Source organism: Antechinus flavipes, chromosome 2 (assembly GCF_016432865.1).
Source record: "Antechinus flavipes isolate AdamAnt ecotype Samford, QLD, Australia chromosome 2, AdamAnt_v2, whole genome shotgun sequence".
Classification (NCBI taxonomy): domain Eukaryota; kingdom Metazoa; phylum Chordata; class Mammalia; order Dasyuromorphia; family Dasyuridae; genus Antechinus; species Antechinus flavipes.
The window spans coordinates 495,937,139-496,225,496 of record NC_067399.1 but is presented as its reverse complement, the minus strand read 5'-3'; the positions used below and the strand labels follow the sequence as shown (position 1 = coordinate 496,225,496).

General features: G+C 38.5%; 3 protein-coding genes and 2 long non-coding RNA genes across 6 annotated transcripts; 2 read left to right on the top strand and 3 right to left on the bottom strand.

The window, feature by feature from the left end:
- Positions 1-47,206: 47,206 nt before the first annotated feature.
- PDYN (prodynorphin) lies at positions 47,207-61,135 on the bottom strand. The gene is made up of 3 exons (XM_051979968.1): positions 60,497-61,135; positions 50,688-50,835; positions 47,207-50,161 (listed from the first exon to the last, which is right to left on the bottom strand). Exons 2-3 carry the CDS (start codon positions 50,814-50,816, stop codon positions 49,514-49,516), a joined length of 777 nt encoding a protein of 258 aa, XP_051835928.1. The 5' UTR covers positions 50,817-50,835; positions 60,497-61,135; the 3' UTR covers positions 47,207-49,513.
- Positions 61,136-97,523: 36,388 nt separating this feature from the next.
- Positions 97,524-99,011, top strand: LOC127547069 (peptidyl-prolyl cis-trans isomerase-like 4). The gene has a single exon (XM_051973912.1). The coding sequence runs from the start codon at positions 97,534-97,536 to the stop codon at positions 98,986-98,988; it is 1,455 nt and encodes a 484-aa protein (XP_051829872.1). The 5' UTR covers positions 97,524-97,533; the 3' UTR covers positions 98,989-99,011.
- A 31,876-nt stretch (positions 99,012-130,887) lies between these two features.
- On the bottom strand, positions 130,888-152,860 carry LOC127550786 (uncharacterized). 2 transcript variants are annotated; one of them, XR_007950947.1, is made up of 3 exons: positions 152,763-152,859; positions 132,058-132,230; positions 130,888-131,202 (listed from the first exon to the last, which is right to left on the bottom strand). It is a non-coding gene; the product is annotated as an uncharacterized LOC127550786 (long non-coding RNA). The 2 variants fall into 2 exon arrangements; XR_007950948.1 differs by lacking the exon at positions 132,058-132,230 and having other exon boundaries at positions 152,763-152,860.
- Positions 150,856-203,059, top strand: STK35 (serine/threonine kinase 35). The gene is made up of 4 exons (XM_051979967.1): positions 150,856-151,710; positions 152,469-153,096; positions 171,931-172,680; positions 197,070-203,059. The coding sequence occupies exons 1-3, from the start codon at positions 151,390-151,392 to the stop codon at positions 172,641-172,643; spliced, it is 1,662 nt and encodes a 553-aa protein (XP_051835927.1). The 5' UTR covers positions 150,856-151,389; the 3' UTR covers positions 172,644-172,680; positions 197,070-203,059.
- A 94-nt stretch (positions 203,060-203,153) lies between these two features.
- On the bottom strand, positions 203,154-256,889 carry LOC127550787 (uncharacterized). The gene is made up of 4 exons (XR_007950949.1): positions 254,731-256,889; positions 254,299-254,398; positions 214,784-214,862; positions 203,154-208,651 (listed from the first exon to the last, which is right to left on the bottom strand). It is a non-coding gene; the product is annotated as an uncharacterized LOC127550787 (long non-coding RNA).
- Between the last annotated feature and the right edge of the window lie 31,469 nt (positions 256,890-288,358).

Genomic DNA, 288,358 nt, shown 5'->3' with positions numbered 1-288,358 from the left:
AAAGAAAGAAAGAAAGAAAGAAAGAAAGAAAGAAAGAAAGAAAGAAAGAAAATAGAAAATACCTTTGATCTACATCCAGGCCCTATAAGTTCTTTCTCTGGAGATGGACAGCACCTTTCATCCTAAGTCCTGCAGAATTGTCTTAGATCCTTATATTTGCTTCCTGGTTCTTTAAAAATTTTACTTCATTATCATATTCCCTCTCTGCTACCCTGAGACTCTTACTCCTCCACTCTTGTAATAAATGCACCAGCTTGAACTTCAAATCATCCTTAGTAAAGTACCCTCTGATAAGGAAAAAATTGAAACCTTGTCATAGAATCAGAACCTTAGACTGGGAAGTGATTCTCATAATGTTTAAATCTAATTCTCTCTGCTGGATCCATGAATCTCCTCTACATCATTATGAAAAACAACAATCCTATTTGAATTGCAGCAATGTGCAACTCATTAATCTCAAGCATCAGAAATCATGGGTTCAAACCCTTTCTTTCACTAGCATTTGCCAGTGATAAGTAATGAGAGGTGATAAAACTGCATTGGAGTCAGCAATATACTCCCAGTAGGTTAGGAACCAGAATAAAATAGAATTGGGGATATTTAGAGGCAGTCAGGTGGTGCAGTGGATAAAGTGATGGACCTAAAGTCAGGATGATGTGAGTTCAAAATTCATTATAACTTGAATCTGAGTTCAGATTCAACCTCAAACATTTCCTAGTTATGTGAACCTGGGCAAATCACATAAACTTTGTTTTATTGTAAAATGAAAATCATATAGCATCTATTTCCCTGGTTTATTGTGAGGATGAAATGTGATAATAATTGTAGTTCTTAGCTCAATGCCTGACACATACAAAGTGTTATATGTAAATGCTAGCTAGTGTTGTTATTTAACAAAATAAATAAAAATGTTATAGACCACAGAAAATATTAACATGTGGTTTTCTCAATTAATTTTCAGTCCATGATCCTTATGTAATGTTTAGTTGGAGGATGACACTACTGATGTATAGAGTCTTTGATTTGGAGTTGAGATTGTTGGCTTCCCATCCCTATTTATTTATTTGGTACGAACTTGGTCAAACCATTTTCCCTCTTTGAAATTACGTTACCTCTGCTATAAAATGGAGATAATAATAATATTTACCCTGCCTATCTCATAAGGTCATTGTGAAGAAAGGAGGGAGAGAGATGAGGGAAGAAGGAAGAGGGAGAAAGGGAATTCAAGAAAACACATGTTCTCCAAGCTATTAATCAACTCCCTAAAAAAAAATCCCTGGGACCAGATGGATTTACATGTGAATTCTACCAAACATTCAAAGAACATTAGCCCCAATGCTTTATAAACTATTTGAAAAAATAGGGAATGAAGGAGTCCTACGAAATTCCTTTTATGACACAGACATAGTACTGATACCTAAACCAGGTAGGTTGAAAACAGAGAAAGAAAATTATAGACCAATCTCCCTAATGAATATTGATGCTAAAATCTTAAATAAGATATTAGCAAAAAGACTACAGAAAATCATCCCCAGGATAATACACCACGATCAAGTAGGATTGATACCAGGAATGCAGGGCTGGTTCAATATTAGAAAAACTATCAGTATAATTGGCCATATTAATAATCAAATTAACAAAAACCATGATCATCTCAATAGATCAGAAAAAGCATTTGATAAAATCCAACATCCATTCCTATTAAAAACTCTTGAGAATATAGGAATAAATGGACTTTTCCTTAAAATAATCAGTAGCATCTATTTAAAACCAACAGTAAGCATCATATGTAATGGGGACAAACTACAACTATTCCCAATAAGATCAGGAGTGAAACAAGGTTGCCCAATATCACTGTTACTATTTAATATTGTATTAGAAATGCTAGCTTTGGCAATAAGAGTTGAGAAAGAGATTAAAGGAATAAGAATAGGCAATGAGGAAACCAAATTATCACTCTTTGCTGATGATATGATGGTATACTTAGAGCACCCCAGAGACTCTACTAAAAAGTTATTAGAAACAATCCACACCTTCAGCAAAGTTGCAAGGTATAAAATAAACCCACATAAGTCATCAGCATTCTTATATATCACTAACAAAACCCAACAGTTAGAGTTACAAAAAGAAATTTCATTTAAAGTAACTACTGATTGTATAAAATATTTAGGAATCTATCTGCCAAGGGAAAATCAGAAACTTTATGAGCAAAACTACAAAACACTTTCCACACAAATTAAGTCTGATCTAACCAACTGGAAAAATATTAAATGCTCTTGGATTGGGCGAGCAAATATAATAAAGATGACAATACTACCTAAATTAATCTATTTATTTAGTGCTATACCAATCAGACTCCCAAAAAACTACTTTGATGAACTAGAAAAAATAACAACAAAGTTCATATGGAAAAACAAAAGGTCAAGAATTTCAAGAGAATTAATGAAAAAAAAAATCAAATGAAGGTGGCCTAGCTGTACCAGATCTAAAATTATATTATAAAGCAGCAGTTACTAAAACCATCTGGTATTGGCTAAGAAATAGACTAGTTGATCAATGGAATAGGTTAGGTTCAAAGGACAAAACAGTCAATAACTTTAATAATCTAGTGTTTGACAAACCCAAAGACCCCAGTTTCTGGGATAAGAATGCACTATTTGACAAAAATTGCTGGGAAAATTGGAAATTAGTATGGCAGAAACTAGGCATTGACCCACACTTAACACTGTACACCAAGATAAGGTCAAAATGGGTTCATGACCTAGGCATAAAGAATGAGATTATAAATAAATTGGAAGAGCATGGGATAGTTCCTCTGAGACCTGTGGAAGAGGGAGGAATTTATGACCAAAGAAGAACTAGAGATCACTATTGACCACAAAATAGAAAATTTTGATTATATCAAATTGAAAAGTTTTTGTACAAACAAAATAAATGCAGACAAGATTAGAAGGGAAACAATAAACTGGGAAAACATTTTTTTACAATCAGAGGTTCTGATAAAGGCCTCATTTCCAAAATATATAGAGAATCGACTCTAATTTATAAGAAATCAAACCATTCTTCAATTGATAAATGGTCAAAGGATATGAACAGACAATTCTCAGACGAAGAAATTGAAACTATTTATAGACATATGAAAATATGCTCCAAATCATTATTAATCAGAGAAATGCAAATTAAGACAACTCTGAGATCCACTACACACCTGTCAGATTGGCTAGAGTGACAGGGAAAGATAATGTGGAATGTTGGAGGGGATGTGGGAAAACAGGGACACTGATACATTTTTGGTGGAAATGTGAACACATCCAGCCATTCTGGAGAGCAATTTGGAACTGTGCTCAAAAAGTTATCAAAATGTACATACCCTTTAATCCAGCAGTGTTTCTACTGGGCTTATACCCCAAAGAGATACTAAAGAAGGGAAAGGGACCTGTATGTGCCAGAATGTTTGTGGCAGCCCTGTTTGTAGTGGCTAGAAGCTGGAAAATGAATGGATGCCCATCAATTGGAGAATGGTTGAGTAAATTGTGGTATATGAACGTTATGGAATATTATTGTTCTGTAAGGAATAACCAGCAGGATGAATACAGAGAGGACTGGCGAGACTTACATGAACTGATGCTAAGTGAAATAAGCAGAACCAGGAGATCATTATATACCTCAACAACGATACTGTTTGAGGATGTATTCTGATGGAAGTGGATCTCTTCGATAAAGAGAGCTAATTCAGTTTCAATTGATCAAAGATGGACAGAAGCAGCTACACCCAAAGAAAGAACACTGGGAGATGAATATAAACTGCTTGCATTTTTGTTTTTCTTCCCGGATTATTTATACCTTCTGAATTCAATTCTCCCTGTGCAACAAGAAAACTGTTCGGTTCTGCACATGTAAATTGTATCCAGGATATACTGTAACCTATTCAACATGTAAAGGATTGCTTGCCATCTGGGGGAGGGGGTGGAGGGAGGGAGGGGAAAAATCGGAACAGAAGTGAATGCAAGGGATAATGTTGTAAAAAATTACCCTGGCATGAGTTCTATTAATAAAAAGTTATTTAAAAAAAAATAAAAAAAGAAAACACATGTTCTCCATCTTGAGAGAGAAACAAGTTGGGGATGGGGAGGGACTTATGACCCTTAGCACTTAAAATGCTATAGAAAGGTGAGCTGCTATTATTCTCTTGTTCAAGTTCTTCCTCATTCTGAAACTTGTCTCCTTGGAATTTTCACCCGTGGTCCTAGTTTTCTCTTCTAGATCTTTGTAGAACAAATCTAATCCTTCTTATTTACTATGATTTAAAAAAAATTTTTCAGCCAATGCTGAGATTACTATAGCTTACAATTGTGACTTTTCCATTCTGTGCAACCTCCCTCCTCCTCAGTTCTCACATTTCAACAGATTTCAACAGATTGGAACTTTTTCCGTGTTACTGTGAATAAAAGGATATTGAAATACCAGTATAAACCTACTCTAAAATTACAAATACTGAGTTTGAAAAAATTTGAAAAAAGTCTTTCTCTCTCCTTCTTTACTGAAATCCAAGAATTATATGAGCTTTGTTCTTATTTTGAGGCAGATCTGAAACCAGAGGGAAGCTCACCTAGAGAAGTGCATTGGAAACATAGGGTCAAGAATCATGGGTTTAGAACTGGAAGCATCTGTAAACATCATCCAATACAGTCACTTCTAAGTATAAAAAGGGTGTCTCAATGCAAAGAATTGGAAAAGTCATTGGTCCAATATTATTTAGCTAGAAAGTAGGGGTGCTAGGATGTCAATATGAGTCTATATGTTCTAAGGGAGATCAGCAGTCTTTAGCCCACTGCATGTATACAAGTAAAAGGAAAGGGGTATACAGAAATAGCCTTTACTTTGGCATCAGGAGACTGAGATTTAAATGCTGGCTCTGTTATTAGTTATCTTAATACTTATTATTAATTATCTTAAACCCTAGGCAAATCACTACCTCTCTGAACCGCAGTCTCCTCCTCTAAAATTAAGGGCTTGAACTTGAAAATGTTTGCTGAAAGTGAGCTCTCTATCTGTTGTATATTTTTGATTGCCATGTAGAGAGCACTTCGTAGCTTATAAAGTACTTCCCTCAAAACAACACCATGAATGAAATAGGCAGGGCCTATTGTCATGCACATTTTGAATGAAATCCCTGGGTTGTAAGGCACAACAATCCCAAAATATACAGCATCAGATGTTAGAAGAAAAACTCTGGAAAGCTGTGTGTGCAGTTAACAAATTAAATGAAATGGAGAAAGATGAGAGAAAAAGGAGAGAAAAGAGGAAAGGAGAGGACAGGAGAAGAGAGGAAAGGAAAAGAAAGGAGGGAAGGGGAAGAGAGAGAAGATGAGAGACAGAGAGAGAGAGAGAGAGAAAAAGACAGAGAGAGAGAGAGAGAGAGAGAGAGACAGAAAGAGAGAGAAAGAGAGAGAGAGAGAGAGAGAGAGAGAGAAAGAGAGAGAGAGAGAGAGAGAGAAACAAGAATGAAGGGAGAGAGGAAAATGGAGAGAGAAAATTCAAGAGGAGAATACACCTTCTCCATCTTGGGAGAGAAACATGATGGGGAAGTGACTTACCTTCCTAGCACTTATAGATAAATGAATGAACAATTTAATTTAAGTATTTTGGACTGACCCCAGTTGAGACGAGACAGTCTTTAAGAGATTCTTTAGCTCCCTTTACACATAAGATGCCACTTATGTGGCCCCTCAAGGTTTTCATAGTGATCTAGGTGCTAAAAAGGAAATAAGTCTTCCCATGTTTCTCTCCCTCAAGATGGAGTATAAATTTGTTCCTACTGAACACAACAACTCTCTCTCTTCTTCCCAGAATATTCAGTGAACTGATCCCAGTCCTCCACACACAAAGGGTAGGTAAAATGTCTTCCATGTGCCTTCTGGAATTCCTTTGTCTATCAACACAGAAGATGGAAGAAATTAGCCTCTCAGAGATGAGATGAACTGGTTCGAGTCACATAGCCAAGAAGTGATGATAATAATAATAATAATATTAATATTAATAATAGTGATGGTGATGAAATATACAATACAGTGATACAGGAAATAGAAAGTTGACTTTAGAATCAGGAAAGCCTGGGTTCAAGCTTTATCTGCGACATCTCCTGGCTATGTGACCCTGGGCACATTACTTAATTCCCTCAGTGTTCTAGGTAACTCTATTGTAACTGTAAATTACAAATAAGTTATTGATATGCATTGGTAGGCATTTTACCACCAATGAAGCCATTGATCTATATGCATGCATATATGAGTACCAATATACACAGAAATATGTGTATGTCTTTACAGTTACTATTTAACATGCAATACTTAATATATATATATATCACAATCATAATGTAAATAGTTGACATGTATATTGCTCTTTAATTTATAAGGCCCATTTATATTCATTTTATCCTTACTACCCAGTAAGCTAGGGAGTAGATGGTATAGTGTCTAGGGTGTCAGGCCTGGAACCAGAAAGAATTTATCTTCCAGAATTCAAATCTGGTCTCAAGCACTTACTAGCTGTGTGACTCTGGGCAAGTCACCTAACCCTGTGTGTCTCAGCTTCCTCATCTGTAAAATGAGCTAGAGAAGGAAATGACAAATCATTGTAGCATCTTTGCCAAGAAAATCCTAAATGAGGACATAAAGAGTCAGTACTGAAACAGCTGAACAACAACAGCAACAAATAAGTATTATCTCCACATCATCATTATTATCTCTGTCATCATCTAATTCTTGTCATTGTTTTTCATGGGGTATAGATAGAAATAGTCCTGGGACAAGGAACTAACCTGCTACTATTCTATTTAATATTCTGCAGACTTTAGCACTGATGAATAAAGCAACAGCTTTTGTAGTTGAATAAAATCATTGAGATGTAAGCTCATCTTTTGTAGACTCACTAAAAGCATCTTTAGTACACTAATAGGAAAGAGGATGAATGTTACACACTTCATTCTCTTTCCAAATGATTTTGAATTCTGCTAGATTTTTATATTTTCCATATAGCATAGAGATTATGAATATCTGGTGTAGAGAAATCTTTTTAAAAAACATCATTTTTATGCTTCTGGTTAAGATGACCATGTGAAAGATCATGTAGGATTCTAGCTCTTCTACATTTACTGCAGAAAACAAAAGTTTTGGGGTTTTTTTAGGTGCCTGATCTAATAATGCTTTAGAAATTCAAAGAGAAATAATTATGAGCTTCTTCAATCAGCTCAGAACTGCCCAAAAAGTCAGTTTCCTAGACTTCTCCTGCAGGAAGCTCTCATAATCACAGGTGAACAAGCCAGAAACCTACCAATGATCTGACAAGAGGTCCTCCAAGGCCACCTGAAACCTATTCACTCTGCTCCTAGGAGGCAGAAAGCTTGGAGTGCTAAGGCAGTGAAAATCTAGGATGGCTGGAAATCCAAGGCACTCTGGCTACTCTGACTTTGGATGCAGGGCTTAGAGCTGGCAAAGCTCTAGCCAGGATGCTCCAGGGGGATTGGAAACCTACCACATTCTAAAATGAGGTGATATAAAGAGCAAAGACTGTTACATTTAAATCTAAACAATCCAGGAGATAATACACCTTTCCAGCACTCTGAGGATAGGCATACCAGGGGAGGGGGAAGCCAGCATCAGGAGCTGAGAAAATTGAGTACAAGACCAAGGACAAGCCTTATTACCACATCCAAAAGTGAAGGAGGAAGTGGGAGGAAAAGTCTGGCCTTGACACAAAATCCCAAGCCAAAAACTGAGTTTAGGAATAGGATTAAATAGAAGATATCAAAAACTATGGGAAAATATTGAGTCAATAGATGCCCAAGACGTATGTCCAGAAGAAGAGTAATAACTTCACAAATATTAGCAGAGCTTCAAAGAATAAACAAAACTTTTGGCCATAAACACAATGGGATTAGTGTTACTTTGATGCTCATCTGCTTCAAAACTTGGTAAATTCAGTATTCAACTCATTTCCGGGAGAAAAAAAATGCTTCATCACTTGATACTTTCTCAGCACTTGTTGAGTTTGCTTGTTGTCTTGGTTGAGCAGTAGAGATGGGAGGTTGGCCAGGTGTACTGTTGCTATTGCCCTCAGCCTTGGCAGCAGCTTGATACTGAGGTTGTGTCCAACTATGGACAAGTCACAGGTCAGTTCCTGCAGGATAATGTGGCTGCAGCATATAGTCTCCAGGCTCCCAAAATAGTATAGTGGAAGGAGCACAGAGGGGCGTGATCAACAGGAGAAATGGCAAGAGCAGGAGCTTCGAGCAGGTATGAGCAGCAGTGGGAGCCCAGAAGGAGGCAGAGACAGAGGCAAGGGCAGTGGAGAACCCAGGACTAATGGCAGTCCTGAGCCTGTGCAGTGGAGGGCATAGGGCCATAGCTTCTGCTTCCACACCCAGGCAGGCTCCTCCATCCTGAAAGCTTGGACAATTTGGAGTGGGGGCAGAGTATTAAGGTCATGGTTCCTCTCAGAAAATGAGTTGGGTCAAGAAGGTAGAAGCCCAGCTGGGCTGGCTTGTTTCTCCTCAGCTGAAAGTCCCACTTGCCCCTTGGGGAAAATTAGAATGGAACAAATAGAATTCAGCGACCTTCTGAGACAGAGAAATATTAAAAGCTAAGATTTAAAAAATAGAAGAAAATATAACTATTGACCTTGAAAACAGGTCAAGGAGAAATAAATTGAGCATTATCAGGCTTGCTGAAAGCCACAACCAAACAAAAAGTCATGGATTTTGTATTTCAAGAAATCATAAATAAAAAGCTTCTCAAAGCTAGAACCAAAAAGCAAAATTAAAAAAAAATCCACTGATCACATCATGAAAAAAACCCAAATTGAGAACTCCCAAAAATGTCATATGCAAAATCCAAAGCTTCCAAGTGGGAAAAAAATTATTGTAAGCATACAGAAAGAAAGTTTGGGAACAGGACTATCAAAAACCATGGGGAAATATTGGGTCATGCCCAAGAGGTAAGCCCAGAAGAAGAGAAGTAACTTCATAAACACCAGCAGAGCTTCAAAGAAAAAACAAAAAAATTTGGCCATAAGGACAAAGAAAGAGAAGAGGTACCAAAAATTTAGAGTCAGGAATATTAACTCAAAACTCACTATTTTTTTAAAAAGAGAAATCTTTGGATAAAATATTCAAAAAGGCAAAAGCACAAAAACCACATACACACACACACACACACACACACACACACACACACACACACACAAAATACTTTAATACCAAGAATGAGTTAACCTGCATGACTGAATATAATACTAGAGGAAAAAAGAAGAGAAAGATGATTAAGATCTATATGTATTTATACATTTAGATCTTAATAAGCAAATGAAATGAATGAGCACATACATATGAATATGTATATATGCATAGATCTTAATGTGCTTACATCTTTATCCAGAGGTTTCATCACAAGTGCTCTAGAATCATGGTTAATCCTTTTATTTATCAGAGTTCTCAATTCTTTCAAAGTTGTTGTCTTTGCAATACTGTTGCTATTATATAAAGTTTTCTCCTCGTTCTACTCCCTGTGAGTTCATAAATGCCTTCCTGGATTTCTCTGGAAAATTCCCCTTCATCAGTTCTTTTTTTGTTGTTGTTTTTAATTCAATTTCATTCTATACTCACTTCTGAGTTCTCTCTCTCCACCTCCCTGCTCCTGCACCCATTGAGAATGCAAGACCAACAAAACTCATCACAAAAATGTATAGTCATGCAAAATAAATTGCCATATTAGCTGTACCCATCCCCTCCCTCACTCACTCCCGAATAAAAAGAAAGGAGAAAAAAAAGAAAAGAAGCTTCAATCTGTTCTCTGACTCCATAAGCTGTTTATTTGGAGGTGGATAATATGTTTCATTATGAATCTTTGGTGACTTTCCAATTGTATTTGGTCACTGTGTTGATCAGTTACTAAGTCTTTGCAAGTTGATTATCTTTAAAATATTGTTATTGTATAAATTGTTCTCCTGGTTTCATTGACTTTACTTTGAATAAATTCATCCAAGTCTTCCCAGGTTTTCTGAAATCATTTTCTCAACAATTTCTTACAGCACTGTAGTATTTCATCACGTTAAAGATGATAAATAAATCCATAGGAGCCAATATAGTCACCAAGTAAAAGAGAGTGGGGAAAAGGGCCCCAGATAGAGTCTTGGGGGACATCCAAAATTAGGCTGTCATCATGAATTTCAGTATTTCCACAAACTAATTCTCACAATTCCATCACTCTCTTTGATGCTTCTTTGTTGATACATTGTTGACTGATTTAATGCAGATGTTGCCTATGTAGGATTTTTAAAATTATATTCTTGATTGTTTCATCATTTTCACCCAGAGATAAAGTACTTTGAGTTATATTTGATAAATCCAGTGGTATATGTCTGTTACCAACTTTTACTGTATTCCTTGGCAAAGTGATATCTGCTTGTACTAAAATCATTTCTTTTGATTTTTGATCAGTTTTTTCATGAGCCCTAGGAATTTTCATCAGTCTTCTATTTTTTTTTTTTGATGAGGAAGTATTCATCTTCTGTAAATACCTATGGATGATAGACCTTATATTTAGTAAATTTTAAATGAGTTTTTAAAAAATAGTTTCCAAATCTGTTATCATTCATTTTATAGTTCCAAAAGTGCATGATAAATGATTAATGGATAGTTATTCATTGTTACCCATCAGCTTTGATTTCAGGATGCCAACAAGTCTTAATATATTAATCTACAACTTTCTATTTTCAATATATCATGCCTGGAAGAAGCCTATTTATAGGTATCACCTTCACTCATGAATTCCTTGGGGCCTCCAGATTCTAACTTAAAGCCTTCCCTGGCATAGGTTAAGAATTTCATACGGATTATTCCAAATGACATTTTTGTATTATTGAAGAAAAATTCCACAATATGAAGGAATTATTTAAAGCATTTTTCAATGGAATCATGTGCCTTGGTGCCATCCAAGTATATTAAGTGATTAATAGGATGTTTTGGTTCAACTCTTTTGTAACTTAAACATCATACTTTAGTCTATTTAGGGGAGATGATAATAGAGTTAAAGGTTAGGCACACCATAATAGACTAAATCTATCTTCCTGAAAAATGCCACATTTCATACCAAATGCTCTTGATATTATAGTGTTGATTAGGATATTTTAAGTAGAGAATAGTTTTCCTCATGGGCATCAAAGACTATAGAATTCTCTCTATTTTTGAGTCTATTGCATATATTTTTATACAGGAATAAGTCATGAGTTCAAGATGGAGTCAAAGTCTTTGTGATACTAAAGGCAGTGTAAATGGGATAGTGTTTTTGAATATCTTATTCAACAATAACTTAATCAATAATAAGTTGTTCTTTATACCCTGAGATTTTCTGGCACATGCTTTTGCTCTTCAGCCAATATAATATTTCTTATAAGTGCAATGGGAGAATCTATGCAGACTTCATTAGCTTTCTCAGCTAATGCAGCCTCTCCATGTGGAGGATGCTAGATAGGTTCCTTTGAGAAAATCATGATGATGTATAAGGGTAATGCCTTGGAGAATCTGTGGAACATGTGGAACATGTAACTGATTTCAGTTGGCTAACCACATGGTCAGGAGAAAGAAGCCTTTTTGAATTTGCACTGGCTGCAAAAGCAATCCTGGATTCCAATTCCCAGATTCCTATGGCTTATTCCCCAGTCAGCACTCTGCTCTCTTCATCTAGAAAAGAAAAGAACAAATAAGGGACAGCAACAACAACAACAATCAAAAAAAGCCAAGGACCAATGCCTATTTCTCAAGGCCATATGACTTTAGACAGGGAGAAAGCCCTAAAACTTTTCCCCTAACAGCATATTCTCTCACTGGACTCCCTGACCAAAGCTGTAACTGAATGAAGCAAAAATAATTGAAGGTAATTCAGACACAAGACAGTTTCAGCTCTGCAGCCAACTGAAAAAGACTCCTCCCAACCATGTGCTCAGAACCAGACCCAGTGACAAACATATCTATGTGGGCTCAGCAGTCTATTCAAGGCACTTTCTTTGCTCATCATGGAAGCTGCTCCTAGAAGCAACTCTTTAAAGAAGTTGCATCAGTTGATCAAACCGACGGGGGTTCTGTGCATGTACCAGACCTCCATTTCACTAATACGCTCACTTCTGTAAAGCGAACAAATCAATGAATATGGATCTTATCCAGCCCTGAGCTTCCTGGTTTTGCAGAATCTAGGACTTTAGCCACCTCCCTCATTATAACTTCTTTTAATCATCTTGTTAGGTTTTGTTTTGTTTTGTTTTTTAGGGAGGGAAGGTTGGAGAGGGACTTGCAAGGTAATCAGAGTTAAGTGATTTGCCCAAGGTTGCACAGACAGTAATTGTCAAATGTCTGAGGCCACCTTTGAACTCAGGTCCTTCTGATTCTAAGATTGATGCTCTATCCACTTTGCCACTTTTTTGCCCCTAATGTACAAATTTTTTCAGGTCCTGACTGATCCAATTTATCTTTTTGTTGCATCCAACTTCTTGAAACTATTTAGATGGCCACCAATTTTCCACATTCTTCTTTGTCAGAGGTTCTCTCTCCTCTGGTTTCTTTTCTCCTCAAATAACTGTAGTCAAGTTAACAAATTAAATCAACACACATTTATTAAGGACCTAGTACGAGCTACACTGTGCCAAATGTTAGTTGATTGGTTGTTGTCCTTTGATCTCAAAGAGGACAAAATGTCATCATAATGTCAAAATCAGATTTTAATATACCTTTTATTTGATCTCTCACTTCATCTCATTTAGTCTTAGCAGTGAAGTTATTTCCTACAATTGCCTTCCACTGTTTTGGAGTATTTTGTCATGTGACAGACTTGAAAATATCAATTGGTATTGCCTGTCATCTGACTATGTCACTCCCCCTCCTATATTTCTCTGTTGATTTTCTATTATTTCTAGAACAAACTTTTAAAGTTTTATACAATTTAGATACAATCTATTGGGGGTTTTTTTTTTTTTTTTTGCTGAGGTAATTGGAGTTAAGTGACTTGCCCAGAGTCACCTAGCCAGGAAATGTTATATCTGAGGCCAGATTTGAGTTTAGATCCTCCTGATTTCAGGGGTGGGGCTCTATCCACAACACCAACTAGCTGCCCCTGTTTCATTCTTTTTGAATGTTATTCCCCCTTCTGCTCTCCTACAAACTGGCCAAATTGTTCTCTTCTTTATCACTCACTTATGAGAATCCATCTCTCATCTTCCATCTCCCATCTCTATGACCATCTCCCATTCCTGGAATTCATTCAATTTTTTAGCCACATTTATTTATTACAAGGATTCTACCATTATCCCCTCCTTATCTCATTTGTACTCATTGGGAAAAGTTAGCTATAATGATGCCAAAAAAAGGAGGGAAACATTTTTAAAGGCACAGAAGAGAACAGAAGGCAGTTTTAGAAGGAAACAATCAGAATAGTAACACATAGAATGTATTATATATATGTATGTATGTATGCATGTATATAGTCTTTTTTTCCTTCAAAAAGGCACGTAGGATGAAATAGAGACTCATGATTTCATAGAGAATTCTCTCTTTAGGTTCTTCTGTAGTATGGGAATGTTTTTTTTTTGTTGTTGTTGTCTAACTAAAAAAATCTTTTAAAAATTTTAAGCATTTTCTACATGAAGCCTTTTTTGATTCTAACTACTAGTGTTCTTCCTTCCAAACTGCTTAGAATATAACTACTTTGTACTTATTTGTATTTATTCACTTTATACTTGTGCTATATAAATTTATGTAGTTGCTTGTCTCCCTCCTTTGAAAGTAAGTTCTTTGTGAGCAGGGATTGTTAATTTTTTTGTAGTAGTATCCCCAGTGCCTGACTCACAGAAGGTGTTTAATAGATAAGAGTTGATTGATAAGATCTGTTTCCAATTTTTTTTAGGAGATTGTACTAGTATATTGCCAAAACATACATGTCCTCAGTTCATTTCATGGGCACTCCTGGTTTCCCTGCTTGAGTGGTTAGTGTCAGCTGCACTGAAGCATATCCAGCAGAAATTTTGATTTCTTGTGGTATATGCTGCCTTCTTGTTATATCTGAACCCAAAGAAGCACCATCCATTCCCTAGGCCTCCATGTCAAGCTGATTATCATGATAATTTCAAGTAGGTCCAACCTGTAACCTCTTATCAGCAATTATATCACCCTAACCAGGGTGCTAATCTACTGAGTGGGGTTGAGCAGAGCCAGCATTTTAATGTTTCTGTCAGTCCCTCACAAGTACCCTAATGGCATAGGGGTGCACAGATTTCTACTTTAAATCCTCCTAGCTGGAACTACCTTACTTTGCCATCACTGCCTTCCCTCATGGGTTATGGAATGATGGTTTAGAAATTGAAGCATTATTGTTATCATCACCACCATCACTATCACCATCATTGTCACTATTAGATCATATATATATAACAAGCTATTGTTTACAAAGAGCTTTCCTAACAAGCATTTTCTAGTCAAGTAGAGTAATGAATGCCATATCATCCCCTGTCATTGGAAAAGAGAAATGGCAAGAGTTTAAGGGACTTAGCCAAAGTCATACATAAAGAATGTACAGCAGAAATTGAACTGAAACCTTTGCGACTTCAAGTCCAGTGCTCTTTCCCCTCTCCCACAATGCATACATTTTATTTTGAGTCACAACAGAGCCTCATAACTGTCTAATTTATTATTATATAGTACGGTGCCAGATAATTATACACTATGGTACAATTTGTTATAACTTGGGCCTGGGCCTGTAGCTGCATAATTTATTATTATACAGTGCTGCCGTGCAAAATACTGGGAGCATGTAATTTATTATAGAGCTTACTACCTAACCTGTAATCCAGAATGCAGCACACACGCAATGTGGGTGAGTTAATGTTACCATGGGAATCTTAACTTAGAAATTTCTTCGTTTTTAAACTTCTTTGCTGAAGAAAAGAAGCTTATCTGTTACCTTTTACCTGTCTCTGTGGCCCTAGTCATGTACACACCTGTTGACTTGAACAACACAAGGTTGATTTTAATGACACCAGACTGAGAGAGAGAGAGAGAGAAGAGAAAATGAAGGTAACCCAAAGCCAGAAAGGACAGTGTGGTGAAGGTGAAAAGATGTTGGACTTGACATTGTAGTACCTGGCTTCAAATCTTTTTTTTTTCCTCCTCTATAAAATCAAGCAGAGAGTAGATTAGATGGCTTTCAAGACCCCTTGTCACCTAAACATGGGAAACACTTCTCCACAGATTCATAGAAGGTTAAAGTTGAGAGGGACCTAAAGAGGATCCCTTTGACAGATGGGCTAGAGTTTGGGAGCGAAACCCACTCAGCCTGTTCTTTCAGGACCTAAACAAATCAAGAATTTTAGCAGTGGAAGGCCCCTTCAGAATTATCTAATGAATCTCATGAGGAATATCAAATCCCCAAAGTCACTTGGGCAAAGTCTTCTGACCTGACAGGGTTCTTTCCAAAACAACCATTGATCCATTTTGAGATGGTGAAAAGCAGCACAATATAGAGAGCTAAGAGCTGTCCTCAGAGCCAGAAAGAGTTCTGGTCTTTCCTCTGACATATGCTGGTTTTGTGGCTCTCTAAGATAAGAGGGAAGATGCTGATCCAGATCAATAGAGGGAGTTTCCTCACTGGATTGTTTCCTAAAATATCACAAGTCCGGTCTCTAGTGCCTGATTTTGTGGGAAACATTCTTTTCTAGAAAATAAATCTCTTGACCTTAGGGAACAAATTGCTAAAATTCACAGAACTAAGGACTATGGACACCTCAGAGATTATTTGACTAGAAGCAACTAGAGATAGAGTGCTAGATCCTGAGTCAGGAAAATGTGTGTTCAAATCCTTACATAGATATGAGTAATGTGACATTGGTTAAATCATCTAAACTTTCTCATCTATCAAATAGGGTTTATAACTCTAAGTTGTTTTGAGGCTATGATGAGAAAATGTAAAGTGTTTTGTAAACTTTAAGGTATTATAAAGATGCTGGCTATTTTGATTGTTACTATCATTATCACAGTTTAAATTCCCTATAAAATGACTTACTGAAGGTCCCATTTGGTAAGTAGCAAGGAATCTTTCCATAAGAATACATTTCTTTTCCTGTCAGTACCTAAAACATACATTTTTCACATCCAGCCTACCCAAGGGAAATCCATTAAAAATTTAAGCCTCATCTGACTTGTGCATCTCTAGGACATTCACAGAACATCAAGGCTGGAAGAGACTTCCTTAACACAACCTCTTTGTTTTACAAATAGGGAAGTTAAGGCCCAAAAAAGAGACGTGGTTGTCAATGTCAGCAAAGACAGAACTATAACCCTGATCACTTGCTTCCCATTCAGCTGTTCTTTCTAACCTATCATGACACTCTTTTTTCCATTCCCCTCATTTGGGGCTTCCTGCAATCCTTAACCTCAGTTATGGGACTTACAGGTATAAAGTGAGGGAGAAAAGAAGGTTTACATGCAATATAAAACATAATGGGTCATACTTGAGGTCAGTCACCAGTCCAATGGGTCTGAGTTTGCATTTGGCAGCCCTCGGGAAGCTCCCTCTTCTCATACAAAGAGTCACTAGAATAGCTAGGTACCTCAGATTCAAAGTGTTCTACTGGTTCACAGACACTCAGACCACAGCTAGAAGCTCCCACTGATATGCTTATTTTTTTTCTTAGTTAGCTACAGCACACAAGTCAAAAGTATTTACTATAACAACACAGTAAGAAAAATCACAAAAAACAAAAAAAATTTTTAAATCACAAAATAGCAATATACCATTCCTCCATTGTCCCTAGGCAATCTTTTACAATCTTTTACAAGTATACTACCATAAGTGAATACATAGAAATCATGTATGAGCTCATATATGGACACATGTGGCCAAAGCATATTCATGAAAGGGTAGTTCATGTCTCTGATGCCCCAGGGCCATACTACTTGTACTAGGACCTCTCTCCACTGGGTATGGTGTTTCTACTGGACTCTTTGTTCAGCTTACTAGTGACTGCTTCTGGGTTGGTGTTCGATCTCTGCCAGACATTGCCCCCACTCCAAGTCTGCAGACATCTCTTTCAGAGCTAGTAGCTGGTCATTTCAGCCCTAGTATTCTAGGCTATAATAGTTATAATTTTTCCTTGGTTAGGACAGGCAGACAAGCAACAAAGGGCAGGCAGACAAGCAACAAAGACTAAGCAGAGTAGCCCCAAGCTAAGATTAAATCTTTCTTTTTGATCCCTCTGTGTGAGTGCAGTTCAAAGCTCTCTGTTACAGATAACTAACTGAGGGTTAGATATTCCCAAAATGCTCTCTGGTTAAGCATGGATGAATTTGAACAAGAACAAAAGGGAAGCAAAGAGAGTAGAGGAATTATACTCTACTCATCTAGCCCACATTTCTGTCTTTATCATGCATATCTGTCAACAGTCAAGCTTGGCAGCTTTGGTACAAATTTCGGCCAGGGGGAAAACCTTATTCTCTTCCTCCATTGTCTCCACCCCTTCTCCCACCAGAAAAGAATCTGCAGTTCTACTAAGTTATTTATACTATATATTGGAATATCTGTGAAAATCATAAACAATAAAAAGACTAATGATAATCAACTACACAGTAGTATTCATCCTTAAGACATGGCTTTCACACTAGAACTACATGCAGCAATCATTATTATATGGGACGAAATACCTTTATATTATATATATATGTATATAGTGTGTGTGTAACAATAGCATAATTCACAACACATCATCTTTCAAAATAAAAATATAAATCTCAGTGCCATACAAAACACAAAACAGAATTATATTCAACGACCAAAAGCAGAAACATCCAATATGCAATATAGCAAAAGTACACGCAGAATACTTGTATACTAGTATAGGTATGCTTAATATAGCAACAAACACAGAAGTCATATTCTGTCATAATCCTGTATGCACTTAATTTATATCTCAGTTTCCTTGTCTGTAAAATGGGGCCTGCCATCTCTTAGTATTGTGTCAATAAAATGAAATATTACTTGTAAAATACTTGCAAACTTTAAAGCAATATATGAACATTGTTTTTAGTGTGCAGCTATTGCACATGAAGTACATACCTACATTATATCAAACAATATGGTTTGATTACATAGGCTCTTGTTGTTTCTTGGCAGAGATATTGGAGCGGTTTTCCATTTCCTTCTCGAGCTCATTTTACAGATGAAGAAACTGAGGCAAACAGAGTTAAATGATTTTCCCAGAATCACTCAGCTTGTAAGTGTCTGAAGCCAGATTTGAACACAGAAAGATGAGACTTCCTCACTCCAGACCCAGCTCTATCTCCTGTGCAATCTAGCTGCTTGACAGCATAGATCATCACTCCTATTTATCTTCAACATCATGTGTGAACTTGGGACCTGATCTAATAAGCCGTAAGCTACTGAGCTCATGGATGGCCTAGGCTCCCTGTCAGCATCCTCAGGCTTCCCAGCCTGCAGGTCCAACCCCAGACTTGTCAATGGCTCAACCTAACTAATTTAGCCTCTGGGTGATATGGTGCCCACCCTCCATTTTCCAGCTGCTTCCATACCTGGAGTAATGATTTAAAAAAGAGAGAGAGAGAGACCGCCTTCACTAGTCAACATAATCAGATCACTGGGCACATGGGTCAAGAATCATCCTTTGAGAATGAAGGATGAAAAACAGCAATAATTAGACCCTGGGCCTCTAGTCTCTATCCTGAATTTAGGGGTGAGACAGGCTAGTGATCCCTGTTCCCACGCCCTCTGGTGAACTGTGCTGATTTCTCTGATCTACTAGCAGATACCACTGCCCACTGTCTTTCTCATCTGAATCATTATCTCCTGTGCTATTTTCTAGTTCTTAAAGTCTTTTTTTTTTTTTTTGGTGAGAGGACATTTCTTCTCAGTCTTCTTGACTGATTCTTCATGATTTCTCCTGCTTTCCTCCCTGAGGGAGCCCAACTCCACGATAAGTAATAGATGATTGCAATGCATTGTGTTTTCAGGGCTTCTACCATTTTCCAGCACCAGCCTGGCAAGTATGTCAGTCTTCCCACTATTTGGTATGGGAAGGTCTGCCATCTTGTATATTCCCTAAGGTTTCTTGCTGAAGGTTTTGACAATGAACTTGTGCATCAATTATTTGTCTCCATTGCAGCAAACTATAGCAAAGTGGTAGGCCCCCATCAGCTACTCTTTTAGCCAACAGATATATTGGTTATGAATTTCTAAGTCTTCATCTTCTGTGATGTAAAAGCACAAACTGAAAAGCAAACTCTCTCTTTCATTCAGACATCAGCAGGTATTATTCCTGAGAGCTTTCAAGTTCTCATGACATTAACCTAGAGGACACCACAAAGGCCATGGGGAGACAAGGAACCATCTTGCTTAGCCATTTGGACAAGTAATATAGTGGCCACATCTTTTTCAGTCGAGGGGTCATACAGAGCCATAGAAGGATGAAAATGAATATATTTAAATATGGCACAGGATGACTAGGAGGAGTAGCTGATCTGAGGAAGTGTTCAGACCACAAGCTAAGAAGAGGAATGGCCAAGCAAGTCTAGAGGTACAGAAATAGGAATAATGTTTTCTTTTTTTCTTCCTCGCTCTCAAAAAGAAGCTGTTTTCCAATCAATCCTTTAACTTCCTGTCTTTTCTTGTGTCTTCCAGGAAGCTTTACTGGGATTGAGAGTTTTGATTTCCCTGTTTAATTTTGTATTTTGGTGTTTAGCTAGTTACTTATTAAAATTAAAAAAAAAAAAAAACTTGTTGGCCAACAAACCTGAGCTGTTTGTTCACTTACTGAATTGTGGGAAGTGGAAGCAAGACAGAGAGAGAGACAGAGACAGAGACAGAGACAGAGACAGAGAGAGACAGAGAGAGAGAGATAAAGAGAGACAGAGAGACAGAGACAGAGAGAGACAGAGAGATAGAGAGAGAGACAGAGAGACAGAAAGAGAGAGAGAGACAGAGAGAGAGAGAGAGAGAGAGAGAGAGAGAGAGAGAGAGAGAGAGAGAGAGAATTAGAGAAAGCCTTAAAGGGCAGGAAACTGCTTTCCTCTTAGTATAAATTGTGGGGTGGGGGCAAGAGAGGGACAGAGTGAATCATATATTTTTATATCCTTTCCGATTGTGCACATCTCAATTTGAACTATCAGCTTATTTTCTTCGCACTTAAAAAAAAAAAAAAAAAAAGTGAACCAAAAAGCTCCTCTGTGGAAATGATCTAGCCTCCTGCAGGGCTGCTTAAAAAAAACCTACTCCAAGATGGGTGTAGAGGGTGGGGAGGAGAGAAAGACCTCACACAGGCACCATTGATCTGGGCTAAAGAATTTAACTGTGCAGGAACCAGCTCTAGCTGTCAAGGCGAGGGGATGGATGACCTCTGTCTCCACTCACAAGCTCCGCCTGGTGGTTAGACTAGAAAATGGTACCTGCTGATTCTACCGTACCTTTTGCTGAGGCTTGTTTCCCCAGGGTGTCCCCTAGTAGACATTGCCACACTCACAATGATAAGGTAGGGTTCTAGACTTCTTTATTCCTGACAAAACCTTCATTTTATCAGTCAGAATAGAGCCTAGAAGGAAATCAAATACAGAGAAATAATACCCACAAAACCTTGGCTACCGTAGAGACTTTTTGACTACTCATGTTTGTGTGACCAAGATGAAATGGTCCATCATGTGTGGGTACTGCTTATATTTTTACTCCTTTCTTCCAAAAAAGATTTTTTTAAAGTCCATGCAAACAAGTTCCAACAGCTTACTGGTGCTTATATTCTACAAGGATTCAGCACAATTTGGCAGGACTTCCCTACGGACATATGGGGCATAAGTCTGACACTTCTTATAGACATCTGTTGCCATTTGAGGCCAGGAAAATCTGTTTCTTAGTAGCTCCACTGCCCTCTCTTGACTCTTGTCCAAAGACACCACGTCGTGTTGCCATAACCAGAGAACAAAATGCCCTGAGTATCATCAACAGCTTTCTGGTACCACCTGTGGGACCAATTACAGGTTGATACAACATTCCATTGCATAGATGCAATTTCTGCCATAGTTTTACTAGCACAATGGCCTCTGGGGAAGGAAATTAATCCCCCAAAGGGTACTCCCTCCCTTCACAGCTTGTATCGCTTCTCCTAATCCTTCATCCTGAAGTCGTTCCCGCTGACAATCATCCAAGGACAACTGAAGCAAAGAGGATTGCTTCAATGAAAAAAAAATTACTAATGGCATATCCTCTAGTGGGAGATCCAAACTCTTAGTTACACTTTCATAAAACTGCAGTCCGGCTTCTTGGGAATCACAGAGAGCTTCCATCTCTTCTGGGATTATCACCATCACTTTGCATAGTGATATTCTATTGGACAGAGAATTTTGATCCAAATTAATTCTCTTTGGTCAATAATGTATATTGAACTTCTAGTTGGCTAATGATGCTACTCATCTCTGGCAGCTAGAATTCAACTTGGATTCCAGTCAGAAATGTAGGTCAGTAGATTGTTGTCTATCCTTACTTTAAATTTAATTTTCTAGTTATAGTCTTTGAATTTCTCAATAATTTTTCATTTTAAAGCCAAGAACTGCAGTTTGCTAATGAGATATCAAATCCACACAGTCAATATGTCCTCTGCTGAGAAATGCAATAGGTTTCTAGTGACTATAACTCTCTTTTGGCTCAAGACTGTTCCCAGGCAAATCAAGATAGCATTAGTATGCAGGGAAGAAGAGCTCTTTCTCAAGTCTTCAAGGCTAATACTGTTGAACAAATCCTTAAAAACTTCTTAATATTTCTAATTACAGCAGTTTCTAAATGGCGTCAAAGCATCAAGTTAGGCTGATTTTTCTTGTCCTAGTTCTTTCTAACCATATACATAAATGAGAGCTCTCATAGATTTAGAACTACAGGGAACAACAGCAGCACCTAATCCAACCCCCTTATTTTACAGATGAGAAAACTGAGGCACAGAGAAATTATGTAATTTGCCAGGGTCATACAGCTAATAAATATCAGAGGCAGGATTTGAACCTGGATTTTCCAAGTTCAGCAATCTATACATTATACCAAAAAACTGAGAGGCTTAGTAATATAAACTTAAGTCTTCCAAATATTTCTAGAAATCCTAGAAAAATCATGCAATCATAGATTTAGAATTAGGAAGAGCCTTAGAGATTATCAAGTCCATTTTACAGATAACGAAACTGAGTCCTAGAGAGGGGCCCAGTGGAGGCAGCTGATGGCACAGTAGATAAACTACTTGCTGAACCTGCAATCTTCTCAAGATCCATGCTCCTTCCCTAGTGAGACATTATGTGATTTGTATACTTGACAAAAGCTCTACAAAACCATCATTTGCCAATGGACAAGTTTTTTTTTTAATATTTTACTTTTTTCTAATTACATGTAAAAACAATTTTTAACATTTTTTAAAATTTGAGTTCCAAATTCTCCTCCCTTTTTCCCTCCCTGAGATGCAGGCAATTTAATATGGGCTATACATGTGCAGTCATGCAAAACATATTTCCATATTAGTCATGTTGTGAAAGAAAACAGGAAAAAAAAACACCAAAAACAAAAGTATACTTCAATCTTCATTCAGATTCCCTCAGTTCTTTTTTTTTTTTTTTTGAGGTGGAGAGCATTTTTCATCATAAGACCTTTGGAATTGTCTTGGATGTTTATATAGCTGAGAATAGGTAAGACATTCACAGTTGATTATCATACGATATTGCTGTTATTGTGTATAGTGTCTGACAGACAGCTTCATACCAGCTTGTAGCTAATCTAACACTTTGTTGGTTGTTTCCTTTGTGTTTTCAAGGTCTCTCCAAAGACAGTGAGAATATCCGAATATACTCTAAATATACCAAAAGTTCTAGATAGTTCATGTTTCCCATCACTTTCTCTGTAAATCATTGAAATATAAATATTCTCCATCCTTCCATCCATCACCCATTCTCTGGGTGCGCACGCGCACGCACACACACACACACACACACACACACACACACACACAAATTCCTTGGAGAATATGCTTAAATTCCTAGAATCTGGCTGAGATGAAAACTGTGGTCACTTGGTCATCCTCTGCTATGGATCTGGGAGTATCCTATGCATTCTTCCAGTGTTAAAAGCTACTGCCACCCAACAAGTAATCCAAAGTACTTTGACCTTCTGGCATGTAACACTTTCACTTTAGCTTCCTTCTTCAATTCCCAGTGGTCTACAAACATCTAGATTTTCGTTTTCTTCTTTCCTACTATCACCATAAGTGAAATTTATGGACCACTAGACTCTGTGATGATGCCTTGACTAATGGTTCTTTCAGATGATTTCTGAGGTCTTTCATAGCCTAAAGCGCAAATTTCTGAGACTGCTTTTGAGAGGGTCAGGAATCATTGGATTTAATATTTTTGCGGGCCCACCATACATCTTACTCATGCAATGAGGACATTTTTGCACTAAAATGTTTCTTCAAATTATTCTTCAATTAATTGACTCTAGACTTAGCAAAAGCAAACTTTTCTGGGCATACTATTGAGTTAAATTGGTGCTCCTAAGTGGTTCCTATCACCATTAGCTTCTCATTTCCTCTAGACTTCCATGAAGGAAATATTGATTATCAATCAAAAGTATCTAGGTATTGGATCCCAGCTCACTGCTCAAAATAGTTTGAAAAGCCTGGAGCTGGCCCCAGACAATGCTGAAACACCTGAGACCTTTGCCAGAACCAGCATTCACTTTCCTGCTGCCACCACTACTTCCTTAGAGATCTTCAAGAAATTCCATTAGTGGTTAGATCTTCTAAGCCTACAGAGTCCTCCTCCTGTCCACATTTAGGGAATCTCTAGCAAAAATGTCTATAAAATGACTAAAATTCAATCATCAATTGTGATCTGTTATCCACAGTGTAGAATTCTCTAACTCTTCAGTCAGTCAGTGCTGCACTGGAAAAATCTAGGAGTTACAGGAGGAGAAAAACTTAGCTTCTTTGAGATCTCGGCCACCCTTCTCCAACCCTACAGATGTCACTCAATTCCAAGTCATTCAAGTTCTCATATACTAGAACTTAATTGGTTCCCATTTGTAACAATAACAATAAGAAATGCTACACTCTAACTATATAGAAAACACAGGTAGAACGTGCAAGAACTGTTGCTGCTTATTCATGAGGCTCTTTGTCTTCTGATCCCAAACCTGTTTTTATTGAGGAAAGCTGCTCTGTTTTCTAGACTACTTCCCATCATATTTATCTTGATCTTTTTCAGTGGACTCTGGGTGATCCAGGGCATCCTTTCATTTGATCTCAGTGGCTTAAGATATCTTAGAATTCTGTGAAGTTATTTTCTATAGTATCAGGATGCTCTCCTACCTTATATTCTTCCATTTAGTAAGGCAAATTACAGCTGAGTATCCAGCAGGGGGATGATATTACTTTTTTTCACTCAGCCATATATGGGTCCATAACAAGACATCATGTAAATCATTTTACTGAGTTAGAAAAAAATAACAAAGTTCATTTAGAAGAACAAAAGGTCAAGATTTTCAAAGAAACCAAAGGAAATAATGTAAAGAAAGAAGATCCAGCAGTATCAGATCTTAAATTATATTATAAGGTAAGAGCATTGTTGAAGTATAAAATGAATAATTTCGATTGTTTTTAATTAAAATGTTCTTGTATTTTAAAAAATTGTGCCAAGAATAGAAGGAATGCAGAAAATTGGGGGGGAAACTTTCAAGGATAATCCTATTGGATGTGATTGTGTTGTAATACTGCTGTAGTGTAAGACATAATAAACTAGTAGCTTTTAAAAAATCTACTTTTTAAAAGTTTTTTAAAAAAAAAACATGGAAAGACTTGTGCATATGAATAAGGATATTATCCATCTTCAGAGAAACAGATGACAGATAGAAATAAGCATAATATGGTCTTACATAAATGTATACAAGTGTATATGTATGTTTATAGATATCTATGTATATGTATATATGTGTGTGTATGTATTTGTTTTTAATTCTTTAAAGTGGGGGAGGGGAGGGAAGGAAAAATAAGAAACAAAACAGACATAATGTGCTATTTGACCCAGTCTGTCAGGATCTATGCATCCTTGACCACAAGCTTTAGTGACCTTTCCTGTTCTTACCTGGAGGTGGTTAGAAACTTTACATAGAGACCATTGGGAACTCTTTGTATTGCTAGGTGACTACCTAGCATTTACAACTATTCAAATATCACAGTCAACTGCTGTATTGTCAATATATATGCATCATAATATATATGTATATATTATATGCAGAACATATACAACATTTGAGACTTGAATAACTGCCACATTTCTTCAGTCCTGTGTCATCCCTATGCCATCAATAAGAATACATTTTTTAAAAGAACACTATTGAATGCATATTCAATTGAATTTTGATTAATTAAAAAGCTGATTCAATAGAATCAACATTCATTGAATATTGATGCAATGATATTCTTTTTTTTAAAAAAAGGGATTATTATTAATAGGTTTAGCTTTGACATCATATAAGTTTTCCCTTGTATTTTTCCCCTCATCTACAGAGCCATCCCTAATAATAAGGAATTCTTCTAAAAAAAAAAAAAGAAAGAAAGAAAGAAAAAAAAAAGAAAGAAAGAAAGAGGGAGAAAAAAAACAATTCAGGAAAATTGATCAATACAGGAAAAGATTTAATGTTATAAAATTTTTCCCATATCTTCTAAGGAGCAAGAATTGGATTTTTATCTCTTTTCTTTAGGGCCAAAATTGTTTCTTATAGTTTTGTAAAATACAGTTTTGATTGTTTTGTAGTCATTGCTCTCTCCTTTTACATTGTTGCAGTCATTGGGCATATTGTTTTCCTGGTTCTGTGCATTTCACTTTATACCAGTTATAACCAGAGATAACCTTGAATTTGTCCTTCTTCTGATTGTTCAGTTTTCATTGTGAGCATGTCCATTTTGGAAATGGGCAAACACAGCTTGAATTAAGAAAGAGATAGAAAAAATGTCAATAACATTTAGCTCAAATTTAAGAAATATATCCTACAGTTTGGAGAATTAGTTGTGAGACATTCTCCAGCACATCCCTTAGAACCTTAGACCCCATTCTTACCTTAAGCATGGGGCGATTTCTTCAGGAACAGCCTGTGGAGTGAGATGGGACTTGATTGATCAAGGGGCCTTTAAGCCTGGAAGCTATAAATGGCAGAGAGACTTTGGAAGTGGAATTCAAGAAAGATGGAAAAGGGACAAGGCACAGGCTTTTGAATGATCAGTGGTATATTTCCCTGAAGCTGCAGAAAAGGGGGGGAGACAAATCTTCTCCCCTCCCAGCACTTCTCTTGATACCCAGAGCCTATGACCTCAGGGCTGCTAAGAATGGATTTTCCCAGTAAAATCATTCTCTTGTTTGAATTAAAGATTTTATCTTGCTCCCAAAGAGTTTATTTACTCTTATGTATTCTTTCTTCTCTTCTAATCTGTATAACTTCCCTGATTTCTGTTTACCATTCTCTTGGATAAATGGGTTTGTTCACTATATGAAATGATTATTTGTGTTTGTTTGCATTTGGTGGGAAGGATCTAAACTGAAGAGATTAACTGATGCCTTCCCTTTTAGACTTGCCAAGGAAAGTGGCTTTTATTCTGAAAAGAAAGCATTGGAACTCTAGACTACCAACATTTGATATGTGGCAGATGGATATTAATTTTCTAGCCCAATGTCCATGTTGGAGACAGAAGACTAAAGAGATAATCTTTGAGTGATATAACCTTCTCCTTACTCTCCACAAAGTTGGAAATCATAAACCCTGGAATAAAGGAGGGCCAGATCCCAGATTAGTTACCCAATGCCACGTGTAGATCAGCCATTATATATTTTGTAGAGTTTTTAAATTTTTTACAAGGATTTATTCCCTTTCCTTTTTATGCCACCATTGAACAATTATAAATGAATGAATGAAACCTTCATAAATATGCATAGTCCTGCAAAAAAAAAAAGTCCTATAAGGGCCATATCCAAAAATGTCTCATTCTGCATTTTAAGTCCATCACCTCTATCATCACTATCTAAAAAGTAGATAACATATTTCACCTTCAGTTCTCCGGACTCCTAATTTATCCTTGCATCGATCAAAATTCTAAAATCTTTCAAAGTTGTTTTTTTTTTTTCCTATCATATTGTCATTGTACAAATTGTTCTCCTGGTTCTGCTCCCTTCATTTTGCATTGGTTCATGAGGTTTTCCCAGTTTCCTCTGAAACTGTCCATTTCATCATCTCTTATGGCACAAAACTGTTCCACTATATTCATATACTACAATTTGTTTAACCACTCTCCAATAAGTGGGAGCTCTTTTAATTTCCAATTTTAGGCTGCTACAAAAAGAGCTGTTGTAATTTTTTAACATAATTTTTTTTAAATATATGGGTTTTTTACTCTTTCTTTGATCTATTTGGAGTATAGGCCTAATAGTGGCATGAAGTGGTATTGAAGCATAGGCATATTTTAGTAACTTTGGAGGTATAACTCCAGATTGCTATGCAGAATAGGCCAATCATATATTCATGTTTTATCCCACTTATATTACAAGTTCATGAAAAGTCTCTCCATACATCATTCTTATAGTACAGTAGGTTTCATTACTACTTATCAAAAAGTAGTTTTTTTTCTCAAACCAACAAGAATATGCAATTAATTAAAAGCAAAGACATTTAACATAATGAAAAAAGTTACAACAGAACACGTTCTCTATAAACTTGGGGTGCACTTTTCTATAGATATATACATTATAGATGGGAAGAATGGATACATACAGAGAATATTCATGGAAAAGCAATTCATTCATCTAGGCAACTTGTATGGTTAAGTCACACTTATTAAAAGTTATTTACATATTCCCCAATTGATGGGAACCTATTTGTTTACAATTCTTTGCTACCATACTCACCAAAAAAAGGTGGCACTGTGAATATTTGGGTGATTAGAGAGTGTTTTAACCAGAAATCAGAGAGTCCATTTGGTGGCTGAGGTGGCATCTCTGAAAAGAATAGTTTCCCATATCGAGTCCTCTGTGTCAGGGCTGGAAGGCTAATCACCAGTAGTCCATCTTTACTTAAATCTCCTGTGATTGGAACTCCTAGGATTGATTCTCTCCCTGCACCAGAATACACTTGAAGATAAAACGTGAGTTGCTCAAAATAATGCTCTCTGCCTTCTAGCATGTTCCTTATTTTGTCCGCAGTCACTCTTTCTTTTGTCATGCAGATTTCAAACTTTCTTACTAATTCCTAGTAATCCTTATTATCGTTATCATTATCATTTTCCAAGGATTTTACGAATTCCCACACCATTCTGTTACCAGGGTTGCCTTGGAAATATTTATCTCACTATTTTAGACAGGGGTTGTAACATCAGAACTGCTTTTCTGCCCCTCTATTTCTTGACCCATAATTTAATCACCTCAATCATGTTCTCAGCATGGTGTGAGGGCTACACAAAATCATCAGTACATGCAGGAGATATTCTTATAGCCAGCAGTCCTTGGTGTGGGTCAATTCCTGTGAAACAGTGCCAAACTTCTGATGCCTGCATTGCCACTGGAGCAACTAAACTTAGTGCTTGATCACAATGTCTCCCCACAATTCAATATCATGGATAAATGCATTTCATAGAATATAATAGTTATTTTTTCTACAGCTTGTATAGCCTGATAAAAACAAACACCTTAGAAAACTCTGTTGTACCATCATAACGTGATTTTTTTTCTCCTAATGCATCTTTGCACCATTGGAAAGTATTCAATTTAGTTTGATTCAATCAGAATTTATGAAGTATTTATGATGTGTCATTCACTATGCACAAAAATATTATGAACAGAAAGACAAAAACAAAACCACCATCCCCAACTTTACCCTCAGAAGCCTAAGAAGTGGAAAGGAAAATAACATGTGGGTCTATACGCAAATAAAAGTATGAAGTTAGTGGGGTGGAATGCATCACACTTCATCATCAAAAATGCAGCTGAAGCATGTATACATATCCCAGACAACATCCTTCCTGGAGACTCGTGATCCCAAGCTCAGAGATAGGAGTTAGAGTAAAATTTTTTAGGCAAGTCATTTTATAAAACCAGTGACCATTTGATCCTAAGGATATAATTTTCTGAGCGATTACATCAGTTATTTCTGCTTCTATAGCATCACAACATTGTTTGTAAAAGTTATTTTAGTACTTTATTTTGAAAGGAAAAAAAATATTTTGTTGTCAAACACTGCATCTGATGGATATATCCAGTTCTTAACTGTATCCAACATTAATATTCTATATGAGCCTCAACAACATCCGTTGTTACTTCCCTTTCACATGTGGAACTCTTGGATAAGTTATCCCAAGTTCAAAATAATTTTTTAGTCTATATTCACTTAAAATCATAGCTTACAAGCCTCCACTAATGTTTTTATGTTTTCTATGTTCAACCAAACAAATTAGTCCAAAGCCAAAGGCATTTATAGAAATAGTATAAAATGAAAAGTCTCAGAACATCCTTTTCATAAATCTAAGGTATATTTTCCCACAGATATATGAAGCATAGGGAAAAAGAAGATATACCCTAGTATTATGCATGAGGAGAGAGCCTATAGGGAATATATGTAACCAGGGTACATGCATATGTCTAAAATATACTCCCTCCTCATGCTAACTCTTGGAACTTCTACTGGCTTCCTTCAAAGCTCAGACGCTACTATTTACACATAAAACCTTTCTTTATTGCCACTCCCTTCCCAGTAGTTTAGTACTCTATTTTCCTTCAAACTATCTTGTATTTACTTTCATATGTACACGTTATATTCCCCCTTTCCCATTCCACCCCCAATAGAATATAAGCTCCTTGGGGCAAGGAACTATTTCATTTTTATCTTTTTATCCTCAGCATTTAACAGCACCTTACACACAGAAGGCATTTAATAAATGATTGCTGAATTAAATTGAATTATAAAACTTGTCACCCAAGGCAAGAACTCTATTCCTTCTGGAGAAATAGGCCCCCTCTAGCCAACACCTTGAAAGAAGCTGACAGTCCATTCCATAAGAGACAAGAAAGTTGAGGCTTCCCTTCCCACCAAAGAAGATTATTTTCCCCTACTTTGGAGACATGGTGTTTCAGGACCTCCATTTTTTCCCTAAGAATTATAGTAGGGAAAGTTCAGGGACTTTAAACTGAGTTTTCCCATCTTCCTAGGAGGGACAGAAAGCATCCCAGTTAAATATTTTACATCAAGACAGAAGATGAAAGATTTCAACCATGTGTCTGTCCTCAATCAGCAGCAATCCTAGGATTGGTGACACTGGAGCAGAGACTAAGTACCACATGAAACCGATAGGTCAGGCAGGAACAAGGAGATGATAGCACCAGCAGACACTGACTATGTCTTCCAAACATGTGGCCCAGTCCAATATGTCCCCATGTGAGGGCCCTTCATGTGTGTGTCCTGGACAAATGTGCTTAAATACGACCTTACCATACAAGTTGCCTAGATATTTGCCTTTCCACGGATATTCTCTGTGTGTATCTACTCTTCCCATTGATAATGTGTACATCTGTAGGAAAGTGCACTCCAAGTTTGTGGGAATCATGTTCTATTGTAACTTTTTTCTTTATACTAAATGTTTTTGTTCTAACTTAATTGTGCACTCTTGTTGGTTTGAGGAGGGAGGGGGAACATTTGGCAGGAGCCACAAATGCTAAGATTCTGAATATAATTCAAGGAGAGCCTTCAACCTGGGTAACTTTGTCCAGGCGACTCCCTCGGTGAGTTAGGCACTTCAGACTAACACTGAGTATCCAGGAGCAGGAATGAGCTTGGAAGAGCTGTCAATGAGGGAAGGGTCCAACTAGGCAAGGTGCTGAAATCTTGAATACAGTGGTCTTCAAGCTGGGTAACACAAAGAGAAAAGGAGGTCAACCACAATGTTGAAAAGACTCTCCTCATTGCTTCCTCCATTTTAGGATGAAGGCAAGTAGTATAAGCATGATTATTCCTATTTTTAGTGCTCCTACTATTATTGTTAGTCATAATATCTCACATTTCCAATTCACAAAGAGCTTTCCTCCTAAGAACCCCGTAGGTATTTAGGTCAAGGTTCATTATCCTCATCATGCCGTCAATATTAGAAAAACAACATTGATGTCAGCCTCAGTCTTTTGGGAACTGAATTAAAAAATCCCACATTGCAGATTGTTTTCACACCCGTTGGGGATGTTATTTGGGCACATCTCCTGAATGCTTACAAATCAACTCACATTTAGCAGTATAAATAACCAGGCCCAACTCGTGACTCTAGCGACCCAAGTGTGAGTTATTGGCTTATTATAGATCCAAGCATCTGGAGACAGATTTCTTCAGCAAATCAGATACATGTCCCTGATCTTTAAAAAAGAGAGAGACAGAGACAGAGACAGAGACAGAGAAAAATTACTGAGTTTGTCTCTAAGACACAGCTATTAAACTAAAATGAGGAAAAAGAGGGAAGGAGAATCAAATTCCCTTTCACAGACCATCCTGGGATCTTTGGGGAATGAATGTTTGGCAGTATAGAAGTTTTCTGAGGTACATATAAAAGGAACTGACATTTATTTATCACTTTAGAGGAATTCAAAGCATTTAAACTATTTCATCTGAGCCTCACAACTTGGTGAGGCAGCTACTATGGGCATGATTATCCGCATTTTACAGATGAAGAAAGAAACAGATTAAGTGATTTGTTTTTGATCACATAGCTAGTAAAAATCAGGGACAGACATTGAACTCAGATCTCCCAAACTTTAAATCCAGTAAACTGCGTTGCTTTTTGAAAGTGATGATTATTAGAGTTAGGAGTCATAAAGAGAGCTTTACTACTCAAGAATCACCTGGGAAAGCTGGCAACTATCTGACCCCAATATGAAGATGTTGATGTACTCTATAGGTAGGAGAGGACTTACACTGGACTTGTAATCAAGAAGACCCAAGTTCAAATATGGCCTCAGGTCATAGGAAAGTCACTTAACCTTTGTTTGCCTCACCTTCCACAATTGTAAAATGGGCACAATAATAATATTTATCTTGCAATGTTGTGAGAATCGGATGAGATAAGGTTTGTAAAAACCACTTTAACAGGGTGCCTGACAAGTAGTAGATGCTATATAAATGCATATTCTCATCCCTTTCTCCTTCCCTTCTTAAACAATAGAGACAATTACAAAAGATAAAATAGGTGAGAGCAAGGAAAACAGCTAACATATGTGTAGGTGTGCACACACACACACACACTATATATATATATATATTATATATCATATATATTATATATAAATAAAAATTATAGCTAAGGAATCACAAGACACAAACAAACAATTCTCAAAGGAAGAATTGAAAACTATTAGTGGCCATATGGAAGAATGCTTCAAAATCACCAATAATAAGAGAAATAAAAATCAAAACAATCCTGTTTTTAACCTCACACTCAATGAATTGACAAAAATGACAAAAAATGAGAGTAATTAATGTTAGAGAGGTTATGAGAAGAGAAACACATTAGCGAATTATTGGTGGAACTGTGAATTCATAAATCATTTTGAAAAGAAATTTAGAATTATGCAAATAAAGTATCTAAAATATTAAAAAAAAAAAAAAACTTTTGACCTAGAGATTACATTGAATACAGCTCAAGAAAGTCATTGGAAAAAGTCATTGAAAAAAAGAAATAGTTATAGGAGCACTTTTTGTTTTAGTAAAAAACTGGAAACAAAGTAGATGTGTTTCAATCAAGGAATAGCTAAACAAATGCCTGATAAAATGGCACATGAATATAATAAAACATTACTGTGCTATAAGAAATGATGAATGCTGAAAAGCATCAAGAAAGTTACATGAACTGATGCAGACTGAAGTAAGCAGAGATAAGAAAACGATATACCCAATGACTGTTCAATTGCTTTTCAATCATGTCCAACTCTTCTTGATCCCATTTGCAGTTTTCTTGGCAAAAATACTGAAATGATGTGTCTTTGAGTCCAGTCTTGGCACTCTATCAATTGCCAAATACACAATAACTATAATAGTTTAAATAGAAACACAACCACCACAAACTAATCAAAATTGAATGTTGCAATAATTATAAAGAACAATCATGGCTCCAAAGAAGTACTGTAAGAAAGCACTTCTCCCTACTATATATTTATCAATATATACATGCAGACACATACACCCAGACATACATACACACACACACACACACACACATACATACATATATATATATACATATATATATATATATTATTCTATGGGATGGCTATCTAAGAAAGGGGAGATAAAGGGAGATAAAGGGAAAAAAATAAACAATATAAAAAGAAAAGATATGAACAAAAATTTATTTTTAAAAACATCCAATCCTGCTATGCAGAAAGACCACTGGATTTGATGTTAAAAGACCTGTCTGAATCTTGACTCTGCCAACTACGATGTCTGTAACTCTCTGCATGTAATTTCATTTGTAAGGACCTGAGTTTCCTCATCTGTCAATTATACTTAAATTACTTATCTCACCGAGTTGTTATTAGGAAAGCATTTGTAAACTATATAATATTATAGACAATGGATTCCTCGATCATCATTATTACTTTTATTACTGTAACACAATTAGATCTAGTTATTAAAATAATGTCATTGTTGTGGGTGTAGTTGTGGTTGTTGTTAGACTTGTGATTTCATTGATAGAAGGAATTTCCTGTACCAAAACAGACTGGCATCTTCTCCACAGCTTACAACTGCGGAGAGCTGTCTGGGGCACTGAGAGGCTTAATGATTTGCCCAGAGTCACACAGCCAGCAAGTGCCAGAGTCAGAACTGGTGCTCCAGCCTATAGAGGATCAGAGTAGCAAAAATTTAGAACTGGAAAGAACCTCAAAGATCTTTGAGTTCAACCCTCTTATTTTACAGAAAGGAAAGATGAGGCACGGAGAGATTAAGTGATGTGCCTAGGATCCCACCACTGTCTGAAGCTATCTGAACCTAGGTTTTCCTATCTTTAAGGGAAGATTTCCATTTACTAGGTCACAGCACTTAAGCATCATTACTGCCATCAAAATTATCAGAGAAACAGATATACAGAGCAGATGGAGCTACCCCTTTCTGGTCCTAAGATGAGGCTATGTAATAGCAGGATGGAGTCATGAGTAATGCTGGCAGTCTGGGCTTTCTGAGGTTTAATGAAAAATGTAACCATTTGTCACTATAGACACAGGCTGGAAAATTCACCCCATGTGTAGCATAACAGGACAGCATTTTCTTGTTACACAGTCAGGTCTGGTGCTCTCAGGGCTGGTCTTAGGGTAGAGCTGCCAACCAGCTTGTTTGGGGCTGACTTGGCTGGCATGTGACTCGCCTGCCCCACTGTTTATCACAGAAGCCAAGGTTGCTTTTATTGATGAATGTTGTGTTGTGTCTGTGTGGGGCTCTTTTAGTTTTGATTTTGGTAATCCTATGTAAGGGTGGGAGGGAAGCTTTCCTACAGCCTAAATTGTGCCCAAATACAGGTCCATTAGGCTGCCTCTCACCTGGCAATGTAATCAGCCACCTGCCAGTTTTCCTCTCCTTGACCAAAGGCCACAAGATCCCAGAACCTTCCAAACACTTCCCCCCTTTTCTGCTACCTCAGCATCAGACCTGGTAACTCCACCCCAGGCCAAATTGGAGAGCTAAGCTGGGTGCAGGTCAGTCTGGCTCTCACTTATTTCTAGCTATTTCTCGTCTGGATTTTTCTGAAGGAGAAAACTAGAAATGAAAAGAAAAATGTCTCTGCTGTGGTTGTTCTCCTTTTCAACAGTGAAAGGACTGCTGAAGGTCACAGTTGTACCCCATCCCATTGTGCTTCTAAGATTTTCTGGGAGATGTATGTCTGTGTGTGTGTGTGTGTGTGTGTGTGTGTGTGTGTGTGTGTTATTATTCACAATTACTCAAGGAATCCTGATTCAAGGGAAGACATAGTAAGGCTAAAAACATCTATTTTTAAAAATCAGAGCTAAATGGGATGTTAGAATTTAGTTCAAGCCCCTGATTTTACAGAAGGGAAATTGAGATCCAGAGAGGTCAAGTGGCTTGCCTCTGCTCATTTGGGTAGAACTAGGTCAAGAAACTAGTATTTCTAGCTCCAAATCACATATACCACATATGCAAGCTGTTTGTAGAAAGAAAGGAAGCTTCCCTAACCAATTTTTAAAGACAATTTCTCACCTTGTTTTCCCAAAGTCCAGGTGGGAGATGGCAGGAGTTGGAAGGGGGAGCCCCAAAAGTAATTTTCAGTGTCAATCACAGCATTTACTTAAAAAGGATCTTGGAGATCATCAGATATAATCCTCTCATTTTACAGATACCAGCAGAACAAATGTAGAGGGTGATTGCTAGTCTTTGACAGGTGGATTTCTGCCCCCTCTACTGACAAGGAAACTGAAGGCCCAGAGAGAGGAGGATCTAGGCCATCACAGGTCTCACAGGCAGAACATAACATTAGGATTAGAACCAGGTGCTTTTCTGTCATTATAGAAGCACTTCTAGGCAGAATCGAGCTGGAACACTTCACCCACTCCTCCTTTGGATCTTAAAACAAAGTCTAGAATAGGTTCAGTCCTAAAGGATCCTAACCTTCAATACAACCCCTCCCTTTTTCATATTCTTCAATTCATTAGATTTGTACTCTAGCACCATAGAAATAAAGTATTTAGAGATAGGTTTTAATATACCTAGGGTCCCCCCAAAGTGGAAAGTAAAAAAATATGGGCTAGGTATGGGATAAGTACTGCCTGTACTTAAAGAAATATTAATGGACTCAAATTACTGTGAGGCCTAACAGAGCAATTTAAAAGAGGATTCAGCAACATCACTTAAAATACTATCAAGAGGATGATGTTTAAGCCTTTTCAGAAAAGAAAGCACAGTGTGGAACTGTGGACTGAATATTTTACACTTCACCTCAGTTCTTCCCTAAAGTAATAAATCCGACTATGTCACCCCCTTTGATCAATAAACCCCAACAGCTTCTAATACCTTCAGTATCAAATATAAAATCCTCCTTTCAGTATTCAAAACCTTGCATTATCTGACCCTCTCCCACATTTTTAGCTTTTTGTCACCTTATTTATCCCCAGGAACTTTGATCTAGGACCTTGCTACTCTTTGAATAAGACAATCTATCTCCGGAGGACATTCATGTTCATTAGCTGTCTCACACAACTGGATTTCTCTCCCTCTTCATCTCTGCCTTGTGGCTTCCCTTGTTTCCTTCTAGGCTTAGCTAAAATCTCACTTTCTACAAAAAACCCTTCCTGATCCCCTTTAATGTCAAGGCCTCCATTCTATTGTTTATCTCTATTTTTCCTGTACATGTCTTATTTGTACATAGATCTTTGCATATTGTTTCCAGCATCAGACGATGAACTGCTTGAGACCGTTTTTCTTTGTCTCACTAGTTTTTAACAATGTGCTTGGCATATCAAATTGAAGTTGAGAGCTCATGCAAGACAAAAGCTCACATGGTGGTCAGAAAACGTGATACAAGGACACTTTCACGCTTTCTCTGAAAAACTTTGGAATCTGACTCATGGGAGACACTGGCACAGGATCACCCAGCATGACGTGCCCTCATCAGAGAAGGTGCTGTGCTCTCTGAACAAAGCAGGATTAAAGTAGCTTAAAAGAAATGTAAAATGCACACGTTTAAAGAATCCACCCCAAATGTTCAATGGATTGTTTGTGTGTGACCTATTGTAGAGCATTCCAAGCTAACACTAGTCTGGTCAGACACAGTTGGATATACTATAAACTTGACTCAGACATAATGATGCCATTTTGTTCCTCTTTGAGAATGAAAGACATCAACCAATCTGATAAATGCTTAATAAATGCTAATTGACTGACTAGGACTGACTGCACTAAACACAACTATCTTCTGGTAAAAGGGTCAGGATTCAGCCCATAACTTGGTAGTCATCCTCTTCAAGATCAATAGTAGTTATATTTCAGAAAGGTTTGGAAAGACTTACATGAACTGAGATTAAGAGAAATGAGTAGAACCAAGAAAACATTGTACACAGAAACAACAAAATCATGTGATGAACAACTGTGATGGACATGGCTCTTTTCAACAATGAGGTGAATTCAGGAAAATTCCACTAGACTTGTGATGGAAAGAGCCATCCATATCCAGAGAAAGAATTATAGAGACTGAATGTGGATGAAAGCACAATATTTTCACTTTTTGTGTGGTTGTTGTTTATTTGCTTGTTTTTTTCCCTTCTTGTGTTTTCTTTCCTTTTAATCTGATTTTTTTGGTGCCTTTTGACAATTTACGGAAATATATTTACAAGAATTGCACATGTTTAATCTATATCAGATTGCTTGCTGTCTTGGGAAAAGGGGAAAGGATAAAAATTTGGAACACAAAGTTTTACAAAGATGAAAATTGAAAACTATCTTTGTATGTATTTGGGAAAATAAAATACTATTTTTAAAAAAACAGTAGTAGCTAAGGGTTCCTCCCCTGGTCAGCTGGACTCACAAGGTTACATCCAAGCTTGGATACATCCACCCTGATATACTTGTTCATCTAGGACCAGGAAAGAATAAACACAGAAAAAGCAAGCCCAAACCCAAGTTCAGACTTGTCTAGGGAGCACTGTATTTTAGATGCCCTGAACACATGGCTATAGAGGCCCTGCGTCCTTTTAGGAAGTAGTTCAAAAGAGTCCTAATACAATTTCAACTGGAAGGAAAGAGAGAACACTAACTAGGGAAACTCCCTTTTCAATCTCCAAGGAAATCTCAATTCTCTTGGCTCCACAGTCAATAAGGGGATTCTGTCATGTGACAGACCTTCATACTGGGCCACATATGGACAGAAAAAGACCCCCAAACTCCCATGTGATTGACCAGGACCACATAGGATAGTTCTGCCTATGTTCCCAGAGATGGCCCCTATACGTCTCTTTTGTTGTTCTGTGGTTTTCATTTATGTCTAATTCACTGTAATCCCATTTGGGATTTTTTTAAGCAAGGGTACCAGAGTGATTTGCCATTTCTTTCTCCAACTCATTTAGCAGATGAGGAAATGGAGGCAAACAGGATTACATGGTGTCTGAGGACAGATCTTCCTGGAAGCAGACTCAGCACTCTACCCCCTGTACCACTTACCATCATCGGGTTATCCTGGTGCTCAACTCTGAGAGGTGAAAAGGAAGGGAAAGAGCCCGGCTACCCTCGCCTTAGCTCTAATCACTGCCCTCCATATCAAATGTTCCAGCTGGGCTCCCTCCTAAATCCCTGCTGTTGGACTGAACTGTGGCTACTGGACAGCTCCAGATTAATTACACTTAATCAGCTCTCCATCCCTCTATCTAGCCACAAGGGGGAGCCCCAGCATTAGACACCGATGACTGGCCACCTGGTCCCATCAGCATGAAACTGCCAAGGGTTCCTAGGGTTTTTCTACAAACCATTGAAAGCCCCTTTCAGTAAATTGTCCTTTAAAAGTGAAAAAACTCAAAAAAAAAAGTGAAAAAACTCAAAAGCACAGATGAGACAATATGGGATCCTAGAATTATAAGTGGAAAGTGCTTTATGTGCCATCTAGGTCAATCCTTTTCCTTTTACAGTTGGAGAAATTGGACCAGTGATTTCCCAAGATTATACAGACAGGAAAAAAGCAAATCCAGGTTTCAAACCCATATCTTTTAGCTCCAATATAGAGTTTTTTCTATTCCATCAGAGTCCCAAGGATGCTCCATCTCTTTGGTAGGAATCTGTAGTCTGCTGTAGTGTGGTCCTGTCACTTAATAGTTGTGGGTTTTTAAGCCAGTCTCTTCTTTTTCTCCAATCTTAGTTTCCCTATCTGTAAAATGAAGGTGCTCGTCTAGATTTGCTTCAATCTAAAAATTCAGTTCAGTTTAATACTGGCTTAGATGTCACTGGGGTCTCTTTCAACTCTGCGATGCTTTCATTTGAACCATCTTTGCATGAAATGATGGAGTGGAGTGCCCTAGGAAAGAGCCTAGATTTAGAACAAGATGTCCTTTGTCCTGGCTCTATCACTCACTCCCCTACCTGTGTGATCAATAGCAAAACACTTTACCTCTCTAGGATTTGGTTTTCCTCACTGATAAAGTGAGGAGGTTGGACTACATATTTCAAAGACCCCTTCTAACTCTACAGTCCTGTCATCCCTCCAAGGGGCTCTTTCAATGCTGAGGTCCTATGATTCTTCTGTAGAAAGTGAGGGACACCTACCATGACTATCTTCCTAAGAGCTTAAAAACAGTGGAGAACCTGTAGTTTTCCTACTTAATTCCCCAAAAAAGGATGATATGATGGGTCTAGGATTATAGATCCTAGACCTATAGAAACAGGATATTTTCAAACTCCTGCTTAGAGAGTATATCATTAAAGTGCAAACTTTTTACCACTCCTGAAAAAAAAACAGAGCTTGTTCCCACCAGAAAGGGGGTCAGGACTAGCATTTTCATCTCTTAAGACAGTACATTCTTATTGAAGCCATGAGCTCAAAAAACTACTGCTTTCCTCCTCATCCCCATACTTAGATTTTGAATCTCTCAGATAGATATTTTTGAGGTTGGTAGTTAAAAGAAAAAAACTGGCAAATACATCTTTACAAAAGAGCATAGTGAGCAGTCGTCCCCTAATAATTAACAAGAATAATCATTAATTTTATATAATTTACATAACATAATTATATACATATAATTAATAATTTATTATTAAAGATAATAGATTAAATAATAAATTATTCATGTGCTTTATTAATAGAATATCCCTTAACATTCTTCAGCACAGTACAGTGGAAAGTCTGCTAAATATGGAGTCAATAAACCTAGTTGTGAATGTCTGCTACCTGTTATTTTCTCTGTACCTTAATTTCCTCATCTATAAAAAGAGGGAAGAGAACTTGTTGACATTTCATGTCCTCAGCTCTAAAGTTATAATCTCACAATAACCCTGAAAGGTAGATTAATTATAGCATTATTACTTCTATTTTCCAGAAAAAGAAACTGAGATTTAGAGAGATAGGAATAAGAACTTGATTTGTGATTTCATTACAGAGAAATCCCTGGGGTTGGGGGGAGACTTTCTTTACTCATAGCAGTGGGCATTTGGCTTGAAATCATATAGATCTGTTTTTTTGGGGGGGGTTTTGCTGAGGCAATTGGGGTTAAGAGACTTGCCCAGGATCACATAGTTAGAAAGTGTTATGTGTCTGAGATCACATTTGAACTCAGGTCCTCCTGGCTGGTGCTCTATCCACTGTGCCACCCAGCTGCCATCTAACTGCCCCCCTCCTCATATAGCATTAGAGAGCCTCCTAGAATGCTGAGTGTCCAGGGGCACACTGGCATTGGGCACACAGAGGTGGGATTTACACCCAGACCTTCCTGGCAAGCTCTATCCGCTACTCCATACTTTTTCTCAGTAAAACTATCTGTAACTAAGGAAAATAACTGCAATCTTCTCCCTCTTTTTCAGAACAGTGCTAGAATTTCTTTTGGCTTAATATAATGATGTTTAAAAATAAGGCAAGATAGACTCTCATTTGGTGGAATGCAAAAGGTGGTTGGCATTTCTAAGTCCTTTAAAGTTTACAAAGCCCTTTCTCTACAATAATTTTGAGAAGGAGGTAATGCACGTGTCACTTTCCCCATTTTAGCAAGAAGAAGGTGAGATTCGGAGAAAAGTGATCTGTCCAAGGAGACCCAGTTTCTGAGTCCCAGGGCCTTTTCCACTGTGCCATATCAATGGGGATGAGGGACGTGAAAGAGTTACAGGAAAAAGGAACTGGAGCTTAGTCTGGTTCAGAGGAGGAATAGAATAAATAGGATGAAAGTTTATATTGTCTTCAAATGCATATGTCAGAGTTGTAATTATGAATCTTTGATGAAGACTAATTGGCAGCAGCACAGATGCCCATGAATCACAAGACTGTAGCTCTCCTGGAGAACCAAATAATTGCTGGAGACTCTTGTTTTGGATGCTCTTCGCTTTTGTGACACACGCTCTTTTAAACTCACAGAAACCCCTGTGAAGGCAAATGAGCTCATTTGCGTGGAGTGCTTGGAGCGCCTCTGAAGGAAGGCCTGTATAGCTCAAAGGTAGGACCATTAGCAGCATCATTATTATGACAAGAATTTCCTCACTGATGATGGTGTGGGAACGTTGCCATGGAAACAAAATGTTATTAGTAACTCATCCTTTTAAGGTTACTGGGGGGTTGGCATCTCCTAACCAGCTTCTGCTCTGAGCTTCTTAATAATGGGCTCCTGTTTAATACAAGCACAAGAACTAGGTACAGTGACACTCTGGCATATGCTCACTCCTGCCTTCCTTCTCTCCTTCCTTGCATTCTCCTTCCTTCTTTCTTTCCCTCTGGTCTTCCTTTCCTTTCCTTCCATTCTTCCTTTTTCTTTCCTTTCCTCTTTTTTCCTTTCTTCATCTTTTTATAAATATGCATTAACTTCCTACCATAAGCAAGAAAATAAACAGACATAAAGAAGTCCAAGTCCCTGCCCTCAGGCAGCTTCTAATAACAGGGAGCCTGGTACAGAGCAAAGAGCACAGGATTCAAAGGCGTAAGACATGAATTTAAAGCCCAATTCTACTCTTTACTACCATGAGAACAGTTTAAGAGCAGTGATCAGGAAGGCAGCTGAAGCAGGCTTTTTGGAGCACTTAGAGCTTGGTCACATGTTAAAGACACCAAAGTCATCTGTGTATCCCAGGCCATTGCAGTTGCCCTTCCTTTGGTCTTGTCACTGGACTTTGATGACTCAGCATGAGAGAGGGAGGCTGATAACTTTCTGCAATTCTGCCTCACTTAAATCCAATTCATGGACAAGTCAAGAAAGCACCTTCTTCAAAAACAAAGGATGAACCACAACTATATGACCTTGTGCTTGTCCCTCTCCGTACTTTGGTTTCCTCATCTGTTAAACGAGAGGGTTGGAGTAGATGTCCCTAAAGACTCTCTTCTAAATGCTATGAACTCTATCATAATAACTAGCTCAAGCTTCTGAAGTACACTGTGGTTTATTTTCCTTAGAAATCTGCTATTAGGTGGGCAGTACAAATATCATCTTCTTTCTATAGATGGGAAAACTGAGATTCAGAGAGATCTCTAAGTGACTTGTCCAAAGCCACACTGTTAATATGTATTAAAACTAATATTTTCCACTACTATGATATGTTCCAGTTTAAAGGGTGAAAATGATAAAGAAATGATACAAATAATGACAAATGTCTAAAGAGAATTGAAAAGTCATGAGAGAACAGATAAGGAAAATTATTTCAACCAAGTTGGTCTACTCACCATTTCCCAAATAAGTCCAATATTTTCTATTTTCATGTCTTATTTATCTCTGTGTCCATTGCTCTTTAGTAGGAATTTAATAGATGTTCATTAAAATTAATTTGGTATGTAGGGACTTTTACTTCTTTCTATTTTTGTTTAAATATGTTCCTAACTGCATTAAATTTATTCATTTATTCAGTAAATATTTACTGAGTATCTCCTATGGGGCTGTTCACATGTTAGATGCTATAAAGGCTACAGAGATGATTTAGATACAGCCTCTGCCCTCAAAAAGCTCAGAGTCCAAAAGGGGATGCAAGACAAATGTGAGGAAGTATTATACAAGACAGAACAATATGACAAATGATGTAGGAGTAAAGGTCTAGGGAAGTTGGGAAGAAAATCACTTCTTATTGAAGATATCAGAGAAGTTTCATGAAGAAGGTAATATTTGAATTGGACCTTGGAACCATAAGTAGGAATTGAGTCTGTGGCCCATTCAAGAAGAAAAGCACCCAACGGGAAGGTAAAGCATAGGGTGTTTTCAGTATAACACTGGCTAATGGCCACTTGTATCAGATTCTTGAGGCAGTTGATTACTCAATGTATTGAGCTTGTGTGAGAGGCAGGCCACAGTTGGCAAGAAAGGAAAAAAAGAGAAAAAGTTCTCTTTGGTCTCTTTGATGTCTTATGACTTCCAGCTTCAAGACAGATCTAACTTCCCTTCAGGTAGATGGAAGGAGGTTTCTGGGAAGAAATTGACGTCTAGAACTTGGATTGCTTCCTTCTTCTCAGCTTGTTACACTAGAGACTTCAGGGAATTTCTCTTAGGATGGGATGTGGAACTTTCTTGTGTTGAGTTGGATTATCTCATTTCCAAAGGGAGAACTCATTTACTCTGTGTATTGTCTGGTATATATTCTCAAATGTATACTTTCAACCACTTCTGTTTTGCTATTGACTTGAATAAAAGATTTTCTTTACTGTTTGCTATGTGTGTTCATTGTGGAGCTGGCATTTGTAGAATCAAGGAGAGTCAAGTCTTGGATTTATTGAGTACTTTCCTTTTCCATTAATGAATAGCAACCAGGAGTTTAGCTAAAATCTTAAAAATCTCATCCCTTAAATTGATAATATTTAAAGGAGCACACAGAATTCTAAGCCAGTGCCCCCTCTCTCTGAGGAGAGCAGAGTGGCCAGTCTCTAAATGGCCCCAATTTCCTTGGAGAAAAGTGGCAGGAGACTCCAGAGATACCTACTTTTGCCTCTCTGTCATCCACATTAAAACAACTACATAACAAGAGAAAGATGGAAAGACTAATTTTCCTAGAGTCTAGGATACACCAAGGAAAGAGAGAGAGAGAGGCTAGTTTGTAAAGATAGACTGGGATCAAACTGTGGTAAGTCTTAAATACCAAGTTGGCTGATTTGTGCTTAATTAGGGAGGCAAATGGGAGCCATTACAGATTTCTTAGTAGGAAGTGATACAATCAGCTCTGTGTTTTAGAAATATAAATGTGTCAATGACATATAAAATGGACTTTCAAAAGGAAAAATACTAGAAGTATAAATATTATGGGATAATAGATTTAGACTATTAAAAACACTGGGGTCATGTTGTCTAATCCCCACATTATGCAGATAAGGAAACTGGGGTCCAGAGTGGTTAAATAATTTGCACAGGGCCATGAAGATAGGAAGGGACAGAGGTAACTCAAAGATGCTTTCTAGGTCCTTTCACTCCAAATTCAACATTATTTCTACTGTACAAAATGACTTCAAGTGATTTCAATATTCTAGACAAGAAGTAACTCCTGAACTCTCCCCTGTAGGAGAAGAAAAGAATGAGAATGGGGAGAGGAGGCAAAGTAGATTAGGGGAGAATTTCACATAAGCTAAACAGTTTCCTTATTGAAGAGAATTTATTCTTGCTAGGTGGCATAATGAGTAGGGCACCAGGCTTGAAGTCAAGAACACTCATCTTTCTGCCTTCAAATCTGGCCTCAGACACTTGCTAGCTGTGTGACCTCATCTGTAAAATGATCTAGAGAAAGACTCAACCCTTTTTACCTCAGTTTCCTCATCTATAAAATGAACTAGACAAAGAAATGGCAAACTACACCAGTATTTTTGCCAAGAAAACCTCAAATGGGGTCATGAAAAGTCAGGCACAATGGAAATTACTGAACAACAAAAATTCTTGCTAAGATACTGCAGAGTAAGTGCCATCACTGTCTGCATCTCTAGATTCAGTGCCTCGGGATGTAGCCTTGATTGTCTCTCCCATCACTATGGCTCCAAAGTAGTAAGAAGTGTAGATTTGGAGTCAGAGGATCTAGTCTTGAAACCTGTCTCTCATTCTTACTTGGGAAAAATCACTTTTCTTTATCCCTCAGGTCCCTTCACTATAAAATGGAAGAGTTGGATTAGATGGCCTCTTAGCTTCTGTCCAGCTATAAAATGTTATGATTTCATATAAAATGAGAGTTGAGGGGGAACATTTAGAGAAGAGGCCCAGGGATTTCCAAGGTCTGCAGATTTCAGGGAGTCCATCAACTTGGATGAGGAAAAATGACATTTTGATTTCAATATAATTGGTTACATTAATAATCTCGTGCAGTTTATTTTATCCATTTAAAAACAAGATTCTGAGAAAAGGCTCCTTGTCTGGCTCAAAGGGCTTCTTGACACAAAGTGATAAGGAACTTCTCATTTAGAGTAGAAGGAGGAAAAATAGCCAGAAAAAAAGAAAAGAAACAAAAAATCTAGCCATCCCCTGAGATGAAGCTCTTGGAGATGGGAAGAGCATAAAGATGGTGGATAATATCAAATGCTGCAGAGATCAAGGAGGATGAGGACTGAGACACTGAGATATAAGAATTGTTCCTCTCTTCACCTACAATTCATGGATCCCAGGGTGTCTAAAGTGGGGTCCCCAATAGAAGCAGAACATAAAAACCTTAATATGCTATATCCCTATATCCAGGACCTTGCTTTTGTGCTCCTTGAAAGCATAGCCCCCACCTTTTCCTTTTTTTCGTATTCTCATCATTTAACACTGTGCCTGGCACATAGTAGGTCCTTAAAAAATTCTTGTTGACTAGCTGGCTTCAAATATATTGATTATAGGGTAGTTTCATAGGATTTGGAATTGAGAGAGAACATAGGGATTCTCTAGGCTGGGCCCCTCGTTTTACAGATGAGGAAACAAACACTCAGAGAAATAAAGACTCATGAATGGATTGAAATTCATTGAATTCAGTATTCTTGCCACTGTGCCACATATCAAATATTTTGTTTAAAGTCAGAAAATTAGAATCCAAAGTTGTTGCAGGGTCAACTAGGTAGTATAGTGGATAGAGCAGTAGTTCTGGGGTCAGGAAAATTCATTTTCATGGTTGCAAATATGGCCTCAGACTTTAACCACATGGCCCTAAGCAACTAACATAACTTTGCTTCCCTCAGTTTCCTTATCTGTAAAATGAGCTGGAGAAGGAAATGACAAATTACTTCAGTATCTTTGTCAAGAAAGCTCTAAATGGAGTCATGAAGAGTGTAAAATGACTGAACAACAACACTGAAAACCTTAAAATGCTATATAAATTATACTGTTATTGTTATTAATTTGCCATTCACGGTTTCCCTTGGTTTTATTCCCCACTGCCATTTGAACTATTTATGGATAGAATTTTAACTGAGTCAACATACATGTTTTTCAACTACTAGATATAATGGGAAATGTTGTTATCCATGTTCTTATACCTTTGATTAAGCTGCGTGAATTGGTATACTCAGCCTAAAATCATGCAAAACTGGTGCATCTGATACTTTCTGGCAGTGTAATCATGGGCAAGCTACTTAATCTAACTGCGCCTATTTCTTCCTTTGCAAAACAGGGATAAAATACCTATCATACCATCTCACCAGATTGTGTGGCTTAAGAGAGATAATATATATCACGGCTTCTTAAATTTTTCCTCTTGTGGCCTCTTTTCACCTGAGAAATTTTTACATGACCTTGAACATATGTGTATATAAAATAGTATGCAAATCAAACATTTCCTGATAATAAATCATAATTTCATAATCCCCACATTCAGTTATGAAACTGTTTATGGGGTCACAACCCACAGTATAAGAAGCTTTGGTGTATATGGAGTGCTTTGCAGAATCTGGGGCTCTATTTATGAACGAAACTAAAAGGGTGGCAGCGAGATGGAAAGAATACTCATCTAGAACTGAGGAGACCTGGCTTCAGATCCCCACTCTGCCACTACCTCAATGTTTGATCTTGAACAAATCTCTTCCCACTCCACCCCACAAATGTCAGTTTCTTCCTCTGTAAAATAAAAGTTTTTGAATTAGAGAATTTCTTCAGTCCCTTCCAGTTCTCACATTCCTTGTTTCTAGGTCCTTTCTAGCTTTAATGTTTGATATTCTGTGTTCTAAGGTGTCTCTTCCAATGAACAGGTAACATGAAATCATGAATAGAATGCCTTGGAGTTGAGAATTTCAAATCTTTCCTCTTCTACTTACTAGCAGTGTAACCATGGACAAGACACTTAAGCCCAAGTTTCAGTTACCTTATCTGTAAGAATGAGTCTATTAGACCACATGTTCTCTAAGATCCCTCATAGTTCTAAAAACTATAATTCTATTATTTACTGTAACAGTAAAATCCAAAATATCTTTATATTGCTACCAATAAGGAAAATTTTGTGAACAGAGCCTATGGGACACAGAAGAGTTATTAGCATCTTCATTTTATTTATAATACAGAAGAAAAGAAAGGAGGGTATGATACTGTCCCATTTCAGACAGATCAGACTCCAGTTTAGTCATGTAAACTGAATTTTTTAAAAGGAAAGAAAACAATCTGTACAATTGGAACATCACTATAGACTTAATAACTGTGGATAAATATTTGTGCTAGGCTGCAATTGGTATAATACATCAAAATCCAAAAACACTGGCCCTCAGATAACAAAAAGACTATCATGAAAAAGAAGCATTTGATTTGTTCTCCTTGGACCCAGGAGGAAATTTTAGGGAGAAATGGGGAAAAGTTATTGGAGGGCAAATTTGGATTTAAAATAAGACTTTCTAGCATTCAGAATTGACTAATGGTGAAATGGGTTACTTTGGATGATGGTGAGTTTTCTTTCAGCAGAAGTGTTCAAATGGAAGGGGGATGACCACTTACAGAAGAGGATAAGAGAAAGTTTATGCTTCGGGTAAAGAACTAGATTAAATCATTTCTTTGGTTCCTTCCTTCCTTGAGATTCTAGGATTCAGTCTGCCTTCTATGGTTCTCAAGGCTATAGCTCTGTAAGGTCAACTGCCAATATCTTGAGGAGCCTAGGGAGCCAATTTGACTTTTGAATTGTTTCATCATCAGATTTGTTTGTTTTTGAGATGCTGGTTGGAAAGGGTGGTCATTAAGGCATTCTTTCATTTTCTATCTGTTGCTTCTAGACGGCCTCAGTCCAAGTCAATCCCATATGGTGGACCATATGGTGTGGGCTCTCAGCAGCTGATATGGTGACTCAAGTGGCTGATCATTCCTCACCTCATCAGTCTGAATCCACCACAGTTCATCTCGGGTAGGAAAAGGATGCTGATCATTTTAATTAAACTAACGAGGGCCAAGGGAACAGGTTTGCATTTTAAGTTTGTTGAATCTTTCCCTTAAAGTTTTGGAACTCAGAATGGGTCTTGATCCAAGCATAAATTTCCTATGCATATTCAACTCTACATAAATATTTAAGGAAGCATATTTCACATGTTCTTGATTCATTCATGTCCCTCAATCAACATTATTATTGGTAACAAAAATTGTAGTTTCTTCAAGATCCTTTTTCTTTACTAATTGGCCAGGGAAGGGGGAGAGAAGGAACTCATTATTCTAGTATGTATTCTCAAACAGAACTATACAAGATTCAAAGAATATCAAGATTCTTTTCCTATTAGAGAATAAATTAAGAAAGGTCTTTGGAAGAGCACTAACAAAGAGCTGAGCAGGAATTCATATGTTGAAGACAGGGACATTAATTTACTGAACTCTGCCTTTGTTCCAGCAGCTATACCAGACTGCACACATTAGGCCTTAAATATTTGTTATATGATGGATAATACCACAGGTCCTCACATTCTCTAGAGTATTTCAAGTATATTTCTTAGAGGAGGACCTCTTCAACTTTTTCCACTTGCAACTCCTTTTCAACCAAGAAGTTTTACATGACTCCAGGTACATAGGTATATAAAATATGTATACAAATCAAACATTTACTGATAATAAATCTTAATTTCACAACCCCCACCTTCAGTTATGGAACCCATATGGAGTTTCAACCCACAATTTAAGAAGCTGGACTTTAGAGGACTTTGGTTACCTGGAATTCAGGAATTATATATCTAAGAGTAAGTACCTGGTGAGGCAATTACCCTTCTATTGGACTACATTTCCCAGAAGGATTTCGGGGCAGCAAAGGCTGAGGCCTGAAAACTTTCTCAGAGGGCCATGAAATGTAGTACACAGACACTCTTTGGCCCAATAGATGCAGCATTTAGAGACAGAGTGCTGTCAGATGGGTCTGCTTAATGGGTTTTGTACAGGAGGAAGACATACTAGGGATTACTCATAAGATCTTCCTGGGGGGGAGGGGGAGGATATTAAAATCCACTGATTTGGGAAGGATCTGGGTGTTTTTTGGGTTGTTGTTTTTTGTTTTGTTTTGTTTTGTTTTGGGGGGGGGGTGTATGTGTGTGTGCATCTGTTGATCTGTGTCAGTTTATATTGGGACCACAAGGAGAAGAAATCTCAGTTCTATTGCAGTGAGAATTATAAATGAATGGAAAATGGGATCGAAACCAACTTGGTCTCCCTGGTGCTACCAGACACTGCGGGACTTGGACGTGCTAGTACCCCTGACACAGGCTTGGATCTTCCTTCTGTATAAAATATGCAGCCAAGCACAAAGTATGGGTGTGTAATTAGTCCAGAGGAGAAGGAGGTTAGCTCCAGGGCTTTTTTCTGCTGGGCCGAGGGGAAGCTCTACAGGCCCGAGACCTCCCCCGAGTAGGCGTTGGGGTCTTCCTCGGACCGTGTCACCACTTTGAACTGCCGCCGAAGAAAGCCTCCGTACCTCTTCTGATTGTCCCACTTGAGCTTGGGGCGAATCCTTCTCATGAAGCCTCCGTAGCGCTTGTGCAAGTCTTCCTGCTCCTGGCCATCGCCGGCTCCTGCCACCTCGGAGCTCCTCTTGGGGTACTTGCGCAGGAAGCCTCCGTAGCGTTTCATCTCTTCCTTTGGGGTGCCGGTCCAAGCGGCTGCTGCGTCCTCGCTAGGGTAGCCCAGCTCTCCAGCCTCCAAGGCTCTGTGGTACTGCTGCGAATCCTCCATCAGCTCGGATATAGCATGTTCATCCACCTTGGGGAGGAGGTCCCCATATGGGTGGCTCGGGACTCGGCCGTGGATGTTCTCCTGCATCAGGATATTGGCCAACTTCTCCATGGTCTTGGTGAGCTCCGCGGAGGGCTTCCCCTGCTCACCATACAGCTCTTCAGAGGTTACCGACATATCTCCAAGCTCTTCTTTCCCACGAAGACCCAGCATAAAAGGAGTGAAGAGTGACAGAAAGCTCTTACACTTCTCCCATTCCGTGTTAGACGTCAGGATGGTCTGACACTCCAGGAAACACGTCTGCGCCACATTGAGCAAAAAGACAACAGTCAGTCAGTCAACAGGCATTTATTAAGCACCTACTAAGTGCCAGACACTGTACTTACCCTGGGGTATAAAGAAAAAGGGAAAGTTCTTGTCTTTAGCTCAGTCCAAGGCAAAAACAACAGGCAAAAGACGATATACAAATAAGCTATATGCGTCTGTATACATACATATATATAAATAAATGTGTGTTTATAAACATAAATATATACATGACAAATTGGAGATAATTTCAGAGGGAAGATTCCTATGTTATCCCTCAATTCTGCAATACAGAAGGGGAAGGACCTTTGTGATCATCTTAACATATACTATACTATTGAGGAGCAAGTTTCTTATAACTTGTCTTCCCCTTCGCCCTCCCCCACGCAAAGGAAAGCAGTCTGATTATTTGATAGGTCAGGCCTTTTTATGCTGACCTTCCCCCATTCCTCTTCAGTGCAGTTCAATTATCTGTGTCCCAGGCAATACCTAGAATAACAATGACATACTCAAGACCTACCAGTGGGTTGATGGGCTTGTCCAAGTTTTGAGTTTGCACAGCACACATAGAGCATTGGGCTGGGCAGTCAGCAGAGACTGAGGGAAATGTGCTGAGGCAAAGAATCAGAATCAAGACCTGCCATTCCATTTTGTTCTGGAAACACCTCCTGCATCGAGAGAAAGAGAAGCACAGACACTAGAGACAAGGTCATCAAATGGACCAAAATCTATCCTCTGGTCTTTGGAAAATATGATAAATGCCAAAGAACACTTTGTTGTGTTCTTTTGACCCTTGTCTCCCTTCATCTATATTCAGTCTGCCATCAAAGCCGGCCTTTTTTTCTTTGCTAATATCTCTGGGATTCAATGTTTCCTCAATCCACTCTAGAATCACAGAAACATAGAACGTCAGCACTGGAAGGGAATTTTGAACACAGAATGTTAAGTCTGAGAGGGACTTTAGAATATATATGGCATGTCAAAGCAAAAAAAAAAAAATCTAATCTGATTCTTTCATTTTACAGATGGGGAAACTGAGGCTGAGAGAATGCATAATTTGCCCAAGATCAAACCACATATAGCAAATGGAAAGATTCATGGTCTAGAACTCAGTATCCTGGGCTCTAGACTGCTTTGTCACTAGTGCTCTGTAAGATGTTGAGCAAGTCACTTCCTTTCTGTGCCTCAGTTTTTTTCTCTATAAAATCAAGATGTTGAATTAAATGATTTCTGTGGTCCCTTCAAGTTTTAATGGCTAATGATTCTAGGACTGCTCTGAAAAGATTGTAACCTCATTTTAAACCTTGAACTGAAGTCCATTTCTGAGCCTGGATCCATTTGTTAGCAGATGGGCATGGGGTTTGTCCCACTGACATCTCAAAGTTCTCAGCAATACTTACTATTTCAAATTCATTTCAAGATAAATCAAGGAGAGAAGAAGGGAAAAGGGAAGAGAGAAGTAAAAAAAACTGAAAGTATGGGAGAAATAAGGGGAGGGAAGATAAAGAGGAAATGAGAGAGGGAAAGGAAAGAGGAGAAGAGAGGAGGAGAAGATAGGAAAAGAGGGATAGACAGAAGAAAGGAGGAAAAGAGGAGTGAAAAGAACGAGAGGTAAAAAGGAAATGAATAAAGGGAGAAAGAGGTGAACTGGAACTCAGCCAGAGAGTGAGGAGGAAGGCAGGAAAGAAAGCATGGAAGAAAGAGAGAGAAGACAGAGTTGAAGGCTAAAGGTATTCTTCTGACATGTTTACATTATTTTCATTTGATGAAATACTCAATGACTGTTACTATGGTCCCATTCAAGGCTTCAAGTAACAGAATCACTGAGTTCTTCTCCATTCTGGCCTTGAATTAATGGAATCCAAAACCAACACAGTTATTTCAGGAAAGACAGTGAATGGGGATGAAAAGGGAAAATGGAGATCTTGTTTTGGGAGAAGACTGTAGATCACATAAGGTCTAGCTACTAGCCACCCTCAATCCAGAGACTTTTTCTGTGAATTGGACTAAACATCTATTATAAAACAAAACAGCCCCTCAATGGATCACCTCCATGCTGTAGGAGATGCTTTTTATAAGTTACTGTGGCAAAAAAGTAATCATTTCGCTTCCCAGGAGCTGAGCTCCTAATCACCCTCCCCCTCTACATTTATCAGAGCAATAAATACACAGGCCATCTCTCAGTTTGTACTTAATTAGCTTGGTAAGACGGGCCAGTGATTATATTTTACTGGCAGAAGCCTCAAGAGTCCAGAGTCACCGTGAACACTATACTGTGAGTCATGAGAAGTCTTAGGGAGAGGATGACGACTATATTGGTCCAAATAAAGGCCACTCCAAATATGATTTGTATCATTCTGTATATGACCTCCAGTTGGATTTCTTTTTCATAATATACATATATTTACATCTATCTATAGCTATCTATGCCATACATTCCACATTCATGCATGTATATGTATATTGTATAGATATTCACAAAATCTAATATATATTATTATACATTGAGTGTTATCTATAAATTAATAATAGTATATCTAATATTTTAAATACACACACAGAGGATATCCCCAAACTCTTAATGTAGTTTTAAGTTTTGAGGACAACCTGTATGTGCACACATGTGCCTATCTATATATAAAAGATATATACATATATGGATATGTATATAAAAAGTACATGCATGTGCATGGACACATATGTATCACATTATGAGCTCACCATACATATACACATACCCTGTGTGCATGTGTGTGTACACACATACATTTGATATATAGACATATATTTCTCATTGTTATAAGGCAGTTTCTTTTTAAAACAATTTAATATTAGTCAGCAGTTCTGGATTCAAAACTTGTCTCTGCCACTTAGCACCTGTGTTACTTTAGAAAGATAGCTCCAATTCCTTTGTCTATAAAATAAAGGGTTTGGACTAAGTCATGGGTTCTTAATCTGGGGTCTCTGAACTTAAAAAAAAATCTGATGACTATTTCAATATAATAGATTTCTTTTACAATCCAATATATGCTATTTTATCTCTTTAAAATAATTATTCTGAGAAGGGGGTTCATGGTCTTCACCAGAAAAACTCCTAGTGGGATATAGGACATCAAAATGTTAAGATCTGGAGCAGCTATATGCTACAGTGAATGGAGTACCAGCCCTGGAGTTAGGAGGATCTGAGTTCAAATTCAACCTCAGACACTTAACACTTACTAGGTGTGTGATCCAAAAAAAGTTAAGATCTTGAGCTAGGGAATGTAGACCCAAGTCATTTGACTCTAAGCCTGATGGTTTTTATAATTGCATTAAGACTTCAAGAATATATTATTGATTTGATAATAAATTACATTTTTCTAACTATAACTTGCAAAATGTTTTCTATATGCTATCTCATTTAAGTTTTATAGCACTCCTTTGAGATAGGCATTATTATATCCATCATGGATGGGTTACGTTTCTGTTGTGAGCCCACAGAATTACAGTTTTAGAGTTAGAGGGAAACACATAGCCATATAATCCAACCCATCCTCCACAATACACACCTACACACACTCCCCATTATAATCTACTTGAGAAGTAGTCATCCATCCTCTTTTTGAGAACAAAAATTGCAGTAGGGAGGAAACCATTATCTCCCAAGGAAGCCCAGTTCACTATTAGAAAGTTAGTAAAAAGTTTTCTGCAACATCAGGGTGAAATTCCTGTACTACTATATACCAAGGTATGGTGCTAAGGATGGGAATATAAAGAAAGGCAAATGACAGTCTTTGTCTTAAATAAAAAAAAGTTCATTATCTGTTGGGGAAGATGATTTGCAAACAACAATATACAGGTAATCTACAGACAAGATATAACTTTCCTCCATTGCTTTTGATTCCTGTCCTCTTGGAAGCATTAGCTATCTTCAAGGCTCAGATTGTGTGCTACTCCCCATGTAAGTCTTTCTGTGGCCCTTCCAGTTGTAAATTCTCTCCCTTACTCTGAAATTATGGTCTATTTCACATATATCTATATTTTCTCTGTCTTTGTCTCTGTCAGCCTCTGTATCTCTCTTTTCTGTCTGTCTCTCTTCTTTGTCTCTGCTTCTCCTTTCTCTCTATCTCTATCTCTTTATTTCTATCCCTCTGTTTCTTTCTCTCTTTAACTCTGTCTCTCCCCATCCCTTTTTCCCCCATCCATTGGCTCTGTCCATCTCTTTCTTCTCTCCTTTCCCATCTTCTCTCTCCCCTTTCTTCCCCCTCTGTCCCTCAACCCTCCCCCTCTTTCTTTCTCTCTCTCTCTCTCTTCCCCTCTCTCATATATCACATATTGATATAGTATGTGTGTACATATATATATATATATATATACATATATATATAGAGAGAGAGAGAAGGATAATATATAATAAGATATATATATAGAGAGAGAGAGAATGACATAGATATGTGCTTATGCATGCATATACATATACATATACAAATATACTATGCATTTGTTTGTTTACATATTGATTTCTCTCTGTTTCCTCCCAATCTTCCCCTCACCCATGTAAATTCCTTGAAGACAAGGTCTCTTTAGTTCTTGTCTCTATATTTCCCTTACCCAGCACAGGGCCTGGCACATGTGGGCTATTAGTGGATGTAAATGAATTGAATCCCAGTCCAGTACTCTCTTCACTAAATGATGCTGTTCCAATAATGCTACCATATGAAATGATGCTAAATGATAAACTAATTACTCCCAGACTCATCTCTACCTAGACAAAACAAATTCAGCATCCTTCCTACCACTCACAGGACCAGGCATGGTAACATTTTATGTTCATAGTGGATCAAGGAGGTCAATGAGAAACAATGGACCTATTCGTATTCTCAGTATTCATGAAAACCTGATGGATTATGATTTGCCATCTGTATTGAGAGGCAAACGTACAGATCACTTAGCTTCATAATGGGTGAGACACAGCAAACAAAGGGCTGAAGTCCCTGCCTGGGAGAGGTCAGCAACAAATTCATTTCAGGCTAATATCCAGAGAAAAGAACAACAGAACAATAGAGCAGAGGTCAATATCACTACACACAAATTGAAAATAGTTTTAAAATAACCCTTTTCCAAGGAGGGCATCTAAATCAGGCGTGTTCTGGTTTAGTTTAGTGAAGAGAGAGTGAGGGGAAAAAATGGTGAGCAAAGAGTTGTCCAGTTGAGTCATGGGAGTTAGTGGCAAAATCAAAGAATTTGGAATCTGAGGACCTAGGTTTGAATCCTAACTCTAAAATTTGCTAGCTCTGTGAATTTGGGCAAGTCATTTTATCTCTCTGAGCTTCAGTTTCTTGAGCTGCAAGATGAGAGTAACAAATCAGATTATTGCTAAAGTCTTTTTTGGTGCTAAATGATTATTTCTGGGAATAGGAAATTTCAAGCAAGAAAACTCCCCTACCAATAGGTATTGACACCTCCAACTTACAATTTTGAAGAGTTGCCTAAGGCACAGAGAAATTGTGACACAACCAATATGTACCAGAGGTGAAACTTAAACACACATTTTTCTGAAATTAAGGCCAGTTCTCTATCTGCTATGCCAAAGCTGCCTTTTATGTTCTATGCACTATTTTTATTTTTCAGTCATGTCTAATTCTTCATGACCCCCTCTAATGTTGGTTTTTTTTTTTTTTTTGACAAAGAGGTTTGTCATTCCCTCTCAAGTTCTCTTATACAGATGAAGAAATTTAGGTAAACAAGATTAAATGATCTGCCAACGTCACATAGCTAGTGTCTTAATTTGAACTCAAATCTTCGAGGTCTGAGACTTCAAGTCTGGTGCTTTATCCATGGTACCACCTAACTGCCCATTCTGAACACTGTAATAAATATTTAATAAATATTTGTTCAATTGAAGTGACTAATAGAGAAACAATCTGAGCAAAAACTAAACTGAGAAAAAAAGTTAATGCAAGAGAAGAATCATGTAGAATGAAAGTGATGGGAAGAAGTAGGTAACCAGAATGGAACAAAAAATGTACAAGTAATCAAGAGAGACAATAGGTGAGGAAAGAAGAGTTGGGAAAATGACAAAAGCAATGGAGAAGTGGGGGAGAAAGGAGGAAGGATAAGATAGAAAATATTTTTTCTATCCTATTGCCTTGGGAGCTTACATTTCCATAATGTACATTTAAAAATAAGCATTTTCTCCAGTTACTTTCCTAGATTCCTAGCTTTTAGCCTCAGTTAGTTAAAGGACCATAACCCAAAGCTGATAGAAAAAGCTCAGTAAACACATGTTGAATTCAATTGCTTTGTATTTCTACTGGCTGAAATGCAAAAGGCTATTGAAATGCTAGATTAAAATATTCAGCATCTCTTTGTATAGAGTGACCTGTGTTTCAGGCAAAGCAGAGATATTAGAGACCCAGAGACCCTGGTGCACATTCAGAAGCTTTCAGAAACACGAGTCCTAAATAGATCCTGCCCATTTAACTCTACTCCCCAGTAAATCAATTTGTGTGAAGTTGGGAGTCTTTGATCAGCATTAGGCTTAAAAGGACGCGGCCCTCATGCTTCCCTAAAGTCACTGAGTCAATGTTTAGTGGCTAATGTGTCCTACCTTGCTGGCAGAGATTTCTATTTCATTAAATATTTTTAGCTCTTTGTCAGTCCCGATGAAGAACGTGTCATTTATGTTCCAAAGTGACAGGAATTGATGAAAATGGGTGAGAGAAACAGGTTACTTCTCTATATTTTCTCTGACATTTCTTGAAATTGTCTCCCAAATATTGATTTCTATCAAAATGATTTAAGACGTCTAATAAAATACAATGGCCATGGTGGAAAGTCCCAGAGTCCTGGGGGCTGGGACAATCAATAACCGACATTTAAAAAGGATTCCAAAATCTTGAAGGCAAAAGATAAAATAAATTTATTTCAGGGTAGAGATAAAAGAGAAGAAACAGTAGGGGCCACAGCACATGCAGATTTGCTAGATGATAGAGAATGTTTATCATCCAGCTGTCAGGTAGTAGAAAGAGGTCTGCATTTGGAGTCAGAGGACCTGAGTTCAAGGCTACCCTGCTATTAGCTACCTGGATAATCCTGAGCAAATTCCTGGTTCTCAGTCTGGGTATCTCTGAGATGAAGGAGCGTGGAACTAATGATCTTTAAGGTCTCTAAAGCTCCAACGAGGCTAGTCTTTAACATCTACTACCTTCATCACCTTGAACATGGTAATAATATACTTGAGATCATCATTGTTCTAGATGTTAAATGGTGGGATTGGACTAAATTAAAGAGTCCTAACAAAGCACTCCACAAACAGGAGTCAGGAAGATCTGATTTCAAATCTAGCCTTAGATACTTAACTAACTGTGTAAAGGTTGGATCCATCATTTATCTTCTATTTGCTTCCGTTAGCTTATCTGTAAAATGGGGATAATAATAGCAACTACCTCCTCCCAGGGTTGTTGTAGGACTTAAATGAGATATTTGTAAAGCACTTAGTCCTAAATATTTAGCAATATATTAAACTATTTAAATTCTAGTTATTGTTGTCGTTATATTTCAGAGTGTCTGTGAACTTTAATGGAGAAAAAATCTTTATTTTTCACTAATCTCTAACTGAAATTTAGCTTTGTCGGTAATGAATATGATTCCAAGGAGAATACAAAGAGTTCGCCAGACTGACAAAAGGATCCATGACAGAAAAAAGGGTTAAAGTCCCCCAAATTATATGGTCTCTAAAGTGATAACATTTTACATTCTATGGTCCCCATCACTAGGGGCCTTCAAGCAGAGGTTGGGTAACCTTGTCAAGGATGCTTTAGTTGGGGTTCCTATTTAGGGAAAATTTAGACCAAGTGGTCTGTAGGGCCTCTTTTAATCTCAGAGATGTAAAACTGTCACTTAAAGCTCTTAAATTCTAATATTCTAAGATTCAGTCTTCCCCTGTTCTTAAATCCTATATTCTATGTTCTAAGCTCCCTCCCAGATGTTACATTCCATGTTGCATATTCTAAGACTCCTTCTTAGCATTAAGTTTTATCTCATCTGATATACTCTACATTCTCTTCCAAGTCACAATACTTTGCGTTCTGAGGTCTCCCATAGCTATGACATCCTGTGATCGCAGATGGTCAAATAGCGTACAAAACTGTTCCATTTCCCTGATCAGTTAAAAAAATTGTCAATTACATGGAACATTCAGAGGAATTAGTGTAAGCCTTCACACCCACACCCTTTCTGGAAGACACAGGATTTGTGTTCCATCTAGTGCATCCCTAACTCACAGGGGGCAAAACAGTGGGCTCCTGATCACCTGTCACCGAGCAGGCAAAAACCTCCTCCACAAACGGAATTCACCCGCTCCTGTACCTACCCCACGCAGGCTTTATCTGAGCTGAGTACTTCAAAATAAATGACCTACAGAAATAGAACCAAAAGGCAAGAGAAGGATAAGCAAAAAGAAAATTGAGAAAAAGGAATGAGAGAAAGAAGAAATAGAAGAATAAAAGAAACAAATTGATATTCTGATACACATAACAATGACACTTGCAGGAGTCCCTGTCAGCCTGGAAATACAAAGAAGCATATGTTTTATCAATCTATGAAAGGCATAATGGAGAATGAAGTCTTTCTGTCTGTGGGAGGGGTGTTGAAATCAGATCTGTTACCCTGCTGTGCATATTTCAGGAGGGGAATGTGATTAAGGAATATTTGTAAAGCACTAGAAAACTGTTGGTAAAAGACACTATAGAAAGCAAAAGGGGGCTGGGTTTACCATTAGAAAAAGGGACCAGAGAGCTAATCTAGTTCAATCCACATCATTTTACAGATGAGGAAACAAAGTCTCAGAGAAGAACAAGTCATGGTCATAGAATTTTAGCTGGAACAAAGCCCATAAAATGTCAGAGCTAGAAGAAATATGAGAGATCATCCATCCAAATCCCACCTTTGATAACTGGAGAAAATGAAGACCATGGAAGGGAAGAGAAGGGATTTATCCAAGGTGGTGATGAGTAAGTCTATAGCAAGACCATCCCCTATTGATTCCTAGTACAAGCTCTTACCACCACCAGTAGAATTTGAATGTTAAGCATATTTTGCTTTTAATTCTTAGTGATTCTACCCTAGATTACATGGTTAGTTTATAGCAAAGCTAGGACTAGAACCTTGCCCTCTAATCTTCTGTTCTTTCCAATACCCAATGCTGCCCAGTATTATCTAATTATAATCTTCCCTTCAGAGTCTTTGCAACTTTTCTTTTAGGAAAAGTTTGGAATCCTATATACTTAAAAAATATGTCTGAGTTTTTCATTCAGGCAGGAGGTTTCCCACTCTCTTCCTCCCCTCTCCTCAACTTGTCTCTGTCACTCTCTCTGTACTCTACAGCTTTCATCAAGCAAGTACCATGGAAGAGAAGACAAGGGAATAATTTCCAAATATGCTTGTTTTTAGAATCAGTCCCCCTGAGCCCACTGAGAAAAAGACAAAGCTTCATACTTTGCAAAATTACTCAGAATCAAGGCACTGAAGTAAATACTACTGTGAGTAATTAAAAATTACTGTGGGGCAAGTAAAAAGGTTGGCCACTGGTGGTACATTTTGAAATATGGCAATTAGAGATTTTCTGAACCTCACTAATGCCCCAGTTTCCTGTTATCTAAACAACAGGAAAGCTCACAAAGCATTTTTTAAAGCATTCTGATTCTCTGAAGCTCTAAGATTTGAAGTCAAGAGAACTTTGAGCTTTCATTCTGCCACTGACCAGCTGTATGATGTTAGGGAAGTCAGTCCCTTCCCTGGTTTCAGTTTCCTCATCTAGAAATGGGGACAATAATACTTGCTCTCCCTACTAGCAAAGTATCATGAGCAAAGCACTATCTAAATGACAAAATACTACAGACATTAGAGCAATGCTTATCAGCTCCAGGTGCTCCATTCGATTTGGCCAAGGGAGAGAACATGAACTTGTTGAGTGTAGCACAAGGTAAACAGAAATTAAGCTGGCTGAATGTATCCCAGAACTAAGGGTACACCGGTCTTATCCCGGTGCTGAGAGAGCGCCGGGACTGCCATCCACAAAGTGTAGTTGGCAGCAAAGCTGAGTTACCAACTACACGTACAGAAGAATACACTTATTTCAAACAGAAATGGTAACTATAGGGAAATTTCAGGGAACAGACACTCAGTAAATCATCCTTGGAACTACTAATGAGCCCTCAGTGTGAAATTTTCAGAAGGTCACTCCCACTGGCTTCCAACCTCCCTGAGTTCCCCAGGCACAAATCAATAAAAACAAATAAAATCCCATGCTTCCCCACCCTCTGCTCCTTGTCCATGCTGAAATTTTACCTGTTTGTGTGTCTCTTTGTTCCCGAGAAGCTTCTCACCTTCTCGCAGAAGGTGTGCTTTTTGATGATACAGGAGGTCCAACTCCTGCAGGTTTCTTGCCAGCCTCAATATGGTCTTGTCCGGGGGGTCAGAGGAAGGAGCTGTCCTTCCTGAGCAGCCTTCCTCACTGCAGCAGCAACAGAGGCTGTAAATGGACAGCGAGGTCCTCCTCAAAACTGGAGTCCCGATGCCTGTTTCCCCCTCTTTTTATTGACACGGAGCCTCCCCCTGTCATGCAGACCCAGCTCAGCACAAGCTTTTCAGAGCCAATAGGGGAAGACAGCTCACAATAGTCAGATGCACACAGACCTCTCAACACCTCCCTGCACAGAACTCCAGCATTCCCTGGGTCCTTCAACTGGAACCCCCTGGAACACTTCACAATAGACATCTGCTCAGGGCAGGGATGTGGGGGAGTGAGGAGGGAGTCGGGGGGAGGGAAGGGGAACAGAGGCAGTCATGTCAGAGAAGAAATGTGTCATTTTAGAGCCAGACACTCATAAGCACCCAAGTATGTGCTGCTTCATACATGTGTGTCCACATGGAGAGGTGGAATGGGCCGGGTGCCCATGTACAATTGTGAGTGTAGGTGTTCACATGTGGGCACATTCATGTGTGTGCCGGGGGTTTGTCAGCCTCTGCTAGCAGGCTCTGAAAGAACGAGTGTGAGACCGTGCCAGGCACACCAACCCTCATGGAAACATGATGATTCCAAGCTGTCTGGAACTGACTGTTTAGTCTTCCCTGGCTGCAAAACAAAATGGATAAAGCTGAAAATACAGCATTGAATGTTTGAATCCCCCTCAAAATATGGACTGAGAATAACGTGCCTCTGCACCTACTCCGTGGCTAAAAGTACATACCTGTTATATTTATTCACATTGCCTGTGCACCCACTTAAAATGCTCATGTTACTCTTATATTTCATAGTTTGTGAAGCACTTTCCTCACAACAATGCTGGGAAGGAAGCAGAGTAAGTGGGAAAATCTCTATTTTACAGAAGGGGGAACTGAGGCTAAGAGGCATGAAATTATTTGGTCATAAGGTTAGTTCCTACTGAAGCTGGGCCTTGAATCCATGTCTTTTTTGGACTTCCAGCTTAATGCTCTATCCATTGTACTATCTCAGATACTGTTCCTTCAGGGCCTAAGCTGTCTTTTGGCTGCTGTTAGGTGATCTTCAGTCTTGGAAAGGGATGTACTTCTCTGCTACAAAAAAAAAAGAAAACAACAAAAGCTGAGAACAAAAAACATCCCTTAGGAGATCAATCAAAGCATCCAAATAGAAGATTCAGTATGGTATTATTAAAATAGAACAAAAAGAAACAAATAAAAAAAACTCTGACTTAAGTTCAAGTAGCTGTGTGATTTCATTTCTTTTGACCCTCAGTTTCCACATCTGTAAAATAAGAATAATAAATCTTCTACCTCACAGAGATAGAGAGGAAATTTCTGTATTATAATAATAGAATTACTTTCCATTAAACTGCAATTGACTCTCTTCAGAATTACAGAAACTAAGAATAGAAAGGAGACTTGAGACTACTTAGTCTGACCTGTACCTGAAACGAAATACTCTATATAAGTCACTCCTGACTTAAAGACTCCAAATGAAGATCTCTAAATAAGGGAACCCTCCTGAGATATCCCATACCACTTTTGAATAAGTTAATTTTAGGCACCTAGGTGACACTGTGAATAGAGAGCAAGTCCTGGAGTTGATAAGATTCTTCTTCCTGAGTTCAAATCTGGCCTCAGACACTTCTTAACTGTGTGACTCCAGGCAAGTCATTTAACACTGTTTGCCTCAGTTTTCTCCATTGTCAAATGAGCTAGAGAAGGAAATGGTAAACCAAGAAATCCCAAATGGAGTCACAAAGAATCTGAAATAACTGAATGATAATTTTAGGAAGTTTTTCTTTATAAGGAAACTTATACTCATTTTTTTGAAACTTAAACTCATTGATCCTTTTGGGGACAAACAAAAATCTGACCTCTCTTTCACATGACAATCCTTCATATAGTTGAAAGCAGCCCTTGTGTTCCTGCCAAATTTTCTCTTCTTAAGGCAAAACATCTTCTGATTTTCTCAGAATGGGCTTTTTTTCTGTGTATCTTTCCAATAAGAGTCTTTTTTGGGCCTGGGGACCAAATGTGGCTACAAGACAACAAAGAGAAAGAATCTATAGCACTAACCACTGATTCACAAGCTTTCCTAGATGTTGCAACCTCTAGGAAGGCAGGGGAATTAAATGAAAAGATCACTAGACCTGCGAGTCTAGAAACCTGGGTTAAAATCTTAGCTCCATTGTTTTTTATGGAGCTGTATGACTGGGAAAATCACTTTGTCTTCCTCTATTGTGCTAGATATAAGTTCAATGTTCTAATAATTCTTCCATTCTAACATTCTATCCTATACTGCTCATTTTGGCCTTCAATATTTTAAAGTCTCTTCTAGCTTTAACATTCAATGTCCTGAGGTCCCTCCCAACCCTCACTTTCTATTTCTGGGGTTCCTTCCAGTTCTCATATTCTGTGTGCTAGGATTTTTTCAAGCTTTCATGTTCTTTGTACCATTCTATGATCTTTCCTCATTTACCTGGCATTCGTTCTTCTAGATGCCTTCCTCTCCCCACCAATGGCCTTCTGTTGCCTCTTTGAAATGACTTTTTCACAGATTGTAAAGCCTCTATCTTCACTATCTATTCAACTCCACTCTTTGCTCCTGGTTCCCCCTTTGCCTCATTGCTTTCTGCACAAAATCCCCCTCCTCCGCCTCCTCCTCTTCCCCTATGCAGTAAGCTCTTATAATTACCTTGGAGTAGACAAAGACTCAGAGACAAGAATATAATGGCTTCTGTGCTTGGGAGTCAGCAGGAGCAGGAAGCTTTAGAAATAAGGACATACAGTCAACTCTTTGACAATTATCCAAAGAACTGAGGAAGGGAACATGATGGTTAAAATAAATCTATGGAGAATCTTCATCTGAGTTTTTTTTTTTTATGTGAACCTCTTCATCCTCCAGACTTTTAATCGTAGCGACTAACAAATGGTTCATGAGGTTGATAGGAATTTCTTCTGTTTTCTTTCCTTAAGCTGTATGAAAGATGGAGTAATTTTTATCATTAATGATAGCTTATTTCTAAAGTGCTTCTCTGCCAGCCCTCTGGGAGGCAGGTTGTGTAAATATTATGCTTCTCATTTTACAGACGGGGAAGCTGAGGCTCAGAAAGATGACATAATTTGCCCCTGTTTATATATCCAATAAGTATGAAAGGAGAACAGCTCAGTAGCACAATGAATAGAGCATGAGGCCTAGATTCAGGAATACTCATCTTCATGAATTCAAATCTAGACTCAGACACTTATTAGCTGTTATGTGGCCCTGGGCAAGTTACTTAACCCTGTTTGCTTCCTCTTCTGTAAAATGAGCTGGAGAAGGAAATGGCAAACCACTCCAGAATTACTGCAAAAAAAGCCTAATTGGGGTCACAAAAAGTCAGACATAACTGAAATAACAATAACAAAGTGTAAAAGCCAGGTCAGAATCATAACACTGAAAAGGACCTTAGAGAAAAACTACTTTCTTAAAGTTCAGGTAACTGAAATCCAGAGAATTTAAAAATAAGCAGCCAAGAGCAGAGTCTAGAGTCAAAATACTGACCTCTGATCCCAAATTCAGTATTTCTTCCACTATGATCTTCTCATCATGAAGGCTCCATTCAATATTACCACACTGGCCCAGTCATGTTTTCTTAGAATTGCTAAAGATTCTCATTGTTTTTCTCTTGCTAAAGTATGGAACATACCAATAGCATCTCCCTTTTCTTACAGATTCAGGTTTTTCCCATTCATTCTCTCTCTATAATCCTCCATTAAATGGTAACTATAAAGCATTCTCAATCACGGATACCCTCCTGGTCTGAGCTAGTCCTCTAAAGCAATCACAGGCCAGCAAGAAAGAGAATCCAAAAGGAACTTCCCATCTCACCTTCCCTAATCCAAACAGTAGAAATGCTGCCAGGATAATCTTGAGCACTGCTCTCATCACTTCACTACTTTGCTCAAAACTTCTGGTGATTTCCCATTGCTTATGAAACATTATTTATTCTCTAGTATGACATCCAAGGCTCTTCACATCTCACCCCAATCTCCCTAATGAGTCTTTTCTCACATTACTCCCTTTTGTCTCTGTTCAGCCAAACTTGGTTATGTACTATTTATACACCCCCAATTTTCCTTTTCTTCTGACTTTGCTATTCTCTAAACCTAGAATGACCTTCACTCCTATATCTAAATACTGAAATTCTACCCCTTCTTCACAGTCTAACTCAAATAGCAAGTCCTCCATAAAGTCTGATCTTTCCACTTGTAAATAATCTTTATTTCCTCAGACTTTAATTTATATTTATAGCTGAGAGGGTAAGACTGGATAATCTCTAGGGTTCCTTCCAGTTCTAAATTTACAATCTTAAAAGCCTTGCATTTAATTTGCAATCTTTTTTGCACATTTTATATTGTAGCTACTTGCATACTTGCCATCTTTTTCTCTTGACTGTAAACTCCATGAGGGTAAGAACCATGGTTAATCAATCTTTGTATCTCCCCTAGTATCTAAAGTTGGAGCAATTTTATAGAAGCATATAATATTCAAAACACATTGCACAGAGCATCAAAGCTAAAGGGACCTTGGGATACAGAACACAAAATGTCAGAGCTAGAGAGAGGACCTAATAATATGTAATAGTGTATCCCAAAAGACTTTAGCAAAGGTAAAGTTTAGAAATAATGAAAAAGTACAGTCATTTAAGAATAAATTGGAAGTCTTTTTAAGATAAGAAAGAAGCATTCCATAATTTAGGAGTTTAATGCTTAAATAGTTCAATTGCAAATGAAAAGGCCATCAAAATCGTGAAATTGTCTCTAGAGTCCAGATCTTTGTCCCTAGTCACTTAATTGCATCAGTCCTATAAAGAGCATTGGAAGTATAACTGGTTGAATCAGGACACAGCATCATAAGCCAGGGAAGAGTCCTTGCCTGTAGGAAATGATCAGAACTGAGAAAAAAATGTGAAATTTTTTGCCTACCTGGAAGTAACAAACCTTAGGTTTGGCCCTGAGGGCATCAAAGAGAAGAGGCTTCTGTTAATTCTAGCTTAACTATTATTACCTCAATGAAAGAGTATGGTGGCACTCCAGCTAGAAAAAGCATTGCAATATTCTAGGCCTATCAGAGTAGCATGCAGCCCTGAGAAAAGTCCAGCAGTGAGTGACCTACCTGGCTCCATCCAACAGTCCAATGACTCTCCTTGGTTCAGCCAAGCAGCAGTCATTCCCAACAGTGAAACAATATGCCTGGTTCATCGGTATCTATGCCTGATGAAGAACTAGCAAAACAGCCAAGGGATGTACTTGAACCAGTCCAGCAATAAACTAATCAATCCAGTGAAGACATTATATCCTTTGAGGAGTAAGCCCAGTCAAGCTGTCCATACAACTGAGATTCTAAACTTATCCATCACTAACACCATGACATTTTGTTACATATTACGTAGAGTATTCACTCTTCCCCTCACAGGCTCTGAATTTGTGAGAAAATGTGGTTAGGGAAAAACACTTTGTAATTACTGTTTCTGCTATGTTATTTGAGTAAATATCTTTATTACTAAAGAATAGACTCTACTGGCTGATTGTTAAGGGAAAACACATTGGTAAGGGTTTGTGAATTAAGGTTAAAAAGGATAGTCACCAATAAGATTACCATCATCACCACCATCCCAAGAACAGTGGAAGCAATCACAATTGCAAAATTGTAGCTCTGAGAATCCAACCTGTCAATGCCAGTGTTAAGTCAAAAGTAATCTCAGTTGGGAGTTCAAAACCTAACAGGATATAGATCTGGAAGGGACTTTAGAGATTATCTAGTTCAGTTCTTTCATTTTACAATTTTTACTTCAGTTCTTATACTTTACAACTGATGAAAATGGAATCAAAATAGTGGAAATTATCTGCTTAAAATCACATAACTAAAAAATAGCAAAATCGAAATTTAAACCCAAGCCTACTACCTTTAAACTCAGTGTTCCACACTATAATAGCTTCTTTAAGCACACCATTATTATGCAGATTTTACTGATATAACATGAAATTTTTTAGGAAGTAGAATTGCATCTCTTATTGATAGAAAGACTATGGACTCAAGATTTGTAATAACACATTTTCAGACACAAACAAAGGGGAATTTGTTTTAGTAGCCCATGTATGTTTGTTATCAGGATATTGTTTCCTTTTTTTCATTTTTTCCAGAAATGGGAAAATGGCAAGAAAAAGAGAGAGAGAGAGAGAGAGAGAGAGAGAGAGAGAGAGAGAGAGAGAGAGAAAGAAAGAAAGAAAGAGAGAGAGAGAGAGAGGGAGAAAGAAAGAAAGAGAGAAAGGGAGAAAGAAAGAAAAAGAGAGAAAGGGAGAAAAGAGGGAGGAGAGAGGGAGCAAGGAGGGAGGGAAGGAAAAAGGAAGGAAAGAAGGAAGGAAGGAAGGAAGGAAGGAAGGAAGGAAGGAAGGAAGGAAGGAAGGAAGGAAGGAAGGAAGGAAGACAGGAAGGAAGGAAGGCAGGAAGGAAGGAAAGGAAATAAAAAAGGAAGAAAAAGAGAAGGAAGGAAGGAAGAGACAGAAAGAGAAAGAAAAAATAAAGAGGAAAGAATAGAAAAGAAAAAGTGTATCCTTGAATTAATATGCAAACAGAATAAATTCTCCAATTGATGAAGAAAGCCTCTTAACTTCTGGTTCTTTGTTGCTATTGTTAAGTCATTTTTCAGTTGTGTCCAACTCTTCATGATCTTATTTGGGAATCTTGGCAAAGATATGGAATGGTTGGCCATTTCCTTCTCTAGTTCATTTTACTGATGGGGAAACTGAGGCAAACAAGCTTAAGTAACTAACCTAGGATCACACTGTAAGATTCTGAGGCTAGATTTAAACTCAGAAAGTAGAGTTTTCCTAACTCCATGTCTGATACTCTATGCACTGTGCCATGTAGCTGCTCTCTGGCTTTTTATTATAACAAAAAAGTTGCTATAAATATTTTCTTAAATTATGGATCCTTTTTCTCTCTCTTTGATCTTATGTCTAATAATGATGTAACTGGGAGTCAAAATTTAGCGACACAGTTTAGTGAATTTCTTTTAACTTTTCATTCTAAAGAAGAGAGAACTAAAGATCAGAAAAGGTAAGAGCCTGGTCCCCAGCTAGTTCGTGGCAGAAGAAATGGGGACTAGAAATCAAATATTCTTCATTATACTAGGTCAAATTTATTGAATGGAACAGCCAATGAGTGATATTCTCCTGAATAGTCATCACAATGAGCAGCTATTCTGAAACCATTAACAAAAACGACACCTCTCACGTATTACTTGTATTCTTGTATTTGAAGAAGGTGCTATTTTTACTTTCTCTCTTCCTCATCCATCTCTGGGGGGGTTAGGAGGGGAGAAATGTCTCCCAGCAACTTCCCTTCCCTTCTGTGTAAAATAACTACTTGCCAAAATTCAAGGGGCTTCCTGCATGGGCAACAAGAGCTCATTATAACTACATAGCCACGTTTTCATCTGCAGTAGCAAAATATGCTGTGAAGAGTCTGCCTCTTTTGTAAAATGGAGCTTGGACTGGAAAGTCACCAAGCTCCTTTCCTAATCCTGATAGTCTTTATTCTATAGTGTAATGTTTTCTGTTCTAAGTTCTCTCCCAGCTCTATCAATTTTGTGTTCTATATTCTAACATTCTATGCTCAAGGGTTCCCTCCCAGCCCTAATATTCTGTAAATCACATATATTCCCTACATCTGCACAGAGAGAATCACTTGTGATTCATTTTATTACAGGAAGAGACAGAAAGAGTTGTGTTTTGCATTAAGAAAGACTCTACCTTAGCATGGGTGACCTTTTCATACAAGGTGAAGAGATCCTATCTTGGAAGCAACAAAGCAATAGCAGCTCTCACTACTGGGAATACTAGAAACCACACATGCTAATACCCCAAAGGCAGACTTTTGCAACATATAATTTATTCAAAAAGTCCAGATGCTTCTCTTGGGCTCATTCTAAAGCAACAAATACTTGTTTATTTCCAAGAGGGAATGAATGATAATGATATTTCATTTCCTGATGAGAAAGATACCCATCTCCCTGAGAGGAAGATTTCTGCAGAAGAGATGAGTCTGGGGAAAAAAGGGGAATCTGTTAGCTTGTTCACACTGCCAGATAGAATGGAATACAGCCTGATGCTGTGTGACTATCTCCAAATTCTGAGCATTAACAAGTTGAGGATAAACAATATTTCCTAGTGGATAGAATTGGGATGCTCAGTCATCTGTTTATGTCAGCTTTCAACAGACAGAAGCAAGTGAGTTCCCAGTGATAATGGGTTGCCATACTATCATTCTGAGAGGTTTTAGTTGATGATTTTGCAGAATAACATCTCATTTTGGGGCAACTAGGTGGTGCAGTGGATAGAGCATCGATCCTGGAGTCAAAAGGTCTTGAATTCAAATGCGGCCTCAGACACTTCATATTTATTAGCTGTGTGACCCTCAACAAGTCACTTAACCACTATTGCCTCACCACTACTTCTTCCCCCTCCCCCCCAAAAAGAATACCATCTCATTCTAATTGTGCTGTCTGACATGTAGCCAACACATGTGGAGATTAATCTCGAAATCACACAACCCCATGAAGAAATAAGAACTGAACCAAATGAATGACTCACTGTGTGGATTTGGTCAAATCTGGGACTCAAGTTCTTCTATAAAGTGATGGAATAGGACTTGATGGGCTCCAAGTTTTCTTCCAGCCAAGGAAGAGGAGGGAAATGTCTAGCCTGTAGGCTGTATAAAGGCCATGAAAGTTGCTAAGGCAACTACAGGTGATTATAAGGTGAAAGCTAGGTACAACCACCTCCCACTGTTTTGAATTCTATAAGTTGATAATTTTGTATGAGCCACAAATGATGTCATAAATATCCAAATGGCCATTGATAAAAAAAAAAAAGGTTCCCCACCTCTGTTCTAAGGGGTCTTCCCAGTCTAACATTCCATAATTCTATTTTCTTTTTTATAAAGATGTATTTTTATTAACATCTTTTGTTTTTACATCAGTCATTTCACCTTCTTCACTCCAATGATAATCATTAGCACTTTAAGGTTTGCAAAGCACTTTATATGTTATCATGTTTAAACTTATTTCACCCCTAGGAGGTAGGCACTATTATTGCTCCCATTCTACAAATAAGGGAATTAAAATTAAGAAAGGTTAAGTGTGTGTCCAGGATCACACAGCTAGCAAGTGTATGAGGCAAGATTCGAACTTGGGAGTCTTCTTGACTTTAGGTTCAACACTCTCCATTTGACATCTAGCTGCCAAGTGAACTCTTTCTTATGACAAAGAGAAACAATTAAGCAAAAATAGTAGCTATGGTAACATTATCTGACAATGTATACATTATTTTATTCTGATAATCCCCCACTTCTCTACTGTGAAGAAGGAAATATGTTTAATTGTCTTTTCTCTGGATCTTCATTGATTGATTTTTCATCGATTACTTACCAACACATATCTTGTTGTGGTCTAGGTCCAACTTATTTTTTTCTTATCTGTTCATTCAGATTTCCTCATGTTTCTCTGGATTCTTCATGTTCATCATAATTTTCATGCATCTTTACTTTTTCATTCATTCCTCTATTGATGGACATCCTTTTGTTTCCATCTCTTCACTACTACCAAGAGAGCTGCTACAAATATTTTAATATCTGAAACTTTTGCTTCTGTCTTTGACTTTCTTGGGGGCATACCCATTAATGAGATGAGTGGATCTAAACATATATGTGGTATGATTACTTTCCTTTCATAATCCCAAATTAAAACCCAGAATGGTTGGGCCCTTCTACTTCACCAGAAAGGTGCCTCACAAACTCTCCAACATTCACCATTCTAATATTTTATTATCTCTGCCATTCTGTATGATGTGAGATAAACTCTGAGAGATGATTTCATTTTCATTTCTCTGAAATCTGGAGTATATTTATATGCTGTCATTTACAATTTACAATTTTTCTTTTGAGAACTATTTATTTGCAGAAATAGAAGAATGTACTTTCCTTCCTTCTGTGGAGAGGTGACAAACTATGGGAAAAGAACACAGTAGATATTATTGAACTTGATTACTGTTTTGGTTAGTTTTGTTTAAATACTTTTTTCTCTTTCTTATCAACTGATTCTACAGATAGTTCTCTCTGGGACAGGAGAAGAATACATTGTGAAATTAAGGTGATTAAAAAAACAAATGATGTAAAAAATTTTAAACATAACTATTTGTTCCTATACTTTTGACATTTATAGTAACAAAAATTATAGTTAATATTTATGCAGCACTTTTAATGTTTACAAATCACTTTACATACATTATCTTATTTGATTCTTACAACAATCCTGAAGGAGTATGCTGTTATTTTTTTTGTTTTTCAGATGAGGAAACTGAGATGAGATAACTTAAATGACTTACCTATGGTTGTAATATTTGTTGGAAGTAAGACTTAAACTCAGGTCTTTCTATTTCCAAGCCCAGATCGCTTATCCACCATGTTGAGCTATCACCAGCCATTAGAGAATAGTTTTTAGTATTGCATGTTTGTGTCAGTTCCCTAAATATTGTGACTATTCAGCCATATTCTACATTCTATAGTTCCCCCTATCTCTGATATTCTGTGTTTTATGTTTTATGGCTTCTTCTTGATATGATATTTTATGTTTTAAGATCCTTCCTTCTTTGGCATCTAATGTACTCTGTTGTAAAATCTCTTCCAACCCTGCCAATTGTGTTCTAACCCCTAATCCTTCTAGTCCTGACATTCAATGTTCTTTGTGCTATGAGAACAAATGATATCTGGTTAATTTGTTTAGGAGTTACTGCCCACTTCTAATTCTATAGTGCTTTAATATTTAAAGTATTTGCCTCACTACTACATCATGAACTAGGCATTATAGATTTTCTTCTTCTTCTTTGCATTTAAACAAACTGAGGCTCAAGGAATTGTAGAGCCTTCCCCAAGATTATATGACTAGATAAAGTATAACAGTTTTGGAATTTGAACCCCAGTCTCTTATGACTTCAAGTAGCCTATTTTTTCCACTATGCCATGCTGTCCCTGAATGTCTCAGTAGTCATCATGACCATTAGAATGAATACAATTTGCTGAGCAATCTCAGATAATTATTCTCCCAGATGTTGAGCCATAAACATACCACTGAACCCATATTTACATGACAGGAAGTAGCCTTGGATAAGTTCTACAGGCCAAGCAATTTAAGTAACTTTTAATAACATTTCTGAATAAGAAGGATTTTTTTCTTTTTGGCTGAAGGGCAAGATTAAATTGCTTTTGTTTTCAGAGCCTATGAATCTTATTGTTTCTTCTAAATTCTACAGTATTTTCCCTTTAATATCTTTTAGTCAACTAAAATACTCAGAGCACCCTCTCCTGGCATTGCAAAGGGCCCTTTTCTGAGGAACAGTTGGAGTTAGTACTGATGAGTATGCCTGGAAGGGTGTGGCAGGAATATTTGTAAACTTATAGGTGCCTTCTGGTTCTTACCCTTATTCTGTAAAGACTTCATTTGGAGTTTTTCCTGCACAAATGTCCTTTCCTGACCTTTACTTCTATTCTTTTTTGGTTGGCCTTGGTAGGGCTGTGGCACCTAATTTAAGGTCTCTCAAATCTATTGGGGGAATTTTTCCCCGGGTTTCATGTGCAGACAAATTCTACTCTCTTATCTCTTCTCTTCTCCTTAATTACCACAGTTAAACCTATTTTTTAAAGGCCTATTTTAGAACTCTTCACCAGTACTGATCACACATACACAACAATTTCCATCAATTGATCTAGGATTTCCTCCTTCTCTATCTTCCCACACAAAAACACAGAGAGACCCTCACAGAAATACATGCACTACCCCCAAGTTTTGTGACAAACTGAAAAATGGTCAAAAATTGGGGGGCAGAATGAAGTTTGGGAAGCAGTGACCCTGTCTTGCCTTTAATTATTTGCCTGTATCATTACAAGTGGCCTAAAAGTCTTGGTCAAAGAGTACCTTCCAGAATAAAGCAAAATCTTCACTAGTTCTATTCCTGATAAAATTAATATTCAGTTGCTTCTTCTAATCCATCTCCTGATTCATCTTCACACGTCCCTGAGATAATAGCAATTAAACATCTGGGTAAGGGAGAGAGTTTGCTATACTCCCCAAACACTAATAGAAAAGCAAAGTTTCCCAAAGTGAAATCACTTTGCTTGGGGGAAGGAGAACGAATTAACATGAATTCCAGATTTGAGGAAAGTAAGTAGGAGTTAATTTTAGATAATGTGGCACTATGCAGCTCCTTGTAAAAATTAATCTCCACTAGGGCAAATTGGCAGTCTTGAAAACTCACTGAACTCTTGCAGAGTTGCCAGGAACCTGCCTAAGGAAAAAAAAATTCTTCATTGCTCATCTTTAGCATTGAATATCAAGAGAGCTGTCCTTGCAAAAAAGAGACCAGTGACTTTGAACAAAGAACTTCCCTCTATTAGAACTCAAGTTCATCCTCCATAAAATGAAAGAATAAATGGGCTAGGTGCCCTCTTCAGACTTGTATTTCAAAGCCCTTCCAAAGATAACATTCTATATTGTCAACATGGGTTCTGTGAATGGTTGTGAATGAGTTTAAAAAGTTGTAAATGGTCCAGTCCTACTCATTCCATCCAGAAGCCTGGGTAACTTAATAAAATCAAAGGTGAAATCTTTGAGACTTTAAATATCCTTGATAGGAATATTCCTGTTGACAGCAAGTTTGTAACACAGGTCAATCATATTTTAAGCAACAATGTTGAGCTTGGATCTAGAAAGTCTTGAATTGTCTTATCTCAGATACTTATTAGGTGTGTGACACTGATTACATTACTTATCTTCTAAGTCTCAACTTCCTCATCTATAAAATGTGGGTAATCCTAACATATATCTCAGAGAATTGTGACTTTTTAAACTTTAAAGGAGTTGTTACTATTGTTACTATTATTCCTCCCACCCAAAACACACTCTTCTTCCAAATTTATTCATTTCCACTGATAGTACCATTATCCTTCTGGTCACCTAGAAATGATTTTGGACTCATTCATGGCTCCCAGTTTTACAAGTCTAAGTTCTCCTTAACTTTTTCCTCTTCTTGAATCCACATAAAATCAGTTGTTGATCAATTTTATACAACATCTTTTCTCAACCATTCTTTATCAAAGTTCAGACCTTTATAATCTCTTCATTACCTCTTGCCTAGACTATTGCAGTAGGTTCCTAAATTGGTCTTAGAGAGAGCATCTTTTTTAGTTAAATGATAAAGTCAAATGCAGATTGTAAGAGGCTGAAAAATGAATGAGAAGAAAGGAAGTGAAGACAAAAAGAACAAACAGCTTTTTCTAGGAATTTGTCTATGAAATAATTGAGAGATATAGGATGATAAGAGTCAAGTGAGGTGTGTTTTTTAAGGATGGGATAGGCTTTGGAATGTTTGTAAGCAGTAAAAAAGGAAGCAGTTGATAGGAAATGAGTAAAGATGATTGAAAAGGATAGCATGATTACAGTGAATGAGATCAAAAGTACTAATAGAGAAATTGGCCTTTACCAGAATAAGAGTCATCTTTTTTATCACAGGAGATTGAGGAGAGAGTGGGAGAAAATGTCAAGTGTATTCAGCATTTATTAAGCATATGAAAAGAAGAAATGGAGGACATTATAAACATAGACATAAGCAAAAACATGGATACACAAGACCTTGAGACATGTTTTGAGGAAAGTGAATAATGTAGCTTGTTTCAAAAAATAAAATGCAGGGAGGGAAAAATAGAAGGTACATCTGAAAAGGTATCTAAATTGTGGGAGATCTCAAATACAAAACTAATGAATTTGGACTTTGTGTTTTAGTCTGGAGATAAGCACTGAAGTATTGGAGCAGAAAAGTGATTGTGCTCAGAGCATTTTATTCCAAAGAGTATTAAGGGTAATTATATAAAGAATGACTTGGATAGATGATAAACAAGGGACAGAAATACAATTAGAAAATTGTACCTATAGAGAAGAAAGGTAACAAGAGTCCAAACTAGTGTAGTATATTTTCTACTCAACCAATGATGCTTCTTTCTAAATGGGTGTCTTATATAAATAAATTTGCATATAATAATACTTGCAAAGATCATGGGAAAAGCTTTAACATTTAGCAAGGTCAATACATTTCTAGATAAGTGAGGAAATTGAGTCCCAGAAAAGTAAAATAACTTTTAGCTAATAAGTGGAAGATCTAGATTGAACCCAGGCTCTTTCACTTCAAACTCAGCCTTCTTAACACTGTATCATGCTGTCTGGCAATATCATGCAGTTAGACTGGTAAAGAATATATAAATGTAAGAGGTATTTTAGAGACAGGAACAATGGAACTTGACAAATGACTGAATATTGATGGAGTAAAGAAGGAGAAATGAGGAGGAGGATACAGTCCAAGATGACTCAGAGGTTAGGCACAGAGGTGGCTGAGAAGATGATGGTATGCCTAACAGAGATTGGGAAATGAGGGGGAGGCAAACATGTGGAGAGAATGACAACATTTCTGATGTGCTTTAAGACTTAAAAACTACTTTTCCCCCCAACAACTCTATGAGAGAAGAAATATAAAGATTACTATTCCCATTTTACTGATAAAGAAATTGAGAATGAAAAAGGTTAAATTACTTGTCCAGCTAGTGTTGAGGCTAGGATTCAGACCCAGGTCTATCCTGACTCTAATGTTATCATTTTTCCCCCAAACCCACCCATTACTTAGTGATATGATAATAGCCCTCGGCTTACATCACAGATATTTCTATTGCTTCTCTCAATGATGATTCCTTACAGTAACTAAGTAAAACTCCTTTTCTGAGCACTTTCCTCCAAGATTATTGTGCTTAAATGTGATTTTTGTAGGAGTTCTGTTCCTAGCAACTTCTTCAAGACAATCCGATACCATTTCAAGCAGCAATACTCCATTGAAACAACAAGCATCAGCTGGCTTCTATTATTGAACATAATGTTTGCCAATAAGCCCAGGAAGTTAATGAAATTCATTCCTTCTGTATGTACTTTCCAGAGGGGGAAAAAAAACTTTCACATAGAATATTTGACCATAGTTTTTTTTTAAAAACCCAAAAGAAAGCATTGGGAGAAAGAAATAACAACTTTAGATGATGTCACTGTGAAAATTAAATGTCTCATTTTTTTTTCTCTTTTCTAGGCCCTCACTTTCTGCTTTAATATATACTGTGGCTCAATATTACTCATTCCTTTCATTTCAGCACCAGGGACAGAGGAAATCTTATTCTGGGAGAATATTTAGATCAGGGCTTCTTAAACTTTTACCACCTTTTTGCCTGAGAAATTTTTACATGATTCCAGACATATAAGTATATAAAATAAGTATACAAATATAACATTTACTGATAATAAATCAAAGAAATATATTTTAAAACAATTCTTTGGTATACATATAATTTTACCTTTCATTAAAGATGAAAGTAAATTTACAAACTAATGAGATGGATGTGCTTGTTTACTTTTACATAAAGAATTAATTCTAAATATCTTTTACTGTTGCCAAATTTTTTGAGACTTCCCCCTATATGTGGTCTTGACCCAGTTTAAGAATCTTTGGATTAAAAAACAATTTAAGGAGGTAACAGGAGCCATACAGAAGGAGCAGAATTTATATCAGTCCAGCAAGAGGGAAATAGAGTCTGGCCACACCACTAGACCCCAAAAGAAAGAGAAAGCTTAATTGACAAGTATAAGCTTTAAGGCACTTTAATTGTTTCTAATTACTTGCTCATTGCCAAACACATATTCATCAACAAGCATTTATCAAGTCCCTACTATGTGCCAGATACTGTTCTAAGCTCAGTACTTTTAAGGCAAAAAATAAAACTATCCCTGCCCTCAAGGAGCTTACATTCTATTGGGGGAGGTAACATGATCTAAAGATGCTGTAAGCACTGATAGATTCAAGGTGACTCTCACCAATCAGAAATCCTTGGAGCCAAGAGGGATGAGGTCAATTCCTGCCTTTGCTACATGGTGGCTGTGCAAATAGTGGAAAGAGTGTTACAAGTCAATTAACTTCTCAGAGAACCCAGTAACTCCTTAAGACTCAAGTAGAGGTAGCATGGTCCATAGTATGGAGAGATTACTGTTGTTATAGTGCTGAATTTAGTATCACCAGACTTAAGTTCAAATCCCAGCATTGCTACCTGTATGCAGGGTCATAGAGGTAGTATGGTCAAGTCACTTCCCTTCTATAGACTTCAATTTCTCCATCTATAAAATGAATGGGTTGAACTAGATAGCCTTTGAAATCCCTTCAAGCTCTAGAAGTATTATCTAATGATCTTATAAGTTACAGATAATTAGCTGGTAAGCATTGATAAAGGGAGTTTTGATGCTAGGAAGTCATCACATGGATGAATTACAGATCTGGACCAAAAAAATAAAATAAAATTAGTCATTTACTGCATACTATCTATGTTAAAAGAGCATGGGGGAGAAAGTAGAGTATAAAGGAGATATTATATATTTGACAATTTCTATTTCTTTTCTATAAACACTCATTTGTTAGTTCAGGGAACATTTGCTAAGTATCTACTATTTAAAACTGTACTGTTCTAACATTGGAAAAGATTTTTAAAAGAAAAATACACCATCTCTGACTCTGAGGATAAGAGTGGGAATAAGACACAGATACATTTCATAGGATAGGCAGAGGGAGTGGGCCTATGAATTCAGTGAAATTTCTTATACTAAAGAAAAAAATTCCTTTTACTAATAATGACAATTGGTACTTTTTCTGCAATTTATAGTCTCAGACAACTGCCAAGAAGAGTGCTTCTCAAAGTATGGTTCAAAGACTCTGAGATTTTTTCAAGGAATCTCTGAGGTCAAAATTTTTTTTCATAATACTATTACAATATTTTAATTTCTTTTATGGTTAATATTGGTAGATATAGCTCATATAAACTAAAGTTCTCAATAATTTTTAAAGGTGCAAAGGGATGCTAAGACCTTGAAAATTGCTAGTCTAGAGCATTAAGAAGTTAAATTACTTTCCTGGAGTCACACAGTCAGTATGTGTCAAGAAGCAAGATCTTGATTCTGAGGCCAGCTCTCTTTCCATTATGCCATTTACCTTAAAAATGAATACATATATAATGTTCATAAGAAAAATATAAAAGGCAAGGAGATCTAATAAGGAAAAATTGCTTCTATTTCCTTCAAAGACTTTAATCTTTACAATGTAGGAGACAGAGTACTGCTGGAGTTAGGAAGACTTGGGTTGGAATCCCACCTCAAAGACTGTATCTGAGTTTCTGTTTCCCTCTCATTTATAGAATAATAGCATGTACCGCATAGGTTCATCATGAACCTATTTCAATAATGAAATATCTGAAAAGTATGTTAAAAACCCAGAAATGCTAGCTTATTATTATGCAACAAACATGAATTTCTAAACCTTCCATTCCCCATCTCAGAGAAATGAGGATAATTCCTGGGATATAAATCATAATAAATTTACTATCTCAACATTTTTCAAAGGCAAGACAACTCAATCTTGAAAAGAGATGCAGAGAAATTGCCTATTGAGATGGAGGAAGGAAGAAAATATTAAAGTAGAAAACTTAACTGTATCACTAGTGACATATATATGTATATATATGACATATATGTATAAATAATAAACTATTAGAGCTGGAAGGAATCTTAAATGACCATATATTTTATAGCTAGGGGAAATGAAGTTTGCATGAGTAAAGTGACTTGCCTAAAGTTTTACAGGTAGGTAGGATTCTTTTTTCTCCTTGATTATCTCTAAGGTCCCTTTTAGATTTAACATTCTGTGTTACAAAGTACCTTCAGCTCTACCATCCTGTTCTAAAGTTGTGTTCTGAAGACTTTTTGTTCTAAAATTTTGTTCTGAGGTCCCTTCAGGCTCTGTGGTCCCTGATAATAATATAATTTCTTGTAGTAATGAGATGAAGCCGAGAAAGGGTAGGGGTGGGAGCAAGGATGAGCAGCAAAATAATGAGGTTTTCTTATTCTCTTTTGGGAGCAAAATAAGAAAGATATTAATGCTAAAGTGGTGTGGATGATATTTTTCCAATCCCTTGAAAGAATTGGAAGACTTCAGTGCAGAGTGAAAATTCTTCTCCAATTTAAATGGTAACAAATGAATCTCAATCCCTTGTGAAAAGTAAGTAAAGAGGCTGCCCCAGGACATGTGTAGATTGGGGCACAAAGTTCAGTGACTGATGATCTAAGAATGTCCAGAATGAATAACTTCAGACAAAGCCTTAAGCAAAGACACCACTTAAATGGCTGTTGTAGCAGAAAATCAGTCCATTGGGTTGATGTCCTGGATAAGCAGTTAGTAGGAAGCCTCCAGCAAGGACTTCTGAGAAGAGTAATCAGAATAAGGATGGATATAGTTTAGCTTCCCAAACTCTTTAGAAGGGATGTTGAAGCAGCTGCTCTGACAACCTGATATGCATTTATTTGAAAGAGGGGAGAGTTATCCCTTTATAAGGGGCAGACTCAGAGAAAGAGAAGCTGAACCCTCAGCAGTGAGATGTGTGGGTCAGAAAAAGTTCTATACCAAAAAACTTACAGATCTAGGTTTTATTCAAAAGAAACTACAAAGATATTAAGTACTCCCTTAGTATATTCCCATGGCTGCCACTCTGAATATGTTCTTGTTCTTAAAGTTCATTGGGAACAATTAACAGTATCTCAGGTTTAAGGATTATAAAGTTCTCTCTCACCATAGCAGGATAGAGAGGATATGACTAGAACATCACTAACCCCATTTTGCAGAGAAGAAAACTAAGGCTCAGAGAAAAGTGACTTGTCTACTTTTACAGGGCTAATGACAGTGTTAAGACTTGAACTTGTATGTTTTGACTTTGTGCTCTTTCTATTATACTACATCAGGAATTAGAAAGGCTAGCTAGTTGCATAAAATCCTAGAATTGGAAAAGAACTCAAAGGTTACCCACTCCAAACTGAGTAACTTCAGGCTATTTAAGGACTGATCAGTCATCAATTTAGGCATATACACAGATTTAGTATCCACCTTTTCCTTCTTTCTGGCTAGTTCATGACTCATTTGCCCTTTCATTGGATAATAGGTAAGAGTTATCATATAATAATGAATCTTAAATAAAAAGGAACATCTAGTCCAGTGTTCTACCCCACGCAGGAATCCCCTCTCTACTATCACCAAAAGTGGTCATTTAAGCTTTGAGCAACTCTAATATTGAAGGACTTATAAAATATAAGGCATTATTTTTCTGCAGAGATTCTGGAACAGGGGTCTTTAACCTGGAGTCCATGGACATCCTAACAGTTCATGAACTAGGATGGAAAATCTTTTTATAACTACGTTACATATAATTGTATATTATATTTTATGTATTTAAAAACATTATTTTGGAAAGAGATCCATACCTTGACAAAAAGGTCCATGGCATTTAAAAATGTCAAGAATCCTCCCCCCATTTTAAATATGAAGAAATTAAAGCAAAGAGATTTAACAAACTATGAAATGTTATACAATTAGCAAATGATAGAGCCAAAGTCTCTAACAAGTTTCATGCTGCCTCCCATTGTCAATCATCTTTCAACTCCCATTTCTTCCATTAATTCACTTTGTTATCTGGCCAGGTTACTTCATCTCATCTCTAAAATGTAAGAGTGGGACCAGATGACCTATTTTCTTAAGATCCTATCTTTTCTATGATTTTACATTTTATTGGAAGTTTCTTTCCAATTCAGAATTTCATGTTTTAGTCCTGGCTGCAAGTGAGAAGAAAAGTCATAATTTTCTTTTTATTATGACATTCATGGAAAAAAAATAAGTTAGGCTGTTGAGCTGTCCTTGGGGACTCAAGTAACAGGAACATAGCTTCTTCTTAATGTTCTGAGAGACTGAGTTAGCAAGACATTTTGAGAAAATGTGGAAGGGAGTTTTGGGCTGAATATAAAAGATGAATTTCTTAATATTTGAAGCTGGCCGATGAGTGAATGAGTTGCTTTTGGGAAATGAAGTTCCCATCATTGAAATTCTTCAAAGAAAGTCTGAATGACCTTGTGTTAGGGATGTGAAAAAGGAGACTAATTCTGCTTTGGTTTCTAATCAGTGTTCTTGCTTTCCAAGAGAACTTCAGAACATACACGAATATCTCCATGTCTTCACTCCTCCAGAAGAAAACCAACATTATTCAAATGCCATATACTCAAACTCACCAATTATGATGGTTCCTGGGAACTTTGACTACTCTCCTCCATACTTTGGCAAAAAGATTGAAGAGTGTTACCTAGAAACCATGCAGTTGAATATTAATGAGGAAAATATATGATTCTTCAAAGAAACCAGAATTAAAATGTGGAAATGTGGCCCTTTAAAATTGCAAAATATTAGCATTATTTAACTCACAAAATACACAATAATTCAAAGTGTCTTCATTCACCCATACCTAGAATATGTTCATTTCAGGAAGTAACTTAGCATGGAGAGGTCTCAGAATCTGAGAAGCGTGGAATGTTGGGACCAGGTACTTAGAAAATCAAATGGAGAATGTCAAAACTAGAAGGAAATACAGAATACCGAATAGCTTGGAACACAAAAAATTAGAATTAGCAGGACTTCTGGACATAAAAAGTCAGAATGGGAAGGAATCTTAAGAAAAAGAACACAAAATACTAAAGACTACAACCTCTTTGGTTTACAAATTAAGTAATTGAGCCACAGAGGAGAAAATGACGCTCAGGTCACATCCGCAGAAATGAGATTGGAACCCAGGGACTTCACTGAGTTTTACAAAGAGGTGTTTACAAAGTTGGCATAGAAGGAACAGTGATTATGTCAAAAGGTGTATGGTACTCCCCTAAAGAACAAAGTTTAAGAGAAAATGGGCTCAGACTTAGAAACTACATGTGGCAAAGGGATAACACCTACTGGAAATCCTTCTACTAGAGTCTTCACATGTCCTTTTTAGTTAGGTTTTATTTTGTTTTCTTGCTAAGATCTTTGTCAAGCCTTGAATCTTCATCCAGTCTATCTCTGACTACCAATGTAGATATGGCAATCAGCTGATTGTAGGATGCTCCTAGGATCTGCCAATGAAAAGATGGGAAATCCAAAATCTTCCAGCTCCTCTGAAGCTCACAAGATCTGATAGGAACTGCTGAAACAAAAGTAATCTCCTCCCCTACCAAAAAAATTCTTTATTAAAAGAGACTCTTTTTTCACTGCACCAGATATTCATGTCTCCAGTTCCAACTCTCTTGATGGTTTTAAACAGACTTCAGATGGTGTGAACAAGTCCATCTTCCAATCCAAAAAAACTGCCTATCACAACTAGGGAAGAATGCAGGCCAAGTTCACATTAGTGAACAATTGATACATGTTCTCAGTGTATGAATGTTAAATAAAGTACAAAATGAAATCCAAAATAAACACAAAGTGATTTTGAGAATGGAAAAATCTCCTGAAGGAACTGGTGCTTGTATTGAATTTAAAAGGGAATAGGAGTTTCAAGAGGTAGAGATGAAAAAGGAAAAAAGTCCTAATATATGAGACAGACAGGGCTAAGGCCCAGAGAGAAGTGGTAGAATATAATCATGTATGGGGAATAGCATATAAGCTAATTGTGCTGGATCATATACATGATGGGAAGTAATATAGAACCAATCTGCCAATTATAATACTAATCAATGAAGAGCTAAAATACCAAGTTGAAAAGTTAATATTTTCCCTAAAGGCAATAAGCAGGTATTGTTGCTTCTTGAGCAGGAAACGTCAGATGAGCTTCTGAAAAATGACAGTGGTAGCCATATTGAAAGACGATATTAGAGAGAGGGGGGACTTGAAGCAGGGAGAGAAATTTAAAAGTTATTACAATAGTCTATCAAAGAGATAATGAGGGCTTAGATTTGGTTGTGTCCTGCATGAGTAGAGAGAAGGGGACAGTTAAGGTAGCATCAAGATTTGGGAAAGGATGAGGTGGGAGTGAGAGAGAGACATTAAGAATGACTTCAAGATCTAATTCAGTTCCAATTGATCAATGATGGTCAGAAGCAGCTACACCCAAAGAAAGAACACTGGGAAATGAGTGTAAACTGTTTGCATTTTTGTTTTTCTTCCTGGGTTATTTTTACCTTCTGAATCCAATTCTCCCTGTGCAAGAAGAGAACTGTTCAGTTCTGCAAACATATATTGTATCTAGGATATACTGCAACATATCTAACATATATAGACTGCTTGCCATCTAGGGGAGGGGGTGGAGAGAGGGAAGGGAAAAACTGGAACAGAAGTGAGTGCAAGGGATAATGTTGTAAAAAATTATCCATGCATATGTTCTGTCAATAAAAAGTTATAATTATTAAAAAAAAAAAAAGACTTCAAGATTCTGAATCCAAGTGACTAGAGTAATAATGGTGATGACTTCAACAGAAATAATAAAGTTTAGAAAGAAAGATAAAAAGTCCAGTTTGAGATATGTTGAGTTTGAGATGCTTGTGAGATGGATATCTGAGTGGATTTTATTCAGCAAGCTCAATTTTCAGACTGCAGGACTTGAACTAAAGAGAGATGAGAGCTGACTAGGAAGATTTAGGACTCATCTGCATGCAGATGATAATTGAATCCAAGGGAGCTGATCCCACTGTGTTAGTTGTTTTATAGAGAAAGGAGGGTGTCTAGAGTCCTGTGGTATATCCATGCATGATTGGGGCAGAAGGGGCAGAGAGAGAACATGGATAATAATTTCACAGAATAGGTTGGTCAGCTAGCAAAAGAATTATGACAAAGGAAAAGAGTGTCAAGACCTTAAAATTTGATTCAATCTCCCTGTATATTGCAGCCCATCTCCTTTACTGTCTGTTCTAAAATTTCTGAGAATCAGGAGACCTCAGTTTTAGAATCTGTTCAACTATGAACACTACTTCATGATCTTCAATAAGTTTCTCAATCTTTAAACTGATGGAATTGAATAAAATCCCTTTCAGCTGTAAAATCCTATGTTATAAAGTCCTTTTCAGCTCTGACAGCTTATGCTTCTATTCTACATGTGAAATGATTCCCCTGTTACAAACCCAAGAGTATAGGTAGAGATTGTGCTATACATTGAGCATTGTCTCTGACACTTCTGGGAAAAAGCAAAAAAAATAACAACTAGCACAGTGGAGATGCTTAATAATTTCTACAATAGAGAACGGCAGGGCTAGAGGAGACTTAGAAAATTGTCAGTTTTAGAAAGGACATTAGAACACAGGATCAAAGCTAGAAGGGGCTTTAAAATAAAGAATGTTTGAATGGTGAGGGATTCTAGGATAGAGTATGTTAGAGCTGGAAGGGACTTTAGGAAATAGAAAGTTAAACCTGAAAAGGGATGATAATTAAAATAGATTGCTGGTGCCAGAGAGAACCCCGAAGATTGCCTAGTTTAAACCATTTCATTTTGCAAATTAATAAAGAGGGTAAAATAAAGCCAGGGAAGGGAATTGCCAATCCATCTCTCCTAATCTCCACTTGGGATTTTTGACTTTCCCTTATCCTCATGGGAGGAAGAAATAATTTTATTTAATTGTCTCTGAGAGTTACGCTAGGACTTTGAAGACAAAATAGCCTATAATTGTGGACATAAAACTATTTGGGTACCAATTAACATAGAAAATATAACAGAATGGTTAAGCTGGCTGGAAGCTAGAGGCAATATGGAGTGGAAGAAAGATGGGATTGGAACAAGAACACCTGAATTTGAACACTAATTCCACCCCTTGATTGTGGAAATTTGGGAAAATCAGATAATCTTTTGAGGTTTCATTTTTCTTCATTTCTAAAATGAGAAAATTGAAAAAGATGATAGTTTTAATATTCTACACAACTTATAATGTTAGTACTAGAAGTGTACCTTAGAACAGAGGATGAAAAGGGCCTTGGGAAATGAAAGGGGCCTTAGAAATCATCTCGATTAAATCCCGTATTTTACAGATGAGTAAATTTAAGCCTAGAAAGGGGAAATAATTTGTCCAAGATCCCTTAGTTTGGTGGACATTGCCAGGACCAGAACCCAGGACTCCCAGAGGAATGTTCTTTCCCCCATACTTAAATGGAAATAAAGTAGGAAGACTCAAGCCAACATTTGAGAAGAACCAAGAATTCAGGTGATTACCTAAAGTCTCATCAACCTACTTGGGGAAAATGAATCTCAAAGAGAGAAGGAAACTGTGAGCTGCGAGTGGGCTTCATTAAAGAGCTCAACCCTAACCCTTAACCTAACCTATAATAGAGTAATTTCAAGTTGTGGTTTCCAGAATCATTTATGTAATGGTCCAAGAACACTGGGAGGATGACAAAACAGCCCCAGGACAATCACAGAAGATTTTTTTCACTTTGCAGGGTCAGGTCCAACCTGCTGGCTGTGTTCCAAGTCCTTTCATACAGGGAAAATTTTCCCTTAAAAAGAGATGTTATAGAACGAAGGTATCAGGTACCACCGGCAATCCATAAATCTATCAAGTGTGACCTAAACCAGATTAAAATATCATTGGAAAATATTTAACAAAATAAATAAAAATACAATAAAACATAGATAATATTACATTTTTTTCAATTAAATCAATATGTGACCTATAGAGAACCTTTTATGTATGATTTAGTGACCCCTGTTTCTATTTAAATTTTACACCACTGGTTTGGAACAGTCCCTTCATTCCAAGTGGTCCAATTTTCTGAACTCAGGCAGATGAGGGAGGGGAGAGGAAAATGAAAGGAGGGAGGGGGAAGGAATGAAATGAGTTCAAAGGTGGAGACTTCTGTGAGATTACTTAATATTAAAAGATTTAGAACAGAGCAAGAATGGATTTTGTAATATCACAACTCCATTTTACAGGTGAGGGAATAATCTCAAAGAAGGGAATAGTTTGCCCAAGGTCACATAACAGGTTTTTGTCAGAGACAGAATTAAGATCCATAGCTTCTGATTTTTAATCTCTTCCCTCTATTACTTGCTCCATGACATGACTATTGCTGCAACCTGATGTCGCCCTTCACTTATTCCATTTTTAGGACCCTCTGGCTATGTTTTGTAGGGCTGGATCTCCTGGGAAGGCAGCCCAGAGTCACTTGGCCTGGGTGGAGCTGAAGAAGCTCTTAGAAAGATGCTGAAATAACTTCTCCCTGGGGAGAAAGTAGCCTCCCACGGGAATGGTATCTCACAAATGGCTCCTGGAGTGAATGTCTTTCAAAAAGGGTTACAGTTAAAATTGACCTTAATCATGAATCATACTGTCAGTTCCCAGGAAGTCTTTGCAAATGCTGCTTTATATGTGTGTATTTATATAATATGCACATTTAGAGTGATGCTACATATAAGTGGTGAAAAGCGCCTGGAGTGGGAGGTCCAGAGACCCAAGACTTTTTACTGGAGTTGCCACTATCTTTTCACCCCTTCCCCCATATCCAATCTCTTGCCATGGACTGTCAACTCTACCTTTCTAACATCTCTCCTGTCCATCCCCTTTCTCTTGTCATCACTACCCATTTGTTGCAAATTCTTGTCACCTAATTTCTGATGGAGGGAACAAAATACAACATTACATGCTAATTCAATGGCATGCTGATGGGTCTTCCTACCCCAGGTCTCTCTTCATTCCAGTCCATCTTCCAGTCAGTTGCCAACTGATCTTTCTAAAGCTTTTTAGAAGCACAGATCTTACCATGTTATCCTTCAATTCAATAAACTTCAGTGGCTTTCTATTGCTTCTAAGAATAAAAATAAAATTTTCTGTTTGGTTCTCAAAACTCTTTGTAAATTGGACACTCTCCCCACCTTTCTAGTCATCTTATACCTTACCCTCCTACACACACATTCTCTCTTCCTCCCTCCCTCCTTTCTCTCTCTCCTTTTTCTTCCTCTCCCCCCTCCCCTCCCTCTCTCTCTTCCCTCTCTTTCTCTCTGTCTCTCTCTGCTTTGTGTCTGTCTGTCTGTCTCTCTCTCTCTCTTTCTCTCTCTCTGTCTCTCTCTCTTTTCCTCTCTCTTTCTTTCTCTCTCTCTCCCCCTCCCTCCCTCCCTCTCTCTCTTCCCTCTCTGTCTCTGTGTATCTTTCTGTCTCTCTCTGCTTTGTCTCTGTCTCTGTCTCTGTCTCTGTCTCTCTTCTCTCTCTCTCCTCCTCCCTCCCTCTCTCTCTCTCTTCCCTCTCTGTCTCTCTCTGTGTGTCTTTCTGTCTCTCTCTGCTTTGTCTCTCTCTCTCTCTCTCTCTCTCTCTGTCTCTCTCTTTCTCTCTCTGTCTCTCTTTCTTCTCTCTCTCTCTCTCTCTCTCTCTCTCTCTCTCTCTCTCTCTCTCCTCTCTCTCTTCTCTCTCTCTCTGTCTCTCTCTCTTTCCCTCCCTCCTTCCTCTCTTCCCCCCCAATCTGGTGATACCAGTCTCCTTGCTTTTTTTCTGAATAAGATATTTCATCTCTAGACTCCAGACATTTTCACTTGCTGTCTCCCGTGCCTTTTCATTTCTTCTGGCTTCCGTGGCTTCTTTCAAATGCCATACAAAATACCACCTTCTACTGGAAAATATTCTGATTCCTTATAATTTTAGTGCTTGTCCTCTGCTGATTATCTCCAACTTGCTCTTTATATGGTTTGTTTGTATATATTTGTTTTCATGTTGTGTTCCCCATTAGTTTGTGAACTCTTTGAAATCAGGAATTGTCTTTTGCCTTTCTATGTATCAGCTGTGCTTTAACACAGTACCTGGCACATAGTAGGAGCTTAATAAATACTCAGCAACTGACTGACTAACCCTGAACAAAGTACTTTCTTCACTATGGTCCTCAGTGCCTCTATCTATAAAATGTAAGTAATTTCAGTTACATTGATCACTGAGATCCCTTTCAACTTTAGAAAGATACTAGGTTCCCCAAATAATGATGCTGATAGCTAACATTTATATGGCACTATATGCCTGACACTGTGCTAAGCATTTTACAAATATTATTTCACTTTACTCTCACAACAACCTTGAGAGACAGGTGTTATAATTACCATAATTTCACAAATGAGGAAACTGAGACAAACAGACGTTAAGTGACTTGTTGAAGATCATATAGCTAATATCTGAGAATGGTCAAAGGGAAGAGATTTGTCAGCAATTCTTGTTACAGCAAAAAATTAGAAATAAAGATAGCAATTTGGGAGTGGCTGAACAAATCATGATATATGAATGCAATATAATATCATTGCACCATAAGAAAGGATGAAAAGGTCAGTGTAAGAAAAAACTGGAAAGACATGTATCAATTAATGCAAAATGACGTGACCAGAACCAGAAGAACAATTTATACAGTGACTATAACAATTTATGCAGTGATTACATTAAAGGAAAACTGTGAAAGACTTTAAGAACTCTGATCAATGTAGTGACCAGTCACGACCCCAAAACACTGGCGAGTCATGCTTCTTCCTACGTCTTCCCAGAGAAACGCCGCACTAGAGGTGCAGAATGAGACATACACTTTCAAAAAGGGCCAAATGTGTGGGGCTGACTATGGCTTAAATAGAGTTTTTTCACAAATCAAAGCTTTTATTTTGGGGGGTTTTTTAGTAGAGGGAATTATAAAGAAAAGTGGAGGAGGGGAGAGTTACTGGTAAGGAAAGGACATTAATGAAAGATTTTTAAAATACACAGAAAAAAAGTTTAGAAGGAGGCACAGACAAAAGAAAAATATTGGAACTACTGTGTTGAATATATGTACCTAAATATATGTGTGTATAAGAAACCTGAACACAACAGTATTCCATAGTTCTATATACAATCTTCTTTTTCCATTCTTCTTTGTATTAAGAAATGCTCATTATTTATTTATAAGAAATGCTTATTATACGTCAAGTTCATAAAAATAAAAAAAATTTTAATTGAAAAAAAAATTTTGCAAATATAACAATTCCAGGAGTTCAGGAGTAGAAAGGTTCTATAAATGAATAAGAATTTCCTCTCTGATGGTCCAGAGCCGTATCTAGGGTCAGGTGACCAGGACTTTGAACCATGGTACTCAAATGTAGAGGGGAATCCACGCAATCATCACATATTTCCTCCAGGGCCCGCTTCATCCTCTTGGATGCTAGCACCAGCCTCTGGCTCCCGGCCGCCTTCATCGCCACTCTCCCAGGACCCTGGAGAGCGGGAGGCTCAGCACTGCGGGAGCCTCGCGGGGCCCCAGGTTCACTTCTTCCACTGCTGTATCACTCCGGCTGAGCCCCTCCCGCAGAATTTCCTGGTCATTGCTCCACGGGGCTGCAAGGTGGCGCCACAGTGCACAGAATGAACTCATTCCTGGCTTCAGCTCTGGCCTGGACAGCCTGCTTGCCTCGGTTTCCTCCGCTGCCCAGCGGGCTGAGAAGGAGGTGGCGAGCCATCCCGCCAGACACGCTACGGGGCTGAACACCACCGCTCTAGCTGTGTGGCCCTCGCCCTCCGCTTCTAGTTTGGGATAGCCCCATCGCTAGCGACTTTTCCTTTACACCGAGCTAAAAATCTACTTCCTCACGAAGCCCATCCATTGCTCCCAGTTCTACCTTTTGGGTCCAAATAGACTAAATCTAATGCCTTCCAGTCACAGCCTTTGAAGTACCCAAAGACATCAATTATGTCCCCCTTAAACCCTTATTACCCGAGGATAAAAACCTCAGTTTCTTCAACCAGGCCCCTTAAGACATGAGCCAAGGCTTCTCTCTCCCTCTTGGTTGTCCCCTCTCTAAACCCTTTACAATCATAAGGATAAGATTGCTTCAGCGTGTGGAGCTCCTCCCCGGTGAGGGAACTACTTAACAAAGTAGGTTGGCGCCGTTTCTGGGACTTAGAGAGCCCCCTAGAGTAAGGCGCAAGTGACTTGTCCGAAGTCGCACAGTCAGTATGTGGCTGGGGCAGCCCTTGAACCCAGGCGGTCCTGTTTCCAGGATGACTCACTTCCCAGTTCTCCGCGCTGCCTCTTCGTGTTTCTAGCACTCAGAACAGAACACTATGGTCTAGATGTATTCTTACCAAAGTACAGGATGGCATTCCACTGGACAATTAAATTCACTGCGCCATCTCCTCTGGATAGTCTCTGATTTATCAATGTCCTTCCTGAATTGTGGTTCCTAGATCTGAACACAAAATTCTGCTTAGTCAATAAATATTTATTAAGCACATATTATGTACAAGCTGGGAGAAAAAGCTATTAATAACTAATGCTTTGGGGAAATTTAGAGTCTCTCTGTCTCTGTGTGTGTCTCTGTCTCTGTCTCTGTGTGTGTGTCTCTGTCTCTGTGTCTGTGTCTCTGTCTCTGTCTCTCTGTCTCTCTCTGTTTTTTTGTTTTTGTTTTTGTTTCCAAGACTTTACTCTCTGAAGGCTGAACTAAACTTCTCTTCTGTCCAACCTTACAACTCTCTAGTTTCAGTTGAATTCCATTCAATCAAGCTTGGGTGGAGACAGTATTTCAGCTAATAGCTCAAGGCTGGGGTTGGTCTGGTATAGGAATGGTCTCTATCCCAGAGTGACATTATTATCATTCTTAGGACATCATTGAAGTAAATCCACTTCTCTCTGTAAAGTTCTCTGATTAAACTGTTAATCAGTTGGAGTAGATTGCTGTTTGATGAACCATCTCCAGTCCAAAAGCATATAAACCTAAACAAATATCCATGTAGTCTCTTTGACAGAACTGAAGCATAAGGAGTATTTGTCAGTCATCTTTGTTCATCATTTGCTGTCCATGATTGATAAAATTGATTACAATTTACCTCAAAACTCTTTCTCTCAAAATTATTTCATTCACTACAAGGCATTATGTCAAGAGTGAGATATGTTCTAAATAAAAAGAATAATACAGAAGAAACATCATGTCTTCATACCCAGAAGCAAAGATTAGTGTATTCTAAGTTCCTATTGGCTTTTTTGGCTGCCACATCATATTGCTGACTCTTATTCACCTTGAAGTTCACTAAACCATTAGATTTTTTTTTTTTTCAGAAAAACTGCTAACTATATTCTCCCTCAACTTGAATGGTGTAAGACCTTACCTTTATGCCTATTGTATTTCATCTTATTAGATTCATCCCAATGCTAACCTGTATGGTCTTCTGGATCCTGATCCTATTATCCCATGCCTCCTTGCTGACTTTGAATCATCTGCAAATTTAATAAGTGTGCCAACTCTATTTTTATCTAAGCCACTGAGGATTTTAAATATTGTATTTTAAATACTGAATTTTAAATATTGTAGGGTCTGGCAAACTTTCCAAGCTGGTAACAAGTTGTTAATGACTACTCATTGGGCTTGGCCACTCAACTACTTCCAAATCCACCCAACTACACATTTGTCTAGCTTACATAAACTTTCCAGCTTTACAAGAAGAGCAGGATATACTTTTTAACAAAGGTTTTGTTAAAATCTAAATGAATTACATCTACCTCATTCCTCTACTCTACCAACCTAGCAACTCTGTTGAAAAGAGAAACAAAGTAAGTCTGACATAACCTGTTAGTTAAAAAAAAAAAAAAGATATACATATTTTAAATGTTTTGCATTGCTTCATATATTATATATATTTATATATACATATATAAAATAAAATTTTATATATAAAAAATAAAAATTTATATATACATATATAAAAAGAAGTATGTGCCCTTCTTGACTTCTCAATAAGTGGAAGGGGATGAGAGAATGAGAGAATTTGGCACTGACAATTTTATATATATATATTCATAAATGTTTCAGAATTTTGCCAAGAATGGAAGTTAGATCCACTTATAATTAACAGATTCCACTTTCTTCCTTTTTTGAAAAATGAGATACTTATTTTGTCCCAATCCAGGAGCAACTTTACCATTTTAACATTCTTTCACTAATGGTATTACAACAATTGCACCTAATTCTTTACATACATTGTTTACTATCTCCCTACTTTTCATGAATATTAACTCCCTATTAGTCATTTTTGAATTGCCTTTTCCAGCCCCAAAACATAGTTTTCCTTGACTGAGAAAACAAGGAAAATATGAGTGGAGCAGTTCTATCATCAGATGACATCACTGCCCTTCATCCAAACAGCAGTCTTGCGAAAGCTATGCATCAGAGGGTAAAATGCTAGTCATCTTGTAATCACAAAGATCTGAGTTCAAATCTGGTCTTCCATTTATTGTATGACCCTGAGCAACTCTCTTGACCTCTGTCTGCCTCAGTTTCCCATCTGTAAAATAAGGATGATAATAGCATTTACCTTCTAAGATTGGGATAAAATGAGATATTTGTAATATGCTGTGAAAACCTTAAATATATGCTAATTATCATTATCATCATAATCATCAATATTAGTATAAGCTTCTCCCCCAAATTGGGGGGAAGTATATATCCCCCCAATATAGGTTTTTTTCTTAATTGCATTTTTGATTCTTAACTTTCCCTGCCAACCTCAGTTCGTTCCAAGCCTTAGTACTCTGGACATTATTATAATACCAAACCCCACTTTTCTATTTTTCCTCTCTTATCTGACCTTGCATCCAACTCCTGTCAATATCTTTTAAAAACTTAAGCTGTGTGGGGAGTTTCCTGCACATTCACATCAATTTCTTAAAATATAGCTCCTTTTCCTCATCTTTGGATAAAGATTTGAAATGATGATTTCTTTTATTCTTGAAAGTCTCCCATTCCTCCTTTGCTGACTTCCTCAAATATATCCAATCAATTGCCAAATTTGTTTTACCTCTACAATTTTTCTAACCTATATTTCTTTCTACCTACTCCCATGGATGCCATCCTAGTTCAGACCACTCTCCTCTCCTACAGGATTATTACAACAGCCTACTAATTGGTTTCCTTGCCTCCAGTCTTTCTCCTTTACAATTTATCCTTTATACAGCTACCAAATTGATATTCTTAAAGCACGAGTTGGATTCTACAATTCCACTACTCAAAAAGACCCAATGATTCCCTATTGTCCCCCAAATGAAATAAAAACTCCTCTGTTTGACATTTAATGTCCATCACAATTTGTCTCCAACCCCTTTCCAGACTGATTTTCTATTATTCCCCCATCATATACTATATGTTCCAATCAAACAGGCCTTCTTATTTTTCCCTGTACATGACACTGATTTCCTGTCCCCATTCCTTTGCAAAAGTGCTTCCCCAGGTTTTCAATGTTCTTCTTTATCTGATTTCAAGGCTCAGCTCATGTCACCTTCAAGAGAGCTTTCCTAATTCTCCCAATCAATCAGTTAATAACCAACAAGTACCATGTGTCACACCCCATGCTAAATACTGAGGATGCCAAAAAAGGGCAAAAAAATAGTCCTCAATTCCAAGATTATATTCTAGTGAGGGAGGCAATATGCAAATAACTAAGTATAAACATATAGAGAAATATGTATGTATGAATGTGTGTATATACCCATATATGGTTATATGGCAACATACACATAAGAAAAATATATATAATATACATACATATATATATATATATTCCTAGTATTTTTCTTTATATATATTTATACTTAGGCATATAACATACATTTAAACTTAAATATATTACATTTATTTATATTTAAACATACACATATACATATTTTATACATATATATTATTGCTTATATTTCAATATATATGTTTATATACATATATATGTGTGTACACACCCATATATGTAGTTATTTGTATGTTGCCTCCCCAATTAGAATGTGATCTTCTTAAGGTTAGTATGTATATAAAATATACATGTGTATGTGTGGTATATTCATGTGTTTGTGTGTATGTATATTTATCTCTATATATCTAGTCATATGAAGTTATAATTCTAGTTAGAAAAATGAATATAATCTGAAAACTTTCCTTGTACAAAAAGTAGAATTTAAACTGAGTCTTAAAGGAAAGCAAATAAACTATGAGGCCGGGATGACTGTACAAAATATTCCACATCAGAGGGAATAGCTAATGTAAATTCATGTGGATGGGAATTGGAGTCATGTTCAAGAAATAACAAATAGGCCGGTATATCTGGATCATAAAGTATGTGTATGGCAGGGGCAGGGGTAGGGGGTGCAGGGAGAGTCAAGTATAAGAATACCAGAAAGGTAGGAAGAGGACAATTGAGAGAAATTTTAACGCCAAACAGAAAACTTTATATTTGTTCCTAGAGGAAATAGGGAGTCACTGGGACTTATTTTAGGGAGAAAGGGAAAGGGAAGATCAGACATGGCCTTTAAAAACATCATCTTGGCATCTGAGTAAAAGATGGAGGGAAAATCTGTAGGTATATAAACTGGCAGAAGTCAAAGTGAGAGGCAACTAGATCCTAAACCAGTCCTGTGAATGTATTAGAAGAGCTATTATGTAGATAGAACTGACTAAGATTTAATAGTAGATTGAATGTATAGGGTAAGTTTGAGAAAGGAATTCAGGAAGAACTAAGATCTCAAACAAACCTGGATGATTTGGAGAATGGTGGTGCCCTTCATAGTAACAGGGAAAGTTAGAAGGATGGCACTGTCTGGGAGAAGATAATGAGTTCTATTTTTGAGACACCTACAGCACCTCTCATTTGAGATGTACGAGAGCCAGTTGGAAATGCATCATTGTAGCCCTTCAGAGGTTACGTCTTCAGAGTATCCTTCAGAGAGACTAGAGCCAAATATTTTGATCTGGTAATTATCTACAAAGAAATGATCATTTAACTCAAGGTAATTAATCCTCTAGAATAGCCCCAGAAATTACTTTTGTATTTCTTTTCTATATATTTTATATTTATTTACCTGTTTATGTTTTTTCATCAGCAAAGGTCTGGGAACTAATCATTTTTTATCTCTATCTAGCACATACAATATGTGCTTAGCACATGAAAGTCATAGAACCACAAAATCTAAGTTGGAAGGGAAGGTGGAAAGAAGAGGAAGGGAATAAGCTTTATTAAGCACCAACCAAGTGTCAGTCACTCTGCTAAGCACCTTGATCTTCACAACAACCTAAGAGGCAGATGCCGTTATTGTTTTACATATTACATATTTTACAGTTGGGAAACCGAGACAAAGTTAAATCACTTCTCCAGAGCCGCACATGTAGCAAATGTCTGAAGGTGGTGAAATTCCACCAAAGAAATTCTCTTTTCAATAAAGTAGAAACAGTAACACTTGCACTCTTTACATCACAACCTATGGTTAGGATCAGATGAGAGAATGTATTTGCAGTTCTGTGAGAGGTGTTGTGCTGGTCACACTCAGAATCAGCTAAGGTTGATAAGGAGAGCTAAAGACAACAAAGAAATTGTGTGTGTGTGTGTGTGTGTGTGTGTGTGTGTGTTGGAATCCTTACAAACTGCTAACTAATTAGAGTTGATCTGATCTTACAAGAAGATGTTTTGGGCCAGAACCTGAAACAAGGTACTAAGTAGAACTAATTAATACAAGGCTTGTGTTCACACTTTTACTCATTGGAGTTCACAAGTATGGGAGTTTCACAAAGTAAACTTTGTAACTTTATGAATTCACACCTCCCTTGAAGCTCTTAGGGCCAGAGAGCACTATGGGAGAAAACCCATAATCCCTCTCTCTCGTATCCCACAATTCCTCTCTCTGGTATAAAAGAAACAGACAGAGGCTCTCGGTCAGATTTCACCGGAATGACATGAAGAGTGGAGCTGGCTGGAGGCTGAAGAAAGCAGAGGCAGAAGCAAAGGACAAAGCGGCAAGAGCTCTTGGAACCAAGCAGAGAGATAGACCTCTAAGCTAACCAGGCTATTTTGGAGATAATAAAAGATCTGAAGTTTTATCACCTGGCTGCGTTTGGGAAGAAGATCACCACCTTTTGAGAAGGAATACTAAACCACTATGGCTAGCTAGAATCACTGCATTGTGGGAAGATAACAATGGACAGATGTTTCATGCTCACTGGTTCTGTTCTGGTAATGATACTATTCTTGGGGCAACATCAGACCCTTTAGAACTCTTCTTGGTAGATGAATGTGAAGACATGCAGCTTTCCTACATTCATAGCAAAGTGAATGTTGTTTATAAAGCTCCCTCAGAAAACTGGTCTATGGAGGGGGGCTCAGATGTAGAACTCAAAATGGTTGAAGATGATGGCTGAACCTATTTCTACCTATCATACCTATCTGGTATGATCCAGACTGTGCACGATTTGAGTCTCCTCCTACAATCCAGCCTACAGAGAATAACAAATATAAGTTCTGTGCAAGTTGTGCCCGTCTGTCTGAAATGTTAGGGGTGTGGGTGTGGGTGTGTGTGGGTGTGTGTGGGTGTGGTCAACAACACTGAGGGCAAGAGAAGCTTCAAAGAGGAATAGGTCCATTGCCAGGTTGGGCAGGATAGTGATAACAAAACACAGAGATAAGGCAGAGCTGTTCAATTTTTACTTTGCTCTGTTTTCTCTGCCCAAGAGCATGTCCTCTGAATTAGAAAGGACAGGACAAATGTGGCTAGTAAGAAGACTGTAAGAGAAAATAGCCTCCCTTGAATGAGTTCAAGTTGCCTGACCCAGATGAACTGCATCTTCCTGTACTGAAATGAATGGTGGGTCTGATTGCTAGTCAGTGATCTATGAAAGCCTGTAGAGAATGGGAGAGGTACCACAGGACTGGAGAAGGGCAATTTATTAAAAGGAAGAGAATGGAATCTGCAAACTATGGGCCAATAGGCTTAACTTTAGATTCGGAACAACTAACCTCATTATCTTTCAATCAAAACCCTTCACCATTCCTAATTTCCTGTTCCTCTCAAAGGTACCACCATCCTTGCATTCAAAAGCAAAGGGTTATCCTGAGTTCCTAATGCTCTCTCACCTTCTATCCAAACAGTTTTCCTGGTATTTCACAACACCTTTCATATATCTGTTCTTCTTTGACTTTGCAACCAGCCTATTTCAGATCATCATCATCTCATGTTGGAATCCTTACAAACTGCTAACTAATTAGAGTTGATCTAATCTTACAAGAAAATTTTGGCCAGAACCTGAAACAAGGTACTAAGTAGAACTAATTAGTACAATGCTTGTGTTTACACCTTTGTGTTCACACCTCCCTTAAAGCTCTTTGGGCCAGAGAGCACTATGGGAGAAAACCCATAATCCCATTCTCTCAGAAGATTCACATATAAGGCCAATGAAGAGAGAGCTATTCCAGAATATATTTTTCCACTTGGCTGGCTGGTCGCAGAGGAGAGTTCAGCTGGACTGGAGAGGAGCAACTCTGGTGCAGACAGAGAGCACTTTGACAGATTTCAGCGGAATTACGCCAGAAAGCCCTCTCTCCGAGGCAAGGCAGAATATTTTCCACTTGGCTGGCTGGTGGCAGAAGAAGAGTTTTCAGAGGAAGAAGCTACAAGTCGAGAGTTCAGTGGACAACCAGATTCATCTTTATCTCACATCACTGTGGTAGGTGGCTGGGCTCCTGCACGCCCCCCACTGAGACCAAGCTGGTCTGAAAGACTCACCAGAGAGCTAGCCGAGCTCCAAGTGAAGGAGACAAGAGATTCATTCCATCTCTGTGCTGGTTGGAGACTGAAGAAAGCAGAGGCAGAGGCTGAAGGACCAGACCTTTGGATTTGGTGACCATGGAGGGAGCTCTTGGAACCAGGCAGAGAGATGGACCTCTAAGCTAACCGGGCTATATTGGAGATAATAAAAGATCTGAACTTTTATCATCTGGCTGAGTTTTGAGAAGAAAAAGCTCACCACATTTTGGCGCCCCAACAGGGACTTTTATAATATTTTAAAGAAGAACAAGAACCCAACATTTGAACTCCCAACATTTTCAACAAATCAAGAACCCAACATTTGAACTCCCAACATTTTAGGCGTTGTGAACGTCATGGCAGTGTTGTTGGAGACCACTCTGGGCGACATTGTTATCGATCTGTACACTGAGGAGCGACCGCGGGCTTGCTTAAATTTTCTGAAGTTGTGCAAAATAAAGTACTACAATTATTGTCTCATTCATAATGTACAGAGAGATTTTATTATACAAACTGGTGATCCTATGGGAACTGGCCGAGGAGGAGAATCAGTCTTTGTACAATTGTATGGTGATCAAGCAAGGTTTTTTGAAGCAGAAAAAATGCCAAGAATTAAGCATAAGAAAAAAGGCACAGTATCTATGGTGAATAATGGCAGTGATCAGCATGGATCTCAGTTTCTTATTACCACAGGAGAAAATCTAGATTATCTTGATGGTGTTCATACAGTATTTGGTGAAGTAACAGAAGGAATGGATGTAATCAAGAAAATTAATGAAACCTTTGTTGACAAAGACTTTGTATCTTATCAAGATATCAAGATAAATCATACAGTGATTTTAGATGATCCATTTGATGATCCAGCTGGCTTATCAATTCCTAATCGATCACCAGAGCCAACCAAGGAACAACTAGATAGTGGCCGAATAGGAGCAGATGAAGAAATTGACGATTTCAAAGGAAGATCAGCTGAAGAAATTGAAGAAATAATGGCTGAAAAGGAGACAAAAACTCAGGCTATTCTTTTAGAAATGGTGGGAGATTTACCTGATGCAGATATCAAACCTCCAGAAAATGTCCTGTTTGTATGCAAATTGAATCCAGTGACCACAGATGAGGATCTAGAAATAATATTCTCAAGATTTGGACCCATAAAAAGTTGTGAAGTTATTCGTGACTGGAAGACAGGAGAATCCCTTTGTTATGCATTTATTGAATTTGAAAAGGAAGAAGATTGTGAAAAAGCCTTTTTCAAAATGGATAATGTGCTTATAGATGACCGAAGAATACATGTAGATTTTAGCCAGTCTGTTGCAAAAGTTAAATGGAGAGGGAAAGGTGGGAAATATACCAAAAGTGACTTCAAGGAATATGAAAAGGACCAGGAAAAATCTAAATTTACTCTCAAAGATAAAGCAAAACCCAAACAGGATGCAAAATATGATCTTGTGCTGGATGAAGAAACAGAAGACTCTAAATCAAGTCACTCATACTCAAGTAAAAAACATAAGAAGAAAAGTCGTCATTGTTCTGAAGAGGATTATTCCACAGTGAAAAATTCTAAGGCTTCCAGCTGGGAATGGCATCATAGGAGACATGAAGAAGAGTATTGTAAAGAGAAGCGGAAAAGTGAAAAAAAGGAACGACCTCAGAGCCGCAGCCGCAGCCACAGCCGGGATAAAGATGTCTACTCTGGCAACAGTAGATCTAAACACCGAACAGAACACTGTGAAAGAGAAAGGGATAGAAAGAGAGACAGAAGCAGAAGTCCAAAGAAAGTCAGAGACAAAGAAAGATCTAAGCACAGGTAAAGGAAGACCCAGCAGAAAATGGCTTTTAAATTTTCTCTAGTGTGACTTATCATGCTAATTAAGGACTTATTCAGTCACAAGAATCAGAGACTATTCTTATCTTTTATCTGCTGGGAGTTCAAATGTTGGGTCCTTGTTCTTCTTTAAAATATTATAAAAGTTCTCTCTGGGTGCCTTCCCTGGAATCAGGATTTTGTCGGTCCCTGTTCGGGCGCCAAAAGTGTTGGAGTTCAAAGGTTGGAGTTCTTGTTCTTCTCAAAACACAGCCGGTTTAGCTTAGAACCCTCCAAATATCTTCAAATCCAAAGGTTCTGATCCTTCAGCCTCTGTCTCTGCTTTCTTCAGCCTCCAACCAGCACAGAGATGGAATGAATCTCTTGTCTCCTTCACTTGGGGCTCGGCTAGCTTTCTGGTGAGTCTTTCAGACCAGCTTGGTCTCAGTGGGGGGTGTGCAGGAGCCCAGCCACTTACCACAGTGGTGTGAGATGAAGATGAATCTGGTTGTCCACTGAACTCTCGACTCATAGCTTCTTCCTCTGAAAACTCTTCTTCTGCCACCAGCTATGAGGCAGCAACTTCTTGAGTCTTCTCCTTTGTTTCAAGGGTCTGCTCCATCTCTCTGCGATGGACAAGGCAAATGCGGCTCGTAGGCACCCATCTGATTCCTTCTCCACATGTAGAGATGCAAGCAAATCCTCTCCCCCAAGCAGTTAGCCTATCTGGTCCCTTCCATTCACCACTTTCTGGATCTCTCCACATCACCTGGCGATTATCTAAAGATAGTGGAGCTGCTCGCACTGGACACTGCTCTTCTGGTGGGTTATAAAACCTGTCTGCCGGAGCCAGTGCATCTTTATCAAAGATTAAAAAATTAATGATATAGAGAACTAAATTTAGAAGTTCTCTAGGGTTACCTGTGGCTCCCCCTTTCTTTTGTTTTTGGAGGTGTGTCTTAATGTCCCTGTTTCTTCTTTCTATGATTGCCTGACCTTGAGGATTAAAGGGTATGCCAGTAGTGTGTAAAATCTTATACTGTGCACAAAAGTGTTCAAAATGTTTGGAGGTATATGCCGGTCCATTATCTGTTTTTATTTCTTGTGGCACACCCATAATTGCGAATGCTTGAATGAGGAATTCAGTGACCACTCGGGCTGTCTCTTTTGCTGCTGGTATGGCAAAAGTGAATCCTGAAAAGGTGTCGACCACAACGTGGATAAAAGACAGACGACCAAAAATCAGTATAAACCCTCGTGGTTTGAGACCCAATGAAATCTGGCAAATGGATGTGACCCATTATAAATCTTTTGGTCGTCTGTCTTTTCAGAAAGTGGTGAATGGAAGGGACGAGATAGGCTAACTGCTTGGGGGAGAGGATTTGCTTGCATCTCTACATGTGGAGAAGGAATCAGATGGGTGCCGACAAGCCGCATTCACCTTGTCCATCGCAGAGAGATGGAGCAGACCCTTGAAACAAAGGAGAAGACTCAAGAAATATTGGGTGGTTCTGTTGCTGATTGTGCTCACCATTGAAAGAGCATAGCTGACAATGAGACTGTTAAAAGAACTTTTAAAAATCTTCAGGAATCATTGGATTAAGACAAGATGAAACTGTTTCAGTTCTTGAAAAAACAGCAAGAATCATTGGATTCCTTAAGATGAAAAATTGTTGATGAGACTTTTGCAGTACTTCAGGGCTTACAGGAACTATTGGATTCCTGGCACATGAACTAATGGACAATGGATTCCTTATGAACTATTTCTAGGACTTATGGACATGTGTAAATTTTCAGGTTGATTCATGTTGTTACATTACTACTAGCCTGTGTTATATTGCTATGTGCTTATGTAAATTATGTATAATGCCTCCCATATTGATGGATTTATGTATACCATGTATATCTGTTACAGAGTTCTGGCCCATATTGATGGATTTATGTGTACCCCTTCAGAAACCCACTAATCTGATTTGATTTCCTATTTCCTTTGGTGTTTTCATCTCCCTTCCTGAGATGTCAGGGAAGGCGTGATCACCTTTTAGGTGGGGTTCTCACCTCCTTGAGAAATCAGGGAGGTCATGACCATCCTATGTTCCAAAACAAAAGAAAGGGGGAGATGTTGGAATCCTTACAAACTGCTAACTAATTAGAGTTGATCTAATCTTACAAGAAGATTTTGGCCAGAACCTGAAACAAGGTACTAAGTAGAACTAATTAGTACAATGCTTGTGTTTACACCTTTGTGTTCACACCTCCCTTAAAGCTCTTTGGGCCAGAGAGCACTATGGGAGAAAACCCATAATCCCATTCTCTCAGAAGATTCACATATAAGGCCAATGAAGAGAGAGCTATTCCAGAATATATTTTTCCACTTGGCTGGCTGGTCGCAGAGGAGAGTTCAGCTGGACTGGAGAGGAGCAACTCTGGTGCAGACAGAGAGCACTTTGACAGATTTCAGCGGAATTACGCCAGAAAGCCCTCTCTCCGAGGCAAGGCAGAATATTTTCCACTTGGCTGGCTGGTGGCAGAAGAAGAGTTTTCAGAGGAAGAAGCTACAAGTCGAGAGTTCAGTGGACAACCAGATTCATCTTCATCTCACACCACTGTGGTAGGTGGCTGGGCTCCTGCACGCCCCCCACTGAGACCAAGCTGGTCTGAAAGACTCACCAGAGAGCTAGCCGAGCCCCAAGTGAAGGAGACAAGAGATTCATTCCATCTCTGTGCTGGTTGGAGACTGAAGAAAGCAGAGGTAGAGGCTGAAGGACCAGACCTTTGGATTTGGCGACCACGGAGGGAGCTCTTGGAACCAAGCAGAGAGATGGACCTCTAAGCTAACCGGGCTATATTGGAGATAATAAAAGATCTGAACTTTTATCACCTGGCTGAGTTTTGAGAAGAAAAAGCTCACCACAATCTCACACATGAATTATGGTAATAACCTTCTGGTGGGTCTGCATACCTCTTATCTCTTTCCCTACTCTAATTTATCCACTTAGCTACTGGATTTGACTATACCCCTCACACACACACATTCTATAAACTCCAGTGGATCCCTGTTACCTCCAGAATCAAATATAAAATAAAAAATCCTCCAGTTGGCATTCAAAGGACCAAAATTAGGTCCCTTTCTGCCTTTTCTGTCTTTCACCTTACTTCCCTCTATATTCTCTTAGATCTTTGTACACTTGCCTCCTTACTGTTGCTCTAACACAATAATACCTCCTTTCCTGATTCCAAATGTTTGCATTGGCTATCCCTTCTTCCTGGAATTCTTTCATCATGTCTATCTCTTAGATTTCCAAATCTCAACTGAAGTCTTACTATTTGCAAGAAGCCTTCCCCAGTCATCTTTAATTTTAGGGCATTCCCACTGAAATCATATCAAATTTATCCTATATATAGTTTATGCATAATTGTCTACATGTGGTCTCCCCCATTAGACTGTAAACTCCTTTGAGAGAAGAGACTGTTTTTGTCTTTCTTTCTTTTCTAGTATTTTTTTCAACAGTTACATATCAAGAAGATTTTTAGCACTCATTTTTACAAGATTTTGAGTTCCAAATTTTTCTCCCTCCCTCCCCTCTTCTGAAGATAATAGGCAGTTTGATATAATTTATATATATGCTATCATGTAAAACATACTTCCATATTAGTGACAGTTGTGAAAGAAAAAAAGATCAAAAGGGGGAAAAAACACAAGAAAGACTAAAGTAAGTGAAAAAATATGCTTTAATCTGCATTTTGAGTCCACCAGTTCTTTATCTGGTTATGGACAACATTTTCCTTCTGCTTCTGTGGGATAATTGTATTGCTGAGAAGAGCTGAGTCAATCATAGTTGATCATAACACAATGTTGCTGATAACTTGTTTACAATGTTTTCCTGGTATATGAACAGACAATTCTCAGACGAAGAAATTGAAACTATATCTAGCCATATGAAAAGATGCTCCAAGTCATTATCAATCAGAGAAATGCAAATTAAGACAACTCTGAGATACCACTACACACTTGTCAGATTGGCTAGAATGACAGGGAAAGACAATGCGGAATGTTGGAGGGGATGTGGGAAAATAGGGACACTAATACATTGTTGGTGGAATTGTGAACACATCCAGCCATTCTGGAGAGTGATTTGGAACTATGCTCAAAAAGTTATCAAACTGTGCATACCCTTTGATCCAGCAATATTACTACTGGGCTTATATCCCAGAGATCATAAAGAAAGGAAAGGGATCTGTATGTGCACGAATGTTTGTGGCAGCCCTGTTTGTAATGGCCAGAAACTGGAAACTGAGTAGATGCCCATCAATTGGAGAATGGCTGAATAAATTGTGATATGTGAATATTATGGAATATTATTGTTCGGTAAGAAATGACCAACAGGAGGATTTCAGAAAGGCCTGGAGAGACTTACACGAACTGATGCTGAGTGAAACGAGCAGGGCCAGGAGATCATTATATACCTCAACAACAATATTATATGATGACCAATTCTGATGAACCTAGCCATCCTCAGCAATGAGATGAACCAAACCAGTTCCAATGGAGCAATAATGAACTGAACCAGCTACACCCAGAGAAAGAACTCTGGGAGATGACATTCCTATATTTTTGCCCGCCTACATTTTGGATTTCCTTCACAGACTAATTGTACAATATTTCAGAGTCCAATTCTTTTTGTATAGCCAAATAATAGTTTGATCATGTATATGTATTGTGTATCTAATTTATACTTTAATACATTTAACATGTATTGGTCAACCTGCCGTCTAGGGGATGGGGTGGGGGGAATGAGGGGAAAAATTGGAACAAAAGGTTTGGCAATTGTCAATGCCATAAGATTACCCATACATATAACTTGTAAATAAAAGGCTATTTTAAAAAAATGTTTTCCTGATTCTGTTCATTTCCTTTTGCATCAATTTGCACAATTCTTTCCAGGTTTCTCTGAAATTTGCTTGTTCATAATTTCTCATTGTACAAGAGTATTCCATTATATTCATATACCACAACTTGTTTAGTCATTCCTCAACTGATGGGCATCCCCTCAGTTTCCAATATTTTGGCATCCCAGCCCTCTTTGGGGGCTCACCCCGCCAAAATATTTTTGCACATATAGATCCTTTCCCCTTTTTTATGATTTCTTTGGGATAGAGACCTAGAAGTGATATAGCTGGGTCAAAAGGTTTGCACACTTTGGTTACCCTTTGGGCATAGTTCCAAATTGCTCTCCTTTGTCTTTCTATCCCAAGTACTTACTACAGTGGCTGATACATAGTAGATATTTAATAAATGCTACTTGGATAACTAACTTCTATCAAAGTTCTAATTTTTTTTGGATTGTTTTGGTTTTTGAGACTAGGTTCCCTATCTTGCCCAAGTTCATTCATTGGTCACTTTTCAGTCTGATCTCAATACTGACCTGCACATGAGCTTTAACCTAGAACAGTGGCTATAGAGTACTTGACTTGGAGAAAGAAAATTGAGTTCAAATCCAGTCTGTGACATTTACTTGCAATGTAACACAGGGCAAGCCACCTAATTTCCATCTGCCTCAGTTTTCTCAACTATAAAATGAGTATCACAATAGACCATACGTCCCAGAATGGTTGTTTCAAATGAGATAAAATTTACAAAGTGCTTAATTCTTTAATAAATGCCTGTTCCTTGGCTCTTTTTTCAACTTAGGCAGCCTGACAGTCCTTGGCACCCAAAATCCCACCATAATGGTGCCAAACTTAATGTGGATACCTGTGAACTACAGCCCTACTATAGTTCAAAATTGCCCTCCTCAAGGCATCTATCAGACTTAGCCTCCCTTAGTAGCTGTGATGACTGATATGTACCACCATGATAGGTCCAAAAATGCATTATTAAGGCAGTGTTTTTTGAAATTCAGACAAAGAAGAAAACATTTAGGATCAATAAAGTCAGAAAAGAAGCTCAGAAGGAAACAGTGCACTTTTGTTACTACCTCATAAAATATAAAACTATCTTGTTAAAAAAAAAAAAACTACATAATAGAAATTTATAATTTAAAGAGAAAGAAAATAAGAAGAGAAAAAATTGAGCAACAGTGGCTAAGATTATGAAGGTGATGATCCTGCTGGGATCTACCCTGATCAAAACACATCAACAATATTGGATGTCCATCAATTGAGGAATGATGTAATAAGTTATAGTATATGAATGTTATGGAATATTATTATTCTATTAGAAACAATCAGCAGGATGATTTTCAGAAAGGCCTGGAGAGAGTTATATGAACTGATGCTAAGTGAAGTAAGTAGAACCAAGAGATCATTGTACATAGCAACAACAAGATTATATGATGATCAATTCTGATGAATTTGGTTCTTTTCAACAGTGAGGTGATTCAGGCTGATTCTAATACACTTGTGATGGAGAGAGCCATCTGTATCCAGAGAGAGTATTGTGGGGATTGAATGTGGATCATAACATAGTATTTTCACCTTTTTTTGTTTGCTTGCTTTTTTTCCCTCATTTTTTTCCTTTTTAATCTGATTTTTCTTGTGCAGCATGATATATGTGGAAATACATATGGAAGAATTACACATGTTTAACATATATTAGATTACTTGCTATTTAGGGGAAGCAGCAGTGGGGAGAGAGGGAAAAAAATTTGGAACACAAGATTTTGTAAGGATGAATGTTGAAAACTCTCTTTACATATATTTTGAAAATAAAAAGCTATTATTAAAAAATTGGGTGGGGAAAAAGAATGTTAGAAATTTTAATGTAAATGTAACATATACTTCTACCCAGGTGAGATGGGGGTGGGAAAGCCTTGTGTTTTATATATATATATATATATATGAAAGAAGTGTGACTCCATACTGGGCAAAATGCTGACTATGCCATATGTAAGGGACCTTTCAGAAAAAACCTGATTACTTATCAAGTACATCAGAGAGGAAATTTTTATTGTTATGGCTTGAATTAGGAGGCCTCTTCCAAAGCTGAGATTCTATAGTACTGCAATTTTAAAAAATATATGAATATCTGCTATAATTATTAATGAAAATGTGACAAACTGCATTGACTGTCACTATTCAACCCAACCTGAACATTCAGACTAGGATTCATTCAGTTTTTCATTCTTTATCTTCTATATGTACTCAACTAAAATCAGGTCCCCTTCTGCATCCTAATTTTGAAGGAATTCAAGTCTTTTAGAAAAAGTTATAGAACACAAAATTTTAGAGCTTGCAAGAGTTCACATGGAATACAGAATGCCAGAACTAAACAACACTTTGAGAATACTGAGCATAGAGTTAGAGCTGTAAGGGATCTTAGAACATAGAACATTAAATCCTAGATGGGAAGAAACTGCATCTCTCATCTCGTCCATCTTTCTGAAACAAGAATTCCCCTTTATAGCTGGAGGAAATCTATATTTTCTTTTACAACATGACTTTTATGAGAATGTTTGCATAACTTTACATGTGAAAAAGTGAGAGAGAGAATAGCCATAGTGAAGTACAATTCAACTTTCAGTTGAAAAACACAAAATAATAATGTATTTTTCACTTTGGGACAGACTTCATTTTTGTTTTAAGCCCACACCTTTCTTCACCAAAATGAATTTTTTTTCCTGTATCACTCTTCTACAATCTTTGAGTACTTTAGGGGGTCTCTAGAACCAAGTTAGAAAAGAAAAAAGGTTAACTTCTCTTACATAGAAGAGTTCTTCAAACATATGAAGATATATAAAAATTCAAACTGTGGATTTTCATTTGGGGAATTATGAATGGTCTCAGCCTGGGGGCATTAGAAAGGAAAAACTTGAAAAAAATATTAATGTAATTTTCAATATTGAGATCCAATGGGAGGAGGGCATGTAATCAATTTGTTTATTCCTCCCCTGAAGGGAATTAAATGTCTACACCATTCTCACCATTTCTGAAAATAATTATTTTTATTTCTTGTAGCATTTTGCTACTAGTTAATTTTTTTCTTTAAAAGATTACTTTAAATCATATTTAGTATTGTTTTATTTCCTTTAAATCTTTCCTTGTTTATTCTCCAAATATGAAATAATATTTAACAGCTAAATTCCTATTTTAATTCATAGATTTGTGTTTCCTATTGTTTGATTTTTAGTGTTACTTTGCTTTCCTATTTTAAAAAATCTTACTGTCCAGATACATAGAATTTGATTAAAAAAATCTTAGATAAAAATATTAAAAAATTCCCTCCATAATCTCCTGAAGGAATGGCCACTCAATTTCTGTTTGGCCATCCCCAGTAATTTAAAAAAAAAAAAAAAAACCTCAACACAACCTTATGCAAATTTGTCAATTATTTTAAATATATATATATATATATATAATTATCCTTTTTTATATGATCTCTCCTACTAAGAGAAATTCCCTCTCCTACTAAGAGAAATTCTTCACAACAAGTAATGATAACAATAAAGCAAGGGGGGAAAGGAGTCATTTAACAAGATTAATAATATTCAAGTCTGACACATGCAGTGTTCACCATCCATTATTTACATTCTCATATTACTTGTTTGGGGTTAGACTGTTATTTTTGATTACATAGTAATTACATATTTAATGTTGTTGTTTACTTTAGACCTTAAGTTCTTTAGGAGCAGGGTCTACTTCTGGCATTTTTTGTATTGCCAGAGCTCAGCAGAGTACCTGGAACACAGTAAATGTTCCATTTGCATTGCTGTAGTTATTATCCATGTTATTTTTCTGGCTCTGCTTACTTGACTGTATATCTCCCCACATTTTTTTCCTATTCTTCATATTTGCTTTTTTTTTATGGCACAATACTATTCTTTCTGACTTGCAAGGTAGCTATCCAATGTACTGATTCTCTTTGTATTATATTTCTCTTCCTATCAATTTTTCCTGGTTTTTGTTAGTAATGTTTGAAAATATAGAAGGTGCAAGAAAGGCACTCACATGGAGGTCAGAAAAAGTGATATAAGGACACCCCCAAGGTCTCTCTTTGATATCATTTATGAGAAAGGGTAGACACTGGCACATGACTGGCACATGTGATGTGTATTGTGTTATATGAGCAAAGCAGAATTGCTGTAGCTCAAAAGAAAGGTGAGATGCACAAATTTAGAGACAAATGTTCACATGGACTACTTATGTTCAATCTATGGTAGAACATTTCCAGTTTGTATTGGTCTGATCAGTCAAGTCTGACACAGGCAATAGACTCCAATATAATGGTGTCATTTTGGTCCTATCACAAAGACAACAACCAATTAAAAATACAAAGAGATTTTGTAGTTTTATCTTAAATTCTTCAACTCTTGTTCAGCTCTAAGCACTAGGATATACTTAAAAATGAACTTAAAACTACTATATTAGAATCACTCTCATCCATCCTCAATCCCCACCCTTCTACCTCCTACAAATATCCCAATAGTCTTAGTATCATCCTCTATGGTCTCACCAAATAGGTTTAGCCCCTGTTCTTCATGAAAGTCTTTCAGGTCTCTGACACTATAATCACATCTCTCTCATAGTCTTCTCTACCAGCTACATGATATATTTCTTAATCATCTGTGGTACTTACCACTCAGAACAGGAAGAGCCTGATTCAATTGTCAAGAACAGCACAGAAACACCTAGAGGAAAAAAAGGGAGATAGGATAGAGAAGAGCAAATCCAACACAGATGCTGGTGGGTAAATTACCTCTAAAGATAGTTTTATCAGTTCCCTTCTGTGACTTCCCTTGATCATGAATTTTCTTAATTTGAACCTAACTCAGGTGGTGTTTTTGACTTACAATATTGATGTATTCTAGTATAGAAACCTCAGCCTGGAGAACAAAGACTCTAGGGGGGAATTTTTATTCATGGTTACTCTTTCACTTGTCTTCCCTCTGTGCACAGTGGAGTATCCTACCCTTACCTATAGGTGCTCTGCCCAAAAGAATATAAATCTTTGTCATTAAATCACACAAGGTGTGATGGTGTTTATGAACTAGATTTCTTTCTTGAGGACCGTGTCCTGGGACCTAGTGTTGGCCAGAGATCCAGAGTGATTTGTGTTTAAAACATTGTCCTTAAATGTACAGTGAGTCCCATGAGGGGTCATGGTACTGAGAGTATCACTGATCTGTTTCATTGTTTGCTAGCATAATTAATAAAATGATTTAATTATGCAGAAATTATGTCTTTCAAAGGTCTCTCTCCATTGTTCCTGATCTATATCTTGTTTGGGAAGAGAAAGTAAGGCTGGTGATTTTGCACAGTTCTTCACTTAAATCCAATTGACTTGCATGTCATGGCCTCACCTCCCTGAACCAAGGATAAGCAACAATCTCTGTGAATAGTAGTTGCTATCTCTGTGGGGACCTAACTGGAACTAGCCAATCGGATAACAGCTCTTCTTTCCTTCCTTCCTACTTCCCTCACTGTCTCCTTTCCCTCTTCCTCTTCCTCCTCCTCCTCCTCTTTCTCTTCCTCCTCCTCTTCCTCGTCTCTCTCTGTCTCTCTCTTCCCTTCTCCTCTCCTTCCCTCTCTTCTCCTTTTCTTCTTTTACTTACCTTTCCTCAGTTCTCAAGATATCATATGCTTATCTGCTAGTGCTCTACCCAAAGGAATGTAAATTTTGATCACTGAAATCTTATGCTTATGGGTTAGAGTTCTTTCTTAAGGAGCATGCTTAACAGAAATCATTCTGGCTCTCATTGATTGGCCAACAATAGGTCCCAGCCCAAGTCCTACTTAGTCATTGTTTGGGCTCTGATTGATTCAGAGTGAATGTAACTAGCAATTGTTTCTGTTTTGGGCAGAAACCCAAAGTTTTTTCCCCTCCCTGATTGATTTTTTTTTTTTTTGGACTAGGTAAAACAGCACATTCTCTGCCTCATTTCTTACCTAGCTTGATCACTGGTTGGGTATTTCCACAGTTAAACTTAGACTTGTGGAAGACCCTGCCTTGAAAGGGCCAAGATCTCTCACTGCCTCTAGGGTCACCTCCAGTGGTCCTGGTCTCTATCTTGCCATTAGCCCAGATAGTTCTGTAGGAGAAAGGAAGGGAAATGATCTTGCATAGCCCTCCTTCACTTAAATCCAATTCACTTGCATGGCATGGCCTCATCTCTCTGATGTCACAATCTTTTTCAAGAAGAAAGGACACAGAATAATACAGATAAAGAAACTGAGAATCAGGGGGCAGCTAGGTGACAGAGTGGATAGAGCACCAGTCCTGAAGTCAGGAGGACCTGAGTTCAAATATGAGCTCAGATACTTAACATTTTCTAGCTGTGTGACCCTGGTAAAGTCATTTGAAACCCAATTGCCTCAGCAAAAAACAAACTGAGAATCAGATATGGTAGTGTCAGAGGTAGTAGTATCATAAAAGTAGTCGTCAGAACCTAGACTCACTCAAACCTAGGTTTTGTGGTTCAAGGATCAATGTTTTAATCACTTCACCAGCTACCCATATAAGGGTAAAGAGTTTGAGGGTGAGAGAGGGACAGATGTGCTACTAGAAACGTTCTCTGCTTATTAGAAGCCTAGAATCTGGGGAATTTATGGAACTTGATAGGAAATAATTCTTGCTTCTCTTAGGTAGAGTCATGATTGTACCTTGGATTCAGCAGACTTTATTACTTTGTTAATGATTTTTCTCTTACCTCCCCAGAGTGCTCTCTGATGAGAACATCTTGCATCCTGAACCACTGATTAGAACATAGGGAGACTCCATTCTAAATGATGCATATCAATATCTTAAGCAATTCATTAGAAACCAAATATCTTAAGACATTTTTTAAAAATGTTTATAATGGAATGGAAAGAGTTTCAGGCCAGGAATCAGAAACTCTGGGTTTTATCTTCCACTTGTCACTGTTACATTGTGTGAAATATTAAAAGAACCAAAGTAAGGCTGTTAGTATGAAGGGTAGATTTTCTGTGGAAGACTTATGGAGAAAGGTAGACAGGAATCACAAAGAATGGGAGGGGGCTTTCAAAGCACTTTCTTTAGAAAAATTTGGTGGTGTAAGTAATGCAAGTATTATTGATTTCATTTCAGAGATAAGGAGATTGCAGTTCAGACAGGGAGAAATGATTTGCTTAAGGGCACTATCAGAGCCTGAATTAAAATAGAAGATCCCCAGGGGAAGCTGCATAGTACTATGGAAAGAGAACTAGCTCTAGAGTCAGAGATCCTGGATTCAAATTCTGCCTGTGACATTTACTAGCTGTGAGACCCTAGACAAGTATCTTAACTTCAGTCTGCCTCAGTTTTCTCAACAGTAAAATAGAGACAGTAATAGCACCTACTTCCCAGGTTCATTGTGTGGATCAAATGAGATAATATTTGTAAAGCATATGCCAGGCAACTCACACAGACAAGACTACAAACATAAAGGCCTGTTTTCTGATATCCACCTTGAGAAACCATCTCAATGCTCGGCAGCTTTATAACAACTTGCCTTCTGGTGGAACGGCATTTTTAAGTTTGGATTCCACATAGTCAGGCAAGAAAGGACTACCTGAAATGTCAGCTCCTCAGACATACCTTCCCTGTTTCCCTTTCCCAAATGAAAGTGATCTTGGAGTGCTTCATCTCCTTATTCTATAGTGATGTCTGTCTCTGTGATGCACAGATACATTGCATGGGGCTTAATCTTACAGCTGGATGGGGGGGAAAAAAACGGCTGCATACAGTTAAATGTGACGACTAGGTGACACCATAGTGCACAGAGGGCCGTACCTGGAGTCAGGAAGAACTCATCTTCCTGAGTTCAAATCCAGCCTCAGACACTTCCTACCTGGGTAACCCTGGGCAAGTCACTGCACCCTGTTTGCCTCAGTTTTCTCATCTGTAAAATGAGCTGGAGAAGGAAATGGCAAACCACTTCTGTATCTTTGCCAAGAAAACCCCAAACATAACAACAGCATCTACTTCACAAGGGCTATTGTGAGGACCAAAGGAAAGTTACATAAATGCTAATTCCCCTTGTCTGACCTAGGAAAAATCCTCTGGAGAAGTTAGACTAGATGGTCTCCACAGTCCTTTCCATCTCTCAATTCAGCCTCCTGTCCCCACCATGCAACACTGGGGAGGGGGTGGCAGGGGAGGAACCATGCCACATATTCATCCTTGCCTCTCCTTCAGAGCCCAGCACAGAACTTGACTCAGAGTACGTGATTAATAAATGTCTGCATTCATAAATGGATAAAACTGGGCTGGATTTTCTTTTTCATTTCTGTGAAACTCTAATGACTCTTATGATACAAGAAGATTATTTTTGTATGCTTGACATTTGGGGGTCTTTTCCAGTGGGATGAAGGGTTGTTGCAAAGATATTTACACAAAGACCTCTGCTGCACCTTTACTCCCAGAATCCAAGACTATAAAAGAAGGGAGGCTATTTATAAGAATCTGACATGGAATAATTACTGATTGCATCTCTTCTAGGAGCTGTCAACAACTCATAGATTCATAGAATAATAGAACTGGAAGGGTCCACACAATACAGAATGGGAGCCCCTTTCTTTCCTCATTGGATTTTGCATTTTTATTTTATATCACATACATGGAGTAGGAGTGAACTAAACAATGACAGAGATGGAAGAGATCTTTAAACTTAGAATGAAAATTGTTAAAGATGGAAAAGACCTTAGAAATCACTTCACCCAAATGCCTTACTTTACACATGTGGAAACTGAGGCCCAGAAAATGACTTAAACAAAGTCATAGGCAGTGGTAGGATTGGGACTAAATCTAAATGTCCTGGCTCTAGACCAGAACTCTGTCAGCTACTTATATAATTTTTTTTCTGCAAGAAGTCTTTCTCTGCCCTCCTTAATACTACTGCCTTCCCTCTAGGATTACCCTCATTTGTCCTCCATAAATCTTGTTAGTACATAGTTGTTTGTGAGCTGTCTTTCCCATTAGACAGTGAGTTCCTTAAGAGCAAGAATTGTTTTCTGCCTCTTTTATATCCTCAGCACTTAGCACAGTACCTGGCACATAGCAGTACTCAATAAATATTAGGTGGTTGATATTCAAGATTTCTTCCAGGTATGTTAGTTTGCCCTTCGTTCCTGAAGAGGACCATGACATCAGAGAGGTGATGCTGTGACATGCAAGTGAATTGGATTTAACTGAGGGAGAGCTGTGCAAGTCACCAGCCTCACTTTATCCTCCAGAACCCATCTGGGCCCAGTAGCAAGCTATAGATTAGGACCGTTAGAAGTGGCCCTAGAGGTAATGTGAGACCTTGGCTTTTTTAAGCTAAGGTCTCAGTTTGATTGAAGTGACACCTAACTAGTGATGAAGGCTAGGTAAGAAATGAGGCAGAGAATATCCTTTTTTACCTGCTCAAAAAAAAAAAAAAATCAATCTAGAAGGGTCAGACCCTTAAGATTTCTGGCCAAAACAGAAACAATTGCTAGTAACATTCACTCTGAACCAATCAGGGCCTAAACAATGACTAAGTAGGATTTGTCTTGGGACCTATTGTTGGCCAATCAGTGAGACAGGGAGGAAGGGAGGAAGCTGTGTTGTCCAGCTGGTCAGTTCCAGTTGGGTCCCCCAGTGGGGCAGCTCCTATCACTACTCACAGAGATTTTTATTTCTGTTTCATTCTTGAAGAAGACATGACACTAAGGACATGAGGCTGTAACTTTCAAATGAACAGACAACTGAAGATGGTCCTGGATGCAGGAGAAGACCTTGGCCTTTTTAAGCTAAGGTCTTTAATAGGTCTCAGTTTGACTGAGGCAGCTTCCAACCAATGATTAAGGCTAGGCAAGAAATGGGTTCTTCCTGTGATTCTATTATCCTTTGGTAAACAAACCTGTATCACACATATCTATCCATATTTTTATCTATGTCTTTAGATACCTAAAGGGAAGGAAGGATGAGGCCCATTCCATGTGGGTGAGGAGGCCATCACAGGGAGACTGATTTGTGCGATTGTTTTCTCTAGTGTAAGGAGGCTTGCTCAGTTTGGTGTAAACTTTCAGGTTCTAAGTACTCCTTCAAATCTCTCCAAAGACCTTTGGAATTGATTGTGAGACATGGGAGACAGTGGCACAGGATTACCTAGTAAGGCATGTCCACAGCAAAGAAGGTTCTGTGCTCTATGAGCAAGGCAAATTGCAGTAACATAAATGTGGTGTGTGCACATTTAGAGACATTCCCATCCCAAAGATTTGTATGGACTATGATCTATGGTTGAGCCTTCTGAGATCATATTGGTCTGATCAGCCAGACTGGTACACTGTACCTTGATCCCAAAAAGCAATGCCATTTTGGTCCTCTTTGAGCATGAAGGACCACAACCACTTTCAGGTAACCAGGCTGTGGTACCTACCAACTTGACAGGAAAGCCATGAGAAGCATCCCTGGAATTGCAACCTGTGGTGGGTTTTAGACTTGGAACTAGAACTATATTCACTGTGTAATTGAACAAATTCTAGTCTTGGGATCAAAAGAAATGAGTTCAAATATTGGCTTTGATACTTACCATGTGACAATCTCTTGGAGCTTCAGTTTCCTCATGAGGAAAATTAGAATGATAATATGCAACCTACCTTACAGAATTATTGTAACTAGAACTGCTTTGTAATGTAAGCCTTAAAGTTTTTCAGAAATGGGAATGGCTGAAAAAAAAACCCAACTAGAAATATGGCAGCTCCTGGGACATTCTCAAGGATTCCACCACCAGAATCAAAGGAATAACATCATTCTCTGTGTATTATGTGTGTCCTATTTTATTAAATCTTTTTCTCTGCATCATCAGGTCTGGAATGGAAGGCAGTTCATTACCTTTGGTCATATCAAATTAGATGCTGAAATCTGTACTTTTCCCTCAAATCAGCCACAGTAGGACACCTGTCCCCAAAGAGAAAAATCAATTCCATTAAAGAATAAACAGCTGCAAGCTTCCCAGTCAAATAAACTGTGACTTGTCAGTCTTCCCTACTCAGGAAACATTTGTGCCTCTTGAAATGTTATCCAGCTTCCTCATAGGAAGAATTGTAGGAGGAAGGGGGGTGGATGTGTGGGTGGCAACCAGGGTTAAATGATTTGCTTAGGGTCACATAGAGAATTTTTAAAAGCAGAATACACAAAGTAGTCTCCTAGAATGCAATCTCATATCATCTGGCTCTCTAATCCATACAGCTGCCAGACTTCATTTCCTAAAGCACAGATCTAAATTCAAGAATCTTCAATGACTCCCTATTATCTCTCAGATAAAATATAGACTTCAGCTTGACATGTAAACTCCTTAACAATCTAGGTTTTTGCAGACTTATTTTATATTCTTCTCCTTCACGAACGCCATGCTCCAACTCAACTAACCTACTCAGTGATCCCAGAATTCAGCATTCTATCTTCTACCTAAAAGTTTTAGAAAAGGCTATCCATGTCCACTATGCCTAGGCTACATTCTCTGTTTTCCTCTTAGAATCATCACTTTTCTTCATGTGTAGGACTATCTCCTATAGAAAATCTTACTTGATTCCTCTAAGTTGTTACTGCTCTCTCTCTCTCTCTCTCTCTCTCTCTCTGCCCCCACTTCTTTTTTTCTCTCTCTCTCCTTCTCTTTCTCTCTTTCCCACCATGCACCCCTCTTTCTCCTTCTCTGCCTCTGCCACTACCTCTTTCCACTCAGATCATTCCATTTTCACTATTTATGTGCATTTAACCCCGTACGTGGGTTTTCAACCTGGGCTTCATGGATAGATCTATAAACTTCCTATTTTTAATATTTTGATAACTATTTTCCAGTTTAATTGCTTTCTTTTGTCATTCTACATATTTTATGCATTTAAAAGCATTATTCTAAGGTGTTCATTGGCTTATCAAGACTATCAGAAGGATCCATAATACAAAAAATTAAGAGCCCCTGTTTTAGTAGAATATGAGCTATTTGAGAGTTTTAAGTACCAGTGATTCCCTATTACTACCAGCATTAAATATAAACTCTCTGAAAATTAAAACTCCTTACAACCTGGCTGCAGCTTGTTTTCCAAGATTACAATATGTTAGTCCACTTCATCAATTTTGTGGTCCAACCAAAATATCTTTCTTGCTGTTCTCATAAGACACTGCATCTCCATCTCTGTATCTTTACCAAGGCTGTTTCTCTACCTGGAATACTCTCCCTTAACCCTTTTTCAAAGCTCAGCTTTAGTATCAACCCCTACATAGGAGGTCTTTCAATTTTCCATTACCATCATTTCTCTGGACCAATCCCCCTAAAATTACCTTGTTTACTTTGTAGATAGTCTGTAGCTATTTATATGTGACCATGCTTTTTCTTCTAAGCAAATAAGAGCTCATTGAGGACTAAGACCATTTTCATTTTTATCACGTTATCTAAGCACCTAAGACAAAGCCTGGCATATTGTTTGTTTGTTGTTTGTCCCTCATTCTAGAAGAACACCATTCCATGAGGGAGGTGATATCATGACTTGAAATGAATTGAATTTAAGTGAGGGAAGGCTGTGCAAGATCACCTGCCTCACTTTGTCCTCCAGAAGCATCTGGGTCCAGGAACCAGATATAGATCAGGATGACTGGAGATGGCCTTGGATGCAGTGGGAGATTTTGATCTTTTTAAGCTGGTCTTTAATAGACTTCAGTTTGTTTGGCATAGAGTGGGAGATTAGTAATTATAAATTATAACTTGATGGATTAGGTTTTTGTTTTTATATGCCTTATATGTATGTGTGTGTGTATATATATATATATATATATATATACACACACACATATGTATACATATTTGTATGTCTGTGTATAATATGTTGCATATTATATTTTAAATTTTGTATATGTTTTCTATATGTACATATGTGTTTAATAGTTGTATAATATATGTTTTAGGTTTCATGTATATATGAGTGTGTCTGTATGTTATATACTATGTATAATTTTTGTATATGTGTTTTATATATGTGTCTATGTATAATGTGTTGCATAGTTTATAATTCTGTATATATGTTTTATATATGCATATATGTGTGTCTGGGTCTAATGTTTTATATAGTATCTATGTTTTATGTATATATTTTTTCTATATGTATATATGTGAGTCTTTGTGTATATTTACGCATCTATGAAAATTATATACCTAGCATAATGCTTGGCTTAATAAATCCTTGAATTTAGTTTAATTTTCATCAAACACAATCTAAAACATTGTTATTATCAACTAAACAATCCATCATTTAACTAACAGTTGAATTATTCCTGGCTCTGTGATCTCATCGGTGTGAGTGTTCCCCCTGCTGGCACAGAATACAAACAGGCCCACATCTTTCCACAAATGCTTCTTGAAGGTTTAAACCATCTCCAGAGACCTTTCTAGGCTTCTCTGAAGAAGCCTTGAAGAACTTGGACTCTCCATCTATAACCACCTCCTTATGGTGACAGAAAATTATTTATTGACAATAAAACTAGTGACAATTCACCTTTATTAATTAATAAATTGCTGGCAAAGAGCACTTGCACATGGAAAGTTAAAGCCCTATGTCAGGGTAGAAAGGACCAGACAGCTGCCAGTCTAACCCTCTAATTTAACGGGGTGATCCTGCATTTAACGCATGGGATGAGTGGTGGAGGAGCAACTTTCCAACTCAAGGAGCCCATGTAAATTGATGCCCAAGTCAGTCACCCAAGCTTACAGTGATGAGCTCCGTTGGGTTCCTCTGACCTTTACCTTGCTCTCTGGTGTGGTAGGCAGGCCCTGCCCCACCCCTCTGATCCTCAGTCCCACCCCAGGCCTGGAATGTACTCTTCCTTCACCTGCACTTTTCAGGTTCCCTGGTTTCTTCTTCAAGGTTTAGCTCAAATATATGAAATACCTTTCTTGATCATGGCACAGAGGATGGAACGCTGGATCAAATACTCACTGTTTGATGCCGAGCAAGTCACTTATCCTCAATTTTCTTAAATACAAAATAGGAATAATACACAATGATGATAATATTTTCTATGGTCTCTGTGAGAATCAAATGAGATAATGCAGGTAGTGTAGTAGTTAAAAGCATTGGGCATAGAGTCAGAGAGAGAAGAGTTCAAACCTTATGTCAGACGTTTACTAGGATCTTGGGCAAGTCACCTAATCTTTGCCTATGTTTCCTCATCTATAAAGAAGGGATAATAATAATATCTACCTCACAGGGTTGTCGTTAAGATCAAGTAAGATTGCATATCTAAAGTGCTTTGAAAACCTTAAAAATCATTATTTTAAAATCAAATATTATTGTAAATATATTGACTTCATGTATTTATATTACATATAAATATTATGTTATGTATGATATATTATAGACATTATAATTATTATTATAAGAAACTGGAGGGTATGGGGTGTTCAGGGAGCACCAATGCATCTGTTGTGAGAGCTTGCCAAGCCCTTTTCAGGGCTGCTCTTCTACCTTTGATGTCCATTTGTCATCCAATTCTCACCTGTGGGCAGTGGCCACACCCTGGTAAAATCATCTTGACCAACAGGCTAAACTAGGTGGAAGGTTGGAAGGTAACTGACATGATGAATTAGGGTGAATTAGGAGAATGTCTGCCCCAAGCACATCAAGATTTCCACCAACAGAACAGAGTAAATGAGAACAATTTGTTCCAATGGCTGAACTTGGAGGGCCAAGACACCCCGGACATCCACAAAGCCACAGTCAGTCATTCTGACTTTTGTCCTGCCACTGGACCTGCAGGACTCTGGAAGAGATTGAGGATAATGTTGTGCAACTCTGCCTCATTTAAATCCAATTCACTTGAGAGTCAAGACATCACCTGTGATATTAATGGTCCTTCAAAAACAGAGGCCAAACAACAATAATAATAAGAAACTGGAGAAATGACTTGTCTAAAACCACACACAGTTCTAGACTCGAATTTAGATCATCTCATTTTAAACAGGTTCAAAGCATCAAACATTTTTGCTCAATAGGAGACAGCGAGTAGACAGTGAGCTGAGCCTGGAGTCTGAAAGGATCCAGATTCAAATCCAGACCCTGTGTCTTGGCAACTTGTTTGTCTTAATTCACTGAAGAAGGAAATGGCAAACCTCTCTAGTATCTTTGCCAAGAAAACCCCAAGGACAGGGTTATAGAAGAGCTAGACAAACTGAATAACAATTACTTTTGCTAGGTGGAGGTGAATGAATGAGTTTACAAATGAAAAATATTCATTAAGCATTTACTTAATTCCAAGCTGTTTGCTAAGTGATAGCACAAATAAAAATAGTTCCTGCTCCATTTTTTAATGGGCGGGAGCTTACATTCTAATGGTGGAAAATATACAAAAGGGGTGGTGGATAAGTAGGGACACTGATCCAGAAATGACTAATAGTTCCTTGAGTATATTGGCATATTCTATCCAGGCTCAATGGCAGAGTTGATTTTATGATGGTTCTTGGTTCAATAACAGTTGGATGGAGGGGGAAGAACAGGTGATTATTGGGTGAGTTTAAAACAGCTCACTCCAGAGAGTCCTAAGTGCAGGAGATAGAGAGATTGGTCTCACATGGAACCTGCTCTTCCTTTCCATAGTGAAGAGAGTATATTAATAGACTCACAAACATGTTTTTGTCCTCTTGCATCTGTATTTTTGCGAACAAATTAATCTATTTCCACTATGATTTGTCAAACAGTGTCTTTGAGTTTGGGTACCCCAAGTTACCCTTTACCTACCAGGCTAATTAAAAAGAACAGATAAAATCTACTTTCTGGCTCTATAAAACTAAGGGTTGGACCTTTAGATTTGTAGTCCCCCAAGAAAGATAATTGTCCCTCTTCTGAAACCCTTAATGAAAAGCCTCTCTCTGTCTCTATCTTTCCTTCCTTCCTTCCTTTCTTCCCTCTCTTCTTCGTTCCTTCTTTCCCTCCCTCCCTCTCTCCTTTCTTCCTTTCCTTCCTTCCTTCCCCTTTTCCTTCCTTCCTTCCTTCCTTCCTCCTTCTCTAATGTCCTCCTTTCTCACCTACATAGGTCATTAAAATTTATTATTATAGCCCTCCAAGCTTCCCAGGTGGAAGAACAAGAGTTCTTTTAATACACCACTATAACAGCTAGAGGCAAAGGGCTCTGTAACTCAGCTGCAAATGACATCTGAAAATGAGATTATAACATTTACTCCAAAGAGTTTACACAGGCAGCCATGGAACACACACAGCCATGGAATGAAACAACATGTCCATCCATCTCACAAAGCAAAGAAAGATTATGTTTCTAGGAGGATGAGACAATAAGTCAATCTGGGCTCAGTAAACTTGGTTCAATAAAAGGAATTTTCAGGGCAACCTCATTAGCTCTGCCAGTGCTGGGAGTCATCAGCACCCTGGAATGCCAAGCTGTGGGAGAGGCTAATGAAGCCTGACCTGGAAAACAGAAACTATAGTTCTCCATCATGAAGCCGTGGAAAGAATACTAATTCCTCAATAACCATGTAAACCTTAATTTCCTCATCTATAAAATGGGGATGATAATAACATTAGTACTATGTACTTCATGTGACTTATTAGGAAAGCACTTTGTAACTGCAAAAATATCACAGCAGGGTTTGGTGAAAACTTTGGTGCAGAAGATCCTGAATCTACTAATGCAGTAGAATGTAGTAAAAAAAAAAAAAAAAAAAAAAAAAAAAAAATCATTCAGCAAGCATATTAAGCACTTATATTTGCTAGGCGCTATGGAAATGTACCTAGGATACAAAGACAAAAAATTAAATAATCCCTGCCTTCAATATGGAACCTACTATGTGCCAGCACATTTACAAATATTGTCTCATTTCAACCTCACAACAATGGGGAGAGGTAGTTGCTATATAGCCCCATTTTATAGACATGAGCCATCTGTGGCAGGCAATATTCCTGGCCAGGTCAGGCACTCTATATTCACTGAGCCACCTTGCTAGCTGCTTCATACCTTCCTTCTTTTTTGAAATGAGGTAGTTGAACTCGATGCCTCTAAGGTGCCTTCTTCCTCTGACATCCAATATGGAAAGCCTTCTTCTAACTCTAAACATTTTATGATCTAATACATTCTGGGTTCTAATGTCCCTTCTAACTCTTAATAATCTTTATCGTAAGGTCCCTTCCAGCTCTGACATGCTATATTCTATGTACAGTATCAGAGCCCTTTTAGCTCTAACATTTTATGACTCTGTGTTCACTAAGTGAGGTTTTCAAATTACTATGTCTATGACCTGTGTTTTTATGTGGTATATCCCTGACATCCCTTACCACAAATAAATTAGACTATACTTGCCAGTGTCTTATGATAGTCATTAGGGTAAATTGTACACTATTTTCTTTACATAATAATGTATGGTTTTTATATTACGTTATTAATAATGATGAATCTAAAATTATTCTTCTGCCTTATGGCCATATAGCTCCTCCCATCATCTAATAAAAAGGATGATTAAAGACTATCTATAAACATAAGGCTTAAATGCTTAATTTTAATAGTCATATAAAAAGGGCCCCAAGAGGCTCTCAAAATTGCTGAACTGACACAGTCACTCAATTTTCTTTTAGACTTGAAATGCAGTAGAATATGGAGCTAGGCAAATCCTAGAAGGCCAAAGTTAGAAAGAACTCCAAAACACAGAACAGAGTATATCAGAATTAAAAGGAACCTTACAATATAAAATGTCATAGTTGGATGAAACCCTTGAAAATAAAACACAAACTAGAAGTGGAAGGGGCTCTAGATCATAGAATGTTAGAACTAAAAGGGGCTTTAGAAATCATCTAATTCCATTACTACATTAATTTTTTTCATTGATATTTTTTCATCTTGACACTATATTTACCAAGAAACATCTAAATAACCCCCACTCCTTCTACATTCCCTGAAAACAGTTAAGCAAGACCATCCTAATAACTTAATTATATATATTACTTTCCACTTTTGCACAGAGTCTACATTCTAGACCTGCCACTCCAAAATCCCATTAGCATTGACAGGATCACTCCCCACACAGCAACTAGCTTCTTCTCTCTTCAAAGTTCTAGGGATAATACTGAGAGATTGGGAGTAGTTTAGGGTCTTTATGACTCATAACCCCATCCCTATATTAGTATGCTTTGCCTATTGATCTCTTTTACCCAACCAGATTTAATTAACTTTAAGAAATGGTTATTTATTAAGATGTTACATGAAACATATTTACTACAAACAAATTCCTCAAACTATACACAAGTACATACAGAGACCACAGAAAAGTATGTCCAATATAAGGGAGTGTATGTGGCAAAGATCTAAGTCACTATACCACTGTTAGAATTTTTCTGCCCTTTTCTTAAGTCCCTATGAAGTTTCCTTTAGTCATGGTATAGCTTAATTACAGACTCCCTTTTTGGATTTCTAATGATTCTCCTGAACTTTTGAAGCTCACAAGGTCATAACTTGATGTATTCCATCTCTGATATTCATTCACCTAAGATGAGTAAAGATTCAACACCAGAGGGGGAAAAAACAAAAACAAAAACAGAAATCCAGTGATGTCGTGTCCAGTGTCCATATGGCTTTAGGCCTCTCAGTCTATAACCATTTATTAAGTAAGGCATAATGCTAAGCTGAGGACTAAGATGTAAAAAGGCTGAAAAGGGAGGAAGGCAGAAGACTCTGAAGAGCTTTCATGCCAAATAAAAGACTTTGCATTCTGTCCTAAAGGTAATAAGGAGCCACCTAAGTTGGGAGCCAGTGGAGGTGGACAGGGAGTTGGAATGGGCAGCCCTCCAATTTAGAAAAATCATCTTGGCAGCTGAGTGGAGGTTCGATTAGTGTAAGGAGAGACTTGCAATGCAAAACTTACACGAGCAAAAGAGAGACCAGTGAGAAGACTATTGTCTAGTCCAGATGAGAGACAATGAGGTCCTGAGTTAGGGTTGTGGTTGACTATGGAGGAGAGAGACGGGAACATCTACAAGAAATACTGTGAAGGTAGAAATGACAGCCTGGGGAGATGGTCTGGCTCTGTATGTTGAGATGAAGGGGGGAATGGAAGTTGATATCAAGGTTTCAAGCCTGGGTGATGGGACAATGGGGGTGGTCTTAATAGTGATGAATAGGTCTGAAATGGAGGAAAGCTGAGAGGGAAAGATAATGAGTCCTTCTGATCTATTCAGTGACAAATCATCATCCCAGAGAATCAAAGATTAAATACACTTCTTTCCTCTGAGAGAGATGATAAACTCAAAGCCAGACATGTATTTTCAGCCATGGACAATGTGGACATTTGTTTTTCATTGACTATTCTTCTCCATTATGAGAGCCTTATATTTCTTTTTGTTGTTGTTGTTAAATTGGGTAGGAAAGAATGAGAAGGAAATACAATGTTTTTAATTGAAAAAAATTTAAACAATAAGTTCTATTTTGGACATCCTGAGTTTGAGATGCTTATAGGATATAAATTTATGATGTCCAAGAAGTAGCTGAAGATGCCTGAATATAACTTAATCTAGAGCTGGATAGATTGGGGGAAGTATTTGCATAAAGAGAATAATTGAATGTGTGGAAGAAAATAGGATCACTAAGTGAGATGGTATATAATCAAAAGAGAAGAATGCCAAGGACAGAAACAAGAACAGCCATGTTTAGAGGATGCTGCATGGATAAAGAGCCAGCAAAGAACTCACCAGTCAGGCGAATGGAAGAACAACCAAGGAAAGAATATATCAGAAAAAAATCTAAAGGGGAAAGAACATGCAGATGGAGAAGATTATAAATTCTGTCAAACGCTGTAGAGAAGTCTGGGAGGATGAGGATTAGGACAAAATCACTAGATTTGGAAATTAAGAGACCACTGGTAACTTTGGTTCAGAGGACAACTAAATGGTACAGTGGATGGAGCACCAGCCCTGGGGTCAGGGCCTCAGACACTTTTAACACATCCTAACTGTATGACCCTGGAAAAGTCACTTAACCCCAATTGCCTCATGAAAGGGAAAAAAAAAGAGACAAAGAGGGAAGTTCAATTGAATGATGATGATAGAAGCCAAATTACAGAAGAGTTAGAAAGGAAAGGGAGGAGAGAAACTAAAGATACTTGTTGCATATGGATTTCCCAAGGAATTTAGTTGGTGAGGGAAGGAGAAGTATACTACATTATTATATGCCCCTCAGTTGGGGAATAAGCAAATAAGTTATAGTATATGTATGTAATAGAATATTATTGCTCTGTAAGAAATGACGAACAGGTTGATTTCAGAAAGGCCTGAAAAAACAAAACTAATGCTGAGTGACATGAGTAGAACCAAGAGAATATGGTACAGAGTTACAAGATTATGTGATGATCGATTGTGATGGGACTTGACTGTTTTCAACAATAAAGTGATTTAAAGCAATTCCAATAGACTTATGATAGAAAGTGTCATCCACATTCAGAAAGAAAATTATGGAGACTGAATCTGATCAAAGCATAATATTTTCACCTTTTGTCATTGTTCTTGTTTGCTTGGTTTTCCCCCTTTTGTTGTGTTTTTTTTCCCTTTTGATCAATTTTTTTTTTTTTGGTACAACATGACAGATGTTGAGAAGAATTGCACATATTCTATATTGGATTGTTTGCTGTCTTAAGGGAGGAGTAGAAGGGAAGAGAGGGAGAAGAATTTGGTTTTGCAAAGTTCAATGTTGAAAACTATCTTTGCATGTATTTGAAAAAATAAAAAAACTATTGAAAATTTTTTTGAATTCCAAATTCCCTCCCTTCCTTCCCTCCCTTCTCATTGACACAATAAGCAATTTGATATAGGTTATACATGTGAAATCATGCAAAATATATTTCTAGAGTAGTCATGCTGTGAAAGAAAACAGATTTTTAAAATCCATTAAAAAATACAGAAAGTGAAAAATAGTGTGCTTTGATCTGCATTCAGATTCTTATCAGTTGTTTCCAACAAGGGGATGAGGATAACATTTTTCATCATGAGTCCTTTGAAACTGCCTTGGATCATTGTATTGCTGAGAAGAGCTAAATCATTCCTAAGTGATCATTATACAATGTTGCTACTACTATGAACAATGTTCTCTTGGTTCTGGCTCACTTCACTTTGCAACAGTTGACATAATTCTTTCCAGGTTTTTCTGTAATCATTCTGCTAGTCATTTCTTATAGTACAATAAAATTCCATCACAATCACATACCACAACTTGTTCGGCCAATCTCTAGTGGATGGGCATCCCTTCAATTCCCAACTTTTTGTCAACACACATACACACACAAGCTGTTACAAATATTTTTATGCATATAGATTATCCCTCACCCCATCCCTTAAAAATTTTTTTTGGATACAGACCTAGGTAGTGATATTGCTGGGTCAAAGGGCATAGATAGTTTTATAGCCCTTTGAGCACAGTTCCAAATTTCTCTCCAGAATGATTGGATCAGTTTACAATTAGTGGTGAAGATTTTCAAGGAAGATGCCTGAGCAATATGAGATTAGGAGGAAGAGAGAAGAGAGAGCTCTCTATGGATGTTCTCAATTTATTTGGTGAGATAATGAGGCAAAGTCCTTGGCTGAGTTAGTATTGGGGAGAGATTCTGCTGGAAGGCTTAAGGATAGAAGTGAATCAATTAAAAGAGGCTCTTCCTAAATCACAGATCTGACCAGGTCATTTGCTTATGCAGTAAACTCCAGTGTCTTCCTAGCACCTTCAGAATCAGACATACAATCCTATGTCTAACTTTTAAAGCCATTAAAGCCTGGACCTGTCCCATCTTTCTGTTCTTCCTGAACTTAACTCCTCTCCACGTACTCAACTACTCTGCCACACCGGTCTTTTTATTTGTTCCTCTATTCCCTACAGTCTTTTCCTGGTGGTCCCCTATGTTGAACTCTCTCCTTGTCCCTATTACTTGTTATCACCTTGTTTAAGGCTTTCCAGGTTCCCCTTAATAATAATGCCTTTGACATTGTCTCCAATTTCCCCTGTCTATCTTGCAAATACACAATTTTCATGTTGCTTCCTCCATTAGTTTGTGAGCTCCTTGAGAACAAAGGCTGTATTTGCTTTTTGTTTTGTTTTGTTTTGTTTAATTTTCAGCACTAAAAATGTTTGTGGCAGCCCTTTTTGTAGTGGCTAGAAACTGGAAATTGAATAGATGCCCATCAATTGGAGAATGGCTGGGTAAATTGTGGTATATGAATGTTATAAAATATTATTGTTCTGTAAGAAATGACCAACAGAATAATTTCAGAAAGTGCTGGAGAGACTTACATGAACTGATGCTGAGTAAAATGAGCAGAACCAGGAAATATTATACATGACAACAACAGTACTATATGATGATCAATTCTGATGGATGTGGCCATCTCCAGCAATGAGATGAACCAAATCAATTCAATTGTTCAGTAACAGAGAGAACTAGCTACACCCAAAGAGAGAACTATGGAAAATGAGTATGGACCACAACATAGCATTTCCATTCTTTCTATTATTGTCTGCTTGCATTTTTGTTTTCCTTCTCAGGTTATTTTTACTTTATTTCTAAATCCAATTTTTCATGTGCAGTAAAATAATTGTATAAATTGTAAAAAAAAAAATTGTATAAATTGTATAAATATGTATACATATATTTAACATGTATTGGTCTACCTGCCATCTAGGGGAGGGGGTAAGGGGAAAGAGGGGAAAAATTGGAACAGAAGGTTTTGCAAGAGTCAATGCTGAAAAATTACCTGTGCATATGTCTTGTAAATAAAAAGCTATAATAATCAAGTTCGGAGATATCGGGGAAAAAAAAAAAAAAAAGACCTACAAATAAATAAATAAATAAATTTTCAGCACTTAGCACAATGTCTGGCACATAGAAAGCACATAATAAGTGCCTATTGACTTGTAGTAGGTATAATGTTCTTTTGACTTTTATTTTACTTATATCCCATATCACCTCCCATATTTCATATCTTCCTTTTTTTTTTTTTTAATTCATCATTCCTGGGTAGCTAGAGGTATAGTGAGAACCTGAGTTCAAATCCCTTTCCAGACATTCCCTAGCTCTGTGACTTTGGTTCAGTCACTTGACTTCTTTCTGCCTTACTTTCCTCAACAATTAAATGAGAATAATTGCACCTTTCTCCCAGGGTTGTTGTGAGGACTGAATGAGTTAATAGTGCAAAGTGCTTAGTACAGTATCTAGTACATAGAAAGTACTTAATGTTTTCCTTCCTTCCTTCCTTAGTTCCTTCTTTCCTTTCTTCCTGCCTTAATTCCTTCCTTTCTTCCTTCCTATTTCTTTGTTTTTCTCTTTCTTCCTTCCCTTCCTTCCTCCCTTCCTTCTTTCCTCCTCCCTTTCTTCCTTCTTTCTTCCCTTCCTTCCTTTCCTCACAAAAGCATTTCCCTATACTAACATACTTCAGTTTATTTGGCTATTCCCACAGCAACTGGTCACATATTGCATTTCTAGCTCTTATAACACAGACTGTTGCTGTGACTATTTTAATATGAATCTTTTATTTCTGATCTTGACTACCTTTGGGATAATCCTAGTAGTGGTCTCTCAGGGGCATAAGATATAAATGATTTAGTAACTTCTTTGCACTCTTCTAAATTATTTTTTTAGGACCTACCCACCTCATTTTGCAAAGAATGAAACTGAGCTCCATAGAGTATAGAGTTTCCAAACATGCAAACAGTGAAAATACTAAGGAATGAAAAGTAAGAAAGAAAGGTGAATACATAGAATGGTGAGTCAGATAAGATCTATCAGGGAACAGAGGGCTAAGACTGTATGATCTCCTGAGGCCTCTTCCATTGCTCTGTAATTCTGCAAACTTTCCAATTTCCTACTCTTCTAACACCCTGGTGTTCATACAATGAAATTTCTCGGGTACATCACAGATCAAGAGAGTTCAAAGCTTGCTCAGTTTGTTCCAGGGCTTTCAGCTCCTGGCATTAGGATAATGAGGAAGCTCATGGCTTTCTGGGCTGGGGCAACCTTTATCCTTTCATACAGAAGGAAGAATTTTTGGACAGTGATGTTGAGAGTTAGGAAAGCCCAAGTCTTTTTCACTTCCACTCAAACAGTAGTATTGAGTAGGCTCAGGGTATCTAAAATCCATTTTAATCAAGGTCCTTCCTAATACGAAGATTAAGCTAAAAGCATCATTTTTTAATTGGTCTGACAGCTCTACTGAGTAAGGACTGGAATAAATCAATCTAGCATTTTCTAAAGTACTTGAAGGTTCAAAAGAAGTCAAAATGAGCTGAGAGTTCCCTATTGACATGGAAGGGTATGGGAGGGGAGGGATATGATATGGGAAGAAAAGAAGAAGGAAAGAGATAAGAGAAAGAATATTACTGTGATTCTGTAATTCATTTTGCATGACTGCAATAGCACATTATAGTGATAATCACCCAAAGGATAATAGAGATAGTGAATAATCTGCCATTTGCTTATTACAAACAAGGTACTGAAGAAAAACAGTGTAATGGATGTCATCAAAAGATGTATGATCAAAAAAGAACATGGAATGGTCACATGGCAGAAAGGAGGATGGCCAAGGGTCAGTCTAGGTTTTCCATTGATATCTTTGTGATATCAAGATAAGTAAGGTTAATCTCCAGTATGTTCAATGCACACACATCTATGGTGAACTGAGAGGACGATATGGACAAGAATTCCACACAATAGGCAAGCATGGGTGGATTGCTAGTGGATTGCTATCTGCAAAACTTAAGAAAATATCCACATCAATGACACAGCAGATTCATTTCAGTGTTTGAATGAGTGACTTTAGCATAGTAGGAGGAGTATTGGATTTGGATCCAGAGGCTCTAAGTTTGAATCTTGATTGTTAATTATAACCTACATGACACTGGGCAAACATTTTCTCTGGCCTTCAGTTTCTTCATCCACAAAATTAGGAGATTTGGATTATGTAATCTCTGAATCCTTTCCAACTCTACATCATTTGAGCCTATAATATAAAACATGAAAAATGGGAAAGACTACAGAACATAAAATGTTAGAACAGACCTTAGAACAAAGAATATGAGAAAAACAGAATTATAGAACACAAAATGGGAAAATGAATATCATCTCAGGATATAAAATATTAGACCTAGAAGGAACATAAAGGGCATCACAGCCGTCATTTTTAGAAGATGAAATTGATGCTGAAAGAAAAGAAAATTTGCATGATATTTAGAATTCTCCATCATCCATCTCCACCCTCTTGGCCAATATATTTCTCTGAATCCCATGTGCAAGCCTTCTTCTCCAGTAAGACTAGGGTCACAGCATAACTTCATTGCAGAGATGAGAATAGAATCCTAAGCTCCTGCTTCTTTTCCCACTACCTTGATACCAGGGCCTTAGGATTGGTCCTGCTACCATAGATCTTATCCAATAGACTTTGAAAATAGTAACTTAGCTAATTGCCCAATTGTGTGCACAACATTCAATTTAGCTTTAATATAAAAAAACTGATAGTCACATAACATTTCCATGTTTGCAAAATATTTAATATATTATCTTATTTGAATTTCTTAAATAATCCTGTTATTTCCATTTTACAGATGAGGAAACTGAGACTTACCAATGATCATACAACTGTCAGTAGTAGGATTTGAACTCAGGTTCCCCTTCTTGAAGTCTAGCATTCCTGTGACTCCTTCTTCCCTTACATTCCTTCTTCTCTCCCCTACTCAAGCATGCAAGATGAAATTCTGGCAAGTTCATTCATTCTAATTTGAAAATGATCAGTGAGAGATGTCTACATGTTAACAAGTATTAAATCTTAAGTTAAAGAAAACAATCCCTAATGGTGAAATGTCAGATACCTGTGAGCATTCACAAAATATGTTTTATAAATTGTGGGATTCTATAATAAATGAAATCACACCAAGTGTGTCTCTTATACATACGTATAAAGACCATGCGGTCACCCTAGGTGACAAGTAAGTTTCTTATACAAACACATAAAGACTGTAATCCCTAGGTGACAGTTAATATAAGTTATACCAGATCTTTGAAATAAGGACATCAAACTTGGTGGCCCATCCATTATCACAGTAACTCATATTTATTTCTATAACACTTTAAGGTTTACAAAGTACTTTCCTCACACTAGCTTTACCAATAAAACAGAAATAAAGGGAAAGAGGACCTGGTATCCTCTATTTAAAGAAACTTGAATTTTAAAGGTCATTGAACTAGTTGGTTAAAGGCAAGTTACATGTGTCCAATGACAGTAATAATAAAATCAAAGAATTTCCCCATTGGAAGGGATCTCAAGGGTTCCACAGTTATTCTAATAATATTCTAATATTTTAGCAGGAATCCCCTAAACAGCATTCTTGACAATCATCCTAAATCCCTTTCTTCAAGATCCTTCATTGATAAAAACATTCTCTCCTGAGGCAAAATACTTTTGAGCTTTGCTGTTATGTCTTTCCCTCCCCACCCCCAATTCCTAGCACTCAAGCGCACACACACACACCCACACACACCCACACACACACACACACACACACACACACACACACACACACACACCCTCTATTACCCTTTTTCTTCCTCCCATCTCTCCAACCCTCCCTAAATTCATTCCCACCCAGGGGATGTGCTAGAGTCAGCTTAACTGATTTGCCTGAGCTGATTGCCAAATTTTCAGGATGAGCACTTATACCTCAGAAACAGGCAAACTACAAATTAAGGCTTAGTTTATTTTTTTGATTGTCTAGACTTAAGAAAGTGCTGGAGAAAATGCTAATTATGGAAGTTAATCCTAAAAGTATATCATTGGGCACATTATCCCCACAGAGAGCTGGTTGTTTAACATTTACCAGCATACCATTGGTACCACTAACCCACTCAATGCCTTAGTGTGTTCTCCTCCTTTTCTCTTATTGCATTCTTATATTCATTGTATAAAGGAATAAACTTTAAATTTAAAGGCAGAGTCAATGAAAGAAATATTTATTAAGCTCTTATTACATACCTGGCACCAAGGGCTGTAAAGTAGGGGGTGGGGAATTGGGAGAGGAAGGGAGGGACAAAAATAATCTTAGGGGAATGGTACAGTCCTGAGTCCAGTCTGTAGAGGGATGAGCCATGGCTGGCCTGAGAGCACTCCTTAAATGGGGATCCTGGGAGAAGCCATCCTACTAAAAGGACCAGTGTGCGGTAGAGGGTAGTTCCAATATGGGAAATACAGGGCTAGAGTGAGACTTCAGGATGAAGAGCTGAGGCATTGTAGAAAAAGTCTGCAGTGCACCCTGCAAAGGAAAGAAGACAGGCTTTAATCCCAGCTCTGCTACTATGTGATTTTAGGAAAGCACATCTAGTACCTCCTCCCAGGCTTTTGTGGGGAACAAATGGGATCATCTGTAAAGTACTTTATATAATGATTAAAGTGGAATGTAAATGAAAGCAAATACTATTGGTGGTATTATAATAACGAATGCTACAAGGGCTGGAGGATCTGGGCTCATCAACGGAGCTTAGACTTGAAGATTTCTCTCTAAATTTTGTCAGGATTGTGTTCCCTCCCAATCAAGGTTTACGTTTGACAACTTTCAAATTTGGCTCATGTCTAAGTTTCTTTTTTTAAGCTTTTTATTTTCAAAATATATACATGGATAATTTTTCACATTGACCCTTGCAAAACCTTGTGTTCCAAATTTTCCCCTTCTTCCCCCCACCCCCTCCCCTAGATGCTAAATCATGTCTAAGTTTCTACAAAAAATGGAAAACAGACTTCATCCCTCAAGCAAACCCTTCAGATAAAAGTACATTCAACACAGGCCAGGTTTGTTTGACCCAATGAAAAATAAAAAGAACTCACATCTGAGCCCATAAACAGATATGATAATTATCCTTCCCTCTCCATTAGGTCTTCACCTACCAATCACATATTTATTTCAGACCTGGGGAAGTGGGGGCTCAGCTGTGCCAAGACACACATGTAAGAAGGGAAATATCTTAGGCAACAGCCAGCAGGCAAGGCTGACCCCAGTAGTATGTGAAACGGTAAGCGAGACTTTAAATGCCAAGGCACTCAAGAGAAAAGCACTCAGAACCAACAGGGAGGCAATTCCATTCCCCCAAACATGCACATCTGTCTAACTCACAGCACCAATGCCAAAAGGCTTGCTGGTTATGACATCTTGGATCTCTTTTCCCCTTTCAGCAAAGCTTCTGTCAATTCCTCCATTTCCATGGAACTTGGTGCTAAAGTTGGTATAAAAGTTCCTCAGCTTTATCTTCTCCATCTGGCAGTGGTTCCTTAATGACTCTGATTACCCTGGAGAGATCACAGGGTTCACTGACAGGACCTCACAAGAACCTAGCCTCTCTCCCTCTCTCTCTCTCTCTCTCTCTCTCTCTCTCTCTCTCTCTCTCTCTCTCTCTCTCTCTCTCTCTCTCTCTCTCTTCCTCTCTCCCTCTCTCTCTCCTCTCTTCCTTTTTCCCTTCTCTCCCTTCTCTCCCCCTCTCCCCCCTTCTTCTCCCTCTCCCTTCCTCCCTCCATCCCCTTCTCTTTCCTTACATCTTCTTCCCTCCTCTTCCTTCCCCTCCCCTCTCTCTAGTCTCTAGAGTCTATATATAACTGCCTTTTAAATACCAAGCCAAGAAGGTATTTCAGATATGTGTTGTTGTAGGAGGAAAAGGAAAAGAAATTAATCTTCAGTCAACCAAAATCATTACTGTGACATAAACAGGACAAGTATCCAAGAGGCAAGTCCCTTTGTCAAGGACATAAGGATATTTGGTCAATGTTAAAACGATGGTTTCATCAGTGAAGTAACAATAAACAATCATTTATATTTTGCCAAAGAATTGCCTTGATCTAGATAAGTTCACACCTTATTTTAGGAAGCTACAGGGTCCACACATAGAGTCATGCTTATAGCAAATGGAGAAATTTCACATGCTGTGGATAAGTTCACTTGCCTTCGTGGTAGAACTTCCAGGGAAGTCCATAAGCAGTGAAGTTGACCCTCACATTGCCAGAACTGGCTCAGCCTTTGAGAGGCTCCACAAAAGCAAGCACAAGAGAGAAGTATGAGGTGTCACAGACCCTGAAGATGCACAGAGCCGCCGTGCTGAGCTCACTGCTGTGTGCCTGTGAAACCCGGACAGTCTGCCAGCCTGCTGGGAATGGCTTCCATTTGAATTGTCTTAGGGAGACTCTGAAGGTCACCCATTAAGTTAAGGGCCAGACATCGGCGTTCTCCCTTGAGCTGAATTGTCAAGAATTCAAACTGCAGCAGAGAGCACTATATGTGGCCACTCCCTCAGAGACTGCTTTTTGGAGAGCTCACACAAGGCAGCACTCATTTGGAGGTCAGAAGACGCTGCACTAGGACACGCTCAAGAACTTTGGTACAGGACTGAGTCTGTGCTTGCATCAAAGAAGGAGCTGGGCTCTATGAGCAAAGTAGCACCAAGGAAACATGAGATGCATAAATCCAGAGCCATCTCTATCCCAAATGTTCAAATGGGCTCATTGTGCCTGAACTGTGGTAGAGTCTTCCAATCTCATGCTGGATTGACCAGCCACTCAAACTTTATATGCTGATTCCAACATCTTGATGTCATTTTGGCCCTTCTTGAGTATGAAGGATGAACAACAGGAACAGGAACATGGAAAATTAAGTGCTTTTTTAAAGAGTTACTAGATCTTATTTTCAATCTCAGCTGGGCAAGTCATATAATCTGTTGGGATGTTAGTTCCTGCATCTGTAAAATTATGGGAGTTGGACTACATGACCACTAGGTTTAATTCTAGTTCTAAAAATTAGTCTTTTGATCCATTAATTATATAAGGTTTTCCAAAGTTTTAAGCTTTAATAGCTTAAATATGGACTATATTATCTGTAATATTACCATAATTTCTGCTACTTTACAGGGCTGTTACAAGGATTAAATAAGAACATTGATATGAATTGGTCTAGAATACTGTTAAGACTCCTATCATCTCCCTCTCTGAAATCATGGCTCTTACTCCTACTATTTTTGAGTTCACCCTAAACATAATAGATTTTAATTCTGTATAAAACTGTTTCAAGTGTGTTTCCTATAAACAACATGTTGAATTCTGTTTTCTAATCCATTTTACTATCTTCTTCCATTTTATGGTTATGATTGTTAGTTGTATATTTCCCCTCTTCCCCATCCTCTTGTATTTTTTTTCCCTTTCTTTCTTACCCACTCTTCTCTCTACAAAGAACAAGATGGTAAAAAAAAGGAGTTTGCTTAACAGTAGGGGTCTATAATTGAAATTATTAGTTTCTGAGGTTTCCTTTCTTCTCTTTCCTTTGACCTTTTTCCATCACATGTTTTTACTCTTTCTTTTTAGTCTTCCCTTTCACTGTCCCCCTTCTTCTTCCTCTTCTTTTTTTCTTTTTTTTGCTGAGGCAATTGGGGTTAAGTGACTTGTCCAGGGTCATACCACTAGGAAGTGTTAAGTGTCTGATACTAGATTTGAACTCAGGTCCTCCTGATTTCAGAGCTGATGCTCCTACTACTATGACTCCTAGCTGCCCTTACTGTCCCCCTTCTAATGTTTATTTTGTTCATGATTATTCCTTCACTCATCTTGTACTTTTTAAATCCTCATTTCTTCACTCCTCCTTTCCTATTTCCCTGTTGAGATTAATTCTTTGTATGTGTGGATATATATGTGTGAATGTGTTCACCTTTCTTCTGTCCAGTTCAGATGAAAGTAAGATTTAGGGGATACCCATTCCTCCCAATCCCTTCCTCTTCCTCTCATATACTCTTGTTTCTTTCTTTCCTTCTTTCTTCCAAGTATATTTCTCTACTCTTCCTATTTCCTTTTTCTCTAAGACTATCATCATAGAACTACTTCCCAGACCCTCTTCTTATATTAACTTTCTCCATCATCCTTGAAGATATTAGATTCTTAGAGAACCTTTGTTGTTTTATCCCCTATTACAATATAACAGTTCCTCAAAATGTAGTCATTGTTTTCTGTGTTACTGATCTATCTTTTGACTTCTTCATTCAACAAATTCTGCTTAATTTTGGTCTTTTCATTAGAAATGCTTGGAAGTCCTTTGTTCAATCAAGAGCCATCTTCTCCTGTAGAATAATACTTAGCTTTGCCAGATAAGTTATTCTTGGTTTTTCTCCTCCTTCCTTAAATTTCTCTCCTCTTCCTTAAATTGGTAACTGTCAAGTCTTCTCATTGTCTATCTTGCCCTAAACTCAGGAAACAGAAGGAAGATTAATAAAGAAACTATCATTTCCCCTTGAATGGATGCCTTCCCCATCTCCTTCTATTGAAATCCTTTCCATGTAGCATCTGATTTGTATCTCTATTATGCCTTGATGGAATTCTACTATAGTATGATCACTGTTTTCCTAATCTTATTTCTGCAACCACAGTATTGGTTTCTTGAAGTGAGAGACTTCATTTTGCTCATCTTTGCATGGTCTTCAGCACCCAATCTAGCATGTAGTAGGTACTTAATATTAATAACATGTTTGTTGGAATGAGGAGGATGTGAAAAAATCAGTGTAATATTTTTATCTGCCCATGCCCCCCAAAACCTTGTGTGTATAACTATCCCCCATCATACCCCAATCTGTATTTTAGAATCACAGAATCTCAAAATATAAACTGTTGAAATCTCAATGGCCATCCATGATCTCAAAACCATATCTGAAAAAGAACTGCCACAACAAGCCAGCCTCTCCTTAAAGATATGGATTCATTAGGCAGTTTTTCCTAAAAATGTCTTTCTTCAACTCTCACTCATTTCTCCTGGTTTTGCCCTTTGGAATCAAGCAAAAGAGTCTAATTAATCTTTCTTCTTTTAAAGATAGTTATCTCATCTACTTCCTACACATCTCCCTATCCCAAACCTTCTTTTATTTAGAGATTAAACATCTCTTCCTTCAAGCAAAGCTCAGAGGAGCTCAAGAACCAGTTTACAAATGTCCTTCCTAAACAGTGGTTCCCAATAATGAACAAAATGTTCTAGATATGACCAGACTGCGACATAGTATAACCAGACTGTCACCTCCTCATTATTGGGAGTAAATTCTTACTTAGTGTAGTTCCAGATCTAATTAGCATTTTTTATTTCCATATCACTCCCTTAACTCACATTGATTTGTTAGATCAATGAGATCCCCAAGTCTGTTCCAGAAAAACTGTCACTCATCATGACCCCCCCCACATACACATTTTATATTTTTAACCCAAATGTAAGATTTCACATTAATCATTTCTTAAATGTCATCTTATCTGATTTTCCCCATATTTTAGCCTGTCAAGAGCTTTTTTTTTTTAATTCTGTCATCAAGTAGGTCAACTATCTCTCCAAACACTGGGGTCATTAAGGCATTTTTATTGGATTTTTCTGTCTTCTTGTGAAGTTTTTGTATCCTCTCCAGAGCCTAACACAGTGCTTTAAACACAGCAGGTACCAAATAAATGTTTGAATTGAATAATGGATATGAAAGGTTATGAATAATATAAATTGTAAATATTATACATTTATCTGTATCCTTTCTCCCACCAATGTTCATTATCTTAACAATTGCTAATATTCATATAGTCCTTTAGAAGTTATAAAACATTTTCATATCTAGTACTTACGTTATCTAACATACCATATTATAGGGCTCATCCTAGGCTCTCAAAGGTGATAGCAGAAGAATATATTTCTTATGGAATCTTCCAAATTAGTGGGACTCTAAATAATGTCGCTGCAACAGAATATGTTTACGGTGTGAAAACCAGCTTAGCCTATAGAGATATCACCAGTAGACTATCCATTTAATGATTAATTCTTTGGTTGATATAGCACATAAAGCACACAAAAAATATGAACTGGTCCTTAGTCCTGTATACATATCTTTCTATTTCTATAATGATGAAAGAAAGGGCAAAGGATACCAAAAATAAGTTCCTGAGTTGTTGATCAACATTAATACTGACTACTGGGAAAGCTATGATATCAATTTTTAAATTCTCTTTGCAAATTAAATGTAGAAGTAAAAGAAAGTTGCACCTAATGGAAAGAATTCCCAGCTTCTCCTTAAGGAGGTAGATAACAGCACTAGTAAAGTTGGTTTTATTTTGAATCCAAAGGCAACAAAAACAACAACAAAAAAAAAATCATGGTCTAATTGGACATGTTGCACTGCAGTGCTCATGATGAGTATTTGCAAAAGACCAATGCAAAGATAATTTCGGCTTAATGAGCCAACATCTGTTGCAGATGATGAGGAAGTAGAGAAATTTTTTAAAGAACTCAATAAAATGTTCTGAATCAAATCAACATATATTTTAATACTCAGTGAATTTAAATCAAATGTGGGTAAAAGGGAGCATGACAAAGATATATGTGGAAAAATATTGATCAGGAATTAGAAATGAAAGAGGCTAAAGGTTTGAAAACTACATAGAACCCACATACTTTCTTCAAAGAGAGCTGGATTAGATTTGTATCCCGAAATAGAAACAAAAAGGAAAAGGGCTTTTATCTACAAAAATATTTATAGGAGCTCTTTTCTGGGGGCACAGGATTGGAAATGGAGGGGATGCCCAGCAATTGGGGAATGGCTGAACAAATTGTGGTATGTGATTTTGATGGAATACTATTGTGCTTTAAGAAATGAGGAGCAGGATGCTCTCAAAGAAATCTGGAAGGACTTTCATGAGCTCATGCAAAGGGAAACGTACTATGTACCAGCAATATTGTAAGATGATCAGCTGTGAATGACTTAGCTATTCTCAACAATAACACGATTCAAAACAACTCTTCATAAGAAGGACTTATGATGAAAAATGCTATCCATCCCCAGAGGGGGAAAAAAAACTGATGGTGTCTGAATACAGAGTGAAGGATACTTTTAAACTTTATTTTTCTTGAGGGTTTTTCTTTTTTGGTCTGTTTTCTTTCAGAACATGACAGTTATGGGAATGTTTTGCATGACTTCACATGTATAATGTGTATCAAATTGCCTGACTTTTCAATGCGGGGGGGAGGGAAGGAAGGAGGATGGGAAGGAAGAAGGGAGGAAGAGAATTCAGAACTCAAAATTTTAAAAACAAACATTAAAAACTGTTTCTACATGTAACTGGGGAAAAATAAAATACTAAATAATTTTTTTAATTAAAAAAAGATAATGTTTAAAGAGATAGGAAATGACTGGTCCCTAGTAAAGGAGTTATTTACAAATCAGCTGTCTGTATAGTCACAATACTGATTTGTTATAGTAAAGACTGAAATCAATACCAACCAGAAGAATAAAAATGAAAATATATGACAGATAATTAAGACAACTCCAAACTGACCTATTTAAGCAAGCCATTAAAATGTAACAAGAAAGTATTTTAAACAACCAAAAAAATTTGAATGTTCTATAATTATGATGACCAAAATGGCACAAATGCTATCAGATGCAGTCAAGTATTGACTGATTTTGCTTAACTGTTTTATTACCAGGAAAGGCTCACTAAAGGGCTATAAGTAAAAAAAAAAAAATTATATACTCACTTAATTGCCAAATGTAATGTCTTTCTTAGTCCTATCACTTCTATGGTCTTTTTCTTTGACCCAGTCATTATTTAGGATTTCATTAAGTCTCCATTTGAGTCTGTTTTTTGTTTGTGCTTCTTAAACTGATTATTATTTTTATTGTTTTATGTTTTAAAAGGATGTATTTACTATTGGGAGGGGTTAACAATTTTTTTCTATGTGTGATCTAATACATGGCCAATTTTTTTTATGCTTCATGTGGTACTAAGAAATACATGCACATTTTAACAATGCCACTTAGATGATACCAAATAGTTTTTCCCAATGGTTTGTTTAATTTGTTATTTTCCTTTTTGTCTTTTAATTAGAACTGTACAAAATTGAATCATTAGAACCATTACATTTTTTTGTAATTCAGTTAATTTTTTCTTTGTGAATTTAAATGTCATTTGGAGCATGTAAGTTTAATATTGATATTGATTATCTAGGATTTCTTTCCGCAGAATGAAGTTCCTATGCTGATCTCTTCACTGTGTTATGAATTTTTTAGCATTGTCTAACAGAATAAATTTTTTGATTTGCTTGATACAGGGTCTCATTTTATTTTTAGCTTTATGTTTTTATTCTGTGTATGCCTTTGTTATAGCAAAGATGGAAGTATTAAACTATGGTATTTTTCTATGTCACTGATTGTACAGTTCAACACTATACTTTGCCCTCACTGTGGCAATTTATTTCCCTTTTTACCATGAAATCTCTCTGGATCTATGCCCTCCCATTCTTTTGGGTGTCAAATGCCCCCAGGAGCTTTGATTCCCCTTCTTCTGAGGCAGAATAAATGTTTTCTCTAAGCACCAAATCCCTGCAAATTATATACATTGTAAGGTTCCCTATGTCCCATTGTAGAAAATATCTCTCTCACAATAGGACCTTCCTTCCATGGGACCCTTCTCAAAACTGAAATGAAATTTCACCATTTTGCCCCTGTTTCAACCCTTGCCTTTGTCCTCTCAAACATCTCCTGATAAATGTCTTCTTCCTGAAAGACTATATGATTTATTTTCCCTTCACTGTTAACCCATGACATAATCAGAATACAACACATATTCCTTTCTATCTTCATAACCTCTCTCAACTTTTATTCACTTTTCCCTTCTGCAGTTTAGTACACACACACACACACACACACACACACACACACACAAGTTAGTGACCTACAGGCAGAATGTTGTGAAATGTAATACTTAATGTTTCAGAACTGGTCTTCCACTATCATTTCTTTTGTTTAATTTCTATTTTCACTTATATCCTTCTATATTTTTAGAAAGAACTTAATGTTCTCTTTACTGTTATTCCGTTGTGGCTGTTGTTTTTATTGATCCCATAGGTACCCTCTTTTTTTTTAGTACTTTTCTTCTTTTTATTTAATTATCTGTGCTTTCCTTGGTTACTGTATTTGTCTGCATTTTTTTTGTTTGTTTTCAGTTGTCTGGGTTATTTTCAAATTAAGTAATATGCTCAGGTTTGATTTTCTTTATTGGAATACTTCAAATGCCTCTTTTTTATTGAACTTCTTTTATCACTGATGATTGGGTTCAAGTTTCATGCCACTTTGTGATGTATCTGGAGCTTCTTTGCTCTTTGGAACACATTATTCCATTACCTCTTACAGTTTCTGTTGAGTGCAGAATAATCTTGTGTTATTCAAATTTCCTTTCTTTTGTAATTTTAAGGTCTTTCTCCTGGTCTCTTGCAGAATTCATTATTTGTCATTAGAACTGTACATTTAACAAATAAGTGTCCTAGAGTTTGTAGAATAGAGTTTATTTCTAAGAAGAAATCTGAATCCTTCGATTGATTTCTTTTTCTATGTCCAAAAGTTCTAAGTGTTTTCATGTATTGTTTCTTATGTTATCATGTTTAGGTTTTTTAACTTGTGTTTTTCTGAGAAACCTATGATCCTTAATTTATCTCTATTATCCTATCTTGTAAATCAGCACCTTGATTGTTGAGAGCATGTTTCCTTTTAACATTTATATAATATAAATATACATATATATACATATACATACACACTTATGTTTTGGCTGAGGCAGTTGGGGTTGTGACTTGCCCAGGGTCACACAGCTTTGACCTGTGCGACTATATTTGAACTCAGGTCCTCCTGAGTTCAGGGCTGGCTCTATTCCCTGTGCTACCTAGCTGACCCTAACATTTATATTAAGATAAATATCTTTTTTACTTTTACTTTACTTTTTGACTTTTTTCTCAAAATTGTTCTTTACTTATTTATATTTAAATTCCCAATCAATTGTTTTTTCTTTTATTTCTTTGGTGACACTTGCCTCTGTAGATTCAAGTTTTTCTACTTTGTCATTTTTTTCCTACTGTACAGAACCATAAATTCCACTTTCACAATTCTTATTTCTCTCTTAAATCACTTGGGAATATTCTGCTGTGGTTCCATATTTTCTTGGAAATGCATAGAGTCTTCTCTCTTACAAGTACTGATTCATCTATGTGTTATGATGTTAATTCACAGATACCTGGATTTAGATGATCTGAAGACCATATTCCTTTTTCCCTATTGACTGTCACAATGTTAGGAGATATCCTGTTTTCCAGAGGCAAGGCCCAGCAAGCAAGCTGCGCCCCGAGCTCGGCCTAGCAACAATCCTTTGAGCTCACCCTCTGGATGATTTCAGCCACAGCAAAATCCATGACTTGTTTCATGTAATTACTGTGCGTGACCAGCCCCAGGTGTTGTTCTCTGAGCTCAGACAAGCGCCTGCTGTATCCTTGTTCTGGTCCTAAGTCCTGCTATGAGCCAAACTCGCCATCTTGTTGCTGGTACCTCTCATTGTCAGGCTTTAGTTCCCGGCACAGCCATGGGTTTAAGTACTGAAATTTGGCTGCATTAATGTGGCCTCCCCACTAAGGGAGGGGCCCTGGCATGCATGCTGTTTGCAAACCATTTCCCTTACTGTCAAATTAAATTTCTGTTTGATTCCTGCCTGTAGCCTTCTCTGTTCACCCACAGGTGGGAGGTAGGTTCCCTCTGGTTGACGTGTCTTCTCGGCTTGCACTCAAAATCTTTAAGTGAGTTTTCTTGTTCCTGATATATTCTCTTTTGATGGAAGTTTCCCATTGGGCTCTACTTCAAAGCTATTTTCCCTTGGGGGCATTCCCATGTCATCAGCCTTGGTCTCTGCCCCAAGTGATTTCTGGACCCCCATTAGATGCCATTTAGGCACGGTGGAGTACACACCTGACAGCATCTTGCACCCATGCTCTCTGTTCCTCATTGATGGCTGAGCTCGGCTGCCACAGAGAGAGCTGCAGACCCAGCCAGAGCAAACAGGCTTTAGAGGCCTGGGTCAGAGGCAGGATTGAGCTGTGTCACGAGCCCATGATTGGCTTACACAGCCCTGCAGAGCCTGGAGGCTCTCTCATGCCGAACACAAGGGGTGCTGAGTGAACTGGGGTGACCCTCGGACTGTCTTGTGCACCTGGACACTGCCTTACAAAGTGCCTTTGTGGCACTTCTCTCTCCCGGTTCTCCTCCTGTCTGACCATTCCTCTGCTACCTTTGCTGGAACACGATCCATGTGCTTTCCATCTGTCCTTAGACCCCTTTGTTCTCTTCTCCCTCTATACTTTCTCATCTCTGTCTCTGGTGAAATCATCAGCTCCCACAGATTTAACTATCATCTTTATGTAAATGACTCCATGCTCTATACATCCAGCCCCACTTTCTCTTCTGAGCTGCAGTTCTGCATCACCAATTGCCTATTGGTGATTTCATTTGATGTCCTGAAAATAATTTTTAATTCAACATGTTCAAAACTGAACTTATTATCTTTACTCCTCAACCTCCCCTCAACTAAATATTCCTATTTCTATGGAAAAGACTACCATCCTTGTAAATTGCCCAGATTTATAACCTTGATATCATTCTTAATTTTTTATTTTTCCTAACTCTATAAACTCAATCTGTTGCCAAATTTAGCCATTTCTGAACACTGGGAAACGAATGTGAACTATCTGCATTTTTGTTTTTCTTCCCGGGTTATTTACACTTTCTGAATCCAATTCTCCCTGTGCAACAAGAGAACTGTTCGGTTCTGCAAACATATATTGTATCTAGGATATACTGCAACATATCTAACATATATAGGACTGCTTGCCATCTAGGGGAGGGGGTAGAGGGAGGGAGGGGAAAAATCGGAACAGAAACGAGTGCAAGGGATAATGTTGTAAAAAAAAAAAAGTACCCTGGCATGGATTCTGTCAATATAAAGTAATTATTAAATAAAAATTTAAAAAAAAAAAAAAGAAATACTCAAAAGAGTTTATATTGTATAAGAATTTAACTCTTTATTCTTGGATTGTAAATGAACTACTTTGGTAACAGATAATTGACTTAATATTTCTTCTGTCTAATCTTAATTTTCAAAGTGTTCTTTTAGAGCTAAATAGTTTTATTCAATTTCTTTGTTCCACTTGTCCCCACTTTTTTTAACTATGGAGTTTGATGAGATTTCAAGAGATCCTCTATCTTTCTCCAAAGAAAGTAAGTACCTTCTATTGGAAAATAAAAACAGAAAATGTTATTAAATGATACATAAAAGCAAAAAAAAAAAAAAAACATAACAAAACAAAACAAAACAAAAAAAACAAACTTAGCCATTTCTACTTTCACAATATCTTTTCCATCTGATATCTTTCCACTTACACAATAAACAATTAGTAATCAACCAAATACATATGTTTTAAGTACCTATTATATTCCAGGCATTCCATTATACAGAATAAATGGGAAGTATTTAATAGAAAGGAAGGAATTGGAATTAAGAGGAGTTGGGAAAAGCTATTACCTTAGATAAGACCCTCATCATCTTAGATTTAGATTTTGTTGTTAATTAAATTTCATTTTGTCAATTAAATATTTATTTCCTCTATTCCCCTACTCTTATTTAAAAAAAAAAAAAGACATTAATAAATGTGCACATTGTCAAGTAAAACAAATACATACATCACTCATGTCCAAAAATGTGTCTTTTTCTATACATTTAGTCCATCACCTTTCTGTCAGAAAATAAGCAACATTCTTTATCATCAATTTTCTAGAGTCACAGTTCTTTATTTGAATAGTGCTGTTGTTATACTATAAAATATTTTCCTGGTTTTGTTCATTTTTACTCTGCATCAGTTCATATAAGTCTTCCTGGGTTTCTTTGAAACATCCATTTCATTATTTTTTACAGCCCAGAGTCTCTTACATCCACATAACATAATTTGTTTAGCCCCTTCCCAATTGATGGAACCCCCTTGGTTTCCAGTTTTTACTGCCACAAAAAACAAAAAACAAAAACCACTAGATATTTTTGTACATGTGAATCATTTTCTTCTTTTTGGGGAGGGATAGGGAGAAAGGGAACAAACATTTATTATAATTAAGCATTTACTATGTGCCAGGTACTATGCTATTGCAGTATATACTAGATCAAAGAGTATTCATAATTTAGTATCTTTGAGGGTATAGGTGCAAACTGATTTCCAGGATGACCAGGTCAATTTATAGATTCACTTACGGCATATTAATGTGCCTATTTTTCATAGCCCCTCGAACATTTATCATTTTGGGGTTTTTTGGTCAACCTGATGAGTGTGAGATCCAACTTTAGAGTTGCTTCAATTTGTGTTTTTCTAATTACTAGTGATTTTTAGCTTTTTTTTTTTTCATATGGCAATTATTAGCATGGATTTCTTCCCTTTAGAACTACCTATTTATATTCTTTGGCTATTTAATCAGTTGGGCAATGGATCTTATTTTTACAAATATGACTTCATCACTTTTGTTTGTGCAAAATCTTCTTAATTTGTGATCACAACTGTCCATTTTATCTAACATGAATCTCTCTTTCCCCATTTGCTTTGTAGAGCATCATCCTATCAGATCTATAGATCTGAAAGGCAATTTCTTGATACTTCTCTAATTTATGAAGTCACTTATCTATGTGGAGCTTACCTTGGCATATGGTGTGAATTGTTGTACTAAATCTAAGTACTACCAGATTAACATTCCAGTTTTTCTCAGCAAATTTTGTCAAAAAATGAGTCCTTCCCCCAGTATTTGAGTCCTTTGGGTTTGTCAAGCACTAGATGACTAAGTTTGCTAGCTATATTTTATATATATATCTATTTCACCAATCAACCTCTTTTTTTTTTTAACCAGTATCAATCATTTTAATGATTACTGTTTTTTAGGATAGTTTTAGATCTGGTATTGCCAGTCTTCTTTCCTTTCCACTTTTTGTTATTATTTCTCTTTAGATTCTTGATTTTTTTTTTTGTTCTTCCACATGAATTTCATTATTTTTTTTCTCACCCTATAAAGTATTCCTTTGATTAGTATTGTTATCTAGGTTACTACAGCAACCTCCCCGACTTTCCTGCCTCATCTTTTCCTATTCCAGGCCACACAACGATGCCAAACAAATCCTTCAATACAGACCTGACCATAGGATTCCCTTATTCGACCATTGATTGCTTTCCTAATTGCTCCTGGGATAAAAATGTAAACTGCTCCATGAAGCAAATGGGGAAAGAGAGGTTCATATTAAATAAAATGGACAATTGTGATCACAAATCAAAAAGATTTTGCACAAAAAAAAAAAAAAAACTAATGAAATTAAAATGAGAAAGGAAACAGGTTACTGAAGGAAAATCTTTGAACAAGTTTCTCTGAAGGTCCTGCTTGCTTGTATTTGTCTCCCTAGCATTCAGCTCAGTTACTAGAACATAACTGTTTAACAAATACTTGTTCTCTTTTTCCTCCTCCTCCTCCTCTTCCTCCTCCTCCTCCTCCTCCTTTTCCTCCTCCTCTTCCTCTTCCTCCCCGACTTTCCTGCCTCATCTTTTCCTATTCCAGGCCACACAACGATGCCAAACAAATCCTTCAATACAGACCTGACCATAGGATTCCCTTATTCGACCATTGATTGCTTTCCTAATTGCTCCTGGGATAAAAATGTAAACTGCTCCATGAAGCAAATGGGGAAAGAGAGGTTCATATTAAATAAAATGGACAATTGTGATCACAAATCAAAAAGATTTTGCACAAAAAAAAAAAAAAACTAATGAAATTAAAATGAGAAAGGAAACAGGTTACTGAAGGAAAATCTTTGAACAAGTTTCTCTGAAGGTCCTGCTTGCTTGTATTTGTCTCCCTAGCATTCAGCTCAGTTACTAGAACATAACTGTTTAACAAATACTTGTTCTCTTTTTCCTCCTCCTCCTCCTTTTCCTCCTCCTCCTCCTCCTCCTTTTCCTCCTCCTCTTCCTCTTCCTCCTCCTCCTCCTTTTCCTCCTCCTCCTCCTCCTTCTCTTCCTCCCTCTTCTTCTTCTTCTTCTTCTTCTTCTTCTTCTTCTTCTTCTTCTTCTTCTTCTTCTTCTTCTCTTCTTCTTCTCTCTCTCTCTCTCTCTCTCTCTCTCTCTCTCTCTCTCTCTCTTTCTCTCTCTCCTTCTTCTCCCTCTCTCTCTCTCTCTCCCTCCCCTCCCTCCAATTTTGCTCTCTTCTCTTTCTTTTCTCTCCCATCTTCCCTCCTCTCTCTCTCTTCTCCCTCTCTCAACAACCATGACATAACAAAAAACATAAAACCTTTTAAAAAAATATAAACAGCCAAACTTGAAAAAAAAATGTAATTCTTTGATTGGCTTTGCTGAACTGCTTTTTTGGGGGATGTGGTTGACATAAAAGTAAAAGACATCAATATTTTTTTCTCAGGATGGGGTGGGGTGAGGCAATAAGGAATAAGTGACTTGCCCAGAGTCACACTTGCCCAGACCTCATATCTGAAGGACATATTTGAATTTAGGTCCTCCTGAGTTCAAGGCTGGTATTCTCTCATACACTGTGTCACCTAGCTGTCCCATCAATAAATATTTAAAAAATAAACAAGTTTACAAATGGGTGAGATATAGGCAAAAACCAAACCAAACCAAACTAGATATTGACATAGATGATTTCCAAAGACAGTCTAAATAATGTAAAACAAGTGCCATAAAGACAAAAAATAATCTAAAAACCACTTCTCTAGTTAACAATAGATCTCCTTGCTAGACGGTTAATTCAAATTTATTAAACATCTACTATGTGTAAGGCACAGGGCTAAGAACTGGGGATACAAAGAAAAGCAAAAAAAAAAAAAAAAAACACCTTAGTCTCTGCTCTCAAATTTTACAGTTTAATGTGAGAAACAAGATGCAAAAAAGGTTAATTTCGTGGTTAATTTCAAAGAGAAGGTACAAAGTGTAAGGAGAACTGGAAAAGATTTCTTGCAGAAGTTGGGATTTTACTTGGAATTTGAAGGCAGGAAGCTAGGAAGCTGAGATGAAAAGATAAAGTGAAAAGATACAGCAGATACTAGTTTAAAATATAAATTATTCTATAAAATCTTACAGAGGAAAATAATAGAAGATCATGAACAGTACTGTACTATATTACAATAATAAATAATAGCTCATATTTATGAATCACTTTAAGGTTTCCAAAACACCTTGCATTATGTCTTTTGCTCTTCATAACAACTCTATGAGGGAAGTGACATAATTATTCTCATTTTACAGAAGGGGAAACTGAGGCTCAGAAAGATTAAAGTGATTTGTCCAGGGTAACGCAGCTAGTAAGTATATAAAGATTTAAACTCAAAACTTTCTGACATTAAGCCCAGTATTTTGTTCATTTGGCCACACTGTCCACTAAAGAGAAATAGAGAAAAAAATAAATTAAAAGGAATTTGGTAAGAGATGATTGAGTAGATCAATGTGGGATGCCTAGTGTGATGGAAAGTGGGAGAACAACAAATACAAACAGAAAAGATGGACCAAAATAAACGAAACAAACTCCATTCTTTATGGAAACTATGGACACTCTGACCTGTAGGATCTAACTTTGCATTTCCTGATATGATGAACAAGAAAGTGAAGATAACCCTTTAGAAAACAAAGACAGAAAAAGCATCTGGACTAGATTAAGCCTTTACAAGGGGGTCTTGTGCTGGAGGAGTCAAGCTTTCGTAAGCAATGAAAACCAATTCTCAAGATATCTGAAAGCTAAAAGGATACCAAATGCTTAAAGAAAATAATACATTTTTTAGACGACTTAAAATTTGCCGTATGTGGCAAACTCATAGTATGAACACTCCTTCCATTGATACCAATAAGATGCTAATATACACATACATATCTTTTAGTATTATATAAAAAAGATATCGATAAATATTGATCCATAAGGCATTAGAATAAGAATATCCTAAATAGATATTGAAGGCATCCTTGATAAAGATACAATAATAGGACAGACAGGGTTTCAAGTAGTACTTAATAGCATCTTTAGTTAATAATTGACCGAAAAATGTGCAGAATGAAAGATTCCACTGCTTTTACTTTGTGCTGCCAACACAGTGCCAATTCTGCAAGATTTATTGTTTAAAATTCTACATGTTAGGATAAGTTAAAATCCTACACCTTGAAAGATACAACATATATAATTTTGTTTTGTGATCCTCTGAGAGGCAGCACAATGCAGTGGAACTGAGGACCCAGATTCAGAACCTTGTCCTAATGACATTCACTAGCTATATGACTTTGAACAAGTCATTTAATTTTCTTAAGCCTTTAGTTTCCTTCAGAAAAATGAGAAAATTAGACTAGTGATCTTAAAGGTTCCTTGTAGCCTATGATTACTAATATCAGATAAGACATCAAAGATATATGGTTGCCAAAGATGTTCAGTGAAATACTACCTGAGAAGAGATATACACTATTTTTGTGTTTGTGGATAATGTGGTACTCATGAATCAAATTACAGAACAGTGTCCTAACTATTCATACAGGACTTCGAGAGTTAGATCGACAGCCCATAGTACTCATTCCTTCTTTCCTTCATTCAGTAAACATTTATGTACCAGGTACTAGAGGGCAAGACCATCCTCTCATTCCAAGCTCACAACCTAGGAGTCATCTTCGGTTTTTCTTTCATCTCCTATAACTCAGCTGCACCCCCATATCTCCTTTTACACTGCTCCCATTCTGGGGGAGCCCTAATCACCTCACATTGGGATTGCTACAACAGCCTATTGGCGGTTCTCCTGCATCAAGTCTCTTCCTATTCCAATCCATCCTCTAGTCAGTCATTCAAGTGATTTTCATATAGCACAGGTTTGATCATGTCACACCCTGCCCTCCCCAATCAACAAATTCCAGTGGCTTTTCTACTGCCTACAGGAGCAAATACAAAATGCTATTTGACATTTAAAGCCCTTCATAACCTAGTTGCCTCCCAACTTTCCAGTCTTCTTGCATTTTACTCCCTAAACAAGTATTCTTCAATCTAATGATTCTGGTTGTTGCATGGACAAGACATTTCTCTGCTCTGGCCATTTTCTCTGCCTGTCCCCCATTGTCCACCCCAACTACCAATCACCATGGTTTCCTTTAAATTCCAAATAAAATCCTACCTTCTATAGGATATTTTCCCTACCTCCTCTTAATTTCCAAGGCTTTTCCTCTTTTTAATTGTCTCCTATCCTAATCACATTTATGAATCACTTTAAGGTTTCCAAAACACCTTGCATTATGTCTTTTGATCTTCATAATAACTCTATGAGGGAGGTGACATAATTATTCTCATTGTACAGAAGGGGAAACTGAGGCTCAGAAAGATTAAAGTGATTTGTTATCCTGCACATAGCTTGTTTTGTAATTATTTGTTTGCACATCAACTCCTCCATCCAGTTGTAAGCTTCTTGAGAGCATGGACTGTCATTTGCCTCTTCTTGTATATCCAGCTATTAGCACAGGGTCTGGAACAGAGTAGGTGCTTAATAAGTTTATTTATTGAAACTAAAATTAATTACTAATTAATTACTAATGAGAGATCATGAGGTGAAAAGATATTGTGAAGATAGAAATGTCAAAATATGGCAACTGAGTTTGTGTAATGAGGAAAGGTGAGGTTAGTGTCAATGTTATGAATTTGGGAGACTAGGTCACTTGAAACAGGGAAGTTCAGTTCCCTTTCTCTTTCTTCTTCCTTTCCTTCCTTCTTTCCATACATAGATATACAAGTATACACATAAAAACATATGTATTATATATAGATATATGTGCATATATCACTTAATATTAATTGAATGATTAAATTTGGTATTTTCTTGATAACCTAAGCTATAGATCAAACTTGAACTCAATTGTTCTTTAATTCAAGACCTACCTTCTTTACACACCCACATTATGTTTTCTGACTCCATTTCACAATTATTAAAGCCGAAAATTACAGTCCCTGAATCAGGATTTTAAAGATGGGACACACACACACACAAAATGAGAGGCTGGATTTATTGTGTGGATACAATACTGGTCCTGGAATCAGAAAAATGTAGATTCAAATGTTGTCTCTTATTCTGTCTTCCGGGCAATTCATAACCATCTTGGGCTATGAATATACACACATACACATGCATATAAACACAGAATTTGTAAGCATGCTTTAAGGGTCTCACCATAATCTATCTCCCACTCAGCCACCACAGTGATTTTGCTAAAGGTGTCATATTACTGCTTTATGCAATAAAACCAGCAGCTTTCTATCAGCTCCAGAACCTAATATAAACGTCTTGTTTGTCATTTAAAGCTCCTTCTGCCTTTCCATTCTTCTTACATGTTATTCCTCTCCATGGTCTGAGATCCGACTAAACTGGGGAGCTGGCTGTCCTTCACAGTGGCTGGAAAAGCACTGTCCCCATTCACATGGACTCTAGCAGCCTCTCCCGGCTTTCTTCTTTCAAGGCCCCCTCATATTGTTTGTGTGTGTGTGTGTGTGTGTGTGTATACATATATAGACACACACATATATATATACATGTATATATATATATATACACACATAAGCATGGGAATATATTTGTAAGTTTATCTCCTTCATTACGATCATTGTGAAGTAAACACTTCTTTTAATTTTTTTAAAGCTTCAGCCCTAAGCACAGCGCCTGAAGTTGAACAGGCACTTAATACCAGTTGATTGAATGATTAGATTTGGTATTTCCTGGATGGCCGGGGCTGTAAATCAAACTTGTAACCCAGGTGTTCTTTATTTCAAGGCCATACTATGCTTCCTAGCTCCACTTTATAATTACAAATATGGAAACTAAAGAGGAAAGTCATAGTTACTGGATCACAGGATTTTAAGATGAAACACCACAAAAGGACATGCTGCACTGGACCTGGAGTCAGAAAGATTTGGAATCAAAGACTTCCTTCCAATTCTGACTACTCGCGTCACCCTGGACAAGTCACTTAACTCCTTACCAACCAAATGAAGGAGTTGGGCTAAATGGCCCCTCAAGTGCCTTCCAGCTCTAAATGTAAGATTCTGTCATCTACATCGGAGCTGCAGAGAATCTTAAAAAACATCTAGTCCACTATCCTTAGTTCAGAGGGGGAAATTGAGGCCCAAGGTCACTGCAGAACCCAAAGCAAAATGATGATCTTCTGTCAAACCATGAATTTTGAACTACAGTACTCAGAGGCTGTCTCTATCAAATTCGGGAGGGGAAAGGGATTGGGGTGTCGGCGGCAGATTAGGAAGGGTAAGGATGAGCTCTGCAGCTGAGGGAAAAGCACAGGAACCACACTGATTGGATGGAGGTGGGGCCGGATCCGGGGTTTAGCGGTGCAATCCTGAGGCTGCTGGGTGGGAGGAGACAAGACTACAGGAGGGAGGGCGGGGCCGACCAGGGGCTCGCTGGGATTTCGCGCGTCCTAGGCTAGGAGGCGGGTTTTGCTCTGCTCGGGCAAGACTCGAAAATACATTGGTCTGGCAGCTGCAGCAGGGGCCCTGGGCAGGCACTGAGGCTGATCCAGCCCGAAAGACCCCGGGGGATGGGGCACCCCGAGCCGACCCTGCCCCCGACGCCCGAGGCAGGCCACGCCAGTTACATAAAGGGCTTATATAAAGGGCTCAGCCGGCGCGGCCACATGGGCTGTAGCGAGAGGAGGTGCAGAAGAGGCAGCGGGCCCAAGAGCTGCAGGTGCCCGGTCTTCACCACGGACACCATACCTGCAGCCCCGACCCCGCCGCGGCCGCTCTGGGCGGCTAGGGCAGCCCAGTCCCCCGGGCATCCCCGGGACGGGGCGGACCATCACCCTCCGAGGGGGAAGAAGAGGAAGAGGGCAACTCAGGGAAAGCAGGGCTTGAGCCAGGTAAGGATACGAACCAAGGTCCGTTGGTGGAGGCATGGCTCTGAATATCTGCGCCGCCTCTAGGGCACCCTAGACCCGAGAACCCCGGGGGGAGGAGACGCCACATCCCGCCCCCACCCACCTCCAGCCCGAAGTTGGGATGGTCCTCTAGACTCCACTCCGGCTTAATTCAATGGACTGTTTACACTAGGGAGAATCCATCGCGGCAAAAGGTGTGGGGGAAAATCGGGAGGGACAGGGCCGGGGGAATGAGAGCAAGACGAGATAAAATCGTATGATGAGATGTCCTGCCTCTGTTTTGTACAATTCTCCCCAAACTTTTTCCCTATCTATTAAGATAGATTGATTATCAAGACAAGTGCATTTCGATCCCCTTTTTTTTCCCCCATACAACGGCTCAATGGTTTCGACCTTCCCGCTTTCCCCCCATTCAAGCGGCGGCCGCTGCTTCAGTCTTAAAGGGGCCGCGGCTGTAGGAGGAGGAGGAGGAGGAGGAGGTGGAGGTGGAGGTTGTGGTGGTAGTGGTAGTGGTGGTGGTGGTAGTGGTGGAGGTGGTGGTGGTAATAGTAGTAGTGGTGGAGGTGGTGGTGGTAATAGTAGTAGTAGTGGTGGTGGTGGTGGTAATAGTAGCGGTGGTGCTGGTGGTGGTAGTGGTAAGGGTAGGGGTAAGCAGTGCGGCCTGCGATCCCCGCCCTCCCCCCACCTCCCCCCCTCTCCTCCACCCGGCCTCCTAGCCTAACCGATTCTTTTGCCTGCAGGTCCCAGCCCGAAGTCCCGCTCCGCCGCGTCTCGGGGCCGGACGGAGGGATGAAGAAAGGGGGACCCCAGCAGCGCCGTTGCTGCTCCCCCCGCCGCCCGCAGCCATGGAAACGGGCGAGGAGGACGGTGTTCGCCGAGGGACACAAAGCAGTGAGCGGAAAAGGCGAAGCCCAGGGCTTCGGGCGCCCAGCGCAAAGCTGAGGCCGGCGGCAGCGGCCCAGGCCCAGGCTCAGGCCCAGGCCCAGGCCATGGAGGCAGCCGCGGAAGAGGAGGCGGCTGCGAGCAAGGCCTACCTGGCGGCGGCGCTGAGGCGGCGGGAGGCGGCGGCGCGGCCGCGATACAGTTTGCTGGCGGAGATCGGGCGCGGCAGCTACGGCGTGGTGTACGAGGCGGTGGCCGGGCGCAGTGGGGCCCGGGTGGCTGTGAAGAAGATCCGCTGCGACGCGCCTGAGAACGTGGAGCTGGCGCTGGCCGAGTTCTGGGCCCTGACCAGCCTCAAGCGGCGCCACCAGAACGTGGTGCAGTTCGAGGAGTGCGTCCTGCAACGCAACGGGCTGGCCCAGCGCATGAGCCACGGCAACAAGAGCTCGCAGCTGTACCTGCGCCTTGTGGAGACCTCGCTCAAAGGTAAGGCCGGTGACAGAGCCCGCTGGGCACCCTCCCCGCTGCCCGGGCCCTCCGGGTCCCAGTCGGTGTCATTCATTTCTTGACCCACCGCCCCGGGAAGGGACCTTCCAAATGCCCTTTCGCGTTGTGGCCCCCAGGCCGTTTAAACCACCACCCTGGTCTTCACACCTGTTCTGCTGGGTCCTCCCTACGGCCCTTATCCGGGCTACCCCCAAACTGCTCCCTTCCCTTTTCTAACAGCCCTGACCCTTAGGTCCTCCTAAGTTTGCTACATTCCCCGTGTCAGTCTCACAAACCTTTCTCTCTCCATCCATCCTGCCCCCAATGCGCTTAATAAGAATGAATATGAATACTCCATTATAGTTTGCATTTATATTCACCAAGTAAGTAACACAAGCATTGTTTCTCAGTACTTAGTAGTGAGTTCTGGGAAGTGAATTTGCTTAGTCCTGTAGCTTTGTAGGTGGTTGGAGAAGTCTGTGCTGGAACTTAGATTTTCAGACTCTGGGAGCACTTTTTATAACAAGCAGCTTGTTACAGGGTATATGCTGTGCCAGGCACTCTGTGTGTTGGGACCAGAGTGGGGGGAAGCCCCTAAGGATTTTACATTCTATCAGTGGGAACAGTATGTGTACAATACATTTTTTAAGTAATTTCAGGTATTGGGGATGAGGAAGCTGTAGCATTTAGAGTGGGACCTGGAAAAGGCCATGTGTAGAGGGAGTAGGACTTGAGCTGAATTTGGAAACTAAGGATTTCAAGGAGGAGATGGCTGGAGGGAATGAATGGAAGGTTTGGAGGAGAGCCTTGCAAATGACTGAATGTCATTTATAGGAAGTAGGTTAGTTTGGTTGGACTCCAAGAATGCACCCTGGAAGGGTAAGTGGAGGCAGATTATGAGAGACTTTAAAAGTTTGTACTTGATGGGAGAGACAGTTTGAACAGGAGTACCCTGGACATTAGCCAACTTGTGTGCTTCAGGAATATAACTTTGGCAGCTGTGTAGGATGGAGGAGAGATGAGGGCCTGCACTAGAGTAGTGGTTGGGAAAGTTAGAGAAGTACATGGTTGTAAGATGTGGAGGCAGAATTGGTAAGAGTTGACAGCTGACTAGATAGGTGGGATGAGAAAGAGTTGAGAATCAAGGATGTGAGTTACTGATTAGTAGGTTCACTACTCTTTCTGCTTACCCACATCCTTGACTCCTAACTCTTCCTCTTACCCCAGTAAGACTGACTAGGATTTTGAAGCTTTTTATTTCCCAGTTTGGACTATTTCTGTAGTTTCAACTGTTCTCAGAGGAAGGTAGGTAAACTCCCTAAAGCCCTATGGTTTTGTATTTCCTCAGCATGGTGTCAGAATCAGAGCATTGAATTTTAATTAGGCACTAAAGGCTTATTAAACCCTCAGTTTCCTCATTCTATAATAGGGGATTAAAAATTTTTACCTTCCCTTTAGATATGGACTCTTCCCAAGAACCCTATCATGTATTTTACCTAGACCAGCTAGATTCTGGCCCATTCGATACAAATAGGTCTTTGTCTTACCTGAACAGACTGTTTCCCATTGAACTCTTCATATTTTTGTTCTCATCCTTATAAATCCACCTACATTTTCCATCTGCAACATATACTTTTGAATATTTCTGCACTTTTAGAGTTGTGTAGGATAGAAGGGGGCACCTTAAAAGATTGCCTTTGTTCAAAACATACTCCTTTGTCTCTTAAGTTCATTGCCAATCATGAAATGGCTTAAGTTCTTCTTGGTAACGTCTATACGATTTCCTTCTGGCCTCGTTTCCTAGGAAATAGGATTAGACCTCTAAGATCCCTTCTACCTTTGAATCATATAACTTGACTTCTTTGAGTCTCTATAACTTGAGACTTCTTTGAGATAGAGACCACATGTGTGCTCTCAGGAATCAGAAATAGGACTTTTGTTAAATGATTAAAATTTTGTTGAAAGCACAAAAATAAGACTTTCATTTCAAGAGAAGCATTTGAACTCATGTTCCTGAGTTCCTACTGTATTTAGGGTTTTTCCCATTTTGCTATACCAGCTTGCCTATGCTGAAAGAACATATCTGCTGGTGTACATTAAGTGGTATGTTTGGAGTATGAGAAAATTTTAACTTATTAAAGTCAAAAGATCCTGTGATTCCCGTTCGCTAATCTAACCTGAGTCAGGAATCCTTTCTGAAATATTCCTGACAAGGGGTTATCCAGCTTCTTGAATATCTTCAGTAACAGGAAATCTTTAGATAGCTTATTTATTACTGGTAAAATTACTTTTAGATGTGATGATCCCACGTTCATTCAGTGCCATATGAACCCAACTGCTTAGAAATATAGAAAGGTGAATATACTATGTAGGGTAGCTGTGGGGAGAAAGGATTTTTTTCTAGCTGTATCTTTATGACCGGTACCCATATGGGTCTATATGCTACATACATAGCACACCCAAAGTTTCCAGTTACAACCTGGTCTCTCAAGTTCTCCTAAGATCAAACTTTGTTTTGGGTCGTCTATGCATATCCATGTACTACTGCTTTGTCGGGTGTGGACTCTTTTTTTTCTTTTGATCTATTGCCCAGAATATTTATATTTGTAATATGCTAATTAGTAGATTTGTTGAATGATTAAAAAGGAATGTAGGTAGTCTAGATTAGAGCATTAAAATAGTCAGCGGAAGGCTGCTTCTAGTCTTGAACACGTGCTGAACTCTGTGGAACTTTGAGCAAGTGATAACTCATTCCATTGCTAAAAATTGAAAGTTGAAGAGAATGGAAGGAGGGCTAGAAAGAATTATAGACAAGCAGGACATCTTTGAAAATTACCAGTTTAATTTATTATATAATTTAAAAGAAAAGCAAGTTGTATATAATAAGAGATCTGCAGTTTCATGAACAGTCTGTTCTGTTTGTGGGAATGTCCATTTGATTTAGTGTTTAATTTCAAAAGAAAAATACATTTACACACACATACATACAAAGAAATTGGTCTGCATGACTGATGATGTCTTTGGCAGTAATTTTGCAGCAAATTAAGCTTTGTTTTACCATGTGGGGAAACAGAGGCTTGGAAGAAAATATGACTTAACTAGTTTGCTGAGTATTACAATGACAAGCAATGCAGGATTGAGCCCAGTTTTTTTAGACTCATCAAGATATCATACTCTTGTCTTAGAAGTTACTTGTGGGATCTCTCCTAACTTTACTGATTATTATGTAAATAGATGTTTCTTGTTAATTATTGAAGTTATCCTGATAGACTCAAAGCAAACATTAATTGTATACTTTCTACACTAAAGTGCTATGAAGAATATTTTTAAAAAGGATTAAGTCACCATTATTTAAGAAGCTGCTTGAATAGACAAGTCATAAACATGTAAGAGGTTAAAGCTTAATCATAATTCAAGACAAAAGTAGAAGAGGCAAAAGGTAAAAGTAGAATAAGGCAGTACCTGACAAATTTGATACTGGCAGTAATTATTATAATAGGGAGTCAAAAAAGAGAAGAGATTTATGTAATTTGAGGTCATTGAGGAAGGCTTCATGGTAGAGGTAGGATTTGAATGGATCTTGAAAATGAGAAGTTTAGGCTCTGTTTCCCATTTGAAATAAATAGTACTATATAATTTCTCCAATTAAAATCATTCTTTATTGCTGAGATCTTCAGTAAAACCTATTAGCTTGCTTTAATTTGATAGACATGATCATTTTAGAGTGGCAAAAAGGGAAATTCTCCTCCTTTTACAGATTGAGTCTAAGTTAAAATTATAATCCTTTTGCTCTTATATCCCATCTTTCTCTCCTACCATGACCATGGGCCAAAAAGTTTTAACCAGAACAGTTTTTCTACTGGATTTTCCATAGACATCTCAAAAATGTCCAAAATGATTCATTTTCCTTTTCCACTTGATCCACCCTTCTTCAGAACCTTCCTATTTCTAGCAAAGGCACTACCATTCTCCCAGGTTCACAATTTCAGACTCATTCTTTGCTCCTCACCCTCATTCCTACCACATATCTCTTCACTTTCTAAGTCTTGTTGATTTTACCTTCACAGTCTTTCTCACATCATCTCTTGTCCTCATTACTTCTTCACAGGATTGTTTTGCAATAATCTCCCAAATGTTCCACATACTTCCAGTCTTTCCTCTCTAAACTGTCCTCCAGTTGTTAAAAGGTTCTTCATAAAGCACAAGTCCAAGCATGCATATCCCTAGCTTAAAAAAAAAAAAAAAAAAAAAAGCTCTAGTACTTTTTACCTTTGGGATAAAACAAAATCTTCTGATTTGTAAAACCTTTTACAAGCTGGTTGCAGCCTCGGGGCAGGTGGTAGTAATACAGTGGAAATCACACTGAACTACAAATTCCAGCCCTGTCCCTGGGACTGTGTGACCTTGATCCAGTCACAAACCCCTGCTGGCTTCTTCGTAAAAGAAGATGTAAAACGACTGGGTCAGATGAGGTGGCTTCCAGGGTCTGTCCAACCCAGTCGGGCTCCAATAGAAACTTCCTCAGACATGTTGACTGCCAAATAAAATACAGGAGTCCTGTGTGGAGTGGAAATTAGCACTAGATGACTTCTAGAATCTCTAACTACTTTATAATTCTGTGATGTTAACATAGCAGTTTGTAACTGGAAAGCAGCTTAGAGATCATTGTGTCTATCTCTGCAGATGGGAAAAGGGAAGCCCCAGAGAGATGGAAGTAGATAACATCATCCAATCAACAAGTATTTATTAAATGTCTGCTGTATGCCCAAGCACTAGTTAGAAGCTAGAGATACAAGTGAAAAGGATGAAGTGATACATACTTGACTTCCATTTCAGTGGGTACAAGTACATATAAAAAGTGCATACAGTGTAAATATGAAATTATTAAATACACACATATGACCACCCTCAAGTAGTTTAAATATATGGGAGAGGAGGTTACTAGATTTGGAAGGAAGAAAGTCTTCAGACAGAAGATGATGCGTAAGGTACAGATGGTGAGAAAGGGCATTCCAAGTATGGGGACAGCCAGTGCAAAGGCCCAACGAGGGGAAATGGAGTGTTATGTGTAAAGAAGCAAAAAGAGGCCAGTTTGGCTGGATTCCCAAGAACGAGACAAGGAATGATATCCAATAAGTCTTGAACAAAATTGATTAGGAGCTAGCTTTGTACGGCTTTTAAAGCTAAGCAGAGAACTTCATTATATTCTAGAGACAATAGGAAGCCACTGGGGTTGGTTGAATAGAAAAGTCACAGATTCAGATCTGTGCTTAAGGAAAATTATTGAACATCAGAATATAAAGAACTGGAGTATAGTGGCTTAGTCTAAGAAGTGGTAATGGTAAATGCAGAGATAAGGGTTAGAAGAAGAAATGTTATGATAGTAGAACAGTAAGACTTGGCATCTAATTAGTTTTGTGGAGTAAGGAAATGTTGAGGACAATGTGAGATGAATTTGAAGCTATGGAAAGAGCTTCAGCATAAACAGAAGAGTGGAAAAAGGATGAACATAGCAGGAATAGGAGTTCAGTTTTAGACAAATTGAGTTTAACAGATCTATGTGACTCGACGTCCAGTTTGAAACATCCAATAGGCATTTGGTGACACAAACCTGAAGCTGGGGAAGAGACTGCAGCTGGTTAGGTAGATCTGAGGGTCATCTGCATAAAGATATAACAATTAAGTCCTTAAGATAAAATAAGTAAGCCCTTAAGCTGATGAGGTTCTCTAGAGGGAAAAGAAGACCCAGGGCTTGACCAAGGTCACAGAATATAGAGCCAGGTTAGCACCCCCAAGAAGATAACTGGTCTTAAGCAGGTTACTTGAGTATCATTTTACTCTTCTTTAGATTAGTAATAATAGTACTTGAAACCACCTAGTTGATAGGGTTTTAGTAAAGCAAAGTACAACATCATAAGATAACTACTTTTAGTTTGGGGCAGCCAGCTTTGACCAAAGGAAAAGAAAGTTGGAACTCTCTGAAAAGGAGTATAATGGAAAGAGCTTAAAATCTGAAGTCCTTGATTTGGACAGAGACCAGTGGCTAAGATGTCATGTGTCCGGTTAGGACAATTCACCCATTTAACTCTGTGTTGTTGAGATGCAGATTTTGTTTTGTTTTGGGGGGTGGGGGGTTGTTTTTTGTTGTTGTTGGGTTTTTTGTTGCTTTTGTTTAGTTTTTTATTTTTACAAAATATGAACTAACGTCACGAGCATCATCTTGGTGACTACCATGTTGTTGAAGTAGCCCAAGGGGTTTCTAGAATTCATTTTGTGGTAAACTGGACTGGGTTTTGTGGTTGTCATCTGGGGCAGGGCTTTCCATTGCTGCCCTCTAGCTATTGAGAACCACAGCCTAGCACTCAGGGAATCACCCACAAGGGTGGTATCCTCCTCCTTCACTCATATACTTAGGGCATAATCTCCCTTGCTCCTGAGCGACACTTGAGCTGAGTTTCTGCCTCTCTGCACTGTGCTTGGGGAATTCAGGGATAGCATAGAACAGTCCCAGGAGATGGAAGAAAGCTTGACTTAATTGAGAAGTTTGATTAATTGAGATGCTACCTTAGAAGGGGAATTACTTGAGTTTAGTGTTTTCCATGAGATAATAGATTAGATATAAAGATACTTTTGCTATGCTAATCAAAGATTTTTAATCTTTTAACTAATAATTTCTTTCAATGTCTGACTCAAAAACCTTTAGAGTGACAACTGACATTTATATAGTACTTATGTACTATTATATATTATATAGTACTTTGTGCTTAGCAAGCATTATTATCTGCATCATCTCATATGAATCCCACATTGTGATATCATTGGTAGAATGTATTGCCCTGGGTTCTCATCTCAGCCTTGTCACCAAGTTGACATGTGAATGCAAATCATTTCTCTCTGAGCCTCAGTTTGTAAGATAAAGGTTGAATTGGTGATTTTTAAGGTCTATTCTAGCTCTAAAATTCTATTAAACATCATCCCCATTTTACAGTTGGGAGAATTAAGCCCAGGAGCAGCCCAAGGACACATAGCTAGGGGCCCATCTGGCATCAGAACCCAATCCTCTACCAAGACTAGGGCTCCTCTTGCCACCAGAGGTTTTTTAAAATCTCTATTCTACTACTCTCTCTCCTAACCTAAGTTGTCATGAGCCATAATGAGTATTTTTGTTTTCTTTTCCCGCTCAGTCAGTATGTCTGTACCACAGAGGTTCAGTTTGGTTTGGTTTGATTTGGGGTTTTTGGTGATGTTTGGCAAATAGTTGCCAACTGTTTTAATGAGAACCGTGCTTAACAGATGACAATTCATGTCATTGTTGAAATATACTTTCCATTAGGAAAAGTGGTTCAGAAATATAGTCCTGGAGAGATATGAAGGAACATATATCTAAGGGACACTGTGTTCCCGAGGACAAGGGGATAGGTAGCACAATGTAGCCGAAAGAGTGCCGCCCTCTAATAGAGAATCTTGGTTCTACACCCAGGTCTGTCCCTTCAGGGGCTTGTGAGTGCGGGCATCCCTTCCTGCCTTTAGTTAGTAGCTTCTTTCTCCACAAAATGGCAGAGTTGGAGTAAAAGAACCTGAGGACTCACCTGTTGAGACTTCATCATTTTACTGAGACTGAGGCCCAGGAAAGTTGTTAACCCAGGCCCTCTGACTCTAGCTTAATTAATTAATTTCCCATGTTTATATCGTGGGGCTTGATGCTATCTAATGGACAATTTAATTCCTAAGGCATCCCATTCTATTGCTAGATAGTTCTGATGGTTTATTGCATGAAAAAGTTCTTGTTAGATATCTTTGAGCTGTGATAGTCTGATACTAGGTTGGGTGAGGGGGAAAAAATCCCTCTTAACTACATTGTGATCTGCCGTAGTTAAATTGGGGAGTTGACCTTTCAAGGTGGGGCGAGTTGTCTAATGTGAAAGTATTCAACATGCAGCTCCTGGGCAGTCCTCCACTGATAAACATAAGTGGTATGGACACTGAAGATTATTAGCAAGATGTAGTTCTGACTCTTGTACTAGTTAGAGAGATTTGCCAGAGTGGAGTGAGCTGAAGTTGTTTTGTCTTCTCAGACTGGTTCTACCCACAGAACACTGACTAAGATCACCAAGTATTGCATATAGATGATGACCTTTGCCACCTAATTTGTACAAGGAAACTTAGGATCATGAAACTATATCAACACTATTAAAACATTTAAAAGGAACCTCAGAAATTACCTGAATCAATTCTTGGCTAGTCACAAATTCCTATGTCAGAAAGGGCATTAGATCATCGAATTTAACACCCTCATTTTAAAAATGTGAAGACTGAGGCCTATAGACATATAGGAACTAATATTTGAAACCGAGTCCTTTGACGCCACATCCAATACTTTTAAATATGTCATTAAAGTAGAGTAGCATCCAAAGAAGACCTACGATTATCAGATTTTAAAAGAACATAAAAATAAGCTCCTCATCTGTAGAGGAATAATCTGCTGAAGCCCAAAGAGGAGGGGGGAAATTATTTATACAACCACACACAAAAGGGTTAAAGCTGGCACTCAAATACAGCTCTGATTCCAAGTCCAGTTCACTAATCATTACATCACATGTCCTCTAGAGTATCATTCAACAGATTTGAAATGTGATTGTAACTTCAGACCATAGATTGAAGTTCAGGCTATAGTCTAGGCAGTATCTGAAAGCTTTCATGTTTTGTCTTTGCAATGCATTAATTAGACTTTGGGCACGCTGGACCTGACACCAAGTTGTCCACCTCAAAACAAAGCTGAGATTATGTAGTAACAGGCAAACCTACTATCCATAAGGAGCAAGTTTAGAGATAGAACTTGGGCCTTGTTGCCAATGAGTTCTCTTGCTTAATAGCAATCTTGTGTGGTCAGAACTAAAAAAACATACAGCTTGTCACTAAAATTGGCAGTATAGGAGTCCAGGAGTATGGAAGCAAATTCTTCAATACTCCTAATCCATTTCTTGAAAATAAATTAGTAAAAGTGAAATCAGAAAAATAAGAACTGAAAGGAAGAAAAGCTAGAAATAACATTTAAAATAACATTGCTCCCTCATGCTAAGAGAATCATTAATAGAAGTCTAGTATTTAGCTACTCTCTGTTCCAGAATCACACCTGAAATTCTTGGTCAACTTCTAGTTGCCAAATTTTTGGAAACTGTTACATAGCAAAGAAGGCTAATCAGATTGGGGACAACCTCATGTTATGTGTCTCAAAAACTTATGTGGAGGAAAAAGAATGTACTTGTTCTCCTTGGTTACAAAGGCAAAAGTTATGATGGATGGATGGAAGTTACAGGAAGGCAGGATTCAATTGAATATAAAGAACTTCTTTTTTTTTTTTTTTTATAATTTTTTATTGATAGAACGCATGCCAGGGTAACTTTTTACAGCATTATCCCTTGCATTCACTTCTGTTCCGATTTTTCCCCTCCCTCCCTCCACCCCTTCCCCCAGATGGCAAGCAGTCCTTTACATGTTGAATGGGTTGCAGTATATCCTAGATACAATATATGTGTGCAGAACCGAACAGTTTTCTTGTTGCACAGGGAGAATTGAATTCAGAAGGTATAAATAACCCGGGAAGAAAAACAAAAATGCAAGCAGTTTATATTCATTTCCCAGTGTTCTCTGGGTGTAGCTGCTTCTGTCCATCTTTGATCAATTAAGGCTCTCTTTATCGAAGAGATCCACTTCCATCAGAATACATCCTCAAACAGTATGGTTGTTGAGGTATATAATGATCTCCTGGTTCTGCTCATTTCACTTAGCATCAGTTCATGTAAGTCTCACCAAGCCTCTCTGTATTTATCCTGCTGGTCATTCCTTACAGAACAATAATATTCCATAACATTCATATACCACAATTTACTCAACCATTCTCCAATTGATGGACATCCTTTCATTTTCCAGCTTCTAGTCACTACAAACAGGGCTGCCACAAACATTTTGGCACATACAGGTCCCTTTCCTTTCTTTAGTATCTCTTTGGGGTATAAGCCCAGTAGAAACACTGCTGGATCAAAGGGTAAGAACTTCTAATAATCAGAACTTAGCAACAACAGGATGAATTTCCTTAGAGGTTCCATCACTGGAGATAAAAAAAATTCAGTATGACTATCCAAAATAATAGGAAGGGACATCACAGGTAAGAAAACCGAGACCCAGAGAAATGAAATGAATTACGCAAGGTCACACTAGGTGATTAAGTGGCAGAGCAGTCAAGTTTCATGACTCCCTAGTTCATTAGGGGAAAAAATATTTGCTTTCCCCCCGTTCTCATTGTTGGACTAATTAACCTTTAAAATGCTTTTTAGCTCTGAAGTCTGTGACTGCTTGTTTGATATTCTTTTTGAAATAGTACACCTTCCCCAAGTGGTCCATATGTGATAGTATTCATCATCTTCTTTAGGCTTAATGGGACTTTAAAATTAAAATTTTTATTCATGACTGTTGCTTCTAGTGATCAGTCATCCAGTCATCCCTTATAGTACTTGTGTACAATCAAGCAAAACAGAAGAACAAGTTGGCAGCTATAAATAGAATTTATTTGCTGATAAGAGGACTGTTATACAGTCAAGTCCTCAGAAATCAGTTTGCCTCTGCATTAATCAAAAGTGCTAAAGTCTTCCAGTAATGTCTTCCTTTACATCATTGGTGTTCATCATGTAAATTATTTTAGTTCTGCTTACTTTGTTGTAAGTCGGTTCATACCTAACTTCCTAAGATCATCCATTCTTCTTCTCTTAGCCATAGTTGTGCAATACCTCAAATTTTAGATTCATGGACTCTTAAATGCCTTGTTAACCAAAGTAGATAAAATATCTTCTTGTTCTTGACTTGGGGAAGGAGATTTAGTGATAGTTTTATTTAACATGCATTCCTGAATATGTCCCTTCTCATCAAACCTTCTCTTGTGATAATCTTGTTTCATTACCAATCTTGGATATCTTCCCCCCTACTTTTCTTCCACTAAAAATGCCATTTGGTTTCTCCCAATTAAAGCATATAAACACATTCATTATTAAGTGCCTTTTTTTTTTTTTTTTTTTTTGCTAGGGATTAGGTATAAAAAGACAAAATCCAAACAGTCCCTGCTTTCAAGGAGTTTTACTTTCTATCAGGAAAGACATAGCCATATCCTCAATTTCTACAAAATAAATATAAAGCTTTTTAGGAAGGACAGTGGCACTTGGGAAAGATGGAATGATGAACATTTCCTCTTAAAGGTGGCATTTGGATTTAATCTTTTTTTTTCCCCCTGAGGCAATTTTGGGATTAAGTGACTTGCCCAGGATCACACAGCTAGGAAGTATTAAGATACCAGATTTGAACTCAGGCCCTCCTGACTTCAGGGCTGGTGCTCTATTCACCGTGCCACCTACCTGCCCCCTGGATTTAATCTTAAAGGATGAGATTCTCTGAAACTCTGACTTGTATTGGTGACTTGGACAATAGCCAGAGCAGAATCCTAGAGGAAGGAGCAGGAGGGTTAACAAGAAGGCCAGTCTGGCTGGATCAGTGTGGGAAAAGGGGTGGTATAGAACAAGGCTAGACATAAAATGTGGGGCTAGATTGTGAAAAGGGCTTTCAGGAAAAACAAAGGCATTGATATTTTTTCCCAGAAGCCAACATGATCAGATCTGCACATAAGGAAAGGCACTTTGATACTCTATCCATCCATGAAAGATGGATAAAACTTGGAGAGAAACAAAAGTCATTTCAATTCTTATTGTTTTAAGTCAGTGGCTGTGAATGGACTGATATAAAAGATGCTGTCAAGATAGAAAGTATATGATTTGTCAACTGATAGGGCCCTTCAGGTGAGGGGAAGTGAGGAGCTCAGGATAACAAGAGATTGAGAACCTTTGATCCTGGAAGGCAGAAGTAAATGGAGGGGAGCAGAGATGTGGCACCTTAGCCAGTAGTTTACCAATGGGAGATCTGTTATGAAAATCTCTTCCCCAGGTTCTCCAAGTCATTGCTCTTTGTACTACACCACACTAAAAATGAGCCTATTTTGTTGTTCAAGGAATAGCTAGGAAGTCTTGGGTCAAACACACCTTTCATGTAAGAAAAATAGGAGATCAATTTGAATTAGTAAAATGAAGGTTAGAGTTATAAAAGACCTTGAAAGCCAGGCAGAAAAAAACTTGGAATTTAACAGGACAGTCATTTTAAAGAGAGTCAAGGTGGCAGCAGGAGGAAGAGCCTGCCTTGGATTGAAGAAAACTCAGATTCAAGACTTCCTTTAACAAGGTGCTCTGTGACCCTTAGCTGCAGGACCCAGAGCAACTCTAAAACCTCCAGAAGCTAAAGAGTTATTGATCTGCATTGATACTGATGAAGTGACAGGCCTGGATAAAATAAAAGGTAGCCAATTTGGGAGCTTATCAGTGGGTTTCTTGAACCTGGCATTGGCAGTGGCAGGTCCAGTAACAACTTACATTTATGGGGATAGTCTAAATTTATAAAGAATCTTCCTCAAAAAATCTGAGGCAGGTGAATGCAGTTATCTTAGTAAATTTTTAAGGAACATTTATTGTTTCGCATAATAATTTTACTCATAGAAAAAGAGAGGCCAAGTCAAACAACTTGCCCATAGACTTGCATGGTCAATCAGTGACAGCTCTAAAATGTGAGCCCAGATCATCAAATTCCAGTCTAGTCCCTTTCTTATCACCATTTATTGCCTTTCTATCACATAGAAATAAGATCTGGGTTCTAGACCTACCTCTTCGACGCTGAGACTCAATCTCAAAGCTAAGGATTTTGTTTTTCTTTTTCTTTTTTAAATTTATGGGGCAGCAACATTATATGTTTTTTCAGTTTAATTTTACTGGCAACATAATCGTGTAGTTAGAAGCCAGTATAGTATATGATAACAATTAAACAAATCAAGTGTTATTTCTTCTCTCTTTTAGGAATATTTCTGATATTATTCAAAGGTCAAAGAATATTTACACATGTATATTCAGAAGCCAACTACCCAGCACATTCAGGAATAAGATTGATAGTTCAGAACAAAGAGACAGAACAGCCAATACCTATTTCATTCTGAGTAATTTCATTGTTCTGTAATGCAGAGTAGGGGAAGACATTTAGAGATATAATTTGGCCCAAGGTCATATATGCTATATTTTAAGGGAATGCTATAATTTAGGGGAAAGGATGTTAACCAGGGTACATGATAGGGATTCATCTTCAGTCTCAGAATTAGAAGAGAACTTGAAGGTTGTAGAACACTGAGGCCACATTTAACTTGAAATCAGAATCCTATCTGGAACATCTCTAACAAGTATTCATACCACTCTAGTACAGTATCTCCCAGTACTGGAAACACATTACGTCATGAAGCGGTCTGTACTTCTTTAGAGTGTAAGCACTCAAAATGCAGTGGGGACAATACTTATTGATATATTTTTTTTTTAATGTAGAACTTACTAAATAAAAGAGAACTCTGGGATCTGGAGTTGGAAGGACCATCTTTGTTTTACAGCTAAGGAAAGCTGATTCCCCCTCCAGAGAGATGTACTGATTTAAATCATATAGATACCTAAGCGAGAATGAGTCAGTAACTTGGCCACTTGTCTACCATGTATGTCATACTCTGGGAAGGGCTTGAAGTGGATGACCTCTGAGGTCCTTCCAAGTTTCAGATTCTGTCACTCTGATTATATATTTAGATTTGGAAGGAGAACATGTAGTCCAGCCCTCTCATTTTACAAATTATGAACTGAGGCCCAAACAGATTAAATGATTGGCCCACAGTCACAAAGGCAGTAAGTAGTAGAACTTGGATTCACACTCAGGTCCTATGACTCTTGCCCCTACCTTCCTTGCCGGAGTTTACACAGGAAGTTAGTGGCAGAGCTCAGGACATATGGGTTCAAGGTTTTTCCTATTACATTATTATGTAGTAACAATATCCAAAATTCTTATGGTCTCATAAGGGCCAAAAACTGTCGGTAGTTTTTTATAATTCTATTTTTTGCTCCCAACATTGATGTGTAATGTGTAGCAATCTGCCACTTGGGGATTAAGGATAAGCTCATTAGTATTTTTTAATAAGAATGATTTCAAACATTTGAATGATTCTTTCTGCTTTTTCTGAGGACTTTCTAATTTGGTTTTTGTCACAGCTTTATGACCTAGCCTAGGCACTTATGATTATTATCCCCATCTGAGATATGGGGGAAGCTGATGCCTAGAGAAGTCACTCATTAAGTTTTACACAAAGGCTTTCCTCAACAAACTCCTGTGAGATAAGAATAGTGTAAGTCAGTACTATAGTTTACATCTCTTGGCTTCCACTGTTCTATCCATTATATTATACATCCCCCATGTGAATATGATTATGAAATAAAAGATCTGAGAAGACCTAAAGAGAATTCTGCTTCATTGGGCAGGTGAATGAAAGGCCGGCAGATATGTGACAGCTTATTTGAGAATAGATAGAAACCATTTAGGCAAATCATAGAAATTTGATGTTGAAAAGGGACCTTAAGAGATAGATATCTAATCCAAATCCTTTATTCAGTATTCAACAAACATTCCATAAGTAACTGTAATAAAAACTAAAATGAAAAAAATTCATAAGAAAGGCATGAGTAAGATGGAACCAGTGTCCTGTAGTGGAGAAAGCACTGGACTGAGTAGGCAAGTCAGCAGGTAAAAATTGTCCCAGCTCTTCCCCTTAACTGTCATTGTGTATAACCTAACATTTACATTCTCCAAGTCTGGATTTCCTTCTCTATAAAGTGAGGAGGTAATACTAGAAAACAGGAATAAATACCTTTTATATGGTGCTTTTAAAACTTGCAAAGTAATTCACATAAAATATCTTATTTGATACCAATTAGATTTTCAATTTGGGGTGGTCATGGACTCCTTTGACAATCTGCTAAAGTCTATATACTGCTTTCCAAAGTAATGTTTTTAAGTGTTTAAAAAATATACATAATTATTATATAATAATATATAATATACCCTGAAAGATGATTAGGTTTTTTCCTGAGACTATCAAGAAGGGAGAGATCCTTTCCAGCTGGGGAGATAGGAGAAATGACACTTGATGATTGGGTAGCAAGCCCTTCTACAGGTGAAGGCTTAGAAGACATTGTACACTTATGGAGCAGTGAGAGCGGAATCTCAAGGTTGAAAGCCCGCAGCAGGAATTTAGCCTGGGGGCTGATGTATGAAGTGGAGAGCAGCTTGAGATGAGGCTAGGAAATGAGGGAGGTTAGAGCCAGTGGGGTTGCGTTGCAGTGTAAGTGGAAAACCAAAGATGGTCTTAGAAACCCTAATCTGGTGCTCTTTTTGTCATACTTTGATGTTTTATCATTCACAACAAAATATGAAAGAAAATATTCCTTGCAGGCAACTTGAGATTGGGGCATCCTTGAATATCAGTCCCAGAAGAGCTGCCTTAATGAAATGACAAACTCTCTACACTTCACTGTTCCAGATTTGTATAAACATATCTGTATCTGGAATAAGGCATAGTTCTCTATTTTCCATTCTGTCATGCCTTGTCTTTAGCTTACTATGGGCGTCTTCAGACTGGGAGCGTCTCTTCCTGTTCCCTGTATTCATCTCCAAAAACAACCCCACCCCCTCTTCCTCTCCCCTCCAGCCTGTTACTGCTGCTCTCCTCCCCTCTTCCCCAATCCCCTTTCCTACCTCGTACCTTAAGCAGGAGCTCTGGCTTCCCAACTGAGTCTTTTGGAACAGAAGACTCTTGGAGAATTCTTTGATTTCCACCGGTCTAACAACAATGTCCCACTCCCCATTGTAGCGATTCAAGCTTTTCTCCCACTCTAATTCTCTTCCTACCCTCTTCAGGATTGTGAGGAGTATTTTGTTTTGTAGACTGGTTCTTCCACCCCTGTAGCCATAGTTACCAACTTTGTATATAAAATAACTAGCATTTCCCAAAATGTCACTGATGTTTGCAGACATGGCCTATGAGAAAAGAATTGGATGGCTTTTTAATCTTTTCCGTTTTGGTTCCACCTACGAATTGAAATATCAAGCTTTCTTTCCCAGGGAATTAGTTTTAAAATTTGATTGGCTTCAGAAATCTGTTTTGCCTTGACTTTTTTTTCCTTACAGTATTTATAGTATTTCAGAGTTGATGACCTAGAAAGTAGATTTTAATAAAGAGAACTAACAGATTTTTAAAAATACATCTATCTTTCCTAAACTGGTTCTACCTGTATTACACCATGATCCAAAGTAATGTAAACAAATTATATAATTACAGGGGAAATGAGCTATTGCAGGGAAATTTGTGCTTTGAGGAAAGTCATATGTAGGACCATAGACAGAAACCTGAGGGTAAACTTGCTTCTTGACTTCTTCAGTAGAATTTTAAAACCAAAATCATTGTGGTCTTTCCAGTTATGTGCCCTGTTTTAAACAATATGTTATTGGGATGCCAGACTATGCATAATTTAGTCTTAGACTCAAACATCATTCTAACTGAAAAGTGTTTTAGAATAATTAACATAACTGGAAGAGCATCAGAACCTGGAACTCAAAATTCCTTAGAATAAAGAATGTAGTATATTAAATCTAGAAGTATGAGGGATGTTAGACTGTAAAAACAGTATTAGAAATGGAAAGAAATTCATTGATTCAAAAACTTGTCTGTTTTGAAGCAGAGTTTCTCTTATCCCCTGTGCTGGAAATGCAGTGACCACTTCTGGGCCTATTGACATGGCAACTTTGGCTAGTCTCCTTAGGCAGCCTGATGGTTCCTCACTCCCAGGAGTTCATCCTGCTGGTACTGTGGATACCCCATTAATGTGCTTTAGGCCATTACAGCAGTCCAGGAGTCTCATTCCCAGGAGTAGGGAGGGATACCAAGTGAAATAGACTTTATAGGGCTTTAAATTCAGCCTTTTTAATTTTTTTAGGCGGGGAGGGAGGGAGGCACAGGAAAGATTCAGGGCATAGAGACTGGAGATGGCTTAGTGTCATGTCTGAGGAACAATAAGTAGGCCAGTTTAGCATAGACTATCAAATATATAAACATAATGCTAGTATTGAAAGAGTAAGTTGGAGCCAAGTTGTGATACAAACAGAAGTTTATATTTGACCTTTGAAGAATAAAAAGCCATGTTGCATATTTGGCTGACGAGTCAGATTTGTGCTTTGGGCACGTGGCTTTGACATCACTGGAGGAGGGAGGCAAAGGGACCAATCAAGATGTGCTGCTCTTTTCCTGAGATCACCACTTGCCTCCCCAGGTATTCTCATTTTGTATACAAAGAAACAGAATCATCAAAGAACAGTGGTTTGCCCAGGGTCCCATGACTAAAGGAAGAGCCAAGGCTGGAATCCAAATCTTGGGATGCTGGTCTGGTTCTCTATTATGTTGCTTACTTGAATTAGAGCATGACAAGGGACTTCAGTGGGGTATGTGGGCTCTGTCCAAATTGCACGAAGAAAAGCATTGAGCTAATGGAACTATGCTTATTTGAATACAAAAATAAATAGAGGGGATATGATTGTCTGGATTATATGTGAAGAAACTGAGCCCCAGGGAAGTGAGCTATTTCATAGTGAGTGGCATGCCTACAACTTTTCTAAATCTTACTATTCTCTGTCCTGTGAGCTAGAAAAACATCATACTTGAAACAATAAAGTTAAGTTCAGGTTCATATCAAGAAAGGTCCATTCACTAATGTTCTCTGGTAAAAGCTCACATTTTTGATCCCAAAGATACAAAGATGAAAAATGAATCAGCCTTGCCCTAAAAGTCTAATTTATCTATTTGAGGTAGAAGTATGGGGGATAGGCTGGAGTAGGGGCAGAGGAGATTAAAGATAGACAAATAAATAATAGGTATGATGTGGGGTGCACAATGATTAAGCAAAAAAGAGAGAGTACTTACAATTGCAGAAAGAGGGTGAAAAGTGGCAAATAACCCTAAAAAAGGCTTCCAGGAAAAGATGATTCCTAAGTTGGGTCTTAAAGGAGAAAGGGAGAGACCTCTTTAAATGGAGATGAAGGTGGAGGTTATTCCAAGCATGGGTTACAGAGTAAGCAAAGGAAATGATGGTAGAATAAAACAAGAACAAGAGGTAGAAAATAATTCAGTTTGGTTCTGGGGCAGGTAAGGTGCAACAAGGCTATAAAGAATCTTAAATGATATTTAAACTTAAGATAGGGAACGAGAAACCATGTAAACATTGTAGAGTTGGAGCAGCTCAGACATCAAGATTATATGTTACAGTGGAAAAAACAAACACTGGACTTCAAAATGAGCAACATGGGTTGGGATTCCATCTCCATCAGTTATTAGCTTTGTGACTCTATACAATTCCTTTAATCTCTTTGAACCTCTGTTACTTTATCTGCAAAATGGGGATAATGAAATTTTCAGTCCCTTGCTACCTTACAAGGTTGTGAGGTTGTAAACTTTAAAGCAATATATATAAATGTGAATTATTACTTGGGTGGCAGTGTAGCTAATGAATGGGCATGTGTGTATGTGAATATATATGTATAGATAGGTAGATATAGCTGTATTTACTTATTTATGGTCAAGATACCTGAATTCAAATCCATCTCTGCTATGTACTTATCTGTATGACTGCAAGTTAACTAGCTCTATGGGCGTTAGTTTTCTTATCTGTAAAATGAGAAAGTTGGACTAATTAATCTCAGAGGTCCATTTCAAAGATGTCTACAAATTCTTTGTTGAGCCTGGGTATCTGTTGCTCTTCCCACGTTTTCATTGTTGTTGCCTAAGAGTCTGAGTTAGTCTATCTCATGCAATTGAAGCTATTTCCTGTCCTCTTCACACAGGTGAAAGGATTCTGGGTTATGCAGAGGAGCCCTGCTATCTCTGGTTTGTAATGGAGTTCTGTGAAGGGGGAGATCTGAATCAGTATGTGCTATCCCGTCGGCCAGACCCAGCCACCAACCGAAGTTTCATGCTACAGCTTACCAGTGCCATCGCCTTCCTACACAAAAACCACATCGTCCACAGGGACCTCAAGCCTGACAACATCCTCATCACAGAGAGATCTGGGGTCCCTGTCCTTAAGGTCGCTGACTTTGGACTCAGCAAAGTCTGTGCTGGGCTGGCACCTCGAGGGAAAGAGGGTGGTCAGGACAACAAAAATGTGAATGTGAATAAATACTGGTTGTCCTCAGCCTGTGGCTCTGACTTCTACATGGCCCCTGAGGTCTGGGAGGGGCACTACACGGCCAAGGCGGACATCTTTGCCCTCGGCATTATTATTTGGGCCATGATAGAACGGATCACGTTCATTGACTCCGAGACCAAGAAGGAACTGCTGGGGACCTACATCAAACAGGGGACAGAGATTGTACCCGTAGGGGAAGCGCTGCTAGAAAACCCAAAGATGGAGTTGCACATCCCCCAGAAACGCAGGACTTCCATGTCTGAGGGGATCAAGCAGCTCTTGAAAGATATGTTAGCTGCTAACCCACAAGACCGACCTGATGCCTTTGAGCTTGAAACAAGAATGGACCAAGTCACATGTGCTGCTTAAAATTCAGGGCAAAGCATCCCGGGCGTTTTATAACTGGGTGAGTATTTGGTTGGAGCTGGGTTATTTTCTCCCTACAGGGGATATCCTAAGACACTTTGGGGTTACATTAGAAACTTTGTAGCTTATATTTATTCAAAATATAATGGAAGGAGCCATGGATTTTCATTCAGAAATCTAATTTGAATCTAGTTCTGATACTAATTACTTGGGGCAAATCACTTAATCTCTGTATCCCCATTTTCTCATCTTCAAAAGGGGAATGGTCACTTACTATCTCCCGAGCTTTTGGAAAAATCAGATGAGATAACATGTATAAAAAGTATTGTGTACACTGAAAGAAGGAAAGCTTCATAAACAAAGCTATTGCTTGTCATCTTTTATAGAGTCATAGACTTAATCTCAAAGGACCTTAGATGTCATATGCATAATCCCTTAACTTTACAGATGACTGAATTAGTGTCCCAAGAGAGGAAGTTACTTACTCAAGATGTGGCAGAGATAGCAAGCAGCAGAGTGAGGATTTGAACCCCAATCCTCCAGCTCTAAAACAGTGTTTTTACTACTAAGGCCTAGCTATTAATAATTTTTGTAAGTATAAATTATGTCTACTTAGGACTGGACAATAAAGTACTCTCTTAAGTTTCCAGTATGGGTGTAACACCCAGGCCCATGGCATCTTTGATTGGCTGAAATTATGACATGGATTTTAAAATAGGTTGAAAGGTTGAGGTCCTACATACTTGTAAGCTGGGCATATCCCAAAGCCATCTCTGGATTTTGGAGGAGAAAGAAACTCCATTTCCTATTGGAGTCAAGAAGGAGCTGGGCAGCTCTTTCTTTGATTCAAAAGATACAACAGAGCCCACAAGAAGGCAGAGTGTAGTTTAGGCCAAAGAAACCCTAATGGAGGATAATAAATTGTGATGAACTGGTCAGAGCTGCTTCTAGTCAAGTTACTGACGGAGAACTGCTTTTCTCTCCCATATTTAGCTCTTATTTTGTTACAAAAAACAAAGATTCATGAGGTGTCTCATCTGAAAAAAACTATTATTTTTAATCAATGGAGAAGCTTAGTGGTAATGTGCAGCCACACCCTCTTGCCTTAAGGGGATGGCTAGGTAACATGTTCACTCCTCAAATGAAGCAGGCTCGCTTCTGGGACAGGGTAGTCACTAGCAATGAAGAACTTAAAGACTCTGGTTCTCTTTCCTTTCTCTGTCCTCTTTTCCCTGCCACAGCACTCTGCTAGGAGCCATTTATCAGCTAGGATACCAGAGCACAACAGTCTCTTTGTTATTTTCTCAGTGCAGTTATTTTACATACAGAATCACTGACAAACTGCTTCTCCAGCAGCTTCTCCCCAACTTATCCAACTATCTTTCTTGGGTAGGGTTTAGGGATCCAGTGCTAGAAACAAAAACGCCAAGTGGACTCCCTTATTGATCAGGACTCTTTCAGTTTCTGTCTTGTTGCTTCCATTCTCTGGGACCCATTTGAACTATCCATTAAAGCAAGATCTCTATATCCCAATGGCTGTCATTGAAGTATCTAACCTAAAATATGGGCCTAAAACCAAGTTCCCATAATACAAAGAAAAGAGCACTAGATTTAGAAGGAGAGGGCCTGGGTTCAGATGTTGCTGCTGCTATTTAATAACTCTGTGATCTTAGACATGATTTTGTTCTTCATTGAGTCTGAGATTCCTCATCTAGAAAGTGAAGGCTTTGAGCCAGATGATTGCTGAGATGCTCTCCAGCTGTAAATCCTATGATCTTTTGTCCCATGGAGCTTCATAATAGCGCAGTGCTTTATTCATGTTATTATGTGTTATCCCTGTTTTACAGATTGAGGAAACTAATGTCTGACCTTTCTAGATGAGGACATTGAGGCCCAGAGAGGTTAGGTGCCCTTCCCACGGTGGTACAGATGGCAGCCAGGATTCAGATTGGGGTCCTGAGCCTCCCAAGTTCGGCCCTCATTCCACTGCCCTACAGAATTCTGGACAAAGAAAAGAGAACGTGTGTAAGGAAGTCAATAGATGATTTTGCCCTTGGAGGTTGTCCTGCCCAACCCGTTGGTCTCCACTCCATATTTGTCAAGGGTCCCCAAAGGGAATCAGATTTCATAGAGGAAATGAAATGATCTTGTATCTTGGCCTTACAAGATGGCTCAGGCAATACAAGAGTTGGGATAGTAAGGGGAGTATTCCAGGCAGAGGAGGTGGCAGAGAATTGAGAAAGTGAGGGCCCGGTGGTGGCAAGGTAGAGTTTGGCTAAGTCTTATGATAAATGAGAGGCAGGGGAAGGTTGGCAGGTCAGTCAGTGTGTGGCAAAGGAGTCTAAATCCCAATCCATAGGCACTAGGGAACCCTTAAAGGTATTTAAACAGTAACGGTATGGCCAACTATGTGCATAAGGAAGATGAGTTTGGTGGCATGTGTAGGAAGGGTTAAAGTGGGAGAAAGTGGAGCTCGGAGGACCCCATAGTGGAAATGAGGAAGACTTGGTAGAGAACATGATAAAAGGGGTCAGCAGTGCAGCCAGCTGGGGATGAATTTAAGATTTCAGCTTGTCAGGGATACATGAGTTTGGTTATTAGTAAGAGAAGTAGAAAGCATAGGGGGGTGGGGGGGTGGATTTTGTTTGTTTTTTGGAAACAAAAGCTCAACCCATTGTTGGTATATAGCTTGTTTAACTGAAGTAGAAACCCCTGGCTTCTGCTGCGCTTCCCCATTCCATTTAAAGGAGCAGGTCTTGCTTCTGAGTTATTACTGAATCATTTTATCTTTAAGAACAAAACTCCAACCACTCTGTTCCAAAACAACTATTTTTGCACATTACTCAATACCGGGCGGCAGCGTCCTTGTTCTCTTATTTGTTTGCCTCAGCTTCTGCAGTTGCCCTGCTATCTCCGAAAGTCCAAATGTGAAGCCAGCCAGCCCAAAGCTCTAGGTGTCAGAGCGTGTGCTGTGGGAGGGGGCGGCCGTGTGCTCCCAGCTGGGCAGAGCTCCACAAACACAACAGCGTAGTTAGGGCTCCCCAGAGCTCAGTCCCGGCCTGTGAGCAGCCCAGGGCTGCTGGAAGGGCTGGGGAGACAGCAGAGCCCTTCCAGTGCGTGGTCAGAGGGGCTGAGCTGGTCGGGCTTCGGAGGGGCCGGGCCAGGCCTTGGCAGGCTCAAGACAAGAAGAAAAGGGCTCTGCATGTGCAGCCAGAGCAGAAGGGAAATGAGCTTAGGCTTGAATAGCTGCCACTTAAACTGGTGAGGCCGCTACAAAAGAGGGCAGGCAACGTGGGGAAGGGCCTAAAGTGGCAGCGAGGGGCTGCTACTGACTTGTTCCACACTAGCCACAGCTGTTTACAATTAGGTGCACTTTACTTTTGCTTTTACAGAGCACTTTACATAGGCCACATTTGAGCTTCACAACTCTGAAGGCTGCAAATAATCATTATTATAAGTAATAGTGGCACTAAAACACAAGTTTCTCAAGTGCTTTAAGGGTTACTAGATGTTCTTCTCCAGTTGTGTAAAAATTGTGCCCATTTCACAGATGAAGACAAGGTTTAGAGGCATGTTGTTAAAGGGGATGTGGCTCCTCCAAAGTCATGAATTTAAAGGTTTTGCCCCAGCCCTTCTCCCCTAAGCCCATTGTTCTTTCCCTGGTACCATATCCCACTTTCTGCCTTCCATCTTTTTAGACTTTTTTGTCTCTTGGCCTTACTTTTCTTATATGTAAAATACAGGGTGTTAGTCTTATCCAGATTAAAAAACTCTTGTCATTCTGGGATCCTCACAATAGTCTGATCAGGTTAGGTATTTCCATTTTTAAATATGATGAACTGGAGGCTAAGAGAGAATCAGATATCTGCTGGAGGTCACTGCAAGATAATGATAACTTTGGGCCTACAACTCTGATCTTCTGGTTTCAAATTCAGCACTTATTTCCCCAATGCCTTAACTGTCCAGATAAATCACTTTCTTCTGGATCTCAATTTCCTTATCAGTAAAAGAAAGTGGAATAGATGATCTGCAAAGTTACTTCCAACTCCTACATTGGGTTCTCAGGTGATTTCTGTCTCTCACCCTGTGTCTGCAAATCTCTTCTGCTGCTAAGATTCTGTGATTTATGATCTTTAACAGTCAATAAGTTCATTAACCAGAAGTATAAAGAATATACAGAATTTTAATTTTAATGCTACATAATTTATTTTTAGGCTTAAGGATTGAATAAGTTTAAAAAAAAAATCTATTCCACCACTTCCTAATTATGTAAGTCTCCATATTTTCTTTCTTTTAACAGCATTTTGAAATGGTATGGAGTATTTTGCCATCAGTCATGTGACCTCTAGGGAGCAATTGTATAGGATATTGAATAGCTATTAGAAAAGAATGAAAGTCCCTTCATTTCCCACAGGGAAGGCTGGCCCAAATCCACCAATTTGAAGACTGGATCATCATATACTAGAGATACATTGTTTCCTGTTTATGCAGACCTTTTATGAAATCGATGCTACTAAACCACATTTAGCCGGTCTTGTGCTTTGTTCTTGTCTTTCCTGTAGTCCTGATATGTAGGATCAACAACAGGCATTCGTGGGAGTGCAGGTCAGGTAAGCAGTGTATCTATGAATCTAGAGAAAGGGAGAGTCTCTACCATGACCTCCTAAATATTGGGCTTTAAATTCACTGATTCAGCTGTCCAGCTTGTTTACCTGGGCAAGTTACTATTCCCATATCCCTGAAATGGTCTCCTAGTTCTTATTCTGGCAGTCTAAACCTCTCACCTTTAGTTCCAGTCATCTCTACTGCCTCATATTTCTCTTAACACTTTTCCTGGACTTCTCCTTTGCACTTAATCACATTCTGTTTTATATTGTCTCATCTGTTTGCCTCTTAGATTACAAATTTCCCAAAGGAATAGGCATTCATATGATTTTACTTTTATATTCCCAAAGAGTGCCACACCCACAGTCTGTGTGTAGTAGGCATTTAATTAAATTGCAAATAGGAACAGGTAATGAAATGTATGCATTGTGAAGAGAGGGAGAGGTACATTGATCCACCTTCAATATACCTGTATATTTCAAACCTATTAGTAACATATCTGACATGAGCAAATTGAAATGGTTTTGTGTCTGCTATCTGTGTAATACAGATTTACGAGGCAGCTAGGTAGTGCAGTAGACAGAGCACTGTGCATGGAAACAGGAAGACTCATCTTCATGAATTCAAATCTGGCCTCAGACACTTAATAGCTGTATGATCCTGGACAAGTCACTTAACCCTTTTTGCTTCATTTCCTTGTCTGTAAAATGACCTGGAGAAGAAAATAGTGAACCACTCCAGTATCTTTTACCAAGAAAACCTCAGATTGGGTCATAAAAGTCAGATAGGACTGAACAACAAAAATATGTTTACAGTAGTTACCACTAAGTGGAACCTGTAGTTCTTGCTGGTCAATGGACTTGAATTTATTATTTTTAAAATGTTTTTAAAAATCTTTTGTTTTCATATCTTTATTTCTAAATATATCCCTTCCCATTAAGCCATTTCTTCTAACAAAGAATAAAAGAGGGAAAAGTCCCTTTGTCAAAATCCATTGACTCGCTATTTGTGTCTGGATAGTATATGCAAAATTCCATATTCATAGTCTTCCATCTCTGCCAAGAGTGGAGGCAGCAGCATGGTAGATTGGACAGATTGCTAGATTTGGAGTCTTAAGGGCCTTTTTCCAAATCTTGGTTCTGCTAGTTGGTTTTTGAGCAAATCATTGAATGTCACTAGATCTCAACTGAAAGGATGAGGGATTGTATTAAGTAACCTTTAAAGACTTCCTAGCTGAAGCCCTGTGATACAGTAACATAGGCTGCTTTAAACTAGGTAGTGAACTCCATTGTTGGAAGTTTTGGAAGTTTTCAAAGATTCTGCCGGCTACTTGGATAAAATAAAGGAGCTAATTCTACAAGATGACAATTTGCACTAGATTATACAGTTCTTGAATCTGATTGTTTTTGTTCTGTTGAAAGGGCAAGTTAATGCACCTCCTTCCCTTCCTTACAGATTGGGGGGTTATAGTTGTGAGGATTATTGCATATACTGTCAGACTCAGTTACTATATTAATTAGGTTTGCTGAACTGTTTTTATATTCCTTTTTTAAAATTCTATATGAGATGCTTTGCTGGGTAGATAAAAGAGAGAAGTATATTTGGAAATGAAGGTGATATCAATAGTACTAATAAAGCTCTTATTAAAGTGCTAATGAACCATGAAATAGTCAAAAGGAGGGAGATATGTATACCCCATGATAGAAGACTGATCCAAGACAAACTCAGATTCTTTGCATCAATGAGTTACTGTAACAACAGAGTACACTTTTGCTTCTTTAGGGGAAGCGAAAAAAGAAGATAAAAAACTAATAATACATTTACATTACTATGGGTTACAGAGAACTTTCTTCATAGTTTTCCCTGTGAGGCAGAATAGAAAAAATACTGCCATTCTTTGTCTTAACAGATGTAGAAACTGATCCGTGAGGTTATATTATATCCAAGGTCCTATATCTCAATGAATATGGACCTTTTTTTCTCCTGGAAAATGAGACAGCAATAAATTCTTTCTTAAAGCATTAGGTGCCATCATACATGACAGAATCGGGGAGCCCTTTTCTTTTCTAGGGTAAGAATGTTATTTTCAAAGGCCCTGCCTGGCATCAGGGAGCTCCCGAGTGGCCTGTGTTTGGCCTCTACCGTTGCCATCTGTGATCACTCGTGCTGTGCTAATGTGATGCTGCTGAGTTATGTAACAAGAACGGTGCCCTCTGGGGAAAATCCACACTGCTGCTCCATGGAAGAGTAAATGCAGGACAATCAAAAGCAGGAGGGGACAGTCTTGCCCTGCAGCTATTTACTTAAAACTCCTGCTGCCTCTTCATATTTTCTCCTGTGCACACTGTGTATTACAGTGGGAAGAACTCAGACCCAGTCTGAACACCAAGGTTAGAGTTCTGTCTAGCCTCCTAATTGTGGGATCTGGAGTACATCACTTTTCTTCTCTAGGTCTCTGTAAAATTAAGGGCTTAGATTGTCTCCAAGGTCTTTTCTTTCTCTTAAGACTTGTCCTTAGGATTAGATGAACATAATAAGGTTCTGTCCAGTTTCAATATTTAGTCTTCTACAATTTGTATCCTTTGCTCCCTTTAACCTAGGTATTATTTTTTCCTGTGAACCAAGAGGGTAGGAGGAAATAGGTGACAGTCTTTGGGGGCCCTCCTGCCTCCCCAATCAGCTTTCCTTTATCCTTCTCATTCTGTGCCTACCTTATTTTTTGTTGTTGCTGTTGTTCCATTTGTGTAAAGATTTAAAGTATAAAATTGTAAAGGTAGTTTATATTTTGGGGCAGTTGGCCCTAAAGTACCAGAGTCCCTTTTAAATTAAATCATATATGTAGGTGGCATGTATATGTGAGACCAGCCCTTAACTTAGGTAGCTATGATGGGGTTTGGAGACTGTTCTTGAAAATGTTTGTTGGTTTGCTACATTGAATCATGGGTACCAGGAGATCAGGGCATCCTAGGAATTCAGTACTGGAAAGGGACTTTCTAGAATAACCCTTTTGTTCTCCAGAGGTTTAAAGGGAAATGTGGAGAGGGTTTTCTCCCAGATTAACAGAACAAAAGACTAAAGCATGGGTATTTCTAGATTCCCTATCAAATGTTCTTTCTCCACTATACCCAACTCTCTCACCTACTGTATGCATGTTGAGTACAGGGCTCTTGGTCAGTGAAAGATCCTAATGGTAATGCTTTCATTTTCCAGTGATAAAGAATTTGAGGGAGTCTGTATTTCAAGCATCTTTCTTTGCTTACAGGTTCTCTTTCAGCCCCCTGGTGGTTTATTTGGTAGCATTACATAATCAAAGGCAGCAGGCCTTTCATCATTTCTAGCATTCAGTCAAGACAAGTCTTAAAACTGCCAACGACGTTTAAAATAAATCAATACTATAAACTACTGTGATGAATTTCCCGACTTTAAAGGAATTTCCATTTCAGTTAGAGGTGCCAGGGGAAAGCCATAACTCAACTAGGATTATACAAAGGTCAGATTTTCTATTTTGCCTCTTTGGAAGAGAAAGTGTTATCCAGAGACTGACAGGAGCCGAGAAGAGGCCACCCAAATGCTACAATCCACAGAGAAAGATACAGAAGTTTCTTTTTAAGATCTCTTTTATGATATTGTACAATATAAATTGGTTGGAATTCATTTAATAACTGTATGAAATGTCTACTACGTGCTACTCAAGGAAATACCATGGATCTCTAATCTCATCCTTTCAGTGAGTCCAGATTACAAGTCATCCATGCCTTCTCATTCCATAACAATATTGGCCATGTCCTGCCCTGAGTCTTCCACAGGGTAACCATCCAGTGTCGTAGGAACCCACATTTAGACCATAGGATTATCTATAACTCTAGAGCTGAAAAAGACCTTAGAAATCCAGTTCTTCTTAATCTCTTAACATTTCATGGATAACTATGGAGCTACCACTCTGCCCACCTTCTTTTACAATCTTACATCTTTCCAGTGATAACCTTTACTCCACTTTTGCTCATTTTTTTGGTTGGTAATGTGTTATAGTCTGTATCTGCCAGGCACCTTTCCATTGTCCTGTGTATAAGCCAGAACTTCAAAACTGGGAAGTTCTTGCCAAATCTTTCAGCGTCATTATATATTTTTTTGAGGTAAGGACAGAGACTTCATGAGAGTTGTTGCAGGCATCTTGAACATCCATTTTTCTACTTAAATAGGAAGTCACATGGATAGTTGATTTTGCTTCACTTTGTATTTTTTTTTTTTCACTCATATGGAAAATGGTAAATCAAACTGGCCTCCAATTGTTCCTGCATTTGCATCAAGATGTTCTTAACATGTCCAAGACATGTCCTAGGAGGCAAGTCCAAGACTGCAAATGGGTGTGTAGTGCTTTCAGATTTTGGCAGATTTTATCAACATCTTACCAGAAAAATCCAACTTGCACCAGGCAGAAAAAGAACCAATGGTCACAAGTGAAGAATTCTTTGTTGTTAGTAACCAGTTGGGATGACTGGTTCTAATGAGCCAAGGTTAATGTGGGTCAAACATCTATCCTGAATGTAGAAGACTGTGAATAAGCCACACCCAAACTAGCAACTAGCTAGCTTCTCCCCCTCCCCCTCCCTTTTAGGGACTAGACCTACTCTCTAGACTAAAATTAAGAAATAAAACTAATTTATAAAAGTAAAATAAACTAAAATTTACATGTGGCTACTAGTACAATTCAAAAATATTCCACTCCTCCACAAATCGTAGGCAGATTTGTGAGCTACAGTTTCCTTAACTGTGAAATGAGTTTGAAGATTGGACTAGATAATGTGAAAGGGTCCTTTTATGATTATTCAGCCAGAATCCTATAATTGTGACCTGACATTAACCTTAACGGTCATGCTGTTGGGTTTGAATAACTTTAGTCAAAGCTAGAAAAACTGGAGCTAGGGAGTTTTATCTAAAGCTTTGCAAGCACTTTTCTATCCCACTTTAACAGGATCTCTTGGGACTAGCACCCTTCCCTTGTTAGTGGAGACACTAATTCCTAGAGAAGGGGAAGTGGGTTAGCTGAGATTATCCAGTGTCAGTGGCAGAAACCGGCTCCCCCGATTTATAGTTTATAGCTCTTTGAACTGCATCAAACTTTTGACTAGCACAGGTCACAGCTTTCCAACCTTGTCCAAACCCTGTGATTCAGTCTTAGTTAAAGTCTATGGCCCCCTGCTTTGTAACATAAAACCTCTTCCCAAGCCAAGCTGGTCTGTTTACCATCCCCTGAAAGCACCTTTGCTTTTTGCTTTCTTCCCACCTAACCTCCACTTAACATTTATTCTTCAAAGTCAGGTCACAATCCACCTCCCTTCTGATATTTTCCCAAGCCCATAATGAAGCTAAAGCCCAGGACTTCTGACTCCCCGTCCAGATTGGGCAACTCATGCTTAATAGTGGCCCTTTCTCATTATTTTCTCCCTTGGTACATTTAGCCATCATCAAAATCTGCAAAACAGGTGTGTTTGCCTCTGCTGAGGCAGCATGTGGCCCTTAGAGGCTCTGAGGCTTCCTCTTTTACCTCAAGTGCACCTAAAGAGAATGAGGAAAGAGGAGAAAAACAATTTGACTTTTTTCTCCAGATACCTCTAACTCTGGGGAGACTATTTTCTGGGCAGTAATCATACTTTAAGATTGTCTGGTAAAAGAAACCAGAATAACACAAAGGTCTTCAGCTGTGAACTCTTGATTCCCTTCTGTTGCTGAGGAATCAACTGTTCTTATTTTAAGGGAGTTGGGAAACTTGTGGTGAAGACGCCTGGTAGCAGAGCCAGCACCAGCACCAGTACCAACTTTACCAAGTGTTGTACAGCGTTTTCTTCTTTAGCAGTCACTCCCATGTCTTCTTAAATAACCTTTCATTATGGAGGGCAATGGTTTTCCAGATTTTAGAATCCTAAAATTATAGCCTATTAAGAGCTGGAAAGGGATTTCAAAGCATCAGATATTAGGACTAGAAAGAATATCAAAAAATCATATAGTTTACTGCTTTCCAAGATGATAAAAATAGCTCATTTACATAGAACTTTCAGTTTATAAAGCATTTACATGCATTTGATCCTAACATCTTTGTGATAGAGATATAAATATGACTAATCTCATTTTCCAGATGAGGAATCTAACCCAGAGAAGGGAAGTGACATTCTAAGCTTAATAAGTAATAAGGTTTGAATCCAGGTTTCCTGACTCTCAATTAATTTATTTTTCTTTCTGTCATCACATCTTCTGGAAGGAAAGTCAATCCTCAACTCATAAATTCCCACATTAATCTATTCTCCAATATTAAGTTTGGGCCAGCTTTGTATGTTTACATACTCTCTTATAGCCATCCATCCCTTCTTACCCCTTTAGATAGACTCAAGTCTGGCTTTTATATCCTGTGCTTTTTGGCTAGGATTTGTACTTTAATGTTTGCTGTCCCTATTTGTAAACAGTTTGCCTTTAAGTGATAGATGATCATGTTGGCATTTGCATGTGCATGTGCACTCTGTTATAATTTTGTCTTTCAAGAGCACGTCATCCTTGTAAGGGTGGGAGTGAGCTAAAAATGAACAGTGTGGTGTCCTGTCACATGGACAGGGCTTGGGGAACAGGCTTTGGTTCTGTCAGAATGATACTTCTACCATTCATCTTTTATACCCTTATGTAATAAGTTGGAACCATGATTGCCTGCTGTTTTAAAAAAAAAAAAAATCTCCTTAAGAGCTACTTTCATTGCACATCATAGGATGCTATTTTTAATTCATGCCAGCCAGAAAAATAAGACAGAAATTGGTAGGCCTATAAGAGGGATACTAGGAAATCCTCTAATTGCCTTTATGCTGTTAATGGCCATAGTTTAAGAATACCAAATCTGATCAGATCCCAAGAACATAAAATATATAGAATGTCAATCATCATTAGAGATAGTCTGTCTAGTCAATTCTTGTTTAGTTTTCCAAAGTGGGAAAATTAGATAGGAATTCTGAGAGTCACTCAACTTATTAAAAGCCAAGGCAAAGGGTAGCTAGATAGTGGATAGAACACCAGCCCTGAAATCAGGAAGATCTGAATTCAGATCTGGCCTCAGACACTTAACACTTCCTAGCTGTGTGACCCTGGGCAAGTTACTTAACCTCAGTTGTCTCAGCAAAAAAAAAGAAAAAAGTCAAGGCAATAGTAGAACCCAGCTCCTATCTCCTAGTTCAGAGTTTTCTTTCTTAACTATTTTTTTTTCAAAAATCTGTTCTCTTGTCCATCCCCCAACTTCTGTTTGAAAAAGGAAAACAGAACCTTGTAACATCTGTATAAGGCAAGCAAAACAACTCAAAACAAATTCTTGCCATGGCCAAATCAGTTATATCCAGTATCCAATATATGATATATACCTTGAGTCTCTTCCCTCTGTCATTCTTAAATCATCAGGAGATTAGCATGAGTCCTTTGGAATCAGGATTAGTTATTAATATTGATAAGATATAAAATAAGATTCTTAAATCTTTCAAATTTTTGTCTTTACAGTGTTATGTAAACTGTTCTGGTTCTGCTCATCTCAGTCCACATCAGCTTTTTTTGTTTTTGTTTTGTTTGGCTTATTTTTTTTTTTTGAAGGGAGGTTTATAGTATTTCTCCATATATATGTAAAAATAGTATTCCAGTCACCTCTGTAAGATTGAGACCCAATTTTCCTCTCTCTCTCCTCTCTTACCCCCACCTGACAGTAAGTAATCTGCTATAGGTTATATACATCTACACCAGTTCTTATGTCTTCCCAGCTGGTTTTTCAAAACCATATCCTTAATCTTTTTTTTTCCTCTGAGGCATTTGGGGTTAGGTGACTTGCCCAGGGTCACACAGCTAGGAGGTGTTAAGTGTCTGAGGCCGGTTTTGAACTCAGGTCCTCCTGACTTCAGGGCCAGTGCTCTATCCACTGCACCACATAGCTGCTCCTCCTTAATCATTTCTATTGCTGTGCAATAATATTTTGTTACAATCATATGCCAGTAATGATTACCTCTTTTTTTTTCTTTTCTTTTCTTTTTTCTTTTTGCCACCATAAAAAAAGATACTATGAATAATTTTTGTACATATAGGATTCTTTTCCTCTTCTTTTCACTACTTTGGATTTTAAATTTAGTAGTAGTATCATTGGATTAGAGGATTTAGTAGTAATAGGGAAAAGAGAATGGGGGAAAGGGGAGGCATGGTTCTAAAATGCTTTTCAGATTGGCTAAACCAGTTTATAGCTTCAGCACCAGTCCTTGAATGAACCTGTTTTCCCACAATCCCTCCAACATTTGTTGTTTTCCGTTTTTTATCAACTTTGCCAATCTTTAATTTGCATTTCTCTAATTATTCTTAAATTTTTTTAAATTAATTCCTCATATATCTTGGAAATGAGCCTTTTTCAGAGAAACTTTAGTGCAGAGATCTTCCCCCCTCCCCCAAGTTACCTATACTTCCCTTCTAATTTTAACTACATTGGTTTTGTGTTTACAAAATTCAGAATTGTTCATTATGCCTAATGTGATCATCTTCATTCCTTATATAGTCATGAATTCTTCCCCAATCTTAAAAAGAAAGTTTTCTGCCCATTTAGAATTTGGAATACATATGGGTGAAGCAGCATGGTGTTGTAGAAAGAGTACACTGCATTTGAATTTGGAAGACCTGTGCTTCAAACCTCTACCTCTGCCACTTAGGATTTGGAGCATTTCCTTTTGCTTCTGGAGTCTTAAGTTTCCTCATCTGTAAAAAGGGCATAATAACACTTAATGTTCTGCAGTGTACCGTTAAAGATCACTGTAGTAGTATAAGAAGTACAATATAAATATAAGTTAGTTGAAGGAACTACTTTACTGGCAACCACCATATTTTCTAGAGATTATTTGAGGATCTCAATACTGTGACTTGGTACTTCTGTAAACTTGGACAAATCACTTTTAAGTCTCAGGAAATACTAACAGAATATTTCCTATGTTTAAACTAAAAACTGTGGATGTGACTTCACCGTGAAAACAAATTCCTAGTTGCCAGTTGTGGCAGAGAGATGCCTGACTTGGAAGTCAGGAAAACCTGAAATCAAATCCTACCTCAGATACTTAGTATCTTGTGTTAATCTGGTCAAGTCACTTCCCTCATCTTTAAATTAAGGATAATAATGGCACCCTTCAGAATTATTGGAAAGAACAAATGAGAGAAAATAATAAACTTTGAATAATAATAACACTACATAAATGTTATCACTATTATTATTATTTTGTCAGCATGGGGGAAATGTTTCTGATTTATTTAACAATTGAATTTTTTCTGTGGATAATGAGTTTGTTATGATAGAGGGATGAATATTCAAGCAGGAGTTGGAAATTTACCCTGTAAGGTATGATATAGAGGATATAGATAGTAAACTAGGTGATTTCAAACATTGTTGCCAACTCCTGGGAGCACAAAATTAAAATATAATCTTTGACATTACCTTCAGTGGACAAAACAAGACTTTAATAAAAGACCATCCAGGACAATATGCTTTTTGTACAGGCAAGATCATAGATCAAAGAAAAAGGAAAATTCTTGCAGACTGGGGAAGTCCATGAAGACTTCCTGAAAGTAGTGGTATTTGAGTTAGAAATGCCTTCTTCTTCCTCCTTCAAGTTTTAACTGAAGAGTATAAACAAAAGCATGACATGTAAGAATGTTTGGAATCAGAGAAACCAGTTTAGCTGGAGTAGAGACTTACATGTAAGGAAGACATGAGGCATTGGTTTAGTAGGTTGAGCCCAGATCTGAAGAGTTTTGAATACCATACTAGGGAAATCAGACTTGGTCCTTTGCAATGGTGTGGTGAGTGGGAATGGGCACTGGACTTTGAGTCGGGAGCATTGGACTGGGATTTGAGCATGGCACTAGACTATGGGCAAGTTATTTGGCCACTCCTTGCAGATGAAGAAATTGAGGATCAAGAAGATTAGTAGTATATAACCTAGTTCACAGTTAACATGGGAAGCACTTGAAGGTTTTTCCAAGCACTATATGCAAGTGAATATAGTTAATGATTATGAGCAGATAGGACAGCACATGCAAAGAAGTGTTAGGAAAATTAGTATTTTTCAGTAGAGTTCATTGCCAGGATCTATAATACCAACAGGAAGTTGGAACAAGACAGATCTTCTGACACCTCACCCCTGCCCCTCTAACCCTCCTAGTCTTTGTCCCTGGGCCACCACAGAGCTAATCCTGATTTGGATTTAACTGTGGATAAGGCTGTATAAGGTCACCTGCCTCACTTTCTCCTCCAGAGCCTTCTGGGTCCAGGGGCCAGATAGTGATCAGGATGACTGGAGATAGCCCTCATAGATTCTATAATAAAGGAAGAGTGGTCCACAGAACAGAGTATGACAATTAGCGTAAAGTTAGGAGGTGAAAGGCAGACATCTGGAGGGAGGGGAGAAGAGGGAAGATGGTGCAAGGGGCCATTTCTGACTCCAGAATTCTTGGGATAAGAAATGAAAATGAGTGAAGTGAATTTTGAAGGAAGAAGTGATGGTGATTGAAAATTGAAGATTCCATATTAACATGAGGAAAATGTGGAGGGAGAGGAAAGTATCATGGGTATGGTACCTTAATATAATGAAAGGAACAGTGGACCTTAAAATTTGTTATATAAAATTACAATCATTGATCTTCTGAAGCTCAAGAGATTAGCAAAGCTGAGATATGATGAGACAAATACAGGTTAACTAGTATACTGTAAAAGTTTCCATGATAGAAGATTTATTAAGGAAGACTTCACAAAGATGATGCCATTTAGTTTCATTCACTCGAGTCCCTTTAATTGGCCATTATCCTTATTACAGAGTTTTGGAAAGTTCTAGTTTCATATTTAATACTTGTGTTGAGGATACTTGATATATATTTTTCTCCTAGCATTTCTACCTCTGTATCTCTTTGTCCATTACATGTTCATTATGTTAGTGGTTTTGTTTTGCCCATTTCTCTCGGCATTCTCTGGCTATTGTGGAGGAGGATACTGAAGAGTTATGCTCCCCTGCAGCCCCTCACTTCTTGAAGCTCCAGGTCTTGGCATTTAAGTTGGACTTTAAAGAGTGAGCAGAATTTAACAAAAACAGAAGAACACTTCCCTTCTCTGCACATAGGAAGATGATCATAACACTTGCATTATTCCTCTGTCAACAGAAATAATGTGAAGATCAAAGGAGATCTGCATCTATGAAAGATGTAAATGTTTGCTGCTGTTTGGGGGCATTGGGGTATGCTGAGCTTAGTCAAAAGATCTCAGTTCAGGCCCTGTCCCCACTGAATACCAACTTAATAACTGTGGGCCAGCCATTTTCCTTGTTTGGGGTCTTGTGAGGAGAGTTCTTTCCAAACTGTAAATTGTCATATAAACGTGCACTGTTCTTAAATCTTCAGGGACTGGTGAGAGACATTTTCTAATTCTCATTTGTTTGGCCAGATCAGCTTAAGTCTAATCATTCTCCCATGGAACCTCACTAACATATTCTATAGCCCCTTTGCACAGAGAGTCCCAAAGCCCATTAGCAATTATAGCCAACAAGTTGAAAGGAACTTGGCTGATTGTTTCCAGCCCAAAAAGCACCTATGGGTGCTCACTGTCCTGCTGTGTCCTAGTCTCTTGACTCATTATAGGCAAAAGTTTATATCTTTCTCCCCAAAGACCACAAGCTACCCAGTCTCCATAATAACTGGTCACCTTTAGCCCCTTGCTAGGAATAGCATTGGGATGTCTGTCTAACGGCATTAGGCCCCAAAGGCCTTCCTCTCGGAGGCACCTTCAATAAGATCACAGCCTTTCCCCCTGAGCCAATTCTTTGCTAATTACAGCAGCAGCAGCTGAACCTTTCTCAGTCTCTAGGGAGCCAATTGAAACTATCTGCAGATCTCATTTCATGGGCACATTTCCTAAGTTGAGAAAGGGAATTAGTTAAGACCAATTATTGCCATGGCCTCTTCTCCAGTAGTTAATAATAATACTGATCCTGCCACTGGGTCATGTGTCTGTTCTACTTTCAGACTTACAAGGTGCTTTCCTTAGAACATCTCCATTTTGCAGATTAGGGATTTGAAGCATAAGGACCAAGTGCATGCTCATTGTCTTCATCATAGATTTAGAACTGGAAGGGGGACCTTAGATATTATTTATACTGACCCTGAATTTTACAGGTGAGAAAGCTGAGTTCCAAAGAAATTGTCCCTTCACTGAACTGAACTGAACTGAACTGAAATTCAAACCAAATCCATGATTTCTGACTCTATATCAGACCTTCAGATTCCCTTCATTTAATCATCTCCACTCAGCACCACTTAAATTAAATATAATCAATTCATGGAAATAGCCAATTCTTCTCTCCTCTTATCTTTGAGAAGCCCAAAGTACCAGAGATCTGGCAAGTCAAGAGGCTAAATCTGTATGTTTAGAGCTTCTGTGTACAGAGTGATCCATACATGTGAAAATCCTGTTATTATTGTCCATGTCATGAAATGTGAGTCTAAAAGATTAGGAGTATGTTATAGAATATTGGTACAAGAAAAACCCTAGAGGGGTTGTCTTGTACAACCCTCACCATTTACAGATAAGAAAACTGAGATCCAGTGAGGGATTGGAAGCTTGTCGAAGAGACATCATAGTGCGTATAGTAAGTGGTACAGCTGGTACCAGTCCCTATGACACCTGACTTCCATAGCAGCCCTCATGCCATTCCACTTAGCCACATTCTCTCTGATCCCAGATTTCAGGCACTGGTTTTTGGTCTCCCAGGTGTAAACCAGATCCTTGTGTTATTTTTTTCTCTCTTATCCATGTTGTTCAGTTATTCTCCCCTATCGAAGATGGCATACCTGAGCCCGAATTCTTTTACTGTAATAAAGCAAATAACTTGACACCATCAAGTGAGTCCATAGCTGATGCACTCTAGCTATTATAATAAAAGTGGGATGATGTTCATATTCCTTTGAGGGTCAGAGTGCTACAGTCCTCAGAAAGGAATTAGCTTGATAAGCACTGATGATGCTCACCGCTTTCTGTGGTTATCATTTGTCCTATTTTTTGCTAAGTGTTCTTTGGCTGCCTGTTTTAACAAATAAGCCTTTCCTTTTAAAGAATAGTGTGACTGCCTGCACTGATTGAGCCAGACAGATGTCCCCACAGCAGCTCCCATTCCAGTCATCAGCCAGAGTAGTGTTCAACATTGTGGCCATTTTTAGGTGGTGGAGACATGGACCAGGTTACAGAGACTCGTTATGTGGCTAAGGAACCCTCCTAAAAGTTTAAGATGCTGTCTCAGTTGTCTACTTCCTAACATGCTATTCCTAGCTATGGTAGGTCCCGTCTTAGGGAAGAGTTCAGAAATCTAAAGCCACTTGGCATTGAAGGCAGCATGATGTGACAGGCTGCCATCACATGGTACCTCATCCTTCCTATCCTCTCCAATGCTGGATTTAATCTTTTCTTAATTTTTTCCCTCCCTGTCCGCCCCCAAGATCTCCACACATGCAGCATCCTTTACAGTACAGCTCAAGCATCCTCTGTGTATGAAGCCTTTCCTGAGCCTTCCAACTGCTGGTCCCCTCCCCAAACTAATTTGTATTTAGCAGCTTTGTATATATTTGTATTCACATTCTTTTTGTTATGTATATTATATATACATATATATACTTGTCTCTTTTGTTAGACTGTAAGTTTATGAGTTGAGATCTTTTCTTTCTTTGTAATTGTATTCCTAGCATTTACCAGTGTGCCTTACCAGGTCCTTAGTATATATTAATGGATTATAGATATAGGATAGTTAGAGCTGGGGAATCCAGAAAAACCTCATAAATTTATGTTTTGAAGGATGGGAGGGGGGATAGTAGAAAAGTATAGGGTCTAAAAGGGTTGAAACCAAGTTTGTAAAGGGCTTTAAAAGCTAAGGAAAGGAATTTATATTTTACCCTAAAAGCAACAAGGAGCCACTGCTGTCACTTGAGTTAGGAAAGTATGTAGTCAGATTTGTGTTTAAGGAAAGTGACTTAGGCAACAACATGGAGAGAGACCTGAGCTAAGGAGACCAGTAAGGAAGGTGTTACAATAATCCATGTGACAAGGGCCAGAAATAGGATGGTAGGTAAGTAGAAGAAAGGGTCAGATGAGAAAGCTTTCATGGGAGCTAATGAGGTTATGAAGAGAAAGTGTAAAGGTAGGAGAGAAAAAGAAGGCCAAGGACAGAATCTTGGAGAACACCCATAGTTAGGGGAATGAATCAGCAAAGGGGACTAAGAAGGATTGGCCAGATGAGGTAGAAGGACCAGGACGGGGAAGGTGAGAGTAGTCAAGAATGTCAAATGCGGCACATAGGTCCAGAAGGGTAAGAATTGAGAAAAGGTAGTTAAAGCAATTAAATATTTGGGGTTAAGAAATTGTTCTTTTCATAGAGAACAGTTTCAGTTGAATAATGACATTATAGAAACCACAGAGTCAAAGGTTGAGGGAGGGAGAGGCAGCAAATAGAGATTTTCAACATATTTTTCAAGAAATGCTGCTAAGAAAGGAAAAGGAGAGTAAGAGGGTGACAGCTTGAGGGGACAGCAAAGACTAGTAAAGGCTTTGCTGGGTTCCACTGACCATGTACCTCATCCACCTCAACTACTTCTCAAATATTTATTGAATATAGTAAGCCCAAAACTGTGCTAAGATTTGCATCCACGCTGAGACTTTCCTGCAGTGTAGTATCATAGTTTTGGAGCTGAAAAGGATCTCTGAAGTCCTCCAGTTTTCAACTTTCTTTTATAAGAGGGAAAGTAAGCCTTGAGAGGTGAAATGACTTTGCTTCACACAAGTAGTAAAAGTAGCAGAGCTGGGATTTGAACCCAAGTCTTATGAGTCCAGAATCCAGTGTTTTTTTTCTGCTGTACTTTGAGACTGATTAGATCAAATACTCCCCATAGGGGTCAACTAGACTAGTGCTTCTCAAAGGGACGCCACAAGTTTCAGCAGGTGTGCCAGGAACCCTCTGTGTGAGTCTGAATCCCAGCATTTAAACTCTGAGGGTGCCGGAAAGAACTACACTGTTCTGTTTGAGAATGCCAGTCTAGAGCAGCTCACGTGCCGAATGCCTTTTCAGGCTTGGCCAGACGCCTTGCCCAAGCAGGCATACAAGGGAGCATAATGCAGAGAGCTCCAGCTTTGGCATCTTGGTGCCTGGATGCTGGTCCTGCTACCTAATAGCTAGGTAATTCGGGGAAAACCGCTTTTAATCTCTCTGAGGCCGTTTCCTTATCTGTAAAATGGAAATAATTTTATTCTTTATACTTGGAAAGATAGTATGAGGAAAGCATTCCAGAAACTATTTAAAGTCATCTCAACGTGAGCTGCTGTTCTTTAAAGGCCCCAGGATATGTTATGGCCTTAGTTGTCCTAAGCGGATCCCTAGGTCAAGGAAAGTCCCACCACATGTTGGGGAGCCCCCTTATAAGGGCTGAGCTTCTGGCAAGAGTCTCCCCAGAGGAGAAGGCACAGATAGCTGGAGGGCTGTTCATAGTGAGCACCTATGACACCCCCATAACTGGAGTATTTGTACCTTCCGGACATGCCTGGTTCCTGACAAATCCTTCCCCTCTCTAGGCTTCAATTTCCCTGTCTTTGGAACTGGTTTGAGCTGGGAGTTCTCTTAGACCCTTCCCTCCTCTGTGTTCTGAGACTTTAGGGAAGGGGCTGAGGACCTGGGATCAAGCCTCAGCCCCAGCTGTTGGGTGAACTTCTCCAGGCCCCAGAGCCCTGACCTGTAAAATCAGGACAGTACTTCTCTGGTGGCTTCACAGTGTTCCCTCATCCCAGTTATATTAGGTTCTTTGTGACCTCTCTTTGGGACTTTCTTAGCAGAAATATTGGAGTAGATTGACCATTTCCTTCTCTTGATCATTTTACAGATAAGGAAACAGAGGCAAACAGGGTTTAGTGACTTGCCCAGGGTGTCTCTTAAGTGGTCTGAGGCCAGATTTGAACTTGGGAAAATGAGTCTTTCTGACTCCAGACTCGATCCACTGCACCACCTGGCTGCCCCCAATGGCCTCATAGATTGTATTAAGGACTCAGTGAGGGAACTTTTACACCCTAGTACAGAAATGTCAGCCCCAACTGTGATTAAGAGTCTAAATCAACCTTGTATTTCACAACAGAAAGCTAACTGCTAGACTAGATAGGGGAAGACCAAAAGGTTTGCCCCCATTCATAGTTGGAGCTAAGTTAAATCAGGTGGGTGACATTCATTGTCTTTACTTCTTTCAAGTGGCAAGCAGGTGCCACAAGACCAGAGTCAGCCCAGAGAAGTGTCTGCCCTAGTCCCCTGCTCCTCTGGCATCTGCTCTTTCAAAAGCAATCAAGACTACTTGGTGCCACTTAGTCACCTTCCTAGGCTCCCTAATATCTTCTTCCTGTGATCTGCTTAAATATATGCCCATCATCCCATTGGGGAGAACCTAAAACCATTTTTGAAAGGACACTGTCCAGTGAAGAATATTGAACAGTGGGAAAGAGCTAAAGCCTGTACTAGGCCCCACTAAACAGAACTCATATAGTCCAGAACTGGGGGACTAGTCTAAATACACACACTTGCAGTCCCTCTTTTCAAATGGAAAAAAACCAGGGGCAATGGGAGTAGTCATTTTTTAACTTCCTCTAGGAATTCTGTTAATTGTACCAGACTATAGGATTCTTAGGGGTAGAGGTTATTGAATTTTACCTTTCTGCTCAATGTATCTCAGGAAGTAGGAAATTAATAGCTTTAGGAATAGCTTATATTTATCATGCACTGTATGGATAACATACTTGATCCTCACAATGCCCCAGTAGAGCAAATAATGCAAGTATTTTACATGATGGAGGAATGGGAATAGCTTGTCAAGCAAGATTGAGAAGGGGGACGGCATAAGGGGCCAAGCAGAGCCAGTGAACCAGGAGTAGGGAAATCAAAGTTCTCCAGACTCCTAATTCAAACTGTCCTTGTGATCTTAAGCTACTTACTTACTACTGAAAGAGTGACTGTTTGTATTCCTCTCTCCATACCTAACAGTGATGTGACTCCTTTATCTTTCTCTCACCTCACCCATGATTTTGGGATAGGGCAAGCAGTGAGGCTGAGCCAAGTGCTGTGTTTGGTTGTCCACCAATAGGATTCTTAATGTCCAAGCTTACCTCATTGTGAAATGCCAAAACTAGGCCTTGGCTGGAATGTTCAGAAGTGTTCAGAAGAACTAAGTAATGAAGTAGCTCCAGCTTTGTTTTCTTAGGCTAAGGTTACCACTCCCCACATGCAACTAGTGTAATTTTAAGTTAAATCTTAATTAAAGCACATGCCCTCAAGTCAGAAAGCCATGAGTTCTAGTCTAACCTCTGCCACATAACTGCTGTGTGATCCAAGTCAAATCATTTCGTCTCTTCCAGGGAGCTCTGAAAATCTTCACTGATTGAGGGTGTTTCCTGTTGTTTTTTTTGGATTTTTTTTTTCCTTGTGTCCAGTTAAAAAAAAAAATCAAAAGTTAGTATGTTGAATCTAGAACTTGAATAGTCCAGATGATGGTCCAAGCCATGATGTCATTTAATCCCCAAAGAGGAAATAACAGCCTGCAGGAAATTTAAGAAAAGACATGGAGAAGGAAGAGCAGAGGTAATTAAAGAAAAGTTTGAAATAAAGAGAAAAGGATTTCAGGCCAATTTAAAGAAAATCTTCCAATTAGGACTATCTGGAAATGAGACTCTGGTTTTAAGGGACTAGTTTCTCCCTACTGGAAGTTTTCAAGCAGAGGCCAACCTAATGACAACTGGTCAGGGTTATTGCCAAAAACCCTGCTTTAGCTGGGTTTGGAGTTAGGAGATCTGAGAGATCTCTGGAGGGAAAAAACATGGACTCATAGAAGAGTGCTTTGTAAAATCAAATGTGGAAGAAAATATTCAATCAACTTTTTATTAGTAAATATTGCTGGGAATGGAGGAAGGGAAACCCAGCCTGGCCCCCAGCTTTTGTATCCTAGAAACCTAAAGTGTTTACCTTATTTCCTACAAAACTTTGCCCAAGCCTTTATTCTTAATAATGTAATCTGTGGGAGTTCTACTATAAAGGAATTTGCCCCTGAAGAAGGGGAGCATTGGGCTAAATATGGATTCCAAAGAAAGAAAAATGAGCTGTCACAGGAGGTAGTGAATTTAGCACTAAAAAAAAGTATTTTAAGTTGGGAACGAATGGCCACTTGTGAGAATGTTGTTGAGATTTTATCCTTGTAATGGAGACTGGGGCTTCTATGAACAACTTCGAAAGTTGTGTGCTAATTGAACTTCTTCCTGGTTTGGACTTGGTGTTTTCATTTCATCTAAAAATGCCATATTTTCACTCTTTCCCTCTTCTTCCACAATATCTTTATACACCTCTCTCCCTCCCACCACCATCCCCCAAGATTTGGAAGGATACTGCAGCACCCTAGAGACCATTCTGCAAATCCTAACTTCAGTAGCAATTTGCTATAAGCTGTCTGCCTCTGTTTCAGCATGTCCCTTGCTCAAGCACATGTTTCCCCCAGCTGATCCCAGGCACTGATGAGAGCTTTCCTGGGCATGTCACGTGGAGTAAATAGCAGAATAGGTTTGCATAATGCTGCCAAGATGTTTGCCAGAATTCTGATGCCTGACATGAAGAGACCACCTTGCCAAACTCATTTCCTAGACTTGCTGTGGTATTTATGTTTATTACCAGAAGACAATTTAAATGGTTAATCTTGTTGAATGAAAAATAAAGGCAGCCAATAATAGCCAGCAGTACAAACACTTTGCCCATGTTTTTCCTGCCCCCCCCCTTCCTTAAATTACTCTCTGTTCATTCTTTGCTCTTATCTTTTGAGAAAAGGACACAGTCACCCCATGTAGCCCACCAAGTACTAATCATTTGATCAGAAATTGACATGCTCGTACTGAAAAGCTGCCCCTTGAAATCAACAGAGCACGATTCAGAGTCTTGGAATGGGAAGAAGCAGCCCTGGGCCCTGGTCTCAGCTCTATCACTCAGTCTAACAGAGGGGGCAAGGCTTGAATCTCCACTTGGCTACCTGACCACCTGCATTCCTTCCCTTCTCTGGATTTTATTTTTGAATTAGATGGTATCTGAGGATTTCTCTAGCTCTGACTCTTAATTATCTTTTAAGTCATTTGATCTATTTAAAAAGAAGATATTTTCCAACTCTGCCTGATATGTTAGACATGTAAGCATTCGATAAATTCCTCTGGACTGCTATTTCTTACCTTTTCCCACATATATGAAGGACTATAGTGATAGTTTTATTATATACAAAATGCTTTCTAAAACAAAGCATTATAGGATAGAAATATTTGTTATCATCTTGTCACGTTATCTCATTTAATTTTTATTATTATAATTATTTTTAACAGCCACATTAAAATTGTAACAGAAATTATCATCTACAAAATTAAAGAAGTGGTTAGATTTAATTTTTTTCTTTTTTTTTCTAGGCAATATTGGGTGAAGTGACTTGCCTAGGGTAACACAGCTAGGAAGTGTTAAGTGTCTGAGGTCAAATTTGAACTCAGGTCCTCCTGACTTCAGGGTTGGTGCTCCATCCACTGCGCCCCCTAGCTGCCCCTGGATGATCTCTGAGGTCATAAGTGGCTCAGCAATAGGATTCAAGCCCAGGGGTCCTTTCATTGCTGCATGCTACCTTTGTAAATTCCTCAAGTTGTCAGCAACAGCAGAGAATGACTCTGAACCTACTTAACTTGGTTTCTCCTTCATTGGTGTCTTCCAGGTTGACTTCGCAGGGACCCACAATCTCTTCAGTATGTGCATAGAGGGAAGCAGAGGATCAAGAAGTGGCTGGGTGGATGATGGGCACTCTCCGGACAGCTGGATCTCCAGCTATGTGAAGCTTTTGTTTGGGGGGTGGTTGTGGTTTTTTCTGTGTATTTGATTTTTCTTTCCCCCCTCCTTTCAATTTTTCTTTACCTTTTATTGGGAAGCCAATTGAGACTTCAGAAGAGCAGGAGCTATTCCGATGGACAGGCACCAGTTTGTTTAAATCCAATTCAATATGGACAGAGCATATGTGTACTTTTTTTTTTTTTTTCAGATGGAATGGGAAAAGGATATTTGTTCATCTTTTTTTTTTTCCTCCTTTCCCCCCTCTATGTTTCTGTCCTGATTTTTCAAACAACTCATTGAGAAAGATCCTTTTGTTCAGCCTTTCACTGTCAAACCCATTCAAGGCCAGAAGAATTTTTTCTAAGAACTTCTGCTGGTGTGGAGCAGGTAGCTCTTCCTCTTAAATCCTTTCCCTAGGTCAAGGATTTGTTCTGGCCCAAGGATGATCCTGTTGGATAACTATGGAGAGAGAAGAGGCCCCTTTGTCTTCAGTCCTAACTGATATCTAAGTAGCCAGCACTGACTTATCCCATGGCAGAGAGTAAGAGACAAGAAGAAAGGCGTGTGCTGGGTCAGACCTGGGAAAATATGGGAGGGCCCAGTGCAGAGTTTGGGGGAGGGCATCCTCAGTCTCATAATATTCTTTGGTGTCCAAGAATCCAAACCTCAGATCACAGCCAGGAATTGGATCCCCCCTGTTGGATGTTTTATACATACATACTGTCTGTGTCTATTGGTCCATCTATTATCACTCTTATTTGTCTCTCTATTGTAAGCTCAGTCTCCTGATTGAGTGAGCTAAGGGGTTGTAAAAGGATTTTCCCACGTCCATTTTTATGCGTGTTTCTTCTGACAGGAGAATCCAGGAGAGAAACCATTTGTGCCAAATCTTTGCTAGGAAGGCAGCCATGTGATGGTGTTCTCAGGCTAGTCTTACCTGCTACCCCTTTTAGAACCAGCAAAAGAGGTGGGGTCCTTCCTAGAACTGGCCCAGTTATAGTCTGCCAGCAGCATTTTCATGGGGGGTATAATGGGGACAGACAAACTGAGGCTAACTCAAAAGGCCTTGCCAATGCATCACTGCCTGGGCTGGGTACATGCAATCCTTGGGTCTTGGCTGGCAGAAACCTTTCCATGCCCTGTTCCCTGTAGGTGGAGGTAAAAGTGAAAGAACCTATCTCAAAGTGGGTGTTTTCCATAGGAATGTGCTTGTTCAAAAGGAAAGGCCCTACTAAACTAGAGAAGCCCATTTGCCAGCCTAGAAACCTTTCGTGCAATCAGCTAATCAGCTCGTCACCTTCAAAATCTCCAGATTCTTTATCCACTTGGTGTGTCTATACGCACTCTTTCACCCTTACTCTCTCATATTCTTTGTCTCTCTACCCAATGTACTTGCTGTCTCTCAAGGATCGTTTACCCCTTGTATCTGTTCTCTCTTAGTATGATTGACGGCTAAAGCTAGATTTCTTGAATATATATCTTTGTTATTCCTCTCCATCTCAGTGGCCAGTTATAGCCAGAGTAAGAAAGGTGATGGGTGTTAAAGGGGAAAAAGAATTTTTTTTTCCTTCCTTCTTTCTGCCTAAAGTCAGGAAAGACTGACCAGGGATGAAGAAAGAGAGAATTGACAGAGACAAAGAAAAGGCATTTTTTAGTATTTCTGCATCTCCTTTGGTTTGACAGGTTCCTTCTAGCGCACCCAATTTGGGACCTTGTTTTCTGCACCTATATCTATTTTTCCAATTCCCTGTTGGGATTGCTCTAGCCTTTAAAAACTGACATGCGCCACACCTGTTGTGAACAGTTAGCTTCTGTAAGCATGATTCAGCAGCCCCCTGTCCTAGGAGTCCAGGAGTCACCTGGACCCAGATCTCCCTGCTTTCATAAGGCAACTCATTTGTTCTAGCTGTGACTTTGTTTTTCTAACTTCTTAGGTAGATAGCTCCTTAGATCAGTATGAAAACATACTGCTTTTGAAAGTGTGATCTGGGAGAAATCCTAATTAAAGTGAAAGCTGCTTCTCTACCCCCAATTCTCTTTTCCCATGGGGCAGATTTGTCTCTTCATTCATTACTGAATGGTGAAAAAAAGTCCTATATTTCAGTGCCACAAATTCCCCTTTGTATCTTCCCCGAACCCCTGCAGAGAAATCCCTAATTGAGGGTTCAAGGGCTAATATGTTTTATTTAAAGATTGATTGGAGCTTGGGATATTTTTATCCCCGCTTTACCATCTCCTCTCCTTCCCAGTTCTGTTTCAAGATTCTTGCCCCTCTCCTCACATAGACATCTTCTCTTCACCCTTTAGTGACATAGAATCTCTCCATCCTTTCAGTAGGTCACAAAATTCCATGTTTCCGATCATTCTAGTCCACATTGTGACAAAGATGGTTACGTTAGGTGTTCAGCACGCAGCCTAAGACCAAGAGTTGGAGCTCTTCGCTCTTTTTCCTCCTAGCATCAGAAGCTAGTCTTGCCCTCTTGGCTTTGACCTGAGCATCAACCAGGACTTCACTGACCCTGGCTCTAATGAGAGCCATCCATTCAGTTCAAAGTGCCTGCCCTCCATTTGTCTGCTCTCTGGAAACCACATCAGGAGGGCACCAAGCTGAGTGTCTGTGCTCAGGTGCTCTCCTTCACCAGAAAGGCAAGATGTCTGGGGGCTTGGTCTAGGGCTGGTCAGCAGTGTATAGCATGGCACAGCTCAGTAGCTCTGGACGCAGTTAATGGTGTTCACTCCTTTTACTACGCCCCTTCTACATAATTCTTCTTCTTCTCTCCCCATGCGCATGTCCTGGGCCTAATAATGGCATTGCTCAATTCTACATGCTCAGCTTGGCCTATCTCATCCCAGATCGAGAAGGAAAGCCTTTCTAGGATTTCAGGAGCAATAGGTATTCTTGCTTGGCTGTTTCCTTACTGTACAGCCCTTTCTTCTCCCTAAAAATCCCTTTCGGCAAAATGGTAATATTTAATTACTTTCCCAGGAGTCTGTGGAATGGACTTCAATTCTGCAGAATAGAAAATCATAAAGAGCATTCCATCTAAAGGCCCAAGCCTGCATTTTCCCTGTGGAAAGCAGATAGGCCTCCCAGGCTAGATCTGTTTCTCTTAAGGCCAGAGAATCCCAGGGACAGACCATAGTGCCTTAAACTGGAAAATTTCAGCCTCACAAAGTATATCACACTGTTGTCTTCCCCACTCCTCCTTTCTCCCATCTATTTCCCATCTCATTTTTCTTCTCCACTCAGCTTTGTTTTCCATCTCCTTCCCATCAATGTCCGTGGACACTTGTAGTTCCCTTTCTCCTAACTTTTCTGGTGTTGTGTTCTTGTTCCTCTGAATTGTAAGGGAAGGGCTTTTAATTCTGGACGTAAGTAACTATGAAATTCTCATGTTAGTGGAAAGACCAGTCTTTTGTCTTGTGACCCCCCTCATCTTTCCCTATACCTTCCTAAGGCCATTGGTGGTTCTCCTAGAGGAGAAGAGGGGCCTCTATCTAGATCTTGGTTTGTAGTAAAAACTTTGTAGTCAGACCTCCCTGTTCCCCAGTCTTTGCCTCCTCCCCATCCTTCTCTCTGCTGATAGCACTGCTGGCTAAGATTCCTTCCCGGGGCACGTCCCCACTAGTGATGTGAGCTGGGAGAATGTCAATGCACAGGAATGTGGGGTGAGTCCAGTAGTGCAGGCTGGGGTTTAGGAAGCTCACAGGGCGCTCACTGGCAGAAATCATAAATCTTCTTCAGAATAAACTCAATTACCCACTTTGGGGCATTGAAGACAGCTCTGAGGTCTTGACAACCTGGTGGTTAAGCCCCATTTTATTGGCCCCTCTCTCCCAGCCCCATAGATGGAACAAGTGTCTTCCTCTCCACCCATACCCTGCCTCATGCCCAGACTTTGCAAAGTCTTTCCTCAAAGGAATATGATTCCCAAGGGGTCTAGGAGCGAGTGTATGAAATTGTTTACTTTTGAAACGTCCTGTTTACAGTAGGGAGGGGCCAAATTCCCTGGGCAGAGTGGGTTGGGACTTTCAGAGCACAAGGAGTTCAAATCCTTATTGAACACCTGATATCTATCCTTTGTGATACAGCCAGCCAACTGTTGGTCCTGAGGAGGGTTATATTCTTGTCCCTCTCTTTCTCCTCTCCTGTTTTCAGAATCCAGAGGTGCTAGGACTAACTGGCCTGTAGTCCCCTTCCCAGGTCTTCCTGCCTGTTTTGTGTGTCTCTCCCTTCCCTCCTCCTTTCGGAATTTTTAGCTCCTTAACATATCAAATGTCTCCTTGAACCAGAGTGCTTGGAGCAATAAGTTTTTTTTTTTTTTTTTTAAATGTAACTGAGGAAAGGAACATCCCTATGGATTCTCTGCCTCAATTCTGTTTTGTTTTTCTTTTGAAGTCTCAGTAGGCAGGATCTAGTCTGGTTTTAAACCTGCCTGGTACCAGAAACAGGCATAAATACCACATCTCGCCACTTCTCCAGGCAAGCAAATCCCCAGGCTGAGGGAGCAGGGAATACTCCTAATTTGTTTTGTGGGCCTCTTACTGCACACTGCCAACGCAGCTCACCAGCCTGGCCTAGGGAATGTGCCTTGCCTGCCATTGGCTGAATTTATACACACCCCCAGATCCATGTATCCAGCCTGGCTGGGGTCTCTTTTGCCATTGCTTGCCCAGCTTCCCCTTTCTGGGCCTCTGGACCAAGATCAGACCGCTGATTATGTCCTTCCCTTCCCATACTTACATATGTTAATGAATTTCAACCATCTTGTAAGTGGAAACCCCAAAAGCCCCAGACCTTGGGCATTTGTTTGATTGCAATGGTTGGTGTTGGTAAGGTAGACAGATTACTGCCACTCAGAAGCCACAGCACTGAATTAATTATAATGCCTCTGATCTTGCCATGCCCAGGAATTTGATTAAAGGATTGACTTGGTTGTATGATTTTACTTGTTAATAACTCCATAGCCTGGTCCCAAGTGTGAAGGCATAGCAAGCCTTTCAGATACTCAGAAGAATAACATTAGCTAAGTACTTCATGTGTAGAGACATCAACAGCAACAAACTTCTTGCTGGCAAGCCCCCTATACATTAAGTCGGTAGATTTTGGTGCCATTGGTTTCAGTGTGATATCGATAAGGCTTTTTTTAGCTGCTTCCCTTAGAATTCTGACTTCAGAATAGCCCACCCCTGCCCTGGGTTTTACTCCCCATTTCTCAGCCCCCACTACCAAACAATTCCACTCAAATACTTAGAAGCCCTAGTCTGGGGAGGAGGAGCCTGCCCACCCTCTGTAAAGTTGCCCTGCAGGCAGCTTGGGACTTGGCACTTCCACAGCACTTTGAACCCCCAGCTCCCCCTTTTCTTGGTCAAGACAGAGGGAAGGGGCAAGATTCTTGTAGAAGATGGAAAAGATTGGTGGCCATGTAAGTAGGAGAAAGCTAAAGAGGAAAAGTCATCTTCACCTCTCAAAACTCTTTTCCTAAAAAAAACAGGGGCTCCTTCAATACAGTGGACAGGACAGAGGTGGGCAGATTGAGGGAAAGGCTTAAACCCAGGCTCAAAGTTAGTTTAAAATACTAGTTAATAAATCTATTTTTTCTGGGGGTTTTTTTGTTTGTTTTGTTTTTGTTTTTGTTTTTTTTTTTTTTTTTTGGTTTCTGTTTTTTTTTTTGCACAGAAGCTGGTAATCTAGGACCTATGTGTGAACAACTTTATATAAATATTTTTTGTACTCAGTTTACTTGGGTTGGATTAAAACCTTGTATTTAAGTTCCTCGAACACTGTGGATCCCCTGATGTGTATGAATGGCAGACACTTTGTAAATTAAGAAATGTTTGTGTGAATAAAGCTATTTGATGGGGTTGAAGAAGCAAGCCATCTGTGATTTGAACGATCCTTCAACTTGTGGGGGTTTTTTTTGTGGTAGGGGGTAGGCTGGAGTCAGAGACACCACCCCCCACTCCCCATCCCCTCCACTCTGAGCCTTGCATGTACCTAACAGGTTCAGCTTTGGAGAAAAGATCACCATATCTACCCTGTAATGGCCATCAGGCAGTCTTAGCTTACAAAAGGAAACTAAAGCCCAAAGGTGGGAAATTAGCCATTCAGAATCATTTAGCAAGTCCACTTCAAATATCTCAACTCTTCTATGGAGAGCAGAAGCCAGAGAAACAGGGATTAGCACTTTAAAACCTGGAAGTCTTTAGGATTTTCACAGGAACTCAGTGTTGGAGTCTTCAAGTTTCAAGGGTGAATTTGACAAATCCGAACCACAAAAAAAGTTAACCATAGTTCATTTTTCTTTGCTCTCCCAGAGGCAAACTCTGGAGGACATACCAGTCCTTTGAGCTGTAAGGATTCTAAGGTAACATAGTCCCACTCTCAAAGTAAAGGGCAGTGATCACACAATTAGGACTGGATTTTGAATTGGGGACCTCTGATTTCATAATACTGCCTCCTCATCATGTTAGTAAAATTGTTTCAGTCAATAAGGACATTGGAACACAAAAGATTCAGAACTGTAAGAAACTAAAAATTATTCATATTTATATATTGCATTCCAGGTCCAAAGAAGCAATTTGTCCGTGGCTACACTACTTTAAACTGGCAAGACTGAAATCTGAACCCAGGTTCAAATTTCAAAACGGTATAAATGGCAAAGCCAAGATCCAAATCAGTCTCTTTTTACCTTCACATCAAGCAGGCTGACCAGTCTGGTTGTAAGAAAGAATTCTGAAGGGGAGGAGTAGGAGGTGAGATTGAAGAGATTAGTTGAGATCAGACTCTGGAAACCTCAAGTGCCAGGCTTGGGAGCTTAGGCTGTCTTCAGTCTTAGCGATGAGCCATCAGAGGGAATGTTAAGATCATGTACTTATCACCCACCCCAAATTGGGGTTGGAGAGCAAGAAACTGTCCAGGAGAGAAGTAAAATTAGTCACCCCCAGCTCCAGACTTCAGTAGAACCTATAATGTGTTTGATGGGCCCCATAACTGTGCTTTTAGGTTGATTAGGGACAGGCTGGGCCTGGACACAATTCCATTGAAGCAGGAAAAAAAAAAAGATTCAAGTCTTTGGAATGTTAAGAGAAAAAGATAAGATTCATCTTTGGTGTTCTCCATTATCTATAGGGAGATCCAAATGTGTAGACATTCCAGTCTTGGGAGTAGAGGGAGGCTGGGCAGGTAAAGGGTGGGGGTCAAAACCTTCCCTGTCTTCAGAAGTTAGGGAATTTAAGGATGAAGAGAAGACTGAAGACAATGACGAGGAGATTGGAAACTTAATAAACTAGGAATATTTTGCCTGAAGATTTGGGATCTGGCTATGTTTAAAAGAGTGATTAAGGGGCTTGTCCTTCTTAGCCTGATAAGAAGAAAACAAGTTGACTTCTTTTTCCCCAAAGTTAATTTGGGCTCCAAGTAGGAAAAAAACCCAACTTGGTAACAAATTAGAATGTAATGTCTAAAAGTGGACTTCATAAAATTTCACGTGAAATCTTCAAAGACCACTTTTTGGGAATATTGGTTAGGTTAAACAGCTTCTGAGACCCCCAATTTTGACATTCATAAAACTAGCTTATTCCCTTGGAGAGCTTGGCCCTTCAGGACTAGCCTGATCTTCCTCCCCTCTGCATTTTATAATGTCAGTCTTTTCTCCCACCTCCCATCATCACACTCACCAGTAAAGGGAACTATGAAGAATGTGAGCTGATATCCCAGTGATCTCCTAAGGTGGACAAAAGAAACCTTTTTTCCTTTAAAGGGAATAAGAAAAATCAAAGGCCCTGCACAAATTGAGAGGAAAAAATGTAAATTAAAAAAAAAAAAAAAAAACACCTTTCAGGTATCATGTGCATTATGGTTTTTGTTTCTCTTAAATGGTAGAGGAGTGGTAAATACAGCATTTATTCATTCAGTTAGTTAACAAGCACCTACTATGTGCTAAACACTATGCTAAGTCCTCCACTCAAACTCCTCTAATAGGGAGAATATCAATATGCTTTCCAGCAGAGCCAAGCAAAAGAAAAATTTGTAATAACAGAAAGGAGTGATAAAAACTTGACTCACTGCAAATGGCACTATTCAACTTAAATGTAATGGTTTAAAAGAAATCTTTGTGTTACATAATTTTTCTTTTGTATTTATATAATAACACAATGCACTTAAAGTTGTATTTAATTTAAAAATGTATATGTGTAAGAGCAAATGTTCTGAATAGGGCCTGAATGATGTTTAAATATTGTTGGCTCAAATGAGTTACACACGCATACACAGTTTAAAAAAAAAAAAATGCAAAAAATAGCCCTTCCTCTCAAGCTGATCACAGTCTAAAGTAGGAAGAGACAACAACTCTGTACAAACAGCATATAGGCAAGATAAACTGAGGGTAGTCTCAAAATTTGTGTTTGAGCTCTTTCTAGTTGTGGGTTTCTGTACTAGAATACAGAAGCATTTTAGATATGGCCCCTGGACTCTTGGAAGGAGAATGACCGTAATTCAAATAAATATAAGCACTAGGGAGGTATATTCAAAATGGAGGCTTTCAGAAGGACTGGCAGAATTAAGAGTTAGTGAAAAGTTGTGAGTAAAACTTGATAGGAAAAAATTGAATAGAGCCTTAAAGACAGTGCTGGAAGCATGACCTTAAGCGTGAAATACTGGAGAGGAGAAACTTTAATTAGGAAGCTAGTAAAATAATCCAGATGATGGTTGGTAGATGCCTGGACTAGGTGGATAGCAAAGAAGTGCAAAGGGAGTCACTTGGATATAAAAAGAACCTAGAAGATTTGTTTCTAGTCCTACTTAACTGGGAGAAAGGTGGAAAAGTCTAATCCAGTCTAGTCCTACTTAACTGACTAGAGGAGATGGTATAAATGAATGGGGGGAAAATTGAGCTCTTCCTTGGCAAGTACTATTCTAAACTATTTGTTTTTACAAAATGAGCTTATATTCTTATGGGAAAGACAACAGGAGATTTAGGACCAAAAGGGAGCGTTTTGGTTTGAAATGTTATTGGGACAGTAAATGCAACCTTGGGGAACTAGATTGACACCTTTTCAATCTATTTTTTATCCAAGCTTCAGTAGTATTGTTGATTTGATTGTGGGAGAAAAGAGGGAAAGCAATTTTTAGTCAATACTTTGCGGGGGGAGGGGGGTGTTAGCAAAGTATGACAGATCTTAGCAGCCCATTCTATAGATGTATAAACTGAGGCCTCCCCAAAGGAAATGGCTTGTTTAATTTATCATAACAGGAAATTGGTAACATAGCTAGGATTGATATCCTGTTCCTTAGGGCAGTACTTTGTTTAGTGGGACCTCAGAATAGACTGACTATTCTTGACCCTTGCCCACAAGAGGAGAACCCATTATCTAAGGATCAGGGGATGAGTTCTACATCTAGCTCTGCCTCGCTAGCTGTATAACACCAATGATGAGTTTCTTCTCCTCACTCTCAGTTTCTGTACCTGTAAAATGGATAAAACAGTACTTATGTTATTTCCCTCAAAGGGTTATTATGAGGAAAATATTCCCTGCCATGGAAACATGAGCTCCTATCCATTATTTTTATTCTTGGACTATTTCAGATCTTGCTTCCATCTTTCTAGTCTCATTACTGCCTTCTACCTGCTTATTGTTTAGAATCCACTTGAAAGGGCTAGCAGACAAACAGGGATTTAAGCTAGAATGGGCCAGAAACAGATAATTTAGTCCAGTTGTTGGGGTTCAAAGGAAACCCCAAAAGGTTGGTGCTCCAGACCAGTGTCATAAGGTGTCTCAAAAGAATTTGCAAGCTCAGAACCATCTCCCAAGTCAAGGGGAAAATTTATTTTAAATATAATGCCAATTACAGCAGGCCAAATTCAAAAGAATTTAACAAAGAACCAGGAACAAGAAGATAAATTTATAGGAAAAAGTTGAAAGACCAGGTCTCATGTCACTGATTTGCTAAGTTTATGGCTTACAGATGGATTTGAAGAGTGGTCTAGTAGGCACTTCATTATTGTCTCAAAAACTTTGTTATTATTGACCAAAAGATTTTTATCTGACAGCAATGTTTATAGAACTATGACATTCCCAAGGCCAGGGGACCTTAGGGTTATCACTACATCTCCCCTAGAAGGTAAGGGAAGAAATATATCATTTTTAACTATATCACTCCCAAGACTAGGGGACCTTAACGTTATTGCTGCATCTCCCCTAGAAGCTGCACTCTATCACAACTACCTCACTGTACAGAATAGGAAACTGAGCCAGAAAAATTAGTTGACTTGCCATAGGTCACATGGGGAATAAGTTAAAGAGCCAGGATTCAAATGTAAGCCCTGGGACTTCAGATCCTGTTCCTGCTCCTGCAGTGGTCCCCAGAGAACCATTGGCCAGTCTTGTCTACAGCGGGTGATGGGGCTTGGGTTTATTGCTTTGATTTAGAAGCTGGCCATCTTCAGGGGTCTTGATCTATATCTGGCTTGGGAGGAGCAAGTAAGGAGGGCACATCTGTGACTCACATGTCATGGCCTCCCCTCCCTGATGTCATTATCTTCAAGAATGAAAGCAAACAACAACCAGAAGCTGGCAGGATGGAATTACTCCTGAGCTCACCAGTCATTTCTGAGGTTGCCGCCAGGATTTAATCAGCACTTAGAGGTCAGGCAGTGTGCTAAGTGCTTTATAAATATTATTAGATCTAGTCATGGTTCAGCCACTAACTTGTATGTTTGGGTAGATCACCTCTTTCTCAGTTTCCTCATCTATAAAGTAAAAAATTGGACTGGATGGTCCCTAAGGTCCACATTCTATAGAGCTGGACAACAACAATAATTACTTATATGGGGTTTATACTGTATGCCAGACACTGTGCTAAGAGCTTTACAATTTGATCCTCACAACAACTCTGGGAAGTAGATGTTGTTATCCACATTTTTACAGGTAAGGAAACTGAGATAAAAGTTAAGTGACTTGAAATGAGACAAACAAAAGTTGTGACTTGCCCAAAATCACACAGCTGGTAAACTATATATATAAAACACTATATGAAAACCCTCAGGTTTTCCTGATTCCAGGCTCAATGCTCTTACCTATTGGGCCACTGCCTGCCTGATCTAACTGGAAAGGTAAAGCATATTCTGATATTGTGTTTTATGTTTTAAGTAAGGTTCTTTTCAGGCTGTCATTCTTCTGTATTGTTTAACTCTTTTTCCTAATCAAACATTTAACCATTCAACAAACCTTTCATCAAATTCTTATGTTCAAAATACTACACCATATGCTTGGACCTGATGCAAGGACGAAAACATGAATCCCTCTCTCTCAAGAAACATTCTTTTGGGGAAGTATACCCAGAGAAGTACAGTACAATGAACATCGAAGAGGGGAGAGCATTAAAAATGTGCGCTAGGAGTAGGCGGGGGATCGGGGACAGTGTCATAGAGAAGGTGGCGAGTGCTTTCCAGATGTAGGAGACATTTCCTGCAAACATAGAGACAAGAGGATTATGGTTCTTTGAACAAAGTGGGGAAGTTTGGAGAAAGATCAAGTTTCTATTTGGACATTTGGACTTTTTTTGGAATTTAAGATGCCAATGGAACATCCAGAAAGCATTCTAGGAGATGAAATAAGGAGAGATTGGGGTAAAGAGATAAAGAGATAAAAGATAGAGAGCACAATTAATAGCCCTAGGAAACACCTAAGCCTACAGGGGCAGAAGATATCTGATATTCTAACCAAGACACTAAAAAAGGAATATTCAGAAAGATAGGGAAGAATCAGTATTGTCTTGGAAACCAAAAAAAGAAATAATATGCTGGAAGAGAAGAGTGGTCAGATAGGTTAAGAACAATGAAGCTTAAGAAAAGCTTATTAGATATTACAATAGATCATTTGATAATTCCAAATAAAACTTTAAAAATAATGATAGGGTTAAGTGAGTAGGTATTGAGAAAGTGAAGGTATCAGAAATGGACAGATTTTTTAAGTGGCTGGGAATTAGGAAATATCTTAAGATGCCAGGGCTATATGGAGGCTCTTCAGGGATAGGAGAACTGGGTATGTTAGTAAAACTGCAGGGGAAAAGCCAATAGAAACTGAAAGATTGAAGAGAGAAGAGGAAGAGAATAAGTATTTTAGCACCTATTTTGGGCCAGGAGTTTTACAAATAATATCTCAAACAACAAAGTTCATATGGAAAAACAAAAGGTCAAGAATTTCAAGGGAATTAATGAAAAAAAAATCAAATGAAGGTGGCCTAGCTGTACCAGATCTAAATTATATATTTAGTTATATATATTAAATATATATGTAAATATATATATAATATATAAATATACAAAAATATATAATAAATATATGTTATATAAATATATATAATTTAATTATATATAAAATTATCTATATTATAAAGCAGCAGTTACTAAAACCATCTGGTATTGGCTAAGAAATAGACTAATTGATCAATGGAATAGGTTAGGTTCAAAGGACAAAACAGCCAATAACTTTAATAATATAGTGTTTGACAAACCCAAAGACCCCAGTTTTTGGGATAAGAATGAATTATTTGACAAAAATTGCTGGGAAAATTGGAAATTAGTAGTGGCAGAAACTAGGCATTGACCCACACTTAACACCATACACCAAGATAAGGTCAAAATGGGTTCATGGAAGAATGAAGGAATTTATGATTAAAGAAGAACTAGAGATCACTATTGACCACAAGATAGAAAATCTTGATTATATCAAATTGAAAGTTTTTGTACAAACAAAACAAATGCAGACAAGATTAGAAGGGAAACAATAAACTGGGAAAACATGTTTACAATCAAAGGTTCTGATAGACCTCATTTCCAAAATATAGAGAGAATTGACTCTAATTTATAAGAAATCAAACCATTCTCCAATTGATAAATGGTCAAAGGATATGAACAGACAATTCTCAGATGAACAAATTGAAACTATTTATAGCCATATGAAAATATGCTCCAAATCATTATTAATCAGAGAAATGCAAATTAAGACAATTCTGAGATACCACTACACACCTGTCAGATTGGCTAGAATGACAGAGAAAGATAATGTGGAATATTGGAGGGGATGTGGGAAAACAGGGACACTGATACATTGTTGGTGGAATTGTGAACACATCCAGCCATTCTGGAGAGCAATTTGGAACTATGCTCAAAAAGTTATCAAACTCTGCATACCCTTTGATGCAGCAGTGTTTCTACTGGGCTTATATCCCAAAGAGATACTAAAGAAGGGAAAGGGACCTGTTTGTGCCAAAATGTTTGTGGCAGCCCTGTTTGTAGTGGCTAGAAGCTGGAAAATGAATGGATGTCCATCAATTGGAGAATGGTTGAGTAAATTGTGGTATATGAACGTTATGGAATATTATTGTTCTGTAAGGAATGACCAGCAGGATGAATACAGAGGGTTGGCGAGACTTACATGAACTGATGCTAAGTGAAATGAGCAGAACCAGGAGATCATTATATACCTCAACAACGATACTGTTTGAGGACATATTCTGATGGAAGTGGATCTCTTCGATAAAGAGCTAATTTAGTTTCAATAGATCAAAGATGGACAGAAGCAGCTACACCCAAAGAGAGAACACTGGGAAATGAATATAAACTGCTTGCATTTTTGTTTTTCTTCCCGGGTTATTTATACCTTCTGAATCCAATTCTCCCTGTGCAACAAGAGAACAGTTCAGTTCTGCACACATATATTGTATGTAGGATATACTGTAACCTATTCAACATGTAAAGGACTGCTTGCCATCTGGGGGAGGGGGTGGAGGGAGGGAGGGGAAAAATCAGAACAGAAGTGAGTGCAAGGGATAATGCTGTAAAAAATTATCCTGGCATGGATTCTGTCAATAAAATGTTATTAAAAATAATAATAATAATAATATCTCATTTGAGCCTCACAACAATCCTGAGAAGTGGGTATTTTTGGAATCCCCAAAGATTAATTAATTCCCCAATTAAGGAAGCTGAACCAGATTAAGGGACTTGCCCAGTATCACACAGCTAGTAACTGGGATCATATTTGAACTCAGGTCTTGATAACTTCAGCCTTAGTGCTTGTACAGTCACTGTACTACTTGGCTACCTAGGAATAGAAGTACTGAAGGTCCCAGTGAGGTTGATGATTGATTTGCAGGGGTCCTCAAACTACGGCCCGCGGGCCAGACGCAGCAGCTGAGGATGTTTATCCCCCTCACCCAGGGCTATGAAGTTTATTTAAAGGCCCACAAAACAAAGTTCTTGTTTTTACTATAGTCCGGCCCTCCAACAGTCTGAGGGACAGTGAACTGGCCCCCTATTTAAAAAGTTTGAGGACCCCTGATTTAGGGGGAGTGAGTCATAAGAAAAGAAAAAAGAGATTTTAATCAAAAAGAGGAATTTCAGAAGTTTACCTCTAAAAAAAGGTGGCACAATTATGGAAGATATAAGGTAATAATCTTGGACATGAGAAGTTAATGAATTGGAAGGCTAAGGGCATATCATTCAAGGGGATATCAAAACATATTGAATTTACCAGGTATTATGAATCAAATAATAAATTCCTCGAATAAGTAAAAAAAGTAACATCTGAACAAGAATCTGGACAGAGTGAACATCAAGGGAGAAGTTGGACAGTGATGGTAGATATATTGGATCCTCAAGCCCACCTCTCCCGACCCACAGTACCCAAGCACTAGTCATACACAGCCTGAATCTATCCTAAGCAACCCAGAGCACTGAAGAGCATGGTTGGGATGCAGTATCCTTTGAGAGAGTCAGCAGATTATGTCTGAGCTCTTTTCCGAACATTCTGTATTTTTTGGTGCACAATAAGGGCTTAATAAACATTTGTTGAGTGATTCACTATTCTTAAGATCCTATCCAACTCTGACACTTTGGTCCTATATACATAGTCCTAAAGTCCTATATAGCTCTGGCATTTTTTATTCTAAGACTCCCCTGCTCTAATAGTCTGTGTTCTAAGTTTTTAGCTCTGATACCCTGTGAATCTGAATGTACTCCTTAAATAACAGGACTTTGTGTTTGAGAGAGCATGACAAAAGTGGAATCATCCCTAGTCTAGAAATCAGAGATAAGCATTCTAGTCTCAGCCTGGTTACCAAATCCTGTTACCAAATCTTTCTGGGCTTCAGTTTCAGTTCTGAGCTTTCGGCCTCCTAGTCTGTAAAATAGACTCATCACCTCTGAGCTCTCTTCCAGTTCTAAGATTTGGTGCTGCCTCTTCTGTAGCCCCAGATTACCCCATTCCTCCTCCCCTATTCAGGCTGTGGCCCACATGCTCCACTCTTGAAATGGCCTCAGGCCCTTATCTCTTTGCCCACCTGTTTCATGAAGATGGAATGAAAGGAATTTAATAACAGCTGTCTAAATCTCCTGCCACAGTACTGCAGGGCCCAGACAGAGACAGTAAAAATCTAATAAAGAAATACAGGTTGGGCCCTACTTGTGAAGAGCCTTGAATGCCAAAGAAATTGACTCTTGAAGTCTCAATTCAGCTTTTATTGTTGTTGAAATTATAAAAAATAACACTGGAAAAACAAAAAAGCTTTTCCCCTTTTAGTCCAAACCTTCAAATAATCCAGTCTGGTGTTTAGGTCAGCTGCTTGTCCCACCTCTCTCCCCCATAGGATTCCATGTTGCCAAGAAATAAACAACTACTCTATCTTCTGAAATAGGGGAAGAAGGAACAAAGCCAAAAAATTTCAACTCAGAAAAGTACCTCGCTTTTCTCACTGGTTATCCACTGCACACTAATTTGGGAATAAAGCCTGTTACTATTGCTCTCTAGACTTTTCTGCAATTTGTTTGCTTGTGTGTGTCAGCTTTCATAACACAACATGGGCAAAACCTATTCAGGGTTTCTGTCTCCCTGACCTGCACCCCTCTGACCTGGGGCTCCAGTCCAACTTGTTAGTCTGCCACTTTCTTTTTCTTTCTCTTTCTCTTACTGCTTTTTACTTTCCCAATTACATATTAAAATGTTTTAACATTCTATTTTTTTATTCTGAGAAGTCATGCAAAGCATACTTCCATATTAGCCATATTGCAAAAGAAAATACAGAGCAAAGAAGAAAAATAAAGTGACAAAAAAAAAAAAAAAAACCCAAGAAAAATAAAGGTTAAAAAAAGTATGCTTCATTCAGACTCCATCAATTCTTTATCTGGAGGTGGATAATATTTTTCATCATAAGTCTTTTGGAATTATCTTAGATCATTGTATTGATCAGAAGAGCTAAGTCATTCACAATTTTTCATCTTGTTTTCCTGATTTTGCTCATTGTACTTTCTATCAGTTCATCTTAGGTTTTTACAAAACTAACCTATTCATCATTTCTTATAGCATAATATTCCATCACAATCATGTACCACAACTTGTTCAGCCATTCCCCAATTGTTGGGCATCCCTTCCTTTTCAATTCTTTGCCACCACAAGAAGAGCTGCTATAAGGATTTTTGTACATATAAGTCTTTTTCTTTTTCCTTTGATCTTTTTTGGAATACAGATCTAGTAGTGGTAGTTTTGGGTCAAAGAGTATGCATAGTTTTATAGATCTTTGGGCATGGTTCCAAATTGTTCTCCAGAAGGGTTGAGCTAGTTCACAGCTCTACCAATAGTGCATTAGTATCCCTATTTCTTCACATTCCCTCCAACATTTGTCATTTTTTTTTCTGTCATATTAGCTAATCTGATGAGTGTTTTATTTTGAATTTCTCTATAATCAGTAGTGATTTTGAGCATTTTTTCATATGATTATAGATAACTTTGATTTATTCTTCTGAAAACTTCTTATTCATATCTTTTGACCATTCATCAATTGGGGAATGACTCATATTCTCATAAATTTGACTCCATTCTCCATATATTTGACAGATGAGACCTTTTGTCAGAGAAACGTGCTATAAAAATTAATCTGCCACTTTCCATGTGACTTTGGATGTTTCCTCTCCTTCTGAATCTCAGTTTCTTATGCTATAAAAATTTAATAGGATGAGCTAGATTAGATCAAAGTTTCTTAAACTGTAGGGTGCAATCCCACATGAGGTCTCATAACTAAATGTGTGAGTTACAAAATTGTGATTTATCAAATGTTAATAAATCAAAAAAATAAAAAAACAAGTAAATGTCCGATGTATATACCTATTTAATATACCTAAATATCTGAGGTTATATAAAAATTTCTCCAGTGAAAAAAGGTCAGCTGCCTAGAGGCAGCTAGGTGGCTCAGTGAATAAATACCAGCTCTGAAGTCAGGAGTTCAAATCAGGTCTCAGACACTTAACATTTCCTAGTTGTGAGTCCGTAGGCAAGTCACTTAACCCTAATTGCCTGGGGGGAAGGGGGAAGGTCACAAGTGGACAAAGAGAAAGCCCTGAATTAGACAATCAGTGGGGTCTCTTGCAGTTTTTATAGTCTTTGTTCATTCATTCATAGGATTTGGATCTGGAAGAAATCTTAGAGATTATCTAAATGAACTGTCCCATTTTGCAGAGGAAAAAGATCCAGAGAGCTAATCTACTTGTCCAAGGCCATGTAGAACAAAGCAGAGTCAGGATTCAAAATAAAATAAAATGTTACCTTTTCACATTGCCAAGGTTGTTATTCATCCAGTAATCATTTGTTAAGCACCTCTTTGTGCAATGCATCATGGTAGCTTCTGGGGAGATAGAAAATGTATATAAGACTCAGGCTCTGACATCACTGATCCCAGGGTCTCTTGTAGAATTAAGATATAGCCAGAGATAAGAGAAGTGCATAGCTTTACATGAAGAAATACTGAGTGAGGTCTGTGTTCATTGTTTAAAGTTTTCCTTCCAACTTTGAATAACTTCATGCTCTCTTTGGTTCACTCTCCACCACCACCACTGCCCACTGAGAGATCACAAGGCCACCGTCTTGAGATTTGCTCCCTAGCTCCCACCACCCAGGAGAAAAGGAAAAGTTAAGATTAAAGATGAAAGCAACTACAGTAACACCACCACACCATCCATACATTCCTTGAGCATCTAGCAAGCATCAGCCCTTTCCTAAGTACTTTGATCTGGTCTCCACATCTTGAATTCTCCTGCCTCTTTCATGAAGTTTTTCCTGACCTCCATCTTCTGAACTGTCATAAATTTAAGCCACTCTTGGTTAATAAATCCAATTTAATTAATCCTGGTGCTAGAAGAATCATTAAAAATCACCTAATCCAGTGTGGTCAAATAGAAATGGATTCCTGCCTGCTGTATATTGACTGGAGAAACTACAAATTAACTTTTTTTGTGTATTTTATTTATTTAGTTCAATATTTCCCAATGATATTTTAGTCTGGTTCAGATCACACTACAGATCTGACCCTCATACATCTAATCTAGCTCCAGTCTCTTACTTAGTTGATGGAGAACCTGAGACCCAACGGGTTAAAAGTGATTTCCCCAAAATTACAGCAAGTTAGTGGCAAAGTCAGTACTAGGTGTCCTGACTCATCTTAGGGTCATTTCACTGCTCCAAGTCCTTGAGCATAGCTGCTAAATGTACTTCTCTAGCTATTTACAGTGTCTTCCCAAACCAGTCTGATGTATTCATTATCACCTGAATCTCTGTTCCATCAGACCTACAATTCACTTTATTACCCTTACTTTGAAGTTTAGCTGAAGGTCTCCCAGGAGACCTTCTCTGATCAGTCTAGGAGCTATGAGCTCTTACAGACCTAGACGGTTCAATGAATTCTTCTTATAGACAACTAACTTTTCAATCTGCCAGACTCTAGGTGACATAGTGAATAGAGGAAGGACTTAGAGTCAAGAAGACTCATTCATTTTCCTGAATCCAAATCTGATCTCAGACACTCACTTAACCACATCTGCCTCATTTGTAAAATGACCTGGAGAAGGAAATGGCAAAACACTCCAGGCTTTTTGTCAAGAAAACGCCAAATGAAATTTCTGTTTTGTCCAGAAATCCTGAAGGTCATCCCCTTCAAGACTGATTTTTTTGGGGGGTGGGGTAAGATGGGGGGGAGATGAGGTATAAAAGCCATTTTCTGCCTCATTTCTTACTTAGCCTCAATCACACTGTTAAAGGTCTTAACTTAAAAAGGCCTGAGTCATCCAAGGCCAGATCCAGTTGTTCTGATCTATGTCTGGCCACTGGACCCAAATGGCTCTGGAGGAGACAGGGAGGCAGAGACTTCGCACAGCCTCCTTCACTTAAATCCAATTCACTTGCGTGTCATGGTCTCTCTTCCCTGTTGTCTTGGACCTCTTTGAGAATGAAAGACAAATAACAAGAATAACAATGATCATTTTACAGATGAGAAAACTGACGCAAATAGAGTCCCACAGCCAGTAAGCGTCTGAGGCCAGGTTTGAACTGAGGGAGAGGAGACTCCAGGAGCAGTGCCTAGTTATTTTTATTATATCGTTATTGTTTCTGTTGTCATTATTATCCAGGTCCTTCCTAATCCTGATTGCACTTCTCTGGATATTCTCTAGGTGACCAATGTCCTTACATTGGGGTGCCCAGAGCGAACACAGGGATCCAAATGACCTTGAGACCATTCCTGTCCTATTTCTGGAAGCTGGCATTAGCTCTTTTGGTTGCCACAAATATTTACCAACTCCTAGTGAACTCTAGTTTCCTAAAATTTCCAGATACTTTCCAGAACAGTGGCTTTCAAACAAGATGGGCTTCTGTACATTTTCTCTTGCCCCCTCGAACTCACAAAAATCCCAATACAGAAGTTATGCAAAGAGATGGAGCCCTTACAACTCACAATAAGACTTTAAGAGGCCCCATAAGACTCGATCCTTATGAATGCACACAAGCTCACTCAGCTCCCACCAGTCTCTAGGATCCATCAGAGCATACAGACTTCCCCCCTAGTTTGTTGTCTGGGATCTTCTCAGGCATTTACCTCTTTATGCAATCTCTATAGACATGTTGTCCTTCTCCTTACCCCAGCATCTTGTTGGAATAAGTAGTGAAACACTTCTGACTATCCATGGATAGAGGATGAAGCATTATCAGGACCATGTTCTTCCTAGAGCAGGTCCTTAGTTAGAGGACCCCAGAGAGCCAGAAATTATGCCAGGAACACTTATGGTCTACCCTCCTCCAAGCATGCCAAAAGGAGCAGATGACTTAACCCAACCAGAGAATCAAAAATTAAGGGAACAAGGGCAAGGGGGGTTCCAGTGAAAAGCGAATTCCCCAATCGGGGAAGAGGCTGAAACAGTTTTAAAGTTCAATCCCAGGGATAAATCTATATCAAAGGAGGAGTCAGAAAACAAATGACAGGGGAATATAAGGAAGAAAAAACTAAAATCACTAATGATCTCAGGAAGAAGAAAATTCATTTAAAAAGAAAATTAGGAGCAGTTAAATCAGCAAGGAAAGATACTAAAATTAGAAGAAGAAGATGACTAGGCCTTCTCTCTTATATTTGTAGAGTTAAATTTTTGTACTCAGGTGCAAGACTTTACATTTCTCCCTATTCCATTTCATCTCATTAAATTGAGCTTAATGCTAGTCTAGCTTTTTAGATCCTGACTTTATCATCTAATCCACTGCATTAATCATCCCTTTCGGATTTATGTCATCTACAAATTTGATCAGTATAACATCAATAATCTTATTCAAGTCATTGATGAAATGAACAGCACAGGGCCCAGGACAAATCCCTAGGCTACTTCACTTGAAAGTCTACTGCCATGTTGAAACTGAATTATTTACAACTACTCTTTGAGACCAGCCATCCAAATAGTTCTGAATCTGCCTGATTGTAATATTATCATCCCAGTTAATCTGGATATTCACTTTTTCCCTTAACACACATTATTATTTTAGAATGCTTTAAGTTTAAAAAAGATACTATCACAATTGAAATTAAAGTGAGGCAACAAGTTTCCAAGCACTTCCAATTTATTGGAAAGGCTAGCACTTGCCAATAAAAAGGGTCTTTAGCTCCCCAGAAAGCTAAAAGACCCTAAATGAGGAAGACTTTTGTAATCATTGTTATTGATATGGAAAATTATGCTGATAGGTGTCCTAATATTGAATAAATCTAGAATTCTTGGTATGAATCCCATTATATATTATCTTTCTGAAATATTGCCACAATCTCTTTGCTAATAATTTATTTAAATTTTGTATTAATATTCATTACAGAAATGGAACATTTATTTTCTTCTGTTTTTGTTCTTATTAGGTCTCAGCACCATATTTGTATCATAAGAGGAATTTGGTAGGCCTCCTTTCCTACTATTTTTTGAAAAGAGTTTATATAGTATTTTGATTAATTCTTTCCTAAATGTTTATTATAAAAGTTTCAATAACCTAAAAAACAAAGACTCTGAATGAAGCCTGACAGATTGTTTTTATGGCAAAAATTAGAAGGAGCACCTAAAAATTGGAAAACTTTATAGATGGGGAAAACAAAAGCAGAAGGATCATAGACATGAGAAGACAATATGATTGAGTGGAAATTTAGAGTTCAGGGCTAGCAACATCCTCTCCTTCCATCTTGTTGCTATGTAAAGCTCATTGGTGGTGACCACCTACATAGCTAGTTAGTGTTAGAGTGATAATCAGACTATCTTAAAGGCCAGTGTTGCAGAGATAACAGATCAGACTTCCTGGCCTCTATCTGCATTTGTTAAGGATAACAGATTTCCTTGACAGAAGATTAGAATGGTGATTGGTTAGCAGAAAAACTGAACTTCTAAGCTTAATTCAGAGACAATGAGTGATTTAAAGGAAAGCTGATGTGACTTAGATAGTTACACAAACTGTCAATGATACAGTAATGATACAAAATGAAAACAAGTACAAAATAAAATCAATTTGGTTTTCTCAATTTTCAATTTCCCCCATTGACCTATGGGAGATTAGCTAGTTCCATAAGATTTTTAACATAGTCATTATCAATAGAAGGCATTAATATAAACTTTTCTGGCGCAAGCTTATAGAAACTTGCTATAATAATATTGCAACAAATGCAAAATCAGAAGAGAATAGTAAGACAGAGGACAATAAGGGCCCATTTACTTATGGTAGCTAACAGGTTATTTTACTACAGCCATGTGAAATCAAGAAGAGGGATTTCACTAGAAGTCAACTGGGAAAGGTAGTTTTCTTTCTGCTATAACTCAAATGAATCTTATGTAAGCTTGTCACAATTTGTCTTGACTGGTAAATGAAAGAACAACAAAATTGATTAAGAGCACAAGCTCTTCCCTGTTTCAGTAACAATCTAAAAAAACATGCAATTTTGCAAAATCATTTGAGCTACAGAAAATACTTCAGTCTATAAGGAGGAGATCGACTTACTTGTGGCCTGAGCCAACTTCTGAATTTCAAGTGAAAAATTCAGACTACTTGGAGGACTCACCATGAACTAATTTGAGAGGAGAGATTTGCATGTCACCAAGGCAACCAATAACCATCATGAAAGAAAAGCCACGATAATACAATAATGATCATCAATATTAACTAACATCAAATCTTCTTGTATCCTAGTAACTCATTTCTAATGTCTTTTAATCAGGATATTTTTATCTTGTATTCCAGATGCCCCACATAGTCATCTGCACCCTTAGATATTCTGGAGTAAGCCTTGTTCTCAGGGCAAAGGGGGGCTCCTCCTAAATAGATTTGCTTCTCTGGTTCCAAGTCACTTCCTAAATAACTTGGCTAAAATCTGCCAGTAATGAGATTCAAAAGAATTTAATACAACTTCCTAAACTTGCTTTTCAATAACAGCTTATAAAGTGAAAACCAGCTCAAGCTCTATGATTCTGATCATATTAATAATAGAGCTATAAGATCAAATTAAAGAAACCATAATTCACTTGAAACTTTGGAGAATTTCAGTTGTTAAATACCACTTGCCATTTCTGTCTTTACCTAAACCCTATGCCGTACACAGAAACTGCTTTTGACAGGCTGAAGAAAAAATTTTTAAAATAATTTATGAAGCTCTGACTCAAAATGGGTCCTCTGCCTCTTAACATTATCAAACAGATACTTCAAATAGGAAAATAACTTCACCTTCATCTCAATTATAAATGCAATTTTACATTTAAAATCCTTAATCCAATTTTTAAAATCCATTAGAAACATTTGGAAGCTAACCATATACATTTATTTATTCTAATTCTTAGAGAAAACAATCTTATCCTGCTGCTTTCTCAAGGTTTGCTACTCCATTTAATTTTTTAAAATCTGGAAGCCAATTACATGCACTTATATATTTTAGTTCTTAGAGAAAATAGTTTTATCCTGCTGTTTTTCAAAGTTTACCACTCCGTTTAATTAAAAAAAAAAAAAAAAAAGCCTTTAGAGGAAAAGGCTGATCTGAATTAGATCTGAATTAGAGAGAACAACATTATATATTTAGAAAAGAATAAAAGTCTTCTAAATTTATTTTTTTAAAAAATAGAAATGAGAGCATGAGGGAATAGGATGAGGAATAAAGAAGAATATGTAGCTTAATAAGAATGGGATAAAGAGGAAACAACATATATATTTGGAAGGCTATGAAATTCTTTCAAATTCAGATAGAAACAAGAGGACAAGGGGAATAGGAGCAAGGAGAAGATAAGGGAGGAAACTTTGTATGTTGGGGGTGGTGGTTAAGTAATAGGAGGATAAGGTAGCAGGTAGAAATAAAACAGAGAACTCAGGAGGGATAGAAAATAAGAAATATACAGAAGCATAAAATTAGGGATGGAATTTATTTTATTTTATTTTTTAAACAGTATTTTTTCCTCAGTTACATGTCAAGAAAAATGTTAGATTTATTTTTATAAGATTTCAAGTTTCTGGTTTTCCTCCTTACCTCCCTTTCTCCTCCCCTCTTCCAAAGATGGTAGGCAGTTTGATATGGTTTATGCATGTGTTATCATGGAAAACATTTCCATATTAGTCACAGTGGTGAAAAAAGAAACAAACAGATCAAAAGGAGGAAAAACATAAGAAAGATTAAAGTAAATGAAAAAAAAGTTTTGATCTGCATTCTGAATCTATTAGTTCTTTATCTAATTGTGGATAGCATTTTCCTTCATGAGTCCTTTGTATTTTTCTTGGATTATTGTGTTGCTGAAAAAAGCTGAGTCTATCATAGTTGATCATCATATAATGTTGTTGATACTCTATACATTGTTTTTCTGGTTCTGCTCATTTCACTTTGCACCAGTTCATACAAGTCTTTCTAGGTTTTTCTGAAATCTGTTTGTTCATTTCTTATAGCACAATAGTATTCCATTATATTCATACACAGCTTATTCAGCCATTCTGCAATTGATGGGCGTCCCCTTAATTTCTAATATTTGTTACCACAAAAAGGGCTGCTATAAATACTTCTGTACATGTAGGTCCTTTTCCCTTTTTTATGATCTTTGGGATACTAACCTAGTAGTGGTATCGCTTGATCAAGAAATATGCAGAGTTTGGTTGCCCTTTGGACATAGAACCAAATTGCTTTCCAGAATGGTTGGAACAATTCACAAGGAAAAGAATTTATTATGTAAAAAAAAGCAGGGATAATAATCATTCTGACACAAAAGTTAAAGCTAAAATAGATTTAGTCAAAAGAGAAAAATAAGGAAACTATAGTATATGTCAGCCATATTAATCAATATTGTTTTAGACTATTTAAAATAACTAGTCAGTATAAGGTTAATATTGCTATTGTGTAGGAAATGAGTTGGTGGGGTTACAAAAATATGAAAAGACCTTCCAGAGAATCAAAAACAAAACAAGTATAGTATGATTTCACATAGACGCATATAAATGTATATGTGTATGATTATAGATAGCTTTATATGTATGTATATATATACATATATATACATGCACATATATATGTATGTGTATATATGTATATAAATGTGTATTTTCGTGTTTAATTGTAGCCTTCAAGGGGGTAAGAGGAAGAGATGGAAAAAAGTATAAGATAAAAAGTGCACAGCAGAGAACAAAAGAAAATGTATAAGGAAGCAAAGAAAAGATGGACAATTCTGAACACAATGTATAGTATTTGCTATATAGGCTTTCTTAAAATGGAAATTTATTGTTTTATATTTCAAATCCTCTCTTGTGTTCTGTTGTGCACATGGCAATGTGTTTTTTCCTATTTTTGTATTTAAGTTTAAAAAAGGAAAAAAAGAAGGGAAAAATGTTTTGTATCTTTGTCTTACTAGAAATAGTTTGCATCTTGATCTCAATTCCCCCCTTAAGAAGATGTTATTCTCATACCATAACTACTAGCAAGAAGGTGGTAAATCCAAGAACTCATTTTCTTAGTTGCTTAGGATATGAAATTGCTCACTAATTCAAATCGAAAAAGTAAGCTTTTTTCTATTTTCATTTTCTTATAATAATGTGGAAGTGCTGGAGTATTGTAGCAACAAGATTCATTATATTTTTTTAAATTACAATTTTACTTATCCTGGTTAGAGAGATTAGCTAATAAAAGAAGAAGCAGGAACATGGTTGTAACAATGTCAAGACTGACCTTCCAGTCTTAAGTCTCAGAGCACAGGACTCACTATGAGTATGATGAAATTAAGCATCCTTGGTTTTACTTAAGATTAAAGGCATTGTTACTATTTGGAATAGCCAACCATATAGAAAAATCCACATTATTTACAAGGTATCATAGCAAGACTTAGGAATAACCGGATGGAAATCAGTTCTGTTCAGTAAGGATATAATGCAATGGGGAGTCAAGAAGATCTTACCATCATCTATCATCCTCTCAACTTTTCCCAGACACAGACATTCACTATAGCAATTCTCAGATTATATTCCCTTTGAGCAATTCATAATGTTTCCCCTGAATAATGAATTGCTGAGTTAATAAGTCAGACATTTATGCCTGAATTCAAAACTCAAGACATTATCAAATTACAATCCCAAGAGATTTTACCAGATCTTTCCAACAAAAAATCACTCAACATCCTTTTCTTCTTTTTTAGATTCCATGAGGATTCTAAATTTCTTACATAACAACTAAAAAATACTCTTCTAATGGTCATTCAAGGACAGAATTTTTTATATGTTATCTTCAAATAATTCTGTGCTGCAAATATATTACTTTGGTTTCCATATAGTGAAGAATAGCCACATAATGTTTCTCATATCTTTCTTATCTCAAAAAATCAAAAACCTCTCTCAAACTTTTCTTTCCAAACTCCAAACTTCTTTTACTTTCAAATCTTACTTGCTTCATTTTTCTTTCTTCCTTTATATATCCCTTTCCTGGATCTTGATTAAAAGTCCTTTAAAATTGAACTTTTCTTGTTCTCCTTTCATATCTGGATGCACATATCTTCCATTTTCTTAATTTCTCCAGTCTTCATTTTCCAGTCATATCCTAGACTAGCTATAGAAATAATCTTATTTGTTATCTTTGTAATCTTCTTTTTCTTTATGGTACAAAAAAAAGTGTTAGGTTTTTTTTTTGTTGTTGTTGTTGGTTTGTTTTTTATTTCACAAAACCCTAGTTAATTGTAATGCTTTGGGGTCTTAAGAACTTACAAAGGCATGGTCTTTTCCAATGACTATTGGCGATCTTACTTCTAGTTTACTTAAGCAATTGGTTCTGTTCTATTGTTCACAGAAAAAAATACAGTGATAATACCAAAACACTCCTCCAAATTAAATTTTACTTAAGTTGCTCCAGATTTAAATAAGTTTTTCTCTTTTCATGGTCTGAGAAAGTTGATAATCGGCAGTTCTTAAGAACAGATAAATTTAAATTGCAAACTGCAACTTTTGTTTTCTTTCTCAAATCAGTGAATTCATCTTTCCCCTCCTACACCAGCACTAAAACAATAAAGGTGTCACTTTCCAGGAAAAGAATGATAAAAGGTCAAAGTGTTGTTTCCACATAATTTCAAGTTTTATTCTTTTTTTTTTCTTAAAAACAAATTCTATAGAATGTTATCTCAAACTCACTAAAATATTTCAGCATTTATGAAAAACATTCAAACGACATTTTGAAAATTGACAATAGAGAAATTACTTTACCTTGATGAGGAAGTCCCTTCAAGGGAATAAAGGAATCCTTCATACTGATAGGGAAGTATCTATATGCGGAAATGGCATGCAATAGAATTTGGCACCTTGCACTATTGGGCAAATTAAAAACTTTGAGATTGCTTTTATTATGTTAAATTAGAAAAATATATTTTTTATTATTTTATTTTTGTTTTTTTAATTATAGCTTTTTATTTACAAATTATAGGCAAAGGTAATTTTACAGCATTGACAATAGCCAAACCTTTTCTTCCAATTTTTCCTCTCCTCCCCACCTCCTTCCCCAGATGGCAGGTTGACCAATACATGTTAAATATGTTAAAGTATAAATTAAATACAATATAAGTATACATACCCAAACAGTTAAAAAAAATATAGTTTTTAACTAAAAACTTTTCAGTAGGAAATTTTTAAAATTAGCCGGCAAATGCTTCTCTATGTCTTGTATCAATTATGTTTGGAATTTAAATTAGCTTTTTCCTGGGGCTTGGTTAACTAAAAAAGAAAGTGAAAACTTTTTTCTTCCCGAAAGAAATTCTCTCTCTCACTTTCTAAACTCTAGCCAAGTTAGAAGTCAGGGAAGAGACAGATAAGAGGGAATATTTGTTACCAATTTTCAAAAATCTATGTCTTCATAAACTAATTAGAGATCAAATTTAAGAATGGGGGATAACCTTAGCTAACTACTTCCCCAACAGTATAGAGGCTCACCTATTCCATTAAAGGGACTTTCCAGGGATATTTTTCATTACTAAAGTGGAAATTTACCTTAGTTCAGATTTGAGATCAAGGAGGAATCTGACCTTCAGGGTCAGTGTCCCCTCTTGATTTCTAGCTGAAAGCTTGTCAATTGGGAATGAAATTAAGCTAAAATGAGGCAATAAAGATCTAAGCATTCTTAATTTATTGATAAAGCTTGCAGTTGCCAATAAAAGGAATCTATAACTTCCCAGAAAGCCAAAAGACCCTGAATGAGGGCTGACATTTTTATGAAAAAAGGAGTAGCATCCAAAAAATAGAAGGCAGCATCATATATGGGAAAAACAATAAAATTGTTTACAAAGGCAGAAGCATAACAGATGTGGGAGGACAATATGATATGAAATTTGAAATGTAGGGCTAAAAACATTCCCTCCTTCCATCTTGTCTTTACTAGTAGTGTCCATATACATGGTTAGCTAGTGTTACAATGATAACAAATCAGACTTTCTTGAAGGCCAGCCAGTATTGCAGAGATTAACAGACCAGAATTCCTGGCATCCACCTGAATCCTTCAAGGATAATAAATTTCCTTGACAGAAGACTAGAATAGTGATTAGCAGAAAAACTGAATTTCTAAACGTAAGTCACAGATAATGAGTGATTTGCAGGATGCTGAACTTCCAAACTTTAATCAGAGACAAATCAAACATATTTAAATGGTTACACAAACTATTAGTGATGATACAAAAGGAAATGCATTACAGAAAAGAATTAATGCTATTTTCTCAATTTTTTTTAATACTTAATCAAAAGCTTTGCTAAAATCTAGGTAAACTATAACGTTCCCCTGATCTACTAGTTGTTAACCCTATCAGAAAAGCAAATATAGGCTAATTAGATATGATTTAATCTTGCTGAAGCTTTGCTCTTTGTTATTATCACTTTCCTTTCCAAGTTTTTGCCTATTAACTTTGTAATAATGATCCTTTCAAAAATTTTGCCAGGAATTGAAGTCAACTTCACTGGCCTATCATGAGCCAAGTCTTTTTTCTTTCCTTTTCCTGAAAACTGAAACATCTGCTCTTCCACTATCTTATAGTTCTCTCTCATTTTTACACAGCACTGAGAGTGACTCAGCAATCAGATAGATCTGCCTGTTCTTTCTGGACCCAACGAGTTCCCTCTAAGTCAAGGAATTTTAATTCATCCAGGGTATCTGGGTGGTCTCTTACTATTATCTCACTTGATCTTGGCTAATAACTCCATGTCAGACATATTTGTTCTGATAGTTCTAGTGTGAAGGTCATTTTCCTTGGCAGAGAAAACAGAAACAAAATGAGTTTCTTGAAGTTAAAGGGTTGTGATTTGAGGCAACAAAATGTAGTAGAGAGGTCCCTAAATTTAGAGTTGTAGCCCAGTGTCCTCACCTGCAAGGCCACATGACCTGCAAGGCCACATGGGGATAACCAAGTCAAAAAGCCTCTAAACTTACTACTAGACCTGGCCTTCAACTCAGGTCTGAGCCTGAGATTTTTCCTCTGTAAAATGAGATCATCCGTTGTGGCTCAGGAAATAGAAAATGAAACAATTCTCCTTCTTTTTTGGTAACAAGAAGAGGTCACAGAAAATGTCTGACATGCTCACTGCACCAATTGGTTTTAACTATTTTTCTTTGTTAGAAGGTAATGGTTTACTGTGTATAGGGTAGAGAGAGAGGAGGGATGTAATGTCTGGAAATGATTGTGACACAGAAACAAAAGGCTTCAATAAAACTTATTTTAAAAAATAAAATAATAAGATAAAATAAGCTTATTGGACCAGCTAGTCTCTGAGTTATCTTCCACCTCTAATATTCTGTGTTCTCTTTTCTTTATTCCTTCGGTTCTACTACTCTATTTCACAGTAGATAGAACCTGGGCCTGTAGTTAAAAAGATCTAAATTCAAATCTGGCCTTAGGCACTAACTAGTTGCTTGATTCTGGTCAAGGCATTTAAATTCTGCCTCTCAGTTTCTTCATCTGTAAATGGGGGTGATAGTATCCAGACTATCTCCTTACGATGGTGGGATTTGGAGCCAGAAAACTTCTTACAGGTCACTTGGTACAAAATTGTTACCTTCCATTTGAGGAAGCTGAGACCTGGAGAAGTCAAGTCATCACTCAAAATCACAAAGATAGCCAGGAGTAGATTTGAACCCAAGCCCTCAGAGAAGCAAAGAGGTGGCACAGGAGTCAGGAATACCTGAATTCAAATATGGCCCCTAACTAGCTAACTAAAATTAACTAGCAATGTGATTTTTGTCAAGTTGCTTAGTCTTGTTTTGTCTGTTTCCTCATCCATATAATGGGGATATTAGTATCCACTCCCAGGATTGTTATGAGAATCAAATGAAATGATATTTGCAAAATACTTAACACAGTGCCTGGCACATGGTAAATGCTATTTAAATGCTAGCTATTATTAAGCTTTTAGCAGTAGAAGTCCAGGGCTCCCCCTGCATCCAGGGACATCTAAAGTTGTCCTGATTTGTATCTGGCCCCTGGACCCAGATGGCTCTGGAGCTGAGCTTGCCCAGCCCTCCCTCTCTTACATCCAGTTTGTCTGCACCTCATGACATCATCTCCCTGATGGTCAAGGTCCTCTTGGAAAACAGAAGGATGAACAATGGCTTAGGACAACTGCCTGACACCCAGTAGGTGCTATGTAAATGCTGATTCCCTTCCTAGGGCCAGATACAACATAGAGCACCCAATAGATGTTTAGTCAGAACAAATGGAGCTGAAGTGGGATGAATGGAAATAAACAATTCCTTGTTCCTTTTCAGAATAGGATGAGAAAGGAGGGAGGAATAAGCCACATCCGTGGTTGTGGTGGAAAAAGCCAGGCCATGGTCCTTTCCCAGGTCATCCCCTTGCTTTAGGAGAGCCAGAAGTTTTCAGAGCTCAGAGGAGAATGTTAACAGCCTCCTGCGTCAACCTGTTATATAATTTGGCACTAGCTGAAGCAAGGGAGGGACAGGCTTTGTCCTGAGCAGCAAGGACAGGACTTTCTCTGCTCCAACAGGACTTGGGGTCAAGCACCCCAGACAGAGAAAACATCATCCTTCCCTAAACAGGTCCCATCAGCATTGTGCTCCCTAATCACTCCCGACAATGATGTGAAATGGATTCATTCAGCCTCACTTGCTTTGAATGAAGCCTGTCAACTCCAATGTGAGCAGGGGGAGGCCCGGCCAAAGTCAGTCAATCTCATAAGGCAACTCCCAGGCCCTGCCTGCCATGTGGGCCCTGGACAAGGGAGGGGCCCCAGGGGGGTGGCCATCTCCACTGGCCCGTCCAAAGGCCGAGGTGAAATGGTAGCAGTGCCATGCAATTTTATTTACTGTTGGGTGCCCTAGAGACCATCTCATCCAACCTGTACATTTTCTAGAGATGGAATCTCAGGTCCAGTGGCTGTGTTCCCAGTAAAATCATGGTGGAATGACGTCAGGTATCTTAACTCCCAATTCAGGGCTCCTTCCACCACATCATGCTGCCCCTTTGTAGAACCTGAACACCTTAGGAGAATCTGATTTTCCTTTGGTTAACCTCATAACCCAGGTATATTAATGGGGGCATGCATCCTACTGCACATTGGGAAGGCTGATGGTGATGATAATGGTCAGTTTTGGGGGACATGTGTGGGGAAGTGGAGAGCTGGAGCTATGGAAGGTAGGATGATGGGTAGAATATAGTTATTGGTCCAGATAGAGGGCTGGATCCCAGAGTTAAGACCACCTTCTTTTGCTCACCAGTTATGTGATCACTCCTCTGGGTTCTATCACTTAATGTATGAGCTTTGAATCCTCATTTGTTAAAAAAGATAATATCATCATATTATTTTTTAATTTTATTTTTTATTATAGCTTTTTATATATAAAACATATGCATGGGTAATTTTTCAATATTGACCCTCTCGCCTAGATGGCAGGTGGTCCCATACATGTTAAATAAAATAATATATTATTAGGGATAATAATATCAGCTCGTTGAGTTGGTGCATGATCAAATGAGTAAAGGACTTTGTGAACTTTAAAGGGGTTATAGAAATATCAGTTATGATTCCTATAAGTTTCTTAAGAGCAAGAACTGTTTTTTGCCTCTTTTTATATCCCTAGAGTCTAACATGATGCCTAGTACATAGTAGCCATAATAAATATTTGTTGAATCTGGTTCCAGTATGGTCCAATCACCCATCAATAATTACAGACTTCAATGTGGTCTTAAAGAGTTTTAACCTCTCTGAGGTTTTTCTGGGCAATCTATCATTCCTTGGGCCAAATCCAACCTCCAGCCTGCTTTTGTACATTTGAGCTAAGAATGGCTTTTACTGTTTTAAATACAATAAAACTTTACTTTAAAAGTAAAAAACCATTCATGTCAGTGGGGTGGATTTGGCCCTCATTTGGCCAGAGGGCTTTAATTTGCCAACCCTGCCTTAGCCAATAGCAAGTGCTTGGGCTGAGCTCTAACCCGAGTAAAGGGTCTCCTGAGACATCACAGAATCACATAAAGTTGGGCTGAAAGAGAACTTAGAGAATATCTAGTTTCCCTCCCTTTATTTGATTGGTGGGGAAATTGAGGCCCAGAAATGGGAAAGGATTTTACCTAACAGAGCTGGTTCGCCTGACTCCCAGCTTAGTCCTTTTTTCAGTGGGATTCTATGGGAAGGGATAAAGGGAAGCTGAATAGCCGGAGGCAACATCTGGAATACCATCTGTTGCCAGCTCCTCTCCAGCTAGATCTCAGAGCCTGCCTAGGGGCCATCTGGCCATATTGGGAACAAGAACATCCCTCAGTAGCAGCTGGTCATAATCCCCTCAGAGAGAACAGAATATACTCATCTCCATTCTGGTGTTACCTAACTTTAGGTGCTGCTGCAAGAGAGGTCTGGGAAGGAACTGCCTCAGCGACGAGCTGCAGAGACGGAGCCCTCCCTGTGCCCCATTACCAGCGCCAATCAAGGAAAGCCCAGCGCTGCAGGCTGCTCCCAGCTCTGGACTGGGAAATGGAGCTTGGGCTCCTAGGGAAATGGAGCTCGTAAAGTCGTAAAAAGCCGTAAGCCAGGGGCAGCTAGCTGGAGGAGTAGATAGAGCACCAGCCCTGAAGCAGAAAGAGGTTCAAATATGACCTCAGTCATTTAACACTTCCTGGCTGTGGGACCCTGGGCAAGTCACTGAACCCCAATTGCCTCAGCAAAAAAAAAAAAAAGGAAGGGAAACACCTTAAGCCAGACAATATCAGAAGTAGAAGATTTCATAGATTATACAGTGTCAGAGAGAAAAGGGATCCTCTTAATTTTTCAGATGAGGAAACTGAGATCCCAAATTGGGGAATGATTTGCCCATGGTCACATAGTGGTGAAACCATGACTCGTATTCTTCCTAATTTCTCAAAGCCATAGTTTCTTCCTCAAAGCAAAAGAAATATTAGGCTTCTTTACCTAATTAGCTGGAAGGTAGGAGAGGTGACAAAGTCTGGAGAAGGAGTGAGCGTTCCAGCGAGCTCTAACCCTGCAGACCACCCAGCACCTCCATGTTGGAATAGAATTTATCACTTCCTTGGCTTGCTCCCTACCCATCCCCAGTTGGAGCTGCCTTATAAACTGATAATAAAACCTTTCCTGGTGGGAGTTTGCCAACTAGGGGGATAAAGGGCACTGAGTCTGTGGATCACTCACTTTCCTCAGCTAGCAAACTATTCCCTTGTACCATTGACCTAAGGGCTTTCTGAGGAACAGAAGCCCTTGGAGGAAGCTGGCAGCGGGCTCAGTACTTTATACATCATTAAGTCCAATTTCTCCCCAGGCTGAGGTTTGCAGAGACCTGTCAGCCTAGCTTTCCTTCTCTAAAAGAATTAGATGAGTGATGAGTATCTTCCCCTAGAGATTAAAAAAAAAAAAAAAAAAACAATCAAGTTGTGGGTTTCCATAACTCTTCTTTATAAAGTCTCCATTTTTTAAGGAGCAGTGCTGGCTATTGGTAGAAAAAACTCTGGGTTAGAATCAGAACTTGGATAAGAGTTCTGGCCCTGCCACTAATCTGTGAGTTTTGTTGCAAATCTCTTCATTTCTCTAAACATCATCTGTAAATTGAACATAATAACAACTCACTTATAAATGTTCCCAAATCAGTCTCCAGGGCTTCTCACACAAACCTTCCTTTGACTTGTGTCTGCCCCTGATAACTCGTTTGATTCCCCAATAAAAGGAAAAGGGGACCCTCCATTCCCTAGTAAACACTCAGACTAAGGAGTTTTATTTAAGCCAACAAGAAAACAAAAAAACTTGAATTATGAACAGTGGAATTATATACAACTCTGCCTCCCTCTCCAGTGAATTAAAGCCCTATCCCTCCTCACCTTCCATCGTATAGAATCCTCCATATTTACAAGGGTATTCTGTGGTTGAGATCCCTGACCACCCCTAGCATTCAAATTTGCTAAACATCAAGCAACCCACCCCTTTGATGATAAACTCCACAATTCCTTAAAAAAAAAAAAAAAACACCATAATTATCTAAATATATAAGATTACCCTAAGATTGAGACTTCCCAGAGAGAAAAGGATTTAAGGTTGACCCCACTTTATCTGGATCTGTATAGGCAGTCAACAAACATTTATTAATTATCCTGAATTCAAATCTGACTTCAGACATTAACTTAGGCAAGTCACTTTACCTATTTTGGCCTCAATTTCCTCAAATATAAAATGGAGTTAATAATAACACCTACCTCCCAGAATTGTTGTGAGGATCAAATGAGATCATGATTGTAAGACAGCACAGTGCTTGGCATGTAACTATATAAATATTAGCTATTATGCTTGCAAGAAATACTGAAAAGTTGGGTTTCCACAGAGTATTAAAAGTTTTGAGGTACTGTAGGATAGTGGGTACCACTGAACAAGAGGTTTTCAGAATGTGAGAGGTTAAGGAAGGTTTGGCAATTAAGTGATCCATAGAAGCCTTGAACAAACAAGGAATCGGGGAGCTAGGAAGGCACAGGTGGATCCAGCCAATCATAAAGTATCTCGTGGTTTTGAGAAAACCATAAACTTAAGATAATAACCCATCCAGCCCAAACTAGTTGGATTCAATGACCTGACCAGACTATTGGTGTGCTTAATAGGCTAATTGAATATTAAACAAAACACCCCATAGGGAGCATTTTTCTGCCATTTTTGAACATGAGATGAGGGAAGGGAAACTTGTTTAAACATATTAAGGGGAAACATATAGTGGGCGGATCAGAAAGATTGTACCCCAGATGAAACGGACCAATCCCTTCTCTGAAGGAGAGGCTGTGCCACACTAGCACGAATAAAGTTTCTCTCACTTCTGTACTCAGGGCTCCCTCTTTGGGAAGAGGAGAGGGACCTGCTTCTGGCCAGAAACGTTAAGATGATTCCTTAAGATTCTTCTTCAATAAGTTTTCCTCAATATTTGATTTTCAGTGTCAAGAGTGGATTTCTAACGTGATGATTAAGCACCTACTAAGTGCCCGGTGCTACTGAAGGGAAAAGTTCCGGTTTGCTTGTCCACCTTGTGGCCCTATCCATTGTTATTGCTCAACTCCACATCTAGCTTGATCCCCAAGTGCAGCCCATCCAGGAACTCTTCCGTTATGCCTGTACCTCCCCCTTTGTCCGGGTTCTCTCCAAACCCCACCACCGCCTCTAACCACTCAAAGGATCCTTAGTCCTGGAAGGGCTGTTGAGTAGTGCGGAAGTTCCTCCAGGAAACCTGAGTCCAGCTCTGCCACCAAGAAAGGCAGCTTCCGGAGGCAAGAACTAGGTTCTTGCCTTTCTTTCACTCCCTAAGCACTTACTACACAGTTCCTGGGACATCATAAATGAATGATAAATTATTTTACTGACAACTAAGTTCCTCCTGAGCATCTTATCTCTAGTTCTCTGTCTCTTTTCTTATTTCCATTCCTCCTCTGAGAAGCCAACTACAAAGGTAGAGCTCCAGTATAGGAATAAATCAAATTTGGTTTTAAATAGTAGCCACCCTAGGCAAGTTCACATCTTATGAGGAGATTCATCAAGGAAAGAGCAAAAGCTTCATCCTGTTTACCTTATTAATGAGGAATTAACCTCAGTAAGGAAATCTCTTAGGCTGGCTTTAACCTCCCTTCATACAAAAGGTTTATATAGACTAAGAATCCTTTTTAAATTGTGATGACTATTTTTCAATAGAATAATTTTCCTTTTTAATCCTATTTTATGCATTTAGAAACATTGTTCTGAGAAGAGGATCTAAGCTTCATTAGACTGCCTAAAGTTTCCATGAAATAAAAACGACTAAGAAACTGCACATTTCTATAATGACTAAAGTTGTAAATGACCCTTTGAGAAAAATAGTACAAGAATTATCCTCATTTTATAGATGAGGACAAAGGGATTCTCCTTTGCCCAGAATCACCTGATTCAGACTCCAATACTCTTGTCTCCTCACTGGTTTCCTGGATACATCAAATGAAATAATGGATAGAAAGGCCACTAAGCTTTTTCAAGAAGCTCAGACAATTACCTGAGCAAGACAATTACCTGAGTTGATGGCTTTTCTCTCTAACCTTCCATTTTGAACAAATAATAGGCATTTAGAAAAGTTGAGGCTTCTAGAACTGGTTTGTTAACTAAGGGAGGAAAGAAGAGGAGAATTCTAGTCGAACCCTGTCTGATTTTACAAAAGAACAAACAGGCTGAGAGAAAAGTGATTTGTCCACCATCACAGTCGGTCAATAAACATTTTAAGTTAACAAATTGCTGGTCATTCTCAAGGAGCTATTTGGTTTATCCCATGAAGATAGCCTGAAAAACTCCCCTTCCACCATCCCATAGACATAAAATGTTCTGCTCTTTGGTGGCAAGAAGTTTGAAGAGGTTCAAGATATGGAGGAGAGAGGGAGGGAAAAGCTGACATTACTCCTTGATATCAACATGCTAGTCTGCCCCAAGACCGAGGTTCTGGATCTGCCTGACCCAGAACAGTGGCGATAAGACTTCCCCATCTCATTTTCTGCATGGCTTATTCCAAGACAATCTCTCCTAACCTTGGTATTTCATCCCCATCAAAACAAATGGAAGCAAACAGGTCATCTTTGTCTCTTTGGAGTCCTGCAGCTCTCGTGACCCTATTGGTATTACAGTTTTCCAGATTAGGAAGACCGACGATCAGGCTGGCTAGGAGGAGACTGGCTAATTCTAGGTCCCCCTCAATTCATCAGTAATGCCTCTGCTGGCCATTCAGTCTGAAACCCTTCTTCCTCAACTCCCATTCCCTCTCTTAAGACCCAGTGACTTATTTCAATTTCAGGAGAACTCTTCTAGGATTTCTAGATACTTTTATTCAGCATCTTCCCCCAGCTTAATGGCTGTAGTAGAAAGAATATTATACTAAGGGTCAGAAGACTTGGTTTCTAGCCCCAGCAGTGCTCTTAATTTTCTCTATGACTTTAGACAAATCTCTTGGCCTCAGATTTCCCATCTGTGAAATGGATGAGTTGGTCTAAAGGACACCTAAGAATTTACCCAGTTCGGTCTGACATTCTCTAATTCCAGGTCTATATCCTCAATTCAATTCAGTATTCAGTGAAGCCTCTAGAGGGAGTCCTTGGAAGTTTACATTCCATTCCAAGGACTGCATATTTTAATATCTTTTTAATCATTGTTTTGGATCCAGGTCCATATGGCATGCTTATCAGACTTATAGGTGACATAAAGTACAGAAGAATATCTAACCCTTTGGATGACCATCAGAATCCAAAAAAATCAAGCTAGAATTTTAATAAGGATAAATAATGTAATTTAATAGAGATAAATAAGTTTAAAAACTTGATTTCACAGGTGTAAAAATAAGGGAAAGCTTGGCTGGGTAGCAGTTTTTCTGAAAATGATCTGAAGGGCATTAGTGGGTTAAAAGCTCAATATGATATGGCAGCCTTCCCCACTCCTACCCCCAAATATGATCTTAATTACATTTTTAAAAGATGTTATTTTTAAGGCTAGAAAAAAGATATTTTTGCTTCATGATGCCATGATCAGACCACATCTGAAACATTGTTCAGTCCTGGGCCCCTTATTTTAGGAAAATAATTGATTAATTGCAGTGTCCAAAAAGGACAACAACAAAGATGCTAAAGGACATTGAGAATTTACCATGAGGTTCAGTTACAGAGAAGGTATTTATCCTGGAGAAGAGAAGATTTGGGGAACATGATAGCTATTTCTTCAGGCATTTGAAGAGCTTCCTCTTGGGATCCATGACAGTTCTGTTTGGTGGTCCAGAAGGCATAGATAGGAATAATAGGTGGAAGTTATAAAGAGGAATATTTAGACTATGCAGGGAAAAAAATGTCCTTACAATTAGAACTATCCCCAAAAGGAATAGACTGCTTCAGGAGCTAATGGATTTCCCCTCATTAGAGGTCTTCAAAGACCAGATAGCTATTTATTAGTTCTGTTGGGGAAAGAATTCTTATTCAAGATCACTATGAACCAGAAGACGCTTCTAAAGCCTCTTTGATTTCTGAGATTGTGAGAAATATTAATTAAGCATCCACTACATATAAAGTACTGGGCTGGAGGCTAAGAATATGAGGAAAAATGAGCCAGTTCTTGCCTTCACGTTGCTTCGAGGTAGGGGAGGGAAGAGAAGGAAGGAAGGGGAATGGGGAAGGATAAGACATAGAGAGAGAAGATTCAGATAATGTACTCTTTAAAAATTTTGAGGACTTTTCCTTTTATAGTAATGTAGATCTAGAAAACTGAAAGGGACTCTGATTAGACAGGATCTATTCCAAGTCTTCTCCTTTTACCAATGAGGAAACTGAGAAGTAAAAAAGTATTTGCCCCCAAAACAGCTAGGTGGTACAGAGAATAGAGTGCCTGAATTCAAATCCAGTCTCAGACTTAATAACTGTGTGACAAATCACCTAACCCTTTCTGCACCTCAGTTTCCTTATCTGTTAAAATGAGCTAGAGAAGAAAATGTCAAACCAATCCCACATCTCTGCCAAGAAAACCCAAAAAGGCTCATGAAGAGTTGGACATGACTGAAATGACTCAGTGATGATGCTTGCCCCAAATCTCATAGGCATGAAGTGGCAAGTCAGGATTTGCACCTAGATCCTCCCACCTGAAAGCCAGTGTTGTCTATTAATCCCATTGTCTCTGAGGGGGAAAGACCAGGGAGAGCATCATTGCTGGAGATGACACAGGAGCTGGAGCCTTGAGAATGGACTTCCACCATGCTCATTTCTCTCATGTAGTGAAGAAAATTTTTTTAAAAATTTATTTGCCTTTCAGTGTGTATCCCTACATGACTTTAGGAAAGTGATTTCTCAGTAGCCTTCAGTTCCTTCCTCTACAAAACAAAGGGACTGGGCTAAGTAGTCTCCAAAGATCATAGTGGAATCATAGGATTTAGAGCAGCCATGAATCTGAAAGACCTTTCATTTCACAAACATCTCCCCATCTTTAAGATCCTTTGTCCTATGCCCACCTCCCAGGCTCTGGCTTCCCTCCTTCTCTGTTCTTTAATGACTCATCTTCATGTTTTCTTCCCTTTTCTAGGATTCCTAAAGGTGGAATAATGTCATTTCATTTAACTTCTCGTTTCCATAGCAACAGTAGCTCTGTAGCCCCAGCACAGGGCTCTTCTCACAGGCACAGGAGGCTCTCAGGAATGTCTGTAATTGTGGATGAAGATAACGCTGACGACTCAGCTTTAAACAATCCCAATGGCCCCCTTCCCCTCAGACCAGCAGGGTTCTCTGTGGGGGTATATAGCCTTCTCTTGGCTAAACTAGCAACATCCCCTCCCCACCCTCTGCACATAACATCACCTTTCTCTCTCCTTTTTGGCATTTCTTTTCAATTCCATTTCTCTGGGAAACTTTCCTTAACCACCCTTCTTGCCCATTTCACTATGATCTCTCCATCCTCTGACCTACAGCTCTTGTCTGTATGCTTCATTTGGCCACTTAATCTTGTACCTCTTTTGGCATCTCTTATCATTGCCTTGCAGTGTAGCTAGGTGGGTCCCAGATAAACTAAAACATAGTCAGGGGAGAAGCAGCAAGGTGGGGAGGTCCCCCGATTAGTCTGGCCAAGGTCCTGGATAGATTTGTTCTAGAGGAGAAAACACACGAGAGCACTGTCTTCAAATATCTGGAGATGTCAAGGGGAAGAGGAATCAGACTCGTTCTGCTTGGCCTCAGAGGCCATCGATCTTGGATCAATGGGGGGAAGTTATAAGACGATCAATATCAGCTGAAGACCAAGGTCCAACTTCTGAATGATCAGAACCATCCAAAAATGGAACAAACTGTCTTAATGAGTTCCCTGACACTGGAAGCAGACCCTGGATGTTGACTTTTTGGTGATATTGAGGAGGCATTTATACTCCACATAGGGGTTGGGCAGGGTCACCTTTAACTCCAGGATTCTATGATTCCATGGTTCTTTCATTTGCTAAGATACTGTATTGGCCTCAACTCACAGCTTATAAATCCCTAATGATTTATTTCCTTCTACCAACCAGTCAGCCAGAGGCACCAATTAGTGTAAAGCAAAGGAATTTCATGAAATAGCCTAGTCAGAAAAATATCACTGAACTATTCCTCCCTGAAAACCTGGGGCACACTCTCCCAAAAAACCAAATATTACTAGTGGAAAGACTATGCATAAGATTTGTATGTTCATATATGTGTATGGAGGGCACACATATTGGGAATACAATGGCCAGAAATAAATGTGGGAGGTTATACACATAAGACACATATGTGGCCAGGGTACACACCTGAAGGAACACTTCATGCCTCCTACATTGAGAGCCTGCTGATATCATCTGGTGATGTCATCAGGTGATTGATGCTTTCTGAAGGAGGCATTTTGCCCCTGCTTTCTTCCATTGGATATTGCATCTTTGCTACTCCCTACCTCTCTCTCTCCTCCGCTTCATCTGGAGTCCTTAACAAAGGCTCTACCTCTTAAGAATAGATCATGGCATCTCTCTTTAACTTAAATCTTCAGAGTTTAAATTTCAATTTTTTTTTTTTTTTTTAAGGCAAGGCCCTCACATATCCAGTCACCGCTAGATGGAAAAATCCCAGCAGCTTTCTTTCCATACACTTCCCATAGTGTTTACTTCTAGGGTTCAGCCTTATTGGAACACAAAAGATCCAGCCAGCTAATAAGAGCCTCCAGGCATTTAGTCTTTCTTTGAATTTATGTCCTTTTACTAGCAGGATCAATATCTCTGTCCCATGCCTATATTTGATTTGGGATTAGAAAGTTCCCATTCATGACTATCAGTGCCTGATTTACAGGTTGCATCCACTTCATATAATTTCAGGAGTTTTCTTTATTTTTGTCCTCTTTCTTTTCTCTCTCCTTTCTGTCCCTCTGGGATTATTTCTCAAAAAAATGAAAGTGAAAATTAAAAGAGCTGTTTAGATCTGAAATGCCATAGTTTTCTTCAGTCTGCTGAAATTCTTTGATTCATACCATGAAAATGCATCCAACCAAGCACAAAAACTAATAAAAGGCAGGATCACTGTCTTCCTTCTAGCCTATATTCATGGTCTATAATAAAAGAAGGAATGTGGGCCAGGAGGAAGATAATGATAATGGCCAACAACCAATCTCATAGGTTTTAGGCTGCCCAACATCTATATCTTTGGATAGATACCAATGGAACATGCAAGCTATTAGTTATCCCCTACTCTCACATGATTGGCCAACATTCTTTTCCAGTCACATAGGATAATAACCCTATTCTGATTCTTCTACCCAGTTCTTCAGTGATGACATTTTATAACCTACTTATTTGTTCAGCATTTAGTCAAATGAGATAATATTTGATTATTTCCTTCCCCTTCATTGCTCATAATAAAAACTCCTTTCTATTGACTTTCTTCAGAAATTGATATTCCATGACTCACAGTCATCCCACATCACCAGAAAAATGTTATTAAAAATATGGACCTTTCTTTCCTAGAGAAGCTTGGAATCATTAAAAGTACTCTGCAATTTCCTAAATGCAATCCTGCTCATTCTCCTCCTCCTGGTTAACTCTAGGCCCACTTCATTGTCCATGTACAGTCCTGTACCAGATAGATGTACTAATTGCCTAGCTCTGGGGGTTGTTCATCTAACTATTTACTATGGCCTAAATGATAGCCTTTCTTCATCCACTTGGTTTTACCTATATGAATAGTTAGACCAAATTCTTTTGAATGATTATAGTTCTCATGAAAGAAGTTTTACAATTCCTTGTTGAATTAATAATTATTCCCTAGTGCTTTAGTACACACACACACACACACACACACACACACACACACACACCATTTTTCTCCTAAAAATCTCTAACATGTACAGTGTTAGCTTCATTTTTCAAAGGACAAAACTGATTTATCCAAGAGCTCATTAGCTAATGAGTAATGGAATCAAAATGAAAAATTTTAAAGATATGTTTTTTTTTCTTTTGGCATTAAAAAAAATGATAAAATATATGGAACCAGAAGACAATTTCAATTAAAAGAATCATTATTTAGGCAGGGACAGGCAGAATAAACCTGGCCCACACAGTTGTACAACTTCAACGTCCACCCCCCATCCTTGTTTTTTCTTTGAGGCCTATGTAGCACAAACCCTACATCTCACTATCCCAATTCCATTTGGGAGCCTAAAATCAGGTGCTTTAAGGGGGAGCCTGCTACATTTCCCCTCAGAGTTCCCCGAGGAACTCAGAGTGTCTTTCTAAAACTATTGTTTATGAACTCCCATCTAGTATATTTCCCCAAATGTCAGTTGACCAATTAATATCTTCCCAACACCAGTTAATGTAGTGTCTGGACTAGCTCTCTGGAGGAGCCTTAGTCTTAGATGGAGGAATGAAGGAGGCAGGAGAGCCAAACAGGAGGAGGTCTGTTTCTGTCTCTATCTTCTATGTCTCCTCGATGTCTGAATCCTTGTCTGTGTCTCCTCTGTGTCTGAGTTTGAGTCCAAGTCTCCTCTGTGTCTGTGTCTATAGTCTCTGAGTCTGAGCTGGAGCTGTCCTTTCAGCCCTTAAATACCTCAGTCTGATTACATCATTACATCACACTAAATATATGCAAACTAGAGTGATTACATCATTATATCACACTAAGTATATGTGAACTAGAGAACCATTATCTCATCAATCACACTAAGTAAACACCTTGCTGTAAATATCCTTGCTTTAAGTATACCTTTCCCAGAGTTCCCCCATTACAAATTAACATAAATTAGTTTTACAATGGAGCATTACCAGAAACAGTGTGTCAAGGACCAGTAGTACCAACACTTTCTTTACACATTCAGTTCCCAAAGATTACAAAGCTTTCCTCCAAGCAGGTTTACTTCTGGTGACCATATAGCCTATGGACGAGGTACTCTCCTGCTTGAAGGATAAGGGGTCTCAGCTGGCAACCCACTGCTCTCCTGTCCAACAGAACCCTCTTTGGCGCTGCTCTCACTGCCTTCAGCCACTTCGATTGCCAGCAGACTCTTCTGCTGGAACCAATTGCTGGAACTCTAGGGCCTCTCCCAATCCTTTAGAATTCATAAATTCATAATGTGGTTCATTCCGACTCTGATACTTATTCACTTAAGACTGAGAAAGAATAAACACAACAAAGACTTCCTTGATCTCCCCATTTCACAAATGAGAAAAATAAGATAACTTTCCCAAGTTTGCACAACCACAAAACAAGAAATCATACCCCATCTTCCAATTCCATAACACAGTGTCAGCTTTCTAAGGACTTGAAGGAAAATTCAGCTGACAAGGTAGATACAGGTTTCCCAGGTCCACATTAAATAAATGATAGCTTCTCCCCTCCCCCCCTCAGCAGGCTTCATCCAAAGAAATGAAGTCCTAAGGGTGGAATATTAGAATTGGAGACCAGCTATTTTGTGTTTGACTTCAGCTGAGTTAATGCCTCTGGTAGGAGGGCTTATTGAGCCCTTTTCAGGGATGCTTAACCACCTTTGGTGTCCAAATGGCATCTAACTCTCACTTCTAAGAAGCAGATGCAGCAGTACTCTCAGTAAGACCCTTGACAGATGGGCTACACTGTGGGGATGGGCCTCAAACCTTTGTGAGTGAGGGGGGCATCTATCCCAAACATATGAAGACTTTCTCTGGCAGAATGGGTAGATGAGAACACTTTTTTCCAATGACCATGAAGGGGGCTGTAGCAGCTGTTGTAGACTGCTTAGAGCTTGGTCAAAGTTATCCAGTGCTCCCGGCACTTGATGTGGTGACAGAAGTGCTCACCAGACTGGGAAGCAGGAGATCAGAATTCTAATTTCCTGTCACTAACGAATCTGCTTTTGGAAAGAAACCTGATAGGCAAATGTATTTATGTTTTACCTACTCCGGAAGACCCTCAAAGACCTTGTTTCTTAGTGCTGGATAACTCTCAATAATAACAATAATACATTGCTAGTATTATTGTCTATCTAGACATATGTCTGTTTAATGCTTTGTGACTTCAAATCACTTTGCAGCCTTCATCTCATTATATTTTATGATTGTACTTTAAGACTGATAGTAATATCACCCCCATTTTGCAGATAGAGAAACAGACCAAGGGAAAAGAAGGAAGTAGCTAGGTTAGTAACAACCAGAATAAAATCCAGGAAATCCTAGATTTGTATTTTATTTTTAGGTTTAGGCAGTTGGAGTTAAGTGACTTGATCAGGATCACACAGCTAGGAGGTGTTAAGTGTCTGAGACCAGATTTGAACTCAGGTCCTCCTGACTTCAAGGGCTGGTGCTCTATCCACTGCACCACCTAGCCGCCCCTTCTTTTTTATTTTTAAAGTGAGTAGGCAATGACAAATCTTTGATTTTATCTAGATGGGAAACCTCCAGTATCCAATGAAGCAGAACTACTCATCTTCTGTAATTTAAGATGCTAGGGTCATAGATTTAAAGCTAGATGGAATCTTAGAGTTCATCTAGTCTAACTACCTCATTATCCAGATGAGAAAAGTCAGATTCTATCACCTTAAGTGAGTTCTCTAGGGCCACACAGCCGGCAAAACAAGCAGAAACAAGATTCAAATCCACTTCAGTCTCCATATCCAGACTCTTCCCATCCCACTCCATTCTCTAGTCTTACAAAATTGGCTGAGGGCCTTGGGAAGTCAAGTGATTTGCCCCTAATCACCCCAGCTAGTCTGTGTCAATGGAAGCATTTGAACTTAGGTATTCCTAAAGCCAAAGCCAACCCCTGTAGCCACTAAGCCAAGTAGCTTTTCCCACTATAATAAGGAAAAGCCTATACAAAAATGTCAGCTGTCCAGAATTAGCTGCAAATGTACTTTGCCAAAAAGTTGAGCAATTACTAGGGCTAATTATGTTGAAAGACTGTAATGCAGGATATTGCCCTAAAAGCACTTTCAAATGAGCAAAGAGGTCACATTTTTAAAGAATCAATTACATATTTCCATTTTGCTGCAAACACCGAACAAATGTGTTTTACATTCTAATTAGAAATTCAAGAAAGAACATGATTTTTCAGAAATCTACCCAAATGTTCTTTCCATAAGCAGAATTATAAAATGGGTGCCCCGAAAATGACACTATTGATTTTTTTAGAAGTCAGTAGACTGGAGCAAAAGGCTGGAAAACAAAGTGTGACTTCATCCAGAAGATATTAAAATATAAAATATGTCACTGATTTAGGCTGGTTCCAACCCTTGAATCTGCTATTGTACAATGTATTAATAGTTTATAATTCTCTAGCACTTTAAAGTTTTAAAAATGCCATTTTCATGACAACCCTAGGAGGTGGTTAGGTTAATACAAGTATCATTATTTCCATTTTACAGATGAGGAAACAGAGATTCAGAGAAGCTAAGTAATTTCCCATTGGTCACATAGCTATCAAGTGGTGGAACCAGGATTAGAACATAGTCCTCTTGAATCCAAGTGAGACACTCTTACCAATCAATCCTGTTGATGGATCCTTATTGATTGCTCATCACCACAAAACTGATCATCATGGAGATTTTATCAGCTTTGGTACTCACACCTCATCAGGACCCTCAATTGCCTTTGCCCCTCTGATTGGAGGACTTGAGGACAGAGCAAAAAGTCCCCCCAAAAGTCTTTCCAAAGTCTTCATATAAAAAGGGCTAATAATCCCAGTCAATAATTCATTGCTGCTGCACTGCTCAAGTTCTATTCTGCCATCATTATGTCCCAGAAGTTGGATCCTCCTCCCACTCCCAGATCTTCAGCTTTTTTTGATGTATTGTCTTTCTGTCCCCCACCTCATTAAATAATAAGATCTCTGAGGATAGGGATAACCTTTCCTTTCCTTAGCACAATGCCCAGCACATAGTTGGCACTTAATGTTTACTGTACTGATAATCAAAAAAAAAAAAGCCTATGAGAATCATCATTTCCAAAGCCAAGATGAATCCAAATAGAATTTTAACACTGATAACAGTCAATGTTAAGATCAGAGGCAGCTTTTCTTTTTACTTAAGACCCTTCCTAGTTCTCCATAATGTCTGTTTTCTTACACCCAAAGTTACTCTACATATATTTCTCATTTACTCATCTCTCTACATATCTGTTCTCCCCAATAAAATGTAAGCTTTTTGAGGCCAAGGACTACTTCTTTCATGCCTTTATATTCTCCTATGTTACCCCCAAGCACATTTATTAAATGCCTGGAATATAGTAGGAACTTAATAAATGCTTATTAAATGTTAAGTGAATACTAGGAGGGGAAATAGAAAAATAAAAAAGACCAGACTAAGGGGGTCTCATGTATAGTATAGTCAGTGTTGCAGGAATTCAGAAGAGGAAGAGATTTCTCGAGTGAGGCTTCCTGAAGTTGATGAGATGAACTGGGCCTTGAAGGATAGACAAGAAAGAAGCAGTGATCACAAAGAACCTGCGTGGTTGCAGCAAGAATAGGCTATGCCAGATTAATCTTTTAAGAGGGTTATTAAACTGCCAGATCAAGAGAGGGCTATCAATATAGTTTATGTGGAATTTAACAAAATGCCTAAGTCTTTTGTGCTATTCTTGTGGAAAAGATGGAGAGATCTGAGTTGGAATACTGTATAGTCAGGTGAATTCAGAGCTATTTGAATGGCTAGATCTTAAAAGCAGTCTTTAGGGGTTCAATTTCAAAGGAGGTCTCAAGTGGAATACCCTAGAGATCTGTGTTTGACCTTATGCTATTTAACATTTTTAGCAAGAAACTTGAATAAAGGCATAGATCTCTACTTTTCTATGTGCTTGCAAAAGGCAACTAGAAGAGAGAGCCAACACTTTGGAATACATTTGTTGTTCAGATATTTCAGTCTTGTTAAACTTTTCATGACCCCATTTGGAACATTCCTAGAAAGACAGAGTAATTTACCATTTCCTTCTCCAACTCATTTAACAGAAGAGGAAACTAAGGCAAACAGGGTAAGTGACTTGCCTAGGATCGCTCAGCTAGGAAGTGTCTGAGGCTAGATTTGAATTCAGAAAGAAGAGTGTTCCTGACTCCAGGACTAGCACTTTATATACATTGTATTACCTAGCTATCCTTGGATAACATAGTCAGGAACCAAAAAGATCTTGATAGGTTAAAACTTTGGTTTTAAATCTAATAAGATGAAATACAATAAGAATAAATGTCAGTCTTTAATAATAATAATAATTAATGATAATAAAAGTCTTAAACTTAGGTTGCAAAAACCAACTTTTTACAAGTATGGAGTGTGAAAGGCCACTTAGGTGTTATCCTCAACTCTCACTTTCTCTCACTTCCAAGATCCAATCAGGGGTCAAATCTTGTTTCTTCCTTTGTGACATCTTTCTTAGAAGCTCCTGTCTCTCTCCAGACACTGCTCCCAGTAGGGATGGACCCTCCATGACTCACGCCTGGACACCCAGACTGCAGCTGGGTCTCCTTGTCTCATTCTCCACTCAGCTGCCAACAGGATCTTCCTAAAGTCACTCCCCTGGCCCAATAAAGGCCTTGTGACTTCTATGATCAAATAAAGAATCCTCTTTTTGGCTCTCAAAACCATTCATAACTTGACCTCTTTCTATCTTTCCAAGCTTCTTAGACCTCCCTCCCTTTCCCTTGCAATCCAGTAACTTTAGCTTTCTTGCTATTCCCTTACAAGTTACTCCATATCCCATTCCCCCCCCCCCACTCTCCACCCTCTCCCCCCTGTACCTCAGGCCTAGAACATTCTCCCTCTTCATCTCTGACTTTAAACTTCCCTAGCCTCCATCCAATCCCAGCCACGATCCTACTTTCTGTAAGAAGTCATTCCCAGTCCTCCTTAATCACAGTGCCTTCCCCTCTGAGATTCTCCATGTCCCCTTGCCCCCAATTTATTCTTGAGCTATTTTGTTTCTAGATAGTCATTTGTATATTGTGGGGCAGCTAGAATACTGAGCCTAGAGTCGGGAAGCCTTCGAGTTCAAATCCAGCCTCAGATGCAAGCTGTGTGATTGGGAGCAAATCACTTAATCCATGCTTGACTCTTTCCCCATCTGTAAAACGAGCTGCAAAAGTAATGGCAAACTACTCCAGCACTTTATCAAGAAAACCCCAAATGTGATCACAAAGAATTGGACACGACTGACCAACAATTGGTACGTTGTCTTCTCCCATGAGACTGTGAGCCCCTGGAGGGTAAGAGCTGGTTCTGCCCTTCTTTATATCCTTTGCACTTGGCCCAGTGCCTGGCCTATAGTAGGCTGTTATTATTTGTCTGCTGGCTGACTAGGCAGTAGTTTGCCTGACAGAACTCCAGGGGGTCAGCAGTGGGATGTGCCATCAAAAAAGCTAATGCTAGAGAGCCAAGTCAAACTTTTTGAAAAGCCGTCATGTCCAGGCCTAAGGAAATGAGCTTCTTGCTCTACTTAGCCTTGACTCAAGTAGTGTATTTCGTCAAAGGGTAAAGCCATTGGTGAATAAGCTGGAGAGCTTCCGGGAGAGAAGCAATTTGTCTTAGAGAAGGAAAGACTTGGGGAGTCATGAGCGCCCCCTGCGAGGACCTGGACGAAGGGGGCTGTCCTGCAGAAAGAAAGGCTCTGGCGGAATTTTATAAGGAAAATCTTCCACCTGTTAGAACTGTGCCAGAGAGGAATGGGATGGCCTGGAGCAAGCGCCCCTCCCTGGAGGTCTTTGAACAAAGGGAGATCAGTGCTTGCTGTAGGGGGGACTCTTTATTCACTTGTGGGTTAAAACTACACAGGCTCCGAGCTTCCTTCTAACACTAAGATTCCACGAGTCAGTCAGTAAATAACCATTTATTAAACGCCTACTATGTGCCAGGCACTGCCCTAAGAGCTTTTACAAATCTCTCTGCTATGGGAATGAATCCCAAAGACCAGTAGACTATAATGAGAGTCAATGCTTCCCCCTAGTGGGACATCTTAGTAATTACTAGCTGAACCCACCTGAATGAATCCAGGGTTCAGAGGGTTCCTTAGCTGAGCAGCCCCGCCTCTGGTACCCTGTTGCACTAAACTTAGCTCCCTGAGCCCAGAGCGAGGACCACAGCCGTTTTCTCCTCGGAGTCCAAGAGAGAGCTGTGAGACCGCGCGGGGTAGTGGAAAGAAAATGTCAGTTCTGGTCCTAGCGTTGCCACTAATTACGTCTGTGATCTGGGACAAGTCACGCCTGTCTCAGCCTCAAATTTCTCATCTGTAAAAATAACAAGCGGGCTCCCTCCACATATTTAGTGCTTTCAGGTTTACATAATATGTTGTGTCCATTTTTTTTTCTCACAGCCCTGTTATATATTGGTAGAGCATTTTACAGATGAAAAAATCAAGGCACTGGGGGGGGGGGGGGAAAGGGGAAGAGGAATGGCTAGTCCAAGTCACACATGTTAGTATCAGAACCAGGATTCATGACTTCCTGTCAAGTGCTCTTTCCCCTAAATCACAATGCCTTCAACCCAATAATGCCGCTTCTACCCTTGGGGTTCACAAAGGTCAGGTCTTATCTCCCACTATCTCATCAGATTTTTGAAGGTGGAGATATTATCCAGATCTTCTCTTTCAAGCCCAGGATGGAGGGGAAGAAGGGTAGGGAAAATGAGGAAAGGTATGGAAGTGGAGAGACAGTAAGAGGACTGGGGATTGAACTGATTAGAGCAGAAGCTCATTAGAAAGAGAGAGGAGAAAGAGGAGAGACAGAGAGAGAGGAAAAGGGAAGGGGAAGGGGAAGAGAGGGAAAAGAGAGAAGGGGAGGGAGAGCAGGAGAAAGAGAGAGGGGAGAGGAAGAGAGAATGTTGCAGCAGATGAAAAAATGAAATGCCTGAGAAAAACAAAGATCTGATAAATTTATTAAGCAATGCCTCAGTTTAGGACTAAACCTCTGACTACAAAAGGAGACAAACTTTTAAATGTTAAAAACAATTAATCAAATAAGGTCAATTAATTAAAAGGAAATAATATAATATTAGGTAATCTGTTTTCTAATTGGATAAAAGATTAAGGACTTTCAAAGCTGGGAGGGAGAGGGCAAATATATGCAATTCCCTGAATTCAGAAAAGGAGGTATCCCACTCCCCAAAGTGTCCATTAAAGAAACATAAAATAATAACTTATTGAGTAGTGGGCCAGTTTTCAAATAAAACATAAATGAGTCAGTGTAATTCATGCAATTTCCACAACTAACAATCTAATGTCTTCAATTCCCTCAATTTTCCTCATTTTGGGGGGAGTAGACAGTCTACTCCCCTATAGATCACTTATATATAAGGTTTTTCATAAATTCATAATCAGAATTATGTAAGTCAGCTTACAGATCAAACTACTTATAGGGCTCACAATGGACTACTTTTGAGAAAGGAGATTTACATGTTACCAAGGTAACCAAGAAAACTTAAACATAAAACAGCATGAAAAAAGGCCAAAACGATTCAATAATGATTATCAATATTAACTAATATCAGATCTCCTTGTATTCTAGTGATCCACTGCTAATGTCCATTTAATCAGCACATTTTGAATCCCAGATGTCACATGCAGTCTTTTGGTCCTTAGAAATATCATCTCTTGGACATTTTGAAATAGATTTTATTCTCAGGGCAACTCTGAAGGGGGCTGTGTTTTTCTAGTTCCAAATCATTTGTAAAGGTTCCAGAATAAAATCTTCCAAGATGTAATATAATTTAGCACAATCTCTTAAATTTGGTTTTTCAATCCTAAAATGTTAGAGAATTTCCATTTTTATATGCCACTTGCTGTTTTTATCTTTACCTAAGCACTGTACCTTATATAAAAATCTTTTTTTAGCTTTTTATTTTCAAAATATGTGTATAGTTTTCAACATCCACCCTTGTAAAACCTTGTATTCCAAATTTTTCTCCCTTCCTTAAACAGCAAGCAATTCAATACTTATATAAAAATCTTTTAAAAATATTCCTGAGAGGTACCACTACACACCTCTTAGATTGGCTAAGATGGACAGGAAAAGATAATGGCGAATGTTGAAGGGGATGTAGGAAAACTGGGGCACTGATCCATTGCTGGTGGAATTGTGAATACATTCAGCCATTCTGGAGAGCAATTTGGAACTATACTCAAAAAGTTATCAAACTGTACATACCTTTTGACCCAGCAGTGTTACTACTGGACTTATATCCCAAAGAGATCTTAAAGAAAGGAAAGGGACCCAAATGTGCAAAAATGTTTGTGGCAGCCCTTTTTATGGTGGCCAGAAACTGGAAACTGAACAGATGCCCATCAATTGGAGAATGGCTGAATAAATTATGGTATATGAATGTTATGGAATATTATTGTTTTATAAGAAACGACCAGCAGGATGAATACAGAGAGGCCTGGAGAGAATTACATGAACTGATGCTAAGTGAAATGAGTAGAACCAGGAGATCATTATACACGGCAACATCAATATTATACGATGATCAATTCTGATGGACATGGCTCTTTTTAACAATAAAATGATTCAGGCCAGTTCTAATGATCTTATAATGAAGAAAGTCATCTACACTCAGAGAGAGGACTGTGGAAACTGAGAGTGAAGCACAACATAGCATTTTCACTCTTTTTGTTATTTGCTTACATTTTGTTTTCTTACTAATTTTTTTTTTGATTTGATTTTTCTTGTGCAGCAAGATAATTATACAAATATGAATGCATATGTTGGATTTAACATTTTTTACCATGTTTAACATATATTGGATTCCTTGCCCTCTAGGGGAGGGAGTGGCAGAAAGAAGGAGAAAAATTGGAACACAAGGTTTTGCAAGGATTAATGTTGAAAAATTATCCATGCATATGTTTTGAAAATTAAAAAGCTTTAATAAAAAAAGAAATAAAAAAATTCATGAGATCTAACTTGTAAAACAAACTCTTCTATCTTTGGATAAAGTGATTAGATAGATACTTTTAAAATGGGGAAATAATTTCTTTAAAATTATTGAATAATTTTATATGTAATATCTTTAATCCAATTTTGAGAACTTATTACTAAAGCATACACAAAACTTTAATTTCCATACAAGATACATTTAGAAACCAATCATATACATATGTATATAGTTCTTAGAGAAAACAAACTAATCTTACTGCTTTCTAAAAATTTACTAATCCATTTAATTAGAAAATGTTTACATTGCATCTTTGTCTTATTTTGTCTAATTGCCATTTTAAGAGGATATCATCCCTACATTAAAAGTTGTCTACAAATACAGATTAAAATTACAAGTTTTTCATGCTTGCATTCTATTATAGCAACAGAAATGTTCCAGCATCAATATATTAATTAAAAGATTTAGTATTGTACTTAAAAAAAAATTACTACTGCTCACCTGCTCTGAAAGGAAAGGAAAGAACAGTTATAAACAACGTCAAGACTTATCTCTTCAAGGGCACAGTCTAATCTGATACATATCATAACAAGCTTAAAAACTTCCTTAAACTTTGTTTGATTCCAGGCATGTCATATCTAATAGTCAATCATTTAGTCACAGAGTATCAAAAGAAAGATTTAGATCAATCAGGTGAAGAAATTTCTTATTCAGAAAGGAAATAATACAGTGGGGAAACTGAGTCAAGAGGCTCTTATTTTGTGCCATGTCAAGGTCATCTTCAAAACTTTTTCCAGACAAAGACATCCACTGATAGCAGTTTTCAAACTGCAGTAATATGTCATGTTCCACTCTTGGCTTCATGGCATTTCAGATAACCATACCTGTAATCAAAATTCAAAACAACAGTAAATTATACTCCTGAGAGTTTTTACCTCAAATGGCAAAATTTTACTAACCACATCTTAGGCAGTTGACATTTTATTTATTCCTTACTTATAAATTAAAACTAACCACATTTTCAGGTTTTAGACAATTGGACAATTCTTGATAATTGGCTCATATTAATATATTGAAGCTATATCTTTAAACCATCTTATACATTTTCATAATTTTTGGAAGTGATAGCATCAAGAGAAGAATGACAATAATACTGACACTACCTACCTCCAAAGGCTTTTTCACTACAGGGATGTGGGTTATTCTTATCATATAGAAGGAATTCTTGTTGGACTTACTAGATGACTGCTGAGATTCTTTCTTTCCAGCTGTGACATTTTCTGGTCATACTTGTTTCCTCAGTGATAGTTTTGTCATGGGAGAAAGCCAAAGATAGAGCAACAACAGAAACCCAGACTGGAGACCTGGTCAGTTGTGGGCATCTTCCCTAGTCTTACAAAGAACAAGGGTTAGAGCTTCTAGTCTTGGGTTTTCCCCTCCCTCAAAAAGAACAGACAAGAAAATCTATTGCCTCAGCCATCTTATCTCTGGCAGTCTCGCTGTGCAGTGCAGATGAGTCAAGATAGTTGTGAAGGGAGCTGTGGCCTCCACATGTTCATCTGGCTTTAGAAAAGCCAAACTTCTTGTCCCAGGAGCAGAATTTGTCCATTGTTTTGATGCTGCTCTGCAATGCATGCAAACCAGAAGCAAGTGATTTAAGAGGGCCCTTACTCCAGGTGCTGAAAACAAATGAATTAGGACAACCTGCTGTAATTATATCTAAGCACAGCATTCAGGACATGATATAGAATGGGCCCACTTTTCAAATGGGGCTAACCTGAATTTGAGAGGCACGATGAAATTCAGTGAGTGATGGCCTGGAGAATTAGGAAGTTCTATGTTAGCTTTGTGACTTGAACAATTCACACAATGTGAGTCATAATCCTCGCACTCATCACCCTCCCAACTCTTATGAAGACTTCATAATCATCATGAATGTGAAACTGTTATGTCTATAAAACGAACCAATCAGCAAGCATTTGCTAAGTGCCTACTGTGTACCAGACCCTGAGCTAAGCACTGGGCACAGAAAGACAAAAACAAATCTTTCCCTGGGAATGTGCATAAGTATATACAGAACAAACACAAGGTGAATACATGCAAATACAATGCAGTTGAATATAAAGTTGCTTGGGAGGGAGGGAGGGAAGCTCTAGCAGTTAGGAAGATCTGGAGAGATTCCAAGCAGAAGATGGTACCTGAGGAGCATCTTCCAGGAAAAGAAAACCTAGGAGGTATGGGGGAAGGCTATTACAAAAGCACAAAAATGGGAGATAAAAGCTAGAGGAGACCTGGGTGTTTGAGGCAGTGTGGCACAGGGGAAAAATGGCCAGATTTGTCCTAAGTAGCCTGTCTCTGTTCTATAAAATGAGAAAACTGGACTCATCATTTCATAAGGCCTCTCCTGGCCCGGTGGCACGTCATTGCTGTCTCAATTTCCCCACCTGTTACATAGACTGATCTGGGCTAAGGTTGATAGCCAGACAAAACCTTTAAAAAGCTCTCACTATATGCCAAGCACTGTATGTTAATAAAAAAGACAATAAGCTCCCCAAGGATCTCACATTCTAATGGGAGAAGTCCAGACATAAAAGAGAACTGGAAGAGGAAGTGGAGGAGAAAGTGCTAGTACTTTACCTGGGTCATAGCAGCTGAAGAAAAAAAAAAGGAAAGTCTGAAGGGCTAGGAATGGCATTGAGCGTGAAAGGAGTACGGCCTGGGGGGCAGCTCATGAAACAGTGGTTCAGGCCAAGAACTCGCCAATCCCAAGAGAGGAGAGAGGGCAGAGGCATCTCCAGGCTCCTGGTGAGGAGGAGGAAAGTCTAGGAATTGGGAAATCTGAGTTCTTTGTCCTCACTACCTCCCAAACTTGGAGCCAATCTTTTTTCTCTCTCTATTTTCTCATCCATAAAATGACCAGGTTGTACTAGATTATCTCCTAAATCCTCTCCAGCTTTGCCATTCTGTATTCCGACTCCTGGGACCCTTTGAGCTCAACTGTTCTGAGGCTATTGGGAGAATCTAACAAGAGGAAAGAAAAAGTGCCTTAAGGGGAAAAAAAGTATAATATTATGCTAACTATTTAGCACATTTTTAATATTATTAACTGAGATCTGTTTATTTAGTGCCAAGAATCTGAATTTACCTCACAGCTTTACAACCAAACAAATCTCATGCAATCAGTGTATCTCTTTGCTGCCCGTTTCTTGGCTCTCTCAAAGATGTGCTTCTGGGAGCTCTCTCAAATATACATGTACCAGCTGAGCACCTCAGAGCCGAAGCCTCAGGAGGAAAGTCAGTAGGAAGTGGAGAGAAATTGGATCACAGACACCATCTCCAGATGGGTTTTCCACTCAGAACTTTCATATGTAAAAAATGGCCACAGAGTCTGGCTCCCCCTATATTGCTGCCTCTGCCATCAGCTAAAGCTGATGAGGTCTGCTGCTTCCTGAGTGTGTGAACTTGGAAGAGAGAGAGGAATCAATGGCAAGAGAGGAGAGAGATGACTTTCTTCTCTTCCAGAAATCTCAAGGTTGGACAGTTCCATTGCCAAGCAGCTTTTAAATACTTTCCATTCTTGGGAGATAATCTTTTAGACTGACATTTGCATAGCAAACTGAGGCTTACAAAGTATTTTGTACACATTATCTCATTTGATCTTCACAATGGTTCTGCAAAGCAGATGGGACAAAGTATTATCTCCATTTTGCAGATCAGAAAATTGAGCTTTCGGACTGTCAGGTGTTTGTACAACTCTGTCACATCTGGAAGCAATACTAACCTTTCACCTTTAACAAACTTGGTTCAAAAGACCAACCTCATACTCTGGAGATAGTCCACCGATTCCCATCCCCCCTCTCCAGCTCCAACATTCTAGGATTAGGTGAGTGGGGCAGGCCCTGCTACAGGGAACTAGAGGCCTTCCTGTTTTATGACTGCTAGGCCAGAGTTAGAGAGAAATCACTGTGCTGTTCATTAGATTGTGAACTCCTCAAGGGCAGGGACTAGCTTTTGCCTCTTTTTGTATCCCTTGCATCGAGCACAGTGCCTGGCACATAACAGGCACTCAGTAAATGTTTATTGACTGGCTGTTCAGGTTGATATCCCAGCAGGGGAATGGCAGCTGAGACCGCATTAACATTGATGAATCATTAATGAATGCCCATTTGTTACCTCAGACTGAGCAAAGCATTGATAAGCTCCAGGACTCCTCTGTTCCTACTAAATAAGATCCAAACCCTTTAGTCTGGCTCTCAAAATCCTCCCCCCTGCTTTCCAGTTTTTTCTTACTCTACTCCCCTCGATGTTCTCTCTGTGCAGCTCCTATATGTACATTCAGCACTTTCTCCTTTTTGTATTTTAGCTCCCCTCACTCCCTATGCCTTGAATGTTTGCTCTACACTAAAGATGTCAAATATAGCCCACCCACAATGCTGCCCAGTGCTGATAAACCAGATTAAATGCAATTGGGAAATATTTAACTAACTAAATAAAAACACCATGAAACATAAACTTACATTTTAAAAGAAAACTAATACACCTCCAGCAGCGATCCTTCTCTGCGCTAGCCCACACCCCTCCATTCCCATCTCTGCCCGTTGCAACATGGCTCACTCTCCAGTGTCCATGTCCAACGCCACCTCCTCCAGAAAACCACCCATAAGTCACTGTAGAACTGTTGTATATCTGTTGGTGCCTCACGCCGTCCCATGACAATAAAAGCCTGGCTTTTATAGCAAGCGAGGAGCTATAGAATGTAGTGCTAGAAGAGACCTTCCAAACCCCTCCATTCTCCACCTGAGGAAACTGAGATTCAGCAAGGTCTGACCAAACTCCCACCAGCGTCTCCCCCCAGGGAATCCATGAAGTCATACAGCTTCTCCCCAGCACTTACCACATAGAAAGCAGGATGAAACAGAGCATTGGAACTGGAATTTAACAAATAAAATCAAATCACCTTTTTGTTCACTTACTCTTTATGTGACCTTGGGCAAATCATTTCTCTCCATATCTCAGTTTTTTTCTCCTTATAATGAAGAAATGGGATCAGATTGTGTCCCCAACTCTAAACTCCTATGAATACAGGAGAGCATAGATTTTAATAGATTTTTGCTGAATGAATGAGCTCGCTTCCTCCCTTCTGCACCCAGACCTCTGGTTGTGGGGGCTGCCTCCTCCCCGATGTTATTATGGCACATTATTTGGTTTTTTCCTATTTTATTCCTCGGTAAATAAACATTTCATAGACACTGGGGACATGAGGAATGAGGCCCTAAATTGACGGGGACTGTTTATTAGAGTTCTTACAGCGCCTCTCTTAGCCCCATTGATTTTTTTTTTTTTTTTTTAAGATTAGGGCTGTTCCTGCAGCTTCTCTTGACGGTCAAGATCAGAGTCATGCTTACCCTGAAGAAGGGAAATATATCTTCCATGAGGAGCCAGATCTTGCTAATAAGGAGATGAGTGGGGAGGGCGGAGGAGAGCCGCCATTGGCTCATTGTTTCTGCTGTCTGACGCTGAGAGTGACACTTTCTATACGCAGAGGGTACAAGGAGGGGGTGGGTGACTAATGCCTCAGATGCCAGCCGTCAGTTTCCATAGAGAAACGTTGCTGGCAACCAGGGAGTCCACGATCCTGTAAATTCATCTTCATTTCCCCCTCTCTGTGTCCCGGAACTAGGGAACACGCTCCCAAGCCGGGCTGCGCGGCCCGCAGGGCTGACGCAGCGCTGGGGGCTCATGCCGGCTCTGACGCACAGCAGTCTCCGGGGACATCTGTCACCGGCTTCCCCGTCTGCATCCAGGCGGCGGTTCTGCTCTGCCTCTCCGTGCCCGGGGGCCGCGCCGTGGCCGCTCCCTAGTTACCGAAAAGCAGGGCCCCGCCACTAGTCACGACACCTCACAGCATTGCACTGTGACCTTGCTGTGGGCCCGACTCTTCGCGGGCCCGTCTGGGGCTTGCTCGGCAGGGACACTGGCGTGGTTGGCCGTCTCCTTCTCCAGCTCATCTTAGAGGCGAGGAAACTGAGGCACGCAGGGGCGCCCAGCAGCCTGGGTCTGAGGCCGAGGGATCTCGCGGCGCCCTCGGCCGCCCTCCGGGCACAGAAGCCACTTAACTTCCCCGTGTCCTCCCCGTAATTCCGGGGCTAGTAATGCTGAGGGCCCTCCCGGCTAGTTCTGCGCGTCCCTGCCCCTCTGTGCCACTTGTCCTCTTGTAACTTTCACGGCGTTTCTGGTGGCAGAAGCCGGAGAGATCCGGTTCCGGTCCCGCTTCTTACACGCGCCGGCTCCAGACCTCCGGGCTGCGCTGGTCCGGGGGGCGCTCCCAGGAGCCTCTGCCAGGTACATCGCGGCTGCAGTCCCTGTGCACCCCGGTAGCATCTGGACAAGCTGCAAGAGGCTCCGGGATCAGAGGATCCCAGGGCCCGAAATCAGGCTGAGCCGGGCCTCCGGGGTCAGCTGGCCAGTCTGCTCATTTTACACACGGGCTCCCTGAAGTCCCACGGGTTGTATCAAAGGGGAGATTGGAAGGCCCTCTAATTCTGGGGCCAGGCCCTCCTTTTTCAGCAGAGGAACTCAAGCCCAAGGAGGCGATGTGATTTACCCAAAGCAGACGGGGGCAGGACTTAAATTCGGATCTTCTCCTTCTCCGTTCCATGCTCTTGCCACTAAGCCACATTATCGCTTCTTTGTTCTTCAGAGAGGCCCCCGAGGAACAATTATTTTAATCCCCAAGCTACAAATGGAGAAACTGAGGCTCAGAAGCTAGCCCAAAGCCACAGAGCAGCGCCCCCAGGATGAGAGCCCAGGCCTACTGTGCAAACCCTTGGGGCAATCACTCACTTTCCTCCACTGTCAAACGGAGATGATAATGAAGCTCACCTCCTGGGCTGTTTTGAGGATTAAAAGAGATAGCTGCAGCCTTTGTCAAGGCTGGTTTCCTTTCTTCCTTCCTCTCTCTGCTCTACCCTGCTGCCTCTGCCCCAGCGCCTCATCTAGTCCAGCATCTTTTATCAATAAACCTCTACAGAGAGCTGGAGGAGTTAGAGTTTAGCTTCCCAGGTTCAATTTCAATCACTTCGCCACGTCAAATCCCAAATCCTAAAGTCCCCAGAGTCTGTGTTCTTATTCAGAGCTGGTGCTCCATCCGGGCCAGGGGTCCTCAAACTGCAGCCCGCGGGCCAGATGCGGCAGCTGAGGACATTTATCCCCCTCACCCAGGGCTATGAAGTTTCTTTATTCAAAGGCCCACAAAACAAAGTTTTTGTGTTTACTACAGTCCGGCCCTCCAACAGTCTGAGGGTCAGTGAACTGGCCCCTTATTTAAAAAGTTTGAGAACCCCTGCGCCTAGAGAATCAGCCCATCAACATGTCTGATTGCCCCTTTCCAACTCTATAAAACAGAGCAAGTACCTTGGACTATGGACCTTAGTTTCCCTTTCAGTTAAATGAGAGTGTTGGACTGGATGGATTCCAAGGTCTTCTGGCTTTGACATTCTGTATTCCATCTTTTAAGATCGCTTCCTTCCAACTCTGACATTCTGAACGAATGAATGAATGCTAATCTTCCTTTCTAATTCCTCCATTAAGCTATGGTTAAGCCAGGTCCAACTTGCTGCATCTGTCAAAATGGCCCATGTTCCCACTGGCCCTTAATTCCTGGCCATGGCATCTGCTGTGGGACTGCGCCAGACAAGCATGTGTCTCATTTTGCTGACATTAATAAGTGAATTGTCCAGTTGGCACATGAAGGGAGAGCAATCACATCCACGTGTTGGCATGAGGGATGTCACGAAAGAGCTATTCATTTTTACAAAAATTCCCATTCACCATTTCCACCGAGGGTTGCTCAACAGGCTTAAATAGAAGAATGAGAAGTGTTTGGGTTAGCTGGAGTGATAAACCATTACAATGAGTGGCAAGGGGAGACTATGCAATCTTTTATGAAGAGCTAGTTAATACAATGCCATAGATACTAGCTAAAACTGCCAGTTAGTTTCTTAATACACTGTTCTGATTGCCTCAATACTCTACTCAAAATCTTTCAGTAGCCCAATCCCTACCACCTATAATATAAAGTATAAATTCCTTAGCCTTGGCATTTAAAGCTATCATCATGGCCTTCCAACCTCATTTCCTCATTTCCCTCATTCCCTCATTCATACTTTATATTCCAACTAAAATGAATTATTTTCCCTTCCCCTAACAACTCTCCTACTTTCTTGCCTTAAAAAAAAAAAAATTAAGTTTTTATTAAGGGCCTATCATGTACCAGACATTGTGCTAAGCATTTTACATATATGATCACAACAAATCTAGGAGGGAGATGTTATTATCATGTCTATTTTACAATTGAGATAGAGGTTAAGTTTTTGGGTCACACAACTATTTATTATCTGAAGCTAGATTTGAACTCAGAATTTCCTAATTCTAGATCCAGTGTTCTATTCACATTTTTACACCATTTCCTGTACTTGCCCTTCTTTCTCCTCCAACCTCAGTTCTTCTTTTTTTTAAAGCCTATCCATCCTTCAAATTCTAACTCAGATTTCTTTTCATGAAATGTTACATAATGCCCCTAGGAAAGAAAAGTGATTTCTTCTTTGATTTCATAGCACTTTTTGCCATTCTGATGTCCTTGTCTTACTATGATTTCCACTGTAGTAACAAAAAATACTTCCTTCACAATAAATCTGTGAAATAAGAGAGTGAAGGTATGATTATCTCTATTTTACAGATGAGAAAATCTCAAGAGAGGTAATTTGGGAGAAAGAAGAGGGCAAACACAGAGAATAGCATGATTTGGCCATAATTATAGTCAATAAGAATCAGAGCCAGGACCTGAATACAAGTCCATTGCCCTTTCTTCCAGGACTCTCATTACATTCATCTGTACACTCGCCAAACCTTATTTAGATTTGTAAACTTCTTAAGGACAAGAGCTAAGTGTTAGATAATTTTTATTTCCCCAAGACCTTTACTATGCACATAGTTTAATAAATATTTGTGGAGTGAATGAATACTAATCTTCCTAGAATGGTTTAAGTTTGTCCTGGAATGAAGGGTAAGGATTGGAGTGTGGCTAAGGATTTCTCAAGGTTCCTGCCAGCTCTGTGAATCTATTTCTAGAACAACAACAACAACAAAAAATCTGAGCATTTACTAGTAGCCAGCAAAGATAGCAGGCAGCCATAATGGGCCCTAGATTTAGGACTGAATCTATTCATTTTTTGAATAGATTTATTGAGCACTTTTTAAAGAAAATTGAATCAATTTTATTATTTAAAACAGTGAATGTGAGTGTTCTCCACTTTCCCATTAAAACAAAACAAAACAAAAATTGTAAAATGAATCCAGAAATTGGGCTTTCTCTGTGCAATACATTGTAGGCATTACAAAAATGAGTGAAGCACAAGCCCTGCCTTTATGAGGCTGACAGACAAACTAAATGGAGTGGCAAAACCAAAACCTGAGCAGACAAAGAGCTGTAGTTCAGGGGAGGAACATAATCCTTCTACAACTCAATTTTTGCAAAGTGGGAGTAGTAAATTAAAACTCCCTGATTCATATATGATGCTAGAAGATCAAATGAGATAACAAATATAAAATCTTATGAAAAATAGGATTGGATAGGATCATAGACGTGGAGCTAGAAGATCCGTCAGAAACCAGCTAGTTCAACTCCCTTGTTTTACAAATGGAGAAACCAGAGAATTTAGTTGACTTACCAAGTTCACATAGGTGGTGGCCAAGCCCATATTGTGTGGATTAATTCTGTGACTATCAGTAGCTATAAATAACTTCCATTGATATGACCTCCAACAGTTTACAAATCACTTTTCCTCTCAACACCCTGTGAGACAGGAGTGACAACATCACTCCTAGTTTTATATCTAAGAAAACTTGTAGTTCAGAAAAATTCATTCAGTAGTCCAGTGAAGATCCAGAATTCAAACCTAATCTAATTATTAATTAGACTTGATTTTATATCTCCCAAAATAATCATTAAAATACTCTCCTAATGAAGTCAGAAGCCAAGTCAAGGAGAATTTATTAAGTGACTACTATGGACTAGATACTATACCATATTTTGGGGATGCAAAAAAAAAATGGCCATCAGCCCCTGCTCTCCAGAACTTCACATTATAATGAGAGAGACAATTATATATGTGTGCTAAACTCTTTACAAATATCATGTCATTCAATCTCTGCAACAATCCTGAGAGGTAGGTTCTACTATTAGCTTCCACATTTTATAGTTGAGGAAATTGAAGCAGACAGAGGTGAAGTGACTTGCAAAACTGGTCACAAAGTTAGTGTTTGAGTTCATATTTGAACTCAGGTCCAGCTTTATCTCCCACTTAGTCCCATAAGAATTTGGAGCTTGGGAACCCACCTTAGGCCGGAATACTTGTGAACGATAAGGTGAGATCTTTCAAGACAGTTGTGAAAATCGAGTAAGGTTTCATCCATTTCAAAGTTTGAGTAGGCCTGAAGGACTTTAAGCATTAAGTTAAGGGCATATTTAAAGTGTCTCCTCCCTGCTATTCTCCTAAGGGCATACTTAAAATCTCCTATCTGTTATCCCCCTAAGGGCATAGTTAAGCCCCCTTCTCGCTATCCTCCCTATATCGATCAAATATGGGCAACTATGTACTTATTGGTCAAGTTCAATTTCTTGGGTACTTCGGGCAATTAGAATGTAAGATCCTCAGCCAATAAGGAAGAGGATCAGTGGTGGGAGGGGGAATTTTCGTTAGGGATTAAAAGCCTTGACCCTGCTCCCTACAGTGCTTCCTCCCTTCCGATTGTCTGCTGCATTGCTGTGACACCCTATTCTCGCAAAAATGTATAATAAACTTTGCTTTGCTTCTAGAGATCTATCCAGTCTTTTTTTATTAATGGTTTCTGACCCACACATTTGGCACTTGGAGAAGTACTTCTTTTTCCAGTCTATGGCAGGAGGGAAAACTCCAATGAAGTAAGGCTCAAGAAAAGAGATAGCTCCTTCTTCCCATGGTCCTTCTGACCATAGGGCCATGATTTCCCACTAATTCCTGTTTTCTTCCATGCTAGGAAACTTTTCTCTTATTGTTTTGTTCTAAGCTGCTCAAACTTTCCTGGTGAAGGGTACGGGGGAATAGGAATGTGTACTGGTGTGAAAGTATCCCAGATAGAGGTCCTGAAGGTGGGGCCTGGCTGCCCCCCTGAGATGGAATACTTGCAGAAGCCTAGAAATCCTCATGGAAAGCCACCAAGTGGCTTCTTAGAATAACCAACCCAGGACCAAGATAGTATGGGTCCACTTCTGGAAGAGGGAGAAGGGAAGAAAACCATCCCTTCAGCCCATATCAGTCAATCATTATTAAACACTAAGTGAAGACACAAAGAAAGACAAAAACAATGTACTTGCCTTCAAGGAACTCCCATTCTAATGAGGGAAACTACAAGAAAATGACTACTGGAGGACTCAGGTAGAGACATCAGGAACGGCTTTTTTTTTTCTTTTTGTGATAATCCAAAGGTTAAGTGACTTGCCCAGGGTCATACTGCTAGTAAACTTTAGAGTCTTCTTTGAACTAAAGTCCTCCTGACTCCAAGGTCAGTGCTCTATTCACGGTGTCATTCTTTGCAGAAGACAGAATTTAAGACGAAGCTAAAAAAGACATTCCCCAAAAGTAAATAGGAAAAGCACTGTGTCCTGGGGTACTGGCACAGTCAGTGCAAAAGTAACTAGAGGATGGGAAATGAATATAAACTGCTTGCATTTTTGTTTTTCTTCCCGGGTTATTTCTACCTTCTGAATTCAATTCTCCCTGTGCAACAAGAAAACTGTTCGGTTCTGCACACATACATTGTATCTAAGATATACTGTAACCTATTCAACATGTAAAGGACTGCTTGCCATCTGGGGGAGGGGGTGGAGGGAGAGAGGGGAAAAATCGGAACAGAAGTGAATGCAAGGGATAATGCTGTAAAAAATTACCCTGGCATGTGTTCTATCAATAAAAAGTTATTAAAAAAAAAAAAAGAAAACTCTGTTTAACAACAACAACAACAAAAAAAAAAGTAACTAGAGGAAATAGTACACTATTTCAAAGTCTGATTCTTTCTGTACAGCAAAATGACTATTAGGACATGTTTATTTATATTGTATTTAATTTATACTTTAACATATTTAACATGTATTGGTCAACCTGCCATGTGGGAGAGGGAATGGGGGGAAGGAGGGGAAAAATTGGAACAAAAGGTTTGGCAATTGTCAATGCTGTAAAATTACCCATGCATATAACTTGTAAATAAAAAGCTATTAAAAAATAGAAATAAAAAAAAATAACTAGAGGAAAGTTTATTTTTGATCCTGGGGATAATAGGGAGCCACTGAAGTTTGAGTAAGAGGGGAAGGATGGCAGGGTTAAACTTATGCTTTCACATAAGGCAATGCCTTCCTTCTAAACACCTTTGCCTCCCTTATCCTAAAGACCTTTTCTTTTCCCCCAAGATATTGGCTATTCAAACTTTCTGGCCAACAGAGTGGGTAAGCTTGGGGCTAGAGCACCTGAAAGAACTAATGGGGCTGGCAGAAGTCCTGAGTAACTGGCAGAGAGGGACTGGAGTACTGATGGAATTGTTCACTGGGGCAATCAAGGAAGGACACTGAAAGGGATCAATTTAGCTTTGTGGTCCCACCCTCTGTGGAGGTCCTAGGTAGACTCACCTTGTTATGTATGTCCAATCAGACAGGTTGAATTTCCCCTATAAATCTGTCCATGGCTCACATCATCTTTGCTAAACCCCTTTGGCTCAGTCTACCTCAACACTCTGCCTAATGGTGTCTTTTCCTTCACCTCTCCCCCATGCTTCATGGTGACTTTCTCCTTATAACTAACTAACTCTTTCAGGGTATTAAACTCCTCGATACTGATTTAGCCTGCCTGCTGAGGACATACTCCAACTTCATGGAGTGTTCCCTTTCTTCTGGTTAGTTGTAAGTTTCACTAGGGAACTTGTCTTTTTCATTACTAATTTTTTTTTCCGTTTTATTTATTTATTTGATTGTTTGATTAATTATTTATTATATCTTTTTATTTACAAAATATCTGCATGGTTAAATTTTCAGCACTGACAAATTGTAAAACTTTTGTTCCAATTTTTTCCCCTCCTTCCCTTCACCTTTTCCCCCAGATGGCAGGTACACCAATACATGTTAAAGTATATGTTAAATACAATATATGTATGCATGTCCATACAGTTATTTTGCTGCACAAGAAGAATGGGACTTTGAAATAATGTACAATTAACCTGTGAAGGAAATTAAAAATACAGGTGGACAAAAATAGAGGGACTAGGAATGCTATATAGTCCATCACTAATTGTTAAAACCCCTTTCCTTGCTATGTGCTCTCCCAATTCACTACTCTTGGTATCTATTGTATCTCTTCATTTTGTCTGTAACCTCTTCTAAATAAACCTACCTTTTGCCAAAGAGAGGGGCCACTGTGAATTCTTCACATGATTGAATCCTAACATTTGAGGCTTACAATCTCATCATTTGGAGCTAAATTTACCCAAATACATCATGTGGAAATTGCGCTCCTAAATGACATCAGGGGTTCCCCTCCCTGCTTAATTGCTTCTCCTGAAGCATGAGATTAGAGACCACTGTTCTGGAAGGGCTAGTAGCCCCAAGAAAGGACAAATTTCAGCAATCTGGCTGAAAGATTGCATGACTCAGGTCGAGTTTTACTCCTTAATCTCTCACTCACTCACTCAATATTAAATGTAATGACCGCGTATTTAAAATCAGCCGGAGTTAGGAATTCAGGTTAAGGGGAAAATCTTCAATATTTATTGAAGTGAAGAGGTGAATAAAGATTGCAATAGCAAATATAGGCAAGAAAGATTGCGATAGCAAATATAGGCAGTTACGACAGGAAGGCAGCTAAGAGAGACCGACGCGAGCCGAGCCAACCGTGGCAATGGCAGTCCCAAAAGTCTCTCCTCCCCTTCCTTTTCCACTCCCTGCCTCCACCCACCAAAATCGTCATTTCCTATACAACACATCAGGACTTGCACAAAGAGTGGGTGGGGGCCATTCTTTCTCCAAGCTTATATATTAATAGAGTATGGTCCAATTACTATTTAGCCTCATGTCCTTGGGACCTCAGTGCATCAACTCAAGACTCAGCCCATTACAATTAAACACTGATATATATCAGGAACTGGGTGTTGGGTGCTAGGGAGAAGACAAAAAAAGAAACAATCTCTGACCTCAACAAACTTACTTTCTATTGCTAGTGACATGCTCATATAAATAGATACAAAATAGATGGGAAATAAGTATATAAGGACAGTGAGATAGTTGGGTGGAGATCAGCCCTGGAGTCAAGAGGACCTGAGTTCAAATGTGACCTCAGAAACTTACAAGCTATGTGGCCCTAAGCAAGTCACATAATTCCAAGTGGTTCCCAAAACAAAATAAATGAAAAAAAGCAAATACATAACTATAAAGTAATTTGAGAGGAGAAGGTGGTAGAATCTGAACAGAGTCAAAAAAGACTAATAGTTGAGCTGAACTCTGAAGGAAATGAAATGTTTAAATATAAAGAAGTGTAAACTGACAAAGATTTTAAAAATGTGTTAATGTAAGAAGTATCAAGATAGGCAATTTGTCTGGACCACAGAGTATGTGAAGGGGAATAATGTATATAACTTATAAAAAGACAGGTTGGAGCCAGACTGGGGACAAACCTTCAATACCAAACAGCTGAGTTTGTTTTGTTCCTTTACTTGTTCCAAGACTAATGTTGAGTTGCTCTTGTAAAGGAAGCTGGACAAAGTGATCTCCAAGTGGTCAAGACCCATCACACCACCATTCAGTCAGCTCCAGGGGCTCCCTCTGACCTCCAGGCTCCTAGTTTCCTTTGCCTGAACTGAGGAAAGCCCAACCCTCCTCCTCTTCACTGCCCTGGCTTCAGGGCTACTACTTTGTGTGTTTTGCCCCAGTTACTTGTTTATCATCTCTCTCATTGCTATGAAAACCTTGGGGAGGAGGGTGAAGGACCATAGTTTGTTTTGGTTTGTTTTTTACCTTTCCTTGAATTTCTAGGACCCAGCATGGTGCTGGCACAGACTAAGTGTGTAACAAATGACTGTTGAGTGAGCCAAGATGCCTCCTAACTGTCAACAATCTATGAATCTATGAGATTTAAGTTCCCTTTGACTCTCAATTGTGTCAAGTTCAACAAGAGGTAGATGAACCTTCCTCAGTGACTCTGGGCTAATTACTTCCCCTGCCAGGGGGTCAGTCCTCTGTAAAATAAAGGCAGGGACCTAGATAATTTCTAAGTTCCTTTAATAATAGCCAACATTTATATAATGCCTACTGTGTGTCAGGCACTGTGCTATTTGTTTTACAATTTGTTATCTCTTTTGATCTTCACAACTCTGGGATGTAGGAACTATTATCCCCATTTTACAGATGGAAACTGAGGCAAAGAGCCTCAGTGACCTGCCCAGGATCCCATCACTAGTTAGTATCTGAGGCAGGATTTACACTCAGTTCTTCATGGCTCAAAGCACAGTACTTTATCCTTGATGCCCCCAGCTGTCCCAGCTCTTAAGTGATATTTTGAGGGTTTCGTAGACTTGATTTCAAGGCTTCCTTGTTCCTTTCACTCCATTACAGAGAATAAAATAATCTAAGGGAGTAGTTATAGAGGGTTTCCTGAAAGAACTAGGACTTTCAGTAAGGACAGGTGTGATTGGGCCAAAGAGAAGAGAACAGATAATAGCCTCCTCCTGTATTTGGTAAGGCTTAGAGTTAAAGCCTGGACCCAAAACCATGAGTTTCCTAAGTCAGGGAGATGACTGGGTAGTGTTTCCTGAGGAAGATGGGAAATCTGCCTTCTTCCCTCTCTGTTCTAAAGGGGCAAACCACAAGGAGTAATTCTTTCCTAATTCCTCCTGAAGTGATCAGCAAAATTCACATCTACCTTAGTGTGACACTAATGAAAAAAAAGCATTATATATTCATATTTCTTACATAGCACTTGCAAAGAAAAACAGTCTAACTTCAGTATTATGCTCCCTAGGTACAAAGTGGCATTTTCCCTAAGAACTAAATGACAGACTTGATTGGCTGCTGACTGAGAGGAGGTAGAAAAGGGAAATGGTTTGAAATTGTGCAAAAGAACAAGCTTTCAAATGCCAATCCTGGAGTGACTGAATATTATCAAGCTAGAGGGAAAACAAACCAAATGGGAAAACTAGTTTTTGAACTTGTTTTCCATGATTACAGAACTATAATTTTAATTTAGGATGTCTTTAAATCTAGATAGGAAAATGAAATTTTTATTATGAATCAAGATCTTATCAGTGTTTTTGTATGTCTGAGAAATGCATATTTGTTAATTAAGCAAAGCAGCTCATGGTAGAAGGACTGCAAAACATAGGAGAAAAGACACTGTACTTACCTCAGACACTTAATAGCTGTATGCCCGTAGCATACAATCTTTGTAAATGATTGTACCTCAGTTTTCTCATCTGTAAAATGAGGGAGTTATATTCAATGACCTTGGGTCCTTTTTAACTCTAACCTATGATTGAATTAGGAATTGGAAACTTGGATTTTAATCTTGGTCTCACAACTAACTAGTTGCTGGGAGGGTTATTTTTTCTTATCCAGTCACCCTTGGATTCTATAAATCTATAAGTGATTCCATAAATAATTGTACTGAGTCCTAGAGAGGTTAAGGGGCTTGTCTGCACATACACAGTTCAAATCAACTATCTCTTATCAAATGTTAGCTGGGCTGGGCTAGCCTGGGCTGGGCTGGACCAGTGAACAGAGTGCTAAGAGAATGGGGCAGAAGGTAAGCTGTCATGGGATGTTGAGGAGAGCAAACTCTATATTAGAATTCTAAATGTTTTGAGGGGTCCAGAACTCTGGCTTTCCATGCGGCCATTTTGGGGAGATACAGTGATCCCTCAGGCTAACATTAAACATGTCCTAAAATATTCCTGAATTTTCATAATGGGTCTGTTGGATCATAAAGAGCTATGGAAAGTGAAACAGATAGCCTTGGATTTGTATTAAAATGGGTTCTTAAGCCTTTTTTTTTTGTCATGGACCTCTTTGGCTGACTGGTAAAGCCTATAAATAGGATTGCAAAGCAACACAATTATATTGAAATACACTTATCAAAATATACTTTTTTTGGTTGGTATTGTGAAATGATCCAACCATTCTGGAGAGCAATTATATGCCCAAAGGGCTATAAAACTGTGCATACCCTTTGGTCCAGCACTATTACTACTGGGTCTGTATCCCAAAGAAATCATAAAGGAGGGAAAAGGACCTATACATGCAAAAATGTTTGCAGTAGCTCTTTTTTGTGGTAGCAAAGAATTGGAAAATGAGTAGACGTCCATCAATTGGGGAATGGTTGAACAAGTTGTGATATATGAAGGTAATGGAATATTATTGTTCTATAAAAATGATGAACAAGCTGATTTTAGAAAGGCCTGGAAAGATTCACTGAATGAAACAAGCAGAACCAGGATACATTGTACACAATAACAACAAGAATGGGTGATGATCAACAATGAAAGACTTGTTTCTTCTCAGTGGTTCAGTGATCCAGAACAATTTCAATAGACTTTGGACAGAAAATGCCATCTGCATCCAGAAAAAGAACTAAGGAGACTGAGTCTAAATCAACATGTGCTATGTTAATTTCTTTTCTTTTTTTTTTCTTTTTTCTTTTTTATCTTTCCCATGGTTTTTCGCTTTTGCTTGATTTTTCTTTTCCAACATGATTCATAAAACAATGTGTATTAAAAAAATATATTTTTTAAAGTTCACAGACTCCTTCATCTAAGAGTAATAAATTAGAACTAACATTTCCATAATACTTATTATGTGCCCTGGCACTGTGCTAAGTACTTTTCAAATGAGTTCATTTGTTTTTGATCCTCCTTTTACAGATGGGAAAATGGGCAAAAAGAGATTAAGTGACTAGCCAACAGTCACATAGCTAGTAAATATTTGAGGCAGGAATTGAATTCAGATCTTCCTGACTTTGGGTCTGGAAGTCTACTCACTGTGAGGATTAAAATTGTTCCACCAACAAGAAAAGAGATTAAAGCAGAGCTCTGAGTTAATGACACTCTATTAAAGGAGCCATGGTTCCCTTCAGTAAAGTAGATCTCAGATCTTCCTTGAAATCTGACATGCTTCCTTCTTTCAGGACCCTGTTTTTTAGGGCTAGATGTCCAGTCCCACCAAATGCAGAATAATTCCACTGATCCATATATGATATGGAAGCTAAAATATGATGTCAGCAGAATCACAAGTTGGATGAAATAAATCTCCATACTAGATGTCCAGGCTTCTCTTTAATTTGGGCAGGAGGAAATGGTACAAGCTATCACTGTCAGTGACCTAAATAGTCAAAAGATAGTCATCTGCTCCTATTGGATAAGGGATTAGTCCACAGATATAAAACAATTTGTGGGAGGGGGTACTTTCCACGTAGTTGTGATCTCTGCCACACTGGGCTTGGTCTCCATCAAGGCAAAACAAGGGTGGAGGGCCTTTAGTTACTTTCTGATAGTTAAGCAAGTCTGGGGCCTTATATACAGAACTTTGAGATGATTTTTATAAGCGACTGAAATAGAATAGGGGTCCAAATGAATCGCCTCTCACACCCCTGTGCCTCTTACTGACACCAGACTAGCCAACTTCTTGTTGTTTGTCCTTCATTCTCAAAGAGAACCATGACATCAGGGAGGTGATGCTATGGCACACAAGTGAATTGGATTTGAGTGAGAGAAGGCTCTGCAAGGTCACCTGCCTCACTTTCTCCTCCAGAACCATCTGGGTCCAGTGGCCAGATATAGACCAGGATGACTGGAGATGGCTCTGGATGAAATGAGAGATCTTGGCCTTTTTAAGCTAAGATCTTTATTTTAATTTAATTTATTAAGATCAGTTTGACTGAATCTTCACCTATTCAGTGATTGTGACTATGTAAGAATTAAAGCAAAGAATGGCCTCTTTAGTTAAAAAAAAAAAAGGCAAAAAACCCCATTCTGGGGGGAATGCTACTATTATGCTATTAGATTATTTAGCATACTGGAATGCTATGCTACTATTATTTCTGGAAAGGACATATTATGAATTGCCCAAGGATCAATGTTTCACCATCCCTGTGATCCCCAGACCCTCTGTTCCCTAGCTACCTCTCCTATATATGTGTCATTTCCCACTAATATAGATTATCTTAATGAAGGAATATGGATGCCTGGGGGTTGGGGAGCTCATAAACTTGGATGGAGAAAAATTATATATTTTCATTCATCACTGTTTGAAAGTTAGTATTTTCTCTAATTTAAAAAAATTCTGAGAAGGGGTCCACAGGTTTCACCAGATTGTTAAAAAGGGTTTATAACACAAAAGAGATTAAAGATCTTTGCCTTGTTGGAATGTAAGATCTTTGGAAGAAACAACTGCCTCATTTTTATATTTGTATCTCCAGTACTTAAAATACAGTCTAACATATAGTAAATGCTTATGTTTTCATTTATTCTCCTATCTGAAACTCAGATTCTTCCTCTATACATAAAAGGATTGACCCATGACCTATCATGTGATCCTCTGATTCTGTTGTACACTTTTAAAAGCCCTTACAGTTTTGACATTCTGAATTCTAAGATTTTGCTAGTGCCAATAATCTATGAATCTATTTTCAATAACAAAGTTTCTCTCTCAGTTGTGTATAAATAGACTGTCTACAAAATAATATTGTCAGAGCCATGACATAATATTTTTATATAAACATTTTTACATACAAATAGCTAGCTCTGTAACCTTGGACAAATATTTTTCCTACACTTTTTTCCTACCTGTTTCTTCTATAAAATTATTAGGTTGAACTAGATGATCTCTAACCTTAACCTTTGTAACCCAGAACTAGTAAATTTCCTCTCTGGGCCTCAGTTTCTTCCTCTGTAAAAGGAAAGAATCAAAGTACGTGACCTCTAGTGTCCCTTCCAGCTCTAAATCCTATATAAATAAAAGTGCTAGAAGTTTACCAAAAAAAAGAAAGAAAGAAATATAACCAGTCTGGATCATTGGCGCCATCTGCCTTCAAATTTTATAAGCCTTTATTACAGCTTTATGACCAAGCAAGGTCATTTTGCATCTGGTCATTACTCTTCATTCTGAATTGAGAAAATAAAATATGGACCTTTCAGAAAAGCTGTCCCTCCCCTCAGCCATCCTGGGTAGTAGTCATTTACACTAGATGCTGGTTTTGAAGTGTTTGAAATAAACATCCATTTCTATCAGCAAGAGTAGATGAACATGCTGATATTGATATTATCACAAGTTAGAATCCAGCCACATCCAGCATTTCAAGAAACAGTCAGATGAACAGCTTCCTAAAGTCAATATGGCATGTTTGATTAGATTACAATGACTGGAAATTTTTGTGTGCCATTTCTCAGTCAGAGCTGTCACCTTTTTACAGGAAGAAAAAATAGAAGAAAACACAAATTCCCCATAAAGAGGATAGAATACTTGCATTGTTAAACAACTGCACAGCACATATTCCAGTGGACAAGATATAAAGTGTATATAAAAAGGTAAGAACAAGCAGGAAATTCTCATCCCGTGTACACAAAGCCATCTTGCAGGCTCTACACGGTAGCCATATGCTGAGAGAAGGGCAGGACCTTTCCTCTTGCATCATGGTTTCTCTCTCAGTTGTGTATAAATGGACTGTCTACAAAATAAAATGTCGGAACCATGACGTAATATTTTATGTAAACATTTTTACATATAAATAATTGGCTCTGTAACCTTGAGCAAATATTTTTCCTACATTTGCCCTTTTTTTTCTATAAAATTAGAAGGTTGAACTAGATGATCTCTTACCTTAACCTTGTAACCCAGTGGCGTGATTTTTTGCTACAATAGTAAAAATGGGAATTCAATGAATGTTTATTACATTTCTATTATGTGCAAAGCCCTGTCTTCAGATTTGTGGATGATGTAAAATGAAATTATTCAATCTATGATATAAGATATTCATTAAATATTTTTGTGGTTGTTGTTGTGCAGTCATTTCAGTTGGATCTGATGTTTTGTGACCCTATTTGAGATTTTCTTGGCAGAGATACTAGAATGGCTTGCTATTTCCTTCTCCTTTTACAAATGTGGAAACTGAGGTAAGCAAGATTAACTGACTTACCCTGGATCACACAGCTAGTAAGTGTCTGAGGCTAGATGAATTCAGGAAGATGAATCTTCCTGACTCCAGGCCTGGATCTCTATCCATTGCACCACCTACCTGCCCTTTATTAAATATTTACTATGTACTAATCACTAGATTAAGTGTTAGGGATATAGACAGGAAAACTGAGATGGTTTCTGCTTTCAGAGACATTCTGTTTGGGAGAAATAACAAACAAAAGAAAGTTCCTTTCAGGGTAAATAGAAAGATTTTTAAATCCTAAGGTTAATATGGCAGGAGTGATGACAGAGGTCATAAGGTTGCATCAGGAGGTCACATGAGGGAATCTGGAGAGCATAGAGGCAGGGTGAATTGATGATAGGATCTAGTGGTCCTTTAAATCACTACAAAGAAAGGAATTGGTGACTCCCTCCTCATCTAAGTGAGTAGTCAAACAACCAAGATGGAATCTGAGCAGCCAGGGAACAAGGGAAAGGAGTGAAGAGAAAATGGAGGAAAAAACCACCATAATCTACGAGGGAGTCCAAAATGATAAGATTTTAAGGCAAGCAACATGGTACCTGAGAGAGATCTTAATTTGGAAATCAGAAGACTTGACTTTAAATTCTAGGGCTGGTATTTACTATCTTGTAATCTTGGGCAAATCACTTAATCTGTTTGTGCCTCATCTTCCCCATCTGTAAAATGAAGAGATTAGATTCATTTCTATTTAATCTCTCTTTCAACTCTTGAGTTCTATGACCTAAGAGATAAAGGCACAACTCTCTTCCATAGAAGCTCAGGAGCCATGGGGAAACAATCAAAAGTGTTCCCCCAAATCCTATCTCTCAGTCACTAACCACAGGGCTGGGTATTCACAATGTTTCTCCAACTCTGCAGCTTCTTAAATCCAGTTCAACTCCACTAACATTTATTAATAATTGATTATTATTACTATTATTACTTGGATGCAGCTGAGTGCTGAAGATAGAAAGACAAAATAAAACTGCCCTTGCTTGTAAAAAGCTTACAATATAATGGGGACAGAAATGAACCAAAATTAAGACCACACGTTCTTCTCTTGTAGATGAAAGGGATTGGACTGGATCTCCAATGTTTCTTTCAGCTTTGACAGCCTATGACCTAAATAATACAAAGCAGAATGTGGTAAGTGCAAAGGAGCCATCTATACAAAATATGATAAATTTGAACAGGGAAAAATCACTTCCAGGTGGTGGGGTCAGGGAATGCTTTATGGCCAGACCCTAAAAGAAGGATAAGATTTTAACAGGTAGAGATGGGGACAGGGGGAATAAAAGGTAAAGTAAGAATCTATTCCAGGTATGGGACACAGGATGACTAAAGGCATAAAAATGAAAGCGGGCAGGATGAGAACGGAGGATGGTGAATAAATTAGGGGAGGAAAATTTTTGAATTCCAGCAGGGATTTATTTTAAATTTCTCTGTTCCCAGGTTCTGTCATACAGTGTCAATGGTTTCTGAATCTTAATGGATATAAACACAATAACTTATTACTAGGGCTATTAATGTCCACATGGTTTGTTTATGGATATTAAGGAGTAAGGTGAAATATAATTCAAATGTGTTCCCTGATGTAAAGCAATGAAGGCTGGTTGCCTGGACTTTACAAAATGAGGGATGCCTTGTTGAGGTCAACACTGTCCTAGCCATACCTCAGTATTGCAGGTGTGTTAAAACTATATCTTGTTATGGTCCCTGTGACCATTATCCCCTTCTAGACAGTACAGTAAGTTTATAAATAGCCAACATAAAGCAGCAATAGCAGGAAGTGTGATTGCAAAGGGGAACCTAGAAGTCACATAGAAACCATCCCAAAGATCAAAGAAGCATAATTTACAAATAGTATTATATATTAACCAAAACCCACATCCTGGTAATATGGGTTAAATCAGGGGAAGCCATCTCGGCGCTGCTGTCAGGACCTTTTGGTCCTATGACACATAAATCCCAGATAAATTCCAGACCTCCACAATAAAGAGTGCAGATCACCAAATGGTGCTGATAATTTTGAGATGATGTGGACATGTTAACTTTAAAGTTTTACTGACAATTTTGAAATGATTTGTATAGGTTAATGAACTAACCCCAAAGTGGCACAGATAAGAGTTGCTTTGTTCCAAACAAAAAAACCTTTTAAAATGAGATCTCAGACTCCTGCTCTCCACACTGTCCCATGGGACATGCTTCTGAATGCTCCCAACTCTACTCTGTGGCTACATGAGTGACACTCTCTGCCTCTCACCCCAGCCATCCTCTTCATCTCACTGTTTGCCTTCCTTTACCATCTCATCTCCTGCCTCTGGAACCTTTTTGCTGCTTGCCTCTGTATTTTCTGTGCTATTTGTCCCCATTTCTTCTGTGGTTATTAAAGAAAAATGCCACTCCATTTCCCACTGCCATCAAGGTCTTTTCCAGTGAGTACCCAAAATACTAGGCATTCCTGCCCTCATTTCATAATCACAATTTAACTAACAATTCCAGCCTTAGAAACTAGATTTTATTCATTCATCTAAGAGTGATTTGTAAATTAAAAAATAATACATGTACTCGATAAAAGGATCTACCTTTCTTCTCAGCAGCTAAGCTAGTTGTTACAGTAGATAGTGCTAAGACTAGAGTCAGGGAGACCTAAGTTCAAAAACTCCCACAGACGATTAATACGCTGTGTGAGCCTAGGCAAGTCACTTAACTCCCATCAGTCTCAGTTTCCTCAACTGTAAAATGAGGATCACAGCACTTCTCAGGGCAGTAGTAAGGCTCAGATGGAATCATTTGTTTGGTCATCATTTGAACTCTAAGTAGCAATTGGCTCAGAGTGAATGTAAACACTACAATATAAAGTCTTTGAGGGCAGAGACTGTTTTGGTCTTTCTTTTAATTCCCAGAATCTAGCATAGTTCTTGGCTCTTATTAACAATTGTGTAACTATGCCCTCCCACCATTTTATATTTGTGTAACTGATTTTTTTAAAACTCAAGTGGAAAACTTTACACTTACCTCTATTTAATGTCATCTTATATTTAGCCCAGTGCTCTGGTATGTTTTTGGATCCTGACTCTCATCTAGTGCAATCATTTATCAAGCATTTACTGAGCCAATGCCTACTATGTGGGCAGAGTTCCAGTTCTTTATGACCTTATATTCTATGCACAAAATGTGTACTTGTAAGTTTAAATAGTAAAAGAGGGAGGTAAAGTAGGCATCAGAAATAAAAAGAATAAAAGATTTTTTGAGGCAGGAGTGAGGAAAGACTAGATTCCAGGGGCTGGGGATGAAGGCAGGTTTGGAGACAGCAAGTATAGTGTCCTGCCTCAGAGGCCTGTTAGAATGGATCTTGAATGTAGTAAGGGGATTACTATTTAATGAGGCTGGAAAACTTCCTTGAGAAAAGCTTCCAAAGCCAGAGTAGTTTATATTTTATCCTACTTTGTTAGTTATTCCTGCCAGCTTTGTGTCATCTGTTAATGTGATAAGCATGTCATCTTTATCCAAGTCATTGTTAAGGATAAACAGCACAGAGCCAAGCACAAATCCTTTAGGGATTTCTCTGTAGATCTCTGCCAAATTGACATTAAACCATTAACAACTACACTTTAGAGTCCTGCCACTCAATCAACCCAAGCTGTACTATTCTCTAACCTATATTTTCATTTCTTCCAAGAATAACATGAGATACTTGATCAAATAAGCTTTAGCTTATTGTTTTTCCCTAAGATCTTGGCAAAGTATATTTATAGCGCCAGTTTAATAATCGTGTCAAAACAAGGAAAACAGGTGAGTCTGGCACGACATTTGTTTGCCCTTTGTAAACACCCTTTTCTTTAATAATGGCTTAAATGGCAGTAGATGAACAAAGAGTCTGGTGTCATAGGATTTAATTTTTTTTTTATATTTATTACTTATATGATTTCACGTCTCAGGGCATTTAGCAAAAAGAGGAGACTGGCGCAGATGATCTCTAAATTCTGCTTTTGCACTAAATTAGAATCACAGTGTGGTCCCTATCAGTACAAGAAATCCTTTTCCAAGGCGGTTCTTAAGTGTTTTCAAATTCAAAACACTGAGCATAATGTTGGCAGAATTTCCACGATTCCCCCGCTAAGGACCCCTAAGGCTCAGCCCCCCCCCTCCCCCTGAACCTTGGTGGGAGTCATCCTTCGGTAGGAGATGACGTCATGGAAGGCCACGATCTGGGGGTAGCGAGTGCCAAGGAGACTGAAAGCTGAACGCTACACTCCCCCTTCCACTCCCCGACACTTCCGGTGGACCCTCAAGGCGTACGAAGGCTTACGTGCTCAACCGCACGCCTCCTCTCGGTCGCCGTCTGCCGTCACCACCTCTAACCACGCGCGTAGGTTCATGTGACCTCCACGCCAGCGTGGGGAGGTTGCCATAGTGACTGTGGGGGGGGGTCGTCGAGTAAGGAGGGAATGTGACATTTTGCCTGTCCTAGAAGAGTCGATGTGGCTTTGTTTTTCTTTATTCTCTTTTCTCCTCTGCTTCCGTTCGCCCCCCCCCCCCCCCGCCTTCCTCATCTGCCCACCTATACATTCCCGACACCTCCACTTGTTCTCCAGAGAAACGTCCTTCCCCTCCATCCCGCACACTTGCCGCGCCAGACACGTGACTGGCGTTCCCTCGCCTCAGGTGGACCGTTACCATGTCAACTCGAGTCTGGAGACTACACCAGCGCCCCATAGTGGCAGTCGCTTCTACTTCCACTCCCACAGACTAGGGGTCAGAATGGAGGAAGGGGCGGGGGAAGACTAGCGGGTTAAAATCCGGAATCTCGGGAAAGTGCCTACCTGAGGCACGGGGAAAGGAGACTAGGATAGAACAGCTCTTGGGACTAGGACGCATCGTGGGAGGGCAGCCGCTGGAGCTGACGGGTCTGGGGAGTTCTCTCCGACTTCGGGAGATTGGGCGAGGGCGGGGGTCTGGCGGGAGCCTCGGCGGCTCCGTGCCCGGTGCGAGGAGAACGTGCTCGGCTTAGTCTAGAGGAGGCCGGTAGGGGGCAGCAGAGGCCCAGGCTGCCGGGCCCGCGAGGTTCTGAGATCCGCAGAAACATGGAAAGGGCCAGTGATGAGACCTTTCCGAAGTCTATGGCTGTCTGAACCAGCCTTTGCGCAGGCCCCCCGGGAGGCGGAACGAAGGAGAAGGGCCTGGCTTGGCTACTTCATCGAGTACCCTCCATTTTCCTGTTTGCTCATGTGCAAAGTGAAGGGTTTGGATTAGGTGATCTCCCTCAGGTGCTTTCCAGCTCCAAATCCCATTATCCTCTTACATCGTGACAGGCTGGGCGAGTGGAGAGGACAAATCACTTAATGATTCTGATCCACGCTTTTACTCATTTGTATACAAAGGTAATAATGCTACCTCATTTTGGTAAAGAGAATTTTGTAAAATAAAAAAGCCGTAGAAATGTGGTTTCTTATCATTAGTTCACGCACAAAAGAGAAAACAAGCCTAGAAAAATTAGGAATCTTTAGCCTTTTATGGTCGAGTCAGCAAGCATTTTTTAATACCTATTAGCTATGTGGAGCACTAGATATGGTGGCTCTGGGCTTGTAGTCGGGAAGATTCATTTTCTGAGTTCAAATGTGTCCTCAGACAACGACCGTGGGCAAGGTGTTTAACCCTTTGTGCCTCAGGTTCCTCGTCAGTAAATGAGCTGGAGAAGGAAATGGAAAACCACTCCAGTATTTTTGTCAAGAAAACCCTACATGGGCCATGAAAAGTCACAACTAAAGAACGACTGAACACTAGTGGCACATTGTACCAAGTGCTAGGGATACAAAGAAAGGCAAAGAATGGTCCCTGTTCTCAAAAGGGCTCACAAGTAATGTAAACACTCACTTAGAAAAGATAAATACGGGAAAAATTAGGGCTTCATCGAAGTCAGTAGACAGAGATAAGGAAGAAGAGAATTCCAGGCATGGGGGGCAGCCAGTGAGAATTCAAAAGCCACGCAGATTGAGACGTTCTATTTTTTCTTGCTTTTTCCTCTCCAAAAAGTGGTTAATGCAGAAATTTGTTTTTCATATCTATTCATATTTGTAATTTAAAATTTTTTTTTGCCTTCTCAATGGGTAAGAGAGGGAATGGGAAGGAAGAGGATTGGTAATGGAAAATAAAATTAAAAATCTAAAAATTAAATGAACAGAAGTTCCCAAAGGAATACAAATAGGACAGCTTTGAAAGTAGCATGTTAAATTAGTTACATACTTTTTTTAATAGAGCAAGCTAAGTGATAAAGATTTTCAGTTTCACATCGAAGTCTTGTTTTCTTTTTTATATTGTAAATAGAAATGTCCTCTGTTTGATGTTAATATAGAATAAATTGAAATTTTAAAAAAGAAAATGCACAGAATGTATATTCTTAATACAGAATATAAAATCATCCAGAGAGCAATAAGGGCAGTATTATTGACACTACAGGGGCAGTAAGGTATACAAATCTGGAGTAGTAGAATAGGACCACTTGATGAAGAGCTTTGATTGTCAAACAGGAATTTTTATTTTATCCTGGAGGTGATAAGGATCCCTCCAGAGTTTATTGAATAAATGGGACAGCATGGTCAGACCTTCACTATTAAAGAGATTTGCTTTGACAGTTGAGTTTAGGGTGTACAAGAGTAGGGAAAGATGAGTTAGGGAGAGCAAAATGATTTTTGTTTTCCTTTACATGAGCAGTTAGTACCAGAACTGCTATTTGATCATCAGGTTCCAATTCACTTAGCTTGGCATCATGACTGAAAAATCCAATCAAGCAACAAACATTTAATAAATACCAGTTATATGCCAGACATGTAAGGTCCTAGAGATAAAAAGACAAATGAAACAGTCTCTGCACTCAATTAGCTTACATCTATTAGGGAAGACAGCCTGTTCAAACATAGACTCATATATACAATGTAGGGTGATTGGGGCCGAGGGACAAAGGAGATGGGTATGTAAAACTAACAGATTCTGAAAAAGCTTACAAAAGAGAAGGCATTTGAGCTGAGGCTTGAAGGAAATTAGGAATTCTAAGAGTCAGGGATGAGGAAATGTATTGCAGGCATGGGGACCTGTGTAAAGACTTAAGAGATGGGAGATGGATTGTTATATGTGAAGAATGGCAAGGAAGTGTATTTGACTGGACCATAAAGTTTATGAAGGAGAGTAATGTGTAATAAATCTAGAAAGGTAGATTGGAGCCAGGCTGTAAAGGACTTTAAATGCCAAAAGAGTTTGTATTTGATCTGAGAAGTAATAGGGAACAACTGGAATTTATTGGGCAGAGTAACATGGTCAGACCTAAAGTTTAGGAATATCACTGGAGGATGGACCAGAGGGCAGAGAAACCTGGTGACAGCTAAACTAGGTAAATTTCAGTAGTCCAGGTAAGAGGTGATTGGAGCCGATACATGATTAAGAAGGGGACAGATTTGGCAGATGTTCTAGAGATAGAATCAACAAGTCTTGACAACAGATTGGATGTATGGTATGTGGGGTAAGGAAGATTGAAAAGTTAGGAATGGTGCCAAGGTTGTGAAGAGAATAAAATTGGCAGGGAAAGATAACAAATTCTGTTTTGAACATGATGAGTTTAGATGTCTATGGGACATCCAAAAGGAGATTGGTAATGCAAAGCAAGTACAGGAGAGAGATCAAGGAATTATCTCCATAGAGATTATAACTGAATCCATAGTTGATAATGAGATCACCAAACAAGATAGTATAGAGAGAAGAGAATTCCCAAAAGAACTGAAAGGTGGAAGGATTAAATATCATGAGGACAAAGAACAGGCTTGGGAATCCCAAAGTATAAAACAGCCAAGTTAGAAGGGACCTTCAGAATCATGTAGTCTTCTCTGTGCAGTATATAGAACATAGATATTGAAAGATGTAATGACAAAAGATTATCACCATAAAAGATATGATTGGTTATTTCAGAGTTGAATGTGGAAGTCAGACATTTGTGGGTGATAGAAAAACCAAGGATATGATCTTCTCTGTATGTAGCTGAGGTAATATGGAGGTCGTGGGAAAGAGAAGATTGAAGAACTAGGGAGTTAAGATATTTGAAAGAACATCAATATGGCTTCCTTGTAATGATAGCAGTTTACATTTATAAAGTATTTTTCTCACAGTGGTTCTCAAAGTAGTTACAAGATTATTATCCCAATTTCCAAGATGAAAAAACTGATTCCTAGCTAAGTTAAATAATTTGCCTAGGGTCACAGTGTCAGAGATGGGTCTTAAATCAAGGCTTGCAGAATCTTAAATTCAATTAATTTATTTGAGGAATTTGAGAACTTCTACCATACACTCATATAACTTAATTAGGAAAAAAAATTCTTCAGAAAAAATTTTTTCCTACCCCTCACCCCCACCTCACCTTTCCAGATTTGTCCAGGATGGTGTTGTTAACTCTGCTTTGTTTAATTAGAAATTCCTTGTTTGTTAAACACTGTTGCTAATAACACTTGGAAGTCAGACTGGGGGCTTTATTACCTTCCTTCAGCCACATATATTTATTTATAGAAGCTTTCCCTGTCTGTGGTAATTGCAGAAGACCTACTTTGACTCACTAGACAATAAGTATCCCTTTTTTGTCTTTTATCATAAGTTAAACTGAACCGGGAAGGAAAACAAGTGAAATAAATAGCAATTGTTTCGGTTTTGGCCAGAAACCCTGAGTGTCATCCCCTTCCAGACTGATATATATATAAAAGAAGACATTTTTTACCTCATTTTTTTTTTTACCTACCTTAACACTAGGCACTGCCTCAATCAAACAGACTTGTTAAAAACCTTAGCTTAAAAAGGCCAAGGTCTCCCACTCTCAGAGATGGCTCTGGAGAAGAAAGTGAGACTGGTGAGCTGGCCTAGCCCTCCTTCACCTAAATCCAACTCACTTGCATGTCATGGCATCCTCTCCCTGACATCAGGGTCATCTTAAAGAACAAAGGACAAACTATGACAGCAACAACAAACTGAACAAAATTGAAATGGAGTTAAAAGGTTTGTTTTCATTTGCTCCAAGTATTCAGCCATCCTGTGACCCAGTTTAGCAGAAGCACAAATTGTTTGAGTTAGGAAAGACCTTCAGAATCATCTAGTCTTTTCTATATGGCATTCAGAACACGGATGTCATTGAAATAGAGTCTAATAGGTGAAAGAGCATTGAGCCTGGCAAAGACGTCACATCTCCCCAGAGAAAGGCTAGGCAGCAGAATTATTTTTATAGACTTCCTGCTGAGACTGGAGCCTCATGTCATGCTGACGACAGACTCTCTATGCTCATTTCCCAAAGGATGAGCTGGCTTCTTGATGCAATTTCCTTTTCTATTATTAGTGTGTCATTTGACAGTATAATCCTAAGGTATCAGCATTCTGAAAAGTTCAGGTTTCTCTTGCAGGCACACAAGAATGGTTAAAATGGACCCCTGAGCAGTATAGGAGATGAAGGGGGATGGAGAATGATGCTCTCCAGTGTCAGGCTACTTTTAATCTCTTTTCTCCTAAAGCATTGTTGCTGTTCCTTTTTTTTTTAATGTTCTAGTTTTTACTGATAGCTTTTGTCAGTTATTAAGAACTTAAGGTATTTCAAGCACTATTAAATACTAAGAATACAAAGAAAAGCATAAAAACAAAAAACAAAACCAAGATCTCTGTCCTAAAGGAACCCACATTCTAATGGAGGAGACAACAATTGTACACACACACACACATTTGTAAAATTGTACTATTTTGCATGATAAAGAAAAGGCAATATCATAAAAAAGATAGTAGCATTTCCTGTTTCATATTTGTTTCTGAATTTTATCTCTTCCTTTTTCATTTCTTCTCTTGTATTAAAGAAAAAAAGCAGTTTAGCAAAATGAACCAACTGACAATGTATGCAGTATTCCACACCCATAGTCTCTTCCTTCCTCTTTAATGCAAAGAGGAATATAAAGTTTTTCAACTCTTCTCTGGAGACAAACTTGGTTATTATAATTAACATTGTTTAGTTGAGGATTTTTTGTTGTTTACATTTACATTGTCAAGTAACCAACATTAAGTACTTGATATATGACAGGAACTGAACTAGCCCTAGGGATTCAGAAACATAAATGAAATTGTTCCCACATTCAGAGAACTTTCTCTAAAGGGAAATAGTATAAGACTGTATAAACCAATATAAAAAAGTGTACAAAATATAGGGAAAACTCCACAGTAATTTGGGGAAAGGAACACTAGCAGCTGACATTTGAACTGGGCTCAGGGAAAGTAGGAATCCAAGAGATATAGATGAGGAGGGCGAGATTTCAAGCTTGAGGGACAATCTATGCAAAAACACAGACATAGGAAATAGAAGAGTATGTGTAAGAAACAGCAAGGATGACAGTTTGGCCATACTGTAAACACAGGAGGAATCAAGGTGGAAAGGAGATTTGGAGCTATATTGTGAAGGGATGTGAAGGCAAATCATTGATAGATATCATCTCCGAAGTAAAATTTGCTACTCAAGTTTATTGAGAAAGAAAGTGATGTGGTCAGACCATTCTACTTTAGGAATGTCATTTGGCAACCATATGGGGAACATTTAGCAAGTTGTTTTTCTGCATCAGTTCACATAAAACTTCACATAGTTTTCTGAATTCTTCATCCTCATCATTTCTTATAGTGTAAATATTATTCCCAATGTTATTCCCTTACACTCAGGTACCATAACTTGCTGTTTCCAAAGGAATAATAAAACTCCTGTCCCAGAGAGGAGTGCCTTTTCTTGCTTCCCCCTTTTCTGTTATCCTTTTCAATTCACATCAGTGTTAGCATAAATTCATAGAAGTTTTTTCTCTCTGCCTCTATAAATTAGAATTGCCTTTTTGTTTTAATTTTTATTAAAATTTTGTTTTCACATAGCCTACATTTTCTAATATATACCTCCCATTTCCAGAGAACCAACCCATAACAAAAAATTGAAAGGAGAAAAAAAGAAAAAGGACATTCATTAAAACTAACCAATGCATCAACCAAGTGTCACATTATATATATTATTCCACACCCATATTTCTTCTTTGAGATCAAGCTTCATCATTTCCCAGTATTTGGTTTCAGTTTTGCTTTTTGTTGTGCTATCTATATTGTTGTAGTTGTATATATTGCTTTCCTGGTTCAGTTCATATATGTCTTCCCATTTTTTTTTTTTTTACTTATCATAATATTTTCTTTTTTAGATAGTTTTTATTGATCTATTTTGTCCTATTTCACTGTTACCCTCTATCTCTCCTAGAGAGCTATTCCTTACAACAAAAGAATTTTTAAAAAGAAATAAAACAATTGAGTAAAACTAATTAACATATCAAAAAAAGTCTTACCCTTTATGCAATGTTCTATGCCTATAATTCCCCTATTACTGCAAAGAAGCAAGGAAAAGTGAAATTTCTTATTTTTTTCATAAACCTGGTCATTATAATTTTGTTACATTCAGTTTCAGTTATCTTGTTTTTATTGTCTTTTTCAGTAATATTGTTGTAGTTATTTAAATTTTTGTTTCTAGGTCTGCTTACTTCACTTTGCTCCATTTAATTTATGTCTAACCATGAATTCCTGTATTTATGTCTTATAGCATAGTAGTGTTCAATTACATTCATGTATCACAATTTGTTTAACCACTTCCCAATTGCTGTGCATTTATCTACTTTACATTTATTTCTTTACTACTATAAAAAATGTTTCTATTAATATTTTGTTATATGGGGAGTGGAACTTTTTTAATCGTTGACTTCTTTGGGCATATACCTAGCAGTAGAATCTTTGAATCAAAAGTTATGGTAGTTGAGCCATTTTCTTAGTATAATTCCAATTTTTTCCCCAGAATGGTTGTACCAATTCATAATTCCACCATCAATGCATTATATGCCCCACCTTTTCCCCTCAACCCTTCCAATTTTGACTATTCACATTTTTAGTCATCTGACAGTTTGCTTATTATGAGGCAAAAATTCAAAATTCAGAGTTGTTTTGATTTGCATTTCTCTTTTGGAGCAATTTTTCATGAGATTGCTAGTTTGCAATTATTTTGAAAATTTTAACCACTTATCCATTGGGAAATGAAAATCATAGAAAGGACTTTAGAGCTTTGAATTTCAGAGATAAAAGGAACATTAGAACATACAGTTTAGGAAAATCAATATATTACAAATTCCATATGTTTCAGCCTTAGAACATAAAATACAGACCTAGAAAAGAATCTTAGAACATATAAAGACTGAGGTGAAAGAGACCATCAAGATAATTTAGTCTAACCCCTTCATTTTAAAAATGAGGATACCAATCACAAAATAGAAAATTTTGATTATATCAAATTAAAAAGCCTTTGTACAAACAGAACGAATGCAAACAAGATTAGTAGGGAAGCAACAAACTGGGAAAACATCTTTACAATTAAAGGTTCTGATAAAGGCCTCATTTCCAAAATATATAGAGAACTGACTCAAATTTATAAAAAATCAAGCCATTCTCCAATTGATAAATGGTCAAAGGATATGAACAGACAATTTTCAGATGAAGAAATTGAAACTATTACCACTCACATGAAAGAGTGTTCCAAATCACTATTGATCAGAGAAATGCAAATTAACACAACTCTGAGATATCACTACACACCTGTCAGATTGGCTAAGATGACAGGAAAAAATAATGATGAATGTTGGAGGGGATGCGGGAAAACGGGGACACTGATGCATTGTTGGTGGAGTTGTGAACGAATCCAACCATTCTGGAGAACAATCTGGAATTATGCCCAAAAAGTTATCAAACTGTGCATACCCTTTGATCCAGCAGTGTTTCTATTGGGCTTATACCCCAAAGAGATACTAAAAAAGGGAAAGGGACCTGTATGTGCCAAAATGTTTGTAGCAGCCCTGTTTGTAGTGGCTAGAAACTGGAAAATGAATGGATGCCCATCAATTGGAGAATGGCTGGGTAAATTGTGGTATATGAATGTTATGGAATATTATTGCTCTGTAAGGAATGACCAGCAGGATGAATACAGAGAGGCTTGGAGAGACTTACATGAACTGATGCTAAGTGAAATGAGCAGAACCAGGAGATCATTATACACTTCGACAACGATATTGTATGAGGATGTATTCTGATGGAAGTGGATTTCTCTGACAAAGAGACTTAACTGAGTTTCATTGGATAAATGATGGACAGAAACAGCTACACCCAAAGAAGGAATACTGGAAAATGAATGTGAACTATTTGATTTTTGATTTTCTTCCCGAGTTATTTTTACCTTCTGAATCCAATTCTCCCTGTGCAGCGGGAGAACTGTTCGGTTCTGCAAATATGTATTGTATCTAGGATATACTGCAACATATTTAACATATATAGGACTGCTTGCCATCTTGGGGGGGCGGAGGGAGGGAGGGGAAAAAACGAAACATAAGTGATTGCAAGGGATAATGTTGTGTAAAAATTATCCTGGCATGGATTCTGTCAATACAAAGTTATTATTAAATAAAATTAAATTAAAAAAAAAATTAAAAAAAATAAAAATGAGGAAATATGCTTCATTTTAGAGGTCTTTCCCAAGGTCACATAACAACTTCAAGAAAAAGCTGGAGTTAGAATGAAGTTTCCCACTACTAGGTCCTTGCTTTTTCATAAGGATTAATTTTTAAGTTTCTAATTATCAAACATTCATTATTCTTCTCCCTTTGACTCCCCCACCCTCACCTCCATCTACTGAAAAAGAGGAAGAAAAGAAAGAAAAGAAATGCTGTAGCACACAGGCAAAGTCAAATAAAACATTCCTATATTAGTTGCATCCAAAAACATTATTCTGCAGATTAGTCCATCATCTCCCTGTCATGACATTGTCATCCGTTTTTGTAATCAATCTCCTCAAATCATCTGATCACTTAACTGATTGTAATTCTTAATTAAATTCTAAATTAGGTTGTGATTCTGGTTTTGCTCATTTCACTTTGCATCAGTTTAGACAAGTTCCCAGGTTTCTCTGAAACCATCCTTTTCATCATTTCTTATAGTATTATATTCATATTCCACATTTTGTTTAGCCATTCTCCAATTGATTAGCATCTCTGTAGTTTTACATTTACATTTACAAAATGCTTTTGTACATATGAGTCCTTTTCCTCTTTTATCTCATGAGGTATAGGCTTAGCAGGGTTATACCTTGGTTAAAAGCATACATTGTCTGCTTTTTGTATATAATTCCAAATTGTTTTTCAAAATGGTTAGACTCATTCATACCTCTAACAACAGTGAATCAATAAGTTTGTCTTCAGTCTCTCCAACAGTTGTCATTTTCTTTTTTATCATTTTTAACAACCTAATGGATAACAGAACCTCTGAATTGCCTTAATTTTCATTTCTCTATGAGCAATTTGGAGGATTTTTGATATGCTACAGATAAGTTGGAATTTTTTCCTTGAGAACTGCCTATTCATATCCTTTGCAATTTGGAGAATGGCTTTTGTTCTGACAAATTTAGATCTTTGTGTATGTGTAGATGTATATGGGACAGAAAAATACTGCAAAGATTTTTCCTAGTTAAGTCCCCTTTAATCTTAGCTATATTGGATTTTTTATATCATGCAAAGCCTTTTAAATTTGATATAATTAAAATTACATGGGAAAATTACATACTGTAAGAAAACTGAAATATTTTTCTTGATCCATCTTATGTTTTGACTATTGTCTGATACTCTAGAATATGAGAGTCTATGCAGTTGAATAATCAGAGGCAATGTTTTGTATACTAAGATGGATCCCCAGTGGTCAATATAGATTTTTGGTTGTGTGTTTGATTTGTGAAATAGTGTGATATAGTAGGGGATGGGAAGACCTGAGTTTGAGTTCTGACTTTGTCAGTAACTTGCCATGTAACCTTAGAAAAAGTCACTTCCCCTCACTTTGATTCAGTGTTACCATTTGTAAAATGATGGGATTGGACTTTGAGCTCCCTTTAGGCCTTTTTATTCTATGATTTTAATGTTGTCGGCAGATATAAATGTTATTAGTGAACTCATGGATTTTTGGAATGTTTCCTGCAATAGATTTGAAGCTGTCAGCTTTTACTGCCCCAAGTCATAACATTCTGGATTAGCCTTCAAATCTTGATAAATATCTTTAGGCAGCCAATCCCATTTAATAACTATTGAAGCACAAGTCTATTGATTGTATCAGAAGTCAGTCATGATTGAAAATGAGATAAATCATCTCTTTTGTCACATTTTCCTCCACCCTTTCTTCCCAGTGAGTCATAGAATGACAGAAGCAGAAGGGACCTTAGAGGTTATCAAGCTTAACACACTGTCCAATTCAGAAATCCCTTCTTAGAACATCCCTGGTCTAGTAGCTACTTGATAAATGCTTGTTGGGTGAATATCACAGTAGTCATGATGCTGTGCCTCATGTTCTTGCTCCTGGGATATAGCCAGAATCTTCTCCCCCTCTGCCAAGTCACGCAACAATGTGTGGGGTCGACAGCCTGTAGTAGTGTCAAATTCAATTAAACCTGCCAGTGATACACTCACAGATGAGGGCAAAGCAGTCAGAAAAAAAGAGATTTGAAAATTGTCCATATGTTGACAGAGAATCCAGGCAGATGTCTGAGCAGCATCTTCCCTTCATGATAGAACATCTCACAACTTTAAGCATCTTGTTATTTCTTCAAAAAATAAAAATAGAGCCATAAAATGCCACCGTGGCACTCTGCTACAATCATTTGTCTATATATTATGTTCCAAACAAAAGGCCAGATTTTTCTTCCTTGGTCTTTGATACAAAGAGCTTTTGAGTCTATAAAGTATCAACTTTCAAGGGAATGGTTTTGATTAAGATCGTTAAAGAAAATCTTATACAAATCATGTTCCTCCTACCTGGAATGTTCTCTCCTGGCTTCAAACCATATTCTAGCAAACTAAAGCTCAGGTAATGAGTGATAATAACACCTCGCATCTATACAATCTCTTTAACTGACAAAACTACTCTCCCATAACAAACTCTTCCTTCTCTGAACTTTTATTGGTATCCCACATAATCCTATACACACTTGTCATGTTTCTTATGTTGTCTTACATAGTTATTTACTTCTTTTGTCCTATGATTAAACTTTTTGTGTCTATATATGCTTTCTCACTACAACTTGGTTGTGAACTTCTTAAGGACAGGACAATGTCTTATTTCCCCTCCATTTTCATCCCCAGCAACAAGCACGGGGTCCTATATTTAATGTTGACCAAATTTTGAGAGAGTTTGACATACCAGTGAAAATTAAATTTGTGATTTGACTAGCCTCAAGATAATTTACAAGAAAAGAATAAGCTAAATAGCTACATTTGATTTATACTTCCCTGCTCTCATTACTCTACACAATTCTTATCAGTATGGCTTAGTAGACTCTGGGAGTCAGGAGATATAAGTAGTTTCTGCTTTCCCTAAACTATATATATGTTATTTTGAGCAACTGATTCCTTTCACTGGGCACCAGTTTCTCTACACAGTGAAGGTATGGAACAAGATTATCTTCTAAATCCTTTCCAACTCTTGTTAGCATACTGAAATTTACCTATAAGTGCACTCAGGACAATTTCTTTTGAGCCTACTGTCCTGGTTGCACAGTATTTCCCTTGAAATTTAGGCTAATATGGATTTTCTAGCTTCTGCTGTTTATCTACTTATCTGTCTTTATCTCTCCCTTTTAAGAAAAATAATCTTGAGAGTCTCATCATAAGGAGTGGCTCTTTTCTTTCTCTAGACCAGATGAGACTCATTCCTTACTTCATTTCTGTTAGAGCAGAAGCTCAAATAAGCACTTGCATGCTAATGTTCCACCCAGCACTAAGGAGGGATAGAGATGTAACTATTCCTCCTCCCTCTTAGGCATGTACTCCCAAAGGCCCAAAACCAAAACAACCCTAATCCTCCACCCTTCACAGCCATCATCCTGAAGGTTGGGGCCTTATTAGCTGGGGACTGCCAGCTTGAATGGGTTTAATCAGTAGTTAAATGCCCTGGAAAAGCTAAGGGGCTCTATTCCATTTACCCATTTCTTTTTTTCATTTCTAGTACTTTTAGTAAGAATTTAACAAAGAGTATTGGAAAGAGAATAGGCTTAATAGCTATATTTGATTTATACTTCCCTATCCTCATTACTCTTTACACAATTTTTATCAGTGTAGTTTAGTGGACTGGGAGTCAGGAGATAAATGTAGTCTCAGCTTTGTCTAAACTAGATATGTATGATTTTGAGCAACTGATTCCTTTCATTGGGCACTAATTTCACTACACAGTGATGGTATTGAACAAGATTATCTTATAAATCCTTTCCAACTCTTGCTAGCATACTGAAATTTGCAGCTCTGCCCAACAAGAAATAAGAAAGAAGAAACTGAATGTGTTTAATTTGGAGGAGAGAAAACTTAAGAGAAACACGTTTGAAAGGGTGACTTATAGAAGAGGAATTGGATTGGCTCTGCTTAGCTCCAATGAGCATAATTGGGAGAAATAATAGGAGTTACAAGGAAACAAATTTTGTTCCTGTATGAGGAAAAATTTCTTGATCTTTAGAACTCTCCAGAAGCATCATAAAATACCTTTAGAGGTAATGAGTTTGCCATCAGTGGAAATCTTTAAAGCATAGGCTGGGTGACAGCTTATGTACAATGGGATTTTAAGTCACATTTGCATTGGAATAGACAAGTTGATGCTTCTTACAGCTAGCTGTTAGTAAATAAAATAA

Bases quoted from the DNA above. Each gene is read 5' to 3' on its own strand.
- PDYN (XM_051979968.1), bottom strand. From the start codon at position 50,816: ATGGAATGGCAGGTCTTGATTCTGATTCTTTGCCTCAGCACATTTCCC. The intron at 50,162-50,687 runs GTAGGTCTTGAG...AATGTGGCGCAG, and splicing joins ACAAGCCCATCAACCCACTG to ACGTGTTTCCTGGAGTGTCA.
- LOC127547069 (XM_051973912.1), top strand. From the start codon at position 97,534: ATGGCAGTGTTGTTGGAGACCACTCTGGGCGACATTGTTATCGATCTG.
- STK35 (XM_051979967.1), top strand. From the start codon at position 151,390: ATGGGGCACCCCGAGCCGACCCTGCCCCCGACGCCCGAGGCAGGCCAC. The intron at 151,711-152,468 runs GTAAGGATACGA...TTTTGCCTGCAG, and splicing joins GAAAGCAGGGCTTGAGCCAG to GTCCCAGCCCGAAGTCCCGC. The intron at 153,097-171,930 runs GTAAGGCCGGTG...CTCTTCACACAG, and splicing joins TGTGGAGACCTCGCTCAAAG to GTGAAAGGATTCTGGGTTAT.